This window comes from Oncorhynchus mykiss, chromosome 7 (assembly GCF_013265735.2).
Source record: "Oncorhynchus mykiss isolate Arlee chromosome 7, USDA_OmykA_1.1, whole genome shotgun sequence".
In the NCBI taxonomy this organism is placed as follows: Eukaryota; Metazoa; Chordata; class Actinopteri; order Salmoniformes; family Salmonidae; genus Oncorhynchus; species Oncorhynchus mykiss.
This window is the reverse complement of record NC_048571.1, coordinates 44,780,608-45,068,965: the sequence shown is the minus strand read 5'-3', so window position 1 is coordinate 45,068,965 and position 288,358 is coordinate 44,780,608. Positions and strand designations below refer to the sequence as shown.

At 41.2% G+C, this 288,358-nt stretch overlaps 1 protein-coding gene and 1 long non-coding RNA gene across 7 annotated transcripts; one reads left to right on the top strand and one right to left on the bottom strand.

The window, feature by feature from the left end:
• Positions 1-87,314: 87,314 nt before the first annotated feature.
• On the top strand, positions 87,315-265,957 carry cntn4 (contactin 4). 6 transcript variants are annotated; one of them, XM_021609437.2, is made up of 23 exons: positions 87,315-87,627; positions 112,893-113,033; positions 139,733-139,865; positions 143,664-143,839; positions 163,105-163,200; positions 186,797-187,000; positions 193,815-193,917; positions 194,253-194,437; positions 197,543-197,682; positions 211,150-211,279; positions 212,709-212,859; positions 236,476-236,603; positions 253,960-254,135; positions 255,471-255,591; positions 256,348-256,506; positions 257,180-257,329; positions 257,538-257,608; positions 261,415-261,649; positions 261,934-262,049; positions 262,985-263,171; positions 263,267-263,379; positions 263,475-263,643; positions 264,000-265,957. In XM_021609437.2, exons 2-23 carry the CDS (start codon positions 112,979-112,981, stop codon positions 264,089-264,091), a joined length of 3,090 nt encoding a protein of 1,029 aa, XP_021465112.1. In that variant the 5' UTR covers positions 87,315-87,627; positions 112,893-112,978; the 3' UTR covers positions 264,092-265,957. The 6 variants fall into 6 exon arrangements, with proteins under 6 accessions (XP_021465112.1, XP_021465113.1, XP_036839226.1 ...); XM_021609438.2 differs by lacking the exon at positions 87,315-87,627 and adding an exon at positions 87,743-87,926; XM_036983332.1 differs by lacking the exons at positions 87,315-87,627; positions 112,893-113,033 and adding exons at positions 138,577-138,696; positions 139,043-139,132.
• LOC118965289 lies at positions 190,066-198,772 on the bottom strand. Its single transcript, XR_005052587.1, has 3 exons — positions 198,688-198,772; positions 197,479-197,639; positions 190,066-190,375 (listed from the first exon to the last, which is right to left on the bottom strand). It is a non-coding gene; the product is annotated as an uncharacterized LOC118965289 (long non-coding RNA).
• Positions 265,958-288,358: the final 22,401 nt, after the last annotated feature.

Genomic DNA, 288,358 nt, shown 5'->3' with positions numbered 1-288,358 from the left:
GGTAGCCATTTCTTAGGCTTCCTCCCTGGAATCGAACCCTGATTCCCTGTTACCCATAGTCAACATGGTATGCACAGAAAGTACCATTGAAAGTTGATAGGGCACATATTCGAATGAGACTTCAGCGCCGCTATTGGGGTCAACAAAACCATGATGCCAGAGACTACCCCGCATGGGTTTTGGGTAGGTCTGTTGCGGTGACCATATTACCGCCACACTGGAGGTCACCAGTCATGAAGGCAGTTAAATTCCACGTGACTGTTTACGGTAATTAGGCTTCTCCAAGCTCTGATGCTGCTGATGGTCATTAGTATCCTACCAAACTTGCTAACTGCCTGGTACTCAAGCACTCTATTGTCCCTCTAATCACTCTGACATCGATGCAAATGTTTCGAAAATCAAATCAAACTCTTCATGAGAGCCCATGAGCTCCTGTTGTACAACATTTCTATAGGCTATGAAATTACACGAGAAAACAGTGATGGCCTCTATCAGCTTTTTTTGTTGTACAACTAAAGTTACATTAATAATGCTAAATTAAGCATATGGGAGTACCTATTTATTTGTTAACAGTTCAATATAGAATAGCCGCATGTGTGCACTCCCTCAAATCGTTTGGAGAAAATATCCTTTCTATTTTAATCAGCTTTGTTCAATTGTATTCTTCATACTATAAAAGAATCTAAAATAATGCCATGGAATTCTAAGCAAATCTTGTCTGCTAAATGAACTAGTGTAGCCCACAGTCATATGGTATAGCCAGATCAGGACCTAACATAAGAACAACTCAGAGTACGCTATTCTGTTCTTCTGAAATAGACTGCATTTTCTTTATATCATGTTTGTTCAGACCTGTCTAACACAAAAAATGAATTTATTGTGAAGGTGTAGGATATATTACATGGATTTATTTTACTTTTTAAAATGTAGATGTTCCAAAGGTCTGCATCAGTGGCTTGTGTGGAAGCCAGGAGATGCTAAATGTGTTTATGTTAATGAACGGTAAATTACAGTGAGACCGACAATTATTTGCTTGACAATCACTGGCTGATGAAATTTTGTGAACGCCACAGCCCTAGTCTTGGGTCTGATAAATGCACGCATCCCCGAAGGTCAGCGCTCATTGGCATGTATTAGCTCTAGAATTGTAACGGTCTTCTTGTGGTGAAGTAGAGGCGGACCAAAATGCAGCGTGGTGGTTATTCATGTTTCTTTAATAAAGACTCTATACATGAATAAACTAACAAAACAATACATGTGCGCAAACCTAAACAGTCCTATCTGGTGCAAACACAGAGACAGGAACAATCACCCACAAAAACCAACACCAAACAGGCTACCTAAATATGGTTCCCAATCAGAGACAATGACTAACACCTGCCTCTGATTGAAAACCATATCAGGCCAAACATAGAACTAGACAAACTAGACATGTAACATAGAATGCCCACTCAGATCACACCCTGACCAACCAAAACATAGAAACATACAAAGCAAACTATGGTCAGGGTGTGACAAGAATTTCCTCAGTTATCCAAGTAATGTTGTTGCAATCAAAGGAACCATAACTGATTTAATGAGCCATTACCCACAACATTGAGGTGTACCTGGCCACAGTGTGAGGAGGAGCCAAGGAGCCGCTCAAGAGAGGTGTTCTGTTGGAGGATACCACACAATGGAGCCAATGACCGGGTTTGAGAAACACAACACCTAGGGAACGAAGCCATGGCATACCTAGACATCATTGCCTAGGAGTGCCATGCCTCTTGCCAGAACACCAATCGGAGGACCACTGAGACAGACTGGTGGGACCGACAGAGAGGCATCAAGGGGATGAATGATCTAATGCAGGGAGTGAGAACCAGGAACGGGAGCACCACAGACAGTCCCCAATATCTGCCTGCACCATCCCTACGGCCAGGTAAAAGAACCAGTCCCTTCCCAGGCGGCAGAGACAGAACCAGAGGTCAGTGGAAATCTCAGATTGTATAGTCTTTTTTTGGCCTTATTGTTAACAGTAAGTATACCATTTGATTTCACCACAGTATGTTGCTTTTTGTACTTCAAGAATATTATTTTCAATTAAACCAACCAATTTTCAATCAAACCAAAGGACTAAGAAAATTACCCCTTTTATGGCAATTGCAGAAAAGGGCAGTATTTATGATGAATATTTCTGACTAAGTTTACAATCTGTTCAGAGCATGAGCTTCAGCAATGTCTTCAGTACTTCCTCATTGCAAGAGAACCCTCCCCACACAATGGTGCCCAAATGCTGGCTCATCGTTTAATCACAGAATTGTGTCACACCAAGTGGACATTGCTTTTGGGGACGACATTTAATCAATCAGAACCATTTTTAAATATGATGAATGGGACTTGGGGACTACTGTTTCTTGAAATACACATCTGTGTCATAAGTACCTTTGTTGTAGGTGAAGGGAATATTTTTTTCATCCATTAATTCACTTGGTTCAAAGTCCCGCAACCTTACCTGGGACAGTCACACCATTGGACAATTACCACGTCTGGTTCAAAATAGTAAGAAAGAAAATAATACATTGCATGAATACAGTCATGATCCAAGTTAAAAATCAAAGCTTTTAGTAATATGTTTAAAATTTTAACAAGTTACATTTGTGAAAAAAGGTGGCATCGCGTCAACTATCCAGTTCCATGCCTGCATTCATCTGATACTGCTCTATCCGTGCGTTAGCAAATAAAAGTCTGCTATTAAGTATTATCTTAGTGACTTACTTTGTAAGGCTCAGAGAAAACCTTGCATCATAATCACATATAAAGTAACCCTATAAAAGCATAGTTGTTGAAACGGATATCTTTCCATTCTATTTTAAGATTGTGTTTAATCATCTTTGTATCCCTCACAGACACAAAAGATGAGGTCAGGTGTATTCATGCAACATGACTCCAAACAGCAGATGAGAACGTTACTCCACATTCTATCGCTGTGCTTTTCATATCAGTATAAGATGGCGTATAAAACAATACCATGTAATGAGCTTCGTATCAAGAGATGTTTTAGATACAGTAGAGAGTAGTCCATAGTTCATTTGCATAGAGCTGCATGGATTTTTTGGTTGTTATTGTTTTTGCAAGAACTGCATCGATTTATTTCTATTACTAATAGGCTGCATAACAGAGTATCGTGAGGGGGCTCTGAGTGGAGGTAATGTCAGTATTTTTGAACATGTAGTGTGTAGAAACATCAGTGTGTTGTTATTACAAGCCTCAAAGAAGGTACACTGAATGTCACCAAATGTAAACCCAGTGGATATGTACGGTACAGCACTATGGCGTTGATTTTAGCAAGAGATTTCACTTGACGGTTTACTTGGAATGCGTCCCTGGATGTAGCGTTTGTGTGCCGTATAAGATATGACCAGAAATGAATTCCTTCTTTTTTATCCCTCTCCAGTAGTCCTTAAGCTTGTTTTTTTTTCTTTCTTCATCGTGGCTGCATAAGAAAATGAAAATATCTAGAAAATACTAGGATTTGGGTTTTGGAGTTTCCTATAGCAACATGTTGAGTCTTTAGGAAACTGCAACTGTTATTGGTTTGACAACCACCAGAAAACTCTGTGTAAAAAAAACCAAGCTGAGCTAGAAATATATTTTCAACATTTAAAGGCTATTCGTGGTGTTCTGAAAGCATCGCATTTGGAGTTGAGCCTGTTGGGATAAAATTAAATTTTCAGTAACTAAAATATGCTTGATAGGAGTGCAAATATCAGTCATGGTTCATTTTAAGCCACATTTTAACCCAAGGTGTATAGTCTACCTTTGTAATGTTTTGCTAATGTAGGTGCTCCACTGCAACTTAAAGGAAAAATACACCTAAAATTGATCTTTTGGTATTTGTTTCATTAGTCCATTGTTGACATAGTTCACAAACATTTTGCTAGTTAGCAATCAAGTTTTCAAGATGTGTGTCTTCCAAAATACAGAAATCATACCTGTATGATGCAAAACATCATAGGAGCATCATAGGAGGAGACAGTGGTAAAATGGGGTTTTATACATTGTCATGCTTCACACCTATTTTACTGTGTTACACGAGGATGAGTAAATGTGTTTTGGAAACTAACATCACTCAAAGTCTACTTTTAACAGTCACTTCAATTTTCCAAAGCTTCAATCCCCTTTGAGTTTAAGCTGGCTGCTCTGTCAGAAGGAAACTCAGACTTAAATATGTAAAGCAATTGGTATAACCAGAGCTTGACTCGTGGATTGTAACTAATCCCTTTTTCATGGACATTTCATAAGAACCTTACTCATAAAAAAAATGCATTCTTTACCTCTAGGAGCTCATGGACTTAAATATTACCCAAAGTCAACCTTTACTGATTGTAGAAGCCATTTTGGTCGATGTAAATGGTTGGCGAGTTGTGTTGTCTACAGTTTGGCTGTATTTGTATATTCCACTTAATTTGTACCCTACAGTAGAGCAGACATTACCTCTCTAGGAGATTGGATTATTTCATAGACATTGGATGGAATCGTTTTCCTGGCTGCAACGGACTCGGCTGCCAAGGAATATTTACCGACAAATGGGAGGAAGGAAAACAAATCTCCTGTGCAAAATAGCATGATTGTCGGCGGGGTATCAAATGACAGTATGGGCACTTCAGCAGAGGGCGTTGTAGGACATTCCATGTAAAAACAAAAGTAGGCTAACAGTTTGTGACAGTTGATCACTTTTATGCATTTATAGTGATCTCCAAATAAAGATATGTTGTGATTACACTTAAAGACAGGTTAATAGTTACTTTGTTTAGTTCATTCACAAGCCAAATGTTTGGAGGATGATCAGTGCCACTTTAAAAACGAAATGCTTAAATGGTAAATAGGAACGTGAAAATGATAAATGAATTTATATATGTATATCAGTGTGCATGATTCATTCCACAATTCAATTGCAAAGTTAAAATGAAAATAGAAAATTGTTTTAAAAAAAAAATTGGAAGTGGTAAACAGAAATTCGAAATGAACATGGTAAATGGAAAATACCATTGTAAATTGGAAATGCAAAGTGAAATTGAAAGTGTCTGTTTTCTTTTTCCAACAACCCAATTCAGCATTTTCTCTTTTCTTGTTCATTTTCAAAGTGTATGCTAAATGTATTCTGAGGCGTGAACCAGGACAGTCAGAAACGCCACACCCCCATGCAGTAGTACATCCTAGCCATGTTGGACCCTCTTTGAATTGATCGACTAGACTAGTGTCGTGACGTTGTATTAGTTAATATGACGACTGTTGCTCATCAAAAGAGTAAAAGTTTCTAATTGCGTGATTAACTGAATCAAACAATGATTAACTCATTAACCTGGGGCACCATGGGAAAACTAGTTTTTATTGAGTTTCTATTTCCCAAATGAACTCAAAGAATATTAGAATATTGATTTTACAACAGCCGCTAATTAACCAGTTACCTCTACAATCTCGTTCTGAACGTTGTATAGTCCGTGAATCTGCACGGACCCGGGTCTCACCAATGAGTTTGTACCACACCAATTTAGTTGAATATGTATTTACTAGAAAGCTAAAATGATGATAAAAGATACACATAGACAAAATACATTATAGGCTATTGATTAGAAGTTAGTATAACGGGCCAACACACTATGGCGCGTGTTACCCAAAATGGCGATTTGAAAGAGAGAGAGAAAAAATAAAGTACACTAGAAATATACATTTGGGTGAATTTGTCAGCTATGCTATTCTAACCCTAGCCTTGCCCCAAACTGCCGCTCTTATGGGTCAGAATATAATGATGTTATTACGTGGGGAAGATCTCAGAGGATTCTCTGCGTGAACCGTTCAGAGGACCGTTCAGGCTGCTCGATGACTCACTTCTCCAGCGCACCTTTCTGGTCGTCCTCACGATGTCAGTGTCCTTTTGGCTTAGGAGTCTATTCCCTCACCCTTGCTCTGGAAGGGGTCTTCTGAGGACAGACAGCTCTGTAGCTCAGAGCTCACAGCATAGGAATGAAACCGTTTAGATACCACGATTCGCTGGGATTGGATGCTAGGGGGTCCGGCTTGAATTCACCCGCTTAGACACAGCTACTTGGGTAGAAAAATAATTATTTGTCTTCAAACTTGTGTTGCGTTCTGGGTTCGTTGACTTTTTAGACCTTGGCTGCAGCTTGGGTCACGTAGTCTACTCTGTAAATTCTTTACTCACAGGTTGTATACCCTCGTGTCAGAAGTGGGCGTAACCGCCTTTAGGGCAATTCTCTGGGCATACCAAGTTATGAGGCAAGGTCTAGATTTTACTCAAATCCAATTCTAGACAATGAACTTCACATTTCATCTTTACCAAAACATTCTCTTTGTCTTTTCCATACAACGTACAATGTATAAACATCAAACATATACTAGGTAAACTGTTAACGTTACAATGTTTTCGTAATAACGTCATCTATTAACCTTTAATAACAAAACAAAAATTACATACATTTTCATATTCCATCCATCGTCATGACCACCATTGTTGCTGACGGAAACCATTGTTCCAAAGTCCCTTTATTTAATGTTTAATGTTCTGAGGCTGGTTCTCCATAGTAACAGGACAAAGGAATTTGTCTGTGGCCTGAGATTTACCAGGGCTTGAGGGGTCATAAAACCCCCACATCTTCAGACCCCTAGATCTCTCCTCCTCTGTTGGGGTTGAGAGATAATCTGTAGGGTTGTGGTCTCCTGTAATCTGACCTGATCAGGACAGTCATGACACTAGTGTAACCAACAGGGTGTGACCCCAGGTCTCCTTGGCACCAGAAATGCCTGCTAAGCTGAAGCCTAGGCATTGACTCAGAGAGAAAATGCAACTTTGAAAGTCTCAGGCAAGGTTGGGACTACCCCGAGTGGGGTAACTTATCGTGGGAAGTTTGTGGAAGGCTACCTGAAACGTTTGACCCAAGTTAAACCATTTAAAGGCAATGCTACCAAATACTAATTGAGTGAATGTAAACTTCTGACCCACTGAGAATGTGATGAAAGAAATACAAGCTGAAGTAAGTCATTCTCTACTATTATTCTGACATTTCACATTCTTAAAATAAATTGGTGATTCTACCTGATCTAAAACGGGGAATATTTACTAGGAATAAATGTCAGTAATTGTGAAAAACTGAGTTTAAATGTATTTCGCTAAGGTGGATGTAAACTTACGACTTCAACTGTAAATGCGTTTCCACCACCATTTCTCTCATAATTAATTTTACAGAAATAAAGAGATCCACTTCGTCAAGCATATTTTTTTTGGCCGATATTTGGAAAGTTTGCCGAAAATGTTGTTCTTTCCATCAGGCTTGTCGTGACATTTTTTATCCAACATCAACAACTTATAGTGTACTGGATCACTCACAAACAGAGTAATATAAAAACAATTTAATGCTGCAACTTAAAAACAACTCCAAGTATATTTGAAATTAATATACTAAATTGCAATTAGGTGTGTTTAAGTGTAATGATAGCATACAGTATGTGTACTGTATAGTATGCTTAAGATATTCTAGAAAACGACATCTTGTAAATTTGTAGTAGTAGTAGTATATATTTAAGTATACTTCAGTATATTTGTAATATATTAAAATAATTGTTTCGCTGGGGCTGAACAACCTTAGTTACAGTTCACCATCCTTTGAACTCCTCCACCTCACAAAGACCCATCTGAGCCATGTCACAATTATAACTGATGGGGTTCGAACAAGGGTTTTCTGCAGATCAGAAGAGCACATTATCCTGTTAAGCCAAAGCTTATAGCCAATTAAATTCTCCAGGTATCAGGCAAAGTTACACATCATGCAAACAACTAACTAGGAAGAAGTAATTACCTGAGGAGGCTGTGTATTTTGTTGTGATTGTTGTTCTTTCAAAGTATACATGCTGTGTGGTCAAGGAGCTAATCGTGTAACAGAGGTTGTTCAGCGACATGTGATAAGTCATTTACCTAGTGTTTTGTAACTTTGCCTAGTGTTGAGTAACTTTGCCTGAGACCAGAAAAAGGCAAAAATTAAAATAGAAAAGATCAAATGGGAAATTGGGCATTTGGAAAATGAGAACAGCCACGTTCCATTTCACTTTGCACATTGCACATTTTTGTCACCAAAGCCCCATATATTACCCACCACTGCGACCTGTACGCTCTCGTTGGCTGGCCATCGCTTCATACTCGTCTCCAAACCCACTGGCTCCAGGTCATCTGCAAGTCTCTGCTAGGTAAATCCCCGCCTTACCTCAGCACACTGGTCACCATAGCAGCACCCACCCTTGGCACGCACTTCAGCAGTAATATCTCACTGGTCACCCCCAAAGCCAATTCCTACTTTGGCCGCCTCTCCTTCCAGTTCTCTGCTGCCGATGACTGGAACGAACTGCAAAAAACAGCTTTCAGAGCAGCTCACAGATCACTGCACCTGTACATAGCTCAGCTGTAATTAGCCCATCCAATCTACCTCATCCCCATACTGTATTTATTTATTTATCTTGCTCCTTTGCACCCCAGTATCTCTACTTGCACATTCATATTCTGTACATCCTACCATTCCAGTGTTTAATTGCTATACTGTAATTACTTCGCCACCATGGCCTATTTATTGCCTGCTCTTTCTTATCCTACCTCATTTGCACATACCGTATATTGGTTTTTCTACTGTATTTTTTATTGTATGTTTGTTTATTCCATGTGTTGTTGTTTGTGTCTGCTTTGCTTTATCTTGGCCAGGTCGCAGTTGCAAATGAGAACTTGTTCTCAACTAGCCTACCTGGTTAAATAAGTGAATAGGTGAAATAAAAAAAATAAAAAAATAAATGGTAAATTTGTATTTACCATTTTCTGTTTACCATTTGCCATTTTCTCTTTACCATTTACATTTAGAATTTATTTTTACTGTTTCCAATTTTCAATTTTACATTGCAATTTCAATGTGGCATGAATCATGCGCACTGATATGAAAATGTAAATGCATTTAGCATTTTCACATTCCAATTTGACCAGATATGATGCTATTTTACAGTAAACAGATTGACAACATACTTTCAGCACGCTTAAAGGGAAGGACATTCAACAAGCACAGCACTTACACAAATTACTGATGATTGGCTGAGAGAAATTAATGTTAAAAAGATTGTGTTGGCTGTTTTGTTAGACTTCAGTGTGGCTTTTGACATTATCAATCATAGTCTGTTGCTGAAAAAAACGTATGTGCTATGGCTTTACAACCCCTGCTATATTGTGGATAAAGAGTTTAACTAAAGCCAGTCTGTCTATGTATGTGGATGACTTAACACTACAACGTCAGCTACAAGAGCGACTGAAATGACTGCAACATTTAACAAAGAGCTGCAGTTCGTTTCAGAATGGGTGACAAGGAATAAGTTAGACCTAAATATTTCTAAAACTAAAAGCATTGTATTTAGGTCAAATCATTCACTAAACCCTCAACCTCAACTAAATATTGTAATGAATAATGTGGATATTGAACAAGTTGAGACTAAACTGCTTGGACTAACCCCGGATGGTAAACTGTCATGGTCAAAACATATTGACACAACAGTAGCTACGATGGGGAGAAGTCTATCCATAATAAAGCACTACTCTGCATTCTTAACAGCACTATCAACAAGGCAGGTCTTACAGGCCCTAGTTTTGTCTCACCTGGACTACTGTTCAATCATTTGGTCAGGTGCCACAAAGAGGGACTTGGGAAAATTGCAATTGGCTCAGAACAGGGCACCACGGCTGGCGCTTGGATGTACAAAGAGAGCTAACATTAATATGCATGTCAATCCATCCTGGCTCAAAGTGGAGGAGAGATTGTCTTCATCACTAGTTGTATTTTTGAGAGGTATCGACATGTAGAATTGTTTTAATTAACCTTTATTTAACTAGGCAAGTCAGTTAAAAACAAATTCTTATTTATAATGATGGCCTACCCCGGCCAAATCCTAACCCGGATTACGCTGGGCCAATTGTGCGCTGCCCTATGGGACTCCCAATCACGGTCAGTTGTGACACAGCCTGGAATTGAACCAGGGTCTGTAGTGATGCCTCTAGTACTGAGATGCATTGCCTTAGACCGCTGCAACACTCGAGAGCCTCAAAATGCACTGAGCTTTCTGTTTGAACTACTGGAACACAGCCCGGACACCCATGCATACCCAACAAGCCATTCCACCAGAGGTCTATTCACAGTCCCCAAGTCCAGAACAGACTATAGGAGGTGCACAGTACAACATAGAGCCATGACTACATGGAATTCTATTCCATATCAAGTAACTCATACAAGCAGTAAAATTAGACTTAAGAAACAGATAAAAATACACCTTATGGAACAGCAAGGACCGTGAACCAACACGAACATAGGCACAGCCACATGCATAAAAACACATGATAACATAAGCACTATACACACACGTACACATAGATCTTGTGTTGTAGATATGTGGTAGTAGAGTAGGGACCTTAAAATGTGAAATCTGTTGTCATTGTATTGTAATGTTTAAAAAAAAAATGTATAACTGCCTTAATTTTGCTGGACCCCAGGAAGAGTAAGCTAATTGGGATCCATAATTAACACAAATAAAAAATACAAAATGTAGCATTTAATTTTCTAAGTGGCACTGATTGTCCTCCGTACACATGTTAGTAATGCTTTCTGATTAAGTTACAGTAAGTGTTAAGCAGAGTATGTATTGAGGATCAAGTATGGTGACCAATACAACTATTGACAAAGCTTATGGGTGGAATTTAAAAATGAAGATGAATAATGTCATATCTAGCCAGAGCAACAAAAAAAAATGTATACAATGGGATGATTTTCACTGGCTAACACATGTTTTATCTTGCCTGTACTTTACATTGCAAGTCCCAAATTACAGTAATCTATTCTTGCCCATAACACCATAGGCAAGACTCAAGAGGTTAAATATTCAACACAGTATACACTATGGGTGTTCCAGTTCAAAGAAAACATGCCGGGGGAATTATGTCTGCTAACTATGCAACTGCTTCATGCTGCTGTTATACAGGTTCCCACTGAGGATCTACATCAATTGCAGTCTCTCCAAAAGTCCCATTTCTAAAATAGAAAACCAAAAAACATGCCCGTCGTGGATTTGTGAGTTCCAAATCACGTGTTCCTGAAATAGAATTTTCCCGCAAATGTCGAATTAGCTTGCTTTTGATCACATACAGTGCATTCTAAAAGTATTCAGACCCCTTCACTTTTTCCACTTTTTCTTAGGTTACAGCCTTATTCTAAAATTGAAATCAATTTACACACAATACCCCATAATGACAAAGAAAAAATATTAATACTAAAAACTTAAATATAACATTTACAAACTCTATGGTTCAAAAGCTTGGGGCCACATAGAAATGTCCTTGTTTTTGAAAGTAAAGCACATTTTTTGTCCATTAAAACAACATCAAATTGATCAGAAATACAGTGTAGACATTGTTAATGTTGTAAATGACTATTGTAGCTGGAAATGGACAATTTTTTATGGAATATCTACATAGGCATACAGAGGCCCATTATCAGGAACCATCACCCACGTGTTCCAATGGCATGTTGTGTTAGCTAATCCAAGTTTATCATTTTAAAAGGGTAATTGATTATATGAAAACCCTTTTGCAATTATGTTAGCACAGCTGAAAACTGTTGTGCTGATTAAAGAAGCAATAAAACTGTCCTTCTTTAGACCAAATTGAGTATCTGGAGCATCAGCATTTGTGGGTTCGATTACAGGCTCAAAATGGCTAGAAACAAAGAACTTTCTTCTGAAACTCGTCAGTCTATTATTGTTCTGAGAAATGAAGGCTATTCCATGCGAGAAATTGCCAAGAAACTGAAGATCTCGTGCAACGCTGTGTACTACTCCCTTCACAGAACAGCACAAACTGGCGATAACCAGAATAGAAAGAGGAGTGGTAGGCCCCGGTGCACAACTGAGCAAGAGGACAAGCACATTAGAGTGTCTAGTTTGAGAAACAGAAGCCTCACAAGTCCCCAACAGGCAGCTTCATAAAATAGTACCTGCAAAACACCAGTCTCAACGTCAACAGTGAAGAACAGATCCACAGATGATGCAATCTCTATTGTACTCCACACTGCCCTTTCCCACCTGGACAAAAGGAACACCTATATGACAATGCTATTCATTGACTTCAGCTCAGTGTTCAACATCATAGTACCCTCAAAACTCATCACTAAGCTAAGGAACCTGGGACTAAACACCTCCCTCTGCAACTTGATCCTGAACTTCCTGACGGGCTGCCCCCCAGGTGGTGAGGGTAGGTAGAAACACATCTGCCACACTGATCCTCAACACTGGAGCTCCCCAGGGGTGCGTGCTCAGTCCCCTCCTGTACTCCCTGTTCACCCACGACTGCATGGCCAGGCACGACTCCAACACCATCATTAAGTTTGCAGACAACACAACAGTGGTAGGCCTGATCGCCGACAATGACGAGGCAGCCTATAGGGAGGAGATCAGAGACCTGGCCGGATGGTGCCAGAATAACAACCTATCCCTCAACGTAACTGTTGTATAGCACACTGTATTACTTATACAACTAATATAAGGACAGGACATGAGACGGGAGTAGAAATTAACGTTGGCATTGTTTAATGCGTTTCACAGGAAGAACATTCCAAGCATTTCAACGTAGGTAAGCAAGGGGGGTTACAGGTGCCCTAAAGGGACAAAACTAGAATATCAATACACAACATATTCCTCCCCCTTTGTCTTTGATGACTCATAAGGAAAAAGTAAATATTCACTGTTTTACCTATTGTTTTCTTTTTAATATAATTTCTCAATGTAAATAAATTAACTTTTCAGAATAACCTTTTCTAAACTAGGGATAGAGGGTAGACTGCCTCAGTCCCCAGACTTAACCCTGGGGGGTATTCTGCCCCGATGTCGGAGGTTAGTCTGAACTAAATAGTCAACCTGTCAGGGGGTCGTCTTTCTCTTGCAGGGTAATGACGACGTACTGGTGAGTCTTCAGTCACATTATCTCTGAGTCTGAGTGGTGATGGTGTATGCCCAGACTGGGGTGCAACAGCACCCTGAGTAGACACTCTGGCTGGTTCAGGTGAGTCGGGAGCACTTTCCACATCAGTAGGTTACTGCAGTGGATGTTCAGGTGATAGCTCGTAGTCATGGTAGGTCTCCAGTAGCTGATCTTGGTTTGTCCCTTGACAGGAGTCATCTCTGAGGTTGGTTCCTGGCAACAGTTGATCCACGTGTCTCCTCCAGATGATGTTTTCCAGTGTGTGAACTGTGTAGGACATAGGCCCTGTTTGTGCAACCACTGTGGCTGGAATCCACTTTGGACCTTTGCAGTAGTTCCGAGCAAGAACTCTCTCTCCAGCTATGAAGCTTCTGTATTTTGCTTTGCTCCGTCTCTCCACCTGTGCTCTCTGTTGTGTCTGTACAACCTGTCTCATCTTTGGAGGTCTCAGGGGGTCGAGTCGCGTGAGAAGCTGTAATTTCATCATGGCTGACGCAGGTGCCACGTTGGTTGTAGTGTGGGGAGTGTTTCTGTAGGTTAACAGGAAGGTGTTTAGACGCCTATTGAGGTAGCCGTTCCCTTGTGATGATTTTAAAGCTTGCTTCATCGTTTGGACAAACCTTTCAGCGAGGCCGTTCGTTGCAGGGTGATACGGCACTGACTTGATGTGCTGAATTCCATTTGCTTCCATGAATGACCGGAACTCTTCAGACACCAGTTGGGGGCCATTATCACTAATGAGTTGCGTTGGCAAGCTGAAGCGACTGAAGATTGACCGTAGCTCTTCGATGGTTCTCTCCACTGAGGTGCTCTTCATCACTGTGACTTCAGGCCATTTCCTGTGTGCGTCAACTACAACTAAGAACATACAATCCTCCAGTGGGCCTGCATAGTCTATGTGGACTCGCTGCCAAGGCTCCTCTGGGAAGTCCCATGGGTGTAGTGGCGCTAGCTGAGGCATGTTCCTCATCTTTTGACATGCACAACATGACTTGACCTTGTCTTCGATAGCTGCGTCCAGACCTGGCCACTAACAGTAGCGTGCAATCTCCTTCCTTCGCACCATGCCACAGTGCCCTGAATGGAGTTCTTCAAGCACCTGCCTTCTCAGTGAGTGGTGGTATGATGACTTGAAAACCCCATAGCAAGCATCCAAACTGAACTGTGAGCTCGTTTCTCCTCACTAGGCAAGGTTGTAAGCTGTCCCACATCTCTCCTTCTTTTCCACGAGTGACAATGTCCACGACCTCAGACATCACTGGATCAGTGTGGGTGAACTTTTTCACTTGGACAGATGTAACTGGGGCGTTCGTCACTTCCTTGAAGTAGAAGATTTCAGTCTGGGAGTGCTCAGTGTGTGCCGTCTGTATTGCAGTGCTGCTCAGACCTTCTGTACTTGATATCGTACTGGTGAGCAGATAACAATAACGCCCATCGCTGCATGCGGCTGGCTGCAAGCGACGGAATGCCGGCGTGGGGACCAAAGATGGATGTAAGGGGTCTATGGTCCTCCAGCAGTGTGAATCGTCGGCCAAAAGAAACCGATTAAATTTCTTAACTCCAAACACAATGGCGAGTGCTTCACGCTCTATCTGTGCATACTTGCTCTCGGCTTTACTTAAGGTCCGTGATGCAAAAGCAATTGGCCTTTCTTCACCTGATGGCATGATGTGTGAGACAACCGCACCAACGCCATAAGGCGATGCATCACATGCCAACTGTAATGGCAAGTTGGGGTTGAAGTGGGTTAGGGCCTCTGACTGAGCTAAGGATGTTTTCACTTTCTTGAAGGCCTCCTCGCATCTATTTGTTCACTTCCACTGTTTGGTTTTGTTCAAAAGTTCATGCAGTGGCTTTAACATGTTAGCTAGGTTTGGCACAAACTTTGCGTAGTATGTCAGTAGTCCTAAGAATGATCTCAGCTGACTCACGTTCTGTGGGGATGGAGCTTCCACTATGGCCTTCACCTTCGATGGCGCCTTGTGGAGCCCCGAACTGTCGATGACGTGGCCCAGATACTCAACAGAGGGCCAGAAAAACTTGCATTTGTCCTTCCGGACCCTCAGACCGTACTCCTCCAATCTCTGTAGTGTAGCATTCAGGTGTCTCAGGTGCTCCTGCTCGTATTTGCCGGTGATGAGTAGATCATCGAGGTAAAATTGGACGCCAGTGAGCACGCTCAGTATCTGGTCCATAGCTCTCTGAAACAAGGCCAGAGCGGAGGTGATTCCAAAAGGAAGCCTCCGGTACCTGTACAGTCCTTTGTGAGTCACTATGGTCAACAGTTCTTTTGACTCTTGGTCCACATGCATCTGTAGATAGGCCTGACATAAGTCTATCTTACTGAATTGTTGTCCTCCAGCTAAACCAGAAAAGAGGTTGTCAATGAGGGGTAGTGGATATTTTTTCAGCAGTCAAGACTGGGTTAATGGTGACTTTGAAATCACCACAGTCAGTCTGAGTGATCCATCTTTTTTCATGACTGGAACAATGGGTGTAGTCCATTCACTAACATTCACTGGGTCCAATACTCCACTCTCGACTAGTCTGTTTAAAGCTCCATTTCAAGTTTTGGATTTATGGCGTATGGGACAGGTCTACCTTTGAAGCATTTTGGCTTGCTGTCTCGTTTCACGGTCAGTTTAACTGTTATGTCCTTCATACTGCCAAGTTCTCCTTTGAACACATCCGAGTGTTTCCTCAATATCCCTTGTAGGTTTGTGTCCTCTTTTGCAACCATGTGAATTTACTGCCAGTTTAGTTTGATATTTTCCAGCCATGTGCATCCTAGCAATGTTGGATGGTTGCCTTTCCCAATGTAGAGTGGTATCTTTACCTTCTGTTTGTTGAGCTCCACTATAACAATCACACTTCCTCTCACTGGAACAATCTCACCGGTGTATGTTTTCAGTGTCATCTTTGTGGGCTGTAGTGTGAGGGGATGTAGTTTCTCCATGTATACAGCCTCAGACAGCAAAGATATGGCTGCTCTAGTGTCCACTTGCATCCGTACTGTGTTTCCATCCAGTAGTGGTGTCACCCAGTACCTGTATCCATTGTGTGAAATTGACACAACATGCAAAGATTCTTCCCCTTCAGACAGGGTATCACTTTGTTCATCCTCTGTGTGCTCCATTTTATGCACTTTCTTTTTGTACTTCCTGAAGTCGCTTTTCCTTTGTTCAGTACTTTTGTTTGATTGTGTCTTTTTTTTTTTTACATGTACGTTCGATGTGACCCTTTTTTTCCACAACTTCTGCAGTCTAAGTCTTTGCACCAACACTCCTCTGCTTGGTGACCTGGTTTCCCACAGCGATAGCATGGCTTGCCACCCCCCCCCCCCCCCCCCCCGCCTTTTTTTTAACCACATAGACACCTTATCCACTTTGGTCGATGCACTTAGCTGTTGTGCATCTTTATTTTCCATTTCCATTGACGTACTCTCTTCTATTGCTCTCTGCAATGTTAAATTACTCTCAGTGAAAAGGCGTTTCTGAATTGCCTCGCTGCGCATGCCACACACTAACCTATCATGTATAGTGTCACTCATTGATCACCCAGATTCACAGTGTTCAGATAATTGTTTCAATACAGCCACAAACTGTGAGACCTTGATTTCTCTTATGAAGCCGCAATCTATCTGCGATTATCAGTGGTTTGAGAGAATAATGTCCTTTTAAGGTAGCCACAATTTCATCACATGATTTATCACCAGGTTTTTCAGGCGTTACTAGGCTGCGCAGTCGATTGAATGTTTTTCTTCCCATAACAGTCAAAAATGTTGGCACAACGACTTCTGCTTTAATTCCATTTGCCATGCAAAGTACTCAAAACGTTCTGTGTAAGAACTCCATTGTTCCACAGATTCATCAAATGTTCCTATATTTCCAACCATTGCAGACATTTTCGGTTTATTTTTCTTTCTCACACTTTTCAAACGGTCCCTTACTCCCAGACCCTTTTTTTTTCTTTCTTTTAACTCACGCTGACGTCACTTTCTCCCGCAGCGAAACTCTTCCTATCCCTCGAGGCACTCGTTGCCATGACATCAAAGGATAGCTAGCATCACTCGACTGGCTAGCTCCACGTTTTGTTTGCGTCTTTCTACAGCGAAAAAAACAACAAATTAAACTCAGACTTTCTGCTGAAGATGATGAGCACAAACGTGAGAACATTTCTTCCTCGTCGCCAGTTTTGTTGTCAAGACTAAGGAGATGATTGTTGACTACAGGAAAAGGAACACAAAGCACGCCCCCATTCTCATCGATGGGGCTGTAGTGGAGCAGATTGAGAGCTTCAAGTTCCTTGGTGTCCACATCACCAACAAACTAGAATGCTCCAAACATACCAAGACAGTCGTGAAGAGGGCACGACAAAGCCTATTCCCCCTCAGGAAACTAAAAAGTTTTGGAATGGGTCCTGAGATCCTCAAAAGGTACAGATATTGCTCCGCCTCCGACCGCAAGGCACTTCAGCGGGTAGTGCCCGCGGGTAGTGCGTATGGCCCAGTACATCACTTGGGCAAAGCTGCCTGCAGTCCAGGACCTCTACACCAGGCGGTGTCAAGAAGACCCCAGCCACCCCAGTCATAGACTCTTCTCTCTACTACCGCATTGCAAGTGGTACCGGAGTGCCAAGTCTAGAACAAAAAGGCTTCTCAACAGTTTTTACCCCCAAGCCATAAGACTCCTGAACAGGTAGTCAAATGGTTACCCGGACTATTTGCATTGTGTGCCCCTCTTTTATGCTGCTGCTACTCTCTGTTTATCTTATATGCATAGTCACTTCAACTATACATGTACATACTACCTCAATTGGCCCAACCAACCAGTGCTCCCGCACATTGGCTAACCGGGCTATCTGCATTGTGTCCCACCACCCGCCAACCCCTCGTTTTACTCTACTGCTACTCTCTGTTCATCATATATGCATAGTCACTTTAACGATACCTACATGTACATACTACCTCAATAAGCCTGACTAACAGGTGTCTGTATATTGCCTTGCTACTCTTATTTTAAATGTCTTTTTACTGTTGTTTTATTTCTTTACTTACCTACACACACACACACACATACTTTTTTTTTGCACTATTGGTTAGAGTCTGTAAGTAAGCATTTCACTGTAAGGTCTACTACACCTGTTGTATTTGGCGCACGTGACAAATAAACTTTGATTTGATCGCGTAGAAGAACATTCGTGAGATGCAGAAAAAATGAAAAGATGATGGAGGAGGGCTTGACACCATCTGTCATGCATGGTGGATGGTCTGGGGATGCTTTGGTGGTGGTAAAGTGGGAGATTTGTACAGGGTAAAAGGGATCTGAAGATGGAAGGCCATCACTTCATATTGCAACGCCCTGCCATACCCCGTGGATGGTGCTTAATTGGAGCCAATTTCCTCCTACAACACGACAATGACCCAAACTATGCAATAACTATTTAGGGAAGAAGCAGTCAGCTGGTATTCTGGTATCCCTATTGAGCTGTTGTGGGAGCAGCTTGACTGTATGGTATGTAAGAAGTGCCCATCAACCCAATCCAACTTGTGGGAGGTGCTTCAGGAAGCATAGGGTGAAATCTCTTCAGATTACCTCAACAAATTGACAACTAGAATCACAAAGGTCTGCAAGGCTGTAATTGCTGCAAATGGAGGATTCTTTGACGAAAGCAAAGTTTGAGGGACACAATTATTATTTCAATTAAAAATCATTATTTTTAACCTTGTCAACGTCTTGACTATATTTCCTATTCATTTTGCAACTCATTTTATGTATGTTTTCATGGAAAACAAGGACATTTCTAATTGACCCCAAACTTTTGAACGGTAGTGCAAGTATTCAGACCTTTTACTCAGTACTTTGTTGAAGATACTTTGCCAGCGATTACAGCCTTGAGTCTTGGGTGTGATGCAACAAGCATGACACACCTGTGTTTGGGGAGTTTCTCCCATTATTTTCTGCAGATCCTCTCAAAACTGTCAGGTTGGATGGTGTGTCACTGCACAGCTATTTTTATGTCTCTCCAGAGATGTTCGATTGGCTCTGGCTGGGTCACTCAAGGACATTCAGGGACTTGTCTTGAAGCCTCTCCTGTGTTGTCTTGCCTGTGTGCTTAGGGTCATTGTCCTGTTGGATGGTGAACCTTCGCACCCAGTCTGAGGTCCTGAGCGCTCTAGAGCAGGGTTTCATCAAGAATCTGTCTGTACTTTGCTCCTTTCATCTTTCCCTCTATCCTGACTAGTCTCCCTGCTAATGAAAAACATCCCCACAGCATGATGCTGCCACCACCATGTTTCACCGTAGGAATGGTATTGGCCAGGTGATGAGCGGTGCCTGGTTTCCTCCAGATGTGACGCTTGGCATTCAGGCCAAAGAGTTCAAACTAGGTTTCATCAGACCAGAGAATCTTGTTTCTCCTGTCTGAGAGTCCAACCCGGGCTGTCATGTGTCTTTTACTGAGAAGTGGCTTCCGTATGGTCACTCTACCATAAAGGCCTTTTTGGTGAAGTGCTGCAGATATGGTTGTGCTTCTGGAAGGTTCTCCCATCTAGGGCTGTGGCGGTCATGAAATTTAATCAGCGGGTGATTGTCAAGCAAATAACTGTCGGTCTCACGGTATTTGACCGTTAATTAACATAAACACATTTAGCATCTCCTGATTTCCACACAAGCCATTTAAAAAAAATTGGAATAAATCAATGTAAAATAGCCTACAAATTCACAATAAATCAATTATTTATTTTAGGCAGGTCTAAAGGAGCATGATATGAAGAAAATGTCATCTATTTCAGAAGAACAGAATAGCATACTCTGATACGCTGAGTTTATCCTGATGTGGCTATGCCAAATGGCTGTGGGCTACGCTAGTTAATTAAGCAGAGATGATTTGCTTATAATTCTGTGGCATTTTATATTGTGAAGAATACAATTGAACAAAGCTAAATAAAATATAAATATTTTCATCAAACGATTTGAGGTAGTGCGCAGTTAACAAAGAAATAGGTACTCCTATGTGCTTCATTTAGAGTTATTAATGTAACTTTAGTTGTTCTACAAAAGTTGGGCTATATGTTTTGATTTTTAATACATTGTAAGGCAGTATGATGACACAGTTGCTTGAAAAGGCATGTGCAGGCTGTACACACTCCAATAGTTTCTCATTCACAATTTGACAAGCACTTGATAATGCCTCAAATTTCACGGCGGCATCCTTTTTGTGACCTTAATGCACTCCAAAGTGTCTCTCACTCACTCTCCATGATAGGGCTTTCTCACAGGCTACAAGTGAAGACAGACACATCAGGGACGCAACTGCGCGTGTCCTTATCCAATTCCAAGGTGCATATTGAAGATATTGGATGAACTGTCCACATTTACTTTTGTTATCAGCCAACAAGATGAGTAGGCCTAGCGAACAGCAAAACCACTAGCCTATCTAAATCTACTACCCCCCATAGTACAAATGTTTACCTATTCTATGCATGAAATAAATATTCCAAACAGTCTGGGACAGTTGTGGGATGCGATAGATCCCAAATTAATACAACATTGTGGCTGATGCAACAGATCAGAATTTAGAATTTAGCTTAAAATGTTGATAAACTATCAAGCTATTTCTTCACATTATAAGCGCAGCAATGTGCACATGGTAGTAGGCTATAAGCGTGAATGTTCCATTAGCGGAAAACACCATTTATTAAAAGTGACCGCAAATGCAATTATATATGTCATGTTTTTATTATAAAGGTGCACTTTTATGGTGAAAATGTTCTTCCCCAAACTTGAAACTCACTCGCTGCTTATGTATGACAGTTAGGCTATACACCACTTGTAAAGCGGATTAATCTGCTACATTTTAAGAAGTTATTTGGCCACTTTTTAGTTGATACAAACCTTATTAAAACATATAGGCCTACGGGCCAGGCTACATGAGGTGTGCGACTATGATTTGAACAAGATGCAAAAAAAAGGCATTGTTTCTTACTACAGAGCCTTGCGAAAGTATTCGGCCCCCTTGAACTTTGCGACCTTTTGCCACATTTCAGGCTTCAAACATAAAGATATAAAACTGTATTTTTTTGTGACGAATCAACAACAAGTGGGACACAATCATGAAGTGGAACAACATTTATTGGATATTTCAAACTTTTTTAACAAATCAAAAACTGAAAAATTGGGCGTGCAAAATTATTCAGCCCCTTTACTTTCAGTGCAGCAAACTCTCTCCAGAAGTTCAGTGAGGATCTCTGAATGATCCAATGTTGACCTAAATGACTAATGATGATAAATACAATCCACCTGTGTGTAATCAAGTCTCCGTATAAATGCACCTGCACTGCGATAGTCTCACAGGTCCGTTAAAAGCACAGAGAGCATCATGAAGAACAAGGAACACACCAGGCAGGTCCGAGATACTGTTGTGAAGAAGTTTAAAGCCGGATTTGGATACAAAAAGATTTCCCAAGCTTTAAACATCCCAAGGAGCACTGTGCAAGCGCTAATATTGAAATCGAAGGAGTATCAGACCACTGCAAATCTACCAAGACCTGGCCGTCCCTCTAAACTTTCAGCTCATACAAGGAGAAGACTGATCAGAGATGCAGCCAAGAGGCCCATGATCACTCTGGATGAACTGCAGAGATCTACAGCTGAGGTGGGAGACTCTGTCCATAGGACAACAATCAGTCGTATATTGCACAAATCTGGCCTTTATGGAAGAGTGGCAAGAAGAAAGCCATTTCTTAAAGATATCCATAAAAAGTGTTGTTTAAAGTTTGCCACAAGCCACCTGGGAGATACACCAAACATGTGGAAGAAGGTGCTCTGGTCAGATGAAACCAAAATTGAACTTTTTGGCAACAATGCAAAACGTTATGTTTGGCGTAAAAGCAACACAGCTGAACACACCATCCCCACTGTCAAACATGGTGGTGGCAGCATCATGGTTTGGGCCTGCTTTTCTTCAGCAGGGACAGGGAAGATGGTTAAAATGGATGGGAAGATGGATGGAGCCAAATACTGGACCATTCTGGAAGAAAACCTGATGGAGTCTGCAAAAGACCTGAGACTGGGACGGAGATTTGTCTTCCAACAAGACAATGATCCAAAACATAAAGCAAAATCTACAATGGAATGGTTCAAAAATAAACATATCCAGGTGTTAGAATGGCCAAGTCAAAGTCCAGACCTGAATCCAATCGACAATCTGTGGAAAGAACTGAAAACTGCTGTTCACAAATGCTCTCCATCCAACCTCACTGAGCTCGAGCTGTTTTGCAAGCAGGAATGGGAAAAAATTTCAGTCTCTCGATGTGCAAAACTGATAGAGACATACCCCAAGCGACTTACAGCTGTAATCGCAGCAAAAGGTGGCGCTACAAAGTATTAACTTAAGGGGGCTGAATAATTTTGCACGCCCAATTTTTCAGTTTTTGATTTGTTAAAAAGTTTGAAATATCCAATAAATGTCGTTCCACTTCATGATTGTGTCCCACTTGTTGTTGATTCTTCACAAAAAAATACAGTTTTATATCTTTATGTTTGAAGCCTGAAATGTGGCAAAAGGATGCAAAGTTCAAGGGGGCCGAATACTTTCGCAATGCACTGTATATGTAATTCATAGGTGATAGGCTAATATTGTCACCCATCAGACCATTCTTGATTTAATATTGACTTTACATATACTAAATCTAATATGTGTGACATTTGTTTTGATTTTGAATGGATCATTATCATGCACCTGTATCAAAACAGGGGCAGTGGAAAAAAAATATGTCATCTATGCACTTAAAGAGCGAATGGAGGACGCTTTTCCACGTGGTTTATTTACATGCCAACCAAGTAGGTTATACTCGTGGTGTAAATGTAAGCAATGTGCTTAATATTAGGAAAGTTGAGAAATAAATATAGTAGGCCTAGCCTATAGAAAGCTGATGGGATCCTCCTATTTTTATTAGCAGCAATCACACTTCTCCTGCAATTGCATAGCCTATAGAAATGTTGGGCAACATTAGCTCATGGGCTCTCATGAAGTGTCTGATTAGATTTTCTAATAATTTTGCGTTGATGTCAGAGTGATTTGAGGGACAATAGAGTGCTGAGTACCAGGCAGTTAGCAAGTTTTGTAGGCTACTAATGACCAGCAGCAGCATCAGAACTTGGAAAAGCCTAATTACTGTGACTAAACGGTCATGTGGAATTTGACTGCCTTCATGACTCATGACCGCCTGTGTGGCAGTAATACGGTCAACAGCCCTACTCCCACCTCCACAGAGAAACTCAGGAGCTCTGTTAGAGTGACCATTGGGTTCCCCCGATTGCTCAGTTTTGCCAGGCGGCCAGCTCTCGGATGAGTCTTGGTGGTTCTGAACATTTTCCATCTAAGAATGATGGAGGCCACTGTGTTCTTGTGGATTCAATGCTGCAGACATGTTTTGGTACCCTTCCCCTGATCGGTGCCTTGACACAATCCTCTATGGACAATTCCTTCGACCTCATGGCTTGGTTTTTGCTCTGACATGCACTGTCAACTGTGGGACCTTTATATAGACAGGTGTGTGCCTTTCCAAATCATGTCCAATCAATTGAATTTACCACAGGTGGACTCCATTCAAGTTGTAGAAAAATCTCAAGGATGATCAATAGAAACAGGATGCACCTGAGCTCAATTTCAAGTCTCATAGCAAAAGGTCTCAATACTTATGTAAATCAGGTATTTCTGTTTTTCATTTTAATCCATTTACCGAAATGTCTTCACCTGTTTTCGCTTTGTCATTATGGGGTATTGTGTGTTGGAAAACATGAGGAAAATATTTTATTTAATCCATTTTAGAATAAGGATGTAAAGTAACAAAATGTGGAAAAAGTGAAGTCGTTTGAATACTTTCCGAATGCACTATATGAGGTGGCATAATTTTACATGAATTTTCACTTCAGAATTTTGTCCCATTATACAAGGAATCTGATTGTCTGAACACCCCTTTTTATTTGAGTAAAGTTGCGCTGGCACTATATTTTATGTTATTGCCGAGGTGTAGGCTGTGAGATATGTCAGAAGGTGACATTGTGTGGACCTGAGCTGAGCTCTAAAGTAGGGATAAAGTGATGTGATGGACAGAAGATTGGCTGAGAATTAAAAAAGAAGATGAGCCCTCTCCGAGCACTACAGGACAGCTGACAGGCAGCCTGTAAAGCTCTCTCCTCAGGTTCACATGGAGTGAGCCCTCTCTGGAAGGCCACAGGTGAGCTTGACTGATAACTATGGAGGTCATCCTTCCCATACTATGACTTGTGGGTGTGAGACCAAGCTAGCTCGAAAAATAGTGGTAAACCAATTTCAATTGATGTGCTTTGGCAAATAGTTTCCCCTTATTCTACGAGTATAATTTAACTGTGCATATTTGCAGTAAATCTGAATATTGCTCAATTTAAAAGAGTTAACGCACAAGACTACCATCTGTAGGAACATCAAAGTCACCCATTAGAAAATAATAATATCAAGCAACGTGAGAAGGAAGGAATATTAAAAGAATGTGCCTTACTGGCAAGTACATGTGCTCATTATTGCATATGAAAAGTTTGGAACGTGTTAAAGCTGCCTGTGAAGAAAATCTTTGATTGTGTGATGGAGAAAAATAATTGGGTAAAGGCTTTGGAAATCTCAGTCTGTAGAGAGACAGATATTTTGATTTCAGTTTCTAGTGGGACACATACGAAAGAGGTGTGACATTTAAATAAACACACAGTATGTCATTCTATTTGGATCAAGATGTTTCAGACAGGAACATGATATATCTATGATTTGTATTTCACATTTGTTTACAGTATACACATCATTTACTCTGAAGGTGCACTTCTCTCTCTCACACAAACACATCATTCAAATATCTATCCAAAGTCATTCAACTTGAGCAAAATCAACCTGTTTTGTGTTCTCCCAGGAGAATGAATTACAATAGAGATCTATTCCAGTGACAGTATTCTCTCACAAAACATGACATTCCACAGTCTCAGGGATTTTTTTTTTTATTGGACAGAATCAAACAATGTCAATGTCTCTGATGAGATCAAAAGTAGAGCAGGGAGGGTATGAGCCAAGTGGATCATAGTGCCGTCCTATTTTATTGACTTCTACCATGTTCTTTGTCACCCATCCATTCAACCATCCTGCCAGAGCAGCAGCATAGCCATCTTCAGCTAATCAGCAAAAGTAGACAAAAGTCAAATTGCAGCTAAATTTTGGTGCTATTTTACAACAGCTCCTCGTGTTGATTGGGTCAAGAATAAAAATGTTAAAGATTGCACACACATTGAAGAGGGATGATCCTGACTTTTGAGCTAATCAAACCTTTGTCGAATGTATCATTTTAAACTGGATGATTCGAGCCCTGAATGCTGATTGGCTGACAGCAATTGTATATCAGACCGTATACCACGGGTATGACAAACAAGTTATTTTAACTGCTATGATTATGTTGGTAACCAGTTGATAATAGCAATAAGGCTCCTCGGGGGTTTATGGTATACGGCCAATATATCACGACTAAGGACTGTATCCAGTATCCGGGCAGCCGAGTTGCGTCGTGCATAAGAACAGCCCTTAGCCATGGTATATTGGCCATATACCACACCCCCTCAGGCCTTATTGCTTAAAAATGTGTGCAACACATTTAGGCACACTTTCCTGATATCGAGTTGCACCCCCTTTTGCCCTCAGAACAGAACTACAAGGTGTTGAAAGCATTCCACAGGGATGCTGGTCCATGTTGACTCCAAATCTTGTGTCAATTTGGCTGGATGTCCTTTGGGTGGTGGGCCATTCTTGACACATATGGGAAACAGTTGAGTGTAAAAAACTCAGCAGCATTGAGGTTCTTAACACACTCAAACTGGGTGTGCCTGGCACCTACTACCATACCCCGTTCAAAGGCACTTACATATTTAGTCTTGTCCATACATCATCTGAATGGCACACATACACAATCCATGTCTCAATTGTCTCAAGGCTTTAAAATCTTTCTTTAACCTGTCTCTTCCTCTTCATCTACATGATTGAAGTGGATTTAACAAGTGACATCAATAAGGGATCATAGCTTTGATTCACCTGGTCAGTCTGTGATGGAAAGAGCAGGTGTTCCTAATGTTTTGGCAGTTGGTGCAGCAGCTACACATACACTACTTGACCAAAATTATGTGGACACCTGCTCGTCGAACATCTCATTTCAAAATAATGGGCATTAAAATGGAGTTGGTCCCCCCTTTGCTGCTATAATAGCCTCCACTCTTCTGGGAAGGCTTTCCAGCAGATGTTGGAACATTGCTGCGGGGACTTGCTTCCATTATGCCACAAGAGCGTTAGGGAGGTCGGGCATTGGCGTTGGGCGATTAGGCCTGGCACGCAGTTGGCGTTCCAATTCATCCCAAATGTGTTCGATGAGGTTGAGATCAGGTCTCCGTGAAGGCCAATCAAGTTCTTCCACACCGATCTCAACAAGCCATTTCTGTATAGACCTCACTTTGTGCATGGGGTCATTGTCATGCTGAAAAAGTAAAGGGCTTTCGCCAAGCTGTTGCCACAAAGTTGGAAGCACAGAATCGTCATTGTATGCTGTAGCATTAAGATTTCCCTTCACTGGAACTAAGGGGCCTAGCCCGAGCCATGAAAAACAGTCCCAGACCATTATTTTCCATCAATCTTTACAGTTGGCACTATGCATTCGGGCAGTTACCGTTCTCCTGGCAACTGCCAAACCCAGACTGGTCCATCGGACTGCCATGGTGAACTGTGATTAATCACTCCAGAGAACGCGTTTCCACTGCTCCAGACTCCAATGTCGGCGAGCTTTACACCACTCCAGCTGACGCTTGGCATTGTGCATGGTGATCTTAGGCTTGTGTGGGGCTGCTCAGCCATGGAAATCCATTTCATGAAGCTCCTGACAAACAGTTCTTGTGCTGACATTGCTTCCTGGGGCAGTGTGGAACTCGGTAGTGAGTGTTGCAACAGAGGACAGACGATTTTTACACCCTTTCAGCACTCTGTTGTCTCGTTCTGTGAGCTTGTGTGGCCTACCACTTTGCGGCTGAGCCGGTGTTGCTCCTTGAAGTTTTCACTTCACAATAACAGCACTTACAGTTGACTGGTGCAGCTCTAGCAGGGTAGAAATTTGACAAACTTACTTGTTGGAATGGTGGCATCCTATAACGGTGCCACGTTGAAAGGCACTGAGCTCTTCAGTAAGGCCTTTTCACCACCAATGTTTGTCTATGGAGATTACATGTCTGTGTGCTCGATTTTATAAACCTGTCAGCAACGGGTGTGGCTGAAATAGCCGAATCCACTAATTTGAAGGGGTGTCCACATTCTTTTGAATATATAGTGTAGCTCTCCACTTCTCTTTTGTCATTTAAAGGCAATTTTCTCTCCTTCAATTGAGCTTCAGTCCATCACCATTTGAGCAATCTGCAAGAACAATATAGTCTCCTTATCTGTTCTCCACTGTCAAACATCCTCTTGTATTTCAGTCCATTAAGGTATGTATGCCATTAACCCTGGGCGGTCTCCACACTGCCATGCCTATCAGGAGTATCCTCTCGTCTCTCCTATAAATTATTGATTAGGAACTGTGAGGCTATCATGTCCAGCCATTTGAAGTAACCCATTGTTTACCTTCCTTTTGTCTATGTTAATACCATTTAAAGTGCTAGTACTGTAGTGGAGCAGAAGAATCAATGTAACCAGTATCAGTGCTCGAAAGAGGCCAATATTTGACAGGTGAAAATTAGACATTTTTCATAAACAGAGAGTTGGAGAGTTCAGTACATGTGTTAGATTCCTTATTCAACCATTTCACTTTTCAATAAATGTGTTATTTGTCAAATATGTCGCGTTCTTTCTAAAGAGCGGCTATGTATCTGTAGAATGACCATACTGTATGTATCTGTAGGTGGGACAGTAATGTTTTGGTATGATAACCACATATCTGAGAGAACTAAATGTGGTAGCTGAAATCACTGCATCATATGTTATGACCCCTATGCGGTTATTTGGCCCAACAGGATTGAGGGTATGACATGTTTTCTGATTATCAGGGCTCCTGGGTGGTCTAAGGCACTGCATCTCACTGCAAGAGACATCGCTACAGTCCCTGGTTCGATTCTAGGCTGCATCAAATCTGTCCGTGATGGGGAGTCCCATAGTGCGGCGCACAATTGGCCCAGCATCTAAGATAGTTGTTCTTAACTGACTTGCCTAATTAAATCAAGGAGCAATCTTCTGAAACTTTGGTAATGATATTTCTATGGGCCCACCTTAGGGGGTCAAAGGTCCTACATGTATGCATTTTGGGGTACATCGAGACAGAATGGACAGTATTGAGACGCACTCTATTATCACATGGTACCCTTGATCAGAGTTTCCCAAACTCGGTCCTGGAGGCTAGGGGAAAAAACAAAACGTGCACCAAGGGTGGCTGCGGGACCGAGTTTGGGAGATTCGGTTTAAGACTAGCCTCCTCTGTATTGTCAGCACTGGAAATATGGATTTAGTTTCATAACCAAGCAATGACAGCAAATACAGAATGGTTTAGGCTAATGATGTATTGCTTGATTTATTGTCATACAGTAGCTAAAATCTGTATGAATCTGTGTGCATATTGATATTGTTTATATTAACTACTTCACTTAACACTAAGTTCCCTGGAAGGCATGTGATTCTAAAGTAACCAGGCATGAAATAACTCCTGATCTGAGCCCACTTGCGTCACTCTTTTGAAGAGTAGCCAGGTGCTCCCAGGAGATAATGTTTGACATCATCAAGGACTTAAAGACCTCTTATGCATTTTTGTGACAATGACATGGTTACTTTAATCAGCCTCGCATGATTTTGTCACAGCCACAGAATTATTTAGCTGACAGAGTTTGTCATTAAGGGCCTCAGCAGTTTTGCTTTAGGTCTGAGGGAATGAGACTGTTTGGTTCATGATAGAGCATCTCTACTGTCCATGGCCCTCCTATAGATACACCGCTCTTCTAGTCCACGGGCCAGTGGAGAAAATGTGTCCACTTTTGGGGTGGCACAGGTTTGATGCTATTCATTTGTACACCACAAGCCCCTGATCAAATTGATATATGATAACTTCTCCCAAAAAGTACCTTTAATGCGTTTTTCACACCTACAGCATCTTGTTGTATTGGGAGTCTATGCAATAGAATGGGAGTCTATGCAAAGGAACGTTGAGACAAGTTGGAATGTTCACATGCTCATTGAAAATGATTATCGAAAATGATTGGAACATTTTTATCGAGTAGATCTCATCATAAAAACCATGGGATTTGGTACATGCCATCAGATCTAATGATTCAGATGGACTCATCATCGAAAATGTGGAATTAGCATGTGTTGTTTAATCCCCCCCAAAAACTATTATTGTGCTCATGCATATCAAAATAAGAAGGGTGATTAGTAAATATGAACATCAGCAGGGAGATTAGTATTCAGTGATACATTGCTCCTTCAATAAGATGGTTTGCTCTGTAAATTAGTGCTCGTAATTGCTGCCTAATTGGTTTGTTAAAATGAAAAATAGACACCAGTCTATCATTGGCGCTAGAGCATGAACTCCCTAGTACACAACTAACATTCATATCCCTAACGCATTCATTCATTCATTCATATCCCTAATGGCAAGCTTGAAAACATGCCAATCAGGGATGTACAGTATGATGTGATTTAACTATCCATTTTCCCGTTAGGTTTATTCCCCAGGGATTCATGTTCAACAACTCTACAACTTGTAATGTCAAGCTTTACAATTTGTAATATGTTGAATCTATTGTTGATGTAGCTAGCCTACTATGAAACGTAATGAAGCAGATACTTGTGAGGGGGATGTATCGATGTATCAATATCCAATCAAGGATGACTGTTATTACAGAAAATGTTCAATGTATCTTTCTCTGAGGTCCTACAGTATATTGAACAATATTAATACACCATAATACATCAGTTATATTTCATTTAATTGACTGCGTGCACGTCAGCCTCCATAGCTAAAACATAGCTGAGATTGAGTCAGGAAACCTTGGCCAAAAAAATGACAATGAAAACAAAACCTCACTCAAGCTGTAGGGATTTTCTTTTTTTGTAACGTGAGGAAACTATTTCAAAATGTCGGAGAGGTCCTACAAATATAAATTGAGCTATTAAATGGAAAAAGAATGCAGGAAATGCTGACAATTGCCTAATACGTTTGTTGATGATTAAGCTTGTTTTATAAACTAGGTGGTTCGAGCCCTGAATGCTGATTGGCTGACAGTCGTATACCACGGGTATTTTTACTGCATTAATTATGTTGGTAACCAGTTTATAATAGCAATAAGGTACCTCAGGGGTTTGTGGTATATACCCAATATACCACGGCTAAGGGCAGTATCCATGCACTCCACGTTGTGCTTAAGAACAGCCCTTAGCCGTAGTATGTTGGCCATGTACCACACCTCCTCAGGCCTTTATGCAAGGGTGGGTCTAATCCTGACATGGATGCTGATTGGCTAAAACCACATTCCAACCAGTGTCAATTCCATAAATTAATACCAGCTAAGGCTATGACGTTGAAATGTCTATTTAGTCACTGGGGGATCCACTGTCTCATTAGCCCAACCCAGCAATTTCTAAACTTAATCTACACTGTAAAAAAGCATCTACAGTAGACATTATCTTTCATTTCTACAACTCTACACTAGCATTTGCGCCACTAGCGTTTGGTTTACAAATCATGACTCAGAATTTTTATGGATATATACAAAAAAATGTCAAAAGAAAACCAAGTAAAATGAAATGAAATGTAGCTAGTTTGGTTTCTTTCCAGTTTCAGTTTGAAGTCATTTTTGTAGCTGTGTAGTTGGATATCTCCTTTGAACAGAACAGTGTCCTGATGAGACAGCACATTTTCTATGCCAGGCGGAATCGTGCATCAAATAAATATCACAAGAACACGGCTTAAACAAACATAAATACAGCTACAGTACTTTGCTTTTATTCTGGGTGCAGTGTTTGGCGTGACTGTGTTCACCGTAGCATGGCAATGGAACATTTAGAAGGTATAGAAAAAATACTTCATGACTGGGCTGCCTCTGGCAACCTAACCGATAGAATTAACGACCAGCCTGCTTGGTAGCAAACCAAGATTTATGTTGGGACTATATCTCGTGAAAGGATCCCTTAACAAAAAAGACATGCTCTAAATCCTTTGTCCAAAATAACACTGTTTTTTTTACTACTGTAATTTTGCAGTGTAACTGCAGTAAACTGCAGTTCTTCTGCAATTGATGCATCCAAAATACCACAGTTGAGTTACTGCACTTTTACTGCTGTCACACCCTAATCTGTTTCACCTGTCTTGTGATTGTCTCCACCCCCTCCAGGTGTCGCTTATTATCCCCGGTGTATATATCCCTGTGTTTCCTGTCTCTCTGTGCCAGTTTGTCTTGTATGTTTTTCAAGTCAACCTCCGGTTTTCCCGTACTCCTGCTTCTATTCTCTTTTGCTAGTCCTTCCCGGTTTTTGACCCTTGCCTGTTTTCTGGACTCTGTACACACCTGCCTGACCATTCTGCCTGCCCTGACCTCGAGCCTGCCTGTAACTCTGTACTTCCTGGACTCTGAACTGGTTTTGGCCTTTTGCCTGTCCACAACCATTCTCTTGCCTACCCCTTTTGGATTGTTTAATAAATATCAAGACTCAAACCATCTGACTTCCGTGTATGCATCTGGGTCTCGCCTTGTGCCCATGTAACTGCAGTTACAAAACTGCAATCCTTTTTTCTAACGGATGAAATAGGAGGAATAAATGAATCAATATAATGTTTTAATTGAATATGTCAATCATTATTTCAATGTTTTGATTACCTGTTGTATGAAAGTGCCGTCAAAGCCGGTGTTCGGATGATATATTGACTTCTGCCGCCCTAGGCGAGACCAAGGAATGCCTCGCCCTGTAAAACTAGAATAGTCCCAGTAAGCAAAATGTTAGGTTCAATTTAAGTTCTGAATGCGGTTGAAAATACGTATTTTTCGGACATTGAAATCAAGTACATTCTTGCTTCTGAATGAAAGTTGAAAGACGTAATATATAGATGTCTATGTTTGGGCCAACTCAAGCATGATCAAGACCAGATCAGATCTGAACCAAACATAGACGTCTATGATTAGTTCAGATTTGGTCCAGACCAAAAAAAGGCGTTAGCGTCAGTCGTGCATACTGAGGTATAGCCTATAGTGTCACTTGAAATATAATTTTAGGAATGCCCATCTACAGTTGAAGTCTGAAGTTTACATAGTGTTACATTGGAGTCATTAAAACTCATTTTTCAAACACTCCACAAATGTCTTGTTAACAAACTATAGTTCTGGCAGGTCGGTTAGGACATCTACATCTAATTTGACCAACAATTGTTTACAGACAGATTATTTGACTTCTAATTCACTGTATCACAATTCCAGTGGGTCAGAAGTTTACATACACTAGGTTAACTGTGCCTTTAAACAGCTTAACTGTGCCTTTAAACAGAAAATTCCAGGAAATGATGTCATGGCATTAGAAGCTTCTGATAGGCTAATAGGCATCATTTGAATAAATTGGAGGTGTACCTGTGGATGAATTTCAAAGTCTACCTTCAAACTCAGTGCCTCTTTGCTGACATCATGGAAAAATCAAAGAAATCAGCCAAGACATCAGAAAAAAAATTGTAGACCTCCACAGGTCTGGTTCATCCTTGGGTGCAATTTCCAAACGCCTGAAGGTACCACGTCAATCTGTAGAAACAATAGTACGCAAGTAAAAAAAAACACAATGGGACCACACAGGCATCATACCGCTCAGGAAGGAGACGTGTTCAGTCTCCTAGAGATGAACATACTTTGATGCAAAAAGTGCAAATCAAAGGACCTTGTAAAGTTGCTGGAGGAAACGGGTACAAAAGTATCTATATCCACAGTAAAACGAGTCCGATATCAACATAACCTGAAAGGTGCCTCAGCGAGGAAGTGCCCCAAAACCGCCATAATAAAGCCAGACTATGGTTTAAATCTGCACATCTGCACATGGGGACAAATATCATACTTTTTGGAGAAATGTCCTATGGTCTGATGAAACAAAAATAGAACTGTTTGGCCATAATGACCATCGTTATGTTTGGAGGAAAAAGGGGGAGGCTTGCAAGCCGAAGAACACTATCTCATCCGTGAAGCACGGGGGTGGCAGCGTAATGTTGTGGGGGTGCTATGCTGCAGGAGGGACTGGTGCACTTCACAAAATAGATGGCATCATGATGTAGGAAAATTATGTGGATATATTGAAGCAACATCTCAAGATATCAGTCAGGAGGTTAAGCTTGGTCACAAATGGGTCTTCCAAATGAACATTGACCCCAAGCATACTTCCAAAGTTGTGGCCAAATGTTCTAAGGACAACAAAGTCAAGGTATTGGAGTGGCCATCACAAAGCCATGACCTCAATCCTATAGAAAATGTGTGGGCAGAACTGAAAAAGCATGTGCGAGCAAGGAGGCCTACAAACCACACTCAGCTCTGTCTGGAGGAATGGGCCAAAATTCACCCAACTTATTGTGCTATCTGAAACCTTTGACCCAAGTTAAACCATTTAAAGGCAATGCTACCAATACTAATTGAGTGTTCTGACCCACTGGGAATGTGATGAAAGAAATAAAAGCTGTAATAAATTATTCTCTCTACTATTATTCAGACATTTCACATTCTTTAAATAAAGTGGTGATTCTACCTGCCCTAAAACAGAGAATTTTTACTAGGAATGTATTTGGCTAAGGTGTATGTAAACTTCCGACTACAACTGTATGTGGTAAGGCTACCGTTTGTAAAACACCAAAAGAAGACAGCCGGTCCGGACAGGACTAAAATTCCAAAAGATGTCTGGGGTATAGCCTTTTTAAAACAGGCCATAGCATTGTCTGTATTAGTTCTCATTCCTGTGACTAATGAATTAGGCTTTTTAATTTCTGAATATCAGCTACCTGACTTTATCAGGAGGAGTTATCCCGAGCCTATTTGCAATGTGTTTACACAAAGGGAAATGCAGTATTACATTTTTTCGCTATAATCAGCTCAATAACAATTGATGAACACAAACGTGAAACCATTGATCATGACAATTTTGCTCAAGGGATGAAACTCCTGGGCAGCAGTTGTGAGTAGCCTGATTCTCCATACCATAATGTCCATTTTATTTTGACCTGTCATGTTTTTAAGATATGTTGCTTGTTAACATGTCAGCACATTGTTTGTTTAGGCGCCATTTACAGCGGCTTGTATTCACGGAGGCCAAGGGAAGTCATGCTTCCCACTAAATTGACCAATATATACATATATATTTTAAATAAAACTTATTTAGTCTCTCTGTGTTTCATAAATGTCCTTCAATTCACAGGAGGCTGAATGTATCTTACACAACAAAGCATTAGAACGAATGAAACAGCGCCCCTCTTTCTCTCTATGTGTAGCCCATCTATTTGATGCTGTCTAGTCAAAAATAGTATGACACTGTCGTCGCCCATAGCATTGAATGCAAGGGACCAGCGAGCATTTGGCCTTCGTTGATAAAAAATATATAATAATAGCCAATCAGCATTGAACTAAACTGAGTGAGCTCAACTGTGAATGGTCCTGGTGCACATTTTTTTTTTTATAGGGAAGCCAGTTTGGATTTGGCTTCACACCAATCACTTTTGAAGCTAAATGTCATTGACAGAAAAAAAGTGTGGCATCTTGCTCTGTTGTTGTCCTCCAGTGGCTAGCTAGCTATACTGAACAAAAATATAAATGCAACATGCAACAATTTCAACGATTTTACTGAGATACAGTTCAAAGGACCAAGAGTGTGTGGACACCTGCTCGTTGAACATCTCATTCCAAAATCATGAGCATTAACAGTGGTGTAAAGTACTTAAGTAAAAATACTTTAATGAACTACTTAAGTAATTTTGGGGGTATCTGTAATTTATTTATATATATATTTTTTTAAATATTTTTCACAACTTTTAATTTTTACTTCACTACATTCCTAAAGAAAAATATGTACTTTTTACTCCATAGATTTTCCCTGACACCCAAAAGTACTCCTGACATTTTGAATGCTTAGCAGGACAGGAAAATTGTCAAATTCACACACTAATCAAGAGCAATTGCATTTACTTTTGATACTTAAGCATATTTAAAACCAAATACTTTTAGACTTTTACTCAAGTAGTATTTTACTGGGTGACTTTCACTTTTACTTGAGTCATTTTCTTTGAAGGTATCTTTACTTTTAAGTATGACAGTTGGGTACTTTTTCCACCATTGAGCATTAATACAGAGTAGACCCCCCCCCCCTCCCCCTTTGCTTCTATAACACCCTCCACCAGTCTGGGAAGGCTTTCCACTAGATGCTGGAACATTGCTGATTGCTGTGGGGGCTTGCTTCCATTTAGCCACAAGAGCAGTAGTGAGGTCGGACACTGATGTTGGGCGATTACGCCTGGCTCGCAGTCGGCGTTCAAATGAATCCCAAAGGTGTTCGATGAGGTTGAGGTCAGGGCTCTGTGTGGGCCAGTCATGTTCTTCCACAACAATCTCGACAAACCATTTCTGTATGGACCTCGCTTTGTGCACGGATACCGTCATTGTCATCCTGAAACAGTAAAGGGCCTTCCACAAACTGTTGCCACAAAGTTGGAAGCACAACATTGTCTAGAATGTCATTGTGTGCTGTAGCATTAGTATTTCCCTTCACTGGAACAAAGGGGCATAGCCCGAACCACGAAAAACAGCCCCAGACCATTATTGCTCCACCACCAAACTGTACAGTTGGCACTATGCATTGGGGCAGAGTGAGTCATCACTCCAGAGAACACGTTTCCACTGCTGCAGACTCCAATGGTGGCAAGCTTTACATCCCTCCAGCCGACGCTTGGCATTGCGCATGGTGATCTTAGGCTTGTGTGCGGCTGCTTGGCCATGGAAATCCATTTCATGAAGCTCCCGACGAACAGTTCTTGTGCTGACATTGCTTCCAGGTGCAGTTTTGGAACTCTGTAGTGAGCGTTGCAACCGAGGACAGATGATTTTTATGCACTACGCGCTTCAGCACTCGGAAGTCCCGTTCTGTGAGCTTGTGTGGCCTACCACTTCATGGCTGAGCCGTTGTTGCTCCTAGATGTTTCCACCTCACAGTAACAGTTGGCTAGGGCAGGTCTAGCAGGGCAGAAATTTGACCGACTTACTTATTGGAAAGGTGGCATCCTATGACGGTGACACGTTGAAAGTCACTGAGCTCTTCAGTAAGGTCATTCTACTGCCAATGTTTGTCTATGGAGATTGCATGGCTGTGTGCTCGATCTTATACACCTGACAGCAACTAGTGTGGCTGAAATAGCTGAATCCACTAATTTGAAGGAGTGTCCACATACTTTTGTATATATAGTGTTCTTCCACGCACACACATACACACACACACACACACACACACACACACACACACACACACACACACATTCACAGAAATCAGTAACATGGACAGCCACATCATAATTACGTTGATTGGACGAAATGGTTTTTGGTATCTTTTATTTGTCACTGTATTAGACTCAGCATAGGTGATTAGATGATGTTGAAGTTGAAATGTTGCTGGAATAGTGGAGGCAGAGCCTGTTTTCTTTGCGACTTCCGGTAACTCTCCGTGGCTCTAAATCAATAGGCCTAGTTGTTAAGTAGTCGGAAAATGTCACGAACATTAACTTGTTTGACAATGCTGTTGGTCATGTAGTTGTTTGTGACATGCAATATGTTTTGTGGACTTCGCTGGACAGATGTTGTTCTCTGGTTTTGCGCTGAAACAAAAGGTGTGGTTGAATTTATTCTGCCCACTAAGTGTTCTTAATGTCCCGGCCTTAGGTGTATATATGACATTGTCAAGGCACATGAACTAACAGGTTATAGAGCAAACAACGCAATTATCACAACACGTGAGCCTATATGGCTTTTCTTTCCTGGATTGGCTTCCCCGGTTATTTTAATCATGCACCGCTACTGGCCATTTAGGTTAAACTATTTGATCGGAGAAACCTGCATGATTTCAAAAGTTTCCATCTCATTACGTTGTTATACATTTTATCTCCAGCCTGTAGGCTACAGAAAAGGCCACTTAGGCCTACTCTTTCTACCATAAGATTTATGTTATATTATTATTATTTTGACGGAACGTTGGTGTAGCGCCGCAGAGATGCGTCTCTCCAACAGCACCCTGGAGAGGCGCGCTGGGAATGGACAAGATAAATATTTTGCGGTCCTGCCTTTGACGAAGTGGGCACTTCTTTTCACAGGGCGGCATCAGTGCTCAGCTAAAAAATACCATGTGACACCGGTTGAGAGAAACTGTCATTGTTTTGGGGCAGAATTATGTGAGGTTGTATGTGTTTTTGGAAGTACGTATTGGTCAGTTTAGCTCAGAAAATGCCGTACTCGTTAATCTGCTGCCATAGTCGGCTGCCTAATCCTCCCTAATGATCGGTCAGGCCCTGCAACACCGGTGCCAATTTAACCTCCAAACACTGGCTTCTCTGGCATTATCACTTAACTGACTACTTGAACGAGAAGAGAATGATTGATCAGATGTTTGTTATTTCTATCCCAACCATAGAGACACGTAGCCCAACCTTCCACTGTCTGACTACAACAGGAAATGAGGGGTGTAAATACCGTTTATCCATTTTGCATTTCACCAATGAACATTTCATTATGCATTCACCAATTATCCTTCCCTAAATTACAGGTTGGCATGAACCGCACAACGCATCGCTCCTAAACACACCCCTGTTTGCCTGCCACAATCTCCAACCAGGGGTGTATTCATTACGCTGAGGTACATAAACCATTTACTCCAAATGGAAAATGTTTTGAAATGAAAACAAGAGTTTCTATTGGACAAATTCAAGTAGGTCCCTTCCTGTTTTTTTTTCTCCGTTTGATCTGTTTGCTTCCGTTTGTTTCTTAAATGGTAAATGGTGTGTTTCTGTTGCAAGACATAATGAATACACCCAGGACACATTAATGACTCCTCAAAAAATATTTGGACAAAGAAGTAAGTGTTTACGTTTCTTTAGCGTAACTTTAGCGTTCATTCTGAAAGAGGACCATTGGTACTGTAGTTTTCATTTTAATCAACAAATACATAAATGGACAACTTTGGTGCCTAAACTAAGTGCCTAAACTAAGTAAACTAAGTACATCGCCATCCGTGACCACACATTACCATACATTTCATTTTTGTTTTCACCAGTGATCAACAATCAAACTAATTGAGAACATTTCTGCAATTACAAAACCTATATTTGATTAAATTGTTTTTGATAAATGACATCGGCAAGAGACTGGGGCTAAATCCCGGCATTTGTGCAGGGAGTGCTTTTGTGAAGGTAACTCTTTTTAGGTCCCAATTGAAACTGGTCTTCAGGGATGCAGCAACCAACCATATGGTGAAAATAAACAAGTGAGTTTCCCCATAAAAGTGAGGGAGGCATGGAGCTGTTATGAGCTGCTTCCATTAGCCCCAATAAACTCTGAAGGTGAGGCGGAACAGTGTGACAGAATCTAAACCGACAGCAGTTTGTTTTTGCAGTTTTAATTAAGGAAGGCAGGTGTGATAAGAATTGGTGTGTTATGCAGCATATTAGTGATAATAACACAAATTAATGTTATTCTCTCACACTTTGTATTATTTAGTACTCAATCTCCATGTGCTCTACATAACGAGAGAGACACTAACAGGTTACAAGAGGCTAACAGGTTACAAGAGGCTAACAAGTACAAATAAGACTATTTTGCACAAGTGAACACTTGGATGAGCAATACATTTTCAGAAAGTAAACAATGACAAAGACTGAGATCATGGGCCCCAAATCCCTCATCAAGAAACTGGGTCAACTCAACATGACTATCGATGGCTGTACCATCCACTCCATCTCCACAGTCAGGAACCTTGGTGTCACATTTGAGCCCAGTCTGTCATTTAAACCCGCCATCATACAGAACATCACCAAGTCAGCTTTCTTCCACCTCCAAAACATCTCACAACTCCGACCCTCTCTGAAACCCTCACTCACGTCTTTATCATTCATGGACTACTGCAACACCATTCCCTACGGACTCCCCACCAAAACACTGGACAGACTTCTACACATAAAAAATTCAGCTGCACGAGTCCTCACACACACTAAACCTTGGGACCACATCACCCCCACCCTCATAAAACTCCACTGCCTCCCAGTTCAATACAGGATCACCTTCAACTGCTCCTGCTCACCTACAAAAGCACTCAATGGACTGGCGCCCACATATTTTACTGACCCCCTACAATCTTAGAAAAAAGGTGCTATCTAGAACATTAAAGGGTTCTTCGGCTATCCATAGGAGAACCCTTTGAATAACCTTTTTGGTTGCAGGTAGATCCCTTTCGGGTTCCATAATGCCTTTCCCCATTATACACTTCATTATACATTATATGTTCACCAATTATCCTTCCCCAATTTACAGGTTGGCATGAACCGCACAACACATTGCTCCTAAACGCACCTCTGTTTGCCTGTTACAATGTCCAACCAGGGGTGTATTCATTCCGTTTGCTCTGTTTGCTTCTGTTTGGTTCTTAAACGGTAAACGGTTTCCGTTGAAAGACGTAATGAATACACCCCAGGAAGCATGAAGATTGAGAACCCTTTGAAGAACCCTTTTTGGTTGCATTTAGAACCCTTTTTGGTTCCAGGTAGAACCCTTTTGGTTCCAGGTAGAGGAGTGCACACTCACTGCGCTTTTCTAACACTGGCCTCCTCAACATCCCTCGCACCAGGCTCTGCTCCATGGGAGACCGGGCTTTTAGTAGTGCAGCTCCCCAACTCTGGATCTCCCTCCATCTCCATGTCAGAACCTCACAATCCATACAGATATTCAAGTCCAAACTAAAGACACCTCTTCACATAGGCTTACCCGGATACTCTGTTTGTCTTAGCTTTTATCCCTTGTCTCGTTCCTTCCCTGTTTAGTCTGTCATCATGATTAAGTCGGGTAAGTCTGTCCTGGTAAGTCTGTCCTTATGTTAAGTCTACTTTTACATACTTATTTTAATGTGTGATTTTACAGCTTTTTATCCCACTGATTATCTTGTGTATGTAAAGTAACTTGAAAAGTACTTTAAATAAAATGCATTATTATTATCATTATTATTATTAGAATAATATTATATAATCAGTCAAAGTTAGTTTTGAGGCCTGTATAAAACTCCTGGTGAGAAATTGGCTTCAGTCTATGGTAATTAGGAAGAGCCCTGAGTGGTACATTTAATTTTTAAGGCCTAACAAACACATTTGTCACAATCATTTGTAACCATTGTCACAATGTGGCATACCATTAAACATGTGATTATGTGTTAACAGGTGCTCACAAATGATAATAAAATTGGATGATTATGTTGTATCAATTGAAATGTAATTCTAAAATGAGAATATTTCTAATTAAAGAACTAAAACCAATTTCTCATCACCAGTCTGTTTTCTACTCCTTTGAGAGATTTGAGTAATTGAGTGGAACCCACCAAGAGATTAATGACATGGTTTTTGCAACTTGGCAACTAGTCCTTTATTATGGCTGGCAAGCGGGAAATAGTACACAACAGTGTGTAAACACAGATCTGATTTGATGTAATGATCCCAGTTTTCCCAAATCCCAGTAAACTCTCTGAAGAAAAATAAGCTAATTTGTTCAAATTTTTCCCCATGCTCCTGCGGGCAAAGTCTGGTTCCAAGGAAAATTGGGTCTAATGGAGTGTGCGCCCTAGTGGTATGACCTCAATTAACGTTGCCATCCTCAATGTCTGTACAGTGTTCAACCCTCGGTGACCACATCAGAAAATCTGTTGCATGTCTTGTTCCCTCCTTATTTTTTCTCCATTTTATGAAAAGCACAGATGTTCTTTGCTGCTGTTTTCCATTGCTTCCTGAACTTCTGTCTTTCAATCAACTTTCTACAGACGAAGACACTCAAATCAGGTAGACAAACAGCCGTCCCATTTCAAAAACTTATTTGATACTTGCCCCTTCTGCACCACTGAGAAATGGTTACTGTTTTTTATTAAATAAGGGCCAGGGAGAATATTATAAACTGCATGAAGGGCAGTCGCATGACCCTATTGTACACTAAGAATGATCAGAATTCATGTTTGCAATGCTTGACAAGAACTTATCTCATCCAAGTGGCCCCATTTTCAGACTTGTCTCATGGCCATGGCTTTAAAAAACCTGGCACAGGGACTGGACTAAGGGGCGTAGCTGCCATGTGAAATCCTTCACATGCATAACTAGGCTGAAAAGGACAGATTCCTGAAATACCCCTTAAAAAGGGAGGCAGTTGCCAGCTCATAGCTGAGATAACTACACAGAGCCAGACTGCCTGAAGCCTCAATGCATCATTGGGCCATTAGTACAGACAGTGTTGTTTGTGTGTGTGTGTGTGTGTGTGTGTGTGTGTGTGTGTGTGTGTGTGTGTGTGTGTGTGTGTGTGTGTGTGTGTGTTTTTGATACTTTCCGTTTTTTGATTGACTCATGTTTCTTTGAGGCATCCGTCTCCTAAGAGTGACAGCCCAGTGGCCAGGAGAGCCAAGTTGCCAGACTTGATGATGATAGATGATGCCAATGGGACACGCTTACCGCATGGATCAAATATAAAGGAATGTGACACTGAAAAATGACTTGACCAAAAAGTATCATTTGATTGAATAGTTCTGGATTAGTCTCATCATCTCACACAGAAAACTGCATGACGGTTCTTACATCACTGCAATTCCTGCCTTCCATGGAAATAGGATAGAGCATGTAGCACTTAGATCCGAAATACTGAAAATAGTCTTTCATGTCTCATTAACTTGCAAAGACATTGGGAGCTTAATAGACTATTATTATAGAGTGCTCTGAGTACATTCCTTTTTATTTTTCACAACGTAGTTTCTGTGGGCTTTGATTTTTCCAGTCTTCCTTAACTCCCTAGTATTTGAATGCACCTGGCATCTTGAAATTAGAAAGTTGTTAGACACTTTTTGTCATATATTTATGACACCAGTGCAACAATCTTCAAACTTGTTGGGTTACAGTTAGAGGCAGTTGAGTTTGACAATCTTCCTCTGGGCTACAGGAAGGCAGTCGTCTGGGAAGCCAGTAAATGCTATTGAAGCATCGCTGAGCAAATATATCCAACCAAGTCACAGCTATTTTGTTCAAGGAAATACAATCTGTGGTCCACTGACAATTCAGAGAAAAGGGTTGGCTAAAATTGCATTTGTGATGCCAGTAATGTCTCACTGGAGAAACGGAGTCCAATTTCTTTTTGAAATAGTTTACAGTAGCGCTAGGCAGGCAGCACCCACAGTTGTCCTTCCTCAGTGTACTCCTACATGTGCATTTTTCCAGGTTTTAGTGGATCCTGTCAGCAGGCTGGAGTAATCCAAGCCTGGAACTCAATCATCATACACAGAGAGAGAGTCTTGTTACCGTACGTTTACCATGGACGCAAACTTGACAACACCCCATGAAGATGAGATGTAGCAGACATGTATGTTTTGAGAATCTACACGGACAAAGTAATTACTGCAGTCGCCGCGGTGATCATCCAGGGCAAGGAGTATGAATCGGCTGATGTAAAAAGGGCTTTGTAAATACATTTGATTGATTGGTTGAATGACAAATCGTTAGAAGGTACTTTCTAACTCCAGACAATATAGTGAAGGTAAGACCAGACATCCTTCAACAATGTCATTTAAATGTTGCCTGGCAAAGAACCCAAAGAGGGCCAGACTTGGAGTAATCCATGAATGGTTTGAAAAAGCCTGCCTGTTGAATATACTTTTGTCTGCAGCAAATACATCTATTACAGTGCACTTTTTAGATGAGGGCATTCCTACCACGGGAAGAGTGAAATAAATGTATTTAATTGAAAAGATCACCCACTAAAATCATGCTGCGAACAGAATGCACAGTATGTGAAAAAATATTGGACCTTCTCCTTGTAAACAATATTGTGTAGTCTCATTAGTTTCAAAACAGCCAAACACATGATCGTTTGGTGATTTTATTTTTGCATTTCTTTTTTTAACTTACTTTATTCTTTTAAACCAAGGGTCAACATTTGCACGCTTGCCTTTACCTTAGTCATCAATAGCCTGTTTCTCGCAAACCGAATGTGCAAGCTTATGATATCCGACAGATGTGTCGTGCAGAATGTATATGCTGGAAATGTTCCAATGAAACGTTTTGTTTTTTCTTACTGTCAGTGCATTTACAGTACCTGTGATACCATTCCAGAATGTCATACTGTATGTAGTACTTTGTCGTGTAGAAAGACAGCGGGACAGTGAGATTGTGGTGGGCCTACCCTATGTTATTGGAAACACGGCAGCAGGTTGCTAGTGGGTTTAGAGGCAGCTGTGTCAACTGCAGCACCCAGTCCCCTTTAAGCATCACAGCTCAATCCATCAATCCAGGAGACACATTTTCTACACCGATATACACACAGCATTGTATGTGCTGCAATGCCTCATGGACGGGGGACAGCTGTTTGGAACATCTAATAGATTCGACAATGGGAGATTTTGTGGAATAATTTGTAAAAAATACGACATTTAATGGTGAATGAATCATTCATTACATGAGTATTATACATGTGCATGTTACGTTTATGATTTTCCTTTTTCTTGCTGAAATGGGAGCTGTAAATGAATAGGCGATACATGCAATTGTCCTCATTATGTCACAGTGATAGAGTGTGTGAGTGCTCCTCTGGCATTCTTCAGGGCGGCTGTTTTATCAGGGCTTCTCTGCAGACAGCCCCATGGAGGGAACCAACATTTGGGCTTGTGACTATCAGAGCCTATTGTCAGAGAGCCCTGACTCGCACCCTGGGAGCCATCAAACCCTCACAGCCCGAGTGTCTGTTGCATGAGTGGCGAAGCAGGGGCAAAGAGAAACAGGAGGTAATATCTGGAGCGTGGCTCTCCGTAAAAAAAAAAAGATTTCATGCAGTGTGCTGTTGGGATGTATTGTGGCATTTTTATACACCTAAACACTACAGGTTTTATTGTGCTGCTGTGTTAATGCTGAGGCTTGTGTTTCTTTGCCCAGTGATTGCGTTAAGTGCTGTTTTGAGTAATGTATGTCTACCTCTTACCTTGGAGGGTGTCTTGTGGGTGGTGTCTGCTCCCCTCCATGTCTTTGTATGGGAGGTGAGTGGGAGGTGGGAGAGCGCCTGTCTGAATGAAAGACTAGGGCAGGGAGGTTTATAAATAAAATTGACAGCAGACACCTTGCTGAACCATGACTGGAATTTTTAAAGGGTGGCAGAGCTTTTGTGAGAGGCCAGGGAAATATCTAGCTCAAACGCCTTGCAGAGTACACTGCCTCACTGGGTATAAATATGGATAGGGTGGTCTCTTTAGAGTGCTGGTCTGTGGGTTCACGTGATCTGTGCAGTACATCTCAATGGTGGGGAAAGGGAAAGAAAGCTACATGTGGCGTAATTTGAGACAAGCTGGAAATCAGATCGTTGATTCCGAGCTGTTACCTGAAGCCAAAGGCCACCTGAAGCAGACATGTCCTGGCTGGACGGACAGCAATGTCACAGCTCTCAATTTGATCAAGATTAAAAAATGGACAAAAATATTGAAATAACAAAAATCTTTTGAAAGGTTAATCTTTTTTCCTTACAAAGAGAAGATTGAAAGAGAAGGGATTGAAGAAAGAGAGACAAAACGATCCAGGAAGAAAATGAAAATCATATATCTGAAAGGACAACCTGTTTTCAGTTTCCATTTTTTTTCATGACTGATAACCTTATCTCAAGCAAATAGCAGTTGTGTCAAAGAGTCTTGATGTATAGTAAGAGTGAACAAAATTACCTTGGGTCAATCGATACTCATCAAATTCTGTTATCACCTTGAGACCCCATGCGAAAGGTTTGTGTCTCTACTGGAGGTGCACATTTCACCTCTGCTCTGGCTTTAAGGAGCTGATATGGCTGCCTGCTGCAGATTCCCCTCTCCCTCACACACACAAACACCTATGTAGAAGTGACTCCAGGGAGATATACCCTTTCTTTTGGCTGCGATAAATCTCAACACATTAGGAATTTAACCTTTTGTTTTGAACTTGAGCCTTGGCCTAGCTTTCCCTGTTGTGACATCTCTAGGGCAATGGAGATGAGCCATCCATCAGATATAAGCTTCACCTATATTAAAGATTACTTACACTCAGCTCTGCCCTTCTGCTCCGTGCACACACACATAACACGATTCTGTCATCGAAAGGGGAAGAACAACCTGGAGCACAACATCAAACAGAACTTCTTGCACCATCCATGAAACCAGCATGACTTATCATCAGAGCATATTAAATGTTTATCCTTCACATTGACACATGTATTTTTTAAAAGTCATTTAGCATACGTTCTTATCCAGTTCAACTTAAAGTTGTGAGTTCATACATTTTCGTACTGGTTCATCGTGGGAATCAAACCTGGCGTTGCAAAGCACCATGCTCTACCAACTGAGCCAAATGGATTGTTTAAACACACTAGCATTTTACCAGCATTTTTCTGAGAACACAACGCACCCTCTTAGCGTGCTTGCATCTTTTATCATCTAATTTAAAAGGTACAGCAAAAAAAGTTCTTACACTTGTTTGTACTAAAGCCTTGTACCATTTTCTATGCATGCACATTTCTATGCATGCACATTTCTATGACGCCACATTTCTATGCATGCGCATTTCTATGACGCCACATTTCTATGCATGCACATTTCTATGGTGCCACATTTCTATGGTGCCACATTTCTGTGACACCATATTTCTATGCATCCACATTTCTATGGCGCCACATTTCTATGCATGCACATTTCTATGATGCCACATTTCTATGCATCCACATTTCTATAGTGCCACAAATCTATGAATATGCACATTTCTATGACTCCACATCTCTTTGACGCCACATTTCTATGGCACCACATTTCTATGGCACCACATTTCTATGGCTCCACATTTCTATGACGCCACATTTCTATGACGCCACATTTCTATGACGCCACATTTCTATGGCGCCATATTTCTATGGTGCCACATTTCTATGGCGCCACATTTCTATGACGCCACATTTCTATGGCGCCACATTTCTATGCATTCATTGCTGTGTATCTCTTAATGGTCCTGCTTTACAAGAGATCCACGTTAAAATACGACACTTAAACCCATCTGTGTTTTACATAACTGCATCTAGAGATGTTGTAGTAAGTCTGCCTTCGTTGAACACACATGCTTGTGACCGCATGGTCTTTTTGTTATCCACATCAGTGATCAAAGCGAAGGAGAACGTTTTCCACGCCATCCCATCCCATGTTTTCAAAAGACACTCCCGTTTGTAAATTAAAATAACCTATTCTGAGAAATAAACTAGTGTCTCAATTTCTCACACTGTGCGCCTCTCCTGCTTCCTCAGGGGACCCAGCGCCCCTGTCCCTGAGTCTCCAGAGGTTGACGTAGACCTGCTCATTGCACATTTTCTCTCCCCGTCTCAGCTTCACCCGGCTCACTGTTAACTGATTAGTACACAGTGTCATAGCCTACTTATTATTAAATTCTGCCAGCCACAGGGACACGTTCCAATAAGTTCTCAGAAGGAAATGGGGGATTAGTTTGCATGTTTTTAAGATTGCTTTTGTGAGTGAAAAAGAAAATGCTATGAGCACTAGAAATGGAAAGGTAAGAAAATATGAGCTTTATGTATTTGCATCGTTTTTTGGCATAAAGGGCATTTAAAGGCTAAAAGTATTAATCCCAGAAATTGGGTAATTTATTTGATTGACATGACGCAGTACCATTAAAGGTATACCATTTCAATAAAAAGGTAACTTCATCCAGGATTCCTAGTTATAATAGATCTGGTAGTGACCCTAAAGCACTTTTGTTTAACACCAGTCATTCAATCAAATGTATTTATAAATCAGCAGTTGTCACAAAGTGCTTATGAAAAAAAATAAAAACCCAAAAGAGGAAGTAATACAGATGTAAAAGCACGAACGCTAGGAAAAACTCCCTCGAAAGGCAGGAACCTAGGAAGAAACCTAGAGCGGAACCAGGCTCTGACGAGTGGCCAGTCCTCTTCTGGCTGTGCCAGATGGAGATTATAAGAGTGCATGGGCATTAGGGACAGATCATTCTGGCCTTTAAACACGGTCAATAACTTAGACAACTGCTATGGTGCCTCAGGGCAATATCACACCACTTGGGAAGGTACAATTATTGACCAAAGTAAACAAAAATACAGGGAGGAACTGAACTGACCTGATTGAACAGGTGAATTAAAAAGCACACTGATATCTCTTGGTTGATTTTCCACCCACCCATTCTTGGGATATTGGAGTAAGGTGGGACTTGATTCTATAACATCAGTATAAATGTCAATGGAGAAGGACTCTAATGATGGCTACACAATAGCAGCTTTGCTCCAGGGACCTGATTAGGTTAGAGGAAAGAGAACTCACCAGGTGGGAGTCCATTGCACTGGCCATAATGAGTGGAAGCTACACAGGGTATTTGAATGTCAACTCTACCTCCCGAGAGCTGCTTTCTTACATTTTTTTGGGCATTCTAGAGTGAAACATCGGGGAAGATCCATGAGCTAAGGGTGCCATTTTACAGGTAAGACATGAATATTCCTGTTGCATGTTCCTGTGTCAAAAACTGATGAGCGAGGATGATATGTCACTTCCTCCTGCCAATTTGAGCTGACATGTCTATAATGATATCCTAGTGTGCTTTATTTGTAAGGATGATGAGAACGTCAGATTTTGAGGGGAATGACATGTCAGACCAATATGGCAGGAAGGTATTCAACTCTATAAAACTGTATAATAGTAAACTTTCGCGTACTGTAAGCCGAATTTAGTATTTACATTTTACTTCAAAATATTCTGATGAGTACTGTTGGGGGAAGCTACTGCCCTAGTTTTGTTAAATGTGTTCTCGCCAATTACCTAGTAAACATCGACTACCTAAGGTTACCTATTTTTGATTGTCACCCTAATGTCTATCAATGCATTGGAATGCATTGTATTTACTTTGCCACCATGGCTTTTTTGCCTTTACCTCCCTTATCATACCTCATTTGCTCACATCGTATATAGACTTGTTTAAACTGTATTATTGACTGTATGTTTGTTTTACTCTATGTGTAACTCTGTTTCGTTGTATGTGTCGAACTGCTTTGCTTTATCTTGGCCAGGTCGCAATGTAAATGAGAACTTGTTCTCAACGAGCCTACCTGGTTAAATAAAAGGTGAAATAAAAAAAATGAGCTTTCAACCGTTCAAGTTGAAGAAAAACATGCGGAATTGGTGCGTTCGGTTGCTCTTTAACTTTTATCTTTGGAAGAGTTGGAGACGTAATTCCAACATATCATTTCTTAACTTGTCGACAAGTTAATAGGTTATTTATTCTATTTCAAAAGTGGTATTGAATTGTGTTTGGTTGTCAATGCAACCAAATGGTAACATTTGAATGAGATGTATCTTCTGCTTGGAAAGTTCCATCTGTGCCAATGACTTAGTCTGGCTTTAATTCCAGTTTGACGTGTTGGATTCACGAAAAAAATCTAAATAATCCATAGAATAGTACTAAATCAAATAAACCTTTAAAAATATATATTTATTTATTTAGCTCAGCTCCTGTACAGTGGGCTTGGCAGCACCTGCCTGCATTGCGTCTCTTCCGGTGGTGCTGCTGTGACAGGCTCTTGCTCATTGACTGTCAGACAGTCTATTGTCTGGAGAATCATCATGAATCCTCTCCCCGGCCCTGACTAGTCCTCCATCATGAGGCTTTAGCCCTGGTTCTCTGGCGGGGATGTGCCCCTGTCACCTCAGCCTAATCTCACAGGCAATCTACAGTTCAGCCAGCCTCATGTCACTGTGACATTGGCCTGTTATTAGCCTCACTACTCTTTTAGGGAGCATGCAAAGACACTTTTGGCAATCCGACAGCTCCGTGGCCTGAACTTCATTTTGGTGCAGGTAATACAGCTGCCAGCGGGACTGGATCCTGATGCTCAGACGAAGAGGAGAGAGTAAAGGTAGGCCCCCAATTGGGAATTCTACGAGCCAATCCCCTTCAAACTCCATTCTATGGTAGTATAGCCAGGCAGTATTGGAGTCTTCCTTGTCTCAGCCGTGCTTTGGATATCCCTGACATCACGTTTGACTGTGGATTGGATCTGCTGGGATATCCCACTTACCATGGCTAACCCCTGACAAACCTATCTAAAACGTTCATTATTACTACTGCAATGTAGGGAAAAGGGATACCTGGTCAGTTGCACAACTGAATCCCTCTGAATAAGAGCGGTGCGGGAGGCTGCCTTATAATCTATGTTATCGGCGCCCGGGGAGCAGTTGGGAGCAGTTGTTGTTGGTGGTTAGGGTGGCAGGTAGCCTGGAGGGTAGGAGCTTTAGACCAGTAACTGAAAGGTTGCTGGATCAAATCCCTGAGATGACAAGGTAAAAAATCTTCCGTTCTGCCCCTGAGCAAGGCACTGTTCTCCGGCTGCCGGTGGATGTCGATTAAGGCAGCCCCCCGCACCTCTCTGATTCTGATTCAAATGCAGAAGACACATTTCAGTTGAACGCATTCAGTCGTACAACTGACTAGGTATCTCCCCTTTAAACAGCCTTGCTCAAATGCAGAACAGTAGATTTCTCCACCTCAGAGATTCAAACCTCTAGGCTACCTGCTGCCCGCACTGCTACTAGTCGCTTCAGGCTATGTGCTACTACTATTACCTAGTCTCCCACTGAAGGCTAATATTTATAAAACAGTCAATCCTAGTACACCAGCCTACATTTTTTTGATACAATAACAAACATCTAAACTTCCCCCAGGAGATGCACCATCATATTTCTCTCCCTAAATAATAGCCTAAAACGTTTAGAATGTCTTATGAGTAAAAGTGTAGTAGCCTGAGTGTAGTTCTTTGTGATGTGGGATCTAACCGCCCCATACTCCAAAAGTCATGATGTTGATATAGTAGTCTGTCAATGTACTCAGACCAGATATTTCAATATATTTACCTTTGACTATATTTCACTGCTTCACTTAAGTAAAAGGCTTTAAACCTCTTCAACGACCACTAAAAAATACTTTTATAGAGCTGAAGCAAGTCCCACAAGCAAGCCCTTTTGTATTCCCCCCCCCCCCCCCCCCCCCAGGGAGAATAATGTATTACACTTAATGAAACTAATTACACATGTACAAACAGGCCTAAGAAGAATATGTGACATTTTCTGTGTTGTTAATTCAAGCCATGTTCACCCTTAAATTACATCCCGATTGGCAAACATTTCAGCACAATTGGTCCGTCAATCAAGAATAACTAAATAGCCCATTTACAGAATTTAGACAGAGCACATAAATATATGTTAGTTTACCAGGAGTTAGATGACTGGATATGTAACATTTGTCCAAACAGTGTACAACTGCAAATGCACAGGGGGGCCCCGGACTTCTGTCTCTTTACATTCTACTGAGAGGAAGCCAATCCGGATGTTTTTTTTTTCTTTCTTTCCAACTATGTTTGTTACAAGTCGAAGAATGATGTATAACTGTCTTGACTAGGAAATCCCTAACAGGACCACAAGAGAGTTGTTTCAAGAGTACAAAGAAAAGCACATTTCTTATTTCATCGGCTGTATGCTATGTTCATCATCCTTCCTATTGGGCGTGCTCCATTGGCAAGTTATACAGTTATGCTCTTATTTGAGATCTCTCCCAATCAGTTTCTCAGAAGTACAATACTAACGGCATCTCCACCAGGTATACAAGACAACAAAAAAAAACAAGTTGATGTGTCAAATGGATAGTATTTTCACTATCTTTTGAAGAAATGTGTTCAAGCTGTGTGTAAGGCAAGTGCAATTGTTGGTCTGATAAGAAGATGCTGGCTCTTAAGCAAGAAACACAGTGTAGGAAAACCCTAACCTTTAATGATAGGCAACATGGCCATGTTAACTTTGTTCTTCCATTAAGATTTCCATCAGTTATTTTGTTGTTGTTGATTCGGGACCATTTCTGTGTTAAGATGAACCTGACCTTCTTGATATAACAACATCTGCCAATGTGTATTTGATGGGATCTGCAGAAACATAAGGAGATATTGAATTCATAAAGTGTTTATCCGAGTACTCAAAGTGCTTCACTTTGACGGCAAGAATACGGTGTATTGGAATGTTTTAATTAGTGTCGAGCAGGGACATTCACAATTATTTTAACACTTGTGGTTATCATACCCTCATGTTATTAACAGCTGTTTACATACACTGAGTGTATAAAACATTAGGAACAAAATCCTAATATTGAGTTGCACCCCCTTTTGCACAGCCTCAATTCGTCGGGGCATGGACTACAAGGTGTCGAAAACGTTCCACATGGATGTTGGCCCATGTTAACACCAATGCTTCCTACAGTTGTGTCAAGTTGGCTGGATGTCCTTTGGGTGGTGGACCATTCTTGATACACACGGGAAACTGTTGAGCGTGACAAACCCAGCAGCGTTACAGTTCTTGACACACTCAAACCAGTGCACCTGGCAAATACTACTATACCCCATTCAATGGCACTTAAATATTTTTGTCTTGCCCGTTCACTCTCTCAATGGCACACATACACAATCCATGTCTCAATTGTCTCAAGGCTTAAAATCCTTCTTTAACCTGTCTCCTCCCCTTCACCTACACTGATTGAAGTGGATTTAACAGGTGACATCAATAAGGGATCATAGCTTTTACCTGGATTCACCTGGTCAGTCTAGGTCATGGAAAGAGCAGGTGTTCTTAATGTTTTGTACACTCAGTGTAATTCTCACTTATTCAAACACAGGGTTCTCAGAATTGCAACCCAGATGGCTTACTAAGGGCATGATGGTGTATATGAGTTGTGAGGCTAAAAAGCAACAGTTCTCTGAATAACACTTAGTAGTGCTGTTGTGTATATTTTACCACATGCTATTGTATTGAACTATAATGGATTTTCAAACATTCAGTTCAGGGGTATTTTAAAATGGACAGATGTTTAACTTTATGGGGCCATGCTTGCGAATATAAGCAACCATTTAAATTGAACAGTTTCGTATCAACATATCAGCCAATTCAAATTGCAGATTTACACGTGACAGAATGCTAAATTGTAGCTAGTCCAATCAGAGAACATGGCACACATTAGCCCTACAGTATGCTAAACTCGCCAAACAACGGCATTTCTGGCCACCAGAGGGATATTTTAAACTTACAAATTCAGGGTTTACTGTTGGTCTGTAACAAAATGTTGTGCACCAATGTTGTTAATTTATTTAAAAAATAAATATTGATTGAATTTCAAAAACATACAATCTACCTGCTGGGTAGCCGCTCAACATCTACATTACATTCCAGTCACCTAGCAGACGCTCCCATCCTGAGCAACCCACAGGAGCAACCAGGGTCAAGCACCCCGACCAAGGGCACACATTTACAGATCCCCAGCCCAGTCGACACTGGGACCCTGACCAGCGACCTCCCGGCCACCGGCCCCAACGCTCCCAACCACCAGGCCACCCATCACCCCCAATCATCCAAGATTCCCCCCCAAGGGCTGCCCCTTAACCATACAAGACCCTCCCACAGTCCCCCTCGAAAAACCTCTGCCTCCTTTCCCCAACCTCAATGACCCATCTCCACCCCCTCCAAGCCACCATCCCCGTCCAAGCCAACCAAAACAGAGTCATCCAAAGTTGGCTAGCAAGCAAGCAAGGGATAAGAACGTTGCCAGGCATCATGGCAACGGAACTTTTAGAACCAATGACTGGGTCGTGTACATAGATTTAGAACAAAAAAATGTATGACTGGGTCGCGTCTCAGGCAACCGAACCGGTAGAACAAACGACCAGCCAGCTTGGGTTCAACCCTAGATTTGTGTCAGGACTATATCTCATGGAAGGATGAAATAGTATGGTTAAATTAATCAAAATAATGTTTTTAATGAAAATATGTCAAGCCGTTGTATAAAAGTGATAATGTCCTCAAAGTGTTAAGGGGATATATCGTCAGGGTTTGCCGGCTCACAACTTCATCTCGTAACAACACCTGTGCCAATATATCCTACAAACACCGGCCTCAAGGGCAATATCACTTAAATGTAAGTGGGAAAAAGGTATGTCCAGCAGTAGTTACAGCACCTATAGAAAGTCACCCCTCCCATTGGATTTCTTCTCATTTTATTGTGTTACAAAGTGGGATTAATTGTCATACACAAAATACTCTGTAATATCTAAATGGAAGAAAATTTACGAATATACCTTGGTTGCATAAGTATTCACTAACCTCAGGTAATACATGTTAGAAACACCTTTGGCAGCAATTACATCTGTGAGTCTCTAAGAGCTTTGGAAACCTGGATTGTAAAAATATTTTCCAATAATCATGAAAAAATTATTCAAGTTATTTCAAGGCATTGAGGATCCATGGATAGAGAGCAATTTTCTAGACTTGCCGTAGATTTTCAAGCAAATTTACACTACCTTTCAAAAGTTTGGGGTCACTTAGAAATGTCCTTGTTTTCCATGAAAACATACATGAAATGAGTTGCAAAATTAATAGGAAATCTAGTGAAGACATTGACAATGTTATAAATAATGATTTTTAATTGAAATAATAATTGTGTCCTTCAAACTTTGCTTTCATCAAAGAATCCTCCATTTGCAGCAATTACAGCCTTGCAGACCTTTGGCAATGCTAGTTGTCAATTTGTTGAGGAAATCTGAAGAGATTTCACCCCATGCTTCCTGAAGTACTTCCCACAAGTTGGAATGGGTTGACGGGCACTTCTACGTACTATAAGGTCAAGCTGCTCCCACAACAGCAACATAGGGTTGAGATCCGGTGACTGTGCTGGCAACTCCATTATAGACAGAATACCAGCTGACTGCTTCTTCCCTAAATAGTTATTGCATAGTTTGGAGCTGTGCTTTGGGTCATTGTCATGTTGTAGGAGGAAATTGGCTCCAATTAAGCACCATCCACAGGGTATGGCATGGCATTGCAATATGAAGTAATGGCCTTCCATCTTCAAGATTCCTTTTACACTGTACAAATCTCCCACTTTACCACCCCAGACCATCACATTGCCTCCACCATGCTTGACAAATGGCGTCAAGCCCTCCTCCATTATCATTTCGTTTTTTCTGCGTCTCACGAATGTTCTTCTTTGTGATCCGAACACCTCAAACTTAGATTCAACTGTACATAACACTTTTTTCCAATCTTCCTCTGTCCAGTTTCTGTGTTATTTTGCCCATCTTCATCTTTTATTTTTATTGGCCAGTCTGAGATATGGCTTTTCTATGCAACTCTGCCTAGAAGGCCAGCATCCCGGAATCGCCTCTTCACTGGTGAAGTTGAGACTGGTGTTTTGCAGGTACTGTTATGTGAAAAGAGTAGAACGAGATCTTCAGTTTCTTGGCAATTTCTCGCATGGAATAGGCTTCATTTCTCAGAACAAGAATAGACTGACGTGTTTCAGAAGAAAGTGATTTGTTTCTAGCCATTTTGAGCCTGTAATCGAACACACAAATGCTGATGCTCCAGATACTCAATTGGTCTAAAGAAGGCCAGTTTTATTGCTTCTTTAAACAGCACAACAGTTTCCAGCTGTGCTAACATAATTTCAAAATGGTTTTCTAATGATCAATTACCCTTCTAAAATGATTAACTTGGATTAGCTAACACAAGGTGCCATTTGAACACAGGAGTGATGGTTTCTGATAATGGGCCTCTGTACGCCTATGTAGATATTCCATTTAAAGAATCAGCCGTTTCCAGCTACAATAGTCATTTATAACATTAACAATGTCTACACTGTATTTCTGATAAATTTAATTATTTTAATGGACAAAAATGTGCTTTTCTTTAAAAAACAACAACATTTGTAAGTGACCCCTTTTGAACGGTAGCGTATGTCTAAAATGTAACTTGGCCACTCAGGAACATTTACTTCTTGGTAAACCTTCTTTGGGATAGCCCCCTTTTTTCAATTTTTGCCTAAATGACATACCCAAATCTAACTGCCTGTAGCTCAGGCCCTGAAGCAAGGATATGCATATTCTTGTTACCATTTGAAAGGAAACACTTTGAAATTTGTGGAAATGTGAATTGAATGTAGGAGAATACAATACAATAGATCTGGTAGAAGAAAATACAAAGAAAAAAACAACCTTTTATTTCTACCACCATCTTTGAAAGGCAAGAGAAAGGTCCCAGTTCTAGCCATCACTCTGGTTGTAATTCCGATAGTGTCCACAAGATGTGTACTGGCTTATTTTCCCCCATAATTTGCAAATAATTCATAAAAAATACTACAATGTGATTTTTTGGATTTTTTTTCTCATTTTGTCTGTCATAGTTGAAGTGTACCTGTGATGAGAATTACAGGCCTCTCTCATCTTTTTAAGTGGGAGAACTTGCACAATTGGTGGCTGACTAAATACTTTTTTGCCCCACTGTATGTACTGACATTTGTTGCTTCTCTAAAATCTGCGATATTGACATAAGGCGCTGCATGATTTATTTTAAGGTAAGCAACTCCAGTGTAGATTTGGCTCTGTGTTGTAGGTCATTGTCCTGCTGAAAGTGAATTTCTCTCCCAGTTTCTGGTATAAAGCAGACTGAAGCAGGTTTTCCTCTGAGATTTTGCCTGTGCTTAGCTCCATCCTGTGTATTTTCATCCTGAAATACTCCAGTCTTTTCCGATGTCAAGCACACCCATACCACCGCCATGCTTGAAAAGAAGGAGGCAGTTACTCAGTATTGTGTTGGATTTGCCCCAAACATAAGGCTTAGCATTTAGGCCAAAAAGTGTAGCCCTTTGTCGTGTTTTTTTGCAGTATTACTTTAGTGCCGTGTTGCATACTGTACATGAGCATGTTTTGGAATATTATTCACAATATTAGTCACTACAGTGTTGTTGACATTTCTACACCACTGTGTCTGTGTGGATGGACCATTTTAGGTCCTCAGTGATGTGCACGCCAAGGAACTTGAAGCTTTTGACCCTCTCCACATCGGCCATGTCGATGTGGATGGGGGTGTGCTCTCTCTGCTGTCTCCTGTAGATCAGCTCCTTTGTTTTGTTGTTATTTTCCTGGCACCACTCCACCAGGGCTCTCACCTCCTCCCTGTAGGCTGTCTCGTCATTCTTTGTAATCAGGCCTACCACTGTTGTGCCTTAGCAAACTTGGTGATTGAGTTGGAGACATGCCTAGCCACGCAGACATGGGTAAACAGGGAGTACAAGAGAGGGCTGAGCAGGCACCACTGGCTGAGGTGTTGTTGCCTATCTTCACCACCTGGGTTTGGCCAATCAGGAAGTGTAGGACCTAGTTGCACAGGGAGGGGTTCAGACCCATGGTCATGAGCTTAGTGATGACCTTGGAGGGCACTATGGTGTTGAAGGCTGAGCTGTAGTTGATGAACCACATTCTCACATTCCACATCTCCAGGTGGGATGGGGCAGTGTGCAGTGCAATGGCGATTGCGTCGTCTGTGGATCTGTTAGGGCGGTATGCAAACTGTAGTGGGTTTAGGGTGTCAGGTAAGATGGAGGTGATATAATCCTTAAACTAGCCTTTCAAAGCACTTCATGATGACAGAAGTAAGTGTTACGGGGTGATAGTCAATTATTTCAGTTACCTTCGCTTTCTTGGGTACAGGAACAATGGTGGATATCTTGAAGCAAGTAGGGATGACAGACTGGAATAGGGCGAGAATAAATATGTCCGTTAACCCTTCAGCCAGCTGGTCTGCACAAGCTCTGAGGATGCGGTTTGGGATGCAGTCTGCGAGGGTTAACACGCTTGTCTTACTCACATCTGCAACAGAGATTGGGAGCACACAGTCCTTGAGCTGCCACTTCGGTGGCTTGGTCTTGTTTTCCTCTAAGCAGGTGAAGAAGGGGTTTAGCTTGTCCCGGAGTGAGACGTCGGTGTCCGCGACGTGGCTGGCTTTCCCTTTATGATCCTGATTTTCTGGAGTCCTTGCCACATTTGTCTCATGTCCAAGCTATTGAATTGCGATTCCACATTGTTTCTGTACTGTCATTTTGGGTATTTGATTGCCATTGCTGGTCTGTTTGTACATGTACATGTTCTCAGCCACCTTTCCAGTGTTTAAATGCAGTGGTTCGCGCTTTCAGTTTTGCACGAATGCTGACATCTATCCATGGTTTTGGTTTGGATACTTTTTTCTTTATATTCAGTGAATAGGGGCGAGATTTTATCATTACCACAAAATGTCAGCTTTGACTGCATTCACACTTTCCCCCGTAGCCCTTTCCTGCAGACAATTACCAAATTCGCACTCTTTGGCCTCATGGGTGGAATGTTAATAATAGTTTTCAAAATTTCATACTTAATAAAGATTTTTTAACATTTAATTTAAGACGAAAATTCAATGTTTCTATGCCTAACAATTTTGTTATATTTCAGCCTTTTGTGATGTATATAAAGTGTTATATTGGGATGCAAACTCAACATGTAGGACATTTCAACTCTATATCTGACATGGTACAGGTGCCTTCTTTTTTTAAGCTCATAACCATGTGCGTGAGGTGTATACTTCTGTTTTACGGTAGATTTGTTTAAGACTACCAAGAATCACTCTGTGCGACCTAGATTTAGCCCACTGCAGTGAAAACGTAAGATGCGCTGTGCAGAAATCACTCAACAATTTGAATAGTTTGCCTAACTACAGTTTAAGTGGCAAAACAAGCAAGTATACACTGAGTATACAAAACATTAAGAACTCCTGCTCTTTCCATGACATAGACCAACTAGTGAATCCAGATGAAAGCTATGATCCTTTATTGATGTGACTTGTTAAATCCACTTCAATCAATGTAGATGAAGGGGAGGAGACAGGTTAAAGAAGGATTTTAAAGCCTTAAGACAATTGAGACATGGATTGTGTGTGTGCCATTGAGAGGGTGAATGGGCAAGAAAAAATATTTAAATACCTTTGAACGGGGTCTTGTAGTAGGTGCCAGGCGCACCGGTTTGTGTCAAGAATTGCAACACCGCTGGTATTTCACACCACCCAAAGGACATCCAGCCAACTTGACACAACTGTGGGACACATTGAAATCAACATCGGCCAGTATCCATGTGGAACGCTTCGACACCTTGTAGAGTCCATGCCCCGACAAATTGAGGCTGTTCTGAGGTTAAATGTGGGTGCAACTCAATGTGTTCTTAATGTTTGATATACTCAGTGTAGTGTAGAGAATCATTGTACCATCTAAACTGTTGTGAAATATATTTTCCAAAACCCAAAATATTATATTCTCAGCTTTTTGAAGCTGGTGTACAAAGTCGAACGTAAAAGACGCAAAAACTGAACTTAAGTACGAGAAGCGTAGAAATAACGCACATGGAACAAATCTATCGCTTCTAAGACTTGCTTTCAATGACAATGGCAGATCTATAACTCACAATTCTATTGCTGTATTTAGACTTGACAATTCATGCAGCGTTAGTATTCTGATCATAGAGTTCTGATCATGGAATTCCGAATGCGTCATGCGTCTACAACTACATTTAAAGGTGTCTACCGTGTCCACAGTGTGTCCAGATTCCCTTTTCCCACGCTTCAAATGCCAGTAGGAGGAGCCTATGAGTCATCAATATAGAAACAGCTTGCTGTAAGTTCTTTCGACTTCATGCTTGATACGCCCAGTAGACGTAGACCTATGTCGCAGTGAACCTAGTCTACGCCCAGCTGACGTAGCCTTGCAAGCCAATCGAAAAGGATGTGACCAACAAACTGAAGCAAATCGCACAATCTGGCCCGGTTGATATAAAGATTTTAATTTTGGTCACATTGCACAGTGTGACGCGTGATAAGTGTAAAAGGCCGAGTCCGACGTACAGTGTGGGAAGGCCTTTAGTTCCAATATCTCTGCCCCAGAATGTGCCTAATGCCCAAGTTTGACCAGCATGATGGACAATTGGATTTTTCTGTGTACCCTATGTGCACGACTTACAGCATAATAATGATGACAAAAGTAACTGTAAATATGGTTATTCCATATTCTAAGTATGTATGATTACATAGTCAGTTTATATTGATATGTTCAGTACATTTGGTCAGAATGTGACTATCCTATTTGGCTGCATGTACATTTTACCCATACAAAATTGCATAACAGTTTCAATATCTCTGGCCCAGAAAGTCAGGTAAAATCTCCCACAGTTTTCTTAGAGGGTCTACATCATCTGAGAACGGCTCTTGGTGGTGCTGTTCTACTTGATAATGAATTGCACACACTTGGTGTCCCAGGTCTAAATCAGTCCCTGATTAGAGGGCAACAATGAAAAAATGCAGTGGAACTGGCTTCGAGGTCCAGAGTTGAGTTTGAGGGGTCTAAGTGTTTATGATTGATAATGCACTCAGTTTTTGTTGAGAATTTCAGGATATTTGACCTAAACCTATTCCTTTTTCCATTATGCCCATTTTCACCAGATTTGACCTTTAACCCTTTGAAAATCTAAATTTAACTTGTTATCCAGCCTAACTTTTAACAACCTCTAAAAAGCAACGGTTAACTGAAGGTTAGTAGGTTAACTTAACTACTATTGTGGGTTTTTGGTTGCAAGCAAGTTTGTTTTAACCCGCAGGTACATGTTTTAAGAAACCCAGTGCTAATGTTCAGCTATGTGATACAGTAAGTCCTGCCTTTTGGCTACAATTGAGCCTATGGTACTGACACACTGGCATTCCCATGGTAGGCTACTTGGAGCTGAAGAAATGGAAATATTGTCAGTGAGCTGTATGCCATGACAGTGTGAACGTTCTGAAGAGTGCTTAATATCAAGGGCAGAAATTGAGGATATTACAGTTCCTTTCATATCTCAACTGTTCTCTGACACAATCTAATCTCACAAGCTGCATCCTCTTTAATCAACAGGGTTTGGTTAAATAGCAAGTCATGAAGTCTGTCAAATAAATCTGGAACATCTTATTAATTAAGTTAGTGTTACATCTTCACCAGAGTAATTTTGATCAAGGACCAATTTCCCTCTAGATTGAATGCCAATCAATAAAGCTGTGGCTTGCTATTGGCCTCCCTAATGGTGTCAGTGGACGTTTTTTCCTTGAACAGAAACTTAGTCCCCAATTCAATCTAAAGTTCGTCTTGGAGATAGGAAATAATTTATCTGTGTAAATCTGGCTTTAACACCACACCACACCATTGGACACCAGACGCCAAGACCATGCTGCTGCTCCCTGCCAACATAGTCAACATAAGATAAGAGCCTATCTCCAAAGAGCAGGTACACAGGTAATTTAACCTACAGGGAGGCAGGTAAAACGATTTCTTGTCTGCTGCAGTTCATTGAATATCAGTAAGAAGAGCAAAATGTAGATTATGCGTTGCTATACAAGTACTGCATTTTTAAAAATCTAGACCTCTTGCATTTCCTTTCTGAACCATTACAATGCATTAAAAAAAATCCATTAACGGGACAAATATGCCATATAGATAGCTAGACCTTCCTGTTACAGTACATTAATGACCTTAAGATTCCCTTCCACTTACTACTGACCCATATATTTTAGCAGTGAAGCACAGTTATGCATTTAATAAACCTGAACACTTTAGTGAATTGGAAGCTGGACTCTTTTGTTCAAGTTCAATTCCCTCTTGGTTTGTGGAACAACAGAATCATTTCCTGAGCTGGCTGGTTATGTAATATAAACTTAAAGTAGCATTTATGTGAACCATTAAGGTTAGCCTCAATAGCCCAGAGGTATGCTTGAAGACAAAAGGCTCTAAGCAGCCACTCGTGGGTTGTACAAACAAGTCAATTGGATTAAGATCCATCTGTGATTTAAATAGGAACAACAACAAAAATAACATCAGTGACACGTTCAGCAATTAAAGTGCAGATGGTGGAATGAAGCAGTTGGTACCTGTACAGGGAGACGGGGCATGTTGCACAATGCATCTTTCAATTAAGTGTGCTTTAATGTTTGATTGTGACACTAAGCTCTGAAAGGTTGTACTTGCAGATCTCCTGCTAACCATTAATAACGCATTATATTTCATTTGGATGTTGTCTACTTGTTAATGAGTGCCTGTATCTGGTATAAAGGGTGTGTGTGTGTGTGTGTGTGTGTGTGTGTGTGTGTGTGTGTGTGTGTGTGTGTGTGTGTGTGTGTGTGATTATCAGTTACACATACGTGTCAGTACATTCACACAACAAGTAGGTCACATGGGGGAGAGGCGTTGTGCCGTGAGGTGTTGCTTTATTTGTTTTTTGAAACCAGGGTTTGCTGTTCACTTGCTCTATATAATATCAAAGGGAGTTCTATGCACTGATGGGTCTGTATAATACTGTACGTTTCCTTGAATTTGTTCTGCACCCGGAGGATGTGAAAAGACCACTGGTGGCATGTCTGGTGGGGCAAGTGTGTGTGTCAGTGCTGTGTGTGTAAGTTGACTATGCTTGTTTGTAGGCTTATGTAGCTTAATTGTATCTATGATCGGACGCTATCCATTTATGTTTTTTTGTATGCTATTTTAATATATGAGAATGAACCAATGATATCAGGCCACATTGGGCCATGATTACAGACACCTGTGTGTGTCTAGTGACACTATATAAATGAGTCATCCCGCAGTGTTTGTCATTATACCCTGATGAAGACAGCTTGTCTGTCGAAACGTATATAAATACATATTTTTGCATCTGAGCTCCTAGAGTGTGTGGCTCTCCTTTATTTTTTAAGTGTTCTACTCTGCTAGCCAGCACCTCGCCTAAATAGGTGTGCATTTCTTTCGCCTCTAGATTAAGTTGACTATGCAGAATATTTGGGGAGGAATGCTTACTTTTGGAAAGATTTTGTCAGAGATCAAACTTTGCTAACTGACATTATATAAATTGATGAGGCCCCGAGGCACATGACAACACGCATGCCAATATATCCTCCAAACACTGGCTTCTCTGGCATTATCACTTACTGTAAGTAAATGGTGGTGTCACCTGAACTATGGTCTTAAATGTAGGCAGAGAACTTCATATTTCTTTTTAAATTTCAGCATTCTCCCTAATAATGTTAGAAACCAATGCATGACTGGAAACAGACCACAAACTCTCATACTTTTTTATTTTCAGGTGATCAACAATCAAAATACTGGAGACCATAAGTGCAAGTGGGATAAAATAAACATACTATCCTGCCTCCTCACTGCACAACCTCCAAGACGGCCTACCACACAACAGTGTATGGTAAGTAGTGCATTGATTGTGCATACTGTTCCTTCACACCCATTTGATTTTTAAAAAATGAGTTGGCCAATTTGTATTACTTCTGTAGTCTGGCCCTTGCAGGTCAGTGTTTTCTGCACACACTGCAATAACAAATGTTACTAAAAATACATCATCTTTCCCAAGGGATTTTCAGGTCAAATATGACAAATGTCCATATCATATATTTTGGCTCATGCAGCCTTGTGGAGTCAGATCCAGATTGCATTAATATGACTGTGCTGTAGACAGATATATCCGACAGAAATTGACACCTACCCGAAAATGACGTCTGACACTGGAGAGAGGAAACTGGGTTGACAGCACCTGCTGCTGCAGCAATGAGGCGATAAGACGGGGGGGGGGGGGGGAGGACGAATGGGAATCTCATCAGATTAGTGGAGAGAGAGAACCTTCAGGTAGAACTGACATAGACGCCATTTAAATCTCAGCTGTCACTTCTCCCTCTGAGGGACACTGTGACGTTCAGGGAAGCCAGAACAGTGCAGGCTGCTCAAACAATACAGCTCAGCTCATAGACCGTTAACGCTTTCTTCTCTTGTTTCCCATTTAGTTTGGATTTTGTATTATATCTGTATCATATAACTGCTATCTCTGAAAATGCATTTATTGCATTGGAGTGTTTGCTGAACCCTTACGGAAAAAAACACATTATTTCACATGTGGAAAATCACATGATTTCGCATTTCGAAAATCAAATGTGTTTTTGGAACACTACACGTGATGATATTTCACATGAAGTTTCACATTTGAAATGTAGTTTTTAATGTGAAACCATGTGTTTTTGGAACTCTCAACATGTGAGGATATTTTTTCAACTGTATTTTTCACGTACATGATTACATTGTATATGTTTATTTATTCGTTATTCAACATGTCCTCACCTGGGATTTGAACTCAGAACATCTTGGTTCACAGCATTCTGATCTTCCTGCTATGACACCATATCTGTGTCAATGACTGATTTCCCATGTCTTCATACACTTTGGACTTCAAAGTAAATCTCAGCTTTGTTAAAAATACACTAAAGAAACACGGTTATATTTATCATTGTGATTCAGGAGTAACATTAAACCAGAATAATATGTCCCACCAACATTAGACAACTGTAATCGCATTGTCATTGATTAAAGGTTTTTTATACTATTTTAGCTGAACAGCGTACCACTTACTTTAAAAACCCCATACCATTTCATTCCCATAGAAAAAAACACATTTGAAATTGCATTTTCACATGTTATAACTGTTTTCACATGTTGATCTGAAATGTTCACATGTGAAAACAAAATAGACGATCAGTTGTTGTGAAACCATATGCTCACGTATTAAATTGAGTTCACGTTTACACCACCTTTTCACATGTGAGGAGAATAATCACATTTGCATTTTCACATGTGAAAAAGATCCATATGTGAATATCGAATTTGCAGTTTTACATGTCATTTTCTTTTCTTCACATGTTCAAATCTAAGTCTCTCACGTGGAATTGCATTTTCATATGTGAAAAATGTTCACATGTGAAAATCTGATTTGTACTATCACGTGTAAAACTAACTCTCACATGTGGAATTGTTGAAATTTTGCATCCCGATGTTGTACCATTTATTTCACAAGATCATATTTTCACGTGAAGTTTAATTTGATCGCGTTTCTTTTACATCTTGTCACATGTGAACACGTTCATTTGACAAAAGATCACATGTGACATTTATTTGGTTTTCTGCTTAGGGAATGGCCAATCAATATGCAAATTACACAATGCTAATTAGGTGACCACAGGGTCATACTTTTTACATTACATTAGACACATTAGAAATTTCAATTATACATGATTCCTCAGAACAAAATAGGTTGCATGGATACAGAACCGCTTGCATTTACTCAACAAATGAGTGAAAGGGCCAGTGTTATTGTCTATTAGACTTTAGGCCTCAGCGTAGCATTTGGACATTAAATTGCCTCCATGGAGCAGCCCCTGGCAGCCCCATGTTTAATGGGCCGTGGTGACCACTTGTCATACTCAGCAGTCACATCTGATAAGTTTAGAATGGGGAGCCAGTCATAACACTTTGTGTCACATCTCCGTGTAAGCATTTTGAGGGGCTTTGAAAAACCCTGTGTTGCCACACGGAGGGGATAAGTGCTCGCTACACTATCCATCCTACCATTCATCTCAAAATGGTCCAATCTTACAAATTAAGCGCAAAGGTAAAAAGGTCAATTAAGACAAGAGAAAAACACTCATCCTGGTTTACTACTGTACTTTCATAATCAAATGTTGTTTACTTGAAGTTTGGGACACAGTACTGTTATATAGATTCCCGTAGCAATACTGTGACACTGACTGATTCAATCTGAAGTTTTTATGTCAAACCGAGAGATGTGCAAATGGTAAAACTGAAAGCATGAGAGGCGATACAGCTCCTAGGTGAAATTAGGTCCCATACCAGCAATGTCTGCCCTGCTTTCTCGCAGACTATGTTTGGCAGCGAGTGTACATTCTGTCGAGCTATCCACTGAGTGAGAGTGGTGACTGGTGTGCCAAATAATTCGTAAAAGGCCATTTTTCTCACCATGCTTGACAGGTAGGGAGAATGAAGGACTAGAATCTTTTTTTGTGGCGCCTGGCCTAACAGCAATGTGTGGACCATAGTGAACAGACCACTAAGTTTAGGGCCATAAAATGAAATGGTGTATAATTTTGTAGGGGAATCAATTGTGTAGTTTCCTGAGGTGAAATATAGTGTGCAGAATGTGCATTCTCAGTTAGCTATCACAAATCCCAGAATGTACTTTGAATTCCCTTACCCTTTTAAATACGTACTTATGACAACCCATCTTAAAGATGCACTATGCAGAAATCCTGGTTCCCCCCCCAAAAATCCTGGTTGCCAAAATTAATAAAACAAAATTAAAACAAAATGAGTTTGTCTAAACAAGCAGTCATTGTGTAGAGAATCATTGTACCATCTAAACTGCTGTGAAACATATTTTCCATATCCCCAAACATTGCAAATTTAGCTGTTTGAAGCTGGTGTAAAAAAAACAAAAAAGTACCACATAGTACATTTTTTTAAACTTTTATTTAACCAGGCAAGTCAGTTAAGAACAAATTCTTATTTTCAATGATGGCCTAGGAACAGTGGGTTAACTGCCTGTTCAGTGGCAGAACGACAGATTTGTACCTTGTCAGCTCGGGGGTTTGAACTTGCAACCTTCCGGTTACTAGTCGAACACTCTAACCACTAGGCTACCCTGCCGCCCCTTCTTAGATTTGCTTTCAACAGGAATGAAATATCTATAACTCACATTTCTATGTGAATTTGGTCAGATTGCGCAAAAAGTTATACATTGTAGTTGTAAATCTTTTCTTACACTACCTTTTTGGAAGAATTGTCATTCGAGATATGCCTTGGACATTCTTGAGGACCTGTCAGATGAGTCGTAACACAACAGAAAGTAATCAAATGTATTTCACATTTCTGGACTCTTTTATGACAGTTGCATTATTAACTACATATGGACTATCGAATAGATGTTTCATCTTTATCCACAAAGGCAGCAAAATAGTTATTCATATAATTTATCTTTCCTTTACTCTTCATCTCATAATTGCAATATCCTCCAGCTCTTTGTAAGGTTAAGTTCAGAGAAGCAGCCTCTTTTAAAATGAAAATCAGGTGGGAAATTCTGTTCCCATGACCAACAGTAGCATGATGTAGGGTTCACCCATGCATGTTGACTATCACACGGCCCTCTGTACCTGGGGCCTGATGATGCCATAAACCAATCATAACCAGCAATGACAATTTCTCAAGGTTTTTTTTCCCCTGCCAAGCTGATAAATGTACAGTATTCAAAAATTGTACACCATATATATTTTCAGTGATTCAAACACCAATGCATGTCTTCTATGATTACCAGTGGCGATTTTAGTATGTAAATCTTGGTGGGGCAAACTCTGTTTTAGATGCATGCAAGCAAAGCCATTGCACAACTCAACACTAAACAATACATGAATTGCACTATAACAGTGACAAATGGTGCACACAAACTGTTAGGGCCTACATAAAGCTGTCCCAAAAAAAGCAGAGCTTTCTTTTCAGCCTCATGGAGTGAATCCTTACCACCGTTACACCTGACTATCAGTGGAGCCTTGTCTTGGCAGCAAAACAGTTAATTCAGCCTAATTTACTGCCTTTTAAAAAACATAGCTGATATGGCCAACTGGCCACAAATGTGGTTTCTACTGACAATTAAGATGTACAAACTATGGCATAAGGGGACGACGAGCGGATATGAGGCAATCCGTAATTTCGATTAAGATTAATGAGCGAGATATATGGATATAGTAAATATAACTATTTGTTAAGCACTTTTGAAATGTACAGCAACAAAATTCAGAACATGGGCCATTCTTACAGTATTCTCCCTGTAAGTCAGAAACGTAGTATAATTTAATTTGATTTTTTTATAAAAAAAATTATTTCACCTTTATTTAACCAGGTAGGCTAGTTGAGAACAAGTTCTCATTTACAACTGCGACCTGGCCAAGATAAAGCATAGCAGTGTGAACAGACAACAACACAGAGTTACACATGGAGTAAACAATAAACAAGTCAATAACACAGTAGAAAAGAAAAAAAAAGTCTATATACATTGTGTGCAAAAGGCATGAGGAGGTAGGCGAATAATTACAATTTTGCAGATTAACACTGGAGTGATAAATGATCAGATGGTCATGTGCAGGTAGATAAAGGGGGCATATAAGCAGACAGTGAAAGCTCTTACAATTTTCCATGATGGCATTTCCCTAAAACAGTGTATAGGCTACCACCAACAGCTAACAGCACCACCAACAGCTAACAGCTTACTACATAACATACACTTAGTATTACTTCCTTAGCTACGGTAGACATACAGTGCCTTTGCAAAAGTATTCGGCCCCCTTGAACTTTGCGACCTTTTGCCACATTTCAGGCTTCAAACATAAAGATATAAAACTGTATTTTTTTGTGAAGAATCAACAACAAGTGGGACACAATCATGAAGTGGAACGACATTTATTGGATATTTCAAACTATTTTAACAAATCAAAAACTGAAAAATTGGGCGTGCAAAATTATTCAGCCCCTTTACTTTCAGTGCAGCAAACTCTCTCCAGAAGTTCAGTGAGGATCTCTGAATGATCCAATGTTGACCTAAATGACTAATGATGATAAATACAATCCACCTGTGTGTAATCAAGTCTCCGTATAAATGCACCTGCACTGTGATAGTCTCAGAGGTCCGTTAAAAGCGTAGAGAGCATCATGAAGAACAAGGAACACACCAGGCAGGTCCGAGATACTGCTGTGAAGAAGTTTAAAGCCGGATTTGGATACAAAAAGATTTCCCAAGCTTTAAACATCCCAAGGAGCACTGTGCAAGCGCTAATATTGAAATGGAAGGAGTATCAGACCACTGCAAATCTACCAAGACCTGGCCCTCCCTCTAAACTTTCAGCTCATACAAGGAGAAGACTGATCAGAGATGCAGCCAAAAGGCCCATGATCACTCTGGATGAACTGCAGAGATCTACAGCTGAGGTGGGAGACTCTGTCCATAGGACAACAATCAGTCGTATATTACACAAATCTGGCCTTTATGGAAGAGTGGCAAGAAGAAAGCCATTTCTTAAAGATATCCATAAAAAGTGTCGTTTAAAGTTTGCCACAAGCCACCTGGGAGACACACCAAACATGTGGAAGAAGGTGCTCTGGTCAGATGAAACCAAAATTGAACTTTTTGTCAACAATGCAAAACGTTATGTTTGGCGTAAAAGCAACACAGCTCATCACCCTGAACACACCATCCCCACTGTCAAACATGGTGGTGGCAGCATCATGGTTTGGGCCTGCTTTTCTTCAGCAGGGACAGGGAAGATGGTTAAAATTGATGGGAAGATGGATGGAGCCAAATACAGGACCATTCTGGAAGAAAACCTGATGGAGTCTGCAAAAGACCTGAGACTGGGACGGAGATTTGTTTTCCAACAAGACAATGATCCAAAACATAAAGCAAAATCTACAATGGAATGGTTCAATAATAAACAGATCCAGGTGTTAGAATGGCCAAGTCAAAGTCCAGACCTGAATCCAATCAAGAATCTGTGGAAAGAACTGAAAACTGCTGTTCACAAATGCTCTCCATCCAACCTCACTGAGCTCGAGCTGTTTTACAAGGAGGAATGGGAAAAAATTTCAGTCTCTCGATGTGCAAAACTGATAGAGACATACCCCAAGCGACTTACAGCTGTAATCGCAGCAAAAGGTGGCGCTACAAAGTATTAACTTAAGGGGGCTGAATAATTTTGCACGCCCAATTTTTCAGTTTTTGATTTGTTAAAAAAGTTTGAAATATCCAATAAATGTCGTTCCACTTCATGATTGTGTCCCACTTGTTGTTGATTCTTCACAAAAAAATACAGTTTTATATCTTTATGTTTGAAGCCTGAAATGTGGCAAAAGGTCGCAAAGTTCAAGGGGGCCGAATACTTTCGCAAGGCACTGTATCTCCCTGGCATATTACATAATTTATGCAGCAGCATTCAATACATTTTTGGACTCTCCTTGTTGTGCTGTGCTCACTTGAACAGGAAGGTGTTGGATTTATGGTGCTTTCAAGACAACTGGGAAATCTGGAAAAAAACAAGGTTGAATCATGACGTCAGTGATCTTCAGGTCAGAGCTCTAGAAAGAGGCCTGAGTTCCAGACTTCGAATTCCGAGTTGGATGGTCATTCAAATGTATTTTCCCAGTCGGAGCAATTTTTTTTCCTGAGTTCCCTGTTGTCTTGAACTCACTGGAATCTGAGATTTCCTAGTTCCGAGTTTCCAATTGTTTTGAATGCGGCAGAAGTCATGCTGGACTGACAGCATGCCCAATGTAGAATGTTCATCCTTTTAAGCTTGGAAAAGAGACCCTTAACCACAGACTTGGACCACACGCCCACTCCACTGAATAGCAGGTTAGTGATTGCTTTGCAGCGCTTGCAGTTAGTCACTGATTCCTTCCAAACCACTCATTGTTGAATTTGCAATTTCCAACTTGTTGTGAAATGTTTATGTCCAATGGCCGATGAGCACCGATACATTTAAAAAGATATTTGTCTTCATATGACAAGGATTTAAAAGGATTTGCCAGTAGATGATGATGACTGCCAGCTAAGATTTTGAAAGTATAATGTTCACATGATCAGTCCAATCATTGCACATGATATTGTTTTTATGCAGATTTCAGAAAATTCACATGAAAATCTGTCGACAAATGGATGGAAACCTAGCTAGTGAGGATGCATCAGAGACGGGAAGGTTCTCTTTGAGCTGGGGTGCTGCTTATCTAACACACTAACAGCTCATTGTCAGAGGTCCTGTGCTCTGAGGCATCTGCATTGCCATTATACCTCCTCTGAGGGATTAGGAAAACACGTCCCATTAAAAAGATAATGACAGATTCATGCATTTTAATGACACCAGGGACAATATGTGCAGCGTTTCCTTAATATTCGTCAGTATCATTTCTCATTTCACTGTTCATCCATAATCATAGACATGTTCCTTTGAAAGCTGGTACATTATGTAATGACTGTGTAAACGGCCCGGGCTGTAAGAACCACGAGGAGGCCCAAGGAGATGTTAATTTCATGACTTATTAAACAGCACTAAATAGACATACTACACATCCTGTTTTCAGCTCATTTCACATACCTAGAGAAGCTCTACTCTAGCCCTAGAGGACTAACTACATATGAGGACACCGATATCCGGACCGCTGTCATTTCTTTCTAAATAAAAAAATGAAATAATAATACAAATATAGATTTTGTACACAAAGAGAATCAATTGCGGGTCAACATCTAAATATTGCTCCCAGCGTCGATCAAAGCTCAGAACGCGTATATTCTTGATATGACTAATCGCACCTGCATCTTTGCGAATGAGTGAAATCGTTAACGGTGGTTTGTTTGTTATGTTCTCCTTCGTCCCCCGGATTTTCCTTCCGTATTTGCATTTTAGCAGCACCTTCGCCACTCTTTCAAAAGGCTATAACTTCACCCTCTCGCGGCACAGGCTGAGGGCCTGAGAGGTGAAAGGAACTACCCCAGCACGCAGTCGTAAGCAATAGAGACGCTTACGACTGCGAGCTGCGGTAGGGACAAAAGGCCATTTTAAAACTGTCCTACGACTCCTGCCGTGGCTACAGACATCCCCAAACAAACAGCAAACTACTCTCAGAGAATGAGTGCACAACTGGTAAATAGTCGCTTATAGTTATGTCAGTTAGTCAGGCGGCTAGCTGCCGGCAGAGACTTCTATTGCAGTAACGTTAGCGTTGAAGGGCTCTGGCTAGCATTACTTAGCCAGCAAGAAGGGTGAAGTAAGAAGCTAACCTTAAACAGAGCCTACCTCAGCAGGTAAAAAAAAAGGCTATTAAGTTCTCATAATAGCCTTGCTTTACAGAGAGAAGGCTACTAATAGGCTATGTGTTTGATAGACTGAGGTGAATGAACCTACAGCAGCCAAGCTGGGGTCATTTTTGCTTGTTTTTGCTTTTCTCCAGGTTGGTAAATGGGGGAGTTATTGCCATAACTATCAGCCAAGCTAATTCAAGGTTGACTGTAGCAGATGTTCATGTTGGTGAAAGAGATTTAAGCTCTCCCAACTACCATCTGGGCCCTGCATAAGCGATGGTTGCTATGCCCGTCATTTCCTAGTTTTGCAAATCACTTGGCTAACTTAAAACTAAAAATGTTCTCACTTAATTAAACTGTTCCTTTTCCCCCTTTATTTGTGTCATCCATTTATTAGGAATAAAGACTATTAAAAACTATTTTTTATCAAACTTGCCTTTTAAGTATATGGTAAGTAATAGCCTTTATAACGATACTTTCATGACAATGCTGTAAATGAAAAGATGAATCTCTGATATGTTTTGATAGGAAAGCACTTGAAATGGTCCCTTGGGACTCCCATTTATTCTCAAAATAAGTCCTAGCTAGAAACGTAGCGGCCAATCACACACTGACATCTCCATAACATTCATAGACTACTCACAGCAAGTGTTGTGGTAGCTTTTATGCAAATATATATTTGTCATTCAGTTCAGTTAAACACGCAGGGGTGGGTTAACTAAACTTTCCATTCTGTCACATTTCTGTCCTTGACACTTGGGGAAAGTGTTTGAGAAGTGTTTCTCAAATGTGTTTGTGACTCATTCCACAGTTTCAGTTTCCTTTGGCCATTGCATCGGGCGTGAATCAGTCCAACATAGTCCCTACGTAGTGTACAGAAATCGATACACTTGAGGAGTGGTTGGAGGGCCTTTATCTTTGGGGTCTGATGATTTTGCCCTATGAATAATTCACGGGTAAAAAGCCATGGCTAATGGTGAGCCGTGAAGATAGGAATAACAGCTTTACCTTATCACTCTTAATCTTAGAAGCTGCAGTAATACAATGCCTAAAATGTAGCACTTAATGGTGTGTCAGTGAGGAAACATGATCTAAGACCATTAGGAGCATTTTGTGCTGAGGCACAAAACAGGCATTTCCCCTCTTATCAGTCCCACTGAGCAGACTGGGAATGCAGAAAATCAGGGAAGGTGTTGGGACGGACTGAAGTTAGTATTTGGACAGGTAAACGGTCAGCCTCTTTGCTGAGTCCAGCAAAGTTATTTACTCTTTTTAGCAAGTAAATTATTCTAGCTTGTATCCCCACAAATATGCACAGTGTGATGCTGTGTGGTTAGCATGTTATGCAAACAAAGGGCTGAGTCTTTTCCCAGACATCCCAATGACACCAGATGAGGGTTAGAGGTTCATCAGATTCAACAGTCAATGAAACATTAGCATTGCTCATGACACTTGTTTGATTAATGAGTTTATTTTTGACATGGCCATGAAAACGCTTCTGCTGAAATTGATTGAAATTATGCGGAAACTGTCAATGAATTCATATTACCGTCTGTTGGTTTGATATTGACTGGTGGTCATTCCATGAATAAATGGCCCGATCCAGGGGTCCTGAGAATACTTAAACAAACACTTATGTAGATGCCAACTGACTTTCGCCAGTGGTTTTCCATTTAGAATCCAGCACTTCTCTAAAAACAGAAGAAGTCACTTTAAGGTTCTGAGCACAGCAATCACAAGCACTCTTTAATTATATTTCCCCATGGACAGACAAAGTATTGAGATGTGTAGGCCTACATATTTCAATATCTTTAAGTGCAGGGAACTCTAAAGAGAGATTGCATATCATGTACGTTAAAACTCATATCAATCAGCCATGGCTGAAATGACTTCCTCGCTTTGGATCTAAAATAAGAAATAGTTGTAGGTTTCATTATAAGAGCTGTAACTTCCAAAGGGACCTCCATATTTACGATTTAATTTACTTTTCAAATGAGTTTCTGTCCAAAGCTGCCTTTGTATAAACCTGCTGTAGATTACAGCAGAGGTACTAATTCACTTTCAAAGGTATGATCTCAAAAGGCACGAATCACAGGTATTGTAGTTGGTATTATATGACCAAATAAATAAACATTGAAATTATGTGACTAGGTGGAGAATGCTAGTTGTCATTTTTACTTTTATAACAGATTCAATTTGTTACAAACACGTTCTACATACATTCTCAAAGTCTACACTGAGTATACAAACATTAAGAACACCTGCTCTTTCCATGACATAGACCAACCGGGTGAATATAGGTGAAAGCTATGATCCTTTATTGATGTGACTTGTTAAATCCACTTCAATCAGTGTAGATAAAGGGGAGGAGACAGGTTAAATAATCATTTTTAAGCCTTGAGACAATTGAGACATGGAAGGCTGGATGGACAAGACAACATTTGTAATTGCCTTTGAACGCGGTATGGTAGTACGTGCCAGGCGCACCGATTTGAGTGTGTCAAGAACTGCACTGATGCTGGGTTTTTAACGCTCAACAGTTTAATATGTGTATCAAGAATGGTCCACCACCCAAAGAACATCCAGCCATCAGCAGGCCAGTGGTTGAAAACGCGGCATTGATGAAAGAGGGCAAAGGAGGTGGACACAAATTGTGCAGAGCAACAGACGGGCTACAGTCAGTCAACTGACAGTCCAGTGCAACATCGATGCCCAAAGACCCATAAAATAATGCACAACTCGTTGTACCTTGACACGAGTGGGGTATGGCAGCCGATGACCTTAGAGTTCCACTTCTTTCAGCAATGGGGGCTAAGGAATGAAAACTCTGGACACTGGAGAATTGGAAAAACATTGCATGGTCTAATGAATCCTGGTTCCTGTTGTTTCATGCTGATGGGAGGACTAGGGTATGGAGAAAACCACATGAGTACATGCATCCATCATGTCGCATGTCAACATTTCAGGCTAGTGGTGGTGGTGTGATGATGTAGGGGGTGTTTTCACGGCACACGTTGGGCCCCTTGATAAACGTAGAGCAACATTTGAATGCTACAGGATATCTGAACATCATTGCCAATCAGCTGTATCCCTTCATGGCAATAGCGTATCCATCTGCAAATTTTTTCATCAGGATAATTGCCAGTGCCACAATGCTAGGTTTGTCCAATAATGGTTCCATGAACATGACAGTGAATTCAGGTTACTGCATTGGCCTACCCATCTTGTATAGCAGTGGATTGAGATTCCACGCCGGCTAATGACACGACCAAGGGCTGAGTATGGTCCCGGACCCACCACGTCACAGCAGTATCTGTTCTTGGACACATCCTCTTTGTACTGTACATGCTCCCACTCGGTCGTGTCATTATCCGGTGTGGAATCTCATTCCACTGATATGCTGATATGATATGAAAAGCTATTTACAAATGTTCTACATTATTATAATTTAATTATTATAATTACTATTATTATTATTTTCACCAGATGGTACATTAGTTAATAGACCAATAAGAGAGAGAGCTCCAAACCTCTCTGCCAATAACAGCTAGTTTTCAGTTTTCCCCTCCCCACTCAGACAGTCCTAGAACAATTCTTGCTTGAAAATGGCTCTTTCTGAGAAGCTTTTTTTGTTTCTTTTTGACCATTTCAATTACAAACAATCACAGTAAGGTACTTGATTGTTACCCAGAAATGATTTGATATGGAGATGAAAATGAAAATGGCTGCATTGGGCCTTTAACTTCTTCTTCCAGTGAGGGCTCGCTAGAGAGGGTACACTGCCTGCCCTCCAGGACATTTACAACACCCAGTGTCACGGGAAGGCCCAGAAGATCATCAAGGACCTTAGCCACACCCTGTACCTTAGAGACTGCTGCCCGATGTACATAGAGTCATTTGACACTGTTCAATTTAATAATGTTTTCATTGTTTTTATTTTTCTGAAATCGTTTCTATGGTTAGAAACAGATAACATTAGCATTCCTGCAACTTTATTTGGTTGAAATGTAACCTGATCTCTGAGAAATTAAGATAATTGTTTACTCACTTTATATGCAAATACAGTATTATCGACATAGCTCATCCATATACAGTAGTTACTGCTGTTTCTTCTACTTATATATTGTCCAAACTGTCTATATATGTATTTGCTGTGCCTTCAGAAACTATTCCCACCCCTTGACTTTTTCATAATTTTGTTGTGCTACGGCCTGAATTTATATTTGATTAAATGCAGAATTTTTTTGGTCACTTGCTTACATAAAAAGAAACGTCCTCTCACTGTCAACTGTGTTCATTTTCAGCAAATTTAACATGTGTAAACATTTGTATGAACTTAACAAGATTCAACAACTGAGACATAAACTGAACAAGTTCCACAGACATGTGACTAACAGAAATTGAATAATGTGTCCCTGAACAAAGGGGGGTCAAAATCAAATGTAACAGTCAGTGTCTGGAGTGGCCACCAGCTGCATTAAGTACTGCAGTGCATCTCCTCCTCATAAACTGCACCAGATTTGCCAGTTCTTGCTGTGAGATGTTACCCCACTCTTCCACCAAGGCACCTGCAAGTTCCCGGAAATTTCTGGGGGGGAATGGCTCTAGCCCTCACCCTCATCCAACAGGTCCCAGACGTGCTCAATGGGACTGAGATCCAGGCTCTTCACTGGCCATGGCAGAACACTGACATTCCTGTCTTGTGGGAAATCACGCACAGAACGAGCAGTATGGCTGGTGGCATTGTCATGCTGGAGGATCATGTCAGGATGAGCCTGCAGGAAAGGTATGAGGGAGGAGGATCTCTTCCCTGTAACGCACAGCGTTGAGATTGCCTGCAATGACAACAAGCTCAGTCCGATGATGCTGTGACACACCGCCCCAGACCATGACGAACCCTCCACCTCCAAATCGATCCCACTCCAGAGTACAGGCCTCGGTTTAACGCTCATTCCTTCGACGATAAATGCGAATCCGACCATCACCCCTGGTGAGACAACCGTGACTCGTCAGTGAAGAGCACTTTTTGCCAGTCCTGTCTGGTCCAGCGACGGTGGGTTTGTGCCCATAGGCGACGTTGTTGCCAGTGATGTCTGGTGAGGACCTGCCTTACAACAGGCCTACAAGCTCTCAGTCCAGCCTCTCTCCGCCTATTGTGGACAGTCTGAGCACTGATAGAGGAATTGTGCGTTCCTGTTGTAACTCGGGCAGTTGTTGTTGCCATCCTATACCTGTCCCACAGGTGTGATGTTTGGGTGTACAGATCCTGTGCAGGTTTTGTTAGTCATGGTCTGCCACTGAGAGGATGGTCAGATGTCCGTCTTGTCTCCCTGTAGCGCTGTCTTAGGCGTCTCACAGTATGGCCACACCCTGGCCACACCCTGGCCACATCTGCGGTCCTCATGCCTCCTTGCAGCATGCCTAAGGCACGTTCACGCAGATGAGCAGGGACCCTGGGCATTTTCATTTTGGTGTTTTTCAGAGTCAGTAGAAAGGCCTCTTTAGTGTCCTAAGTTTTCATAATTGTGACCTTAATTGCCTACACTCTATAAGCTGTTAGTGTCTTAACAACCGTTCCACATGTGCATGTTCATTAATTGTTTATGGTTCATTGAACAAGCATGGGAAACAGTGTTTAAACCCTTTACAATGAAGATCTGTGAAGTTATTTGGATTTTTATAAATTATCTTTGAAAGACAGGGTCTTGCTGAGTTCACAATACCCCATAAGGTCAAAGTGGAATTTGACCTTTTCGAAATGTTTACAAATTGTCAATAAGTATTCAACCCTTTTGCTATACCAAGCCTCAATAAGTTCAGGAGTAAACATTTGCTTAACAAGTCACATAAGTTGCATGGACTCACTCTGTGTGCAATAAAAGTGTTTAATATGAATTTTGAATGACTACGTCATCTCTGTACCCATAAAATTATCTTTAAGGTCCCTCAGTCGAGCACTGAATTTCAAACACAGATTCAACCATATAGGCCAGAGAGGCTTTCTAATACCTCGCAAAGAAGGGCACCTATTGGTAGTAAAATAAATAGCTATATCCCTTTGGGAAAGGTGAAGTTATTATTTAGACTTTTGATGGTGTATCAATACACCCAAGCTCTACAAAGAAACAGGTGTCCGTCCTAACTCAGTTGCCGGAGAGGAAGAAAACCGCTCAGGGATTTTACCATAAGGCCAATGGTGACTTTAAAACAGTTACAGAGTTTAATGGCTGTGATAGGAGAAGACTGAGGATGGATCAACAATATTTCAGTTACTCCACAATACTAACCTAGTTGACAGAGTGAAAAGAAGAAAGCCTGTACAGAATAAAAATATTCCAAAACATGCATCCTGTTCACAACATGGCACTGAAGTAGTACTGCAAAAGTACTTTTTGTCCTGAATTCAAAGTGTTATGTTTGTAGCAAATCCAATACAACACATCACTAAGTACCACCCTCCATATTTTCAAGCATAGTGGTGACTGCATCATGTTATGGGTATGCTTGTAATTGTTAAAGACTATGGAGTTTTTCAGGGTAAAAAGAAACGGAATGGAGCTAAGTACAGGCTTAATCCTAGAAGAAAACCTGTTTCAGTCTGCTTTCCACCAGACACTGGGAGATGAATTCACCTTTCAACAGGACAATAACCTTAAACACAAGGCCAAATCTACACTGGAGTTGTTAATCAAAAAGACAGTGAATGTTCCTGAGTGGTCGAGTTGCAATGTTGACTTAAATCTACTTAGAAATCTATGGCAAGACCTGAAAATAGTTGTCTTGCAATGATCAACAACCAATTTGACAGAGCTTGAAGAATTTTGAAAAGAATAATGGGCAAATGTTGCAAAATGCAGGTGTGGAAAGCTCTTAGATACTTACCCAGAAAGACTCAGAGCTGTAATCGCTACCAAAGGTTATTTTACAAAGTATTGACTCAGGGCTGTGAATACTTATGTAAATGAGATATTTCTGTATTTAATTTTCAATACATATGCAAACATTTAAAAAATCTTGTTTTCACTTTGTCATTGTCGGGTATTGTGTGTGGATGGGTGTGAAAAAAAAATCCAATCAATTTTGAATTCAGGCTGTAACACAACAGCGTTTGGAATAAGTCAAGGGGTATGAAAACTATTAATGCTACTAAATATTCTCTTTTTCTTGAACTGCATTTTGGGCTTGTAAGTAAGCATTTAACTGTAAGGTCCTGTTGCATTCGGTGCATGAGACAAATATCATTTGATTGGATACTTTCTGAAGCCACTGTACATTTATATTCAGGACTCTGACATTGGTGCTTCTGATATTTCTTAATTTCTTGTTTCTTCATCTTTTTTTTCCTTCTTTTTTTTGTGTACTTGTATTGTACTGTTAAGATACTTAATGCACTGCTAGAAACACAATTATTTTCGCTACACCTGCTGTAACACCTGCCAATCTGTGTACGCAAAAAAAAAAAAAACTTTGATTTGAGAAGTAATTGGTAGCTTGGTAAACTACATGTTCAGAGTTGCTTCCCTAACACTGATGGTAGGGTATGTTTATGTCCATGGTAGTGGCAATCTAACTCTCGTGACCTCAATGAGGAATTTCCCAGAAGACCGATTACAAAGGTTCACAAAGTTGTTCCGCATATGCCCAATTACTTTTTAATGAAGCCTAGTGGTGCACAGCCAAATAACGCAGTCCTGTTTTGCTGCCGTCTGCCTGTTCAATGGTGTATGTATTGCTTGCTCATCAGGGGGTTGACTTACAAATGACTGTTTTTCAGCTGTCTTATGCATACTGTATCCAATTAATAGAGTTTTAATTAACATTACATCGAAATCTGACACTTTGCAATGGCTCTAGGGCAATTACAGGTACAGTGTAGATGTGTCCAAGCCAATACAGAGTATGTTTGAACAAAGACCAGTGTGATCCTATGTGCTTCAGTGGATACACTCCTGAGATTTAGCCAGGCCCCACATCACAGCATGTCCCCTGTGTACTTTGTGAGCGTTAGCACACATACCCTCCACATACCCTTGTTAGCGTGTCCTCAACCAGTCAGCTCCGGCAGGCGGCTCCCTGGGCCAGGCTGACGCCAAGGAGGGACTGCTCAAGAGGCTGCACCTGGAAAGGCCTGATGAGATGAGATGTGCTACAGTGAGCAGGGAAATGAACATCAGCGCGTCACTCGAGGGCGATGGGGTGGCACGCCTTAACACAGTACACTTTTTTCCTACCACCTTCTTTCTGCCGCTGTTTATGATCTTTCCCCGATCTTGAAAAACCATCACTGTACTCAATGGAGCGACGGGTTTATCCAGTATATATCCTGCTGCATTTTCTCAAGCTCCACAGGTTAGAGACTTTCATCTTTTAAAAAAGCTTGGAGTGTTCCATGTTTTTTTTTTTTTACTCAAAAACATCCTTGAGGGAAAGACATAGCACAACTTGTACAATTCTAGTAATTAATTAACATTTTAATTTGCATATACAGTACAGCATAAGGCACAGAGCTTTAATTGTGAGGTGCACTGTGACCTAAGCAGACTCCGCATGAGTTTCTCTAATTATTTGTCTAATATTTCAGCTCATCCTTGAGTTGTTCATTACGAGTTAATGAGAAATGATCGACGATAACAAAGAGCTTTACAGGCCGTTACATCCTTTTCAAATGAGTTTATTGGGGAAAGGAAGAGGAAATTATCATAGCATATCACAGATAACAAAGCTCTCATGGTGTTATTAGAGAGAACTCGGTTTATTGCATCTCTTAGAAACGATAGTGACGAGAGACAGGAAAACGAATTGTGGTCTCTCCCTTCTGCTAAGAGGCCTGTAGAAATTCAACCCAACCTGTACACGGTTAGAAAAAAAGTTACTGTCTAGAACGTCAAAGTGTTCTTCGGCTGTCCCCACTGGAGAATCCTTTGAAGAATCATTTTTGGTTTCAGGTAGAACTCTTTTGGGTTCCATGTAGAACTCTCTGTGGGGGTTCTGCCTGGAACCAAAAGGGTTCGACCTGGAACCAGAAAGGGTACACCTATTGGGACAGCCGAATAACCCTTTTGGAACCCTTTTTTTCCTAAGAGTGTACAGTAGTGGCTCTGATATGTTCATTTCAAATGGTCCCTTCCAGCACTGTTCCAGCAACTATAGTGGAGGCGTAACCAGGCCAGTGCAGTACAGCTCTAACTGGGTCAGTTCGGCTCAGTAAGGTGAAAAGGGTATTCAATTATTGTTACCCATACTCTGTTGGCGATCAGTATACACCTTTGATTTTCCTTCACAGATCTATTAGGTTGTCAGTTCTCCTCTTTTCTCCCATTTATAAACATGACTTTTAAGATGGCAAGCACAAAGCATCATTTGAGGGCCATTATCCAGGGTAAGATCCCTATTCATTTGTAGTCAAATAAAATGAAATGTCATTTAATTGTCATTTTCCAAATTGTTCTACTATTTGACAAATGTAGGTACTTTTGCATATTACAGTATGTCAGCAGTATCTCAAGAAGCTTGTATCAAGAGCTGATATACTTTCAACACCTCACAACCACTTTTCATTTCGACATCTAGCTCACCTCTTTTGGGTCTAAATTGATTGCAGAACTTTTTCACGTAATTGACTGACAAGTTCACTTAAGAAGAAAGTGTCATTACTGTATCTGCCTTGAAGATATTTTTCCTCATATATGGCTCTATCAACTCTATTGACTTTTTCCCTCTCTCAAGCCTGGCATTCAATGCGTCACATGGTGCAACCATGTGAGTAATGTTCCCCATTATCTCTAGGAGCGAAGTCTAGACGTATGAGACAGTGCCAGCTCTCATGCAATCAATGCCACAATTTCCAAATGCTGTCTGTTTGCTCAGCCCTCAGGTCAAAAGCCTCTTATTGTGTTCAAGGGCGAAAGCATGTAGTATAAAGCCTCTGGCATGACCCAAAGGGGTTTGTTCTGCCTTTTCAAGTGAGCTGTGGTTTAACAGATTAAAGCCTACAAGACCGGACTGAGGTCTACAGGCGTGATTGATTGGCTCAGTAGTTAATAGTTTGTGTGCTTGAGCTTCTGTACAATACCCAGATTAAGAACATGGAACAGTAAAACAATGAAAATGCTCACTGAGTGAACACTGTGACTACAAGACAAGAACAAAGCATCAACTCAAACAGGCACACATGGAATTTTGGTATTTTTGTCTTTCCACCCTGACTTGTCCCGTGCTGGGCGTATGCCAAGAAAAAGATTCTACAGAGTAAAGTGGGTAATATTGGGCACAAGGGGCCATGCCACCCTATAAAGGAAGCAAGTTGCTAATTACTTTTTCAGGAACTAATTTTCTGCATTGAGGCACAGCCCATAAAACAAGGTTATTTCTCGCATCCAGGGATAAATAGAGATTTAACTGTCTCTTCTGTTTATTGTCTTCAACAGCAGCATTTATGTGTTGGACACAGCACAGATTTAGGAGACAGTCTCTGTAGACTTATTTTGTCCGGTGACTTGCGGCCTAGAACTGTTTTGTTAATTATAGAGAGAGCCGGTAGGAATCCACTGAGGCATTCAGCATATATCCCATAACAAATGAAAGTAGTTGTACTAAAGATGTCAACATAAGGACCCTTAAAGTTGCCTGTGTCAAGATTTTCCTTCTTCACAGGAAAGCACACTGAGAGCATTTCTCGTTAAATCTACCGAGCAGCTTATGGTGGTCCAGCCTTTTAATGACTAAAACAAGGTGACAGCAATGCCAGGCAGACAACGTTTGCTTAAACGCTGAGCTGCTGGTGACATAGTCCACCTTATTATACATGCACCCCCCCATGCACCCTAATTCCCCCTCACCCCCATTTTACCCCAGCCGCCACCACTCTCACCCAAACTTCAAGATGATTTTGTATCCTTAAAGCAATTCCCATGAATATATTCAGTAGGTGGAGGGTTTAGGGAGTCTATACACTAGGGCTGCAATACAAAATACCATACCATAGCAAACAGTGCAGTCTTATTTTAAAACAAGCATGCCATTTCACTGTATTTGGAGTATTATCAAAAGGAGAGAAAGGGATGTACCAATAGAGCCAAGCCCAACCCCACCCTGAGGCAGAGGACAGAGATTTTCAGAAGGCTTTTGCCAGCTGTGTCAGTCAAACTATAACCTTACTGATGAATTCATGCAGCACCATGACTTAATTATGACTGGACAGGAAATATTGTCCATTCCTAGTAATGACCCCATAATCCATCGATTAAAAAAGGCCTGATAAAATAACGTTGCAGTAGGACTTCCTGAGCATGGACGGATGAATGCAGCTTGACTAATGAGACCCTAGCTGCGGACGATGCTCAGAGACTGGAACGGGATGCTTTTATCCCTTCTTTGAAACCTCAGTGTGTGCTCACTTGTTCACAGTTCGGTTTCACACAACCCTGTGTGTGATCTTTCATAGGAAAAAAAAGCTTGAGATATCAGAGCAGATTTCCATGTAACGCGAGATCCCGTTTTCAGAAGAGCTGCTTGTGTTTCGCTCGCACTGCTTTCATGGCTCCCAAAGTCTAACCTTCATAGGGAGAGTCATAAAAGAGACCTTAATATGCATAAATAAATCAAAGCTGTTTGCACACCAGTAGTAGGCTATGTCACAGTATATCTAAAAAAAAAAATGTTTTAACAGTAGAGGCAGAGGCCTTACCCCAAATCAGCAATAGCTCAGCTTAAAGATATTCTACAGTACTTTTGTATACTTTTGAACCAGTAATTCTGAAAGTAGCGCCCACGAGACAAAAGTGGTCCCCGGAAATTGCGTGCTATGCAAAAATGTGCAGATATGTGCACCACATCATTGCTCTCTCTCTCTCTCTCTCTCTCTCTCTCTCTCTCTCTCTCTCTCTCTCTCTACTGTGTGTCTTGCCAGCTGTCACTCAAATGGTAAGGGACTGATGCTCATTGGTGAAACTCGATTGCTATCGGGCTGGCCCACATGGGGGTAAATGTAGGGGAAATGGTGTTGTTTTCTCTTTGAACAAAAACAAGGATTTACTGCCTTCATTTTTAATGCCTTTACTTTGCTGGGCCCCGGGAAAAGTAGCCTTGTCAGCAGCTAATGGGGTGTCATAATAAATACAATTACAAGGGGTCTGCGCCCTGAGCCGCCTTGGGCTGGCCTTCTGGGCTGCCTTGGGCTGGCGTTCTGGGCTGCCTTGGGCTGGCCTTCTATGTAAGGTGTGTCTTTGGCTAAATCCCGCCTAACTGAATGACCCTGCTGCCATGGCCCCAGAGCTGGAGAGGAAGTGAAGTCACTTGCAAGCTTAACATTACAGCCACCAGAAACAAATACAGAGCAGACAAAGCCCTAACTGTTTGCAGACAAACTGGCGGGGTACCAGGTACAACAATTTTTTTTTTTTATTTGATATGCCATGTGACTCAATAAATATTTGGTAAGTAATCAACCAAAATAGTTGGCTACATGAGGCTCTGTTTGCCTGTTCAGCACATTGCCTCTATAGCATTGCATTGATTCCTGCTGTGAACTGCCCAACTTGAAGGACTGAATGGATATCCAACTTGGTCAGTCAAGTAAACACAACTAGCTCTCCCAGTCTCACGTCAGAATTAGACGTTCATCCATATTTCTCAAACGTCAAATTTCAAAGGTTAGGCATTAACTCCAAATTGTTAAGGTTTGGGATAGGCTTAAACCAGAAATACCTTTATATCGCTTTTTACGCCCATCCACCATCCCATCCACAATGCCCTAGCAAAACCAAAACCTTCTTGAAGGTAACAGCACTCACTGTTGCCCCTAGCAGCCAGTTTCCACATCATCTCCGGACTTTTTTTGGTCACATTAGCATGACACGTTACAGCACAACACCACATCCTATGTATGCAAGGGACACTGTTGTGACGCTGACTTATTTGGTAGTAATGCCCCCCCCCCATTTAGCTGTAGTCAACAGATTGTGATTCTGTGTGACCTATAATGCACAGAATTGCTTGGACCTGCTGGGTGGAGGACACAAAATCAGTCATACTGTAGATGATAATGAACAACCCTTCATCAGCACTACATGTGTCGTCATCAGCATTGTGTCAACGTGACATTCTACCTGGTACACCAGAAACCAATCAAATCAACTTTATTTCTCATTATTTCAATTCACAAGGTAGAATGAACGCGCCATTGATAATTGAACCTCTGTAGCTGGGCCGTAGGATACATTGATGTCATACAGGATCTGATGACATCCTAGTAGGGGGTTAAAGGAGGGAACTAGGAGCAGCACATAACAATTTGTGGCCTGGAGGTGTGGGACCTGTCAACACGGTCGTCATTCCAAGATGCTGTGTCTGGCGAGCACTCGCCTCCTTCCGTGATTCTCTGGGGCACCATGTAGGCTTTTTTTTTCCCCCTGGGAGCTGGTAACTAGCTTTATATGTCCTGCCTTGTACGTGTGATGTAAGTTCTACAAGTGTTCAGTTGTCATTGTAATTGTTCAATTTTTTTATTAAACAGTCACTTTTACCTTGTAAAGTTTTCAATTGTGAATTAAAATGAAAACGTGGATTTTTACATAACAGAGATTTGTGTGTTTAGTTTTTTAACATGCAGGAAGTAGGCCAAGTCATCCATGGCTCTGTTACTCTGGCAGTGTTGATGCTGATGGGGTAAGAAAAAAAATAATAATATCACTGAAATGCATTGAAATCACTTATTAGCGTAAGTTTCAATGGCCTTTCCAAACCAAGTTTTCATTGTATTGATTCTAACTAAATGTCATCGTATATTAATTTCTCAAGTTTCTTTAGGAAAAGGGAAAATACTTGGAATGAGAGTAATGTTTGCTATTCTTTTGAACAAAATGTTCCTGGAGAAACTCTTGGTTGGTTGGTAGTGGGACAGAAGGGATGAGTCAGAGTCTGTGGGGGTTGTTGGCTTGGGAAAACATGAAACAAATTGTTACTTAAATAGTACACGGTACAATGTAATGTCATATTCATCTCAAACCAAACACACTGTCATGTCATCAAATCGCATCTCGAGCTTCAGTTAGCTAAAGTTAGGTAGTTGAAATAAAGAAATTGGGCATTTTGTGAGGTTTTATGTAGTGTAAGAGTCCGAATACAGATGACATTAGCTAACTAGCCTGAACATTAAACATACTGTAATGAAACAGCAGGGAGCAGGTTCCGAACCCTCGACCTTCGAGCCCGAGGTCCTGCGACTCTACGTCTTACAGGAACGCACTCACCGGACAAGCACACGCACTGTCGTGGATGCAAGGTCCGATCCCTTCTGACACCAATGTAATGAAACAGCAGGGAGCAGGTCTCGAACCCTCGACCTTCCAACCCGAGGTGTGGCGCGCTATCGACTGTCCCGCAAAAGCATGTTCGTGAGGCAGGGTCGATTTCCATGCTTATAAACCCTGGGTCGTTACAATATTAAGGTTAACTGCTACGGTAGCTAGCAGGCTAAACACGAAACTCAACACTTACCTACCAAACTATGAGAACCGTGGCCGTTTCAGCGTCACTCTTCCACCTTTCAAAATTAATTCCAGTGTTTCTGGATTGTTCCTTTTTTATTTTGGGGTCACCCACGACCTGCGGATTCCTACTTTAATAACCGAATCTAAAGTATTTATTCTGGCGCATGGTGAAAACGCTATAGCCACTGTGGAGTACAACTGGTTCTATTTCATGGTTCAGATACTTTTCTATCCTTAGCGAGAAGACAGATAGTCTGGGGTTAAATGTCTTGGCAAGGCAATCATTAGTCAAGCTCAGAGTGAAAGACCCCAAAGTCGTTGCTTACAGCTCAATGAGGAAATACTGTTAAAACGTGATTTTCATAGCGGCAGGAGCATCATGGGAAATATCCAAAAATCACCTGAACATTGTCAATTATATACTATTATAGTTAAATATATTTTACAATCAGATATAAGATCTACAGATGAACTATGTTGGTTATGGTCACTAGGTCCTCTGTACTGAAGCTCTTTTCCGTACCAGCTTCTTTGCAATGCCCACTGGGAATTTCATCTACTTGTCCTTAATTATCACCTTTTTTTCATTGACTATTTTATAAGGAGTAGATTTTCTTAAATCCCACTTACTATAAGGCTTCTATGAGGATAATGAAAAAATAAGGGATCAAAGGTTGAATGAATTAGGTGAGGCATGCTTATGTATTCAATTCAATTTATACATCTACGTTGAATAGGTATCAAGCTACTGCAGACAGACAGACAAAGACAATTTGTCCGTGTTTTAAGTACATCATTACTATGTATGAATGAACAAGTCAATGTTATTGCATGCATAGTCTAGATTTTTTTTTAAATACATAAACAACAACTGAATTTAATTTTCATTATGGTAGGCTACTAACAATTACCTCTGGCACAAAGGTCTTATCTTGACAACTCACTTGAAATCTTGTTGCCACCTAGTGGATAGGTGTATGTTCGAGAGAGAGAGAGAGAGAGAGAGAGAGAGAGAGAGAGAGAGAGAGAGAGAGAGAGAGAGAGAGAGAGAGAGATAATATAATATTATCAAACCACTGACTTCACACTCCTGGCAATACAGACTTGTGTCTATGGACTGGTAACTGGGAGTCACAGGTGTCGATAGAATCAGTTCATTGATTAAGATGCAGATTTAAAGGCTTAAAGTTCTTCAACTGACCTCATGGACCTCCTGCTCCCCAGGTACATCTCTGTATCCCATTTAAACCAGCTCATTGTTGTCAATGGTAAATCTCGATTCAATCCGCCAATTCTGCTTAATTGAGGGGGATTTCATGGTATTGAATGGAAAATGCAATGTCCGGATGGTGAGATGTGATCTCATTAAGAAGATATAAATATTTGATCAGCTAATGCATTCTGGGTGTAGCCTTTTCCAGGGTTATGGGCTGATACATTTAGCATGAGGACACTAAACCTTGATCTGGAAGGATAAACCTCAGGTTTACCTATTACCTGCCTGATTGCTGGTTTCAGACACTATTGAGGGAACAAAAACCCTAAAAACACTATTACTGAAACTGTTGTATAGAAAATGTTTTAAAAAACCCACCCAAAAAGTTTTAAATTAACAATACTCATCATTTTGTTGGTAGTTTGGAAACAAGAATACCTTCATAACATTTGAATTGTTCTTTCTTTCATCTAATAGGGTAGCCTAATATCACAGTCTTGACAATATAGTTACACTACTGTAATAATAACTTCAGTGAACTTTAAAGTTATTGTACCAGATTTCCTCAGACAAGTCCTAAGTATGTGGGAGGTGCCCCCAGCCCCTCTTGTGCCAGCTCACGCCACTGTAGGATAAGGTAGAATGATTTATGCGCTAATGGCATGGCACTGCTTTCCTAATCAATGGGAATCGTACTAGTTTACAATACTTTCCGCGTATTGCTGAATTGGAGTGTTTTACAGATCGCGTAGTTATTTTGTATTAGAGCCCAGCTGAAAGAATTGCTCTATTATATCTCGACCGCTTAGACTACCCAGAAGGGTCTGTTCCGCTTGGATGCTCGGTGCAGTGAGTGCCTCACCGAGGACAGCTCGTGTGCCTGCTTTGCTCGGGTTAGAGGAAGGAAAATGATGCATCACAGTAAGTATATTTAGATAATAGTCGCGGGGAGCTCCTGTTAAACTGTGCACTCTTTACCTACATTGCAAACAACGAAAGCGACATTCATAGAGTAGGCTACTATTTTAATGTATTCGGTCGGGGATAGCCTACAATGCCTTGCACTCTCGAGTGAGGGAGGAATATTCATAGTGCATACTCAGCCGCCGACAGCGTCGCCACGATTCAACAGTGAATGCATGTGTACAGAATTTTGTTAGGAGTATCGAAACACGGATTATTTAAATGAAATGCTAATTGCAGGGATAATTACGCATACGGTAAGAATTTTGTTATTATTATTATTAGGCTATTATTACTATTATCGTTATAATGCTAGACTATTATAGCTTGTTATCTGTGTCCCAATCGAATATACTCTTTATTGTCAAAATAGTTAATTGATTTGCTTTAGCCTTGTTTGTAATTGCATTTCATTCACATTGAATTGTTCAATCAGTGTTGGAAACTGTAGTAGCCCAAGCCCGTATAGGCTTATAGCCCACACTGCAGGTGAAAAGGCACCTCTGTAACTTTCCCGTGAAAACTCATAACCCATATCCTACTAGTGTTATCCCATATTTACATCAATAAACAGGGTCGCCCATTCATTTTGCGCGTGCGTAACCCACTTGGAGTTGTAATGATCTGGGGCCTCATTTATCAAAGGTGCGTGCGCACCAGTTTTCCCACAAAGGTTGGTATTTATCAATTTTGAACTTGACGGGAAAGTGTGCGTATGTCCACGCAAATCTCAGACCATGCTTACCACAACTTCTATTGGTTGAGCAACTGTATTGCAAGCAATATGTTGGGGAAAATGAAGGTGTTTGAGGCAAGGCAATTATAATAATGGTAGGCTAATAACATATTAAAACATAGGCAGAATGATAAAACAGATACATTTACATTTGCCATTGGTAAGGAGATCACATAGCAGCATGACGCCTAATATATTTATTTTATTTTACTATATTGGCCTAAAACATAATCATATTGCAGGATATCTCTCCTTTTCTGTCATGACTGGGTTATTCCCGCTACACAACGAATATTAGGGTACCATTTATCCATCGCTCATTCAATAGCCCACCATGCTCGAAAGTAAATAGACCAGTAGCCTATTTAAAAATATTTTACAGTATGGGTAGGCTACAATTTTGGTATGTGATAGGAGCACGTGATCACAGCCTATTTAATCTCAGAGCCTATCCCAAGGCAGGAAACATAATCATGTATTGATAAACAAAATTATTGAACAACAATTTGTCTTTTGCGTAAAAGTTTGGGCTGTAGACAGTATTTACTTTAAAATAGTTCAATATACAATCAATCTTGCAGAATGCACCCCCAGTGTTTGGCACTGGCTATAGGCCACATGCATTTTTTGTTTAAAAATGTCACTGCAAAATATTAAAACATTCTGACCACACCTCTACAGAAATGTGATCAAATTTGCCGTTGCCCTTTCTTTTAGAAGCTGTCTTGATCCAGTTCCAACGTCTCCAAATCATACAGCAAATGAGGGTATTTTTGTTACCATTAAAGGTGAATGGAGAGCATTTTTGTTACCATTAAAGGTGAATGGAGGGCATTTACCAGGCAGTGTTGTAGCACTCGTTCACAAGCACAGAAATATAGTATGATATGTTGCATGTGACAGTTTGATAAATCATACTAATTTATTGCGCACGCAAATCCTAGAATCTCCAAGTACGCCAGGATTTAGTGAGACATTTATGCGTGTTTGATAAATGAGGCCACTGATTTGCCAGGAGTGTTGGATTTAGTTTGGGAGCTGTTATGCTGGAAGTATGTATTCTATGAGTCAGTAGCTGTGTGCCACCATGCCGATCAGTGTGTGCAGATGTTTGGTAGCCTAATCCCTTGCGCTGACTCCCTATCATAATCCCCCCTGGATTTGCTGATTATGTAGTTGACCAGCAATTGCGGTCATAGTATCCTATGTCTAGCCAACTAGATTAAGCAAACAGAAATATTCCACAATGGCTTCTCTTCTACATTATCTCAATTTTGTACAGGCTATACAAGTACACTTTTAGCAAATAGGCATAGGTTCAGTCAGGAAACTTCAAAACATATCAATAAAGTCAAGATCAATATCCTAAATTTACATCCTTCCTAAATTTTCTTTGGCCACCATTGAAAAATCATTTCCTAGCGATCAACACAGGACTAATCCAAGCATCTGTCCATCAGCCTCATGGTACTCTGCTGCTGTTGCCCAGTGCCCTTATCTGATTTAAATGGGTGGCTAACAGATGTGTCCACTCACACTCGCTGTAGCCAGATGCACAACTAAACCTGCTCTTTTAATATGCATAATAGATATTTGAGCATCTGTCTGTTTTTTTAGTCCGCTCTTATATTAAATAATTACTGGTTGACCAAATGTGTTATTTACAGTGTATATTTGTATCTGCCTTCTCCACGGCTGCCTAGAGTCCTCTGTGAGTTCACTTGTGTTACTGGTTAGGTGTGCTCTGAATGTGGAATGTATGATAAGGTGTGATATCTGCTTTGCTGTGGGAGATGAAAAGCGTCCTTTAGATGAGTGATATAGATACGGCTGTGCTGTAAATTTGGTTTGTCTGGTAGCTATTAATGGATCCTCTGTCCCTTTGCACTTCACATGGACATTATCGAGAGCATTCCCACTGGGCACGGACTTAATTTCAGCGTCTAGTTTTGGTTGAGTCGACAACTAACCTAAATTCTACGTAAAATCAATAAAACATGTCACCATGTCATTGGATTTGGTTGAAAAGTTGGGTGAATAAAGTCAGAAATTCCCCGACATTGATGACTTGTTGCAAGTCCAATCAGTTTTCCATGTTGATTCAACATCATCACATCAAATGTGTTTTTGTTGAAATGACATGGAAAGAACATTTAATCAAACCGTTAGTGGGTTTCCTCAAACATGAATTCCATGATAGCAAGAACAAATTGTCCAGGCAGTCCTGTGTTGGAAATCCTCACCACTTCCTCCCCCGCTCCTAGTTCCTGCGTTCTTGATGAAAGTAATCCCGAGGCTGACATGCACCGTGCAGCTCAATGGACACGGCAGGCACCCTGCAGAGACAAACCAAGTTTGGAATGACTTGGCTACCTGGCATAACTATATGATCTGCCATGGACACATGGTTGGTTGGTTTAAACATTGCGTGCTAATTGTTGTAGTTTCTTGGTGGACTGGAGAGTGCCCTGGCAGATGCAGCTTTGCAGGAAGTAGAACAACAGGCCTGTAATGGTTAGCGTGCAGCAGGCCAACAGCCTGTCAGAAGTGATGTAGTGCAGGAGTGACATTAAATAGATTATGGGATAGTAACATTTAGAGACATTTCATAAAAATTTCATTGGATGGTTCCTGCTGGTATTGAGAAAATGTGTCATAGGGGATATTTTTATTTAATGTATACAATTCTTCCCTCCCTCCAGGACAGGAAACACTTTTGAAAGAAAAGGAAATCTTTGTTTTCCATAGTAACCTTTGGGAAACATGTACATTTTGCAATGCTTCTGGTAAAAATAAGTGTCCCCAGCAAGCGACTAAAGTGAGTGTCCATTAAGGTACTGTAACTTTATTTCAGCATTGGAGAGGAGTGCCTGTCAAACGCTCTCAGTTCAAAAGAGAGGCATTGTGCTTGTTTCACATGCAAGGAACACTTCAGCATTTTCTTCACATTTTCAACACATTTCTATCTCTTATTGGAGCAGTATTCAGTAGGGCAGCAGTGAAGTTCAGCCAAATATGTCTGTCCTTCTTAACCAGTAACCGTGCAGCCTTGTCAGAAATCTCCTCCCCACTCACTTAGCTGTATCAATATGGTTGAGAGACACTGTATCAGTCAAAATGTTGAAATAAAATAGATCTTTTGACTTTTTTCCTAAATTCATGCTTGATAACGTGCTGGAATTATAATCTGGTTCTTTATGGGCGTTATCATCACACCGTGAAAGAAACGTTTCTCAATTTCAAGTCATTCCCCTATATTGCCCTTCCCAGTAGTGACAGGAAATGTTATCATTTTGCATACATTCAATTGCATAGATAGGCCTTTAGCGTCTATTAGAGTCCAAAACATGTACGCGGACGCACAGCAGTGTTCTAGAATGTTTTTCTCTCATACTTTTTTACTTTTGGAATTCTCGGCATTGGCTCAATCAATTTCCCCATGGACGATGGTCTCAAAGCCTCGTAGCTATGTCACAATGGGACCCTGGACTATCATGTCTCTGCGTCTCTGGACTCTGATTTACTCTTTAGCCAGTGCTTTGAGTTTTTGATCTATGGTTGCCTGTGTATACATTTTCTTGCTCTTTTTTTTTTACCCCTTAGGTACTACTGTACACCGCTACTTTGATTATGATATTGACTGCATTTACAGAGCCAGAAATGCCTCCAGCACTTATTTTCATGAGTGCTCAGCCAATGCCATAGTCCAGAAAGCCACTCATCTCTGCACAGTCCCTACTGTGTGAGTACAATCTCAGTTGAAAAGCGCTGTGATTCCACGGGACTCCAGACCAAACCGGGAAGGTTTGGCGGCACTATTAGGCAGGCCCCTAGTTGTTGACTATGAAGTCTAAGTATTTTCTATGGAGCGTCACGACTGTGAGGGAATGACTTTTATGACAAATAACTGTGCAGTCCAAGGGTCTTGCCTCTGAGGTTGTTGCCACACTGGCGCTTTAAAGAACAACAGGGCAAAGAGCAGCAAATAAAGACAAATGCTCTGTGTCAGTTCTTTAGCCCCATTTTTCTGCTGCTCTCTGCTGGTTTTTTAAAAAGTAAACAGTGCTGTGTGATTCTTCATAACATCATTATGGATGAGAAGGAAGGCTGCAGGCCCCTGATACTACTTTGCCAGTGCACAGACAGCGGTTTACACACCTCCTGTGTCATATCTGGGTGTTCTCTAGTTCTCTGCCCGCCGAGGAGCCAAATTGTTTGTTCATTGGGATCATTGGGTGTAGTGTCAGTCATTGTTTTGAAGCAGGCATTGTTTTTGCCAAGCTGAGTTGTCAGTGGTGTAGGCAGAAATCTTGCCATATGAATGCAAATGGAAATAGCGGAGAGACATGTACCATATATGAATACTTTAGAAGATTTCTACATTTGAATACCCATATCAATCACCCCGGCACAACAATATATACTCTTATGTTTTGTTTGAGAAGCGTTTTAACTGAGGGAGACATTTGACACAGACAATAGCGCCAGGTCCAATGGTTAATTTATATTGTTTTTAGACCGAACTGTGTGGGACTGAGGGACCAAAGGGTTTCAACAGAGGGTTTCTTTTTCCAGAGAAAGAGGACTTCCCTGACTGTCCATCCCTGTCAGCTCTTACCCTTTGACCTTCTTCTACACAAATTGGTTGTTTGTACAGCATCATGTTTTATTCCATGTGTTCTAAAAAAAAACATGAACTAGCTGACAGCAGCACAAAACCCAGCAGTGGTGTTTTTGTGGAGCAGCACTTTTATATGAAAGCATTTCGAAAGTCAAGTAACGTGGTGGTAAATCTATCAGCGTTGCTAAAAAAATACATTGAGCATTGAGCATCTTGTTCCAGCAGACAATTCAAGCAGACAGATAGCATGCATCTAAAACAAGTTATGAAGTAGACCTTTCCTGCAGTCAAATGACCTAGTGGCCTCATGGATGGAATGTTATTCATATTTTTATGTCATTTCATAATTCATCAACATTTTTTTTTTTTTTTTTAACTGCTGGAAATCCGGTGTTTCTATGTCAACGGTTTTGTTATATTTCAGTCTTCTGTGATGTACTGTATACAGTACAAGTCGGAAGTTTACATACATTTAGGTTGGAGTCCTTAAAACTCATTTTTCAACCACTCCACAAATGTCTTGTTATTTAACTATAGTTTTGGCAAGTCGGTTAGGACATCTACTTTGTGCATGACACAAGTAACATTTCCAACAATTGTTTACGGACAGATTATTTCAATTATAACTCACTGTATCACAATTCCAGTGGGTTAGAAGTGTACATACACTAAGTTGACTGTGCCTTTAAACAGCTTGGAAAATTCCAGAAAATGATGTCATGGGTTTAGAAGCTTCTGATAGGCTAATTTACATAATTTGAGTCAATTGGAGGTGTACCTGTGGATGTATTTCAAGGCTTACCTTCAAATTCAGTGCCTCTTTGCTTGACATCATGGGAAAATCAAATGAAATCAGCCAAGACCTCAGAAAAAAATCTCCACAAGTCTGGTTCATCCTTGGGAACAATTTCCAAATGTCTGAAGGCACCATATTAATCTGTACAAACAATAGTACGCAAGTATAAACACCATGGGACCACTCAGCCGTCATACCGCTCATGAAGGAGACGCTTTCTGTCTCCTAGAGATGAACGTACTTTGGTGCGAAAAGAGCAAATCAATTCCAGAACAACAGCAAAGGACCTTGTGAAGATGCTGGAAGATACAAAAGTATCTATATCCACAGTAAAACGAGTCCCATATCGACATAACCTGAAAGACCGCTCGGCAAGGAAGAAGCCACTGCTCCAAAACCGCCACAAAAAAAGCCAGACTACAGTTTGCAACTGCACATGGGGACAAAGATCGCACTTTTTGGAGAAATGTCCTCTGGTCTGATGAAACAAAAATAGAACTGTTTGGCCATAAGGACCATTGTTATGTTTGGAGGAAAATGTGGGAGGCTTGCAAGCCAAATAACACCATCCCAACCGTGAAGCACAGGGGATGGCAGCATCATGTTGTGGGGGTGCTTTGCTGCAGGAGGGGCATCATGAGGCAGGACAATTATGTGGATATATTGAAGCAACATCTCAAGACATCAGTCAGGAAGTTCAAGCTTTGTCGCAAATGGGTCTTCCAAATGGACAATGACCCCAAGCATACTTCCAAAGTTGTGGCAAAATGGCTTAAGGACAACAAAGTCAAGGTACTGAAGTGGCCATCACAAAATCCTGACCTCAAGCCTATAGAACATTTGTGGGCAGAACTGAAAAAGCGTGTGCGAGCAAGGAGGCCTACAAACCTGACTCAGTTACACCAGCTCTGTCAAGAGGATTGGGCCAAAATTCACCCAGGAATTGTGAAAAACTGAGTTTGAATGTATTTGGCTAAGGTATATGTAAACTTCGGACTTATATATATGTATATAGATATATATATCTATATACTGTAATATTGGGATGCAAACTCAAAATGTAATACATTTGATCTTTATATCTCTTGTTTTAAAGCCTATAACCATGTGTGTGAGGTGCATTTTAGTTGACTTTAGTTTATTCATTTGACCATCTAGAAAAAAACGAGCACACATAAAACTTGAAAAGCCATACATGCACATGAGTAAAATCATCGAGAATAACACACAATAGAGTCTGGGACTTATTTCCATTGGGGTCCTAGGCAATATCCATGACGGCTAGGCAATATCCAACACGGTTGAACACAGTATGACAGCGAGATAATAAAACATAAAAACAAAGAAGAAGAACATCTATCTCATCATCGCAGTTCCATCGTAGGGCATACTTTTGTTTGAAAGTAGATTTGTATAAAACGTACCAGTAAACACTCTGTGTGACCCTGATTTAGCCCACTGCATTAAAAGGTTCATCTGTTGAAAAGTTTAGACCAGGACAGGACTTGTACTTCAGCTCTAGCATTGAACTTTGTTGAACTGTCAGTATTCTTGAATACGTAAGAATAATAATAAATAAATACATATTTACCACAATGAACCAGTGGGGTAATATTTATCATATTTGTATTATATATACCTCACATACGACCCATTATAAGACTAAGCAATTAGCCCATGAAATGGTTTTCTGACTCCAGAAAGATGATTTAGAAATATGCAAGATACCATAGTTAAGTCACAGTAATAGAAAGGTCAAGAAAGGAATAAGAATTGTCTATATCAAAAGCAAATATTTAATTGACATGGTAAAATGAATGATTCACACACAAGGCATCAGCTTATGTTACCAAGCATTAACAAGCATTTACAAGGCATTATTCTAGGCATGATCAGAGGGAGAGAGGGAGAGAAGTCATCGCCTGAAAGGGCATGGCCCCAAGAGTCCACGAGGAGGAGAGAGAGAGTGTAGGTATCTCACTAGCACAGGTCTCACCAGAAAGAGAAGCTAAGACCCTTTTATAACCATTTTTACCATGTTAGATTTGATATCTGAGTTGTTTTGCAGGTAGTATTACTGTAAAGTAATAACCTTCAATCAGATATCAGACCTACAGGATGTAAAGGAAACATAACATCTGCTTCACGGAGGTGTGACAGAATGGGGGGGGGGGTGGCCTGAGCAACACAGAGAAGGCTGAATTTCCGAGAAGGCAATAAAACCTTTTGCATACAGCTGATAACAGTCACTTCGGGGGCTGGCCCGCCCTACAATAGCTCATCGTTTTACTCAAGTACTATATTCCAGCTAGCAACACTTCAATGGCCCAATGACCCAACAATTAAAATCAGCCTACCTCCTAATGCATCTGCCTGCACTGTCCTGTTTTTTTTCTTCATAAAAGGTGAAAAAGCCAAAAACGGCAATTTGTGTTAAAAGGCTTTTTATTTGCTGAGAGGCATTTGGTCAGCTCTAAGAGATCAGTCTACAGCTGGAGGTGTTGTGGTCTCACAGACCGTAGATTGGATTTCAATACAACAAATCTCCTATTCTTACAGGATGGTAAATCATGTCTGCCACCTTTTACCTCTTGCCTTTAGGGGATGGAAAAAGGAGAATTCTGTCCAGACCTTTCCATAAAAGTATTGTGTGAATTGAGGTATTAGCAGACTTTGAAGTTGGAAATACAGTGAGTATGTAATGTAATGACATAGTTATTAAGGTTAGTTAAACATCCACTATGTGTACATTTGTAAGGAGATAAAGTGAGATAGTGAATTGGTTTTGCTCTTGTACAGTAGGTACATTATAACATCTTCTACATCCAGGCAGCTCCATCTCCTGCAGTATTTCTTGCTTGGTCATTCAGTTAACACCCTAGCTGTATTCCACTCATATTGCCTCAATCCTGTGCTTTAGCTACGGTATGTTGAAAAAATATGTTAGCGCTAGATGTGGGCTTTTGGCTTAGAGGCACAACAATCCTTGGGGTATGATACAAACTGTGTTGTTCCTGCATCACTTCCTTACTCAAACATGGTGTGATACGGTCCCTCCTTGGGAACAGATTTGATTGAAGGCCTAATAAGAGTAACACCAGCTTGTGTAAATATCTGAGCATTGGAACTATTGCATTATTAACTATTCTTTCTGTGGGGGCTTCTAACAACTAATTTCCAAGCTATCACAGCAAGGGGGCAGGTTTGTGTTTCTTCTTCAGAATGCACTGAAATTGAAGATGAGGGAATTGTTTTGATCTTTTAACACTTTGTTATCGTTGTACCACTGGGGAAAATTCTCTGATTTTGCAATTATTTTTGAGAGGAAAATGGTACCCCCCCCCCCCCCATAGGGTGGGCCTGTGATTTGTGAGCCTTCTTTCCCCCACCATTTATTGGAATACTAATATGCTTAATAAAAACAACATGCCCCAGAAGGCATTGTTATTTTCTTTTCACATAGTTGAGATGAAAGAAATGTTGGATGAATTGGGATCACTAGATGACTCAACAGAATGTCACAATGTTCTGGCACCGTTTTATGGTTTCTGGTGGATTGAATTTGTTTTGATAGAATACAATCTTATAGAACAAGTTTGACCAGAAACAAATACAAGGCCATTTGAATATCCTGATTCACAACAGTCGGCATTCTGTAGACTTTAGACAATTCATTTTGAAGAAAGCAACGGTATCAATTCATATGAATATGAATACTGCTAGTATTCATCCTATGAATAGTATGTTGTATCCAAAGCCTGTGTTATTTATGTAGTAATTGTGAAGCATACAGTCTGCTGATGACTGTCTTTGTTTAATTATGAATATTCAGAACAATACATTACATACATTTCTTGGAAGGTTTGACACTGCACAGCAGAAGCACTCTTCGCGTACTGCTCTCATCTTTACAGATAGTAAAATGTCCCCTGTTGTTCTTATAAGTGTAAATGTTTTTGCTAATGTTTTCAAGGGATTGTTAAAGCTTATGAAAGCTACATGCAAATAGCAAAATAATGACCTCCAAGAGCTGCGATTAAGCAATAATTCCTCCTTCCTCTTTCTGGTGCATTTTAAAAATGGGGACTTACCTGTGTGACGGACAGAACATCAGCTGAAAGGGCAGAACAGGCTAAGAATTATATGACAATGTTTATTCAGTGTTAAAATGCTATCCAGGAGCACACTGGTGGACACACTATCCATGCTAGAAAAGCAGGAAAATATGACTCACGAGGTGAAATAATTGACAGCTATATTCAAGGGAAGTAGGCCACCAGAATGGCTTAGTTCTTGTGTATATAATCCACTATAGAGTACTGTGTTTGCAGCGAGCAGAGTTATCTAGTCTGCCTTACAAGTGTACAAAGCAGCACGCCATGAAGTATCTGCTGTCAAATACACATCAATCACAGCAGATTATGAAAAGTCTCTTCTCTGCTTGCCATGTTAAAAAGGTCAGCAATTTAAAGGGATAGTTAGAGATTTTGGCAATGAAGCCAGAGTCATATGAACTTGTGGATACCATTTTAAGCTAGTTAGCATTTGGCCTGTGAAACTACCTCTAACTTCCTTCATACTGGACACGGATACATAAAAATGGTATCCACAGGTTCATCTGACTCTGGGGAAGTAGATTCAAATAGCCAAAATCCCTAATGATCGCTTTAAACCATCTTGAAGAATCCAAATAGTCTGTTTCATACAGTCATTTTATCAATGGAAATGTCCAATATACTGTCCTGTATGGCAGGCGAGCTATGATGTACTGTACCAGTGAGCCTTGGATGTGATTCAATTTCCTCTGAATGCAACTATTCTTTTTCCTTATATTCGTTATTTATCCATGTGAATCATGTTGAGATGAATATCTATTTTATAAGGGAGCGCTGGCACAATTGTCATTGTGTGAAATACTCTTTCTTTTCGCTGTATTTCAAGCATCCATGTCAAGGATGGTTTGGGGTGTTGATGTTGACGCTGTATTCTCGACTTCACAGAAAGGGTAATGCTGCCTTCTTTGACCCCATTATATGGAGTTGAATTACTGCGCATGACTCCAGTTGTTCAGCCTTTATTGGGTTTTATAATGAGGAAACACATTCTATTGTAATCCAGCTGGTGCGCGACACCGCCGTGAGTCGGGATTGAGAGACATGATGATGTAAGTAATGAAGCCTGTAATATCACCCTGGATGGTCTACGAGCCTTAACTGTCCACTGCCAACATCTAGTCACCACCCACTGTGTTTCAGCTGGTCCTTTTTATCAGGGAACAGATGATGATGGTACCATTCTGTTAGTGATATGAGGCACTGATGTTGTAGCCTAGTTTCAGAGATGTTAGTGCTTGAGCCAATCTCTCGGACTATGGCTGCCATGCCATATGTCTGGCATAGCATGGCACTGCAACGATAGTTCAGGGGAGTTGGCTACTAAATCACATGCATACGAATGGGAATTGGTTTGGTTGATTTGAGAAGTGATTAATACAGGCTTCTTGCATCATGTCTTATCTCTTTAAACAGTACAGCAATTGTATCATCAACAGCACTCTTGGACATCTTGATAGTTGAGCGGTTTTACCATAGTGTCTCTGTTTATTGTGCTCCGAGCTGGCAGAGGCTGCCCCGCTTTAGGATTATTCGATTTGACACTCATGAAACGCTTGCCGCATGAAACACTAGCTTATAAGGCGAAGAATGGGATTTGTGTGCTGTGTTTTAGCTCTAAACTGTCTGCTCCTTTGTTCTGATGTTCATTATGGTGGTTATACAACAAGTCAAAACCAAGGCGACACACTGGTTCCAGACAGAGTATTATGAGATTCTCACCGACATGAAGTGTTTCAACGTCGCCATAGCTTACCTTAGCTTGGTTACATCCCAATACAAAGCACCATGAGAAGGAGAATGTAGGTATATGTATTTTCGGAGGTTGATAGCCATACATTGTGAGCCATGTAGTAGTTTCTTTACATTTTTACAAGTAGGCCTGGAATAACTATAACTATGGGCTTAGCTATAGTTTTAACAATGCTTTGTGGTGGAAAAAAGAAGAAAGTGACTACTTTGAGGCCTCCTGAGGGGTGCAGCAGTCTAAGGCACTGCATCACAGTAGTAGAGGCATCACTACAGACTACAGTTCGATCCCAGGGTCAATTAGGCAGTGCACAATTGTCTGGGTTAGGAGAGGGTTTGTCCCATCGTGTTCTAGCGACTCCTTGTGGTGGGCCCGAGCGCATGCACGCTGACTCGTGATGCCAGTTGCACAGCGTTTCCTCCAACGCATTGGTTCGGCTGGCTTCCGGGTTCAGCGAGCAGTGTGGCTTGGCAGGGTCGTGTTTCAGAGGACGAATGGCTCTCTCCCGAGTCCGTATGTTCCTTTCTGTTCCTTTTTAAACCTCTGAAAACTACATGTTTTTACATTGAGCTCGACAATAAATTACTTCACCAATTACTGCAGACAGAGCAGCTCGCTATGAACTTGTCTGTCCAATGTAATGGAGTGTGTAGGGCGCAAGACAGAACTGGAATTTTAAGGGTGGAGAGAGAACAAAAGAGGGTGAACTTGGGGATTTGATCCAGCAACCTTTTGGTTACTGGCCTAACACTCTAACCACTAAGCTACCTACCGCTTGTGATGATATGCATTATCTGAATTAAGCCCCCAGAATTATACCTAAAGAGGAGCGGCTTCTATCTGTACTTAATTATTTTTATTTAACCCTTATTTTACCAGGTAACTTGACTGAGAACACATTCTCATTTACAGCAACGACCTGGGAAAAAGTTACAGGGGAGAGGAGGGGGGATGAATGAGCTAATTGGAATTCTATCAAGGAACTTTGAATGTCTTTGAACTTCCGAGAGTTGGCTTAACGTTGGACCAGAGCTAGCTAGCAAGCTAACAAGCTTGTGTGTGCAGAGCGGCACAATAATTTAAATAAAAACACGTTTTACTTTTTTTTTTTTGTTAACTCAATGTGAAACGTGATAACTATTGTATCCTTAACTTGCAGTCAAAAAAAGTGAATCCATAGTCTTCTCAAATAAAAGATCTCTCTTCCTAATTTCTGAATCACGCTTGTAACGTCAGTAGGCTCCAGTAGCTTCGGAGGGGGAGCGGCAGATAGCCTACATGCACACACACTGGCAAAGATTTTCAGCTGTCAGGCAGACACTGGAAAATGTTTTTTGGACAGAGTGAGTGCTTTTTATAGGAGCTGTGTTGCATTGTTTTGTGGGTCAGAAATGCTCGGAATGGAAAATAACGTTATTAACCGGTTCCCATGTTTTTAAAATAACGTTTATGTCCCTGAACCGTATAGATCACTTTCATAATTTCACTTTGATATTATGGGGTATTGTGTGTAGGCCAAATGCAGGATAAAAATCCAACAAAATGTGGATAAAGTCAAGAGGTGGGAATACTTTCAGCACATAACATATAAAGAGAGAAAATAAATTCCTTATTGGGTGTGACAACTGATCGTGTGTACTATTCAGGCTATAATTATGCAATCCTGTGGTACTATACCTTCTGCAGGCATTTTTAAAACATTCCAAATGACAACAAATGTGTTATGATAGATTTTGGTCCAAGGCATCTTTAAGATTAGAATGTCTATTTCAGACTCTGTAACATCCATAACGGAGGGTGTATCATCCATAGCGGTCATTTTTCGCTGTCTAAAGTAAGAATTGAAATGACTTTTTCATATTATTATCGTTGTTGTGTTCAGCCAAGTCTATTCTTCAAAATGGCTATCCATGGTAACTCACAGACATTCTCCCCAAAAAGCTTGTCCATTTCATGTAACATCCATTATTAGCTTGGTTTCTCCATCATGCCAATATTTAGTCCGCTTTTTTGTGTATACATAAGGTCGCAAAGTGAGGGTATATTACTGAAAACATTCTAAGTTTAACAGTAAACTACCAGAAGTTTGGTAACTTTAAAGGATTTTATGTCATTTGTCACGATGTCTAGTGGCGCTTTTGGCTACTTCAGATTATCACAGGTGTCTGTAATTATCTCGGTCCCTCTGTGTGGCCTTATCACATGATAAACATATCAAAACTAAAATACATTGATTTTAAAATAACAACATATATGACAAAGCTGAAAAACATTATCCTAAATATAAACCACCTGTCACACCCTGACCATAGTTTGCTTTGTATGTTTTTATGTTTTGGTTGGTCAGGGTGTGAGCTGGGTGGGCATTCTATGTTACATGTCTAGTTTGTCTATTTCTATGTTTCGGCCTAGTATGGTTCTCAATCAGAGGCAGGTGTCATTAGTTGTCTCTGATTGAGAATCATACTTAGGTAGCCTGGGTTGCACTGTTTGTTGGTGGGTGATTGTCTATGTCAGCGGCTTGTGTCAGCACAGGTCTAATTTGTAGCTTCACGGTCGTCATTTGTTAATTGTTTTGTATGCAGTGTCAGTACTTTCTTTATTAAAGATTTACCATGGACACTTACCACGCCGCATTTTGGTCTTCCGATCCATCTCGCCTCTCCTCTTCAGATGAAGAGGAGGACGATCGTGACACCACCAACCATCTGTGTTAAGGATGAGGGTTTCAGCATGAAATATTCTTTATATATGTTTTTACAGACTTATTTATTTTATGCCAATGTCTTTGTTGTTTTGGCACCAAACTGGTGGCAATCGTGAAAAAAGTAAATAGTTGGAAGAGTTGCAGAGAAAATTGATGTTTTTTTCATGAATTATGTTATTTTCTCTTGAACCATATGGTCTATCCACTAGAAACGCATGGACAATATGGACACATATATAAAAAAATAAATACTATATATGAATACATTTTTTAAAAAGTTATTCAAGTATAAGTTACTACATTTACCGCCATTGATTACCTGTTAATTACCAAAATGACTAAAGATTCTGGTAACTTTCGTAAATTACCTGTACACTCCCCCCAAGCGGTACTATAGACACACACATCAAAAGCGTCATTTCTATTTTGTTTGTCCATTCTGTGAGACATTAAAAAGTTGTGATTTTGCGTGCCATTACGCTGGAATCACCCTCCTTTCTTATATTGTATTTACTTCCTTACAACAGTTTTGAACCTTTCTGTTCCCATTCATGGATGTGCTTTACCCTGGAAGTGACTGTTGTAATACTGTCATGGAGTGAACTGGCTGTGGGTGCTCCTTGGACCTTTCTATTACACCAATAGTCTCTGTGGCAGACCGTGAAAGAGAGAGACATTTCAAAGTAAATAAATGTCCGGTAGACCATGTCTGTCAAAACCTTTATCACAGTTGAAGTTCACATGGTTTCTGATTAATTAGGACACCTGTAGTCATTACTGAAGCATTACGAATGCTCCGTAAAATACAATATCTGATAATTATACAATAGCTTAGGTAATAACTCATTCTGTCATTCTCTTAACTCTATTGAGGCATAGTGTATTGTAAATGTTGAGCCTACCTTTGTCTCATAAGTATGTGTTATTATAGGCATATGCTATGATGTATGTATCCTGGTAAGTATACTGTAGGTATACATCATTCAGGAAAGCTAATCAATGGTTAGTAATCTGACCTCCATTGCTCACCACGCACCATTTGGTACAATATCATGACATGTCTCCATTTTACCAAGTCACACTAAAAATGAAAGACATTGGACATCGCAAAGCTTCTCACAGAACAACCTTCAGGCTACAAAGCTATACTGAAGAAAAATATCAATGCAACATGCAACAATTTCAAAGATTTTACTGAGTTACAGTTCACATGAGTAAATCAGTCAATTGAAATAAATAAATTAGGCCCTAATCTATGGATTTCACATGCCTGGGAATACATACGTATTAGGCATCTGTTGGTCACAGATACCCATAAAAAGGTAGGGGCGTGGATCAGAAAACCAGTCAGTATCTGGTGTGACCACCATTTGCCTCATGCAGCGCAACACATCTCCTTTTCATAGAGTTGATCAGGCTGTTGATTGTGGCATCTGGAATCTTGTTCCACTCCTCTTCAATGGCTATGCGAAATTGCTGGATATTGGCGGAAACAGGAACACTGTCGTACACGTCACTTCAGAGCATTCCAAACATGCTCAATGGGTGACATGTCTGGTGAGTATGCAGGCCATGGAAGAACTGGGACATTTTCAGCTTTCAGGAACTGTGTACAGATCCTTGCGACATGGGGCTGTGTATTATCGTGCTGGAAAAATGAAGTGATGGTGTAGGATGAATGGCACGACAATGGGACTCAGGTTCGCTCCACGGTATATCTGTGTATTCCAATTGCCATCAATAAAATGCAATTGTGTTTATTGTCCGTAGTTTTTGCCTGCCCATACCATAACCCCACCGCCACCATGGGGCACTTTGTTCACAACGTTGACATCAGCAAACCGCTCGCCCACACAACGCCATACACGTGGTCTGCGGTTGTGAGGCCAGTTTGAAGTACTGCCAAATTCTCTAAAATGACGTTGGAGGCTTGCCAACTGCACGCACCCTCAAAACTTGAGACATCTGTGGCATTGTGTTGTGTGACAAAACTGCACATTTTAGAGTGGTCTTTTGTTGTGCCCAGCACAGGGTGCACCTGTGTAATGAACATGCTGTTTAATCAGCTTCTTGATATGCCACAGCTGTCAGGTGGATGGATTCTTGGGAAAGGAGAAATGCTCAGTAACAGGGGTGTAAACACATTTCTAGGATCTTTCAGGGACCAACACTTTACCTGTTGCTTTAATATCGTTTTTTTTTTCAGCATATTTAAATGTTGCCATTATCTTTTGATCCTTTTTGTGTAAATTAAACACTTCTGCCATAATGCCGAAAATGTAACTACTTTGAAACATGCTTTGTGTGTCATTCCTTTGTAATTTACGGTGGTACAACACACAGTCAGTCTTCAGTACAGTTTAATGAGGACGAATGGAAACCGAAACGGTCTTGCATGAACCAAGCAAATGCAATTATAGCAATTCATTTTTTAATATATATATTTTTTTACAGATGTGTTATTATGTAAACAAATGATATTTACAGAAATATCTATACATAGACAAGGCATACAAGGTTATGCATGTCATTGAGGTGGTCCAGATGAATCGTTGATCTTGCAGCTCTTCCAGCTAAAGGAAATACATCTTGTCAAGGAAGCAGGAAACACAGCTTCCATCTCGAAGGAGAGGGATTCATTAGAAGACACTGATTGAAATAAATGAAGATAAGATATTAAATGTGACCCACTCAGACAAATCCAGGCTTCATTCTCAGTCCTTATTTTTCAGAAAGTGAAGAAAATACAATATTCTGGTCCCATATTGATTTCCTGCCCCTCGTGTTTTGAAACATATGATTATTGCATTACTCAAGCATGTCTTTGAAATGTAGTGTTACAGTTCAGTGAGCAAGAGCTGAAGGAGACTTTCAGTGCTGCTTCTGCCTCTGTTTCGATGGTGGAATGCTAACAAGAGCCTGGTTGTGCCATAATGGGATGGTGTGGGTTATTATATACTTCTACTCTATGAATAAACATGTATTTACCCGAGGGACATATGGTTATTGCAGCTTGTTTTTTATGTAAGCTTTGCAAATGGTACATTGCAAATTACTTAACTTGTCACATTGCTGTAATACCTTTCTATCCAGTGTACACAGTGTTTCCAGAGGCAGCTTCTGACATTTGCCTCAGACTTATTCTGTATTCTTCTATCACACTCTATGGCAAGCTGCGTAAATCTTACTGCCTACCCCCACTGTGTTTCATTTACATATTTACTTCCTCTCCCTGCTACTCAAAACCAAATACCTCTCCCATTTGGCACTTTTGAATGTGTTTGTCAAAACAGTAAATTAAACAAATTCCCCAATTTAATCAATTCAAGGAAAACCGCAATGCGGGTTCATTCAGATTGTTTGTGTTGTATTTCAAGGAAAGGTATGGTTTTGTGTAAATATGCATTGACAAGGTCCGTAAGAGGAACTGCTCCAGTAAAGTGTAAATATTCTAAGATAACCCTCAGAGGAATTAACAAAACCTCAAACATCAGCACATAAGGCAGTTAGTTAGCTGTTATTCCTTACAAGTCTGTGCAAACATTTTAGACCCCTGTTTTAAGCTCATTGTTTTCATATTTACTTTGAATAATCACTAGTTTCGAGATGCATACAGAATATAAACAGTATATATACAGTACCAGTCGAAAGTTTGGACTAGTGGTGGAAAAAGTACCCAAATGTCATACTTGAGTAAAAGTAAAGATACTTTAATAGAAAATGACTCAAGTAAAAGTGAAAGTCACCCTGTAATTTCCTACTTGAGTAAAAGTCTAAAAGTATTTGGTTTTCAATACACTTAAGTATCAAAAGGAAATGTAATTGCTAAAATATACTTAATTATCAAAAGTAAAAGTATGAATCATTTCAAATTCCTTATATTAAGGAAACCAAACAGCACCATTTTCTTATTATTTTAAGTTACGGATAGCCCGGGGCAGGCACCAACATTCAGACATCATCTACAAACGTGGTATGTGTTTAGTGAGTCCGCCAGATCAGAGGCAGTAGGGATGGCCAGGAATGTTCTCTTGATAAGTGTGTGAATTAGACACTTTTCCTGTCCTGCTAAGCATTCAAAATGTAACGAGTACTTTGGGCGTCAGGGAAAATGTATGGAGTAGAAAGTACATAATTTTCTTTTGGAATGTAGTGAAGTAAAAGTAAAACATTTCAAAAATATAAATAGTAAAGTAAAGTACAGATGCCCCAAAAAACGACTTAAGTAGTACTTTCAAGTATTTTTACTTAAGTACTTTACACCACTGGTTTGGACATAGCTACTCTGTCACGTATACTCCCTCTCCGGTCTCTAGGTCATCAGGCTGCTCATTATTCCGCACACCTGTCACCATCATATCGCACGCCAGCTCCTCATGACACTCACCTGGACTCCATCACCTCCTTGATTATCTTCCCTAAATCTGTCACTTCCCTTGGTTATTTCCTCAGGTGTTATTGACTCTGTTTTCATGACAGTGCGTTGTTTGTGTTTAGTTTATTTATTAAAACTCTCTCTCCCTGAACTTGCTTCCCGACTCTCAGCGCACTTGTTACAGAATAACACCTCACATAAGGGAAGCATCAGGGAGTGTTTTTTACATTTTTTGTGTCAGAGTAAATAACTTTGGGTCCGCAACAGGCTCTCATGCCTCAGCCGGATCGCTAGGCTCCCCTGCCTCAGTCGGCTCGTCGGGCTTTCATGCCTCCGCTGGATCGCCAGGCTCCCCTGCCTCAGCCGGCTTGTCGAGCTTTCATGCCTCCACCGGCTCGTCAGGTTCTCATGCCTCAGCTGGATCGCAAGACTCCCCTGCCTCAGCCAGTCTTTCATGTTCCCGCGCCCCAGCTGACTCAACAGGTTCCCGTGCCTCAGCTAGCGTAACAGGTTCCCGCGCATCAGCAGGCGTGACCGGTCTGCTCCTGAACCCCGAGTTCGTCCCCTTTGACGGCGTCCTGCGGCTGGAGCCGCATGTCGGGGAGGGGGTACTGTCACGTATACTCCCTCTACGGCCTCTAGGTCATCAGGCTGCTGATTATCCTGCACACCTGCCATCATCGTCTCGCGCCTCATTACACTCACCTGGACTCCATCACCTCCTTGATTATCTTCCCTATATCTGTCACTCCCCTTGGTTCTTTTCTCAGGTGTTATTGACTCTGTTTCCATGTCGGTGCGTTATTTGTGTTTCGTTTATTTATTAAAACACTCACTCCCTAAACTTGCTTCCCGACTCTCAGCGCACTCGTTACATACTCATTCAAGGGTTTTTCAAAACTATGAAATACACATATGGAACCAAAGTATGATGTGTTAAATGAATCAAAATATATTTTATATTTGAGATTCTTCAAAGTAGCCACCCTTTGCCTTGATGACAGCTTTGCACACTATTGGCATGCTCTCAACAGCTTCCCACATATGCTGAGCACTTGATAGCCCTTGTCATTGTCCTGTTGTTTAGGTGTGCCTTGAATTCTAAACAAATCACTGACAGTGTCACCAGCAAAGCACCCCCACACCATCACAACTCCTCCTTCATGCTTCATGTTGAGAACTACACATGCAGAGATAATCTGTTCACCTACTCCGCATATCACAAAGACATGGCGGTTGGAACCAAAAATCGCACATTTGGACTCATCAGTCCAAAGTACAGATTTCCACCGGTCTAATGTCCATTGTTCATGTTTCCAGGCCCAAGCAAGTCTCTTCTTCTTATTTGTGTTCTTTACTAGTGGTTTCTTTGCAGCAATTTGACCATGAAGGCCTGATTCACAAAGTCTCCTCTGAACAGTTGATGATGAGATGTGTCTGTTACTTGAACTGTGAAGCATTTATTTGGGCTGCAATTTCTGAGGCTGGTAACTCTAATGAACTTATTCTCTGCAGCAGAGTTAACTCTGGGGCTTCCTTTCATGTGGCGGTCCTCATGAGAGCCAGTTTCATCATAGCGCTTGATGGTTTTTGCGACTGCACTTGAAGAAACTTTCAAAGTTCTTGACATTTTCTGAATGGCTTAAAGTAATGATGGATTGTCGTTTCTTGACATAATATGGACTTGGTTACTACATGATTTCATATGTGTTATTTCATAGTTTTGATGTCTTCACTATTATTCTACAATGTAGAAAGTAATACAAATAAAGAAAAACCCTTGAATGAGTAGGTGTGTCCAAACTTTTCACTGGTACAGTACTGTGTGTACAAAACATTATGAACACCTGCTCTTTCCATGACATAGACAGAGCAGGTGAATCCAGGTGAATGATCCCTTACTGTTGTCAATTGTTAAATCAACTTCTATCAGTGTAGATAAACGGGAGGAGACAGATTAAAGAAGGGTTTTTAAGCCTTGAGACAATTGAGACATGGATTGTGTATGTGTGCCATTCAGAAGGTAAATGGGTAAGATCAAATATTTAAGTGCCTTTGAACAGGGTAGGTGCTAGGCGCACCGGTTTGTGTCAAGATCTGTAAAGGTGCTGAGGTTTTCACGCTCAACAGTTTCTCGTGCGTATCAAGAATGGTCCACCACCCAAAGGTCATCCAGGCAACTTGACACAACTGTGGGAAGCATTGGAGTCAACATGGGCCAGCATCCCCGTGGAACGCTTTCGACACCTTGTAGAGTCCATGCCCCGATGAATTGAGGCTGTTCTGAGGGCAAAACGGGGTACAACTCAAAACTCAATATTAGGAAGGGGAATTTGATGTTTAGTATACTCTGTGAATATCGCCAGAGGATACTGAGGGGAGAACGGCTCATAATAATGTCCGTAATGGAGCAGATGGAATGGCATGGAAACCATGTGTTTGATGTATTTGTTATCATTCCATTCCATTCATTAGAACGAGCCCGTTCTCCCGAATTAATGTGCTACCAACCTCCTGTCGTGTATATATATTATTTAGTCCTCTCAAGAAATGTGTTGTTTTTGGGGGTTGGTGTTGAGCAGGCGAGATGAAAGGGAAATTTGTAATTCAAATTTCAACAATGCAGCAATTGATTGTGTCAGCCACTGAATAAATCAGTAATTGGATCATATTTGTCTTTCAACAGCAGAAGAATGACTATCTGTAATACATATTCAAAGAGTGACTATAACAAAAGCCCTGCATCAACATTACCATGTAATGTCTAAAAGTTCACCATTAACTATTTTTCTACCAAAATAGAGAGCATTACTGTATATTGTCTATAGGGCAACAGGGTACATTAAGCTAATGTTTTAAAAGTACTGCCATGGGACACTGCGTCTCTGGATGGCATTGATTTTATTTGTCTCCCCCTGCAGATCCCTCCCCCCATCTTCCCTTCTGCTCTCTACATCGAAGGCCCACTGGAGCACACAGAGAATTTACTATCCCACTGACACAATGCAGGCTTTTGAGGTTTGGGTACTGATTTCATGCCGATACCCCTGGTATTTCTGCTGGGGAATAAAACACATCTGACGTTGACACTGTAGTGGGATCGCTGGAGTTTTTCACACCCTATCTCTTGCTATGGCTTACAACATTTATGAACATAACAGTGAATGGGTATTATTCTGTGTAGGTACGCCACTGTATGTTTAAGAGGGAGCTTCTAAAATAGGCTTAAAAACAGGATTCTCTGGAGCCGTATTTGTTGCGGATATGGAAAGGCATGTAATAGTCGCCGTGCCAAAAATGAAAATCAGTGCTATTTTTTATTTCCCCTCTCTAACTTTTTAGTTAATAGATTAGGCTCCAGCTTGACTTTGGTAGGCAGAAAAAGGGAGTAATGTATGTTTTTTTTATTTTTATTATAGTACTTCTGAACCAGCCCATCAGCAACTCTCTATAAAACCAAAGCTGTGCATTCAGAGTTACATGTAATAGGGATTTGGTGAAAGAGAATATTGAGTCATTTGTATAACTAATTTATTTCATTAATTCATTGATGTATACTTTAAGGCAATCTCTTTGCACATTTCTCTTTCAAGGCTTAATTTCTTATACATCCATCATTTACTAGATCTAAATATACAGTGCCTTCAGAAAGTATTCATACCCCTTAACTTTTTTCATATTGTGTTGTGTTACAGACTTAAATTGAGATTTTGTTGTCACTGGCCTTCACACAATACCCCATAATATAAAAGTGGATATATATATGTAAAAAAATGTATATATATTTTTTACAATTAATAAAAAACAAAAAGCAAAAATATCTCGAGTCAATATGTATTCAACCCCTTTGTTATGGCAAGCCTAAATAAGTTCAGTAGTAACAATTTAGTTAACAAGTCACATAAGAAGTTGCATGGACTCACTGTGTGCAATAATAGTGTTTAGCACAAGGTCCCTCAGTCGAGCACTGAATTTCAAACACAGATTCAACCACAAAGAACAAAGAGGTTTTCCAATGACTCGCAATGAAGGGCACCTATTTGTACAGTAGAAAAAAGCAGACATTGAATATCCTCTTTTTAATTTTTTTTTATTATTATTATTTTTTACCTTTATTTAACTAGGCAAGTCAGTTAAGAACAAATTCTTATTTACAATGACGGCCTAGGAACAGTGGGTTAACTGCCTTGTTCAGGGGCAGGACAACAGATTTGTACCTTGTCAGCTCGGGGGTTTGAACTTGCAACGCTCTAACCACTAGGCTACCCTACCCTTGAGCATGGTGAAGTTATTAATTACACTTTGGATGGTGTAACGATACACCCTGTCGCTACAAATATACAGAAATCCTTCCTAACTCAAATCAAACTTAATTTGCCACATGCGCCGAATACAACAAGTGTAGACTTTACCGTGAAATGTTTACTTACAAGCCCTTAACCAACAGTGCAGTTCAAGAAGAGAAAATATTTACCAGGTAGGCAAAAATAAAAAGTAATAATAAAAGTAACACAATAAGAATAACGAGGCTATATACAGGGGGCACCGGTACCGAGATAGTGTGCAGGTGTACAGGCTAGTTGAGGTAATCTGTACATGTAGGTGTGGGTGAATATGTGAATATGCATAGGTAACAAACAAACAGCGAGTAGCAGCAGTGTAAGGGGGGGGGGGGGGGGGGGGTAGGGGGGGGTCAATGTAAATTGTCCAGTGGCGATTTTTATTAATTATTCAGCAGACTAATGGCTTGGGGGTAGAAGCTGTTGAGTTGTCATAGGGCTGGATGAGTTACAGTTTTGACTTAAAGCTGCTCAGTTGTCGGAGAGGAAGGAAACCGGTCAGGGATTTCACAATGAGATCAATGGTGATTTTAAAACAGTTACAGAGTTTAATGGCTGTGATAGGAGAAAACTGAAGATGGACCAACAACATCGTAGTTACTCCACCATACTAACCTAAATGACAGATTGAAAGAAGGAAGGCTGTACATAATTAACATATTCTAAAACATGCATCCCGTTTGCAACAAGCCACTAAAGTAATACTGCAAAAAATGTGACCAAGCAATTAACTTTTTGTCCCAAAGTGTTATGTTTGGGGCAAATCCAATACAACACATTATGTATTTTCAAGCATAGTGGTGGCAGCATCATGTTATGGGTATGCTTGTAATGGTTAAGGACTGGGGAGTTAAGGATAAAAAAGAAAGGGAATGGAGCTAGGCACAGGCAAATTCTGGAAAACCTGGTTCAGTCTGCTTTCCACCAGACACTAGGAGATTAATACAGCAGGACAATAACCGAAAACAAAAGGCCAAATCTAGTACATTGGAGTAGCTTACCAAGAAGACAGTGAATGTTCCCGAGTGAACGAGTTACAGTTTTGACTTAAATCTACTTGAACATCTATGTCAATACTTGAAAATGGTTGTCTAGCAATGATCAAAAACCAATTTGACAGAGCTTGAAGAATTTTGAAAAGAATAATGGCTAAATGTTGCACAATCCAGGTGTGGAAAGCTCTTAGAGACTTACCCAGAAAGACTCACAGCTGTAATCGCTGCCAAAGGTGCTTCTACAAAGTATTGACTCAGGGGTGTGAATACTTATGTAAATGAGATATTTCTGTAGTTCATTATCAATGAATTTGCAAACATTACTGAAAGCACGTTTTCACTTTGTCATTATGTTGTTTTGTGTGTAGATGGGTGAGAAAAACATATGTTTAATCCATTTTGAATTCAGGCTGTAACCCCCGAAAATGTGGAGTAGGTCAAGGGGTATGAAAGCGCTGCACATGACTGAATGTGTACAGTAGGCTACTGTACATGCTGCTGTAAAGGGCAACATTTTGAAAAGCATTTCCCTAGTCGTTGACATGTTATCAGAAGTGAGAAATGCCGTCATATTCCTTCAATTCTCTTAATGTTCAATTCATGCCCCTGAACGAGGCAGTTAACCCACTGTTCCTAGGCCGTCATTGAAAATAATAATTTTAAATTATTATTATTTTTTTTAAATGTTAGAGTTCTTTACAGTCCTTTATCAGCACTTTTCTCAAGTGCTGATAAAAGACTGTCTTTCTGTCTTATCATGGTATTCATTACGCCTGTTTCTTTTTCTACAGAGTGAAGACCCAGAAAGGTACCGAAAGGATTCCTCCGTACATTTGTGATTGGATGTGAGTCTACTTTTGACCCCACAAAACTGAAGATGACGTTGCTATGGAAACTGCTGTTGCTGCAGTCACTCATGGGGTGCCTAGCAGGTAAATAACTTTTGATGCAAGCAAGACCTCTCTTTGTGAAGTTTTGTGTCTCATTCATATGTTTTTGGGGGGCAGGTTGCAGTGTGAAAGCCATAGTTTAGAATGAAGCTAGCTCAAGTAACACAGGACACAGGGAAACATTAAGATACAAATAATGAGGTTGTAAAATGTATTTGATAATAAAGGAGGTTGTCAAAGGAAAGAATTGTAATTGTATGGTCGGCAGTCAGTAAAGGTTGACTGCTGTTAGCGTAATCGTTATGAATATAAACAAGGAGATTGGGTTGCGGATATGAAATTAAAGACAGGAATATTAAATGTAATGCATTGATCGCAAAAGAGTGTGAGATTTAATCAGCAGAGGAAAAAATTGGCAATGACCTTTGTTCTGGGGTAAACTAAGACTGCATCATGTTCATACAGTAGAATGTACTGCAGAGTCAAGGCCAAAAATGTGAAATATTAGACAATGACAGGTGAAAAATAGAAGCTTTGGACTTCTACTGTCACAATCGAATGGTTGCCGCTTGCGGTAACTCGATTTGGCGTCATTTGGTTTGGTGAACAGAGAAGCTCTCCTCTAATTTTCGTAAAATATACATAATTAGGGTAAATACATATAAAGGATCATTGATAACATTAACATTGATATCAAAGCGTCATTGTTTCATATAATTCCTGTCACTATCTGTTTGGATGTCAGATGATAGTTCTTTAGGTTACAGAAACATTTGGGGGCTGGCTAAGGGGGATGGGAAAGGAACGAAGGTCAAAGGTTGCTGATGACGTCTGCGTTGTGGATGGTGGATGACGGATGGCATCTTTCCCTTCAAGATGTGTCGATACATGTCTAGATTCATGGTCTCCGATACGATACAGGAACGGTACGTTTTAGTTTGAAACGATTTAGTGTAATTCACTGTGATTAGAGAAAGAATCGATGCGATTTCTTCCTCTGTGATACGATTCGATGCACTAACATGTTGCATAAACACATGAATTTAGCATTCTAAATCATAATCTGCTGCTGATGGAGAGCTCATGAGCTGGATTAGTCTGACCTGACTTCTCTCTCTCTCTCTGTGTGTGTGTGTGTGTGTGTGTGTGTGTGTGTGTGTGTGTGTGTGTGTGTGTGTGTGTATGGTGTACAGTGGGGTCTGAAATTATTAACACTCTTCATGAAGATGAGCAATAATGACTATCTAAAATACATCATTCAAATACTGAGCTATATTGTATGCTTTAAAAAATACATGATCTTCTACATTGTAGAATAATAGTGATGACATCAAAACCTTTATATAACACATATTGAATAATGTAGTAACCAAAAAAGTGTATTATATATTAGAGATTCTTCAAAGTAGCCAACATTCCCCCTTGATGACAGCTTTGCACAATCTTGGCATTCTCTCAACCAGCTTCACCTGGAATGATTTTCCAAAAGTCTTGAAGGAGTTCCCACATATACTGAGCGCTTGTTGGCTGCTTTTCCTTCACTCTGCGGTCCAACTCATCCCAAACCATCTCAATTGGGTTGAGGTCGAGTGATTGTGGAGGCCAGGTCATCTGATGCAGCACTCCATCACTCTCCTTCTTGGTCAAATAGCCCTTACACAGCCTGGAGGTTTGTTGGGTCAATGTTCTGTTGAAAAACAAATTATAATCCTACTAAGCGCAAATCAGACGGGATGGCATATCGCTGCAGTTTGCTGTGGTAGCCATGCTGGTTAAGTGTGCCTTGAATTCTAAATAAATCACAGACAGTGTCACCAGCAAAGTACCTCCACACCATGACACCTCAATGTTTCGCGGTGGGAACCACACATGCAGAGATCATCTGTTCACCTACCCTGCGTCTCATAAAGACACGACAGTTGGAACCAAAAATCTCAAATGTTGACTCATCAGACCAAAGGACAGATTTCCACCGCTCTAATGTCCATTGCTCCATTGCTTGTGCCAAGTCTCAAGAAGAGACTGTTTCTTTGCAGCAATTAGACCATGAAGGCCTGATTCACGTAGTCTCCTCTGAACAGTTGATGTTGAGATGTGTCTGTTACTTGAACTCTGTGAAGCATTTATTTGGGCTGCAATTTCTGAGGCTTATAACTCTAATAAACGTATCCTCTGCAGCAGAGGTAAATCTGGGTCTTCCTTTCCTGTGACGGTCCTCATGAGAACCAGTTACATCGTAGCGCTTGATGGTTTTTGCAAATTTTCCGCATTGACTGACCTTCATGTTTTAAAGTAATGGTGAACTGTCGTTTCTCTTTGTTTATTTGAGCTGTTCTTGCAATAATTATTGTATTTTACCAAATAGGGCTGTCTTCTGTATACAGTGGCTTGCGAAAGTATTCACCCCCCCCTTGGCATTTTTCCTATGTTGTTGCCTTACACCCTGTGTCATGTTGTGTCTTTCTGTCCTTTCCTTTCACCCTGTCTCCCTCTGCTGGTCGTATTAGGTTACCTTTTCTCCCCCGCTTTCCCCCAGCTGTTCCTTGTCTCCTCCTAACTACCCATTCACCCCGTTTCCCACCTGTTCCCTTTTTCCCTCTGATTAGGTCCCTATATCTCTCTCTGTTTTTGTTCCTGTCCTTGTCGGATTCTTGTTTGTTGTGTTTCATGCCTGAACCAGACTATCGTCATGTTTGCTGTAACCTTGTCCTGTCCTGTCGGAATCTGCCGGTCTGTCTGAACCTACCTATGTTTGGTAATTAAAGAAGCTCTGTTAAGTTAATTCGCTTTTGGGTCCTCATTCACTCACCGTGACAGAAGAATCCGACCAAGAATGGACCCAGCGACTTCGGATCCTCTCCACTCAGCCGTCGAGATCCAGGGAGCGATGCTAGGCAGACACGAGCAGGAATTGTCTGCTGCTCGACATGCCGTTGAGACCCTGGCCACCCAAGTCTCCAACCTCACAGAACAGGTTCACCATCTCCGCCTCGATCCACCGGCCACTTCCAGGGCTTTCGAATCTCCGGAGCCCAGAATCAATAACCCGCCGTGTTACTCTGGGGAGCCCACTGAATGCCGCTCGTTCCTCACCCAGTGTGATATTGTGTTTTCTCTCCAGCCCAACACTTACGCCAGGAGCACTGCTCGTGTCGCCTACGTCATATCTCTCCTTACTGGACGGGCTCGTGAGTGGGGCACGGCAATCTGGGAGGCAAGGGCTGAGTGTACTAACCAGTATCAGGACTTTAAGGAGGAGATGATACGGGTTTTTGATCGATCTGTTTTTGGGGAGGAGGCTTCCAGGGCCCTGTCTTCCCTATGTCAAGGCAATCGATCCATAACTGACTACTCTATTGAGTTTCGCACTCTTGCTGCCTCCAGTGGCTGGAACGAGCCGGCCTTGCTCGCTCGTCTTCTGGAGGGTCTCCGCGCAGAGGTAAAGGATGAGATTCTCTCCCGGGAGGTTCCTTCCAGCGTGGATTCCTTGATTGAACTCGCTATTCGCATTGAGCGACGGGTTGATCTTCGTCACCGAGCTCGTGGAAAGGAGCTCGCGCTCTCCGTTGCCCCCCTCTCCGCATCACTACCATCTTCCTCTGCCGGCTCGGGAGCTGAGCCTATGCAGCTGGGAGGTATCCGCATCTCGACTAAGGAGAGGGAACGGAGAATCACCAACCGCCTCTGTCTCTATTGCGGTTCTGCTGGTCATTTTGTCACTTCATGTCCAGTAAAAGCCAGAGCTCATCAGTAAGCGGAGGGCTACTGGTGAGCGCTACTACTCCTGTCTCTCCTTCAAGATCCTGCACTACCTTGTCGGTCCATCTACGCTGGACCGGTTCGTCAGCTTCCTGCAGTGCCTTAATAGACTCTGGGGCGGAGGGCTGTTTTATGGACGAGACCTGGGCTCGGGAACATGACATTCCTCTCAGACAGTTAAGGGAGTCCACGGCCTTGTTCGCCCTGGATGGTAGTCCTCTCCCCAGGATTCAGCGTGAGACGCTACCTTTAACCCTCACTGTTTCTGGTAATCATAGCGAAACCATTTCTTTTTTAATTTTTCGTTCACCTTTTACACCTGTTGTTTTGGGCCATCCCTGGCTAGTTTGTCATAATCCTTCCATTAATTGGTCTAGTAATTCTATCCTCTCCTGGAACGTCTCTTGTCATGTGAAATGTTTAATGTCTGCTATCCCTCCTGTTTCCTCTGTCTCTTCTTCACAGGAGGAGCCTGGTGATTTGACAGGGGTGCCGGAGGAATATCACGATCTGCGCACGGTGTTCAGTCGGTCCAGGGCCACCTCTCTTCCTCCACACCGGTCGTATGATTGTAGTATTGATCTCCTTCCGGGAACCACTCCCCCCCGGGGTAGACTATACTCTCTGTCGGCTCCCGAACGTAAGGCTCTCGAGGATTATTTGTCTGTAGCTCTTGACGCCGGTACCATAGTCCCCTCCTCCTCTCCCGCCAGAGCGGGGTTTTTTTTGGTCAAGAAGAAGGACGGGTCTCTGCGCCCCTGCATAGATTATCGAGGGCTGAATGACATAACAGTGAAGAATCGTTATCCGCTTCCTCTTATGTCTTCAGCCTTCGAGATCCTGCAGGGAGCCAGGTTTTTCACTAAGTTGGACCTTCGTAACGCTTACCATCTCGTGCGCATCAGGGAGGGGGACGAGTGGAAGACGGCGTTTAATACTCCGTTAGGGCACTTTGAATACCGGGTTCTTCCTTTCGGCCTCGCTAACGCTCCAGCTGTCTTTCAGGCATTAGTCAATGATGTCCTGAGAGACATGCTGAACATCTTTGTTTTCGTTTACCTTGACGATATCCTGATTTTTTCACCGTCACTCCAGATTCATGTTCAGCACGTTCGACGTGTCCTCCAGCGCCTTTTAGAGAATTGTCTTTTTGTGAAGGCTGAGAAGTGCACTTTTCATGCCTCCTCCGTCACATTTCTCGGTTCTGTTATTTCCGCTGAAGGCATTAAGATGGATCCCGCTAAGGTCCAAGCTGTCATTGATTGGCCCGTCCCTAAGTCACGCGTCGAGCTGCAGCGCTTTCTCGGCTTCGCGAACTTCTATCGTCGTTTCATCCGTAATTTCGGTCAGGTGGCAGCTCCTCTCACAGCCCTTACTTCTGTCAAGACGTGCTTTAAGTGGTCCGTTTCCGCCCAGGGAGCTTTTGATCTCCTCAAGAATCGTTTTACATCCGCACCTATCCTTGTTACACCTGACGTCTCTAGACAGTTCGTTGTCGAGGTTGACGCGTCAGAGGTGGGCGTGGGAGCCATTCTTTCTCAGCGCTCCCTCTCTGACGACAAGGTCCATCCTTGCGCGTATTTTTCTCATCGCCTGTCGCCGTCGGAACGTAACTATGATGTGGGAAACCGCGAACTGCTCGCCATCCGCTTAGCCCTAGGCGAATGGCGACAGTGGTTGGAGGGGGCGACCGTTCCTTTTGTCGTTTGGACTGACCATAGGAACCTTGAGTACATCCGTTCTGCCAAACGACTTAATGCGCGTCAGGCGCGCTGGGCGCTGTTTTTCGCTCGTTTCGAGTTCGTGATTTCTTATCGTCCGGGCTCTAAGAACACCAAGCCTGATGCTTTATCTCGTCTCTTCAGTTCTTCAGTAGCCTCCACTGACCCCGAGGGGATTCTCCCTGAGGGGCGTGTTGTCGGGTTGACTGTCTGGGGAATTGAGAGGCAGGTAAAGCAAGCGCTCACTCACACTCCGTCGCCGCGCGCTTGTCCTAGGAACCTTCTTTTCGTTCCCGTTCCTACTCGTCTGGCCGTTCTTCAGTGGGCTCACTCTGCCAAGTTAGCCGGCCACCCTGGCGTTCGGGGTACGCTTGCTTCCATTCGCCAGCGTTTTTGGTGGCCCACCCGGGAGCATGACACGCGTCGTTTCGTGGCTGCTTGTTCGGTCTGCGCGCAGACTAAGTCCGGTAACTCTCCTCCTGCCGGCCGTCTCAGGCCGCTTCCCATTCCCTCTCGACCGTGGTCTCACATCGCCTTAGATTTTGTCACCGGACTGCCTTCGTCAGCGGGGAAGACTGTTATTCTTACGGTTGTCGATAGGTTCTCTAAGGCGGCTCATTTCATTCCCCTTGCTAAGCTTCCTTCTGCTAAAGAGACGGCACAAATCATCATCGAGAATGTTTTCAGAATTCATGGCCTTCCGTCAGACGTCGTTTCGGACAGAGGTCCGCAATTCACGTCTCAATTTTGGAGGGAGTTTTGCCGTTTGATTGGGGCTTCCGTCAGTCTCTCTTCCGGCTTTCACCCCCAGTCTAACGGTCAAGCAGAACGGGCCAATCAGACTATTGGTCGCATCTTACGCAGTCTTTCTTTTCGCAACCCTGCGTCTTGGTCAGAACAGCTCCCCTGGGCAGAATACGCCCACAACTCGCTTCCTTCGTCTGCGACCGGGCTATCTCCTTTTCAGAGTAGCCTCGGGTACCAGCCTCCGCTGTTCTCATCTCAGTTCGCCGAGTCCAGCGTCCCCTCCGCTCAGGCTTTTGTCCAACGTTGCGAGCGCACCTGGAAGAGGGTCAGGTCTGCACTTTGCCGTTATAGGACGCAGACTGTGAGGGCTGCTAATAAGCGTAGAACTAAGAGTCCTAGATATTGTCGCGGTCAGAGAGTTTGGCTCTCCACTCAGAACTTTCCCCTTAAGACGGCTTCTCGCAAGTTGACCCCGCGGTTCATTGGTCCGTTCCGTATTTCTCGGGTCATTAATCCTGTCGCAGTTCGACTTCTTCTTCCGCGATACCTTCGTCGCGTCCACCCGGTCTTCCATGTCTCCTGTATCAAGCCCGTTCTTCGCGCCCCCGCTCGTCTTCCCCCCCCCCCCCCCCCATCCTTGTCGAGGGCGCACCCATCTACAGGGTCCGCAGGATTTTGGACATGCGTCCTCGGGGCCGTGGTCACCAGTACCTCGTAGATTGGGAGGGGTACGGTCCTGAGGAGAGGAGTTGGGTTCCCTCTCGGGACGTGCTGGACCGTGCGCTGATCGAGGATTTCCTCCGTTGCCGCCAGGTTTCCTCCTCGAGTGCGCCAGGAGGCGCTCGGTGAGTGGGGGGGTACTGTCATGTTGTGTCTTTCTGTCCTTTCCTTTCACCCTGTCTCCCTCTGCTGGTCGTATTAGGTTACCTTTTCTCCCCCGCTTTCCCCCAGCTGTTCCTTGTCTCCTCCTAACTACCCATTCACCCCGTTTCCCACCTGTTCCCTTTTTCCCTCTGATTAGGTCCCTATATCTCTCTCTGTTTTTGTTCCTGTCCTTGTCGGATTCTTGTTTGTTGTGTTTCATGCCTGAACCAGACTATCGTCATGTTTGCTGTAACCTTGTCCTGTCCTGTCGGAATCTGCCGGTCTGTCTGAACCTACCTATGTTTGGTAATTAAAGAAGCTCTGTTAAGTTAATTCGCTTTTGGGTCCTCATTCACTCACCGTGACACCCTGGACTTTTTGGGGGGTTTGTATCATTTGATTTTCACAATATGCGTACCACTTTGAAGATACAAAATATGTTTTATTGTGAAACAAACAAGAAATAAGATAAAGAAACAGACAACTTGAGCGTGCATAACTATTCACCCCCCCAAAGTCAATACTTTGTAGAGCCACCTTTTGCAGCAATTACAGCTGTAAGTCTCTTGGGGTATGTCTCTATAAGCTTGGCACATCTAGCCACTGGGATTTTTGCCCATTATTTAAGGCAAAACTGCTCTAGCTCCTTCAAGTTGGATGGGTTCCGCTGGTGCACAGCAATCTTTAAGTCATACCACAGATTCTCAATTGGATTGAGGTCTGGGCATTGACAAGGCCATTCCAAGACATTTAAATGTTTCCCCTTAAACCACTCAAGTGTTGGTTTAGCAGTATGCTTAGGGTCATTGTCCTGCTGTTTGGTTATCCTCCATCTCAGTCTCAAATCTCTGGAAGACTGAAACAGGTTTCCCTCAAGAATTTCCCTCTATTTAGCATCATCCCTCATTCCTTCAATTCTGACCAGTTTCCCAGTTTCCCAAAACATCCCCACAGCATGATGCTACCACCACCTTGCTTCACTGTGGATGATATGTTATTCTCGGGGGGATGAGAGGTCCATCAAGGAAAACTCCAGACAGAGTTTTCCTTGATAGACAAAAAAAATGTTTTTAGTCCCATCTGACCAGAGTATCTTCTTCCATATGTTTGGAGAGTCTCCCATAATGCCTTTTGGCGAACACCAAATGTGCTTGCTCATTTTTTTTTCTTCTTTAAGAAATTGCTTTTTTCTGGCCACTCTTCCGTAAAGCCCAGCTCTGTGGAGTGTACGATTTAAAGTGGTCCTATGGACAGATATTTCAATCTCCGCTGTGGAGCTTTGCAGCTCCTTCAGGGTTACCTTTGGTCTCTTTGTTGACTCTCTGATTAATGCCCTCCTTGCCTGGTCCATGATTTTTGGTGTGCGGCCCTCTCTTGGCAGGTTTGTTGTGGTGCCATATTCTTTCCATTTTTAATAATGGTTTAATGGTGCTGTGTGGGATGTTCAAAGTATTTTTTTAAACCAAAACCCTGATCTGTACTTCTCCACAACTTTGTCACTGACCTGTTTGGAGAGCTCCTTGGTCTGCATTGCTCCTCCTTGGTTGCTTGCTTGGTGGTGCCCCTTGCTTAGTGTTGTTGCAGACTCTGGGGCTTTTCAGAACAGGTGTATATATACTGAGATTGTTAGATCATGTGACACACAGGTGGACTTTATTTAACTAATTATGTGACTTCTGAATTTAATTGCAGTTGCACCAGATCTTATTTAGAGGCTTCATAGCAAACGGGGTGAATACATATGCACGCACCACTTTTCCGTAAAAAAAATGTATTACATTAAAACAAGTTATTTTTTTCATTTCAGTTCACCAAGTGTGACTATTTTGTGTATGTCCATTGCATGAAATACAAATAAAAATAAATTTAAATTACAGGTTGTAATGCAACAATATAGGAAAAACGCCAAGGGGGATGAATACTTTTGCAAGGCACTGTACCAACACAACTGATTGGCTCAAATGCATTAAGAAGGAAAGAAATTCCACAAATTAAGTTTTAACAAAGACACACATGTTAATTGAAATGCATTCCAGGTGATTATCTCATATCTCATTAAGCTGGTTGAGAGAATTCCAAGAGTGTGCAAAGCTGTCATCAAGGCAATGGGTGGCTATTTGAAGAATCTCAAATATAAAACATATTTGGATTTGTTTAACACTTTTTTGGTTACTACACGATTCCATTTACTGTATTTCCTAATGCTGATGCCTTCACTATTATTCTTCAATGTAGGAAATAGTAAAAAAGAAAAAAGAAATTGAATGAGTAGGTGTGTCCAAACTTTTGACTGATACTGTACATATTACCTCAATTACCTCGATTATCCTTGACCCCAGCAAATTGACTCGGCATCGGTACTCCCTGTATATAGCCTCGTAATTGTTATTTTATTGCTGCTCTTATAATTTTAGCACACAAAACATTTTAGCATTTAAATGCTGAAGGTGCTGCACAGATGTGCAAGATCAGGAACAGGCCACTTACCTCGCGTTGATCAGTGCATGAAGCTGGGCACAGTGCGCGGTTTGACCAGGCTTCTGATATTGCCTGGGGTTGTTCTGCATGCAAAATGACTTATAGGTCAATGACTATCAACACAGTTACATGCAGTTCAATGCTGAAGGAGTGGACACATCAGTTGTGAGAGCTATTTCATATTTCTGTAAAGTCAAAAGAATTTAATATGAGCATTTGGATCAGTTTGCGGTCCACGGACCTTATGCACTTGTATCTTAAACATTTGAATCGGGACCCGAGGTGAATCTACATCTCTACTACTGACCTAAGTGAAGTAGTGTGTAGAATATGCCCTTGCGGTTATAGCACACTCTGTGTGAAATACATTGGTTAGTAAATGTTTGTTCTTGTGAAGATTACAGATACGATGAACATGAAAGAACCCCTGCTTTCATCCATGCTGATCCATAATGGAAGTTTGTTTTTGCTAATTTAGTTCATCCCTACATCAAACCTAATACAGTAATCAGAAGAGGTATTATAATATCCCCCTTGAACCGTCATCAATGTCCACAGTGCCATTGAAAATCTTTCAGGGGGAAATAGAGACTCATGGAGAGTGCTCCTGTTCTCCCTATCTGCCTTTAGTGCCGCCGTGAAAGAAACAGTAAGGCATACACTCTTATTTCTATACAGTATAGCAGGGGAACAGGGGGATATGAATCACACAGAAATCCTTATTGTACGTTTCGGAGTATCCGTCATTCATGTACAGTAAAGCTGAATTATAGCTTCATTATACAATGGGTGTCAGTTGTTCCCCACAGGGCTCTCCTGCATTGATCACATTTTGATGGAGGATTTTAATTTCTCTTGCTTACAAATTGGTGGGGGTCAACGGAGAACATCAGTTGGATTTCTCAGTCTTTAATCAAGAGGCATTATCCTAGTCAAGCTTTTAAAAAGGCTCTACTGATGAAACACTAGACTCTGGCACTAGTTCACCCTCCCAATCCAACACTAGACAGTTTTGAGACTGCAAGCCTTTCTTATTCTCATGATTGGGAGTTTGAATTTGATTGTAAAGGAGTCTGTAGACTTCATACTTGTCTTTTGTTCTTATGTGTCATTCAAATCAGACTTTGGCATTCACTCAGCATGCAGTTGGCACTGGCTGATTAACCAGCATCTGATAAACACAGTTTGTTGCCACAGTACTCATATAGTAAAGCTAGAAGAGCCGCTACCTCTATGGCCAGAAATGATTTTGCACTCGATCTGTTTCTCTTTAAGGACCAATACATAAACTATCCTAAGTATGCCACCAAAAAGAGTCCTTTACCTGCTGTTGAAAATTATGTGGGCAAATAATAAAAATGTAGGCTAATAAGTATCATTATGTCTTCAGTGATACACACAACCTTTTATCCATGTTACATCTGGGAGCAGGTTCTAGTCATTTATTATCTTTGAAAGGTGTGATCCCAGTTTGCCATGTACTGTAAGACACTCGTCTTTCATGACGTGCACTAGCTGTCTGAATGCAGCTTTGTGAAACTGACCGAAAAGGTCAAGCAACCTGGCGAACGCCAGTGAAAGGGAAGGTTACCCCTGAAAAGGCAAGGATTCACAGTCAGACTGTACCAAATGTGTTGAGGGGGCCGTAATGATCTCTGTCCCCTGCTAGGCGTGTTCCTTTGTTCTGCTAGTGTGCCTCAACAGGGCTGCCTCCTGTTTCCCCTGCCTGCACTGTGCTGCCTTGCGCGTCACTCTCACCCTCACTGTTAGCATCTGATTACCCCAGCGCAGCGCCACACTCTTCCCCAGGACACGCTCAGAATCCTGATACCCTGCCTTTTATTCCTGCTTACTCCACCATGATGACGGCCCATGCCTTTACTTAATTTAGCCTTTACTTAAGCTACATACATTTTTATTATATAAAACATTATTAGCATATTAGCACAGTTACGCTAAGCAGCACTGATGGGACTTACAGAATGAACTCGGCCCTGATGGCTTAACGTTTTGCCGCCTGTCCCAGAACCATTTGATTTCCACGCCTAAGCTGCTTGCTGTGCTCGTGGAGAATAAAAGTGTCTTACTCCATGTGGGCTCAAATGTCTTTAAAGGCCACATTGCTGTGTAAGTGAAAAAGGACATGAAAGAGACATTGTGCGCACAAAGGAGTTCTCTATGGCTAAACGGTGAATCGTTTTGCATCGTTTTCTTAGCGAGATGACCTTCACAGCTCCAGAGACATTACTGTAGTTGTTCTGTCTCTGTGAAAGTCCACCTGTTGTTGTTAGAACCCGGAAAAGAACATGGAACAAAACGGTGAATGTACTTTCAGGATGCCTTTATGTTCCAGAGCACTTCTCCGAATGAGGATGTTGCATCAGCTTTGCTTTCTCTCTTATGCTTTCTGAGCTGTGCCTATAGGTATAGAGTCTGTCTAAAGAAGCCACTAAAATACATGTGCGCATCCTAAAAGGCATGTTACTGAATCAAGGTTGTACGACATCCTTTCATGGATTCCTCCTCAGTTCACCTTTTCTCTGGGATTTCAATAGGGGCTGAGTTATTTTCAAGATCTTGAAGGACAGAACACGAGAGATCCATAGACATGAAACAGAAGGACAAAGAGGAAAGTCCGTTTTCACACCAGCTGCTCTGGACATCCTGGTGTTTACTGTATTGTACTGTACAGCAGCGTAGGACAAACGTGTTTCAGGAGAGGCCATGCAGAGTACAACATGTGTTATATCTAAACCTCCACAGGAAATTTCCAATACGAGCCATAGCATACTGCAAACACATGAATATGATTTTTGCAAAGTCACTTTACAATGCAGGTTTTGTATCATCTTGTCGTATTGATCAATTTCAACACATTTTTCTTTCATGGGTAATACTCAATGTTTTCAGGCGAAAAATGAAACAGCAGGATTCCACAGCAGTCAGTTGATGGCCAAGTTATTCAAGGCCTGTAAAGCAAACCCAGTAGGTGGCATGTAGACAAAGCCAATTTTCATGAAACAATTTTTGTCCTCTGTTTCATTTCATGTTCATGTAAGAGTGCTGTGTCACCGACCTACTGCTGCTGTTGTGAATAAGTATGCTAATATAGCCGTAAATAGCTTGCTCAGTTTGCTCTCCTTATCCAACGCTGTACACTTTTATGAATACACACGATTTCTTGGGGTGAGCATAATGGTGTCATGTTACGGCCTTTATCTTCCCCTTGCATTAAGGTCCACACAGCAGGCACTTCATAGCCCATTGGACGAAATTGTTCTCAATATATATCGCTAATAGAAATCTTAATTTGATTATACAGTACCAGTCAATAGTTTGGACACACCTACTCATTCAAGGGTTTTTCTGTATTTTTTACTATTGTATACATTGTAGAATAATAGTGAAGACATATGAACTATGAAATAACACATATGGAATCATGTAGTTAGCAAAAAAGTGTTAAACAAATCAAAATATATTTTATATTATTCAAAGTAACCACCCTTTGCCTTGATGACAGCTTTGCACACTCTTCTCTCAACCAGCTTCACCTGGAATGCTTTCCCATGTATGCTGAGCACTTGTTGGCTGCTTTTCCTTCACACTGCGGTCTAACTCATCCCAAACCATCTAAATTGGTTTGAGGTCAGGTGATTGTGGAGACTGTCATCTGATGCAGCACTCCATCACTCTCCTTCTTGGTCAAATAACCCTTACACAGCTTGGAGGTTTTATTTTTTATTTTACCTTTATTTAACTAGGCAAGTCAGTTAAGAACAAATTCTTATTTTCAATGACGGCCTAGGAACAGTGGGTTAACTGCCTGTTCAGGGGCAGAACGACATATTTGTTCCTTGTCAGCTTGGGGATATGAACTTGCAACCTTTTGGTTAGTAGTCCAACGCTCTAACCACTATTCTACCCTGCCGCCCCCAGGTGTGTTGGGTCATTAACCTGTTAAGCGCAAACCAAATGGGATGGCGTACCGCTACAGAATGCTGTAGTAGCCATGCTGCTTAAGTGTGTCTTGAAATCTAAATAATTCAATGACAGTGTCACCAGCAAAGCACCATCACACCTCCTCCTCCATGCTTCACGGTGGGAACCACACATGTGGAGGTCATCCGTTCACCTACTTTGTTTCTCACAAAGACAGCGGTTAGAACCAAAAATCTCAAATTTGACTCATCAGACCAAATGACAGATTTCCACCGGTCTAATGTCCATTGCTCATGTTTCTTGGCCCGAGCAAGTCTCTTCTTCTCATTGGTGTCCTTTAGTAGTGGTTTCTTTGCAGCAATTTTACCATGAAGGCCTGATTCACACAGTTTCCTCTGATTCACACAGTTGATGTTGAGATGTGTCTGTTACTTGAACTCTGTGAAGCATTTATTTGGGCTGCAATCTAAGGTGCAGTTAACTCTAATGAACTTATCCTCTGCAGCAGAGGTAACTCTGGGTCTTCCTTTCATGTGGCGGTCCTCATGAGTGCAAGTTTCATAATAGTGCTTGAGGGTTTTTGCGACTGCACTTGAAGAAACTTTCATAGTTCTTGAAATTTTCTGCATTGACTGACCAACATGTCTTAAAGTAATGATGGACTTTCGTTTCTCTTTGCTTATTTGAGCTGTTCTTGCCATAATATGGACTTGGTCTTTTACCAAATAAGGCTATCTTCTGTATACCACCTCTACCTTGTCACAACACAACTGATTGGCTCAAATGCATTATTAACTTTTAACAAGGCACAACTGTTAACTAAAGTGCATTCAAGGTGACTACCTCATGAAGCTGGTTGAGAGAATGCCAAGGGTGTGCAAAGCTGTCATCAATGCAAAGGGTGGCTACTTTTAAGAATCTCATATGAAATATTTGGTTACTACATGACTCCAAATGTGTTATTTCATAGCTCTGATGTCTTCACTATTATTCTACAATGTAAAAAATAGTACAAATAAAGTAAGGGCGTGTCCAAACTGTTGACTGATACTGTATGTCACAATCACCTATATTTCAAAAGCAATTCACATTTATTTAAGGATTCATTGAATTGCTCTTGACTCCAGCAAAATATGGTTTCAGTTTGGAAAAGTATAAATCAGTTCCAAAATGTTTACAGAATGACTTTATATTGAGTGATATTAGTGCCAACAGAACTATCACAGATCAGTCTATTTTATCAAAATTGCATTGTCTGCAATGTGTCTACAGGCAACTTGAACACCTAGTTAAAGTAATTAACACTTAGCATCTCGCATATTAGTCAGAATCTCATGAAACTAATTATAGCAGCTAAAAGTTATCGTATAATCTCAAAGGAAAAAGCAGTGTGCTAGTTAAAAGTGTGTTGCAACATTATTGTTCTATTAATCCTATTGATCTAAAGACAGAGGACGAGAAAACAATCCTTGTGTCTATTAAGACCTGAAAGGAGTTTGAGGTGGGATGCCGTTCTCAACTGGCCCTGAAATTGGCCTTCGGTGTGGTGTGGTGATCAGCAGTGCTCCGTCCTCTCACACTGGTAGGGATTGGTTGAGTTCTTAAAGGGACAGTGCTGTAAGGTGTGGTTTGTAGTTACACCACGAGCAGGCGAGAAGGGCTATGCTCGAGATGGAAGGACCCCTGGATGGATCAAAGTAGGCAAATATGAATATCCATGGACCATGCAAAATACATCACATTGGTAACATGGAAATCGCTGTCACTCATGGAAAACACATGGAAATATATTGCCACCTCAGCATTATGATGAGTGATAGCTTGGCTGTTTTACTGTTTTTGCACCAACAACTCTGGCTGTTGATCGTCAGAGTGTGACAATGGTTTGGCTCCTGACATTTTCTGATGTAGTTTGTGGCAGTGCTCCCCTAAATACTTATTCTATTCATCTCCAACTAGGCATTGTGGTAGCTACGTTCAATACAGGGCTGCTGCCTGCCAATACCAGGTATCCAATTTGATCCATATCCTATTCACGTCTTCTCAAGTCGATTACAATTACGTCAATTACATCAAACGTATTAACTGGAGCATTTTTCTTAATTCCATTGATAATGGTGATTAACTGATTTCAGAATAATAATACATTGTCATCTGAGAGGTTCTAATTATGGGATACTTGTTTTCAAATGCAATTACTTTCAAATGTGTTCACTTTTTTGTCTGAAAGGGATTCTGTCTGTAAATGCATGTCATATCTGTGCCCTATCTACGGGAGATGAATACTCCCCTGTCCCACTGAACTACTCCAGCGCAGGAGAGAACCATTCTTTCTAATAGCTCAGCTGAAGCATGAAAGATATGGGCAGATTTTCTCAATTCCTTGACCTTGAACCCATTTATGAAGTCTTTTTACATGGCCTTTCTACGAAGAGGCTCGCCTAGACATCCACTCTGGCTCCCAGAGCATGGAGAAATGCATTCCGTCTGAAGTTTTTTGTATAGCTCGTGTATCTGCTCCAATTGTTCCACCAGTGTATCTGGACCACGTGTCTTGCGTTGTCTCCACGGAGGAGAAAGGAGGAGGAGGAGGAGGAAGAGAGGACAGGATATCTAAACAAACACCTATGCAGTAGCCCAAGAGTCCAGCAGCTGCTAGAAGACACTTGATTCAGCTGGCCTGGAGTAATGATGGGGGAAAAAATTATACTGTTACATATCGGGATATTATTTTTGACAATATATACAGTTGAAGTCGGAAGTTTACATACACTTAGGTTGAAGTCATTAAAACTAGTTTTTCAACCCCTCCAAAAATGTCTTGTTAACAAACTTTGTGCATGACACAAGAAATATTTCCAACAATTGTTTACAGATGGATTATTTCACTTATAATTCACAGTATCACAATTCCGGTGGGTCAGAAGTGTACATACACTAAGTTGACTGTGCCTTTAAACAGCTTGGAAAATTCCAGAAAATGATGTCATGGCTTTAGAAGCTTCTGATAGGCTAATTGACATCATTTGAGTAAATTGGAGGTGTACCTGTGGATGTATTTCTAGGCCTTCCTTCAAACTCAGTGCCTCTTTACTTGACATCATAGGAAAATCAATAGAAATCAGCTAAATTTTTTTTTTGTGGACATCCACAAGTCTGGTTCATCCTTGGGAGCAATTTCCAAACGCCTGAAGGTACTACGTTCATCTGTACATACAATAGTACGCAAGTATAAACACCACGGGACCACACAGCCATCATACCACTCAGGAAGGGGACGCGTTCTGTCTCCTAGAGATGAACGTACTTTGGTACGAAAAGTGCCAATCAATCCCACAAAAATAGAACTGTTTGGCCATAACGACCATCGTTATATTTGGAGGAAAATGTGGGAGGCTTCTAGCCTAAGAACACCATCCCAACCATGAAACATGGGGGTGGCAGCATCATGTTTTGGGGATGCTTTGCTGCAGGAAGGACTGGTGCACTACACAAAATAGATGGCATCATGAGGCAGGACAATTGTATGGATATATTGAAGCAACATCTCAAGACATCAGTCAGGAAGTTAAAGCTTGATCGCAAATGGGTCTTCCAAATGGACAATGACCCCAAGCATACTTCCAAAGTTGTGGCCAAATGGCTTAACCTGTTGGATCTCTAGGGGCGCTATTTCATTTTTGGATAAAAAACGTTCCCGTTTTAAGCGCGATATTTTGTCACGAAAAGATGCTCGACTATGCATATTCAGTTTTTGAAAGAAAACACTCTGAAGTTTCAGAATCTGCAAAGATATTGTCTGTAAGTGCCCCAGAACTCATTCCACAGGCGAAACCAAGATGAAACGTCAAACAGGAAATGAGCAGAATTTCTGAAGCTCTGTTTTCTAATGTCTCCTTATATGGCTGTGAATGCGACAGGAATAAGCTTAGACCTTCTGCCGTTTCCCCAAGATGTCGGCAGCATTGTGACGCATTTGTAGGCATATCATTGGAAGATTGACCATAAGAGACTACAGTTTCCAAGTGTCCGCCTGGTGTCCTGCGTCGAAATTGGTGCGCAAAGCCAGCTGCAAGTATTTTTCCATTTGATAGAGAGGAGAAACCATGCTTCCACGAACGATATATCATCGAAGAGATATGTGAAAAACACCTTGAGGATTGATTCTAAACCACGTTTGCCATGTTTTCAGTCGATATTATGGAGTTAATTTGGAAAAAAGTTCGCGTTTTGAGGACTGAATTTTCGGGGTTTTTTTGTAGCCAAATGTGATGTACAAAACGGAGCTATTTCTAATACACAAAGAATCTTTTTGAAAAAAACTGAGCATTTGCTATCTAACTGAGAGTCTCCTCATTGAAAACATCCGAAGTTCTTCAAAGGTAAATTATTTTATTTTAAGGATTTTATGTTTTTGTTGAAATGTTGCGTGCTGGATGCTAACGCTAATGCTAACGCTAAATGCTATGCTAGCTAGCTACTTTTACACAAATGATTGTTTTCCTATGGTTGAGAAGCATATTTTGAAAATCTGAGATGACAGTGTTGTTTACAAAAGGCTAAGCTTGAGAGATGGCATATTTATTTCATTTCATTTGCGATTTTCATGAATAGTTAACGTTGTGTTATGCTAATGAGCTTGCTGATAGATTTACACAATCCTGGATACTGGGGTTTTTTTATAGCTAAACGTGACGCAGAAAACGGAGCGATTTGTCCTAAACAAATAATCTTTCAGGAAAAACTGAACATTTGCTATCTGAGAGTCTCCTCATTGAAAACATCTGAAGTTCTTCAAAGGTAAATGATTTTCTTTGAATGCTTTTCTGTTTTTTTGTGTAAATGTTGCCAGCTGAATGCTAATGCTAAATGTTACGCTAAATGCTACGTTAGCCATCAATACTGTTACACAAATGCTTGTTTTGCAATGGTTGAGAAGCATATTTTGAAAATCTGAGATGACAGTGTTGTTAACAAAAGGCTAAGCTTGAGAGCTGGCATATTTATTTCATTTCATTTGCGATTTTCATGAATAGTTAACGTTGCGTTATGGTAATGAGCTTGAGTCTGTATTCACGATCCCGGATCCGGGATGGGGAGATCAGAATTAAGGACAACAATGTCAAGGTATTGGAGTGGCCATCACAAAGGCCTGACCTCAATCCCGTAGAAAATGTGTGTGCAGAACTGAAAAAGCGTGTGCGAGCAAGGAGGCATACAAAAATGATTCAGTTACACCAGCTCTGTCAGGAGGATTAGGCCAAAATTCACCCAACTTATTGTGGGAAGCTTGTGGAAGGCTTATCCAAAACGTTTGACCCAAGTTTAACAATTTAAAGGCTATTTTCTACCAAATACTAATTGAGTGTATGTAAACTTCTGACCCATTGGGAATGTGATGAAAGAAATAAAAGCTGAAATAAATCATACTCTCTACTATTATTCTGACATTTCACATTCTTAAAATAAAATGGTGATCCTAACTGACCTAAGACAGGGAATATAGTAAAATAAAATTAGGAGAGTATCGGAATATGTTTTGCACTAGTCGGCTGTACCTGCACCAAAACTCCAGTATTTGTCCTTCATAGCTTGTTCTCCACCTTCTATTAAAACAGGGAGCCAATTTGTTTTCAGCACTTTTGTTTACATGACTGATGAAAACATGTTTTCTCGTGGTTCTTTCTGGTCCCTCTGCAGCAGATATATGGTGAGCAATATGTTTGAAACATCGAATCGCAACACATAGAATCGTGAGAATCGCTATTCATATCGGATCGTGTTGTTTTAATATCGGATGGTGAAGTCCCAGGTAATTGCCAGCCCTAGTTTGGAGGAGTGTCATCTGAGTGATAGGCTGGGAGTGGCTGTAATATGTGAGGCTTGGAATATGAATCTGTGTTGAATGGATACTGGAAGAATTCACAAAGTAAATTCTCCTCTATGCTGGACTCCTTCTGGGCCTTTTTTGTATTCATGCTGAGGAAAGCTCTGCAAATTCATTTTCTGTCACCTGCTATTGGGCATCAGATTAGTTTGGGGAGGAGGCGGGGTTCAAACAGCTATTGCTTTTCAGCATTGCCACCAGACGGTCTTGGGCGGTCAAAGGCAGCCCTGAATATTGTATGGCAGGTGGGACATGGTGGGATAGGGAGGTTTCTGAAATGTCGTACCTCAGTCCGCCTTGGAACACGTAAAGATTTCTCTCCCAACAAAAAAAAAACAAAACAGAAGTTATTTTGAATGAATGTCTTGACTCCCATTGTCAAAAAAAAGATGTACTTACCTCCAGCTGTGCAGATATTCCAGAAACACCTGGGACTAAGTGCCTATGGGTGCATGTTAAACAAAGTTCTGGAGGTAGTTGTAGCTCTACAGGCACAGTGGAATTGGGAAGTTCCATGTTGGAGAAGTGGAAACACATTAATGAACAGCAATCATTAAAGAAAGAGGATTGCAGTTTACAGCTTAATCCACATAAATTTGGGGACCATTGTGGTAGCAATTATAGGCATAATATACTTTTTATGCAATATTATGCAATTATTTTACACTATCATCACAATTATTATGTTGTTATTCCTGTGTTATGGCATTACTAGGGTTGCAAAGGGAGGGTATGTTACTGGAAACGTTCCAGTAATCTACCAGAAGTTTGGTAACTTTCAAGGATTATATGTAATTTATCACAAAACATCTAGTGGCCCTTTTGGGTACTTCAGATTATCACAGGTGTCTGTAATTATCTCGGGCCCTCTGTTTGGCCTTATCACATGTAAAATGTATGAAATAATTCAACATTATCCTAAATATAAACCATCAACTTAGTGAATACTATCGCTGTTTCATATGAGGGTTTCAGCATTAACTATTCTTTATCATTTTTTTTTGACACTGTTTTATTTATTTGACTATGTCAATACATCTTTGTTATAAATGTTTTGGCACCAAACTGGTGGCAGTTATGAAAAAAAGTTAATAGTTTGAAGAGTTGCAGAGATAATTGAAAATGTGCCATTGTTGATCAGGTGCTTTTTTCATTAATTAGGGTATTTTCTCCTGAACCATATGGTTTATCCACTGTGGACAATATGGACACACACATAAAATATATGCTATACATGAATACATTTAAAAAAAAAAAATGTTTAAGTATAAATAGCCAAAGTTACCATAGAAGATTCCGGTAACTGAAATAAATTACAGGTGGCTTTGCAACCCTAGATATTACACCCTTGAAGTATGTAGACTACAAAGCCTGAAACTATGCTCAACTTTCCATTTCTGTATAAACCTCGGTGTCATAAACTCTGAGAAGGCAATCAGTGGATGTCATTTGCATTGTATTAGACTGACCCCAAGGCACAGCTTTGAGGACACAATCTGCACTAAATATCCAGCTCTTTGGGCCAAGGTTTTCTAGATCAGGAAAAGCACATCTAGGGGAAACTGAGTTTTCAAAAACAAACGGGAGTAATTTAGTCCTGTGGAATAATATCTGTTGTTGTTGGTTATTGTAGGGTTGGTCTTTCTGTTTAGCATATAGAGTTTGATAAGGTGTGTGGTCCTGGGATTTACCATTTTCAGGAGCATCTCTGATTGATTAAATGTTAGTCAGACATGTAGGATAAGTCAAAGCCATCACCTGGGCTCAGTGAGTTTGCATAAATATGCATGATGCCATCTGCAGCTCAATAAAAACATTCACTGGGTTGCTAATGCTGTTTGCACATGACATGCATTATGTTTTCAATTGTCTACTACTGTCTCGTCCTTGTTCATTTTAAATATGCGATGGAAGCATCTGTGACGGCTCAGACTGATGTGTATAGCAAGGCTAATATACAGATATATATGCTGTTCAATTAAACGGTGGACTTGGTACTGTCATTTTGTTTTAGCCAGGGTGATATTCATACAGTGCCTCTCTCTGCTCTTATCCACTGGCCGTGAAGGATGTAGCTAGTTGTGCTTGTGCCTGGACTGCCATGCATGTCAGATGGTCTGGTTGGATGTTAAAGTTCCAGTGGAAAGGCGTTCTCTCCAGGCAGTTTGACAACGGAAGGCTTAACATCGACCTCTGTCATTCCACTGGGTGGAGTGTCCTACCCCCCTCTGTAGCAACCTACCCCCTGGTGTCAGGCCAGGCCAGCTGAGAGGTACTGCTGCTGGGTAGACTTTGTGGCCAATGGCCCCTGGATCTCAGTCCGGATGGACCTCCTAACCAGCACAGCTGTCCCTGCTGTGCCTGCTTCAATTACAATGTGTTTATTAGGATTAAATTAGCATGTGAGATGGACTGGAGTCAATCCCCGACCAGTAATGCTATATATACTATATCAGGGAGGAATAAAGGCAGCTCTCTTTTTTGACGAAATATAGCCAACTCTCCTTTCATATTGTAAAAGATCTATACTGAACCATTCAACAAAAACACATTAGCTTATTTTTCTGTTTTCTAGACTTCCTCCTCCTTACAGAGGGAAAGGTAATATGCCCTTCCACGCTGACTGACTCGTCAATGTTCCTCCTCAAACATGACTACGGTTCTACTCCATTAAAGGATTCATTAGCCAGGGTATCTCGTTGATGACAGTATTAGTGAGAGCTCAACTCCTGTCGATGAAATCTAACACGGTGTCTTAGTAACGGGGAGCGTGCCCGCCTGCCTGCCTCTCCAGGTGCACTCACCTGCTCCTCCTCTGGAGAAGCAATTATTCTTTGTGTGGTAGGATGAAGGAGGAGGCGCTCCCCAGACGGTCACACAGCCAAGCCCCTGCTAATTGGTGATGTTAGGGATTCAGACCAGATGCCAGGAGCTCCTCGCTCTCCTTCTCCTCCTTTTTGCTTTGCTTCCTTCTTTCTCCACTTTGGTTTTGTTTTGTCAACACTTGCTTTTGATATGTATATCAATAAATGTTTTATTCATGCAATCTAGGAAATCAGTCGGGTTAGCCCCGTGCCCCTCTTTATTTCCTCCCCACAATGATTCACCACATGTGTGTGGGTTCACAGTTTCAAAGGTGCTTTTCTGAAAGGCTGGTACAATTAAACAACCCGGGCGAAAATGAATGATTAATGCAATTGTCAATCTCACACCCGGAGAAAACAGCGCAGGTGAAACTGCAGATCCATGGTATTTTTTCTTCTGTTTTTCTGACAGGCTCCAGTATTTTTAATGAGTCTGTGATGCTAATTGAGTGGCTGGGAGGGAGGATTGATCAGTGCTGCTCCCGGCAGAACAGCTCAGAGGCAGGGGCAGAGGCAGGGGCACTGGCAGGATGTGCTGTATGGCGTAGGTTTACAGTTCCTGTCTCCCAAAGGGCGTGTGCACCTGTTCCAGAATAACGGCTCTGGCTCTCCCTGTTAATCATCACTTTAAAGATGTGACGTTTAATTTAAACTGCACTCTACTAAGATCATGTCAACGTTTATTAAGTCTCATAATGACTGTGACAGCAGAGGCCATCTTTGTGAAGAGCAAGTCACCATGACTCATGGATGGTAGTCCCCACCCCCCCGCCCCCCCTGCCTGACTGCCTATCAGTTGTCATGGAACTTTGACTGATGCAAGCCAATACAAAGTGGTGATGTAGTAAATATGCAGTACTACCACACACGGATACTTTACATAATACAGTTGGTGTCTTGGTAGATAAAAAAATGTTTTAATTGTTTTTATCCACTGTTACAGTAACTCCACCACCGCGTCTATGTGCTTTCCTCATCAATATGTCCTATAGCCATGTAGAGTACCACTGCAAAATATTCACTGTTGAGAACAGAAATGCTATGCACATAGTCAATACCTGCTTGAAACTTTAGTCAATTGCCTGTTTGGTTGAACATTCTGTTCTGTTTTTACCCCCCCCCCCCCCCCCCCCCCCCAACCCTGTACAGTAGCTTTATGGTTTAATATATATATTCTCCAGTCTCCGCTGTTGTTGCATCATCCATCCAGGGAAGGTAGCATTGTGGACCCGAGATAAACACACAAGTCTGTCACATCACTTGGGACTTCAGTCTAACCAGTAAGGACTCTGATGAGGCTGTCTGTCTGAGTGGAAACAAGTCCAATTATACCAGCTCAAGTGCAATGCAGTGGAGGCAGGCAAACAATATCGTTTTTTCTGTATTCTCTATCACAGACACCCTTTACTGGAATTATATTCTTTGTATAATGGAAAATAAGAATTCTGGTGCACACACACAAACACACACGCATCAACTAGATATATGAACCCATTCACTTTTAAATAAATACCAGATAGGCCTACGCACTTGTGAAAAAAATCAGCCAGTCTTCACATACCTGTTGAAGGGTTGTGAAATTAGTCATGAATTTATTTGCACCCTGCTTCGCACAAATACAATAGTTTACCACTCAACGATATGCAATATCCATCAGTTTATGCGACTATAAATTGAAATAGCTGAGTGCTGTTCTCTTGACGTGCTAGTCACACACGTACACATGTACACACACACGCGCGCACGCGCACACACGCACAATCACACACACAGTGTGAACACATCATTTTCATACTTTATTTACAGTGAGAATAGACAGCAGTCTGGAAGCAGCCAAGCCCTTCACAAAGCATTTTCAGTCCACTAAACAGCTCTCACTGGGTGCAAAAATGTAAAGAACTTACCAAAAATGTATCATTTCAAGTGGTCAGTCATAAATAATCTTTGTCCGGTTTCTCTTGTCATTGTGGCTACAGTAATTCAAAGGGAATCTCATGTGAGACACTAGATATCAATTACATATCTTTCTTAGAATAATTCAATAATTTCATTTTTTTTTTCTTCATTCATTCATTTTCAGTCGTATTATTCATTGAATCTGGAACAAATTAGTGTGATCATTTTCTCTCAAGATGAAAAAAAAAGACATTCTGAGAATAAAATCTGGCTTCCATGACAAGTTCATAAAGGTCATCCCACAATCATTGGGTGAATACAATTGGCTTGGTCTTATTACAGATGGCAACAATAATGACACAAACATGTAAATCTGTTTACTTCAACGTTTTGGAATAGGGTTTATGGCCTCTGTCTCTGTATCGTACACTTTCCAACGTATTCTCCATTAAACAATCATCTATTCCATGTGTCATCTCTGTGTTAAATCTAGCAAGGATGTGGGCATTACTTCAGTCCTAACTCTCTCAGTGCATTGAGGAACCTGATTATGACCCCGTGAAAATTTGATGGAAAAGTATGAAAACAACACCTCAGCCTCATAGCCTGAATTTTGCATGAGAAATGGGGGAAGTGTGTGTGAATGTCACAATTATGAATGCAAGCCACCAATTTGAGCCATGCTGGAAATTCAGAGCGCTGGGGCTCCTTCTCAGCAGAAGTATACCCTGGTGCTTTCACCTGACAAGTTTCTTCTGCCAAAATATCATGCTCATGAATCGTGCTATAAAGCTATAATCTTTCTTATTTTTTTTGGTCTGGGGTACGGTATGTGAGGCCAGTAGGGACTGCAGTAAAGATAGCTGCATGCGTTCCATGAGGCTTTAATGGTGACCTACTTTCACTGTAGAATAAGATGTACAGTACACTATTATTATGTCTGCCCAGAACGAGAGCGAAGAGGGTGTGCTGCTTTCTTTAACTGTATCACGTACTGGCAATACAATATCCCAAATTGGGAATGGGAACGTGTCACAATCAGTGGCAGTCGCATCTGTTGCAGAAGTGATATGAGTTTAGACTTGCGGCAATACACTGTAACTTGTCTTCACTCGATACGTTCTTTTGCTAAAGCATGTTATTAGAGCCACTCCCAAATTGTTTTTCCGATGGGCCTAGTTTGAAAAACGGGAAGAAAAGATTTTAGGTCTGCAGGGAGTACTGTATCGTAGTTAGGGTTTTTGTTTTGAAACGCATTTTGTCACATTAGCTTATCAGTCACGTGACGTCTCCAGCATGTTTTTCTGTTGTTTTTCATTTTTCCTCAGGGGAGGTACCTTAGAGAAGATTCCAGACAGAAACAGCAGATGTGTTCATTTTCATTGCAAAGTTCTGGGAAAAACAGAGCTTATCTTTCCCCAAATTAGCATGAAGTCTCAATGACTGCTCACATGGCATCAAAGGCATGTAATTATAGAAATTGTGCAATTTGTGAGGGTAGGACGAAAGCTACGGCCACAAACACAGGAAATCATTCCCCCAGTAAGGTATTTTCGCTGTTATTGTTTATTTAAACATGGCATTGAATAAGGCAAATTGTCATGTTTTGAGTGGCTTTGTTATTTACTGCACAATGTAGCATTGATACATCCTGCTGCTAAAAAGCTTTTCTATTCCGGAGACAAAATAAGTGGCCTGGATCGCCATTGTGGAGGCAATATGCACCACCGCTGCAAGCCAATAAGAACATTGACCTTTGATGTTATACACATTTCAGGAACCAGTCATGAATATCTTTTAGCCAGGCTAGCCACAGGCAGGTGTTAAATACACTCTTTGGTTGTGTTGTTTTTTTTGTGTGTTTTTAAAAAAAATTTTTAAATGACTCGACAGACAGTCCATAGTCATGTCTTGATGGATCTGGCCCGAGCATGAGTCTGCTACTACCGCAGCGTAGAATGGAAATGGCTGAAGATTGGCTAGGTAACGTCCTGTATAACCCTTGAATCACATCTAATCACATTCTAGGCCAAAGGTAAGGTGGTTGCAAAGGCTGTCACTTGTCCTTTATCCCATGGCTTACTGACACTAAAGGCTTTTGTTAAGTCATGCACACATAGCCCATTGGATTCCCAGCTGCCCATGGAGTAATGGAGACTTCCGTTCGGTGTGTGTCATTTCGCTGAGAGAATACAAAACCACAGCCGAGGAACGCTAACCGCACAACTAATTGCTTAAACGTCTGCAGAGACACAACTACTCCAATAGCACTTTGTGAAAAAAGGATGCAAGTTAAAACGTGTCCCGACTGGTATACATTTGGAGATCTCCTATTACCGCCTAAATGGCTTTTGAAGACACGTCTCACTTCCGATAATTCTTGTCTGTGCGACGGTGCTGTGACAGACGGAATTAATTGATATGTTTTGTCTGCTTGTGGTTCGCCCCCCCCCCCCCACCTTATGGTTTTACCAGGTCTGGCCTGTTTGCTGCCTCAGACTAATTGCCTGTTTTGCAAGCAGGTTTGTTTTCTGAGCCTGAGTGTAAGCTGAGTGTTATCCCCTGTCCGTGTGCCCCCTATAGAGAGCAGTGTCCTGCAGAGCCCAGTATTCACCAAGCAGCCTGGCAGCATTGTGTTCCCTGTGGACTCCCAGGAGAAGAACAGAGAGGTGGTGTTCAGTTGTGAGGCCCAGGGAAGCCCATCTCCACTTTATCGGTGAGTATGTATTACACAGTGCACATCTCCCACCACAATCATTTCCCTCTGTTTTGTTCTTGTGGATCGATCATTTTGTGAATTTTATTTCATTCCGATGTAGCACCCTGACTGCTGGACACAAAATCGTTAACAAAAAAATGAATAAATACAGTACGAGTCAAAAGTTTGGACACACCTACTCATTCCAGGGTTTTCTTTATTTTTACTATTATACTACCACGTGGAAAATAGTACAAATTAAGAAAAACCCTTGAATGAGTAGGTGTTCTAAAACTGTTGTCTGGTACTGTATATATACAGTATGTTTTAGCTCATTGAGATCACACACATGAACGGTAAAAGCATTCATCCCACTTAAGAAATAGTATGGAACATTATCTTTCCTATTTTGGGAAAAAAAGTGTGGCTCTGGTTGTGAACATTATCTTTCCTATTTTGGGAAAAGCAGTGTGGCTCTGGTTGTGGACATTATCTGGTTCAAACGAATTGAGGCAGAGGCTCAAAGAGACTGTCCCTTTCGCTCTCTCTTCTTCTTTTCCTGGACGGTTCGTTAGTCTATCGAAAGGTTAGTAAGTTGTATCGCTGGCAACTGCAAGGTTCAAATCAATCATGTTTGCACGCTGAAATTTCTGGGTTGAGATTTAGAAGGATTGGTACGTTTAATACTTGGGATTGAGCCAGTTTAAAGGATGACCTAATCAGCTGTTTCCTGTCAAGGTCGCTGTACAGTCCTGTCAGAGAGAAGCACAGAGCCTTGGGGTGGGATGGGCTGCCTGCCTGCCTGCCTTCTAAGACTGTATTCCTTTACACAGCTGTAGACTAAATCCTCTTCAAAGTTCATTAACTGCACATCACAGAATCGTTTGCTGTGACTGGCTGATGTAAGAGAGGCTGGGCATTACATTTGGCTCATCCTCTGATATGCTTTAAAACGGTCTGTCCCTACAAACATAAAGCTTCTAAGAGAATATTAACTCTGGAAAGAAGAAGCATTGTTCCCTGGTTCTGGGTCTATTTAGTTTCCCCAAAAAAAGAAAAGTACAATGCAGAAGGCTAAAGGAAAAGATGTGACATTCTACAAACTCGTAAGCCACGTGGCATTGTATCATGCCACTGTATGGACATCCTGTTGAAAACATGATTGCATGAATTATGTGCTTAACAAACGGAGCTGCTGTACCAGTGTCCCCCTCTAGAATGATTGATAGCCAATGAGATTATTTGATTGTCTGCAGCATGTCCATGTACTTGATTAGATGTGCTGCTCGATGTATCATAGCTGTGATGTTAAACTCTGTTCAAGAGTCAGTGTCTGGACAACATCTAGTGACAAGACCATAGATTTCATGTTAGTGTGTTAACCTAACTCCCTTACTTATTCCTTTGTGCAGAACATACCTTGTAGAGCGTAATGCTCCGATGTTGACCTAAAGACAAGTGGAGTTATGTGTTTTCTCATGATTACCATATCAGTCAAAGCTATGGCAGTTAACATTTGTACATTTTTTATTTAACCTTTATTTAACTAGACAAGTCATTTAAGAACAAACCAGGGTCCGTAGTGACGCCTCTAGCACTGAGATGCAGTGTGTTAGACCACTGCGCCACTCGGGAGCCGTCTTAGCTCTCATCCAATACACCCTATTTGCTACAAAAAAGACCTTGACAATCCTAAGCTAGCACATTTTTTCCTGTCAACCGGGCCTTTTTGAGAGACACATTTAACGCTACGTAATAAGACTTCTCCCTGCCAACGCGTGTGAAAATGAGACGGTGTAGCACATTGATAGATAGACAGTGATCTTCTTCTGCAGGGTCGTACACTCTGCAGTCTTTGTGATTTGTAACAAGATACTTATACATTACTCATCAAATATCTTTCTCTGTCCCTAAATTTGCTCTCTTTTAATGTCTTAGAAAGTCACGGATAAAGCATTAAATGAATAACCGTCAGTAAAATAATTAGCGGGCACGCGTAATTAAAATTGTTGGCTCTATTAAGTGCTTTCCTTGTGGATTTGTTGCTCACTCTCTCTGTTGAAGAATGATAGAAGGCTGTTGAATAGGGTGCTTTCATTTTTAATGGAATACAATTTTCTTCTCTGAAACATAAATAGCACTTAGTAACAACACATAACAGCCTGCTATGAGAGCTGATGACGACTTCCTCCCTTGGAGATCTAGGATCATGTTAGATCCTCTTCTCTTCCTGTTGCAGGTTCTCTCTCTGGAAGTCTGAGTAGTTAGAGTAGACTCACTACCGGGAAGTAAAATATTAATGTTGGTACTTGTTTTTCTTGCATTGGAAGTAAGCGAATGGCTGGAGTTGCCTTGTGAGACGGTCGGGGAGGACCTTTGCCATAGTGTGTGTAAAGTAATGAGGCTCTGGAGACCAGGGGACTTGTGTGTGTACTCTAAGGCTAGTGTGGAGTAGGCATGGTAATGAATTCGGGAATCATTATATATGTTGCTTGTACAAGCAGTGCAACTCCAATAAGCACTATATATTTAATGGCATGGCCATATTGTATTCTGAACATAAGAAGAAAGCCACAGGGAATGTTCATAATCAGATATTTTTAGGTGAACTACATGTTCCCTTTTCCTCAAGCGTTGATACAGAACATGTTCAGGTGCTTATTATCTTGAGTGTGCCTCAGTCATAATTGGCGTAGCAAGACCTGAGTTCTCCCCTCTCTATAGCGAAGCCCTGGCAGAGAACTCTAAGTCCCAGTCTTTATATAAATGCTTGATATGGTCGGTAGTTGTCTAAATGCTGGATGAAAGAGAACAAAGACGTTGACGTCAAATGTTATGCTTTTAACCTGGCATTAACCTTTTACAGTGGACTCTTTAATAGTAGTGCCTTTTCTCGGCTAAATCATACAATAAAATAGCTTTCATCTATTCAAGCAGAGCTGCAACAACCTAATGCAGATATTTCTATGAACGCTTTGACAAATTCACCCTATTTGTTGAGCTGTTTGGAATCCATAAAATCCATTACTCTCCTCACTCCAAAGACATAATCAGCAACTAATCGCCCTGGACGCTAATCATGATTTGCGTCGCCCATTTCCCAATAAAGTGATTAAGAATACCTATCATGCTCACTCATGTGTGAAATGCCATTTTTGACTTTTTTTTGTTGTAATAGAACTGGACGTTGTTGAAAATACCTACATGTATCAAAGCGTTTTCCTGTCAAGACGCTGTGATGTGTAAATGACGGGTTCATACCTCCGTAGCGGGGATTTAGCTGGTATCGATCCCTTTGCCCCCCCATGTCGTTTGGCATTGTAACGGCCATTGTGCTCTATGTGGAGGGATGGAGGAATCTGCTGCCTTCATAAGTGAATTATATCCTTCACTGATCACCTCTAACACCAATGATAATCTTGTAGCCTGGTGTAGAATGCAAAAGTGCAGAATGCAGGGCGCTAGTCATTAATTTTAATTGCTGCATCGTAATGATTAAGCTGCATTTTTATGCTGTTTGACTGGGTGTCTAGCAAGATGGATGGCGATGGAGGCTGTGTATTCTTGTTGAGTGGGTTCTTTTCTGCTCCGTGGTGTGCCGGCCGTCAGTGTGGTTCACTACTTAGATTAACGCTAAGCCCTTTCTTCGCTTATTGAAAAGGAATTAATCAAATGAAGGTAAAATCATCATTTTCTTTGTCAGAATCTCATCTTGTCCTAAAGGTGAATGATCTACATTAGAATGGAGTTAATGGTGGGATTGTAAGATTGTCTATCAATTGTTCTGGATCTGACTGCTTTTCATTCTGTTTTTAGGTGGAAACTGAATGGCACCGCAATCACTCCAAAATCAGTCTCACACTACAGCCTGTCTGGAGGCAACCTCCGAATCAGCAATTTGGACAAAGACCAGGATGCTGGAACATATCAGTGCCTCGCCTTCAACTCTTTTGGGACCATCGTGAGCCGAGAGGCCAGTCTAACCTTTGCATGTAAGTCACTAACTATCTTTAGTTCCCTTTCTGATCAAACTGTACTAGCCAGCAGTGTGAAAGCATGTGACATAAAAGATATGTCATTGGGACTTGTGATAGTGTCTCGTGTCCCGCCTGATAAAGCGATCAACATGAAAATGTCTCCTTGGGGAGCAGCAGTTCGCAGTGCTGTGATTCCACACTCCCTTTTCTGTCAGGGTGCATCCTAATCCTGATAGAGCTTAAACATGAATCTACACAACTCCAACGCACAAAACTAACTCTCCATCACTTTCCCCAGGCTTGGCTGTTACTCAAAATAAGTAGCAATAAATGCCTACACTACCACATACTGTTCTTATAACACATGACAGACTCTCCAAGATGTTCAGTTAAAGCATATTGAGCAAAAGTAATGTCACCGTAAGTATAAAACCGAATAGAAATCATCTTGTCTCAGCATGTGAAAAGAATCGTTATTGTAGAATAAGATAATAAATAAAAAAATTGTGGAAACTTTAGACATTATAACTGAGACGTGAGTAGAATAAGATCAAGATTGTGAATAAGATGAAGAGCCTGTGGTTTCCATTTAGCCCTTTCCCTATAAACTACGAACTCAATACTCCCTGCTGCTCCTCCAGTTATTGGACATCCTTAAATGACGACATTGGCAGTGAAGTGAGTGATGGCTTCTTCAGATTGAATTTTGATGCCCCACGTTGGGAACAAGGCCGCTCCATCCCTCACACGCTATTTGTTTTGTCCCTTGGTTGAGCCCAGTCTAACCCCTGAGCAGGAACAATTCGATTTCGTAAGGGAACTCCACTGTCACTATAGGGCAATACAGTGACAGTTCCATCAATTGCCAGGGCCTGACCTTACCAGTCTTGGGTTGTTGTCACATATTAAAGCATGCATCTTCTTTATTACTCTTGGTAAAGATTAATTTACTCCACATGATGACTGAATGGTGCGGGTGGAAGAGAATCATTTTAAGGGCAGCTGATATTATTAGAGTGTATCCTACAATTTGTTAGAGTAGAGATGAGAGATAACGTCTATGTGGCTCTCAGCTTCATGTCAACATTGTGACGAGAGTACCCGATGTCTATAGCCACATGTTGTCATCCCCAATGATCAGCAATGTTTTAGAGAAGATTCTACTGTAAAATCAGTTAAGGTTTTCTTCTTCCGCTTCCTCAGAAGAGGAGGTGTAGCAGGGATCGGACCAAAATGCAGCGTGGATATTTCGATACATCTTTAATAAACGATAAACACGAACAATACAAAACAATACCGTGAAAACCTAAACAGCCTTATCTGGTGCAAACAAACACTGAGACAGGAAGAATCACCCACGAAACACTCTAAGAATATGGCTGCCTAAATATGGTTCCCAATCAGAGACAACGATAAACACCTGCCTCTGATTGAGAACCACTCCAGGCAGCCATAGACTATTCTAGACAACCCCACTAACCACAATCCCATGACCTACAAAAACCCCAAGACAAAACACACCACATAAATAACCCATGTCACGCCCTAGCCTAACCAAAATAAGAAAGAAAACACAAAATACTAAGACCAGGGCGTGACATCAGTGAAGAAAGTACTGAAACATGAAAGTAACTGTCCAGTGTTTCCCAATTACTATGGAATTTGACCTATTATTAATTACAGTAAGCATGTTCCAACCATAATTTTTATGCTCGTAAAAGTCATACCGTATAAAAAAATAAATAAACGACAGCTGTAATGGAAACAGGACGTTTCGGTACAATTTTATGAACGCCGACATGGTGGGATCTTTTTGTGTCGGTACAATTAATTATGTAAGAAATGGCGGTGGAACAGCCTTGATGCGCAAATATCGATCTAGTAACCATAAAATCAAAGTAAACTTGAAGTTTGCTACTTAACTCAACAGCTTTTGTGACAAACTTATGGGTAGAGTTGAAAATGCGATGGAACATGAAAACGTAAGCAAAAATGTACATTTTGTGTGGACTATGTCATCACGCGCTGATTTTTATCCACATTAATTCAGTTTAGTGAAACACACTACTGTTGGGAAAATGTGCCTATTTTCTTTATGCATATTTTTGAATATGCGCATGAAAAGCTGTTGCCAATTGGATGGAAACCTGCTAATATGAGTGAAATGCATTTTTCTGTATTGAAATGGTGTGGGCGTATCCCAACAACAGAATGGTGTGGGCGGATAGCGGTCATTACAAATATTCATGTGAGAAGACCACTGATTGGCCAGCTCATTTTCCTCAGAGGATGGCATCATGTTATGTGAGGAAATTGGTGTATTTGACACTATTATACCTTTGGGCACAATATACTCTACATCTTATTCATCTTGTCTATCATTTTCCATGTGTTCAATTCTTACCTGTTTCTATGTTAACTGTATTGTGTTCTTGAACTTGAAAATGGTTTTCTGTTGATTCACATGTAATACATGAATGTCCTTTTATACTGTAACTTGCGTACCACTTAATTGGTGCAGTACAGTCAGCGGCGTAGTGCAGTTTCGCGGAGCCCCCCGCAAGGTTCGAGGAAGGATCTTTATTGTGCAACAAGTGTTTAAAGGCCATGATAATTGAATTCTAAATATTCTAAAAATGATTATATGTAATACACATCTCCAAACTTCTCTTTGTTTTCTTTTATAGCACTGTTAAATTCTCCAGGGCTAATTTTGTTAGCATTTTGGCATGTTTTTCTAGATTTAGAACATAAAACAGCATTTATAAAGCAAACATTATCCCTTAGGTCTAGCATAGCAAATACTTCAATGTTGCAGAAGGGTGATTACAATATTTAGTCAGAAAATGGACTAAAACAAATATCTTAAGAGGGTTAGTCATCACGGAGCCAGTGACAGAGTTGACAACAGATACTTAAAACAGACATATTTTTTTCCTCATAAAATAAAGTTCAGTGCCAACATTTGTAAAATATGGAAAATGATTCAATTGAAAATCCCCTACAAAAACATAACCATTCTGTCAGATCTTTCAGGACTCAGACAGAGTTGACGTTAGAGAAGAATCTGACAGAGTTGATGTTTTACGGAGTTGACAAAAATTGTATACCACTTTACTCAAGTGGTGTACACAGTAGCAATTTTGTTTTTCCTCAGTTGCTTCATAACTCTAAAACCTAATTAAATGTGACATATTTGGACCAGAATTCATACCATAGTCTATCTTAATCTATCAGGCAGATGGAGTTGACAGACTATGGTTGTCACCATGGTGATTTCAATATTGTTTGTTTTAATCTATCAAAAGTAGAGAACTTTACAGACCATGAATGGTTTTGTTGCAGAACATGTAATGAGGACATGAATAAGGGGTCCTTGTGGTATAGCTGACCCTGCCCATTCCTTTTTAAGTCAACCAAATCTCTGGACACATATTTTAGGAATCAAAGTTTTGAGAGAAATATTCTTTCAAGTCACAGAGGGCTATTCCAAGAAATTACATCCTATAATCTTTCAGTTAATATTCATTTTTTGCCCGTTATTACATTTTAAACCGTTTTTTGGAGAGTTTGAAATCGGGACCCTTTGCTCCGGACAAGGGCGTTTCCAGGCAAAGAGCCGACATGGAAATTAGTAAAAACAAATATTTTCCCTTATGAAGTAATACAACAAAATCCACAGCTCGTTCCACCCCGTGTGGGGGCTGCGGTGGCGTGTGCTACGTCAGTGAACCCGCTTCAGCTCAATCAAAAATACATTCTGTCCATGTGCAGATTAAATGAATGGAATATGTTATTGCTCTTAAAATGAATTCTATGGAAATATGGCCTCAATCAATACCATCTTCTACCAGAGAAGCGTAATGAAAGTTGGCTATTTAGTGTTTTAAAATATGCTCTGTGATTATTCCACTGGAGCTTGACCTTGCAAAGTTGAGATAATAAAAAAGAGACCAAGAACAATGAACATCAAAATACTTCAAGGAGATATGTGTTTCTCTGCCTTTCCTCCTGAATTGGATTGCTTTAATTGCACAGATATTGAAAGCCTTGTCAGTAAGATCCATAGGAAATGGATCATTGTCATTACGGACGCACTGATGTTGTTTGAAGGACAAGCTCTGCTTCCTAATTCAGTAATTGAGTTCTGGGTAAAGAAAGTTAATAAATAAATTCAAATCAACATTGAACGTGAACCTCATGCATAGTGTTTTAATCATGTTTCTTGTGTACTGTAATCTTTTTTTAAATACATAATTGTTGCGATGAATTTCCTTAGGTTTATCAAGGAATGACTGGCTGAACATAAAAATTGTTTAAGAATGCAAAGGATGATTAAATAAGAAGATTTATTTTCTTAGGTTTTTGACAATCTTTCAACCACTGTAACTCATCTTTATCTCATCCAGCCCCTTTCAACACTCTATCAATCCTTTTCCATTTTGTACAACAACTATCATGTTTTATCTCATCCAGCCCCTTTCAACACTGTATCAATCCTTTTCCATTTTGTACAACAACTGTCATGTTTATCTCATCCAGCCCCTTTCAACACTGTATCAATCCTTTTCCATTTTGTTCAACAACTGTCATGTTTATCTCATCCAGCCCCTTTCAACACTGTATCAATCCTTTTCCATTTTGTTCAACAACTATCATGTTTATCTCATCCAGCCCCTTTCAACACTGTATCAATCCTTTTCCATTTTGTACAACAACTATCATGTTTATCTCATCCAGCCCCTTTCAACACTGTATCAATCCTTTTCCATTTTGTACAACAACTGTCATGTTTATCTCATCCAGCCCCTTTCAACACTGTATCAATCCTTTTCCATTTTGTACAACAACTATCATGTTTATCTCATCCAGCCCCTTTCAACACTGTATCAATCCTTTTCCATTTTGTACAACAACTATCATGTTTATTTCATTATGGTGTTAATATTCAGAATTAATCTTATCTCTTAATATTCATGGGATGTATCATTTATTCCTCACAACTTCTTCACACCCTTAGGATATACTCACCCTGATTGATGTAATGTTCAATTTGTTTGCTCTGTGAATGCAAATCCTCTGATGTTGGAACTGTTGCTTCCTGCCTCGCTCACTTTAAACCAATGGCTAGTTTTCCATCTGCTCATTTCCATGTCTATGAACTTGAAGTGACATTGAGCACAGGGGAAGAGCTGTCTAAAATGAAAGATAATAATTCATAATAGTTTATTACATTTGTAAAGTGCTTTTCATTATACAAGAATAATCTCAAAGTGCATAATAATGGCACTTTGTTGGACTTTCTTATCAGAAATATCTAGGAATATCTTAAACCAACTGCATCTACTTGTCAGTGATTTGTCAGTCATGTTTGGATATATTTTTTGGTCTACTAGTAATACCCGATGGTATGGTCTGAATTTCAGTATGGACAACAATCAGCACTCTGCTTCCTACACTCTTAGAGAAAAAGGTGCTATCTAGAACCTTAAATGGTTCTTTGGCTGTCCCCATAGGAAAACCTTTTGAAGAACCCTTTTGGGTTCCATGTAGAACCCTTTCTACCGAGGGTTCTACATGAAACCCAAAAAGGTTCTACATAGAACCAAAAAGGTCTCTGCCTGGAACCAAAACAGGTTATCCTATGGGGACAGCCGAAGAACCCTTTTGGAACCATTTTTTTCTAAGAGTGCACAGTGTAAAGTTTCAATAGGTACATATTCTTCAGTTGGAAAAAGTTATGTTCCTCTAGATATTCTACTGGACCGTCAAGGTTACCCCCATGAGAGTGGCAGTGCTCCAAATAATTTGGCGTTACCCTTCCCTCTCGGAACTTTTGATGGATGATGGTGCTGCCGGTGAGGAGTAGGTCCTGTCTGCTGGCTGAGGCATGGCTAACTGATGAATAGAGGGCCAGTCTCTCACTCAATACCGTCTGGCCTTGATAAGTATTTCTATTGATTCATTATCAGTGATTATGTAAAAGATGTACACCATAATTCATACTGATGAATAGCTTGTATATCCAATGTGTCTGAGTCACAGAGTTCAGTTGTTACGTGGAAACTATTTTAAAGGCCATGCTTTGAATGTGATACATTGTGAAATAGTGTATTCAAGTTTGACTATAGTGTTAGACTGAAAACTGACCAATAATTTGTTGTAGAAAAGGTATTTGTTGGAAATGGAGATGTGGGTCCGGATTAAAAGTACACTTTTATATACACTACCGGTAAAAAGTTTTAAAACACCTACACATTCAAGGGTTTTTATTTTTACTATTTTCTACATTGTAGAATAATGGTGAAGACATAAAAACTATAAATAACACATATGGAATCATGTAGTAACCAAAAAAGTGTTAAATAACTCAAGAGTTAAAATTATATTCTTGAAATAGCCACCCTTTGCCTTGATGACAGCTTTGCACACTATTGGCATTCTCTCAACCAGCTTTGTGAGGTAGTCAAATGGAATGCATTTCAAGTAGCAGATGTGCCTTCTTAAGTTCATTTCCTCCTTAATGCATTTCAGCCAATCAGTTGTGTTGTGACAAGGTAGGGGGGTATACAGAAGATAGCCCTATTTGGTGAAATACCAAGTCCATATTATGGCAAGAACAGCTAAAATAAGCAAAGAGAAACAACAGTCCATCATTACTTTAAGACATGAAGGTCAGTCAATATGGGACATTTCAAGAACTTTGAACGTTTCTTCAAGTGCAGTAACAAAAACCATCAAGTGCTATGATGAAACTGGCTCTCATGAGGACCGCCACAAGAATGGAAGACCCTGAGTTACCTCTGCTGCAGAGGCTAAGTTCATTAGAGTTACCAGCCTCAGAAATTGCAGCCCAAATAAATGCTTCACAGAGTTCAAGTAACAGACACATCTCAACATCAACTGTTCAGAGGAGACTGTGTGAATCAAGCTTTCATGGTTGAATTTCTGCAAAGAAACCACTACTAAAGGACACCAATAATAAGAAGAGACTTGCTTCGGCCAAGAAACACGAGCAATGGACATTAGACCTGTGAAAATCTGTCCTTAAGTCTGGAGTCCAAATTGTAGATTTTTGGTTCCAACCGCCATGTCTTTGTGAGATGAGGTGTGGGTGAATGGATTATCTCCGCATCTGTATTTCCCACCGTGAATCATGGAGGAGGATGTGCTATGGTGTGGGGGTGCTTTGCTGGTGACACTTTTTTTTAAAATTCAAGGCACACTTAACCAGCATGGCTACCACTTCATTCTGCAGCGATACGCCATCCCATCTGGTTTGAGCTTAGTGGGACTATCATTTGTTTTCGACAGGACAATGACGCAAAACACACCCTGAGGCTGTGCAAGGGCTATTTCACCAAGAATGATGGATTGAGTGATGGATTGCTGCATATGATGACCTTGCCTCCACAATCCCCCGACCTCAACCAAATTGAGATGGTTTGGGATGAGTGGGGCCACAGAGTAAAGGAAAAGCAGCCAACAAGTGCTCAGCATAATATGTGGGAACTCCTTCAAGACTGTTGGAAAATCATTCCAGATGAAGCTGGTTGAGAGAATGCCAAGAGTGTGCAAAGCTGTCATCAAGGCAAAGGGTGGCTATTTGAAGAATCTCAAATACAAAATATATTTTGATTTGTTTAACACTTTTTTGGTTACTAAATGATTCCATATGTGTTATTTCATAGTTCGATGTCTTCACTATTATTCTACAATGTAGAAAAAAGTCAAATAAAGAAAAACCCTTGAATGAGTTGGTGTTCTAAAACTTTTGACCGGTTCTGTATATTTTGCCAAAAAATGATCCTTAGTTGTTTTTAATTTACATTCATAGAGCGTGTATGTATTTCCCTCACAGAACATGTGCAATTGCAGATTTGCTGTTTTTATTTCCCTTTTTTTCCTCTGGGCTCTATATTTTTACGAACCCTGTTCATCCAGAGATTTGAGAATCCTAGATTTACTGAACATGGTGTGAAAATCCCAGTAAGTCACAAGAGCAGACCACAAGCCCCGGAGGATATACAGTACATGAATCCCTCATTTAAGCGTGAATAATTCCTAAACATTACTCTCCAGCTGTTGTGATAATGTGTATAGAGAGAGCACAGTAAGCTGAGTTAATGAAGGGTAAATATCTACCAGCTATTTCAACTTTTTCCTTAATAGAATGCAGGTACTGTATCTGTACAGTACTGTATGCAGTTGCATCAGATATCATGTACATTTCTCCACCTCGTGGCTTTGAATGCTTCTTCTTTGATAAGAACAAAATGAAAAGAAACATCAGTCATTACTGCACATTTGAACCTACTCTATGATGCAATGTCAAATCCAGTTAACCCAGGTGCAGTAAGTTAAGCGTGCAAAGATGAGTCTAACTTTCAATCCCCTGCAAATCCTCCGGGGTCGGTTTCTGAGTTCAGCGGAAAGGGAAGGATGCGGAAACCATCAAAAGCCTCCCCAGGATCTCGACCATCAAGGAGACCCAGCTATAGCCCCTACACAGCCTGCTGTGAGGAGAAAGAATACCTCACTCTATACCTCAAATAGAGATACTGTGGCCAACGTGTCTTAAAAGATCAAAATTGCTTTCCTGAACTGAAGGGGTAGAGAAGACTAGCAACAACAGATATAGTACTATGGTCCATGTCAAACATAAACAGATAATCAGCAACACAATGTCATATCTGATAGCAACACATCCAAAGATCAAGTCATGATGACAAACATATTTAAATATGTGGTTTATGGTGTGCGATAGGTACTAGAGTAGAACATCGTTGAAATCGACCCTCAGTCCCTTTAGCTCTGCCCCCATCACGGTAGTAAATCGTACCTCCAGGAGTTGGTTGCGTAATGAATCCCATTGTTCCGCTTGGACAGCCTTGTTGAAGTATGATAAGTCGTCCTGGCATTTAGAATGCTCATATAGCTGGGATGTGATCATCAGGTTCATCTGGATCATTGTATGTAATGTCATCCCACCCTTAAAATAATGGATGCTAATTGGATAAGGAGTCACATTCAAACTGTAATTTATTGTAGTTAGCTCGTTCCATTATGGACATAGACCTACGTTATTGTATTGCTAGTGTCTTCTGTTTTTTCCACTCTCGTGTGTATGTTTAGATCGAACCGAAAGACAACTAGTCTTGATACTACAAAGCCATTTTTTTCTCACTTGATTTGTATTTATTTATATATTTCCTTTAGTATTTCTCAAAAGAAATCATGGCGAAGAGTAGTTCAATGCCAACATATACAAGGCCTGTTATTTTTTGTTGCGACTGATGTGAATTATTTGAAATGTCCCTTGAAGGCTGACGGCATGCTTTCTTTTGAACAAAAAGAGCACGAGCACAGCTGTGTGCCTAGAGGAGCATGCATTTGGTCAAGTCCCTCCCCAGCACTGGCCGCTCCGACTCTGCAGAGGCTCCTCTTAAGACATGGCCTGTATCATGCTGTATTAAGGATTTCTGCTTGTCTCTTCAGGCCCTTTTTGCAACAATGGTTTGTTTGCTCTGTTTTGGCTTTCAGGACAGGAGGGGGCACAGTGTGTGTGTGTGTGTGTGTGTGTGTGTGTGTGTGTGTGTGTGTGTGTGTGTGTGTGTGTGTGTGTGTGTGTGTGTGTGTGTGTGTGTGTGTGTTTTATCAGGATGATCAAAAAATGGCCTCCTGCACTTGCAGTGAAGTGGTCCCAGTACTGCTTCTTTTTACTGCGATGGCTTTTATCTCGATCCCAAATAATGCCCAAAAAGATACTTTGTTAAATTAATTCAGCACCTTAGATGTCCAATGCTTTTGTCCACTTTGTTCCCTTAGACTCTCTATTTCCTAGGCTCTCTGTGGCTTTTATCTAGCACCCCATCCTGTGTTGAGATGAAAGAGGGCGGCAGTGCCACTCCAAACCTTTTGTTACCAATCCCCCGGTAGCAAGATTGGACCAATATAGACACAGAATTACCTCCATGGGCCCACATGCACGGGACATCGGCAAGTCATTCATTAAATTTGTGTTTTGATAGAGAAAAGTCAAGTAGTCTAGACTTCCCAAATGGAGAGTTCACTTGCAGACAATTAAGCCCAGTCAGTCCAGAGATCACATTCTCTTTTACCAGTAATACTGTCTATAGTTGAAATGTAGAAACACTTTAAACTGCCATAGCATATGAAACAGTTTGAGGTTGTAGAATATGTTCAGAAAATAATGTATTCAACCGAAATGATTCCAAAATGGGATAAACGTTGTACTGATTTTCTACCAGTGTGCAGTTTAATGGTCTACCATTTTAATGGTATGGTATCAACAAAATGCATTCATCTTTTTGCATTGAGAAAGAAAATATGAGATTCATTCATTCCTTTTTTTTTCATCAGTTCAATTGCGGAGGTAGATGCATATAATTGACTCCAAATTGCCAAATCTCATATTAATCTGTGAAAAGTTGCAAGGAATATATTTTCTTAATAGAGCTTAAGAGTCTCAAATAGCTATTAGCAAAAGTGTGTTCTTGTATGGGTTCAGAGGAGATTTATGTTTTAAGAAATAATTACAGCCTGCCTCCTAATAGACTTGTCCCATAGTCAGTATGACATATATTAGCTGACCTTATAGTCCTCTTCATAAATCAGTGAGCCCAGTAATTTTACATTTAAATCTGCTCCTGGAGCAGAACTAATCAGCAATATAGTTTCAAAGCAGGTTGGTTTGGTTGCAGAGAGAGACGCTCAAGACTTTTCCATTGAGTCGCCCTGGAAAGAGAGCTTTCATTCCTGCATCGCTGCTCGAGGTCACATGACAATATGGAGCATATTACAGAGCAAGGTTAATTAAGGTTAATTCATCCAATTTGAACAATAGGTGCTCTTAAATCTGCGATATCACCCGTTATCAAATAAATGTCTCGTCGTTCCCTGTGGTAGAAAGATACAGTATGAATGTCCTTCTTATCGCTGTCTGTGTCCCCGACGGTCAAATTCTTTCCAACTTGGCCCATTTTTGTGGAGACAGGTTTCACTTGTAGTAAATTACCACTGGTTAAATTCATACTGTCCCCACTTTAAACAGTGTCAATACAAATAAACAAAATGGAACATTCAGTGATGTTCGGGAAATATCAAAGCGATAAGAGAAAAATCAGGGGAATTTGTCCACAAGCTCGACTGCTGCTGTTTTGTCTTTGTGTGATATCTACAGCATCAGTCTGTGCAGCTCCCCCCCCCCCCCCCCCCCCCAACACAGTTTTGCGTAACTTCCCCTTTCATGTCTGTGGTAGGTATGGCATTATTCCAAATCGAATCACTGCTCACAGCCTCTTGAAAGGAATTGAGAAGTTCCCGATTGCAGTTCCCATATTTATCCAGGTCCCACCCGAGACGCTCTGCACACTCATCCATGAAGACTGCTCTTTGCTTTCCGAATTACCTTTACACAGATCCGCCGGGCAACAATGGTCGAGGGAAATTGCAGGAGTCTGTTGCGACCTGCTATTGTTTTCCATCAATTGTCAAACATAAATTAGTTTCAATAAAAAGGTAATTTTAGTTTCTAAGCCATTTTTGAATTGCTTTGTAATGTTTGCGGTAGTGAGAGTGATGAATAAAACACAATCGAAACCTGATAACCACTGGAGCCATTAAAATCCTTCATGTGTGACTTAGGCTAAGCAAAATACCTTCTGCATACTGGAGTCCTCCTTTGTTTTTGGAGGCCCTATTTATTTGGGCCTTGTTGATTTCATCCTTAACATTTTGGGTCTAATATCGCCTTCTTGATGTTCCCGAGACTACGACTTCATAATTTCAGGAGTGAAATTACATGATGAAAGTTATTTTTCCGTCTGCCTCGGCTGTGATATTTCTTTCTCGGCAGGCTCAGCCGTGCAACAATGATTGTAATCTAGTGTGAATAACTGTAATAATCTTGTGGTAGTGATTCTTGTATGGTTGCACCGTGTTGTATATGCTGTTTGATACCCTATTAAATATCCAAGACGTAATAGGAGGAGTGCTAATCAAATGGTTGTTTGTGTAGAGTGTTCAATTGATTGAACACTGTTTACTGCAGGGTTCCCCAACTGGTGGTCCGCAAGAAATTGACTGCAAGAAGCCCAAACAGATATAATATTTGACTTTGTAACATAATCATTTCAAACCTGGCGTACATTTGTATAGGATCACGTGTCTCTCTTCCAAGACACCGTCGTAGCTTTGTGTCACGTTCTGACCTTAGTTCCTTTGTTATGTCTTTGTTTTAGTATGGTCAGGGCGTGAGTTGGGTGGGTTGTCTATGTTCCGTTTTCTATATTGTGTTTTTGCGTTTGGCCTGGTATGGTTCTCAATCAGAGGCAGGTGTCGTTAGTTGTCTCTGATTGAGACTTGTGTTTCGTGGGTGTTTATTTTCTGTCTAGTGTGTTTCGTGGGTGTTTATTTTCTGTCTAGTGTGTTTCGTGGGTGGTTATTTTCTGTCTAGTGTGTTTTGTCACCTTACAGAACTGTTTCACTTTCGTTTCTTTCTCTTTGTTATTTTGTTTAGTGTTCTGAGTTTAAATAAATATCATCATGAACACATACCACGGCTGAACTTTGGTCCTCACCTCACTCCAACGACGATCGTTACACTTTGTGTATAGCGGTTTTCTCATGCTCATGGAATGACCCGCTTCCCTTCTAAGTTCAAGTCCAAGTTAGTTTATTTGTCATATACTCATGATCTAAAAAGAGTACACAGTGCAATGAAATGCTAACTCGCAGGTTCGCCTCTCGACAACGCAACAACAATAGAAAAAGTATGTAGTTAAGTGATTAAAAAGAGTAAAACAAATAAAAGCACAATGAAGTAGATCCTGTAGATCACTTCATTACTCCCATCTTGTTGACAAAGCTCTGCTCCACAAGTGTCCAATATACCTCACTTCCCTGTTGAAATATACATATATGAGAAACCAAACCTGTTTGCAGGGTTGGGTAACTCTCGGTCCCGCTTGTCTCCACAACATTTGGTAAATCCGCTTTCAGTCTTAACGCACCACAGTTATGGATTGCCTTACAAAACAAATTACACCTGGATTTCCTGGTGTCAATAGGGCAGTTTAAAACTCTGTTGTTAAATTAGTTCACTGAAGTGTCCAATTGTTTCAATTCATTGTTATAACTTGTTGTAATAACCTGAAGTTATATATTTATAGCTGTCTTGTAGTTTTTATCTTTTTGTTGTTGTGTTGAATTTTTGTCATCAGGGCACCATTGCAAATGAGATGTGGTCTCAATTGGGCTCCCCTGAATAAAGAAAAGTATATACAAATAATTTAACCATTTTAATAATTGGCAGTTTTTTACAAATAGTTGCTTAGACTACTGTATATGGAAATAACAGACATGAGACAAGCATGTTTACCTGTAGAATGGAATAAGACCTCTATGATTAATTTCATTTTTTCAATTCTACCACCTCAACATTGTTCATTTTAAACAGGGTTAAATATCTAGTTGTAGTAAAGTTCAGCTTCAGTCCACAGGGGGGCTCTACTTCAGTCAGAAAAGTGTTCTCTCATCTCTTCAGTCTCAGAACAAGCATTTCGCTAACTCTGTCTGACACCCAATAACTAAAGGAGGCTGAGCGCTAACACTAGGTTATTAGCATTAGCTACCACCTTCCCTGCACAAACCTGTGGCTAAACCTGCTGCTGCTGTGATTGCACTTTGACTTTCTGGCAGTTCTGCCCTCTCAATCACTGCTGCCTGCTCATGCTCAACCTGCTCGCTTTTTCTGCCTCTCTTTTGGAAGAAGTTCAGAGTATCCATATTTGCTCTGCAGACTCTGACTGAGTGACAGGCGTTTTGCTGAGTGATGGCATTGACATCTAAACGGTGCTGTAGGTCTGGGGGAGAGGTCAAGGGACGTGAGCGGTCCACTGCGTTGTGAAATCTTGACCAAATACAATATATAATATAATATAATCAAAAAAGTGTTAAACAAATCAAAATATATTTGAGAGTTTAGACACTTCAAAGTAGCCACCCTTTGCCTTGATGACAGCTTTGCACACTCCTGGCATTCTCTCAAACAGCTTCACCTATAATGCTTTTCCAACAGTCTTGAAGGAGTTCCCACATATGCTGAGCACTTGTTGTCTGCTTTTCCTTACCTCTGAGGTCCAACTCATCCCAAACCATCTCAATTAGGTTGAGGTCGGGTGATTGTGGAGGGCAGGTCTTCTCAAGCAGCACTCCATCACTCTCCTTCTTGGTTAAATAGTTCTTACACAACCTGGAAGTATGTCCTGTTAAAAAACAAATTATACTAGTGCAAACCAGATGGGATGGCGTATCTCTGCAGAATGCTGTGGTAGCCATGCTGGTTAAGTGTGCCTTGAATTCTAAATTAGTCACAGACAGTGTCACCAGCAAAGCACCACCACACCATCACACCTACTCCTCCATGCTTCACGGTGGGAACCACACATGTGGAGATCATCCGTTCACCTACTTTGTGTCTCACAAAGACCAAAGTACAGATTTCCACCGGTCTAATGTCCATTGCTCATTTTCTTGATCCAAGCAAGTCTCTACTTATTGTGGTCCTTGCAGCAATTCGACCATTAAGGCTTGATTCACACAGTCTCCTTGTTAATGTTGATATTTGTCAGTCATAACTCTGTGAAGGATTTATTTGGGCTGCAATTTCTGAGGCTGGTAACTGTAATGAACTTATCCTCTGCAGCAGAGATAACTCTGGGTCTTCCTTTCCTGTGGTGGGACTCAACATAGCGCATTATGGCAACTGCACTTAAAGAAAGTTTCAAAGTTTCAAAGTTCTTGAAATGTTCCATATTGACTGACCTTCATGTCTTAAAGTAATGATGGACTGTTGTTTCTCATTGCTTATTTTAGCTGTTCTTGCCATAATATGGACTTGGTCTTTTACCAAATAGAGCTATCTTCTGTGTGAAACCCCTACCATGTTACAACACAACTGATTGGCTCAAACGCATTAAGAAATAAATCATTTCCGTAAATTAGCTTCCAGGTGACTACCTAATGAACCTAGTTGAGAGAATGCCAAGAGTGTGCAAAGCTGTCATCAAGGCTAAGGGTGGCTAATTTGAAGTGTCTCAAATATAAAATATATTTTGATTTGTTTAACACTTTTTTGGTTGCTACATGATTCCATATGTGTTATTTTATCGTTCTGATGTCATCACTATTATTCTACAATGTAGAAAATAGTAAAATAAAGAAAAACCCTGGAATGAGTAGATGTGTCCAAACTTTTGACTGGTACTGTATATACAGTGCCTTCGGAAAGTATTCAGACCCCTTGACTTTTTTCACACTTTGTTACTTTACGGCTGTATTCTAAAATGGATTAAATAAAATAAATTATTCGGCAATGTACACACAATACACCATAATGACAAAGCAAAAACTGTTTTTATATATTTTTTGCTAATGTATATAAAAATTCAGACCCTTTGCTATTTGACTAGAATTTCAGCTCATGTGCGTCCTGTTTCTATTGATCATCCTTGAGATGTTTCTACAACTTGAATAGAGTCCACCTGTTGTAAATTCAATTGATTGGACATGATTTGGAAAGGCATACACCTGTCTATATAAGGTCCCACAGATGACAGTGCATGTCAGAGCAAAAACCAAGCCATGAGGCCGAAGGAATTGTCCGTTGAGCTCCAAAACAGGATTGTGTCGAGGCACAGATCTGGGGAAGGTTACCAAAACATTTCTGCAGCATTGAAGGTCCCCAAGAACACAGTGGCATCCATCATTATTAATTGAAAGAAGTTTGGAATCACCAAGACTCTTCCTAGAACTGGCCGTCCGGTCAAATTGTGCAATCGGGGGAGAAGGATCTTGGTCAGGGGGGTGACCAAGAACCCAATGGTCACTCTGACAGACCTCTAGAATTCCTCTGTTGAGATGGGAGAACCTTCCAGAAGGACAACCATCTCTGCAACACTCCACCAATGACGCCTTCATGGTAGAGTTGCCAGATGGAAGCCATTCCTGAGTAAAAAGGCACATGACAGCCCGCTTGGAGTTTGCCAAAAAACAAGATTATCTGGCTTGATGAAACTAAGATTGAACTCTTTGGCCTGAATGCCAAGCATCACGTCTGAAGGAAACCTGGTACCATCCCTACGGTGAAGCATGTTGGTGGCAGCATAATGCTGTGGAGATGTTTTTCAGCATCAGGGGCTGGGAGACTAGTCAGGATCGAGGGAAAGATGAACAGAGCAAAGTACAGAGAGATCCTTGACGAGAACCTGCTCCAGAGCACTCAGGACCTCAGACTGGAGCGAATGTTCACCTTCCAACAGGACAATGACACTAAGCACACAGGCAAGACAATGCAGGAGTGGCTTCGGGACAAGTCTCTGAAAGACCTTGAGTGGTCCAGCCATAGCCCAGACTTGAACCCGATCAAACATTTCTGAGAGACCTGAAAATAGCTGTGAAGTGACGATTGAGGGCATCTGCAGAGAAGAATGGGAAAAACTCCCCAAATACAGGTGCTCCAAGCATGTAGTGTCATACCTAAGTAGACTCGAGACTGTAATCACTGCCAAAGGTGCTTCAACAAATTACTGAGTAAAGCTTCTGAATACTTACAGTTAAAGTCGGAAGTTTACATACACTTAGGTTGGAGTCATTAAAACTTGTTTATCAACCACTGTATACTAAACTATAGTTTTGATACTAAACTATAGTTTTGACAAGTCGGTTAGGACATCTACTTTGTGCAGGACACAAGTAATTGTGTAATTTCAACAATTATTTACAGACAGATTATTTCACTTATAATTCACAGAATCACAATTCCAGTGGGTCAGAAGTGTACATACACTAAGTTGACTGTGCCTTTAAACAGCTGGAAAATTCCAGAAAATGATGTCATGGCTTTAAAAGCTTCTGATAGGCTAATTGACATCATTTGAGTCAATTGGAGGTGTAGCTGTGGATGTATTTCAAGGCTTACCTTCAAACTCTATGCCTCTTTGCTTGACATCATGGGAAAATCAAAAGAAATAAGCCAAGACCTCAGAAAAAATCTCCACAAGTCTGGTTCATCCTTAGGAGCAATTTCCAAACGCCTAACGTTCATCTGCACAAAAAATAGTACGCAAGTATAAACACAATGGGACTACGCAGCCGTCATACCGCTCAGGAAGGAGACGCTTTCTGTCTCCTAGAGATGAACGTACTTTGGTGTGAAAAGTGCAAATCAATCCCAGAACAACAGCAAAAGACCTTGTGAAGATGCTGGAGTCCACAGTAAAATGAGTCCTATATCGACATAATCTGAAAGGCCGCTCAGCAAGGAAGAAGCCACTGCTCCAAAACCGCCATAAAAAAGCCAGACTACGGTTTGCAACTGCACATGGGGACAAAGATTGTACTTTTTGGAGAAATGTCCTCTGGTCTGATGAAACAAAAATAGAACTGTTTGGCCATAATGACCATCATTATGTTTGGAGGAAAAAGGGGGATGCTTGCAAGCCGAAGAACACCATCCCAACCGTGAAGCACAGGGGATGGCAGCATCATGCTGTGGGGGTTCTTTGCTGCAGGAGGGACTGGTGCGCTTCACAAAATATATGACAGCTTTGCACAACTTATTGTGTGACGCTTGTGGAAGGCTACCTGAAACGTTTGACCCAAGTTAAACAATTTAAAGGCAATGCTACCAAATGCTAATAAGAGTGTATGTAAACTTCTGACCCACTGGGAATGTGATGAAAGAAATTAAATCTGAAATAAATAATTATCTTTACTATTATTCTGACATTTCACATTCTTAAAATAAAGTGGTGATCCTAACTGACCTAAGACAGGGAATTTTTTCTTGAATTAGATGTCAGGAATTGTGAAAAATTGAGTTTAAATGTATTTGGCGAAGGTGTATGTAATCTTCCGAAATCAACTGTATGTAAATGTGATAAAAAAATATATATATTCTGTGTTTGCTTTGCAATGATGGGGTATTGTGTGTAGATTGATGAAGAAAAAATAACTATTTTATCAATTTTAGAATAAGACTGTTAAGTAAAAAAAATGTGGAAAGCAGGCAGTGTAAGTTGCATGGACTCACTCTGTGTGCGATAATGGTGTTTAACATGATTTTTGAATTTTTTAACTATTTTTATTAGTATTATTTTTATTGGACCATCAAAACATCCGGGCTGAAGCTAATGATGCAACTGTGTGTGACATTTTCCTCATATTGAGGCTTGGGATCCCTCAGTAAACACTCAGTCACAGGGGGATTTAGCCTGAGGCAGAGCTTAAGGCTGTTTACCACCCCCAAATGTGTATACGTACAGCACACGGCAAGGCTCACAGGGATTTCCATCATGACTATTCATCTCCAGCTAAATATACACTACATTACCAAAAGTTTGTGGACACCCTTTCAAATGAGTGGATTCAGATATTTCAGCCACAACTGTTGCTAATGGGTGTATGAAATCGAGCACACAGCCATGCAATCTCAATAGACAAACTTTGTCAGTAGAATGGCCTATACTGAAGAGCTCAATGACTTTCAACATGACACAGTCATAGGATGCATACCTTTCCAACAAGTCAGTTCATCAAATTTCTCTCCTGCTAGAGCTGAACGGTCAACTGTAACTTCTGTTATTGTGAAGTGGAAACGTCTAGGAGCAGCAACTGCCCAGCCACGAAGTGGTAGGCCACACAAACTCACAGAATGGGACCGCTGAAGCTCGTAGTGCGTAAAAATCATCTGTCCTCAGTTACAACACTCACTGCCTCTAGCAGCAATGTCAGCACAATAACTGTTCAATGGGAGCTTCATGAAACACATTGGGTTTGGCGGATTCCAGGAGAACGCTACCTGCCCCAATACATAGTGCTAACTGTAAAGTTTGATGGAGGAAGAATAATAGTCTGAGGCCTAGCCCGAACCATGAAAAACAGCCCCAGCCCATTGTTCCTCCTCCACCAAATGAGATGTCCGACGAGCAGGTGTACTTCTCACTACTTTCCTTTCTGACCAATGTTTACTTTTTTGAGTTAGATGTTAGATGTGCAGCACAGTTGCAGCACACCTGAGATTGTTCAATTTGACCCAAAGTTATTCTCTCTTTTCTTTTGATTTCTCAAATGTGTGTGTTCTGTTTTCTTGCTCTGCACAAACATGTTGTTTTTGTTTGTTTTGTCTTGCACACTATCAAAGATTTGTCGGGCCACAATCCAGCAGGGAGTATTACATAATGCCTATTATTTTTCAGACATGGAAAACTTCAAGACCCACAGAAGAAGCTCGGTGTCAGTTCGCGAGGGACAGGGGGTGGTGCTGCTGTGTGGTCCCCCATCTCACTCTGGAGGTAAGAAACCAACCACAGACTCTTTATAGTGATAACTGAGCCATACATTGTCACCTGCTTGTCAGGCTATAACACGTCTCTCTCTCTCCTGAACACATTGAAACTTTTCCAACAGCTTAAGATATGTCCAAGGCTGAGGCATCAGAAATGGAGAGTGGAGTTTCCAGACAGACATCTCCTCTCTGCTGCTTTCAGCTCCTGGAGCTGCTTATCTTCCTCTTGCTCATGTTTCCTAAGACCGTCAGCAAGTGTTAGCTTGCCAAATTGCCCTCGGGAGACAAAGGTGTTTGTGTGCCACTAGCCTATAGCTGACCAACACCCTCTTTACCGGCAACTGTGGGGAGCCAAGGCCAAGTGATCTCCAACGGATCGTTCCCGGTATCCAATAGATTGCGCAAACATTATCATCCTCTGCTAACCATGGGGTGTTAAGCCATTCTCTCTGTCGAGAGTTTAGCTTCCTCTCCCTACCAGCCTCGGAGTCCTACCTCTCTTTCATAGGAGGGACTTTGTGTTGAGATTCATTTATATAACCACCTGTCAAGCCTCCTCACGCTTTCTGTACCTTCCATCGTCCTCTGTAGCTCAGTTGGTAGAGTATGGCCCTTCCAAATGTCAGGATAGTGGGTTTGATTCCTGGGAACATCCCTACATAGAATGTATGCATGCATATAAGTCACTTTGGATTAAAGCGACTGCTAAATGGCATATAATATATTATTTTCCCATATCAGTTTGATGACTTTTATTCATTAAAAGAACAGCATGTGTTTTAACATCTTATTAATTGTGTTGACAGTGTTGCTCAATTAAAGCTAGAATCTGCAGTTGAAACAATAACAAAGCCCATCCCTGTCTCTGTTTTAGTAAAACACTGAAGGATGGACATAGAGAAATGTAATCACTTTCATAGACTGAGCTGATGAAAGGACTGGCCATCCATTATATCAAAATTATAGTTTTAACCATGTTTTTTTGGCTATACAGTGTTTGTTTACATTTACGTTGTTTACAATCATTGGAGTAAAACAAGCTTATACAATATTTTGGGTTCTGATGGGTTATGACAGTTAAACTAAGCTCACGAGGCATTTGTAAGTTATACACTGTATTCCTCAAGAATCAATAGGTATGTCATTCATTTATATCATTCATTTATAACTCCAAAAATAGATTTTGCAACTGCAGATTCTAGCTTTAAAAGTGCTTCATATCCACAGAATGTTTAAATTACTACGGGTTGGTCTTAACCCGTCAGAACTGAGAACTATCATTTTCAGTTCTGCTGAATATTCTTACATGATGAAATAGAATCATTAATTACTTTTCAAAAGCAAGTTGAATTTCTGTATATTTTCCATTGTGAAACATACTTGCTTATATTGTATTTTCTATTTGAGGCACACACTTCTGTTCATAAATTCTTAACAAGTTAAAAGAGCAAAATGAATTGCTTTGGTTATCACCACTTCTTAGAAACTGGTGAAGGCTGAACTTTATACACAGTTTCAACCCACAGTAATATGCTGCGGCTGATGAAGAATGATCATTGTATTGCTATTGAATATATATATATATATATATATATATATATATATATATATATATATATATATATATATATATACCCTACCGGTCAAAAGTTTTAGGACACCTACTCCTTCAAGGGTTTTTCTTTATTCTTACTATTTTCTACATTGTAGAATAATAGTGAACACATCAAAACTGTGAAATAACACATATGGTAACCAAAATCATGTAGTAACCAAAAAATGTATTTTATATTTGAGACTCTTCAAATAGCCACCCTTTGTCTTGATGACACCGCTGCACACTCTTGGCATTCTCTCAACCAGCTTAACCTGGAATGCTTTTCCAACAGTCTTGAAGGAGTTCTCACATATGCTGAGCACTTGTTGGCTGCTTTTCCTTCACTCTGTGGTCCGACTCATCCCAAGCCATCTCAATTTGGTTGAGGTCTAGGGATTGTGGAGGCAAGGTTATCATATGCAGCAATCCATCACTCAATCCATCCTTCTTGGTGAAATAGCCCTTGCACAGCCTGTAGGTGTGTTGGATCATTGTCCTGTTGAAAAACAATGATAGTCCCTATATGCCCAAACCAGAGGGGTGGATGGCGTATCGCTGCAGAATGCTGTGGTAGCCATGCTGGTTAAGTGTGCCTTGAATTCTATATAAATCAAATACAGTGTAACCAGCAAAGCACCCCCACAACACAACACTTCCTTCTCCATGCGTTATGGTGGGAAATACACATGCGGAGATCATCCGTTCACCCACACCTGGCGGTAGGAACCAAAAATCTCAAATTTTTCAAACCAAAAAGGACAAATTTCCACCAGTGTAATGTCCATTGCAATTCGACCATGAAGGCCTGATTCACACAGTCTCCTCTTAGCAGTTGATGTTGAGATGTGTCTGTTACTTGAACTCTATGAAGCATTTATTTGGGCTGCAATTTCTGAGGCTGGTAACTCTAATGAACTTATCCTCTGCAGCAGAAGTAACTCTGGGTCTTCCTTTCCTGTGACGGTCCTCATGAGAGCCAGTTTCATCATACTGCTTGATGGTTTTTGCAACTGCACTTGAAGAAACATTCAAAGTTCTTGACTTTTTCCACATTGACTGACCAACATGTCTTAAAGTAATGATGGACTGTTGTTTCTCTTTGCTTATTTGAGCTGTTCTTGCCATAACATGGACTTAGTCTTTTACCAAATAGGGCTATCTTCTACCCCCCTACAACTGATTGACTCAAACGCATTAAGAAAGAAATTCAACAAACACGTTTAACAAGGTACACCTGTTAATTGACTTCCTCATGACGCTTGTTGAGAGAATGCCAAGAGTGTGCAAAGCTGTCAAGGCAAAGAGTGGCTACTTTGAAGAACCTCAATTATAAAATATATTTTCATTTGTTTAACAGTTTTTTGGTTACTACATGATTCCATAAGTGTTATTTTATAGTTTTGATGTCTTCACTATTATTCTACAAAGTAGAAAATAGCCCAAATAAAGAAAAACCCTTGAATGAGTAGGTGTGTCCAAACTTTTGACTGGTATTGTATATATGTTGCATGAGGACATTTTGTACACGTTCAATATTTCTGAAATATCTGAACTGAATGTGCAGCCAAGATGGCAAAGCTTGAGTACCAAATGTTTTCTTGTTATTTGTGTATTTGAATATTTCTGAGAGAGAAACTGGTAGAAATCTAAACAATTCCCTTTCAGCCAGGAAAAATGTTTTTCAGTTCTGAGTTATGTCACTTTAGCATACGGGCGGCAGCTTTGTGTGAGGAAGAGCTTATCTCCTATAGCAAACAGTTTCCTCAAAGTCTCTAAGTCTCTTCGTCCTACAGCTCTTCTAGCTTCAGTAGGACGCTGTTGCAGCAATGAGTTACGATAACACATTCGAATGACGGTGCTTTTTCTCATGCTATGGTTATACGCATTAACTGTTACTTTAGGCACACATCTGGAAAAATAGGGTATCCACGTATTTCTAATCATATTTGTGCTATCATTTAGGCTGTCACCTCCTTTGCCTGTTGGCACATTCTGTCTTGTTTTGGCAGATGGATCAGATGGGATCGATCCCATCTCTTTCAGGACTGATTAAACGCAACACCTGCTTTGCCTCGCTCACTCAAACCTCTCTCACAGATGTCATAAATTCACCTACTACCCCTGCAGGGTAGTACAGTAAGTGGAGGGATCGGTGATAAACAAGGGCTGTAGCAATTTGTAGTTTGTAGCCTGTTGGGATTGTTCCTAACAAAAGCTTGGCAGGCTCCATGGCCAATTACAATTTCAGATGTGCATATTTCATAGTTTGGTGCCAGTGCCTAAGCCAAAACAAAGGTGCAGAAAACTGCCTGGAAAAAAGTTAGTATTCAACCCTTTCCACTTACCTTCATCATAGTCCTCCATCTAGAAATAAAGGCATTTTGTCACGCCTGCTCCCGCTCTTCCTCCCCCTGGTGCTCGAGGGCTCCAGGATCCCCAGCATTACGCACTCAAGCCACCATCAGTACGCACACCTGCCTTCCCCCTGTCACGCGCATCAGCAATCATTAGACTCATGTGGAATCAATACTTGTGTCATTACCTTCCCTATACCTGTCTGTTCCCAAGCTCTGTTCCCTGCTTCGGGATTAATTGTCTCATGTCCGTGTTACCCGGGTTCCGACGCTGTTCCTGTCTTGTTTCCTTGTCTGTTCCCGAATAAATGTCTGACTCTTCGTACCTGCTTCTCCTGTCTGGCGTCGACCCTTACAGAATCCCAAAGCCATCACACGACGCATCGGGGAGTACTGGCGTTCTGGTTGGTGGTGACGTGGGTTCTGGGTCGCCACCGATGGAACCGGGGGTGCCTTAGCCAGCTCGTCGGGCTTCCACGCCCTAGCTGGCTCAAGAGGTTTCCTTGCCCCGGTTGGCTCGGAGGGCGCCCGTCCCACGTCGGGCCTCAGCCGGATTGTCAGGTTTTGTTCGCCCAGCAGGCTTGTCAGACTGTTCCGTCTCCGCCGGATCATCAGGCTTCCACGCCGTAGCGGATCGACAGGCGTTCATGCCTCAGCCGGATTGTCAGGTTCCTATGCTTCAGCCGGATCGCCAGGCTCCCACACCCCTGCCGGTTCGTGGGGAGTTTCCCACCAACCGGCTTGCCCTGCACCCATGTCTCGGCCGGGTCGCCCAGGTGGGAATTGGGTGAGATCATTGGACTCACGTGGACTCAATTACTTGTGTCATTACCTTCCCTATACCTGTCTGTTCCCAAGCTCTGTTCCCTGCTTCGGGATTAATTGTCTCATGTCCGTGTTACCCGGGTTCCGACGCTGTTCCTGTCTTGTTTCCTTGTCTGTTCCCGAATAAATGTCTGACTCCCCGTACCTGCTTCTCCTGTCCGGCGTCGGCCCTTACACATTGTTAATAGTATCCTGATCTACCCTCATATTTTCATTGTTGATTTGATTTCATATCTAATGTATTTAGCGGAGGGCTGGTCACTGGCTCGAAGGCCCTGTTTGGGGATGACATCTCCACTTTAGTTTGTATTTTAATAAACCCATTACTTATTGTGTAAGAAAGGAGAGAACATTTCAATCACATCAGACATGTTAATACATATGACAAAAGCCACCTCGAGGCTGGTGACTCACTTCCGATGCATGGTACCGTGTCAGCCTGTCAATTAAGTGTTTCTCCTTGAGTTACATGTCTTCTTAGTAATGAGAAGTGGAACATAATTTTAATTCTCACAATGTTGTTTCAGAAAGAATGAAGAAAGGAGATATTTCCTCTCAAAGACCAAGGTTAATTTGAAATATTTTCCTATAGAATGTTACTCTACTTCCTGTTGGAGGAATTCTATTGATGGAATGTTTCTTCTTGGAAAGTAGGTTTCCATTTTTTGTTCCTACACGGTTTTCCACAGAAGTCCTTGAAGAGCAGATGAAATTCATTTCAAAGCTAGAGTCTGATAAGTCAAATGCTAATAACAAAACAAAAGAGTATACCTCAGAGTGTATATCCCTGTACTGGCGCAATCGGTCATTGTGAGTATCTTTGTGGAGTCCTTCCCACTCAGCTGATGCGTTGTGTTTGAACAGAAGGAATACTTTGACCTGAGAAGTTGCGTTATGTTGCTGTCTTTCTAGTGTAATAATAATAGGACCAATGGTCCTTACAGTATATTTAACAGCTGACTACATGAATTTACATCAGAGTGAGTGTAGTAGCTCAGGAATAAACGAAATGGAGATTGTGGAAGGCCTCCATAGTATACAGTCAGGTCCAAAATTATTGGCACCCTTGATAAAGATAAGCCAAAAATACTGTAGCAAATAAATATTACAAATACTGAGCTATAATTCTATACCAAAAATGTTTTTTAATGATATTATTTCTATCGCCGCAAATGTGCATGGCCAAAGAGCTCTATTTTCATGGCATTCAACAAATCTAAGAACGAAAGAAAGATGCATATGCAGAAAGTAATCTCATACCTAATGTAAAATATGATGGAGGCAGGGTAGCCTAGTGGTTACAGTGTTGGACTCGAAGGAACCAGAAGGTTGCAAGTTCAAACCCCTGAGCTGACAAGTTACAAATCTCCCCTGAACAGGCAGTTAACCCACTGTTCCTAGGCCTTAATTGAAAATAAGAATTTGTTCTTAACTGACTTACCTAGTTAAATAAAGGTCAAATGTGGTGCTATTCTGCTTTCACTGGTCTTGGGGACCTTGCTAAGGGTGACGGCATCATGAACTTTACCCAGTACCAGGATGTTTGCCTATGCCAAGAGGCTGAAACTTGGCCACAAATGGCTCTTCCAGAAAAACAATAACCCCAAGCACACATCAAATTCAGCAAATAAATTGTTAATTGAACCCAAAATATACATTTTAGTTTCCAGACTTGAACCCCATTAAAAAACCTGTGCTTTGAATTGAAGAGAGCAGTCCATAAGCACAGATGATGGAGATCAAGGATCTGGAAGGATTCTGTATGGAGGAATGGTCTAAGAACACATAAAACCTTTTAGAAAACGTCTCAGTGACATTGTCCTCACAAGATGAGGTATTGAAAGGTATTGAAAAAAAAGATGACTTGTTAAATAAAATCTCTTTCACTGAGCAATTGTATTAGTATAAAATAATATCATGTTCCCATTTATTTGAGCATGCAATAGAGTTCAGTATTTTTATTATTTATTTTATAGTCTTTTTTGCTCATCTTTGTCAAGGGTGCCAATAATTCTGGACCTGACTGCATACAGTATTCACCCAAGCCATGAGTGCATACTGTAGTGACACCTCACAAGTGTGATGTGATGGGTCGGGGAAGCATTTACATCGTAAGTCACTCGTTTGACACGATGAGGGGTGTCTCTCTTAGCATGTCTTCAAGATGGTGACAGCCTATGACAAGCGATGCTGACAACAATCTGCCATATTGCCACACTACATCTCATGATGCCAGTAGCTCAATCAAATCCTGCATGTGGGTGGTGCAGTATTCATATTAATTACCCTATGTAGGTGGGCAAGGCCATGGGTTCCAGCCTTGAGTACCAGTGTATCCCCAGGGCTCCACTGGGCCTCTGCCTGAGTGGCTGTCAGGGGGCCCACAATGTATAACAGACAGCTGTCTACAAGCTCCCTGTGCAGCAGAGTGCATGCATAGTGAGCTCAAATATGCAGATTGAGCTGTATGATCTACTGGCAAGGGAGCGTGTGTGTGTGCGTGCCTGTGCGTGTGCGACTGAGTTAGAGAGAGCGAGAGAAAGAAAGAAAGAGACAGAGATAGATTTCCTTCTATTCTATTCCTTGCTAGGGACACAGGGGTGTGAGTTCACATTGCCTTACACCCGATGGGTTAGCAGCAAATATCAGCAGAATGTTTACTAAAAGGCATTTACAGGTCATCTGTGACTCCGTATTTCAGAAGGGGTATGCTGTCAGGGTTTATGTATAATCTGATTAGTGGATGACACATTTTGTAATCTCCATAAATAAACTCCTGAGTTGATAACTCCAAAATACTGTATTGAGAGACATTTTTACACTCTGGCTACTGCCAGAGGAAGCATCCACACAGAATGTAATTTGCCGAACCCATTTGCAACAGCACGCATGGCACATCTTCCTACCATATTAAAGACACACACACAAGTGAGATGCGTGTGTTTCCTAAGGGGATGTACTGTGATAGTGTTATTGACCCGTTTCCCATATTAGTATCAAGTACAAGGTAGAGGCTTTTATACAGACATATATACACTAGTAGACATGTTAAAATAATTATACTCCATTACGGTACAGAGACAGTGTTCACTCTCTTGATAAAAACACCTTTGCAGGTAACTGAGTAATATTCTTGGAAAATCATACTCAAACCCTGTGATTTATTTGAATGTAGTTATTAGTCATATAGAGAGCTAACAATTCATGGAAATGGGGGATATAAAGTGTATTGAAAGCAGGTGCTTCCACACCGGTGTTGTTCCGGAGTTATTTAAGCAATTAACATCCCATCATGTTTAGGATTATGTATAAATATGCTGGGAAGGCCATTATTTTGACCATTGTTTTGGCTCCAAGGGGCCACTGAATGGTTTGATAAGCATGAAAACGATGTAAACCATATGCCACGGCCGTCCCAGTCACCACATCTGAATACTTTGGGAGATTCTGGAGCGAGACATGAGCCAGCGTTTTCCACCACCATCAACAGAACACCAAATTATGGAAATTCTCATGGAAGAATGGCGTTCACATTCTTCCAATAGTGTTCCAGACACCTGTAGAATCTATGTCCCAACACCCTATTAAGACACTTTATGTCGTTGTTCCATTTATTTGGGGCATGTACCCATAGCAGGATCAGTGTACATACAGTAGGCAACTGTAGGAACACAAACATACAATCTCGAGGGAAACTTGAATGACGTTTAAGCTTCTCAGAGTATGGAGTAAATAACATTGAGTTGTTGTTGTTGTCGTTATATTTAATGTGTGTGTGTGGTGTGAGGGGAGTGTAATTGCAGGTGCCTTTCCTGCTATGCTATCTAGTTGGCTGTGTGTAAGTACTTCGTTCCTTTCTGCTGGACACCAGCCACACGTCCTCTCCCCAGGCTCCCGTGCCCCAGTACATAAACACAAATCCTTCAATGCCAGTGGGAATTTCATTCCTCGAGGAATACACTGCATGTCAGCTGCTCTGCAAGGAGAAAATAACAATCCTGGAAAACAACACTCTGTTGTCCTGTTCTGTGCTCAACAGCAAGCTTGGGTAGCAGAGCACCATCTTGGACTGGAATACAGTGTTGTTGCTAACCATTATGATGACACTCCAGCTTTCAGTGTTGCAAGGAATTAAAGCTGCAATATGTAACTTTTTGGGCGAGCTGACCAAATTAACATAGAAATGCGAGTTATAGATATGTGATTCCTATTAAAAGCAAGTTTAAGAAGCGGTATATCTGTTCTATGTGTGTAATTTCTATGCTTCCCATTATTACGTTTTGCTTTATGTTTTACTTTCAGTTTTCTACACCAGCTTCAAACAGCTGAAAATACAATATTTTTGCTTATGAAAAATATATTTCACATCGGTCACAAACTGAAATTAGGCAAACTATTAGAATTTGAGCAACCAGGAAATGGCGGAGCGATTTCTGCAAATTGCACCTTTAAACTCAACTGCATTGTGTTGTGTTCCTTCTCATATTCAATACTTTTGGCTTTTGTATGTTAAATTCTCAACATCTTTATTCAAACGTATAGCAATATTGCCTAAGTGAAATTGCAGCTGCGTGTTTGCTTTTAATATTGCTTGCTGTAATGGTCACACTCTTTGATAAGCTAAGAGATTGATGTAGAGTTGGCTGTCTGGCTGTGTGGTTATGGTACAATTCAATCAATAGATGGATGTTTCCTTTACTCCCAGGAAAGATTGCATTGATATACTGTCTTCTTTCTCAAATGTGCTTTGAACACAAATCCCTTTCATTTACACTATATTGATTAACCTCAGGTGTATATGATAAAAGGATATGGTGCCGCCATTAAAAATGTTTTTTTCTGTCGTGCCTTGACCTGCAGTAATATCGGTCTGTCATGGCATATAAACCATTGTGGAGGCACCATCTGAATTCAGCTTGACGTTTATTGTCATGAATCTTGCTCTGGAGGCCAACACACTATCACAGCTTATTGTGAAATAGACACCAATTACTTATTTGAAATTCATGACAGGCATACAAAATAGTGCAACATTACACGATTTTCATCACAACACATTCCGCGTGTCTTACACAATCTTCTTCCCTAAATACGTATTTGTGTACGTTACACAAATTCCAATTTGTTTGGGTTGCTAGACGTTCACGTTATATGCCCACCCATCCATCCTCCCCAACCAACATCCCTCCTATCGTTTCTGCCTTTTTGGGATAGGGGGCAGCATTTTCACTTTTGGATGAATAGCATGCCCAGAGTGAACTGCCTCCTACTCTGTCCCAGATGCTAATATATGCATTTTAGTATTAGTATTGGATAGAAAACACTCTGAAGTTTCTAAAACTGTTAGAATGATGTCTGTGAGTATAACAGAACTCATATGGCAGGCGAAAACCTGAGGAAAATCCAACCAAGCTGTGGGACATCAGAGGTTTGTAGTTTTCAAAGCTTGGCCTACCAAGTACACATTGAGATATGGATGAGGTTGCACTTCCTAGAGCTTCCACTAGATGTCAACTGTCTTTTGAAACTTGAATTAGGATTCTACTATAAAGGAGGGGCTCATGAGACCTCTTTGAGTCAGTGGTCTGGCAGAGAGCCTTGGTCTCATTGATGCGCGCTCCCGACAGAGTTACCTCGCGTTAAATGATAAATGATGGAACTTTATGGAACAAATCAGTCATTTATTGTCGAACTGGGATTCCTGGGTGTGCCTTCTGATGAAGATCATCAAAGGTAAGGGAATATTTATGGTGTTGTTTCTAACTTTGTTGATTCCAAAATGGCGGCTATTCCTCTGGCTGTTTTGGGTTCTGAGCGCAGTTCTCAGATTATGTTTTTCTGTAAAGTTTTTTTTAAATCTGACACAGCGGTTGCATTAAGGAGAAGTCTGTCTTTAATTCTGTGAATAACACTAGTATCTTTTATCAATGTTTATTATTAGTATATCTTTGGCTGGAAAAATGGCTGTGTGTTTTTTCGACAAAGCATTTTTGAAATCGGACATGATGGGTAGATTAACCAGATGTTTATCTTTCATTTGCTGTATTGGACTTGTTAATGTGTGAAAGTTACATATTTCTAAAAAATATTGTTGAATTTCGGGCGCTGCCTTTCAGCGGAATGTTGTCGAGGTGTTCCGCTAGCGGAACCCCTGCGCTAGAAAGGTTAAGTAACGTACTGTCTTTATCTGTGATTGAAATTCACTGTATACTGTTGGATTCGGGATAAACTCTGAACATTGCGATATTAGATAAATGATAGATCAGAAGCATAGAATATGAGGAGTGAAAGAGACTGGGTTTTATGTTGGAAGTTAATGATTTTCTGTAGAAAGACAGATGGCTTTGAAATGTGTTGGGTGGATGGGAGGATTGCTATAGGGGAGCGGATGGACATATGTGGATTAGGCGAAGGAGGGGTTGAGGTCAGAAGGTCAGGTCAGATCCCCTGAAGGGAGCAATAAGGGTTTATTACCCTATTACCCTCTTCCTGTGGAACCATAAGATGTAAGGATTGGAGAGAAGGAGGAGTGTCTAAAGTGGGGTATATATACTTGTGATGGTGAGAAAGATTTTTTTTATCTGAGTACCGCTGTGTCGACCCTTTGGGAATAATTAAACTTGGTTAAGCTTCTCTAGTGTCCGTGAGTTATTTACTCTGAAAAATAAGAGCCTAACAATACAAAATTGTGTACTGCACACAAAAATATTAACTTATTCGTGTGACTGTCTCGAATTTCCAATAAGCAATTTGTTTCTATTTCAAACTAATCTGTGATACTGGTTTGTGGAGGCAGAACTGACTGCTAGATGAGACAGCTGTGAAATCAAAAATGGCTATATCATAAAAATGTATGAAAACAAGCATTTGCTTTTGGTCGTAATTTAAGGTTAAGGTTAGGCATTAGGGTTAGTTATGTGGTTAAGGTTAGGGTTAGGTTTGTATGACTTTGTGGCTATGGCAGCAAGTGACCACTCTGCATAGCTTCCTCCAGGGCAAGATTCCTGACAATAAATGCCGACTTAAATCAAATCAAATCAAATTTTATTTGTCACATACACATGGTTAGCAGATGTTAATGCGAGTGTAGCGAAATGCTTGTGCTTCTAGTTCCGACAATGCAGTAATAACAAGTAATCTAACTAACAATTCCAAAACTACTGTCTTGTATACAGTGTAAGGGGATAAAGAATATGTACATAAGGATATATGAATGAGTGATGGTACTGAGCAGCATAGGCAAGATACAGTAGATAGTATCGAGTACAGTATGTACAAATGAGATGAGTATGTAAACAAAGTGGCATAGTTTAAAGTGGCTAGTGATACATGTATTACATAAGGATACAGTCGATGATATAGAGTACAGTATATACGTATGCATATGAGATGAATAATGTAGGGTAAGTAACATTATATAAGGTAGCATTGTTTAAAGTGGCTAGTGATATATTTACATCATTTCCCATCAATTCCCATTATTAAAGTGGCTGGAGTTGAGTCAGTGTCAGTGTGTTGGCAGCAGCCACTCAGTGTTAGTGGTGGCTGTTTAACAGTCTGATGGCCTTGAGATAGAAGCTGTTTTTCAGTCTCTCGGTCCCAGCTTTGATGCACCTGTACTGACCTCGCCTTCTGGATGATAACGGGGTGAACAGGCAGTGGCTCGGGTGGTTGATGTCCTTGATGATCTTTATGGCCTTCCTGTGACATCGGGTGGTGTAGGTGTCCTGGAGGGCAGGTAGTTTGCCCCCGGTGATGCGTTGTGCAGACCTCACTACCCTCTGGAGAGCCTTACGGTTGAGGGCGGTGCAGTTGCCATACCAGGCGGTGATACAGCCCGCCAGGATGCTCTCGATTGTGCATCTGTAGAAGTTTGTGAGTGCTTTTGGTGACAAGCCGAATTTCTTCAGCCTCCTGAGGTTGAAGAGGCGCTGCTGCGCCTTCTTCACGATGCTGTCTGTGTGAGTGGACCAATTCAGTTTGTCTGTGATGTGTATGCTGAAGAACTTAAAACTTGCTACCCTCTCCACTACTGTTCCATCGATGTGGATAGGGGGGTGTTCCCTCTGCTGTTTCCTGAAGTCCACAATCATCTCCTTAGTTTTGTTGACGTTGAGTGTGAGGTTATTTTCCTGACACCACACTCCGAGGGCCCTCACCTCCTCCCTGTAGGCCGTCTCGTCGTTGTTGGTAATCAAGCCTACCACTGTTGTGTCGTCCGCAAACTTGATGATTGAGTTGGAGGCGTGCGTGGCCACACAGTCGTGGGTGAACAGGGAGTACAGGAGAGGGCTCAGAACGCACCCTTGTGGGGCCCCAGTGTTGAGGATCAGCGGGGAGGAGATGTTGTTGCCTACCCTCACCACCTGGGGGCGGCCCATCAGGAAGTCCAGTAATCAGTTGCACAGGGCGGGGTCGAGACCCAGGGTCTCGAGCTTGATGACGAGCTTGGAGGGTACTATGGTGTTGAATGCCGAGCTGTAGTCGATGAACAGCATTCTCACATAGGTATTCCTCTTGTCCAGATGGGTTAGGGCAGTGTGCAGTGTTTGTTGAGATTGCATCGTCTGTGGACCTATTTGGGCGGTAAGCAAATTGGAGTGGGTCTAGGGTGTCAGGTAGGGTGGAGGTGATATGGTCCTTGACTAGTCTCTCAAAGCACTTCATGATGACGGATGTGAGTGCTACGGGGCGGTAGTCGTTTAGCTCAGTTACCTTAGCTTTCTTGGGAACAGGAACAATGGTGGCCCTCTTGAAGCATGTGGGAACAGCAGACTGGTATAGGGATTGATTGAATATGTCCGTAAACACACCGGCCAGCTGGTCTGCGCATGCTCTGAGGGCGCGGCTGGGGATGCCGTCTGGGCCTGCAGCCTTGCGAGGGTTAACACGTTTAAATGTCTTACTCACCTCGGCTGCAGTGAAGGAGAGACCGCATGTTTTCGTTGCAGGCCGTGTCAGTGGCACTGTATTGTCCTCAAAGCGGGCAAAAAAGTTATTTAGTCTGCCTGGGAGCAAGACATCCTGGTCCGTGACTGGGCTGGATTTCTTCCTGTAGTCCGTGATTGACTGTAGACCCTGCCACATGCCTCTTGTGTCTGAGCCGTTGAATTGAGATTCTACTTTGTCTCTGTACTGGCGCTTAGCTTGTTTGATAGCCTTGCGGAGGGAATAGCTGCACTGTTTGTATTCGGTCATGTTACCAGACACCTTGCCCTGATTAAAAGCAGTGGTTCGCGCTTTCAGTTTCACACGAATGCTGCCATCAATCCACGGTTTCTGGTTAGGGAATGTTTTAATCGTTGCTATGGGAACGACATCTTCAACGCACGTTCTAATGAACTCGCACACCGAATCAGCGTATTCGTCAATGTTGTTATCTGACGCAATACGAAACATCTCCCAGTCCACGTGATGGAAGCAGTCTTGGAGTGTGGAGTCAGCTTGGTCGGACCAGCGTTGGACAGACCTCAGCGTGGGAGCCTCTTGTTTTAGTTTCTGTCTGTAGGCAGGGATCAACAAAATGGAGTCGTGGTCAGCTTTTCCGAAAGGGGGGCGGGGCAGGGCCTTATATGCGTTGCGGAAGTTAGAGTAACAATGATCCAAGGTCTTTCCACCCCTGGTTGCGCAATCGATATGCTGATAAAATTTAGGGAGTCTTGTTTTCAGATTAGCCTTGTTAAAATCCCCAGCTACAATGAATGCAGCCTCCGGATAAATCGTTTCCAGTTTGCAGAGAGTTAAATAAAGTTCGTTCAGAGCCATCGATGTGTCTGCTTGGGGGGGATATATACGGCTGTGATTATAATCGAAGAGAATTCTCTTGGTAGATAATGCGGTCTACATTTGATTGTGAGGAATTCTAAATCAGGTGAACAGAAGGATTTGAGTTCCTGTATTCCTGTAGTTCCTGTTTCTTTCATCACACCATGTCACGTTGGCCATAAGGCATACGCCCCCGCCCCTCTTCTTACCAGAAAGATGTTTGTTTCTGTCAGCGCGATGCGTGGAGAAACCCGTTGGCTGCACCGCTTCGGATAGAGTCTCTCCAGTGAGCCATGTTTCAGTGAAGCAAAGGACGTTACAGTCTCTGATGTCCCTCTGGAATGCTACCCTTGCTCGGATTTCATCAACCTTGTTGTCAAGAGACTGGACATTGGCAAGAAGAATGCTAGGGAGTGGTGCACGGTGTGCCTGTCTCCAGAGTCTGACCAGAAGACCGCCTCGTTTCCCTCTCTTTCGGAGTCGTTTTTTTGGGTCGCTGCATAGGATCCACTCCGTTGTCCTGTTTGTGAGGCAGAACACAGGATCCGCGTCGCGAAAAACATATTCTTGGTCGTACTGATGGTGAGTTGACGCTGATCTTATATTCAGTAGTTCTTCTCGACTGTATGTAATGAAACCTAAGATGACCTGGGGTACTAATGTAAGAAATAACACGTAAAAAAACAAAAAACTGCATAGTTTCCTAGGAACGCGAAGCGAGGCGGCCATCTCTGTCGGCGCCGGAAGTTCAAAGTGAAAGCCTTACCATCTGAATCAGTGTGCTCAAACAGGTTAAGTGAGACACAATATTAATCATGTGTTCTGTAACTCAACGTCTTAAAGGGCTCTTCGCAATTCTTGTGCTGTTTATGTTATTGGAGTGCAATTGCTTTCACTTATTGCTTTTCAGTGTGGCCCGTAAAGTGTTCCATTCAATTTGGTGGTGTACAGTAGCAACCTAGAAGTGGGTGAGACAGGAACAAATTGGACTCCTTATGTCTCCAATCTACCTATTGAACATTAATACACGTGCCCTCTGATTTGGCGGGTTTATTTGCAGTTGAGTATTTGGAAAAGCTTTGATTAATTGTAAGCCCTCTATGTGATTAATAACTACATTCAAATTAATCACAGGGTTTGTGTTTTTGCAAGAATATTAGTCAGATCTAAATCTGTCTCCGCTAATGCTCCTTATCTACTGTTGTCACCATGTCTAGATCTACATGAACTTTGCCCGTACACTCAGGCCCGTCTAGTCCAGGACATGACGAGATGGGCAGCCAATGACCAGACTGATCTTATCCACCCACACCTTCCGATTACTAACGTATTAGCTAATCGGCGATCCTATCATTTCAAATATATATGTGATATTTTGCATTATTGGTATGCTTTTATGTCAAATACTTTCTTAAAAAGTGATTTTTACCTCAGAAGCATTGTTAGGCATGTCACATGTCATTTTCTGATCATGTGGTATGGATTAAAGAGGTCATTCAAATGAACATGATTATTGCCCGTTTCGTGAAGTTATGGCATGACAGTGACATTTTGACATAGGCTGTTCTTTTTTTTCCGAAGGCCAATGTCCGCATGCAGAGCCTACCTGCTCCTCCTAGTCAGCAGAAGAGAGACAGGCAGGGAGATGGGGGTGGGTGCAGATCAGGGATGACACAGACTGCCAGGCCAGATACAAGCGCAGACAGAGCAAGGAGCTGCCTCCCCTCCGCTGATGCACTTCCTATTTTGACAGGCCAATGTTCTAGCATTGGGAACGTGCTGGGAATGTGTGGTCATTATAACAGAATACACCCAGATTTGAAGTAGACACAGTCGTGTGCACATGCTATTATTAACATGGTCGAAATCGTCTTCTAATGATGAGGTAATAATACTCTCTGTTTTCTGAATGTGTCGCTAGCGTTTCCAGAAATCTACAGTGGAGAGTCAAATATCTATCTTGGGCTCCTGATATTCACCTCGGATCAGAGAAGCTAGAGAGGCTAAAAGGCTGTCACTTACGCTCTCCCAAAGCACACTACATTAGTGTGCTGCCTGTGTGACGTAGCCTTGGTCTTTGTATTACTCAATTACTTTTTTTAGTCCTGGACCTAATGCGCCTGACCTCCATTTTATAATGGAGAGAGAACTTTTAGGGGCACTCCAGACTGAAATCACTTGTGCACATCCACTTAGAAGAGGGTTGCTTTTATTGTGTATCCTCTGTTCTTTTGTGCCCCAAGACCCCAGGATTTGAGAACATGGAGCATGTGCACTCTGTCAAGTCATGTAAAGGAGCAGAATGTGGGGAGGAAGAGGATTCTCGGAGCCCGGAGCAAACTTGGGAGCACTGCACTTTGAAACAGAATTGGAATGGCATTACTTTCAGTGGGTGTTTTTCACAGAGGCTGTGGGATGGAATTCTATGTTTTCAGCAGAGAGGAGAGGCAGTATTTTGGAGGAGGCCCTAGTTATATTAACAGTGTGCACTGATTGTACCAAATGTAGGGTGAAGCGGTTATTTTGTGTAATTTTATTTTGTGTGCAATTTCGCCTTATTTTGATGCTCACCAGACTATTGGACCTGCTAGGACCTCGTCTCAGTGAAACTAAAGTAAAATATCACAGAGAAACTAAGAAATTGGTTTTGTGACCCTTCTATGGGTTTGTCCAACAGCTCCACACATGTCACGGTACATTACTTCTTCCTTACGGACTATATTAAACTTTGAACACGACTATTAGATACCTTTTGTTTTAAGTTTGTTAATCGCCAGGATGCTGCTGCCTGTGTTTGTAGCACGGCAATAATAAATGCATAGTGTTGTCAGAATAAACTTTAGATGTATATTAATAGCAGACAATCAGACATCTGTGTCATTATTAATATTCATTGAAAGCATGCCACTGATAATGCATGATGAAGATACAAATACAACCCCCCCCCCACACACTCAGAATCAACACGCCAATATCAACACTGATGCAACTCATAACTCAGAAGGATCTAACCAACTGATATGCCCTTATTATAAACCTTAACAACCACATTGTATTGATAGATGGGTTGTTTTGTCTGTTGATGCAGGCCTATGCTGCACATGTTGTATTGATAGATGGGTTGTTTTGTCTGTTGATGCAGGCCTATGCTGCACATGTTGTTCCCCCTTGTCATAATTATTCCCCATGTTCAGATGAATATTTATTGTTTTTATAGCAAGCTGACTCTGCAGGGGGATCCCAGGGGGCTCTGCCACTGGGTTAAGTGTAGGAGGAACTGACGCTAGGAGCCTGCCGTCCTGCAGTGTGTAGATTTGAATCACGTTGGTTACTTTGAAGAAAGCCAAGAGGCTGGTAGGGCTTTAATTGTTGTCTCAGAACACTGACACTATTAGACACATAAAGGAATGCTTGTGTAAGCATTTCCAATCATTTGTCATTAAAGTCTATTTATATTCTGTCATGCCCACTGAAGGGAATAATTACACCGTTGGACTAGTGCTTTGATGATAAATAAACAATATTATTTGTATTTCTGTCATGGGGATTTTTTTGTGTTTTGGGGGAAAATGTAGAGATGCACAATTATGTCATACAAGATTTTCCATGGTGATTGGATGTGCTATTGTGTTTGGTCAAGTTTGCTTGGGCTAATAGAGTGAGTCTATACATTGACTAACTCATTTGACCAAATATGTTATAAAATATGCAAGACAAACCCTTTAAATCTTACTTTCAGTCATACAGTATGGTATTTTCTCTGAGTGTGACAGAAACACAGTGTATGCTGAATCTGTAGTGGAAACCTAGGAGACAGCGGTGTCATCTTAAATTATGGCAGATTTACCATTGGATAATGTCTCAGTTTCTCCGTCTTCCTACATCATTTAAACATTTTCACAAATCATTTACGATATACTAGACACACACCGCACTATATTCTGTCATCATCTGACAAGCCTCTTGGGTGGACTCCTCAAAGTGGGAACTCCTCTCTACTCAAATGTAGCATCTTTTCGCAACAGCATCAAGGAATTTGCCCACACTTTACAGATTGCCTTATCTTTCTAGTATTCATAATCTCATCACATGGCCAAAATCAGCAGAAATGGTTAATTGTATAAAAGGAATTTTCTACAATGCTTGGAGTTTATTGTTAGTCTTTTCACTTTCTGTTGGTTAAAAACACCTTTGGCGTCTGTGTTTGTCGTTTTGTTTGTTGAACGTAAACATGATAAAGCAATCAGTCCATTTTCATGGTGGTTGTCAGGTCGGTCTTATTCATATTAGTAAAGCTTAATGGTGAAACCGCCGCGTCCATTTGTGGGGCGGCAGGGTAGTCTAGTGGTTACAGCGTTGGACTAGTAACCGGAAGGTTGCAAGTTCAAACCCCCGAGCTGACAAGGTACAAATCTGTCGTTCTGCCCCTGAACAGGCAGTTCCTAGGCCGTCATTGAAAATAAGAATTTGTTCTTGACTGACTTGCCTGGTAAAATAAATAAAAAGGCCATCACAAATAAATAAAATAAATAAATAAAAATATTACAACAACGGAGAAGTTACTGTAAACAACAGTTTTCCTTCGGACATCATTGCACATGCAACGCTCCACACCTCCACTTCGCCAACAGTCGGGATCTCAACGTACTGTTCAGAGTTAGAATAGTAGGATACACAAGGTGCAGTTTCGAAGTGTGGTTGTGCATCATTGGTTTTTCTCTTGTGTCAGTCACTGACAGTCACTCAATTAACGACCGGGCGCCAGCCGATCACTCTAGTCACTCTCACTCAGATATCATATTAAAAACTGCAAACATTTCTCTCCACCCTATGGCAAAATGTGTAGAATTGTAGGAAATGAACTCTCTCTGCTAAAATGTTTTGCTCGCAAGGTTGGTTGTCGGTACGCAGACCCACGAGCCACTGCTGCCCCCCCCTCATTTTGAGTTCAGTTTTGTGGCCCCAACCCCCATCAAAGTTGCCCATCCCTGGTTTATATTATGGCAGAATTCTTGATGCTTTAAGAAAGTAAATATTGATTTCAGCCCCCATCTGAATGTATTTTCTAAGTGCTAAGTCTGATGTTTAAATACTAAGTTTAATTTGAAGTAAAATGCCCTCTGTTACATTATGCAAATGCATTATCCTCTACTTTACCTACAATAACCAATTACTATTTTTGATAATATTTTTCAGGCATGTTTCCTAATCTTGTTTAACACTGAATTATCATTACATTTTCTTGCTCTGACATTATTTACCCATACTGTAGTCACCATGTATCATATGAGTAGTACATTTAAGGCACTGAGGAGAATAAATTGAAGTAATTAGCCTTTTTATTTTACTGGACTGATGGTACCTGCATCTGATGGTGCTTTCAAGACAACTGGGACCTCTCCCCCCCAAAAAAAATGTTTTGGGGTCGAATCATGATGTCAGTGATCTTCAGGTTGGAAAGTCAGAGCTCTAGAAAGATGCCTGAGTTTCCGACTTGGAATTCTGAGTTGGATGACCGTTCAAAACGATTTTTCCCAGTCAGAGCTCCTTTTTTTTCTTTCTCAATTGTCTTGAAAGTCGGAGATTTACGAATTCCCTGTAGTTTTGAACACAGCGTTAGTCTCGGTGGAGGGAGGGAGAGAGCAGCAGTAGAGGATAATGCATTTGCATAATGTAACAGAGGGCATTTCTCACAGTCCCTTGTCTCTTCTTCCTTTCCTCCAGTGAGACTGACCAGAGATGAGACACCGTCTTCCAGCTGATGGCGAAACTGAGTCGCACCGCATCTGCCTTATGCAAAAATTAATGTTGTTCCTATGACCAGAGAAAGTTAAATATTCCTTGATATTAAAATAGACACAATGAGTGGATAATAATAATGAAAACGCAGGGCTATCGATACACTTATTCATTGCAGTTGCAGCGCGAGGGGAAGTACAGAGAAGCGTTTTTTATTTTTTGTAATAGTGTTGAATAAAAACAGTGTTGACAGTGCAGAATAGAAACAGTGTTGACAGTGCAGAATAGAAACAGTGTTGACAGTGCTGAATAGAAACAGTGTTGACAGTGTTGAATAGAAACAGTGTTGACAGTGATGAATAGAAACAGTCTTGACAGTGTTGAATAGAAACAGTGTTGACAGTGCTGAATAGAAACAGTGTTGACAGTGCTGAATAGAAACAGTGTTGACAGTGCTGAATAGAAACAGTGTTGACAGTGCTGAATAGAAACAGTGTTGACAGTGCTGAATAGAAACAGTGTTGACAGTGATGAATAGAAACAGTGTTGACAGTGATGAATAGAAACAGTGTTGACAGTGATTAATAAAAAAAAGTGTTGACAGTGCTGAATAGAAAGTGTTGACAGTGATGAATAGAAACAGTGTTGACAGTACTGAATAAAAACAGTGTTGACAGTGCTGAATAAAAACAGCGTCAACAGTGCTGAATAAAAACAGCGTTGACAGTGCTGAATAAAAACAGTGTTGACAGTGCTGAATAGATACAGTGTTGACAGTGCTGAATAGAAACAGTGTTGACAGTGCTGAATAGATACAGTGTTGACAGTGCTGAATAAAAACAGTGTTGACAGTGCTGAATAGATACAGTGTTGACAGTGCTGAATAGAAACAGTGTTGACAGTGCTGAATAGAAACAGTGTTGACAGTGCTGAATAGATAGTGTTGACAGTGCTGAATATAAACAGTGTTGACAGTGATGAATAGATACAGTGTTGACAGTGCAGAATAGAAACAGTGTTGACAGTGCTGAATAGAAACAGTGTTGACAGTGATGAATAGAAACAGTGTCGACAGTGCTGAATAAAAACAGCGTTGACAGTGCTGAATAAAAACACAAACTCACTCCTAAAAACAGCAGCTCTTTTCTGTCTATTCTTGGAACCCCCGTAAGCACGGTGATTTGAGCTATCCAATTGGCCTGCGCAGTAGGGGCCCTCGATTTAGCCATGGATCTCCCAGTCTCTTCAGACAAATGAAATGGTTCAAAATGGGAGCACTTTGTTTACCCGTTGCGCAGGGCTTCTGAATCGAGTGCACCTATGACTAACAGCGCAACACGAATAAAAAACTAAAAGGAGCGCAGGCCTTTATCGTTGGCTTTTCTACAGGAATGTTGGACCAACGTTAGACCACTTGTCTAAACACTCAGGACTCTGCCAAAACACACTTTTGAAGAGGCTGATTGGCCTGCTCTGATTCATGCTGTAGCCTACACCTGCTCCTAACTGTGAGGGAGCTGCATCATGGATTGAATCCTGCTTTGATAAATGACCAGACAGTTAGAAAGGGTAAGGGAGGGATCCTCCAAGACTGTTTTGTTTAATTACCAGCCAGCTAACAAGTGAATGGGTTTGATTTGGCTCAGCAGGGAAAAGGTACACGCGTGCCTGTCAATTAGAAGGCCTGGAAAACTCATTGATGAGAATGTCAGAACATTCAGAAATAATAATTTCTTCAAAGGAGAACTCAGCAACAGAAAACTAGCATTGAGAGCAGTGCATTGATAAGCACACCAGCTGAGATCAAACTGTTACAAATCATGATGTCTTACACTGGCTCTGGTTTTCAATGTTCCTTGCAGTAGGTTGAAACCTAGAAGTGTGGTTTCGCTGTAGGGTACTGCAGGATCACAGCTAATTTGACATACCTTTTAAATCACATGATGATGATGATGATGATTAAACAACATTCAAAATCCTGCTGGGAACAGTGAGCTTGGATTGTGAGCAGTGAGCTTGGATTGTGAGCAGTGAGCTTGGATTAACACAAAGCAGTGAGCATGGATTAACACAAGGCAGTGAGCTTGGATTAACACAAAGCAGTGAGCTTGGATTAACACAAAGTAGTGAGCATGGATTAACACAAGGCAGTGAGCTTGGATTAACACAAAGCAGTGAGCTTGGATTAACACAAAGCAGTGAGCTTGGATTAACACAAAGCAGTGAGCTTGGATTAACACAAAGCAGTGAGCTTGGATTAACACAAAGCAGTGAGCTTGGATTAACACAAAGCAGTGAGCTTGGATTAACACAAAGCAGTGAGCTTGGATTAACACAAAGCATTACAAATATACAGAACTAAGAATGTGGAGTATTTCAGTTGTCTCAGTCACGTACAAATATTTTTTCTCTTTTTTAAAAGTGTTTTACTCCTCTGTGAATCCTTTTGGCCTGAGGGGCCCAAGTCTCTGAGCACAGAAAGTAATTGACTCTGCAGACAAATAGCAAAATAAAATGTATTTCTCAAAGGTCAGTCTTCAGAACGTGTGTTTTGTTCTTTTTGAAAGAAGCATGCCACAAAGACGACTAGAGAAATTACCCGTTTGACAGTTACCAGCCAACAGGACACTCGTTATCATGAGAATCATAGAAGATCTGAGATCCTGGCTTGCTCTGTGATCCTACAAATGTCCTGTATACTGTATGTTGTACTATTATTTTTACCACTGTGGTAATTAGTTATTTTAAAGCTTACTTAACGTAAAATGTACCTAGTATTTTTGGTCACGTTACTGTCCAACTGTGTGCTATAAAAACAAAACCCAACTACCTGGGCTGTCAGGTCAGTCATTCTTAATATAGTTATTTACAAATTGCATGGTGACTGCTAGAGTTGGTTTTCTCTGTGAAATGAAACATTCTCCGCTCATCTTGAAGCCTTGTATTAACTACAAAGTGTCCACCGATATTTGTCCCAATGAAACATTTGTTTACAGAAGAAACCTTGCCACACAAACAACATTCATGTTGAAGTGTGTCCAGATAATTACAGCATATGGTAACTCCTCACACTTGGAACATCATTCATTTTCACCCTAGTGTGTAGCTCTCTGGTGATTGAACCACAACACCACCCACCCGCTACACCATCAAATCAACTCCAGTCTGACAAACCATGGACAAATCTGGTATTTTCTGTATTTTCACGTGATATTATTTTAATAAGAAGGAGAGTCAGCTTGACCCTCTAACCCCTGTGTAGTTTTAGATTTAATTTGATCTCACATGTTTCAAAAAAATATTTTTTTATCCTTTTTCCACAGATCTGACGTTCTCCTGGATTTTTAATGAGTACCCCTCATTTGTGAAGCAGGACACACGTCGCTTTATCTCCCAGGAGACTGGAAATCTATACATCGCTAAAGTGGAGCCTTCTGATGTGGGCAACTACACCTGTGTGGTGACCAACACTGTCACCAAGACCAGGGTCCAAGGCCCGCCGACTCCTCTGGTGCTGCGCAGTGATGGTGAGAGCCAGTTCTACAGCAACTCTACTACAACCCATATCAAACAGTATATTTCTAGTTCACGTGTTCCTTTTCTGGCCCTTGTGCGATTTAATGTGATCAAATATCATCACATTTGAATATCAATTCAATTCAAATGTTGTTTGTCACATGCGCCGAATACAACAGGTAGACCTTACCTTGAAATTCTTACTCACAAGCCCTTAACCAACAATTCAGTTCAATAAACAAGAGTTAAGAAAATATTGACTAAATAAACTAAAGTAAAAAATGAACTAAAAAGTAACACAATAAAATGACAATACCGGGGCTATATACAGGGGGTACCGGTAGCGAGAAAATGTGCAGGGCTACAGTTTAGTGGAGGTAATTTGTACATGTAGCTAGGGGTAAAGTGACTATGCATAGATAATAAACAGAGAGTAGCAGCAGTGTAAAAACAAAGGGGGGGTGTCAATGTAATAGTCCGGGTGGCCATTTTATGAATTGATCAGAAGTCTTATGGCTTGGGGTTAGAAGCTGTTAAGGAGCCTTTTGAACCTAGACTTAGTGCTCCTGTACTGCTTGCCATGCGGTAGTAGAGAAAATACTTGGGTACTGAAGTCTTTGACAATTTTTGGGGACTTCTGACACCGTTTAGTATATAAGTCCTGGATGGCAGGAAGCTTGGCCCCAGTGATATACTGGGCCGTACGCACTACCCTCTGTAGTGCCTTAAGTTCGGATGCCGAGCAGTTGCCATACCAGCTGTATAACTTTTTGAGTTTTGAGTATCTGGGGATCCATGCAAAATCTTTTCAGTCTCCTGAGGGGGAAAATGTGTTGTCGTGCCCTCTTCACTAGTGTCTTGGTGTGTTTGGACCATTCTAGTTTGTTGGTGATGTGGACACCAAGGAACTTGAAACTCTCGATCTGCTCCACTACAGCCCCGTCGATGTTAACCTTTCTGATCTCCCCATCCCGGATCCGGGATCGTGAATACAGACTCAAGCTCATTACCACAACGCAACGTTAACTATTCATGAAAATCGCAAATGAAATGAAATAAATATGCTAGCTCTCAAGCTTAGCCTTTTGTTAACAACACTGTCATCTCAGATTTTCAAAATATGCTTCTCAACCATTGCAAAACAAGCATTTGTGTAACAGTATTGATGGCTAACGTAGCATTTAGCATTAGCATTCAGCTGGCAACATTTACACAAAAAAACAGAAAAGCATTCAAATAAAATCATTTACCTTTGAAGAACTTCAGATGTTTTCAATGAGGAGACTCTCAGATAGCAAATGTTCAGTTTTTTCTGAAAGATTATTTGTTTAGGACAAATGGCTCCGTTTTCTGCGTCACGTTTAGCTATGAAAAAACCCCTGTATCCAGGATTGTGTAAATCTATCAGCAAGCTCATTAGCATAACACAACGTTAACTATTCATGAAAATCGCAAATGAAATGAAATAAATATGCCATCTCTCAAGCTTAGCCTTTTGTAAACAACACTGTCATCTCAGATTTTCAAAATATGCTTCTCAACCATAGGAAAACAATCATTTGTGTAAAAGTAGCTAGCTAGCGTTAGCATTTAGCGTTAGCATTTAGCGTTAGCATTTAGCGTTAGCATTAGCGTTAGCATCCAGCACGCAACATTTCAACAAAAACATAAAAGCCTTCAAATAAAATAATTTACCTTTGAAGAACTTCTGATGTTTTCAATGAGGATACTCTCAGTTAGATAGCAGATGCTCAGTTTTTCCAAAAATATTCTTTGTGTATTAGAAATAGCTCCGTTTTATACATCACATTTGGCTACCAAAAAAAATCTGAAAATTCAGTCCTCAAAACGCGAACTTTTTTCCAAATTAACTCCATAATATCGACTGAAAACATGGCAAACGTTGTTTAGAATCAATCATCAAGGTGTTTTTCACATATCTCTTCATTGATACATCGTTCTTGGACACATGGTTTCTCCCCTATATCAAATGGAAAAGTACGAGCAGCTGGCAATTGCGCACCGAATTCCACGCAGGACACCAGGCGGACACTTGGAAAATGTAGTCTCTTATGGTCAATCTTCCAATGATATGCCTACAAATACGTCACAATGCTGCTAAGACCTTGGGCGAACGACAGAAAGTGTAGGCTCATTCCTTGCGCAATCACAGCCATATAAGGAGACAATGGAAAACAGAGCTTCAGAAATTCTGCTAATTCCTGGTTGATGCATCATCTTGGTTTCGCCTGTAGAATGAGTTCTGGGGCACTTACAGACAAAATCTTTGCAGATTATGAAACTTCAGAGTGTTTTCTTTCCAAAACTGTCAAGAATATGCATAGTCGAGCATCTTTTCGTGACAAAATATCGCGCTTAAAACGGGAACGTTTTTTATCCAAAAATGAAATAGCGCCCCTAGAGATCTAACAGGTTAATTGGGGCATGTTCGGCCCTCCTTTTCCTGTAGTTCACGACCATCAAATCAAATCAAATGTATTTATATAGCAGAAACCCAATCTAAAACCCCAAAACCCCAAACAGCAAGCAATGCAGGTGTAGAAGCACGGTGGCTAGGAAAAACTCCCTAGAAAGGCCAAAACCTAGGAAGAAACCTAGAGAGGAACCAGGCTATGTGGGGTGGCCAGTCCTCTTCTGGCTGTGCCGGGTGGAGATTATAACAGAACATGGCCAAGATGTTCAAATGTTCATAAATGACCAGCATGGTCAAATAATAATAATCACAGGCATAACTGTTGAAACTGGAGCAGCAGCACGGCCAGGTGGACAGGGGACAGCAAGGAGTCATCATGTCAGGTAGTCCTGAGGCATGGTCCTAGGGCTCAGGTCCTCCGAGAGAGAGAAAGAGAGAATTAGAGAGAGCATACTTAAATTCACACAGGACACCGGATAGGACAGGAGAAGTAATCCAGATATAACAAACTGACCCTAGCCCCCCGACACATAAACTACTGCAGCATAAATACTGGAGGCTGAGATCATCTCCTTGTCTTGCTCACATTGAGCGAGAGGTTGTTGTCCTGGCACCACACTGCCAGATCACTGACCTCATCCCTATAAGCTGTCTCATTGTTGTAGGTGATCAGTCCTACCACTGTTGTGTCGTCAGCAAACTTAAGGATAGTGTTGGAGTCGCCTTGGCCACTCAATCGTGTGTGAACAGGGAGTACAGGAGGGGACTAAACACATACCCCTGAGGGGCCCCCATTTTGAGTATCAGCGTGGCAGATGTGTTGTTGTCTCCCCTTACCACGTGAGGACGGCCCATCGGGAAGTCCATGATCCAGTTGCAGAGGGAGGTATTTAGTTCCAGGGTCCTTAGCTTAGTGATGAGCTTTCTGGGCACTATGGTGTTGAATGCTGAGCTGAGACAAACAAATTGTAATTGAATTGATTAACTGGTATTTCTTCATAGGTTTCTAACTGAGGCCTAAACAGTTGGAGTGAAAGATCTGCTCAAGGCCATTCAAGAAGAAGAAAAAAACTAAAAAACTAAAAGTAGGACAGTGATTTTAAAGGTCCAATGCAGTCATTTTATCTCAATATCAAATTATTTCTGAATAATTAAGTACATTTTCTGTGATTGTTTTCAATTAAATTGGTAAAAGGAAAGTAGCAGAGAACAATTCCTCAAGATAAAATTTTGCTAGGTCTGTCTAGGAGTGGTCTAAGTGGGGAGAGGAAAACTGTCAATGAGCTGTTATTGGCAGAGTTTGAGACTCCCTTTCTTAGTAGTCTATTAACTAATTTACCACATTGTGATGTCACCATGGAAGCCCAAAACTCCATCCCACCAAAACAAGCTGAAATTTCAGGTGCTCTTTTCAAACAGCTCTTACACTAAAAAGGCATTGTCATAATTTTCACAATTTCACAGTATTATTCCAATGTCATAGTGTGGAAATATAGACACCCAGAGGTCAGTTTATTAGGTACACCCATCAAGTACCGAGTCAGATCTCACTTTACCTCCAGAACAGCCTGAATTCTTTGGAGCATGGAAACGTTGCTCAATTAATATCAGGAGACTTAACGTGTGCCAGAAAAACATTCCCCACAACATTACACCACCACCACCAGCCTGTACTATTGACACCAGGCAGAAACGTGGGGCCATGGACTCATGCTGCTTACGCCAAATCCTGATTCTGCCGCCAAATCCCGATTCTGCCGCCAAATCCTGATTCTGCCGCAGCATGATGCAACAGGAACTGGGATTCGTCGGAACAGGCTATGTTTTTCCACTCCTTTGTCCAGTGTTGGTGATGGCGTGCCCACTGGAACCGCTTCTTACTGTTTTTAGCTGATAGGAGTGGAACCCGGTGTGGTCTTCTGCTGCAATAACCCATCCAGGACAAGGACCGATGAGATGCCGTTCTGCAAACCACTGTTGTTTCTGCCTCGTTATTTGCCTGTTTGTGGCCCGCCTGTTAGCTTGCACGATTCCAGATATTCTCCTTCGACCCCATCAATGAGCTGTTTTCGCTCAAAGGACTGCTGCTGACTGGATGTTATTCGCACCATTCTCTGTAAACCCTAAACACTGTTGTGCGTGAAAAGCCCAGGAAGCCGGCCATTTCTGAGAAACTGGCACTGACTATCATACCACGGCAAAAGTCGCTTCGGTCACTCGTTTTGCCTGTTCTAACCTTTCATTTAACAGTAACTGAATGCCTGAATACCGGTCCGCCTGCTTTATATAGCAAGCCATGGCCACATGACTCACTGTCTGTATGAGCTAACCATTTTTGTGAACGGGGTGGTGTACCGAATAAACTGTCCACTGAGTGTATACAACACAGGTAAATCACGTTTTTTTTGACTGCCCTGTGCCTTTAAGGAATACAAATTAATTCCAAAGGTTAATTAGCTGTTTCTTTGCAACTTTAAGATAACCCACTCGCCAATGGTTTTGGTGCTTCAGGCTGGCCTTATCAAAGGCTCTCCAATGGAAAGGTCATTTGTCTGAGAGTGATCTAATTGTTGGCTTTCTTGTCCCAGGAATAATTATCTCTCTAACTAATGTTTAACACCATGCAGGGATACAATTCTGTTATGTATGATATTTTCATGGTAGAGTATTGTAGTTTTTAATACTCCTGACATTTCATCTATTGATTGTGAACCATATCTAGCAAATATGTCAGGTGCAAGTACAGCAAACTATAGTACCTTATGCTAGCATGAAAACCATTACTAACTACTAATTCATCCCTCTTAGATATGAACATGAGTAAATGAAGCCTCCCTGTTGAATATGGTCTTTAAGACAACTACAATTGGTTGAATCAAAGGAAACATTTACTGCATGTGTAGTCAGTCTATTAAATATTGCCACGGGTAGTATCGCAGAATTACAGTACATTACACTGAATGTATCTAAGCAGTCAGGCGGGAATTGTTTAGATACAACACTCTGCAGAAGCAGCAGCAGCAGCATTTGACGGTTAGGTTTCCACGACAGTGGATCTCCAATCGTCTGGAATCACTACTTCTAGTGCATGCTATGTTGTAGGATGCCGCATGAGAAGGCATCATTGTTTTTATTTCATTTCTAACTTTTTTTTTTTTTTTTATCAACGCACCAGACCTGCTGAGATGCCAATAATGAACCCTCCAGAGTCGCACAGGTCACATTAGCCTGTGTCCCCTCCCTAAAGGTCATGGTATGAGAACTGGTTAAACACGATGGTGTTCTCAGTTTGTCTCTATGAGACATGCTTCCTTTTGATGTGTTTTTTGGACTCTCTGTTTTCCCATGCATTTCTATGGGCTAATAGCAGGAGGGCTAAATTCAATGTTTCAGATAAAATGATGATAAAATGATGATGCTCATAGGCACCCGAGTGATGGAGCAAATGGAGCAGCTGCGTCCCCACCTTCAAAATAGGTTGCAATTTTCAATGATTATCAATGTTTGAGCTAGACTGTATTAAAATAGACATGTCACGTTTCTATATTTTACTTGGCATGTCAGTTAAGAAGAAATTCTTATTTACAATGACGGCCTACCCCTAACCACAGTGGGCCAATTCTGGGACTCCCGATCACGGCTGGTTGTGATAAAGCCTGGAATTGAACCAGGGTCTGCAGTGATGCTCCTACCACTGAGATACAGTGCCTTAGACCGCTGCGCCACTCAGGAGCCCAGAAATGGAAGGAATATCATTTTCTTGAATAGAAAGCGACAGGCTGAACAATTGAATAGGTCAACTATTCTACAATGGGGTTGTCTGATTCTGCTGTTGCTTACTTGTGTTGTTGTCTGTGGAAAATTAAATATGGACAACACATGTTTCATTATAGAATGAAACATTAGCATAACCAAAGGTACCAGGTCTCAGCTCCGCCTGGCTCTCCTTTGGATCATAGGTGGCGGGTCTCGGACCCAGCAGGACCCAGCCCAGCTGAATCCCTGGGTATGAGACCATTAGAGCCTCGTCCAGCGCTCTCATTTACCATGGCTGATAGGCCCTTGGATACCTGGCAGTATTATAAAATGGAGATACGGATGAGAATGAGCTTTCACGGTCAGTCAGGGAACCTTCCAGATAACACTTGCCTCGCAATATCAAGTGCTCATTTGGGCTGAGAAACCTTTGGAAATGTGATAAAGGATTGCAGATAAAGAATAGCAGCAGCAATGAGAAAACCTGTTAGTGGCTTTCCACAATAACCACTTCTCAGATGTATGATGGTAATCGCTTTTAGGACATATGTAGGAAACGACATATCAGCAGTTTCCATGTTGTTGTTTTTTTTTTGTTTGCCTTCTTGTAATTAGTTGTGAATTTCTCTCCTCAGGTATAATGGGTGAATACGAGCCAAAGATCGAAGTTCAGTTTCCAGAGATTGTCCATGTAGCCAAAGGATCAACAGTGAAAGTGGAGTGTTTTGCATTAGGAAAGTAAGTATGCTTTGGGCTTGATGAAACAGGCACACAAATACATGAAAAGCAGAAGGTTATTAACAAACAGCATGATAGTATTAATGTTTCACTGCATGCCTCCAACCCTGCCCTGATTGGGGCCGGGCTGCAAATCGGAGAATTCTGGTACAGTTGGGGCCGTGTGAGACTCCTCCTGGTTCACTAGCTGAGTGATGTATGCCCTACTTGACTTTTTTCTGTCAAATCCACTTAATCCATATAGGTTAAGTACAGTGGCGATGTTACAATGATTTGTGTTTGTATGAACATGCTACAAGGTTTCCCTACCTCTCTGCATTTACTCTTCCCTCCAGCCCTGTCCCCTCCATAAACTGGAGGAGAATGGACGGAATCCCCTTTTCTAGGAAGGTGGACGTGAGGAAAGCCAGTGGCGTCCTGGAAATCCCCTATTTCCAGCAGGAAGACGCGGGCACATACGAGTGTGTGGCAGAGAACTCCAGGGGGAGGAACACTGTAAAAGGAAAACTCTCTTTCTACGGTAGGTGATCCTGAACCACATGAATATTTGAACCAGGGATGGCTTCATGTGTCAGTTTCGCTTAGACTGAGAGGCATCAAACGGAGACCTTACTGGGTTTAAAACAGCGATTGGTAATCAACTGCGGCGCCGCCACTTTGCATGGGGGAGCATCGTTTTAACAGCGCATCCCAAATGATTAAAGCCCCGGTGGCCAATATGCCTTTAATATTTTGATCCAGATTAAAGCAGCGATGATGTGAATGAGGAGACCTTGGATGTGACCTTGTATTGGGCTCCAACAGATGGCATCATGATTGACATCCAACTTAACTGGAGATCAAAGCTCTTATACTGCATACTTAGACCAGGGCCACATATACCCCATGAATTATCTGCAGTGCAGCATCTGGATGAAGCGGATGGGGAGTGGTGGCAGGTCGTCTAGCGGTTAGAGTGTTGTATCAGTGACTGAAAGGTTGCTGGTTTGAATCCCCGAGTTGACAAGGTGAAAATTACTTTTTGCTAAATGGCAAATATACTGTAGTAGTTTGCTGAATATGTCTGTATTATTTGTGGCTAGCCGTACCACTGACATTGATCTCTCCCTTCTGGACTCTTTCTATGCTGCATGCCTAAGGACCCATTTACAAGAATAGCTCGTCGGGCTCCATGAATGTTTTCTTACACTTGTTGTTTAATTGCTTATATTCCACACCATGTGAATCTCTCACAGATGCTGGAAAAGACTAAAAACTAACAGGGCTGGCTGGACTAATGATATGAAAGTATGTTCGCTATGGTAGCGGCAATGAGATACAGCACAGCTGTATGCATTATAAAATGAGGTAATAACAAAACCAGCACAGCAGATGATAACAGTCGTACGTCCATACAGATCATCTATTTTAGTATGGGTAAATATTTATGATATATTTTACAAATTACTCATTGTCTGCGCTAAAAAGTTTGCCATTATTTACAAGGTGTCTCGCTAAAAGCTCCCTGCACCTCTCTGTAATGGAACCCAGCAGCAGCGTCGCTCTGGCTGTGAGCTATGGGGGATGGTTTGTCCGAATTAGCAGCAGGTCTGCCCTCTTTTGATTCTTCTCTCTCTCTCTCTCTCTCTCTCTCTCTCTCTCTCTCTCTCTCTCTCTCTCTCTCTCTCTCTCTCTCTCTCTCTCTCTCTCTCTCTCTCTCTCTCTCTCTCTCTCTCTCTCTCTCTCTCTCTCTCTCTCTCTCTCTCTCTCTCTCTCTCTCTCTCTCTCTCTCTCTGTGATAAAATATATCTGTATTCTTATTTTGAAGTCCCTTGGAATTAAGCCTTTGAGACATTTGTCAGCAGTGTGTGAGAATCAGGGAATCGATAAGTGTATCTCGTGTACATCGCTACAACCTGCAGTCACAAAGCTGCGAAAGCCTCAGCTTTCTGCCAAGGAAAGAGCTGAAGGCATTATTTAACTCTGAGAGTCTGCTGATCACTGTGTCCTTAGTAGTTAGACGTTAGTGCTTTAATAGGGTTCTGCACGTCTTGTGTTTTAACAAGGTGAATGGTAATTATCCTTTCATGTCAGTCGAAGCTACGTTCAAATGAATGTCTGTTGTTTTGCTCTTGATTGGAGAGAGCATTTTGGGATGACATTCCATCTGAATGTCATCTAAAAAGTAGCCTAACTAATTAAATACAACTAACTATGCATATAGACTTCCATTGGTTTCTCTATTTTAATCAACCATTTGCCTCTGCAGTGTATTTAATACTTTCCTACAGTAAGTAGTATCCCAAGATAATGCCATGAATATAATGCCATGAATATAAAAACCCTGTGTCAGTTTCACTCTGATTCCCCTATCGCCTATCTCCAATCTCCCTCTTTGCTTTAGCTGGTTGATTTGAAATGTTTGGGCTGATTGTGTGAACACTGGGCCTGATGCAGCCGAGGATGGGCTGCCCGCTTTCATTTGGTGGTCTGTGACTGAGAGTCGATACGTTCACAGTGGCTGAAGGATGGAGTGACAGAGGGCTAAAAACAACAACAACAAAGGGGTCCTGAGAGGTGGAGAGGGTGGAGCATGACCACTAGGCTTCTCTCTAAGATTGCGCTGGCATGGATGTGATGCTAAATGACTGGTGATAATGGAGTCTCAGAGTACCTCTCTCTGCTATCTCGTCTAGGGGCACTTCTGTCCAAAACACACACTGGCTAACCTCTTAATACCCAGACGCACACACAGACCCACAGACCACACAAACACACCCGCTCTCTCTTTTTCATTTGTTTCCTATGTCTCTCTCTCTCTCTCTCTCGCTCTCTTTCTCTCTCTCTCTCTCCTCTCACACACACATGCGCCACATCGAATACACACAGGAGGTATGGGGATACATTTGCAATTGCTACTGCATTTCTAACTGTTTCATCTCAAATTTCTTGGAAGCAAGCTGAGCTGAAGCAGGAACCCAATTAGAGTTGGATTTGTATGTACCATTACAGAGAAGTCACCTCAAAGGTCAGTCGGGGAGTATGGCATTAGTCAGATGCTGCGTAATGGAAATGTATAGTGTGCCATTACTCTTGTCGTGACAATGACCTGGTGTGATAGAGGATGATGGCGGATTGACCTACACATCATCCACAACACGGAGAGTTACGAGGACAGTAAATCTGAGGGTTTATGTTCCTTATTTCCCCCCTTGCTAATTTGTTAACCAGTCATGAGTTACTTGGAAGCTACTGTAGGAATCAATAAAGCTCCTGTATAATTCCACCATCATTTACTTGAATGGTTTTTGGTAGAGGTATTTTATGGCAATGTGCTTCCCACCCATGTATACACTAATACATCTGGATTGTTTTGTTCACTGTCTCAGCAGCACACATAACCTAAAACTAGGATAGTCATATACCATTTATGCCATTTACTGTATTTTTGGGTTCTGTATTTTTGGGTTCTAAGTCAATTTGCAACGATACATAACTCATTATAATCTCAGCGCAGGATCAACTGTCTAGGATTTCAAAATACTCCACATTGTTCTTGAAGTTAGAGGAGTACAGGCTTACCTGCGAGAAATGGGATCTGTATGAGAATGTTCTAATTCACAGCCATGTTGTTTTGACCATGCAGCCCCTCCACATCTGATAGAGAAACCCCAGGATGTGCAGAAGCCCATTGACGACTCTCTGGTGTGGGAATGCAAGGCCACTGGAAAGCCCAAGCCCTCCTATAGGTGGATGAAGAATGGAGAGAACCTGGAGTCACTGGAGGTTAGATCTACATAGGGTTGCAAAGCTACTGGTCATTTACCAAAGTTACTGTAATCTTTGGTAAATGTGGTCATTAACATGCATGGCAATTTATGGTAACTTATACGTGAATGCTTTTTTAAATTTATATAGTATAGCATTTGTCATATCTGTGTCCATATTGTCCATGCGTTTCTACTAGGTAGACCATATGGTTCAAGAGAAAATAGCCTAATAAAAAAGCATCCAATCGAATTAGTTTCAAATAAATCTGCAGCTCGTACAACTATTGTATTACTTCACAACTGCCTCCAGTTCGGCGCCAAAACATTTACAACAAAGACATATTGACAAAGTAAAAAGAAGTGTGTAAAAAAATATAAAGGATATTTCCTTGGTTGAAACCCTCATATGAAACAGCGATAGTATTCACTAAGTTGATGGTTTATATTTAGGAGAATGTTTTACAGCTTTGTCATTCAAATGTTTATTTTAAAATGATCTTATTAGATTTAGTTCTATTTGGCATGTGACAAGGCCACACAGACAGCCAGAACTAGGAACAGACACCTGTAATAATCTGAAGCACCCAAAAATACCACTAGATGTCATCTGATAAAATGCCATATATTCCTTGAAAGTTACCAAAATCCTGATAGTTTACTGGTAAACTTTTAAAGTTTCCAGTGCCCTACTGTAGTTCTGCGTTTAGCTCACAGTGGAGTGAATTGGAGCTGATTCAGGATGATACAACAGATAAATGCATTGTGCCTAACAGACATTATTCTCATTTCACTGGCATACCCAATGCGGCTAGTTTTATGAACTTCAATTACTGTAATAAACATTGTACTGACAAAGCAGTGTATTTCCTGCTTGGCTTGTTCAGCCTCTCTTTCCCAGTATATGAGTCCCTGGTGCACTTGGTAGTAAAAACAATGAAATCTAAACACAATTTGGCTAGATATCACCTTTATTCCCCAGAGCATGGCTTTAAACTGTTCAGTTCCCCAGAACACCACTTACCTTACAGGATTTACAATATCCTGAAAGTGTCTACTAAGCTGGTTTGTTAAAGGTAGACGCAGTGAAATGACGTTGCCACGAGCAGCGCCGGAGATATTGAGATGAGCGAGATGCAACACTTCGCTCTCACAAAGTCACAAACGGTATCTGCGCATGTGCACGGGTTCGCTTCACGCTGTTACAGCGTGGTAGCCAGGGCACCAAAACAGCAGAGAAGTTGAGCCTCGCGCTTCAACGCTCTTAGTTGTTGCGGAAGTTGACCCACTATGCTGTTTACCTTCTGCATCTACGTCACATCCCTGAGTCCACCTTTAAGAGACCAAACTCCAAACAAGCAAACAATTGTATGCTTGTCTGAGCGCCATTATATATCTTATTATCTTATATATCTCTTCCCAGAGTACAGTCATTAATCCTGTACCACCAACGGAGAAAAAGGAGGTTAGCCCTTTACAACCACACTGACATCATCTGAAACACATCCTAGATTTGTTTTACCCAGCCCCTTATAAACACACTGACCACAATGCATCCTGGGACCTCCTGTACCATGTCCCCTGTGCTACAGTATGTGGCCAGGTTATTTGCTGGAGATTGATGGTGGGCACTCAGGCACAGCTTGGACGTTAGAAATAAGCAGACTTGATGTTAATTTTCTTAATTACACAAAATGTTCACAAACAAAACAGACGGTATTGATCAATCCTTCAATGTTATATATGTAGTAGAAATGAGAGGTACGGGCTCATTTTATTGTTACCAGAGGCAGTGCTCCAAACAGCAGCAGCAGGCTCTCTCTCTTTCCTTCCCCCATAAAGGCAGATTAGGGTTGCCTTCAGCTGTGCATAATTAACAATCTGTCTAGTCATTGCATCACATTTGATTAAAAACCTTTGCAAGGTCTGCTGGAATGGTATGATTTGTTCTCTCAGGTGGTTAAGGAAAGAACTAGAGTAGGTAAGAGTTACCCCCTCCCCCCCCATCTGTTTGTCTCTATGAAAGAGGGATACGTTTCCTTAGTTGTTTTTATCACTTTTTGCAAGCAGTATTTTCATACCATCCCACTCGGTACAGATGTCAGTTCAACGTCGATTCCTCGTTTGTTCAACGTCGTTTCTTTGAAATGACTTGGGAACAACGTTGATTCAGCCGGTTCGTTTTACACGGATAGTTTGACTGCACAGATTTGGGGAACCATGTGTATCTGATGCCTCTGAGTGTACAATATCTGTGGTAAAAGGTTAGACACATTGACGGTGTTAATTCCCATGGAGTAGGATTTCCTTAATATGGACATAATAAATGGGTGGATTAGCAATACACTTCGATAAATAGATGACTCAAGCAGAGGTATTCCATTGTTTGAAATTTCACCATCAAATAGTGCAGCTTCATCAATCTAATAACTAAAGGTCATTGATGGAAGGAGAGCAGGAACGGGGAAGATGCACCATTTGTAGTGATTCATTACAGTAAATCAATGGGGACCTTTTCTGATTCTCCTGCACATTTGGACATTTGAGCTGACTGCAATGGCTTATGGCTTAATTTGTAAAAATGTTTTTACTTCCGGTAAAACTTTCTTTGGATAATCCCAAATAGATTGTTTGTAGATGTTCAGTAGATGTTTTATAACTGTCAACAACATTCCAACTAACTACAGTATCTACTAACCCTTGACCTAGCCCTAACCCTAACCTTAAGCCTTATCCTAACCCTTAACTTTACCCTAACCCTTGCCCTAACCTTAACTCTTGCCCTTATTCTAAATCTAAACCTAAACTTAACCTTTCCCTTAGCAAGCAGTTGCTTATCAGCAGATAATTTGCTGATAGTATGACCATCTGTAGATCATCTATATGGGACTATCCAAATAAAGTGTAACCTAACTTCCCAAGTTTGGTCAGTAGTTAAAGTGCATGGGTACACAGTAGGGTATGAATAGTTCTGATACTGTCAGTAATGCAAATGTATTTCTCATACCAGCCGAAATGGACAACAATTAAACACCAAATTCAATGCATCTCAAAAATCGCCATGACAGACGTTTGTTTGTGACATCAATCACGTCATCCATAGGGCTGTTGCGGTGACCGTATTACCGCCACACCGGCAGCCATGAGTCATGACCGCAGTCAAATTCAACTTGACCGTTTGGTCACTGTAATTTCCTCTTATGCATGCATTAGTAGTACCCAACTTGCTAACGACCATCAGGTCCTAATGGTCTGGATCTTACCACTCTATTGTCCCTCTCACCACTCTGATGTCAATGCAAATACAATAGAATATCACATCAAAACTGATCATCAAAACAGTATCATCCTTTTAAAACTCACCTCACACATTCACTACAGTTATTTTGAATTTGTATTTGATTTTGAATAGCCTAGTAATAATTAATTGGCTGACACATTACCTTTAGCGACAGAATATTTCACCACTGTGCGTTTCCATCTCCTCCCCTCTCTCCTTCATTCAATTCTCGAGCGAACAGAAAGAGTGGCTGTCAACAGTTTAATGAAATGTTTCGTTTTGAAAACATGGTACTACCGATGTTCCCGAACAGATTTCACTTGGTTTGGCTGCAGGAACAGGGTTGGATAACCCCATGGCATACAGAGTTTGTGTGGAATATCACCTGTTGCACAGAGAGAGGCTGCATGCTCCTCAAACAGTGGTTGATGCGTGGAGTAGCATGGAGTCGCATGGAGTAGCCTGCCCGGCATGATAAAAAACAAACAGGCGGTAAAGCGGTCCCCATTCGCTATTCGAGTCCATACAGATGACTTGTATTTCCCCCTGCCCCTGTTCCTGCCCATTTGACAATGGGCCATTGTAAATCAAAACTGATTTGACATATTGGTAAAGACGAGATTCAATTGAGAATAGTCTGATGGGTGAACATATACAGTAAAAATGATCACTTGATGAGAGAACAGCTTGTGCAGCCTGAGGCAAGGAACAGAGCGCAAGTTTTTTTGTGTGACTTTCTCAAATTATCAATAGTCACATCACGCAGCACACGTTTTGATTTCTAAGACATTCTAAGGTTTGTGTCATTCACAACTAAAGTTGCCAAATAACTCTAAATCTAGCATATAGGGCCTGTTTCAAATGATCACTTTTACTCTCAACATCAAATGAGCACTAGCTCAGGAATAGTAAAAATATCCTTTCTATTTTATTCAGATAATTTCAATTACAGTGCCTTCAGAAAATATTCGCGCTGCTTGACTTATTCCACATTTGTTGTTACAGCCTGAATTCAAAATTGATTCAATTGTTGTTTTTTTTTCTCATCCATCTACACACAATACCCCATAATGACAAAGTGAAAACATTTATTGAAAATGAAATACAGGAATATCTCTCATTTACATAAGTATTCACACCCCTGAGTCAATACTTTGTAGAAGCTCCTTTGGCAGCGATTACAGTGGTGAGTCTTTCTCAGTAAGTCTGTAAGAGGTTTCCACACTTATATTGTGCAACATTTGCCCATTATTCTTTTCAGAATTCTTCAAGCTCTGTCAAATTGATTGTTGATCATTGCTAGAAGCCATTTTTCAGGTCTTGCCATAGATTTTCAAGCAGATTGAAGTCAAAACTGTAACTCGGCCACTCAGCAACATTCACTGTCATCTTTGTATCTGATTCGAATCCAAGATGGCATAGCAGTCAGACTGTTGTCTTGTCCCGTCCCGTCCCATGTATACATATTTTTTCTTCGTATATTTTTCATATACATTTTTTTATTATTTTTTAATCTCAATTCCCATCTACGGATTGAACATACTCTCCTGCAATCCGCCTCACCCAATGTGGTATTTTTACACTTAGAACCGGAACCCACATCAGAAGCTAGCCAGCTAACTAGCTACGAGCTAGTAGTCAGCTATCCACTGCTTGTGGTCATCACCGTTAACTCGGACATCAGCCAGCCTCAGCCCGGTCAATTCCTGCCAGTTTGCACAGCGCGATATCAACCCAGAGCATATCGGACTGCTTTTTCTCTACCACATCTCCACATCTCCGGATTCATACTGCAAGCTCTGAACCTTTACACCGGATCTTCGCAGCTAGCTAGCTGCTATCCGTGTGGCTACTCCTGGCTAACATCTCTGTCCTGAAGCAAGCACCAGTTAGCCTGGAGCTAGCCTCGAGCTAGGCCATCTCCCGGCTAGCTGAAGAGGTCTATCAGCCAATTTATAATGCTATACCAATTTTGCCAATTGCCTTGGACCCTTTTACTGCCGAAATGGAGCCCCACCGATCCATCACGACTGGTCTGCCGACGTAATGCGATGTCCCCCAAAGGCCCTTCTGCTAGCCCGCTAGCTGTATGAATCGCCGTGTCTCCAGCTCGCCTAGCTACTCACTGGACCCTATGATCACTCGGCTACGCATGCCTCACCCTAATGTCAATAAGCCTTGTCCATTGCTGTTTTGGTTAGTGATTATTATCTTATTTCACTGTAGAGCCTCTAACCCTGCTCAATATGCCTCAGCTAGCCCTTTTGTTCCACCCCCCAGACATCCAGTGACCTCACCTGGCTTAAATTGCCCCTCTAGAGACAAAACCTCTCTCATCATCACTCAATGCCTCAATACCTCCACTGTATTCCCATCCCCAACCATCCCCTTGTCTGTACATTATGCTTTGAATCTATTCTTCTGTGCCCAGAAATCTGCTCCTTTTACTCTCTGTTCCGAATGCACTAGACCAGCTCTTATAGCCTTTAGCCGTACCCTTATTCTACTCCTCCTCTGTTCCTCTGGTGATGTAGAGGTTAACCCAGGCCCTGCAGTGCCTAGCTCCACTCCCATTCCCCAGGCTCTCATTTGTTGACTTCTGTAACCGTAAAAGCCTTGGTTACATGCATGTTAACATTAGAAGCCTCCTCCCTAAGTTTGTTTAATTCACGGCTTTAGCACACTCCACCAACCCGGATGTCCTACCCGTGTCTGAATCCTGGCTTAGGAAGGCCACCAAAAATCCTGAAATTTCCATCCCTGGGGGTTTATTGTCCTAACATTTTCCGACAAGATAGCCACCGTGCTTCTACACCTGCATTACATTGCTGTTTGGGGTTTTAGGCTGGGTTTCTGTGCACACTTCGTGACATCAGCTGATGTAAGAAGGGCTTTATAAATACATTTGATTGATTGATTGAACCTCCAAAGGGGGCGGAGTTGCAATTTACTTCAGAGTTTGTACTGTTAGGTGACCTAAACTGGGACATGCTTAACACCCCGGCCGTCCTACAATCTAAGCTAGATGCCCTCAATCTCACACAAATTATCATGGAACCAACCAGGTACAACCCTAAATCCGTAACCATCCTGACCAACTTGCCCTCTAAATACACCTCTGCTGTCTTCAACCAGGATCTCAGCGATCATTGCCTCATTGCCTGCGTGTGTAATGGGTCTGCGGTCAAACGACCACCCCTCATCACTGTCAAACGCTCCCTGAAACACTTCAGCGAGCAGGCCTTTCTAATTGACCTGGCCTGGGTATCCTGGTAGGAAATTGACCTCATCCCATCAGTAGAGGATTCCTGGTTGCTCTTTAAAAGTGATTTCCTCTCCATCTTAAATAAGGATGCCCATTCAAAAAATATAGAACTTAGAACAGATATAGCCCTTGGTTCAGCCCAGACTTGACTGCCCTTGACCAGCATAAAACATCCTGTGGCGTTCTGCATAAGCATCGAATAGCCCCAGCGATATGTAACTTTCAGGAAGTCAGGAATCAATATACTCAGTCAGTTAGGAAAGCTAAGGCTAGCTTTTTCAAACAGAAATGTGCATCCTATAGCACTAATTCCAAACAAATTTGGGACACTGTAAAGTCCATGGAGAATAAGATCACCTCCAGGACCTGTTGTCTGGACCTCTGGCAGTCTCTATGGGGGTGCCACAGGGTTCAATTCTTGGGCCGACTCTTTTCGCTGTTTGTATTGTGGATTAACTACCATGTTGTTGATCCATTTTCAGTTTTCTCTTATCACAGCCATTCAACTCTGTAACCATTTTAAATTCACCATTGGTATCATGGTGAAATCCCTAAGCTGTTTCCTTCCTCTCGGGCAACTGAGTTAGGAAGGGTGCTTGTATCTTTGTAATGACTGGGTGTATTCATACACCATCCAAAGTGTAATTAATAACTTCACCAAGCTCAAAGGGATATTCAATGTCTGCTTTTTGCATTTTTTACCCATCTACCAATAGGTGCCCTTCTTTGCAAGGCATTGGAAAACCTATTTGTGGTTGAATCTGTGTTTGAAATGTACTGCTCGACTACGGGACCTTTCAGTTATTTGTATGTGTGTGGTACAGATATGAGTCAGTCATTCAAAAATCATGTTAAACACTATTATTGCACACAGAGTGAGTCCATGCAACTTATTATGTGACTTGTTAAGCACACTCCTGAACAGTTTGAATCATAGCCACGGGATGTACAGTGGCTAGCGAAAGTATTCACCCCCCGTCGTATTTTTCCTATTTTGTTGCCTTACAAGCTGGAATTAAAATGGATTTTTTGGGGGGGATTTGTATCATTTGATTTATACAACATGCCTACCTCTTTGAAGATGCAAAATATGTTTTATTGTGAAACAAATAACAAATACAACACAAAACTGAAACCTTGAGCGTGCATAACTATTCACCCCCCCCCCCCCCCCCCCCCCAAAAAAAAAATCTATATTTTGTAGAGCCACCTTTTGCTGCAATTACAAATGCAAGTCTCTTGGGGTATGTCTCTATAAGCTTGGCACATCTAGCCACTGGGATTTTTGCCCATTCTTCAAGGCAAAACTGCTCCAGCTCCTTCAAGTTGGATGGGTTCCACTGGTGTACAGCAATCTTTAAGTCATACCACAGATTCTCAATTGGAATGAGGTCTGGGCTTTGACTAGGCCATTCCAAGACATTTAAATGTTTCCCCTTAAAACACTTGAGTGTTGCTTTAGCAGTATGCTTAGGGTCATTTGGAAAGTGAACCTCCGTCTCAGTCTCAAATCTCTGGAAGACTGAAAAAGGTTTCCCTCAAGAATTTCACTTCATTAAAACTTGTTTTTCAACCACTCCACAAATTTCTTGTTAAATCAAATCAAATGTATTTATATAGCCTTCTTACATCAGCTGTTAACAAACTTTAGTTTTGGCAAGTCTGTTAGGACATCTACTTTGTGCATGACATAAGTAATTTTTCCAACAGTTGTTTACAGATGAATTATTTCACTTATAATTCACTGTATCACAATTCCAATGGGCCAGAAGTTTACATACACTAAGTTGACTGTGCCTTTAAACAGCTTGGAAAATTTCAGAAAATGATGTCATGGCTTTAAAAGCTTCTGTTAGGGTAACTTACATAATTTGTGTCAATTGGAGGTGTAGCTGTGGATGTATTTCAAGGCCTACCTTCAAACTCAGTGCCTCTTTTCTTGACATCATGGGAAAATTAAAAGAAATCAGCCGAGACCTCAGAAAAAATGTTGTAGACCTCCACAAGTCTGGTTCATCATTGGGAGCAATTTCCAAATGCCTGAAAGTACCAAGTTCATTTGTACAAACAATAGAACGCAAGTATAAAAACTATGGGACCTCGCAGCCATCATACCGCTCAGGAAGGAGATGCGTTCTGTCTCCTAGAAAATAATGTACGTTTGTGCGAAAAGTGCAAATCAATCCCAGAACTACAGCAAAGGACCCTGTGAAGATGCTGGAGGAAACCGATACAAAAGTATCGATATCCACAGTAAAACGAGTCCTATATTGACATAACCTGAAAGCCTGCTCAGCAAGGAAGAAGCCACTGCTCCAAAACCGCCATTAAAAAAAACAGACTACGGTTTGCAACTGCAGATGGGGACAAAGATTGTACTTTTTGGAGAAATGTCCTCTGGTTTGATGAAACAAAAATAGAACTGTTTGGCAATATTGACCATTGTTATGTTTGGAGGAAAAAGGGGTATGCTTGCAAACCGAAGAATACCATCCCAACCGTGAAGCACGGGGGTGGCGGCATCATGTTATGGGGGTGCTTTGCTGCAAGAGGGACTGGTGCACTTCACAAAATAGATTATGTAGATATTTTGAAGTAACATCTCAAGACATCAGTCAGGAAGTTAAAGCTTGGTCGCAAATGGGTCTTCCAAATGGACAATGTCCTCAAGCACACTTACAAAGTTGTGGCAAAATGGCTTAACGACAACAAACTTTATTTTTTCTTTAAGCAATGTTTTTTATTCTTGACACTCTTCTGTAAAGCCCAGCTCTGGAGTGTATGGCTAAAAGTGGTCCTAAGGACAGATACAGGGTTCTCTTTGGTCTCTTTGTTGCCTCCCTGATTAATGCGCTCCTTGCCTGGTCTGTGGTGGGCGGCCCTCTCTTGGCAGGTTTGTTGTGGTGCCATGTTCTTTCATTTTTTAAATAATGGATTTAATGGTGCTCCGTGGGATGTTCAAAGTTTGGGATATTTTTTTTTATAACCCAACCCTGATCTGTACTTCTCCACAACTTTTTCCCTGACCTGTTTGGAGAGCTCCTTGGTCTTCATGGTGTCGCCTGCTTGGTGGTGCCCCTTGCTTAGTGGTGTTGCAGACTCTGGCGCCTTTCAGAACAGGTGTATATATACTGAGATCATGTGACACTTAGAATGCACACAGGTGGACTTTATTTCACTAATTATGTGACTTCTGAAGGTAATTGGTTGCACCAGATCTTATTTAGGGGCTTCATAGCAAAGAGGGTGAATACATATGCACGCATCAATTTTCTGTTTTTTACGTTTTAGAATTTTTTGAAACAAGTTATTTTTTACATTTCACCTCACCAAATGTGGACTATTTTTTGTATGTCCATTACATGAAATCCATATAGAATATTCATTTAAATTACAGGTTGTAATGCAACAAAATAGGAAAATTGCCAAGGGGGATGAATACTTTTGCAAGACACTGTAGGGGTGCTGAGGGTTCTGCAGAATATCCCCTCCCCCCAAAAAATCTCACGTTAATCCATTACACAACAAAATGAGGAAAAAGTCAAGGGGTATGAATACATTCTGTAGGCACGGTATATTCTTCTTACTATAAAATCCTATAATACAAAAAAAAAATGACACAGGATTTATAAGCATATCTTGCCAGTGGGCCAACTTATATTTTGTTCTTCTGAATGACATTTTCTTCATACAGTATCATATTTCTTTAGTCCTGGCTAAAATAAATAATGCATTTATTTTGATGGTGCATTACATTGATTTATTTTACTTTTTTAAAATGTAGATGTTCCAAAGGCATCAGAGACCTGTATGCGGATTGCATGCATGGAGGCCTGGAGACTCTAAATGTGTTTATGTTAATTAATTGTCAATTACCGTGAGACTGGCCACCTTTTGCATGACAATAACCCGTTGACAAAATGTCATGTCCGCCACAGCCCTACAGTATCTGTGATAAGAGGTGACAGTGTTCATTTTGGAGTAGGATTTCCTTAATATGGACATAATAAATGGGAGGATTAGTAATGCACTTCAATTAATAGATGAATCAAGCAGAGTTGGTCCATTGTTTGAAATGTCCCCATCAAATGGTGCAGCCTCATCAATCTAATAACTAATGGAGGGAGAGCAGGAACGGGGAAGATGTACCATGCGCAGTGATTCATTACAGTAAATCAATGGGGACCTTTTCTGCTTCTCCTGCTCGTTTGGACATTTGAGCTGACTGCAAGGGCTTATGATATTACCTTCATTTTTCAAATAACTTCCGGTGACACTTTATTTGGCTAATCCCAAGTGGATGGCTTGTAGATGTTCATTAGAATACCTTTCAACAACATTCCAACTAACTACAGTATCTACTAACCGTAACCCTTACCCTAACCCTTATTCTAAACCTAAACCTAACCTCAACCTTTACCTTAGCAAGCAGTTGCTTATCGGCAAATAATTTGCTGATAGTATAACCATCTGTAGATCATCTATATGGGACTACTAAAAAAAAGTGTAATTTAACTTCCCAAGTTTGGTCAGTAGTTAAAGTGCATGGGCACACAGTAGGGTATGAATAGTTCTGATACTGTCAGTAATGCAAATGCATTTCTCATACCAGCCAAAACGGACAACAATTAAACACCAAATTCAATGCATCTCAAAAACCGCCATGACAGACGTTTGTTTGTGACATCAATCGAGTCATACGGCTTGTTGTTTATACTCTCCTATATCAAATGAAGTGATCTGGTAGTGTTGGCAATGACATTGCCAATCATTTTCCATTCAGCAGAAGTTGTGCAGATGGTCCCCCCAGGTCCCCAAATGAAAAACTGCTGATTTAAGAGGAATGTCATGCTTAATTAATAGCAGCCCGTAAATGGAGTGCGTTCCACACAAAGACCGATATAAGCCACCACCGTTCTGCTGCTCTCGCCAGCAGGCACATTCGCCTCTGTGCATCCAGCTAGCAGCAAGTCACTAAGCATCATCAAAATTCACAACGCGACCTGCTCAAACACGGGCTTAGCTACTGATGTTTCAATGAGGACAGCTCCTCTTTTCATGTGACAGTACCTTAATCCCGTCAGACTGGAGCCACACCAAGCTGACACCCCTATGGAAATGTGCTTTAATGACATTAATGGTAGGCCTTTTGAAAACAGAGGAGATGAAGGGAAGCGGGGAGCATGTAGCACCAAGTGCACTGACAAAAAGCCCTACCCTTAAAAACTGGTGTCGGTTTTAATGCCGTTCTGGGAATAGACACTCCGTGGCCAAAAGTATGTGGACACCTCCTTGTCGAACATCTCATTCCAAAATCGTGGGCATTAACATGGAGTTGGTCACCCCCTTTGCTGCTATAACAGCCTCCACTCGTCTGGGAAGGCTTTCCACTAGATGTTGGAACATTGCTGCTGGAATTTGCTTCCATTCTGTCACAAGAGCATTAGTGAGGTCGGGCACTGAAGCGGGCACTTAGGCGATTAGGATTGGCTCGCAGTCGGCGTTCCAATTCATCCCATAGGTGTTCAATGGGGTTGAGGTCGGGGCTCTGTGCAGGCCAGTCAAGTTCTTCCACACCGATCTCGTTAAACCATTTCTGTATGGACCTCGCTTTGTGCACTAGACCATTGTCATGCTGAAACAGGAAAGGGTCTTCCCAAACTGTTGCCACAAAGTTGGAAGCAGAGAATTGTCTAGAATGTTATTGTATGCTGTAGCATGAAGATTTCCCTTCACTGGAACTAAGGGGCCTAGCCCGAACCATGCAAAACAGCCACAGACCTCCTACACCAAACTTTACAGTTGGGGCAGGTAGCGTTCTCCTGGCATCCGCCAAACCCAGATTTGGTCATCGGACTGCCAGATGGTGAAGCATAATTAATCACTTCAAAGAACGCGTTTCCACTGCTCTAGATTCCAATGACGGCGAGCTTTACACCATTCTATTTTGATCTTAGGCTTGTCGGCTATGGAAACTCATTTCATGAAGCTCCTGACAAACAGTTATTGTGCTGACATTGCTTCCAGAGGCAGCTTGGAACTCGGTAGTGAGTGTTGCAACCGAGAACAAATGATTTTTACGTACTACGCACTTGGCAGTCCCGTTCTTGTGTGGTCTACCACTTCACGGCTGAGCCGTTGTTGCTCCTAGACATTTCCACTTCACAATGACAGCACTTACAGTTGACCAGGGCAGCCCTAGCAGGGCAGAAATTTGATCAACTGACTTGTTGGAAAGGTGGCATGGTAACATGTTGAAAGTCTCTGAGCTCTTCAGTAAGGCCATTCTATTGCCAATGTTTGTCTATGGAGATTGCATGGGTGTGTGGTTGATTTTATATATGGCGTGGCTGAAGTTCAAATATGTAAACATACCTTGACGATAAAGATGCTAAGTGTCTGGGTTTTAGTGCATTAAACCCACTTAGGCTAATACGCCTGTTTATTTTGATGGGCCAGTCACAAGAGCTGTATCTCCTTCACTAAGATGGCAGGAATCTGCTATTCACAGTGGCTCAGTGCAGTGTGGGATCTGCAGTGTACATAACAGCATACATACAGTACTTAGTATGTATAGGGCACACTGTACCTATCAGGAAACCAATTTTCACATGCAGCATAGCTCTGATAAGATATTCCTAATCCTCACATCCAGTCCTCATGCTGAAGGGGAAACAGGTCCATTGGTGCAGCCAGAGATATAAATAGGGCATGGTTTTATTCCACTCTCATAAACATGCAGATTGATTAGGGTCATTTTCTGCTAGCCTGCCTCCCTCCACCCAACCCCCTCCCTCCATTAGTGATGAAAACCTAGATTTATTGCCACGTCCGTCACTGCCACACTATAATTCACTGGCACATTGGCTGCATGCTTTTATGTAAATGAGCAATCGCAATAAGGCATATCAAAAAGCATGTCTCTGTCTCTCTGTTCATAGGAGCGCATACAGGTTGCCAATGGGCTGTTGTCAATCAGCCGACTGACGCTGTCCGATATTGGAATGTATCAATGTGTGGCTGGAAACAAGCATGGGGAGGTCTACTCCAATGCAGAGCTCAAAGTCATAGGTAAGGCAATGCAAGGTGTGTGGGTGTACGTGCCTGACAGCGTACATGCCGGTGCATGTATTGTATGTTGTACAGTATGCACGTTTGTTGTGTGCATGTTTTAGTGTCATAGGTAGTTTGTTTTTCCGCTCTCTACCATCGCAGTGTGACCTCTAGCTTCTCTGTGATTGCCTCCTAATTAAAAGGCATTCATTAAAAGATGAATGCACTGGGGTGCTGTTGATGTATGGCCATGCCACTGTGCTCCCAAGTCCCACCCATCTGCCCTGTCAGTCCTGTTCCTCTGGACCCTGTTCCCTGGCACAGGGCTGGCCTTCAGCTCTCCCTCTCGAAACCCATCTCCCACCACTCTTCATCATTGTTTTGCCATTGATTGGAATTAGATCCAACACAGCCAAAGATCCCAGGTTGAATTAAATATGGAGGAGGTAAAAACGTCATTGACAGCCCCTGGCACTAATTGAAGTGCTTTATAAAAGCAAAGGAAGGGAGGATCCTGGAGCGAAAAGGAGATGATCATCATAGAACTCATTTGAGCTGCAAAACAGACATGACATTTTCCCTTTGTTTTTCTTAGCCGAGAAAAGGATTCCCTGTTTTTTTAAGGAGTGCAGTGTGTTGCACTCTCCTTCCTTCCCTGCCATTTCTACTCAACACATTACACGCCTCACTTTGAAGTAGACAGCAGCCATGCAAGGGTGTATTAAAACCTTTAGGGGTTATACAGATAACGTGCCATTGCATAATTATTTTTTGTTTTGTGCTTTTTTTCAACATGTCTGCCTTTGACTCACTCTCTGTCTAGTCCATACAAGCTGGAGTGTGGAGTTTAGTAATCTCCTTGAGCCTTGTTTACACTGGCTAAGACCTGCTCTATCTCTGGCCAATGACAATGACTATCTCTAGCTCTGGCCAATGACAATGACTATCTCTAGCTCTGGCCAATGACAATGACTATCTCTAGGTCTGGCCAATGACAATGACTATCTCTAGGTCTGGCCAATGACAATGACTATCTCTAGGTCTGGCCAATGACAATGACCATCTCTAGGTCTGGCCAATGACAATGACTATCTCTAGGTCTGGCCAATGACAATGACTATCTCTAGGTCTGGCCAATGACAATGACTATCTCTAGGTCTGGCCAATGACAATGACTATCTCTAGGTCTGGCCAATGACAATGACTATCTCTAGGTCTGGCCAATGACAATGACTATTCCCTTGATGTATATGTTGTTATTTCCTGTGACACCACCAGGTAAAGACTCTGGACCCAGTATACTAAGGCCCTGAGGTTCTCCTAGTTCAGGTCATGTGTTCAGGATAAACTCATGTCTTTACGCTCATGTCATACATGTTGAAAGTTAAACATTAAAAGTAAAGGGGAAGGGACATGTTGAGTTTTTAACATGCATGTGTTGTCTTAGCTGTTGCCCCAGATTTCTCCCAGAGCCAGCTGAGGAGCCACACAATGGTGAAGGAGGGAGGAGATGTGCTGATGGAGTGCAGGCCCAAAATGTCCCCCTGGGGTGGCATCTCCTGGAGGAAGGGCAGTGAGACTCTACAAGAGAGCAACAGGTAAGCAAACAATCTCTCTCTCTCTCTCGTTATTAGGTAATCCCTCTCTCATAATGGGGTTGATTTCCTAAACACTGTGGTTACTGTGGGATTTGTTCTGGTATGGTACCCCAGAGGCTGTGTTTACTGTATGGTTACCTTTCCCGGCTCTGTAGCTTGATATTATATATCTGGTCATATTAGTGATTGTATTCCTCAATGTTACAGAGTCCCTCCTTGACTGCTTTGGGTTAAAATACATTTTGGAAGTAACGTCTCTGTCTGCTTCAGATGTAGACTCCCGTAGGCCAGTGTTAATTTTGCCAACAATAACTAAGACGAAAAATATTAGTCAATGACCTATATTTCCTGAAGAAATTGAATGACGACAATGAGACAAGATGCCATGAGGAAAAAAGACAACTATTCTAAGTGACTTTTCATTTGAGATGACAAGAGGAGAATTCCATGCGAGACTAATTGTAACGATTCTCTTCTTGTGAAGTAGAGGCGGACCAAAGCGCAGCGTGGTGGTTGTTCATTGTAATTTATTGACGACACTATACATGAACAAACTAACGAAAAAACAAGAAACGTGAGAACTCAAAACAGCCCTGTCTGGTGCAAACACAAAAACAGGAACAATCACCCACAAACACACAGTGAAACCCAGGCTACCTAAATATGGTTCCCAATCAGAGACAATGACGAACACCTGCCTCTGATTGAGAACCATATCAGGCCGAACATAGAACTAGACAAACTAGACATGAAACATAGAATGCCCACTCAGATCACACCCTGACCAACCACAACATAGAAATATACAAAGTAAACTATGGTCAGGGTGTGACAGTACCCCCCCCCCAAGGTGCGGACTCCGGCCGCAAAACCTGAACCTATAGGGGAGGGTCTGGGTGGGCATCTGTCCGCGGAGGCGGCTCTGGCGCTGGACGTGGACCCCACTCCATAATAGTCTTTGTCCACCTCCTTAGCGTCCCTAGATAGGTCACCCTCCTAAGAGACAGCTCGGGACAGAGGGACAGCTGCTCGGGACAGAGGGACAGCTGCTCGGGACAGAGGGACAGCTGCTCCGGGCGGAGGGGCTCTAGCGGCCCCTGGCTGACTGGCGGCACTGGCGGCCCCTGGCTGACTGGCGGCCCCTGGCTGACTGGCGGCGCTGGCGGCCCCTGGTTGACTGGCGGCGCTGGCGCTGGGCTGACTGGCGGCACTGGCGGCCCCTGGCTGACGGGCGGCACCTGGCAGACGGGCGGCGTTGGCGGCCCCTGGCAGACGGGCGGCGCTGGCGGCGCCGGGCAGACGGGAAGCTCCGATGGCGCCGGGAAGCTCCGGCAGAGGCGCCGGACAGGCGGGAGGCTCCGGCAGCGGCGCCGGACAGGCGGGAGGCTCCGGCAGAGGCGCCGGACAGGCGGGAGGCTCCGGCAGAGGCGCCGGACAGGCGGGAGGCTCCGGCAGAGGCGCCGGACAGGCGGGAGGCTCCGGCAGAGGCGCCGGACAGGCGGGAGGCTCCGGCAGAGGCGCCGGACAGACGGGAGACTCCGGCAGAGGCGCCGGACAGGCGGGAGACTCCGGCAGAGGCGCCGGACAGACGGGAGACTCCGGCAGAGGCGCCGGACAGACGGGAGACTCCGGCAGAGGCGCCGGACAGACGGGAGACTCCGGCAGAGGCGCCGGACAGACGGGAGACTCCGGCAGCGCTGGAGAGGAGGAAGGCTCTGGTAGCGCCGGAGAGGCGGGAGACTCCGGCAGCGCTGGAGAGGAGGAAGGCTCTGGACGGATGGGCCGGAGAGACAGCCTGGTACGGGGAGCTGCCACCGGAGGGCTGGGGTGTGGAGGTGGTGACGGATAGACCGGGCCGTGCAGGCGCACTGGAGCTCTTGAGCACCGAGCCTGCCCAACCTTACCCGGTTGAATGGTCCCGGTCGCCCTGCCAGTGCGGCGAGGTGGAATAGCCCGCACTGGGCTATGCAGGCGAACCGGGGACACCGTGCGCAAGGCTGGTGCCATGTAAGCCGGCCCAAGGAGACGCACTGGAGACCAGATGCGTAGAGCCGGCTTCATGGCACTTGGCTCGATGCCCACTCTAGCCCGGCCGATACGCGGAGCTGGAATGTACCGCACCGGGCTGTGCACCCGCACTGGGGACACCGTGCGCTCCACAGCATAACACGGTGCCTGCCCGGTCTCTCTAGCCCACCGGTAACCACAGGAAGTTGGCTCAGGTCTCCTACCTGGCGTAGCCATACTCCCTGTTAGCCCCCCCCCCCCAAGAAATTTTTGGGGCTGACTCCCGGGCTTCCATCCACGACGCCGCGCTGCCTCCTCATACCAGCGCCTCTCCGCTTTCGCCGCCTCCCGTTCTTCCTTGGGGCGGCGATACTCTCCTGGCTGAGCCCAAGGTCCTTTACCATCTAATTCGTCCTCCCATGTCCATACCTCCTCGCGCTGCTCCTGCTGCTGCTTTTTCCTTTGCCCATTACCACACCGCTTGGTCCTGTTGTGGTGGGTGATTCTGTAACGATTCTCTTCTTGTGAAGTAGAGGCGGACCAAAGCGCAGCGTGGTGGTTGTTCATTGTAATTTATTGACGACACTATACATGAACAAACTAACGAAAAAACAAGAAACGTGAGAACTCAAAACAGCCCTGTCTGGTGCAAACACAAAAACAGGAACAATCACCCACAAACACACAGTGAAACCCAGGCTACCTAAATATGGTTCCCAATCAGAGACAATGACGAACACCTGCCTCTGATTGAGAACCATATCAGGCCGAACATAGAACTAGACAAACTAGACATGAAACATAGAATGCCCACTCAGATCACACCCTGACCAACCACAACATAGAAATATACAAAGTAAACTATGGTCAGGGTGTGACACTAATGGACAGAATTTGACAGGAAGCTCCTTTTCATCTGTTTTTTCCAATCATAAGCAAGCATACCTTTGCAGAATATAATGCAAACCTGTCGTTGGTCTTTTAGTTAAAAAGGCTGATTGAGCTGATATACAGTATCCACAGACATTTCAATTGTAACAGTAATGTTTACTGTCTCTTACTTTCGTATTGCCTGTTTTAGCTTTTTTCCAATTAGCTTTTTCCCGTGTGGAAATACTAAATCTATTTGCTAAATATTAGGTAATATACAGTAATAATTTGAACATTGTTGGAAATGCTCAGATTCTCCCCTTTTAAGGGAATCACTGTAATTTACCTCATCACAAGGTGGAGAAAAACCTTAGGCCTAAATGGTTAAACCTGTAGCCAATAGCAAGGGAAAGGGGAATACCTAGTCAGTTGTACAACTGAAATGTGTCATCTGTATTTAAACCAACCCCTCTGAATCAGAGAGGTGCAGGGGGCTGCCTTAATCAACATCCATGGCTCCTGGGTAACAGTGGGTTAACTGTCTAGCTCAGGGGCAGAACAACATATTTTTACCTTGTTAGCTCTGTGATTCGAGACAGAAACCTTTCAGTTACTGACCCAACTCTCTAACCACTAGGCTACCTGCCATCACTGGATAGAAGGCCTAGTTGGTCAAGGCTATCTTAATGTGCACATAGAAGTTGGAGGTAAAAAAAATGCACAGAGGAAAATGTGACTAACATAACAGTGACTAAAACAAGACTAAAATTGTCCAGAGTTTTATTTGGCTGATAATAACTAAAACTATGAAGGCTGAAATAACTCAAATGAAATCTAAAATATCTGACACAATTCAACACTGCCGTAGACCTACATTCAGTAAGGTTTTCAAGTCACTTAGTGTACAAAACATTAGGAACACCTTCCTAATTGCACCCCCTTTTGTCCTCAGAACAGCCTCAATTCGTCAGAGCATGGACTACACTGTGTCGAAAACGTGCCACAGGGATGCTGGCCCATGTTTACTCCAATGCTTCCCACAGTTGTGTCAAGTTGGCTGAATGTCCTTTGGGGGGTGTGGACCATTCTTGATACACACGGGAAATTGTTGAGCGTTAAAAACTCAGCAGCGTCGTAGTTCTTGACACAAACCGGTGTGCCTGGCACCTACTACCATATCCCGTTCAAAGGCACTTAAATATTTTGTCTTGCCCATTCACCCTCTGAATGGCACACATGTCCATGTCTCAGTTGTCTCAAGGCTTAAAAATCCTTCTATAACCTGCCTCCACCCCTTCATCTACACTGATTTAAGTGAATATAACAAGTGACATCAATAATGGATATGTTTGGAATGGAGAGTTGTGTTGATTGATTTGGGGTTTTGCACTGCTGTGACACTGTTATATGTTCCAATGGGATGATTAATTCAACAGCAGTGGCTATATTACGGTTGAATGGATGGATGTTTCCTTGTAACCCTGTTGAGATAGTGTATATGTTTCCTAACATCAATAAGGGATCATATCTTTTACCTGGATTCACCTGGTCAGTCTTTATCATGGAAAGAGCAGGTGCTCCTAATGTTTTGTACACTCAGTATATAATGCCTGGTGTAATTCACAGTGTAGATGTACACCACAAACAAACCAGTGTCAGTACTGAAGGTATAATTGGTTTGGCCAGTACTTATGGGTGTCCCGATATGCCCCTCGCTGTGCACAGTCCGGGTGCTAATCAAGCACTTTTCGCCCTCTGTGGGGGTGTGTGGGTGACTATACCAGTCACTGTCTGCTGACAGGACGCGCTTTTCTGGGCTAAAGTGTTAACTGCTAACAGTGACAGGAGAGTAGGGTGTGTGTGTGTGTGTGTGTGTGTGTGTGTGTGTGTGTGTGTGTGTGTGTGTGTGTGTGTGTGTGTGTGTGTGTGTGTGTGTGTGTGTGTGTGTGTGTGTGTGTGTGTGTGTGTGTGTGTGTGTGTGTGTGTGTGTGTGTGTGTGTGTGTGTGTGTGTGTGTGTGTGTGTGTGTGTGTGTGTGTGTGTGTGTGTGTGTGGCATCAGGGGTCTGGTCAGCCAGGCTGCACCCCTTTTTGTGGCACAACTCTGACAGCAGGACTGTGTGCACAGTGTCTGGCACGTCTTGTCAGAGTTTACATATACACAAAGAAGTGTTGTCGCTAAACAAAGTGGCCCTGCATTTGCATAGTGGTTGCGCTGCTTGTGCCCTTCAGTTGCCCTGTATACTTATGTATGTGATGCTGTCTCCCTAGCAGACTGATCAAGGCTGGAATTCTGAAGCACATCAGGTTTTATTAATAAAATATGTATTTTTCTCTTTCGTCATCCCTCTTGAACTGACAGCTAGAATCTTGGTTGAACTGTGAGGTAGCAACGGATTACACACCCGAAAAAAAACGAGGGTTCCTCAAAGTTTCTTTGGGAAGAGTGATGGTTCTACTGACTAAAAAGAACTGACCCAAAGAACCATTTGAGCCATTCAATGTCTCTTTGCAGTTCAAGAAAGGGTTCTTTGCTCTTTTGGTGATAATTCAAATGTGGGGGTGGCGGTTTATTCAATTATTTTTGAGGCGCTGATTTGCTCACAGCTCTTTTTTGTGCAACCGTGAGTGAGAGTGTCATTCCAACATCTAATCTGTTGTGTTGTGCCAGTACATGTTATATATGGCAATCCCAGTGTAGGTGTCTTACCTATAGCCTTGTGTCAATTGAGAATGGGTGACTAAGTCAGTAGTTCTCAATTCTCTCCCAGCTGTTCCAGAGCTAGCACCCCTGATTCATCCTACGGTATGGCATTTTAACAATACACTATCAAGCCAGAATAAAACAACTCTGTGTTGTTCTACAAAGAAACTTTGATGATTGAGAAAGGTTCTCTAAAGAACCATAAAAAGGAGTTCTATTTAGACCCAAGAAGCATTGTAACCATAGAGGAACCCTTTTTTGGTGCTAAATAAATATAAACCTTTTTAATGGTTCTTCATAGCACTGTAGATGTTCCTTTTAGAACCTTATGAACACGGTTCTCTATAGAACCTTCAAAAAAATATATAGCATATAGCACCAAAAAAAGGGTTCCACGATGGTTACAAGCCAATAGAATCATTTTGTTTTTAGCGTGTATGCTTTTCCCTTTCCATGGTTTCCAACACAGATATCCACTGAGCTACAGTAACTGATCATTTTGATTTAACATCCTGCTCGTAGCCTATGGATATGTTTGGAATGGAGAGTTTTGTTGATTGATTTGGTGTTTTGCACTGCTGTGACACTGTTATATGTTCCAATGGGATGATTAATTCAACAGCAGTGGCTACATTACGGTTGAATGGATGGATGTTTCCTTGTAACCCTGTTCTTCCCTGCTGTTTTGTGGTTCCTTGTTGTTTCACTATGAGCTTGTTAGAAGTAGATAGATAGTTGAGATATACTGTAAATGTTTGCTGTAGTGGAGAGGCCTACCAGAACTCATATACTGTGTGGTATTTTAATGTTCTGATCGGGACTTGTTGGAAGCAAAGACAAAAGTGGATTATTACATCTGGACCAGTGCCCCATAAACACAATCTATCATAATAATATGCTATTCACAAAGTGAATTATATTACAATACCTCTAGGTCTGTGTTCTTGTGGAGTCCTGAATTGAACTTGAAAAGTAAATTGTCATGCTTTTTACTTTGTAAATGCTATTCAGCGCAGACCACCTCTTTGACACAGAGGTAATTAAAAAGAAAAATGTGCAGATAACACGTTTGCTCGCATCTGTCCCAGGTTGTATTGTGCTGGATGAAATCTTGTCAGGATGCTGGATTGCATTGTCAATAGGTGGAACCCTGCCAAATTACTTTTTTGCAGAACTGAAAAAATGTGTGAGGCATTGAATGTGTTGTCTCTACTCTTTCTTTCTTTCTTTCTTTCTTTCTTTCTCCTTCGCCCATATTCCACTCTCTCTCTCTCTCTCTCTCTCTCTCTCTCTCTCTCTCTCTCTCTTTTTTTTTTCTTTCTCTCTCTCTCTCTCTCTCTCTCTCTATCAGTTTCTCTCTCTCTCACTATCTCTTCCTCTCTCACCCCAGTCTCATTCTCTCTCTCACACACACACACACGGACACACATTGCTCAGACATACAAACCTACTTTGAGCCCAAGTTGTCCTGCCCTTTCTGGACCGCCCACATCTCATGCTATGGAAGTAATCATCACCTGTTCTTGTCGTCATTTAACATATTGTCTCACTTCGAAAGGACTGTGTTACTGGAGGATGAATGCTTTGATAACCATTGTGATTTAGCGGTAGTTTAAAAAACCTTAACATCATGTAAAGTGAAACTAGTTCACCATGCAAATGAGAGGACCACCACTGCTTTGCTTTGTCCATCCCAGATCGATTAAACCAGTAACACAATTACTGCACTTGAGAGTAATCAATAATCACATTTATTGTTTTGAAAATAAGGTGTGAGCAGGATGTGGCGGTACACCTGCTCAGGAGCGTGCATAATCAAAGGCGGGAGGGGGGTGTGTGTTGTGAACCCCTTTTGTTCAAGATTAATTGGCCTAATTGCGTTAGCGCTCCACTGTGGCTTTAGAGGGAGGGGAGCCAGTGTCACCAGCTGGGTAATCCATCTTCATAGCAGCAGCTCTTTTTTTCTGCAAGAGACCAGCAGAGAGTGGGGTGGGAGGGGGTGGGAGGGGGGAGGGGTTTGTCTTATCTCTCCCAGACAACCCTGCAGGGACCCGGTTTAGATGACATCAGCTGGAACAAAGCAGCTGAGAACGCAGAGCAGGGTCTTGCTGATGAGTGTATAAGTGGGCCGTGTCAGGCAATGGACCGTTGCCTAAAAACATGCCATTTCAATATGTCACCACTGAATTGGAAGAGAGAGAGAAAAAAAAAATGTGTTGGCCCCACACACCAGACCCACACACCAGACCCACACACTCAACTGTCTCTGTATGAGTGGCCACCGCCCGCCCGCCGGACGTGCCGACATTCTGTTTTCCCCTCATCTCTTCTCCCTAAATTAAAGGCAGTCTTTCAAAGGGCTGTGTGGAGTTATCTTACACCACAGCAGCACTCGTAGGGGAGAGCCATTTTTTTAATTCAGCATAACTATGTCAAGGGAAATATAGATACGTCAAGGGAAATATAGATATCGTTCTATCAAAGATATCTACATATATTTTGAAACATTGTATATCCCTGGAAATAACCAGAGGTATGTAAACATAACAGTTTTGAAAACATTTAACATAGACTTAAGCCCTGGTGTAACCTCATATCCCAGCGACAATGCCTGGGAAGAAAACACTTCAACTGTGGCCTAGAGGGGGAGCGAACCCCACTGAGGAATGCATTTTTCATCATTTGAATCACACAAAATGCGAGGTGTCTTCAAAATACTATGCATATTATGCATAAAATGGACAAATGTAATCATTATTTGTATGGGGTATATTGATTATCTATTGACTCAACTTGCCCCTTGCTAAGTGGCACAATTTACCCCAAAGCAACCATTTTGACTATATTATCTACAAGGATGCACTTTCAAGCTAGGTTTAGGACCTCGTATTGTAGCTTATAGAGACCCCAAAGTATGCATAAAACAGTCTTTAATCAGTCTACTTTGGTGTAGACAGAAGCATCATGAAACCTATAACACAATAAATACATTTTACTTTGTAAAATTCTTCTTTTTTTTTTTTACCTAGCTTGCTTATCACTTTTCCCATGTGGTTTCTTCCTTCACGGACTCCATGAAATGATGACCTCTTCCTAAATATTACCTCATCCTGACCTACAAATATTTCAAAATATTTGTTGGTCCTTTGATATAGTTGCTTGGCTTCGGATGGAAGTCTTAAACTGATGTGGTACAGATCAACTGCAGTGTGTTTCGGTGTGCTGTGATGCTGTATCCCATTGTCGGTGAAGCACAGGGGTTTTATTGCCTTGGTGAGATCTGTTTAGTGGCTCTATATTAGTTTTGCTGTAGTATATGGAAGGAGGAAAGAAAAGTAGATTGGTTAGTGTCAGTTAAGAATTACATATGGCAAGTTTATTCAGTCAAAGCCATGGTATGTTCTCATTAAGGCTCAACGTAATGTAGCGCTAACCTTTATCTAATTGCTGTGTAGAATTTTTACTGAAGTTGTACAAATGAAGTACTACATACTACAAGAAGTCCCAGTCAGTGGTGATTGTATTGTATTGTAACGCGTAGGCTTCTGCAAAAATGGCTGTATCATGAGCGATACAGTAGATTAAGTTAACTTCCAGAAGATGTCATGCAGAGACCATCTTCTTTTAAACATTAACCTCACTTTAAATCTATTCTTGTAACTTTCACCTTTATTATATGTGGCCAGATGGAATTATTCTACCTTCTTACTGCGTAGAATAAGTTACCTTGATTGCTTTGTGCACTTTAAAGAAGTGCACTGTGTTTTGACTTTACAGCTGTTTCTACCACTCTCTCTTGAACTCATAATTGGTGGCTTGTCAGGCCTTGATGCCTGGCCGGGGGTGTTTAACATACAACGCTTGTAGAATATTCTCCCTACATCCCTGTAGAGTGGATAATGGATTGAGTGGTGGAAATGAGGCATAGCAGGGGTTTCTGCGTCAGAGTGTTGACTGTTGACTGCTCCACCATATTGAGGGTGACAGGGACGGGAGTGAGATTGCTCCAGATCTAGCCATGCTTTTGGCCCATCTCTAACCCTTCCTGCAAAGCAAGAGGAAAAGAGATGGCTCTCACATAAATGAAGTGATGTCTGCCAGAGTGAACTCCATTTACAGACCCCATCTGCTATGCCAGACACACTCCAGAATGAATCAATGTCAGGAAGGAAACCAAATGTGGAATGAGTATCAGCACATTTTTATAAGTGTCCACAGAGGAAGCTTGTGATGCATTTACTTACATTGACTTAGTATAAACGATTTTGCACTCAGTCATTACTCAGACATGATTAAGTGTCACACTTGCACTTTTTAAAATGTAATAATGTGATTTTCATCAAACGTTGCTCAAAGTTACATTATGAAATCTTAACATGAAACAGATGCGTTGTTATTAAAGAGAGGGATTAGCCCAGAGCACTGTTTTAGTTTTCATTCATTTCAGTGGTGCCATGCTGTTGTGCTTATTAAAAAACATTGGTTATCATGTTTGAATGTCACTTCGCATTTTTTCTCATCACGTCTCTAATTTCCTCATTTGATTCTAATTGAACATCTGCTTGGAAAAGTGGAGATCTGGATCTCTGCGGAGGTGCTTGTGACAACGTCGCGTTCCGAGTGGAATATTGAGAGGTTCTGCAGCCTAATAAACGTATCTCATTTCCTCACCTTGAAGGGAGGCACACCACCTGATAAGTTGTTTGTGCAGCTTATGGTGCTCATGGTCATTTAGCAATAGACTCTGTCTTCAGAGTCTGGTGTTGGCTGGGCCGGGAATGTCACATGAAGGGGAATGGCCCTCCCACCTGAGGACGAGAGCAGGCTGGAGCTCTGCTGGGGTACACTGACAGCCCCACACAAACACACACACATGTGCACACACACATATGTGTACAGTACATACACACACACACACACACACACACACACACACACACACACACACACACACACTCCTCCGTGCAGTCTTGATTTCAGCTAAAGTATGTTGTGGCTTTTATCACTTACATAGTTTTAATAGCTGACCTTAACTTGATCTATCAAGATGTGCAGTGCTAGTGCATAGAGGATTCATGTTTATTGAATATTTCCCTCTCCAAAAAAAAGTCAATTAATAAGAAACACATCACATATTTTTTTTTTAACCTTTATTTTACTAGGCAAGTCAGTTAAGAACAAATTCTTATTTACAATGACGGCCTACCAAAAGGCAAAAGGGCTCCTGCGGGGACAGGGCCTGGGATTAAAAAGAAAACCATAGGACAAAACTGTTGATGTTATATTTCATACAGTATATATTTTATAATTTGACAGATATTTTATGAAGTATTTTTAGACACGTAACTCATGTATTGAGACCAGTGGTAGATTTATCGCTAACACTTTATGTGGATGGTCCATCTGTAGATGCTCTACAGACTATCAGTAACATTTCAACTAACTATCTACTAACCTTAGCCCTAACACTTATCGTAACCCTAAAGGTAACCCTTACCCTAACCCTTATTCTAAACCTAAGCAGTTACTTATCAACAGATAGTTTGAGATAGGTGTAACCGATTAACGCAAAAAACAACATGCCCCTTAATGATCAAGCTTTTTCTGGTCATATCAAGTCAGCTGAACCCTTGTTCCCTATCTTGTAAAGGTTGTAAAACAAGCTCAAGGAAGTTAAGTTGATCGACTTAACCCAAATAAATCTAAACCTGGAGATTTTTGCTGAGATTAGGTCAGAACCCTTTGCTGAGATTAGGTCAGAACCATCTTTACCTGTCCACGTGCCATGTTCTTCTCAACGGCATTATTCTTTATCTGGGAGAGACTGCTGCTGATATCGTTTTTCAAAGGGAGAATGTGCCAGCACAGCACAAGTAATCCATCTTGGTTCCCGACAATTTCTTTGGAACCGGTGTGTGTGTGTGTGTGTGTGCTCCTTATTCCTGAAGGATACCTCAGCCAGCGCATGAGGAGGAGATTAATATCAGTGGAAGGGAATATATTTTGAGAGCAATTTGTGATTAGAGGAAGGATCCTGTAGCAGTACATCCACACAGCCCTCTGTGGACCAGGCAGATAAACACTCCACTCCTTCCAATGCAATTACCAACACAATCCCATCCTGTTCTCCTGTTTCACAGTCGGAAATGAAGACAATGTAAATCGGGAGCTTTGATTAAGACAGCTACCTGTAATAAGTAGTAGCTCTGCACAGCGTTTAATTCATACACATACACTGAGTGTACAAAACATTAGGAACACCTTCCTAATATTGAGTTACACCCCCTTTTGCCCTCAGAACAGCCTCAATTGGCCAGAGCATGCACTCTACAAGGTGTCGAAAGCATTCTACATGATTATGCTGGCCCATGCTGACTCCAATGCTTCCCACGGTTGTGTCAAGTTGGCTGGATACATACAGGAAAGATACATAAAGGAAACTTTTGATTGTGAAAAACCCAGCAGCAATGCAGTTCTTGACACACCCAAACCGGTGCACCTGGCGCCTACTACCATACTCCATTCAAAGGCACTTAAATATTTTGTCTTGTCCATTCACACTCTGAATGGCACACATGCACAATCCATGTCTCAATTGTCTCAAGGCATGAAAATCATTCTTTAACCTATTCTTTAACCTCCTCCCCTTAATCTACTACACCAGGGATGAACAATTTTTGTAGGCCCGCGGTCCAATTTTTTAAATACATTTTTAAAACAAATTTTCATTGTTGTCTGTGTGTTTTTTGGGGGAAGTCAGTCAGGGTCACAAGTTACTGTTGAGATTTATAATAATAGAATACACAAGGTGCAATTTATAAATTTAGTTGTGCATCAGCAGCCACTCAATTAGCCAATGTCAGCTACATTTTTTTTATTGGTAAATTAGTCTAGCGGCCAGCTACCTAAACTTGTAGTAAGCATGATCGAATTACTATTTACTATAGAATTGTATAACTGAGTGAAATGAGTTATATTATTGTCAAATCTCCTCTCCGCCCCATGGGAAAATGTGAAGAATTCAGGAAATTAACTTTAAAACAAAAAATGTTGTTCTTCACTGTCACGGGTGGCCACTAAAATGTTTTGCTTACAAGGGTGTGGATATGCGGCCCTTCATGATGAGTTTTTTTCGGAGCCTCCACCTACATCAAAGCTGCCCATCCCTGATCTACACTGATTGAAGTAGATTTATTAACAACTGACATCAATAAGGGATCATAGCTTTCACCTGGATGCCATGGAAAGCGCATGTTTTGTACACTCAGTGTATAAAAGCATAATTCAGTTAGAAAAGCTTATGTATTGTGGAATGTTATTGTAGCCGGCCTAGGTTGCATTAGCCACGAAAAATGTGTCTGTTAGATCCATGGGGAATCACTTTTCATTTCTCTCTTTATGTGAAGGTGGTGTAAGAGGGAATGTTTGGCACCTCGGTGTATTTGTTTCACAAAGTAGAGATTAATACTTCCTTTGCAGGCTAACACCCCTGTCCCCTGGCTGTGTTTTGATTAAGCTGCATATTGCCATGGAAACCATATTAATGCTACAGAGTGCCCTGGAGACAACGGTCAACCGAGACAGAACTGAAAGGAAATGTCATTTCACGTATAGCCTGCAATTCAGTCTTTTTTCTTCCTCCATCTTAATGTAACTGAGAAAAGAAAAAGAACCCACTCAGTGCATTCTGCTAGTTGCAGGGTAGAGCAGGGTAAATCATATGTACTGTGACAAGGGGAATGAGTCCTTACTTACTGTCAATCATTCTTCTTCTTTCTGTCAGACATGTACACTCAACTAGAGCTCTGTGCAACACTGGCTCCAGATGCACTCCTCATACTCCTGTTGTGCTTTGATTGACGCGTGCAAATTATCTCTATAGGGTAGGCCTTCTAACAGTAGCTTGAGGAACTTCCAAGCATTGTGTTGTGTTCATTGCTGTTATTCTCAGCATTACTCTCCATGATGTACTGTTCTGTTCATCACATCATTGTTGTTGATAATTAGTGCATTCAGTGGTCGACAGTTCCAACTTTCTGCTATTTAAGCAATGTGTGAGCTTTGTGTTATTAAGTACATTTAGTCATCAGGGCTTCCAACTTTTGAATATAGCATGGCGTGAGATCTCCTATCGTGAATGATCTCCTATCAGCTACAGCCCTAGCTGGAGGGGTATGGGGATCCCCGCCCCAGGAAATAAAAATAGCTGTTTTAAAGCTAATTTCCTGCTATTATACATGTTTTCACGTGGCTTAGTCCCATGACCAGGGTGAAATAAAAACCATAGGTCAGGTGTATTCGGGATCATTTTAAAATTGAATAAACAACGAAAACACAACAACTTGGTTTGAAGTTCAGTTGAGATTATTTGGAGATGGAATTTAGAGTATGCTAGCTGGGGAAACATTGATGTTTGGTTCTGAAATGCTAATAGTAATGGTTGGTGGCAGTAGCCAGTCATAGGATGGATTGCAGCCTCTCCTTGTCCATAACAAACAAACACGTAATATGTCATTAATTTGGGTGAACTCTCCGTTTAAAATAGGACCGTAGAAAATATTGCCTAGAGGTAGCTCTCCAAAGGGGGTTGGCCACCCCTGATCTATGTTTCCCTAATACTGGGGGTTTGAATATGGTCATGTGACATTTGATTTCTACACATTACCTTACATTCAAGAAAAATAAAATGAATAATGACAAGTTGGCGTATCAGATTTCAAATAGCCTAATTACTCCAGAGAAATTGGTAAGAAGTGAAATAATAAAAGTATGGGGGGTAACAGTAGTGTTTGTTCTGAGATAAGCACACTAATTAGTATATATTTTAGCCCTTTGTAGGGTATGGGAATTTTTCCAATGTCTTGTGAAAGACCTAAATCTAATCTGCCCCTACACCCAACCCAAATGATCTTTCAATGTATTGTTGTCCCCCCACTAGAATCAGATTCATTCGGTTCATAATTTGTTTGGGCAAATAATGTTAATAATACAGATAGAAATTCAGGCTAAATTCCCTCTGAATGTTGCCTTTTTGTTGTTACAGCCGAATGAACGTAAGTGCTAAATTGCCAATGACCAAACAAGGTGAATAATGTAGGCTATGGATCTGGGCTCATGCAAGTGGTGGATTATCAAGTTAGTAGGCTAGGTTATATTATCACATGCTGTCAAAAAGAAGCATTCTGTTGACAAGTTGCACTGCTGCTCTTTTGACAATTTAGCTCACAAACTTTGATCAGGTGAGAACAAACCTGCCTGTCCAGTCTGCCGTGGCTACTCCACTCTAATCGTGAGGGCCATTTCTTTACAAACACACATCCAATCGCCTTGGTACTAACCCAATCACAAGCTTCAATCTGCCGTGGTTCACAGAGCGGTGGTAGGAAAATGATGGATCTCCCGGGTGAAGCTGCCACAGTCACAATGCTCGTGATGTAGAATTGCAGGGTATATGCTCCCGATTTGAAAATGATTTGGAGGCACAGTTGAAAAGTTCAAGCGCTGTGTTAATCAGGAAATAAAACCAGCACTTTTTTCCATGCGTGAGAAATAAGAGGCGCGGCGTGTGAGTGTGTGAAGAGGGTCAAATGTGTGTCTCTCGCCCAATGCGTAAATTGGCAGCACTGAGTCATACAACACTTACTGTACCTGTATCCATCCACCTTTAGTGTCACGTTCTGACCTTAGTTATTTTATTATGTCTTTGTTTTAGTATGGTCAGGGCGTGAGTTGGGTGGATTGTCTATGTTCCTTTTTCTATGTTTTGGGATTTCTGTGTTTGGCCTGGTATGGTTCTCAATCAGAGGCAGCTGTTTATCGTTTTCCCTGATTGAGAACCATATTTAGGTAGCCTGGTTTCACTTTTGAGTTGTGGGTGATTATTTTCCGTGTCAGTGTTTGTTACCACGCGGGACCGTTTCGTTTGTTTCACTTTGTTATTTTGTATTTGTGTAGTGTTCAGTTTGTCTTATTAAAATGGACACTTACCACGCTGCAAATTGGTCCGACCTCTCTTACTCCTCATCAGAGGAAGACGACAAACGTTACATTTAGGTAGATTTGTCACACACTACAGTCTAGACACGCTAGTCACACTAAACTCTGATATATTCAATGCTTATGGCAGTGTCATCATAAATATGCAGTTTGAGTGACATTTGAGTTCTCTCCTGTTGTGGGGGTGTCAGCCCGACCGTTAGATGAGGTGCCATTTGTATGTTGTTGCACCTCCTTTTACAGCCGATAACTGTAAATCATTTTCTATCATAACGACATCAATTCCTGAATAATTTGGTAGAACTAACAGTGCATGTGACAAGCTAAGAGGTATTGGCACAAGCCTACGTAGGGCAAAAATCAATATCAATTACAGTGCTATTGGAGAATTGTCAGAGGTAAATGCTCAGGTGTCCCTATTTTACCAATGTCAGGCAATCGGTTTGTTGTCTAAGTGAAAAAAACCCACCTCATTGCCACACATATTATCGTAGACTGTAATTGCCTGTTAACCTTGGGGCTGACAACTTTAAAAACAGTGGTATGCACTCTGGATTTATCTCGATGGTACTGTGAAAATAGACTTCTCTGTACTTTTCCCATTGAGTTGAACCACACACTGCATTCTGCGTCATATACTCCGACTTTGGTTTTGCTGGGTCAAATCTGTGCAGTTTGACTTGATTTACGTGTCTGACAAGGCCGTTCCTCTCAAACACGGAGCTCTGTGGGGAATCTGGGGAGAGACAGACTTTCCGTTTATCTTGTGATGTCAGAATTTCACACCCTACACTTTAGGACTTTAAAGCAGTCAGGAGTGTAGATCAAAAGTTGGGTCCAACCTTTTGCACTGTTCAGAGGATAGGGTGACCTAGCCTTTCCCCTGTAGACACCTGATCTGAGCTTTTCCTATTCAACCCTGGAGCAGTGTTACTACCACCGCCGATTTGATACAATCATGATTACAAACACCACCTGCAGGTAGGTCAGTGTCGACCAGGACAAGCAACATACTTTAATGCATACCTATCCTTATGTGTAAAGTTAGTACAAAAGGGCACACACAGCTGCAGTACAGTAGCACACAGAGTGAAACCCTGAAATACTTGTTCATGTGCTGGATGAATGCTGCATGCATTTGGAGATTGCAAGGCTCCAGTGGTGTTTGGACCAGATGGGGCGAAATGAGTGTTCCTGTAACGCACCTTAGCCAAGGTTAATTATTTTGTAAAATCACCCGAAAGCGTAAGATGGCCTTTTTTCACACAGCCTCGTGGCTGAGTAATTCTACTGATGGAATCTTAACCCCTATTTTCACAGTCCTGTTTTATTTACCGGGCTAATGAAGAGCACACAAAGACCCTGCATTCACCCGTCCAACCGGGCTCTGAGATGAGAGGGTGTATTTGTGTATGGTGGTGTCTACCAATGCTACCTTCACATATGCACGCACTAGGATATTGGTGTAAATAGTTTGATTTATGTTATGCCAATATACACTAAACAGTCAGTATCTGGTGTGACCACCATTTGCGTCATGCAGCAAGACACATCTCCTTTGCATAGAGTTGATCAGGCCATTGAGTATGGCCTGTGGTATGTTGTCCCGCTCCTCTTCAATGGCTGTGCGAAGTTGATAGATATTGGCGGGAACTGGAACACGCTGTCATACAAGTCGATCCAGAGCATCCCAAACATGCTCAATGGGTGACATGTCTGGTGAGTATGCAGGCCATGGAAGAACTGGGATATTTTCAGATTCCAGGAATTGTGTACAGATCCTTGCGACAGATCCTTGCGTGCATTATCATGCTGAAACATGAGGTGATGGTGGCGGATGAATGGCACAACAATGGGCATCAGGATCTCGTCACGGTATCCCTGTTCATTTAAATTGCCATATATAAATTGCAATTGTTTTCATTGTCCGTAGCTTCTGCCAGACCATACCATAACCCCACCGCAACCATGGAGCACTCTGTTCAGAACATCAGCAAACCGCTTGCCCATATGACGCCATCTGCCCGGTACAGTTGAAACCGGGATTCATCCGTGAAGAGCAAACTTCTCCAGCGTACCAGTGGCCGTCGAAAGTGAGCATTTATGACGCCAAACTGCAGTCAGGTCAAGACCCTGGTGAGGATGACGAGCACGCAGATTAACTTCCCTGAGACGGTTTCTGACAGTTTGTGCAGAAATGATTAGGTTTTGCAAGCCCACAGTTTGATCAGCTGTCCGGGTGGCTGGCCTCAGATGATCCCGCAGGTGCAGAAGCCGGATGTGGAGTTCCTGGGCTGGCGTGGTTACACGTGGACTGTGGTTGTGAGGCCGGTTGGACCTACTGCCAAATTTTCTAAAACAACATTGGAGGCAGTTAATGGTAGAGAAATGAACACCACATCTCTGGTGAACATGCTTGCAGTCAGCATATGAATTGCACGCTCCTTCAAAGATTGAGAACTCTGTGGCAAAACTACACATTTTAGAGTGGCCTTTTATTGTCCACAGCACAAGATGCACTTGCGTAATGATCATGCTGTTTAATCAGTTTCTTGATATACTGCCCCTGTCAGTTGAGAAATGCTCACTAACCGGGACAAATTTGTGCACAACATTTGATAGAAATATGCTTTTTGTGTGAATGGAACATTTCTGGGATCTTTTATTTCAGTTCATGAAACATGGGACCAACACTTTACATGTTACGTATATATTTCTGTTCAGTATAGATAGCATCAGCAATTATAGCTGTTTGCATGCATCAAATCCAACATGAAATGCAGTACTCTCGACATTTCAGTGTAGTGCTGCCACTATCATTTCAAATCATTTCTGGTCCCTGGTTTTGTCATGAACTCATCCAATACACTCTCACATTCTAGCACTTCCTTTCACAATACATCTGTGCCATTTAATTAACTCTACATACAATACAATTGTCCACATCACTGTGTTGTTTGTGTAAATCAAAGGCCAGTGTAGTGTCCTTCAATTATGAGGTAGTAAAGACAACCAAAACTGACAGCTTGTTTTGCATGTACTGAACTGAATGCTTGGGTCTCATGTACCGTAATATGGTCTTATATATATAGTGGTGATGTCTCAAAAATAATGTCAGAAAATATATTGAGAGGAAAGGTTTTTACTTTGGACCATAATTACAGTTTCCAATTTGCACTTCACAGTACGAGCAATGGATTCTCTGAGACTAATGTTATTTTTTAATCCCTTTCATCTTGGAGGGCATAAAAGATTACCACTGTCCAGTCTCTTTGCCTGTTACTTGATCTTCTCCAATACGTTTTTTTTGTTTGTATTTTTTATGATTACATGAGTAGTGTGTTTGGGCTTTTCTCCTCTTGTTAGAAATAAACGTATCCTCTTCGGAGGGGTTTACAGCGGCAGCCGTTAACTTTGTGTGAGGCTGAGATGAAAAGAGTGGCACTTGTGTTCATCTCACCTGTGAATTATTGATACGTCCTCCACAGCAGCAGGAAAGGAAGCTCTCCTGAGACAGTGGGAAGATCAGACAGACATGTTGTCCAAAGGTTTCTTAAGTAGGGAGAGGAGGAGTAGAACTGGAAGACATTTACTTCACTTAGTTGACTTGTAGTTTACCTCAGCTCCTCTAACACCAGCTTCAAAGCTAACGTCTAAGTCTACTAATAAAGCCTTTCCCAGTTCTGTAATTACAGCAAGAAAGGCATAGTAGGATGCATTATGTTTGTTCACTCTCCTCATTTGTATTATTTCTGTGGAGCTTTTCTCAGAGGATGCACCAGTCACATGATTGTCCTTTTGTCCCAGGGTATAAGGGAATTGTAGAAATATACAGAGTCAAGCACACACATGCAGGTATTGAGTTATATGAGGCATGTGCTCAGAGAGGTAGTCTTAAATCAGGTCAGAGCTTGATCTAGTTAAAACAATGTGTTGTTGCCCTATTTGTTCACAGTCTGGGGGTTATACTTTAACAAACCTAACGCAATGGTAAATCTTAGCGATAGCGTTATAGTTTCAGGGGTGTGTCAGAAATATTTGAGCTATTTTCACAACCGGAATTAAGGGCTTAGTAGCTGGCGGTGGCGTGAAAGGGCTGGGTTTTGATGAATAAACAAGTTGTGGGTGTGTCAAGGCTTGGCTCCTCACTGGCCAATCAGATTGTGCTCCATGGCTAAATATGTGGTTACTTCAAGTTGTATATTTATGGTCTTTTATGTGTTGCATTGTCATCAACTCCAATTTGAATGTTAGTCCATTATAGCCTATTTCGTTAGATAGCCTGCCCCATATTTGCTAAATGAACATGTTTGCAATCCACATTGTTCTAATTGCATTGCTTCAATATGGAAATAAGCTGTTAAACGTAAGCTACAGCTTTCGCACTGATATAGGGGCTAGACATACTGTAAATTGCAGTCTGGACATAGACATGTCAAACGTAGTCAATAAGCAAGATTAAATTCACTAGGCTATTGATAAGGCCTAAAAAGACAGTGTATAATTCGAATCAAATTGTAATAAAAACTAAACAACAACTTGCTTTAAATAGGCTATGGCGAAATACAGTTACAGGCACAATAATTGCTCCTCGTGGACATATAATACAGACTAGGCCATTTAGACTATGGAGAGTTTTACGCACATGCAAACCTTTCACAGGAGCTGGAAAAATGTATTTTATTTATCCGTTATTTTACCAGGTAAGTTGACTGAGAACCTGTTCTCATTTGCAGCAACGACCTGGGGAATAGTTACAGGGGAGAGGATGGGGGATGAATGAGCCAATTGTAAACTGGGGATTATTAGGTGACCGTGATGGTTTGTGGGCCAGATTGGGAATTTAGCCAGGACACCAGGGTTAACACCCCTACTCTTACGATAAGTGCCATGGGATCTTTAATGACCTCAGAAAGTCAAAGATCCAATATAAAGACAAAGGGGGAATATCCACTCACCGTTATACTGCTCGCAAATGTAATGTTTTATAAACATAATGGAAACATCTTACAGATCATATTCGGACTTCTCCAGAACGATCAGACGAAATTGAATTGCATTCGAGCCATGTACATTCTCACCATTAACCCATGGACGGTGAATCTTCCTTATAAGTTTATTTTTAAATCAAATTAAACGAAAAACAATCAAACGTTTTTTTAAACCAACAACACTATTTCTAAATACAGTCAGAAGCATGACATCATAAATCACATCTCTCATTCCATGAGCATAATGCAAAGTGCATTATGCATACATTATGCAAAGTGCATACAACCGCTGAATTGCATAGCGCCAAATTCAAATAATATTACTCAAAATATTTATAATCATGAAATCACAAGTGCAATATTGCAAAACACAGCTTAGCCTTTTGTTAATCCAAAAGAAAAAATATATACTGTCAAGGTGGCGTGTAAACAAAACTGCTTAAAAATTTGGCAAGATAAGAAGTTGGGGTATGGGGGAGACAAAATACTGATGTCTTAGATTTTGAAAATATGCTTTTACAGCCAAAGCCATCCAAGCGTTTGTGTAAGTTTATCAATCACTCGACAAAACATTATGTACACTTAGCATCAAGTAGCTTGGTCAGGAAAATCAGAAAATCAATCAAATGAATCGTTTACCTTTGATAATCTTCGGATGTTTTCACTCACGAGACTCCCAGTTACACAATAAATGTTCCTTTTGTTCCATAAAGATTATTTCTATATCCAAAATACCTCTGTTTGTTTGGCGCGTTATGTTCAGAAATGCACAGGAAAGAGCGGTCACGACAACGCAGACAAATTCCAAATAATATCCATAATGTCCACAGAAACATGTCAAACGTTATTTGTAATCAATCCTCAGGTTGTTTTTAAAATATATAATCGATAATATATCAACCGCAACTGTCTTCATCAGTAGGAGAGGGAGAGGCAATGGCTGCCCAAACTCTGTTGCGCAAGCAAAACTCATGCGAACACCTGACGCAATGTTATCTTTCTCGCTCATTTTCCAAAGTAAAAGCCTGAAACTATGTCTAAAAACTGTTGACACCTTGAGGAAGCGATAGGAAAAGGAATCTGGTTGATATCCCATTAAATGGAGCGAAGGCAGGCTATGGAAAATGGAGCTTTCAAAATAGAAGCCACTTCCTGGTTTGATTTTCCTCAGGTTTCGCCTGCAATATCAGTTCTGTTATACTCACAGACAATATTTTGACATTTTTGGAATCTTTAGAGTGTTTTCTATCCTAATCTGTCAATGATGCATATTATATGCATATGCATATTCTAGCATCTGGTCCTGAGAAATAGGCTGTTTACTTTGAGAACGTAATTTTTCCAAACATAAAAATAGTGCCCCCTAGCTTCAAGAGGTTAAGAACAAATTCTTATTTACAATGACAGCCTAGGAACAGTGGGTTAACTGCCTTGTTCGAGGGAAGAACAACAGATTTTTACCTTGTCAGCTCAGCGATTCGATCCACCAACTTTTCGGATACTGCCTCAACGCTCTGACCACTATGCTACCTGCCGCCTCATTCAATGGGCATCGCACATAGGCCTAATGAGTCCTAACTTTTCACAGAAGCGGCATGGACAAAAATAATGTTTAAAAAACAGGAATGTCTGGGCACCACCTTAACACCAGCTGAAAATAGAGCCCTGGCTGGATTTACAAAACTGCTCCTTGTTTCCCAGAACTATACCAATGTCAATGTGCATTTCTATAATATCTATTTTTCTTGACACAACTATCCAAAGATCAGCAAATAAGTTTGCATCTAATACCATGTGCAGTATGGTAGTTCTGTGACCGCTGCAGTACTTGTTTAGCTCTCATCTGTTTCTTTCTCCTCCTATCCAATAGTCCGATAAAGACCAGGTAGTGATTCTCTCGCTTGATTGTAGTAAATTGACAGGAAATTGGTCATTTCAAGTGTTTTGTCAGGTAAGGTCGCCAGAGTACATCACAAACACATTCAGTCATTAAGATAAGTATATGTAATTTCAAAACAGGGTTTTTTCATGTTTCTTGCCCTAATCTTTTTACGTTCAACTGGTGCAACCTTCATTTGAGTGTAGTGTTTACCATCTCTGTTTTTATCAACACAAATTAAAAGCATATTTCACCTCATCCAATCAGAAATTTCCAGAGTTGCAATAAACGCCCTGCTAACACACAGAGCTGTAGATGACAGTTTTCTTTACACTGTCCCTTACATTACACAGCAGATCACTGGGGAAAGTGCAGTGCAAAGACAGAGCTCTATTTTTCTTGTCTGCTTTACAATAGGGCAGGGGGCTTTTTTTTCTTCATATTTACAGTTTGCACGGAGTTTCAGATAATTAGAATCCACCACGGTTTAATGAATTGGTCTCCCCATTTTCCCACACTGCCCTGCTTTTAAGGTCAACTATTTCAATTTGTTGCTTGTTATTTAGGAACATGTCGAGTTTGGTTAAGGATCATTGACCTTTTGTAGTACCAGTGGCCATTGTGTAAAGGCCATGCAGAGATGAAGTGACTGTTGTCTTGGTCCCGGATTTCTTGTGGTCATATGAAGTCATGAATTAGCCATTTGACCACTTTGTCACATTTTATCACATATAAAAAGAACACAGCACTATTAGAAATGTTTCTAAACATTCCCAGTCACAATAGTTACATTTTAAGTGTCATATTCAATTTCTTTGAGTGGCACGTATACATACAAGGACAAAAGTAGAGAGGAAGTTTATATTATCAAATACAGTATGTAATCAAATATTACATTTAATCTCAATTAAATGATGTAATTAAATTATGTTAATTCCAATCAATGCATGATATAGACATTTATGTTTTCCATTTTCTGAAGACATTGCAACTGCTAGACTGATTGCCTTTCTCTCTGGGGAACGCCCATGCTTAATGATGATGAACAATGCAAAAAGTTAACCTTTAAATTGACAATTGAAATTCACAGACTGCAATAAAAGTGGGAAAGTAATGTGGTCATGCAATGTTAGTGTCTGTAACACAATCTTTCTACTTTTTCTGCCTGCAGAGTTTCCATTCTGGACAACGGAAACCTCCGGATACAGAATGCAACCAAACCAGACGCAGGTCTTTACACATGTGTGGCACGAAACCAGTTTGGAGTGGCAAGCAGCTCCGGTACTCTCATGGTCAAAGGTAAGCCTATTTGTCATTGTCTTATACTGTATGGGATTATTAAGTCTTTAAATTGGGTTGTGATTTCTCATAGGATACAACTAGTGCATTTATCTTGTGACAGACTGTTCACAGGAGATTTGGTTCTGGGTTTTGAGATTACTACAGTCCCTAAGCCTTTCTCCTCTACACATAAGTGATGGTATCAATGGGTTCTTGCACTTAGCGCTCATTAAGAAACAGAGTTGGAGGTTGTACTGTTGCCCTCACTGCACTGTTGCCCTCACTGCACTGTTGCCCTCACTGCACTGTTGCCCTCACTATGTGCTGTAGTGAATGTTCAGTACTGTCTCTAGACTTCCAGATCAACCCGATTATTGGTACAGTATAAGCATAGAAGAGATGAGAAGGGGAGTAGTGTTTGTTAGATAATCTGGAGGAGTCAACCCGTGGGACTGAGGGTCGTGTTTCTGCTCTGTTGCTGTGACTTATTATACTTCATTAAATATGAATGGGAGGCGGGTGTAAGGTGCGGTGTATTGGGTGACTTTGTTTTGTGCATGCTGCTGTTTTTTCTGTCCTGCTGCTGTGAGGCGGGGTGATATTCTCACCAGGTTTTTCATCGCTTGGAGTGTTGGTGATCCCCCCCCTTTTTTTGCATTAACTTTAACCCTAACATGACCTCTGTTTTCAGAGGTCAGGTCTGGTCCAGTTGTGTTGTGATATGATTTTTTTCCCCTATAATTACTTTCTTTGTAGGTGGTGTGTTTTGCCTGTCTACAATTTAAGAGCTATTGATCCCTCATCCCACATGTCTGTCCCCAGGGATAAAAAGTTGTCAGTTAGGTCTTTGATTCACATTTCAAAGTGTCTGATATTGATCTTAATGTACATGAATATTACAATTGATTATTGGAATGAGATGAGTGTTAATGATTGTCTCATTATTATACTGTAGATCAGTTTTTCTGTGTCATTGTATTTCTTAGGGGTTCAAGCAGCGAAGCTGGGTGAAACCCTTTTGTATTTGTTGGTGTTCTTATTATTATTCCAAAAGGGAATCTTCACATGAAAATTCCTGTGAAATTATAAACTTACAAGGTTGAGACTTAAACAAAAAAGATAAAGGGCCAAGGGCCACAGCCTCTCAAGTAATGGCATGTCAATTGGCCACATGGGGGCACTATAACAAGCAATTGAAGATAAAAACTTGAAAAGATGAAAAGTCAAGCCCCTCACCCCTTCAGACCTAGAATCCTGAAATTTGGTACAGAGGTCAATCTCCTTTCAAGGAAAACATTTGCCAGGAGGACCCATAAGGTCTACCATGATGGATATTCCGCCATTTAGAATTGTTCTACAAATACTTAAAACGCTACTCCTCTGGCACCGAATGACCAGTCCACACAAAACGGTAAATGTGGCATCTATGGACCAAAGTCTCGCAGCTCATTATTTTCCAGACTAGTAGCTCAAACAACATGCCCAATACTGACCAATAAACTCTCACATGGGTGTGGTCTGGCACATAAATACAGAAATATCTGGCATGGATATTAGTATTGTAACACACTTGATACACATGTTCAAAACACTGTCAAGACTCAACAAATGCAACCACAAAATGGGCACATATTTATATCTCTTGATCTGTTTGAGTCAGAGTGATGAAATGTGGCCCACATGCCCAGGGATGTGAGTCTAGCTAACCTGTAGGGTATGGTTCTGTTTGGCCACATGGTGGCGCTGTTGGGTGGCTGCTTGCGGCTATATTTTAAGTTGGAATTGGAAAGTAGAGTTGGCACCATTTAAACTGGCAAAAACTGGACAATTTGCCAGCACCCCTTCTCTTTTCAAATGCATAATGTTTCTTCTTATTCGAGATTGAACATTGGGGGTTATTTAAACATTTGACCGTGACGCAATGGCAGAAATCAGACGGTCTGAGTGAAAATCGAACGCGACAACCCTTGACTCAGTATTCAGTGAAAACTAACCTTATAACACTTTCCCACCCCTTGACCTCAGCCCGGTATATTTCTGATGGTGAATTGCACTATTGAAGACACTAAGGGATGCGATTTGATCATGTCTCAATTGATAAAGCAATACAGAGAAGTTTTTAAAGCAGTGCGATGAGAAATGCTATATGTTTTTTCTCCCTTTAAAGTTTAATGCTGGGTTTCACAGAGCATTGAAGACAAAGCCGCTGCTGTGGAATACTCTGTCATGTTTGTTCAAGGGTTCAATCCATTTAATTTTCTTCCCTCTACAACTTAGAGATCTCCAAAGCCCTTTGAAATGCAGAGTAAACAGTAAGGTCCTCTGTTGAAATACCTTTTGGAATTCCCTTGCGTTTTAGCGTTGCAAAGCGGTTGCCATAGAAACACTGGTGGATAGCTTATTGTGGCCCCTAACGAATCTCAAATCTGCAATTATTTAATGATTGATTGTAACTGCATGAGGTGTCCTGATAGTACCTGCAGATTATGCATGTTACAGCCTGTTCACTAACATCGGGGTACATAAGGTAATGAATGCTCAGATCCAGCCTAAAGTCATTTCTTCCACACCAGCTGTGTCTTCTGTAAATCACTGTCAGGCCATGTTTCCTTATCCCGATTAATAATAAAACATACATTTCATATATTATAAATGCTAGAAAGTCAGCAGTCAAGGATGTGGAGCGAGAGCTTAGAGTGCACCTTGCCACAGACAGCTTTCTGCTGATGCCTTACAACAAACCCTCATCCACTGCCTGCCCCTCTCATTTTATCTCCAGAGTCATCTGCTACCACAGAAAACTGCAATGACCCCGCTATAATTGAGTGAAGAAATTGAAACATATATCAGTATTGTCACCTAGATATATGGCTATGTACAGTTAATTGCTGTTAAATTTACAGCATTACACCAACAGCTCACTGTTCTGAAAGCTTGTAAACGTCACTCTGGGTTCAGATTGATGGCCCATCTATGATTTCCCAATCTGGCTCTAAAGAAATATGCTTGTGTGTCTATATACTGTGTAAATATGCCCGGCTGTTATTCTCTCATTATTCACGTGAAAGGCAATATATGAGCTTTATTTGACATTCTCCCTTAACGGTTTACTTTCCATCATTATGTGATGGCTGCATTCTTGGGCTGATGTACAAATGTTCTCATATATGATCTTGTGCCTCTCTGTCACAATCAATACTGTAGGGAAAATGGGACAGGGAAATTTACATGCACTATTTCTTTGAGAATTGGAAACCTGTTTAGTTGGAGGATATTTTCGCAATGAGAGCAGCCCTTATGGGAGATGACAGCAGTTTATTCAAATTGACTGTGGCTATATGAATACTGAAAAATACCTGTCACAATGCATGTATTTACTGTGGATGTGAATAAACCACCTAGACAACAGCAGAGGAGCAGTCACAACAGATGAACCCTGTTAATGTCCCCATTAGTTCAACACTGAGGGGATATTAACTAGTGTAATCAGTCTTGATTAGGAAATGGACTCTCGGAATGTTGATTGCGGTGGAAACTGAATATTGCAATTAGTAATTACAGCTGGTCAATGGCCTCAAAACTCTTTAACTCAATGTTGAGTTCACTCCTTTGTTGATGTCTGAGATGGCAATTCATTTTCTTTTTCAATAATGTGATTTTCTATTGCGAGTTGTCATCGTGTCACCTTTCCAATTACATTTGAGGGTCCTTGGTTGTGACATACATGCTTTAAAAAGGATTCCTTGGATCAGCAGGTTATCACAAAAGTATCAAACTAAATTCAGAGAGGTGGCAGTGGTCATTGCCTTTGTCACTTCCAGTGGTGTGATTTTTCATAGGTGCAGGACGAAAGATACATTGTCTGAACAATTTATTCTGTGCTCTTTCAGGCAGATGCGAATTACAGGGCGGCCAGCGGGGGGCTACACCCCCCTGAAAGATGAGCCCCACTAAATGCAACAAAAGTCAATCTTTGGGGGGTTTCTAAATAATGCTAATTTAACCATTCTCCTATTTGTTTAAAATGCAATTGTGTACTGCTACTATACAGTTGTAAATATGAAAAGAAAAGCTTATTCCAAATTAAACTAACACTACTTCTAACATGTTTTTTTTATTTTTTATGTTATCCCATGTCATTAGGTACCATAGCCACAAATACAAAGTCATTGGCTATATCATAAAAATGTATGAAAACAAAAATGTGCTTTTTTATTCTTAATTTAAGGTTAGGGTTAGGCATAAGGTTAGCAGTGTGGTTAATGTTAGGGTTAAGGTGTAGGTATAAAATCTGATTTTAAGAAGATACATTGTAGATACAGCCTGGTTTTAGCCTGCCGAGGCGGCAGGGTAGCCTAGTGGCTAGAGTGTTGGACTAGTAACCAAAAGGTTGCAAGTTCAAATCCCCGAGCTGTTGTTCTGCCCCTGAACAGGCAGTTAACCCACTGTTCCTAGGCTGTCATTGAAAATAAGAATTTGTTTTTAACTAATAAAATAATTATGATTAATAATTGTGGCTGTGGTAACTGGTGATGACCTCCCGGGACACTCAAATAATTCAGGCTACAAGAGTGCAGGCCTAAGGACAATTGCCAAACATGACTTTTTGGTGTTTTGTAACAGATGTCTCTTTCCATTCATCAAATGGCGTGTGCACAGTTCATTGTTTGGATGCTGGAATTATTTTGCAGTGGACAAATATACACATCCTTTTTTTAAGTGATTTGTTTGACAATCAGATGAAAACATCATGACTGGTTTTGTTCACACCACATTAAAAGTGTACACATTTTTACCGTTAAATTGCACTGTTACACATAAACAAAATATAGAACCCCACGAATGTCACGGTATGTCACGGTATAATTCACACTCTGCTTTCAGGAGTTGTGAGCAGAGTTGTTTCTAATGCACAATCTGCAATGAGTCAGTAGACTCATACAGAGATGATTGCTGATTTATTGAAGCCAAAGGAAAATGATTGGCAAATGTTACAAAAAGCTTACAGTGCCTTCAGAAAGTATTCCTTGACTTATTCCACATTTTGTTGCAGCCTGAATTCATCCAGAATTCAGCCTGAATTCAAAATGGATAAAAAAAAAAATGTTCTCACCCATCGACACACAATATCCCATAATGACAAAGTAAATTTTTTTTTTTAGAAATGTTTGCTAATTTATTGAAAATGAAATACAGAAATATCTCATTTATATAAGTATTCACACCCCTGAGTCAATACTTTGTAGAAGCACCTTTGGCAGCGATCACAGCTGTGAGTCTTTCTGGGTAAGTGCCTAAAAGCTTTCCACACCTGGATTGTGCAACATTTCCCCATTATTATTTTCAAAATTCTTCAAGCTCTGTCAAATTGGTTATTGATCATTGCTAGACAACCATTTTCAAGTCTTGCCATAGATTTTCTAGTAGATTTAAGTCAAAACTGTAACTCGGCCACTCAGGAATATTCACTGTCCTCTTGGTAAACAACTCCAGTGCATATTTGGCTTTGTGTTTTATGTTATTGTCCAGCTGAAAGGTGAATTCATCTCCCATTGTCTGGTGGAAAGCAGACTGAACCAGGTTTTTTTCTGAGATTTTGCATGTGCTTAGTTCCATTCTATTTGTTTTTTTTATCCTGAAATACTCCCCAGTTCTTAACGATTAAAAGCAAACCCATAAAATGATGCAGCCACCGCTATGCTTGAAAATATGGAGAGTGGTACTCAGTAATGTGTTTAAATTGGATTTGCGCTTTGTATTCAGGACAAAAACTTTTTGCAGTATTACTATAGTGCCTTGTTGCAAACAGGATGCATGTTTTGGAATATTTTTGTTCTGTACTGTCAATTGGGTTGTTTTTGGTCCATCCTCAGTTTCTCCTTTCACAGTCATTATCTAACTGTTTTGAAGTCACCATTGGCCTCACGGTGAAATCCCTGAGCGGTTTCCTTTCTCTCCGGCAACTGAGTTAGGAAGGACGCCTGTATCTTTGTAGTGACTGGGTGTATTGATACATCATCCAAAGTGTAATTAATAACTTCACCATGCTCAAAGGGATATTCTATATATTTGTTTTGCCATCTACCAACAGGTGCCCTTCTTTGCGAGGCATTGGAAAACCTCCCTGGTCTTTGTGGTTGAATCTGTGTTTGAAATGCACTGCTCAACTGAGGGACCTTACAGATAATTTTCTGTGTGGGCTACAGAGATGAGGTAGTCATTCAAAAATCATGTTAAACACTATTATTGCACATGGAGTGAGTCCATGCAACCTATTATGTGACTTCTTAAGCACATTTTTACTCCTGAACAGATTGAATCATAGCCATGGGAATTAGGGGTACTGAGGGTGCTGCTGAATTCTGCCAAAAAATGTACATTATTTTTTCACAGAAATAGTGCACTGGGCTTTTCTAGTCCTGTATTAGCAGAATGATATAGCTGTCTGTGGCGGGGCCAGCTACCTGTATGTTAAATTATCACCCAGTTTAGCCAAAAAGAAAGCACTGAGCCATTATAGGTAGAAGACTGGGCCCATCCTAGTTAGTCATGACTGGCAGAGATAATAGAGTGGTTGGACATTTCAAATGATGAGTCCTGATTGGTCTGTCATGTCACAGACTCCTGTCTATAGAGAGAATCTTTGCTACTGCCAATTTCTGGAAAGATACAGTGCCTAAGGAAAGTATTCAGACCCTTGGCTTTTTCCACATTTTGTTAGGTTTCAGCCTTATTCTATTTTTTATTTTTTAATCTACACATCAATCTACACATAATGACAAAGCAAAAACAAGTTTTTAGAAATTGTGCACCTTTTTTAAACCCTGAAATTTTACATTTACATAAGTATTTAGACCCTTTACTCAATACTTTGTTTAAGCACCTTTGGCAGCGATTACAGCCTCGAGTCGTCTTGGGTATGACGCTACAAGCCTGGCATACCTGTATTTGGGGATTTTCCCTCATTCTTCTCTGCAGATCCTCTCAAGCCATGTCAGGTTGGATGAGCTATTTTCAGGTCTCCCCAGAGATGTTCGATCGGGTTAAATTCTGGGCTCTGGCTGGGCAACTCAAGGACATTCAAAGACTTGTCTCGAAGCCACTCCCGCGTTGTCTTGGCTGTGTGCTTAGGGTTGTTGCCCTGTTGGAAGGTGAACTTTTGCCCCAGTCTGAGGTCCGGAGTGCTCTGGAGCAGGTTTTCATCAAGTGTCTCTCACTTCATCTTTGCCTCAATCCTGACTAGTCTCCCTGTCCCTGCCTCTAAAAAACATCCCCACAGCATGATGCTGCTTTCACCATGCATCACCGTAGGAATGGTGTCAGGTTTCCTCCAGATGTGACGCTTGGCATTCAGGCCAAAGAGTTCAATCTTGGTTTTATCAGAGCAGAGAATCTTGTTTCTCAGGATCTGAGAGTCTTTTGGTGTCTTTTGGCAAACTCCAAGCGGGCTGTCATGTACCTTTTACTGAGAAGTTGCTTCCGTCTGCCACCCTACCATAAAGGCCTGATTGGTGGAGTGCTGCAGAGATGGTTGTCCTTCTGGAAGGTTCTCCCATCTCCACAGAGGAATTCTAGAGCTCTGTCAGAGTGACCATCGAGTTCTTGGTCAAGGCTGACCAAGGCCTTTCTCCCCCGATTGCTCAGTTTGGCCGGGCGGCCAGCTCTAGGAAGAGTCTTGGTGGTGCCAAACTTCTTCCATTTAAGAATGATGGATGCCACTGTGTTCTTGGGGACCTTCAATGCTGCAGACATTTTTTGGTACCCTTCCCCAGATCTGTGCCTCGACACAATGCTGTCTCGGAGCTCTGCGGACAATTCCTTCGACCTCATGGCTTGGTTTTTGCTCTGACATGCACTGTCAACTGTGGGACCTAATATAGACTGGTGTGTGCCTCTCCAAATCATGTCCAATCAATTTAATTTACCACAGCTCCAATCAAGTTGTAGAAATATCATAAGGATGATCAATGGAAACAGGATGCACCTGAGCTCAAGTTCAAGTCATATAGCAAAGGGTCTGAAGGTATTTCTGTTTTTTATTTTTAATACATTTGCAAAAATGTCATAAAAATGGTTTCCGCTTGTTCATTATTGGTTTTTGTGTGTAGATTGATAAGGATTTTTATTTTATTTAATCCATTTTATAATAAGGCTGTAACGTAATAGAATGTGGAAAAAGTCAAGGGGTCTGAATACTTTCCGATGGCACTGTATAAGCTATAGACAACTGCAAAAGCGTTGCTAGAGCTCTCAGAAACATTGCTGCCCTGAATTTAGCTGGCGCTACTGACAAAGCTCGCTCGGGAAAAGTTTAAGTAGACAGACTACATTCTGGAGTACAATGCCACGTCGACTCACATGCATTTATATGTTTGGGTGGGGTGAGGATAAGGCTTAAGAGGGTGTGAACAATGTTGAATAGGCGTAAAGAAAGAATAGTTCTCAATATTCCACTTTATTTGGAACGGCAGCCAGACAAAATTAAACGGGCCTATTTATATAATGAATATGAATTCTCGGGGCAGAAATGATAAAATATTAAAGCATTGGACCTCTCACTAAAGGATTCAGTTAAATACGAACTGGTTCTCTAGCAGATTAGTAAGAATGGCTCACCCCGTGTTCAAGAATGGCCTTTTTCCCTTCATTCAGAATACAACCTCTCATTTTCGGGTTATTTGAAAAGGAAATAATCTCCAAAATATCACATTTTTTAAAACAAGCAATAGAAAGCTGATTGCAATTATAGTTAATCCGACAGAAAAGACTGAACAAATATTAGAAAAAAATCTTGTTTAAACTCAAATATACTAATTGATAAAATACCAATATTTTCATTTTTTATAAAACAGTATAATATTTTTAAATTATATAATAAATAGCTCTAGTGGAGTTGTCACACATCTAGTTAACAAAAATATATTGAAATGTCTGCTCTATGCAAAATTACAACCAACTGATTGCAGCATTAATGCAAAAATGGAGGAGGCAAAAGTGGAAAGGGGAGAATGTAAGGAACTTGTCTGTCGGTCCTGAATTAAAGATCAAAATTGTCTGAAGATAATTGTGATAAATAAAAAAGTATACCAGTTTAATTTAAAGATAAAAAATTGACAGCTGCACCATACAGGTTGCAAAATAGTTGGGAGATTTTCAACGGCACATGGTTTATGAACTGATACACAAACCGTTGTTTTTCAATTTAAATTACATACACATTTTTGCAATAAATAGAATGTTATATGTATGGGGGATACAACCATCCCAGCTCTGCAGATTTTGCTACAAAGTTACAGAATCATTAGATCACTTGCTTCGGTACTGCCCATATGCAGGGTTGGGTAGGTTACTTTATACATGTAATCTGTTACAGTTACTTTGTAACCAAAATTGTAATCAGTAATGTAACTTTTGGATTATCCAAACTCAGTAATGTAATCTGATTAGATTTCGTTACTTTTAAATTACTTTCCCCTTAAGGCATTAGAAGAAGACAAAAATATATGTTACCAATTGAACGACATCTATTGCAGGATAAATCAATGTTAAAGTTTACATAGCTGGCCATGTATGGATGTTACATTTTACTTTATGGGTTAGTTATGTAGGCTTCTTCTAACCCATCGCTTTCTACTACATATAATAATATGATTTAATTATATCTTTACATTAAAAACCAAAGTCTATCAGAATTCCAGTTATTGCAATAAATGTTATACCTCTTGATCTTTAAGAATAAGACTTGGAAATATGGAAGTATACTGTAGATTAGCCTAATTGTTTTACCTGAGCATAACCCCAAAACTAAGGACTTTTTAGCTGTTTAGGATTTTGTTTTTTGGAGGACTGATTGGGCTCATTGATTTGAAAAATAAATGCTGGCTCATGGAATGACATGCTTTGAGCACTTTTGAAAATTGCTATTTACACGTGAAAAATGAATGCCATGTGCTGCATTATATTGTCCATTGCTCGTGTTTCTTGGCCCAAGCAAGTCTCTTCTTATTATTGGTGCCCTTTAGTAGAGGTTTCTTTGCAGAAATTTGACCATGAAGGCCTGATTCACGCAGTCGCCTCTGAACAGTTGATGTTGAGATGTGTCTGTTACTTGAACTCTGTGAAGCATTTATTTGGTTGGAGGCTGGTAACTCTACTGAACTTATCTTCTGCAGAAGTAACTCTGGGACTTCCTTTCCTGTGGCGGTCCTCATGAGAGCGCTTGATGGTATAGCGCTTGATGGTTTTTGCAACTGTACTTGAAGAAACTTTAAAAGTACTTGACATTTTCTGTATTGACTGACCTTCATGTCTTAAAGTAATAATGGACTGCCGTTTCTCTTTGCTTATTTGAGCTGTTCCTGCCATAATATGGGCGGTCTTTTACCAAATAGGGCTATCTTCTGTATACCACCCCTACTGTACCTTGTCACAACACAACTGATTGGCTCAAACACATTAAGAAGGAAATAAATTCCACAAATGTGCCGCAAAAATGTTAATGGTGTTTTTTACATTGGATAAAAGTAGAGGCTCAGAGCTACAAAATGGTATATCATACGCTGCATTTTTGAGGAACAATGGGAAAGTAATTCTGCTTTGAAAGTTGACACATTTGTAAACTCACTTTTGAGAAAATGTCCTTTCAATGTTTTGGTATCTAGCCACCTCTGCTGGCAACAATTTCATTACGCTTTTTTTGCCGATGTTTACTGACACTGACCATATTCAACGGGTGTTGCACACTTTTGCTAAGACATGTAACTAGCTAGGTGAACAAGGAACCTAGCTAGATAAACAACGTGTAAGATCACACACGTCACATAACGTTAGCAAGCGATCCAGCCAGCTAACGTTAGCTAGTTAAACAACAATGAACGTAGTGCCAAATCATGTTGTTACTGCCCTGCATGAATCTGCTGGGAGCTAACCAACCATATACAATGTTAGCTAGCTAACATTAGGCTCTAACTAGCAAAGCAAATTGCTCTGGGATACGAATAATAATATCACCTAGGGAGCCAACCAGCTAACTTTAGCCAGCTAACAGTACACTTTAGCTTAAGACATGTAGCTAGCTAGGTAAAGATCACACACGTCACGTAACATTAGCTAACGAGTCCGCCAGCTAATGTTAGCTAGTTGAACATCAATGAACATAGTGCCAAATCATGTCATTACTACCATGCATGAATCTTCTGGGAGCTAACCAACCAGGTTCAATGTTAGCTAGCTAACATTAGGCTCTAACTAGTAAGGTAAACGGTTCTGGGATATGAATAATAATGTCATACATGTAACAAAAAAAATTTATATATGGTGGATTGGAAATGATGCAGACAATTACGTTGATAGAAGTCACAATCTATCTGCAGTATTAAAGCTGATCTACCCCCTAAAAAGCGAGTGTGAATCTCGGCAAAATCATTCAAGAGCATTTTTCTCATACAGTACTTACAGTCTCCAAGCTGTCTACATGCTTCACATGCTTAGATCTACTCACACACACACGTGCACTTGGGTGGAGTTGGATTTTTGGAGCAACGCACACCTTTTGGCTGATCCAGACTCCCAAATAACATTCCCAAGGGGGCGACAGAGGTTTTCTTGTTGTCTTCTAATTTGTGTTGAAAGCAAAAGAAGAGTAAAGTTCTCTTGTTGTCTTCAAGAGTTTTCCCCTTGCTAGCTATAGTAAACTCACGTAAACTCGTACGTCGCCTTGGTCCGTACAATTGCCCGTATTTTAGCGCCTCAAAAACGTAATACTTCCAGATCAACTGTAATGTCAATACCATTGTAAAGCACAATTTCTCCCCTTTCCAACAAAATAAATGGCATGACCTAAACGCTGCCCGTTTCAGCATGATTCAAGCAGGCAATGAGCCCCGTCGGATGTTTTAAAAAATGGCGGGTGGGGAAGCGAAACTAATGTGTGATAGTGAGAAGGAGAGATGTCGTGTGGGAAATTTGCTTTTTTTCACGCGATCTGTCCAACTTATCACCTTATTGCCTCTAAAATGTAAATAAAACACTATAAAGAGTTTATATAATGTGTCATTACATACTTATTTGAAGGTTTGTGTCGAATTTGAATTGGGTTTTAAGGGCGGTGAATGATGATCGCATGCAATGATGTCGCAAAAAAATGAATAGGTATCCCCCCTTACCCCGTCACTGTCCATTTCTTGTTTCTAAAGGATGAAATAAGTGCTACACCTGGTGGAGAGAGACTGTAAGACAGAAATGGTTGCTTTATGCGTGCTGTACGTTACGACATGACACGTCTAGATGTAACGGAGGGTCCGTTTTTTCAACTTTCCTCCAATACTATAGAGCCATTACCATGTCGATCAACGCTTGAATAGAAACCTAGTTCACACCCCTGATTTTGAAGTCAACACAGTCGCTACAGTCCCATTCGTTTTCTTTGTATCCTCGTTTGAATGTTGCGGTTGAGCACATTTGTACAGAATGGGGTGAGTTTACGTTAGTTGGCTAAGCATAGCCTGCAAGCTAGCTATCCTTTTAGCTTTGCATATTTCATTGTGAAATAATCGGGTTGATAATAAAAAAAATATGCCCTGGCAAATATTCTTATACTTGCCATTTTAACCTACAATATTATCCCAGTTTGATATGCTGCTTGAATGTATTCACTCCCAGCTAGCAACTGTTTTTACAATTTCAAAATAGCCTAGAATCACGTTATTATCACTACTTTATTTTGGGGGGATTCTAATAAGGATACAATGTTGTTTGGTTTACTGTGTGAACAGTTACTGACATTACATTTGGTTATCAATGCAAAATAGGCTACCTGATTCATGGCCTATACAGTATATATAGATCAGAACAAGGAACCGAGCGAGTTGGTGGTAATATACAGCTTCATAGCCTACATAACACTGCCCCATGGCTACGCAATGAATTATATTTTGCGTTCAAAATGTCATGGGGTGCAGGAATGGGGCGCCAGGCGGCCAATCAATACGCACACCTGTCACCATCGTTACACGCACCAGCGCTTCTTTGGGCTCACCTGGACTCCATTACTTTGTTGATTGCCTGTCCTATATCTGTCTGTTCCTCGGTTTGATCCCCGTGTCAGCATTATTGTCGTTATGTTTCCCCTGTTCAGACGCTGTTCTTGTTTGTTTCATGCCGGTTATTTATTAAATGTTCACTCCCTGTACTTGCTTCTCGTCTTCCGGCGTCTGTCCTCACACGTTGCTATACTGCGCTACGCTCCGAATTTTCCATCTCCGTAGGGTGTGAATTGGCCTTTAGTGGCATAACATGTTTATTAACTTTCAAAGCAGCATAACTTTCCTGTGTTTCCTCCGGCTACAGTGTATGATATACCATTTTGATGCTCTGAGACTACTTTTTAAAAGTGTGAAAAAAGAGAGGAGAGAAATACAGCCGCATAACTTATCCGCAGATACAGTAGCTACAGATGTACTGTTATAGACAGGATGAATAGAGTGTTGAGAGCAGCTCACTAGAATATGTCTCTTTATTTGCACAACGTTTGCTCACCAACCACCAATGCTCCATTGAGGTTTGTCCTTGAGAGAATCATTTTTGTCTCTTGAGGAAAATGTTAAGAATCCATGTTGAATGGCTATAGAATCATTTGTTTGCTCTGCATTGGTAAAGGGCTTTCTTGGTGTTTCCTTGATCTAAAAGGCTGGGAAATTAAGATTGGGTTTGAACTATTTATTTCTCGCAGATACCCTATAAGAAGTTAGTTACAGGGTGCATTGCTATTAGCGTTAGCGCAATGAAATGCTAGCTGTTCCCATAGACTTCCAGTCATTGAGTCAACGGTTATTAATTTAAAAACGCATCTGGGCAAAAATATATATATTTTGAAAAGAGCAGCTTTTTTTGCAGCAGTGGCAACAATCTGTGAAAACTCTGTCACAACCATGTGACTCTGGAATACACCTAATACATTAGTCAACTGCACATAGCCACCCTTGAGTAGAGGGCCTTAAGAATATGTACACCAGAGAGGAGTACACATTTACACCCCCACCTTCCCCCTCCCAAGGCCAATAAACTTGGAGGGAAGTCTCCACAGTGGTCGATGGGGCATCTCTGCCTCAGTAGCACTAGCTACATAGCCTGTGAGAGCATTATTCACGAATGACCGGCTGTTTGTGGGATGAGCAGAGGCTGAGCAGAGGCTGTGGCCGAGTGAGGAGTGTCAGCCGTGAGACACGGACGGGAGAGGATGGAGCTCACATTAATTCACACCTTAAACAGTCAGCCCAGCCCAGCTCCTTCTATCTCTCTCTCTTTCCCGTCATTGACTTCCCACTTTAATGATATTACTATGCAATTTCATGTCTCTCCAGTTTTTCTGCTGTTCACCCTCCCAGCAGTCCCTGGAGTGTAGTTGGATCTACCTGTCGGGGTGGTTGCAAGCTTTACCATCTTGTCTCTGATTGACTTTGCTTAGTGAGAGGGGTGCGCTCCTCGCTCTTATAGCCACAGTAGGTAACAAGGCATTATACAAGATAGATATCAATCAAATGACGCTGGAGAGCTCTGCTGAGGTTGTGTAACCAAGCAGGGTTATCCATACAATCTGTCGCAAATGATGATGGAGTGGAGTAATAAGAGACATTTTCCCAGTATCGTCTTTACAGTGAATGATTGGCTCGGGTCAGCCTCAGAGCTTAGAGCTGACTATGCATGGCCATATATCTGTCCACCAGGTTTTTTAAATGACTGTCACATTAGCATTTAGGTTGCCATGTCAGTTAGCATTGGATATTTCACCTGAATTTTGTCAGCACTCTGTCTTGACATTCACATGTCATTAGGTGTGTAAATGTGTGACAATTATGTTATAAAAGATACCACACTGAGAGGAGTAAAACAAAAAAAATCTGATCAGCAAACTGTTACAATTGGCATTTTGTCAAGAATTAGACAGTCAAACCCAAAGCTCCTATGGCCATGTTCTCACAAGCGATCTGTCAGGGGAAAGAGGAGGTGTAGCTTTTTCTCCCTTTCAACCCTATTGGCATTGATGGACATTTAATAAACGTGTTCTCTCTGCAAATAGAAATCCAGACCCAGAACCAGACACTTGAATAGTTGCGCTCATGTGACCCATTGTGTCTGACTGTGTCACTATATAGCTCCCCATTTTATCTTCCCTGGAATAGGGCTGAGCCTATATGACACCCTCTCATTGTATGTTTAACAAAATCAGTGTCGTGTTTTCATGGATGCCAAGGGAAGCCAGGCTTCCCCCCAAAAAATTGACCAAGAAAAAAGCATAAAATAATGTATCTTTCGTCTCTCTGTTTCATAATTTCCATTCAATTTGCAAGAGGCTGACTGTATCTCACTGGTGAAAGCGTCCGAGCGAGTGAAACATTGCCCCTCTGTCTCTGTATGTGTAGCCCATCTATCTGACGCTGTCTGGTCGACAAGAGTATGACATTGTTGCCGCACATATCATTGAATACAAGGGAAGCCAGTGAGCATTCTCCCTTGATAAAAATATCATAGAACAATAAGCAATGAGTTTGGATTTGGCTTCACACCAATCATATCAAAAGCCAAACGTCATTGACAGAAAAAAACTTGAGTTGTTGCATCTCAATGTGTTGTTGTCTTCCGTTGTCTAAATTAGCCATGGATGGAGATAGAGATTTGGAATTGTGGTTTTACTTAATTCTCCGTACTGGCCAATGATTATAATGGCGACCTGATCCAACCCTAAGTTCATACATTGTGCCTCTGGCCTGAGAGGATGGAAGTTCAATATGTAGCTAGATGTTGTAGGCTAATGTTAGCTGGCTAATAGTTGCCCATAAAAGCTCTCTGCGCTTTTAACGGACCTCTGAGACTATCACAGTGCAGGTGCATTTATACGGAGACTTGATTACACACAGGTGGATTGTATTTATCATCATTAGTCATTTAGGTCAACATTGGATCATTCAGAGATCCTCACTGAACTTCTGGAGAGAGTTTGCTGCACTGAAAGTAAAGGGGCTGAATAATTTTGCACGCCCAATTTTTCAGTTTTTGATTTGTTAAAAAAGTTTGAAACATCCAATAAATGTCGTTCCACTTCATGATTGTGTCCCACTTGTTGTTGATTCTTCACAAAAAAATACAGTTTTATATCTTAATGTTTGAAGCCTGAAATGTGTCAAAAGGTCGCAAAGTTCAAGGGGGCCGAATACTTTCGCAAGGCACTGTAAGTGAATTATGAGTTATTAACATACAAAATAATCTTATAATGCTTCCCGACAACTGTAATTATTTAAAACTATTTTGAATAAACATTCATAGTGATGTGCAGTACCAGTCAAAAGTTTGGATTTTTCTTTATTTTTAATATTTTCTACATTGTAGAATAATAGTGAAGACATCAACACATATGGAATCATTTAGTAACCAAAAAAGTGCTAAACAAATCTAAATGTATTTTATATTTGACATTCTTCAAGTAGCCACCCTTTGCATTGATGACAGCTTTGGAATGAATTGGAATTAATTAATTGGAATTAAAGACCAAGTCGCAACTCAATTCAGAATTGACCCCAACACTGCAATGCAGGTATCGAATTTGCTCTGGATGAAGACTGCACTGCCGGCACTTTTTACAGGAATCTATGGCTGCCTGTCCAGGGATCATTTGCCATGGTTAATTTAGTTGGCGCTCAGAGTGGATATTTCAACCGAGTACTCACAGCACCCCCAAGAGGGAGACAAGCACCGTACAGCATCAGAACAAAGGGGCTCCTTATTCCTCTCATCATTCCGCTCTCGTGCTCCTGTAGCTATCTTTCTTGTCTCTGCTCACACTCACACTGGAGACAAGGAACACTGTCTGTCTAATTCCTCAGTGAAACAACAGCAACACACCACATACATGCAGAGACTTGAATAGCGAATGTGTAGTGAGGGGAGCCCTGCACGTGTTTATTTTCTTTGAGTGGCTGCAGAAGTCAGGGGGTCTTGCAGACTGCAGATGTGGGCATTAGGGTACCTACCGACTGAAGGCTGAGCTGACAGTGACAGTTGGAGCACATTCTCTAGGTACAGGTAGACAAGCCTTCGCAGTTCCCACACTGTACCCTCTGGCTGGCTGAATCTCATTAATTCTGGTAATCACACTAGTTTTTGTTCTGGGTTCGTGTGCTTTTACTTCCCCGCGTCCATTTATTTGTTGAATTCTGCATTTGAAAAGCATGGAAGATATTAGAATTTTGCACAACAATTGGAATAACCTTTTACAGTATTTCAAGCTTGGGATCACTGCATAACATAATGGTTGCTTTTAGTATGCGTTTTGTAGCGACTTCCTTCACACTAACAGTGGTGCATGTGTGCTGTTTTCCAGAGCCGACCATTATAACCACGCCACCGTCCACCCTGGACGTGACTGTAGGAGAGAGCATCGTGCTGCCGTGTCAGGTGACTCATGACCCGTCTCTAGAGCTCAAGTTCACCTGGTTCTTCAACGAGCAGCTGATCCACTTTGGCAACCACGGCGGATACTTTGAAAAAGTGGGAGGTGTAAGTGCATAAGCCTCCAAATATTCCCTCCCGATTCCCTCCCGGGGCCATCAAGCCTCCCATTTATAATCAAAGTGTCATGTCTGAGAAATGGTGCCGTATTACCACGCTTTTACACCATGCTTGTCAGGGGCACTGCAATGCATAATGAATAGGAAGAAACACACGTCTTTACTACGCCGTGTTGCAGATTGCTTATATTTTATTTATGCCACTGCTCTCTCACGAAGATATGTCATTAAAGAGACATTGATTTTTCAACCCCTTCAGAAATTACATTGAGAGAGGTCAAGGGGTGGAGCTGGTGATACATTGCAACATCGACACCGTGGTTCCCTTCCTTTAATATAAGTGAGGTCATATTAAGTAGGGTATCCGCAGTGCAGAGAATGTTTGGAGCATGTGTATTTATGTGTGGTGAAAATGTGCTGCACATAGTTTATTTTAAAAATCACATTTACATATTCCCCATCCTTCCTTAAAACCTACCAAGCTCAAAGCTCAGATCGTATGCCCTGTTTTGCATCGGTTTCCTCTTTCATTTACACTTTACGTTAACTACAAAACACTTAAAAGCTACTTTTTCATCTCCCCTGTCTGAAGAAAGAGTGATGATAATCAATTGTTCCAGAAGTGATGAGTAGGGGCATGTACATTACACTCTCTGGTCAGGTTGTCATGTAGTTCATTATTGGAATCGTAATAGTTTTCCTTTCACATGATAAATGACACCACCTGGAGTTACATATGCTGTTTTTGCCACATTCAATTGAGCTTTTGCCACATCCAATTTATGACTGGTCCTGATTCCACTCAGTACTGGGCTGATTCAATGATGGTGTGAAAGTGGGAACTGCAATTGGAAATGGAATGGAAAGAACTGGAGAACTTTACCTTTAAGCTTTGCTTGATCATTGAAATAATGAGGCCACTCTTCCACAGCTAAAATCAGCATGTGTATGAATACATTTGTGTAATAATTATAATTAAACGTAAGTGCTCTGCCCGTCTCATATGTACAGGTATGCCGATGACCCTTTTAAAACATGGAAACAGATCACAGTTAAAATCCTAGCATTATAATACAATAATAGGCATACAAAGACCCTGAATAGTTTTTTTAAAAATATACAATTTCTGCTCACATATTATTATTTCTGCTCAAATCATCATATTTAATTTATTTTAATTACACGTTGGTAAAATGTTACTACAGTATATTAATCGTTGTGCTTGTGTATGTGTGTGTGTGCGTGCGCGTGTGTCTGCGCGTGTCCATCCGTCCGTGTGTGTGTGTGTGTGTGTGCATGTTCATGTGTGTGTGTTGCATGTTAGCAGCATTCCGCTGGGGACATCATGATTCGGAACATCCAGCTGAGACACGCAGGGAAGTACACCTGTGCAGTGCAGACCAAGGTGGACAGCATCTCCATCGCAGCAGACCTGGTGGTCAGAGGTAGTTCTCTCTGTCTACAAGCAATATTTCATAAAAGATACCTTGATTTTGACTACCATTTGTTGTTATTTAATAATAATGTAATACATGCTCATTTAGCATGATAAAGTATCATGCGATGTTAACACTTTCACAAATTCAACATGGTTTACCTTTGTAGTAGGCATTTGTCGATCTTGAAAACCTTGTACACCCCACAGAACTGATCCTATGTTGGAAAGTCATTCTCATGTCCTTGAAAGGTCATTGAAAAATAATGGTAATAGAAAATGTAATTTGATAGGGAACTATCCCACCCACTCACTTGATTGGGTCAGTTATCCATGGCAACAACAAAGCATTATTTAAGTTAGCTGTGCAGATTTGAAGGGGTCCCATCTGTGTCTTTAAGACTGAATGAGATGGATGCTAGTTAGTTGTCTGTGTTTATTCTCCATCATCCTGGACATGCCTCTAATTAAGATGTGAAGGCATTGTACTCTGTGAGATCAGTTGAAAAGATGGTCAGATAGAGACGTATCTCTCTCTCTTTTAATCTAATTAGACAGAAAAGCTCCCTGAGGTTTCACACCAAACTGATTTCACCAGCTGTACTCCTAGTGCTGAAGGCAGATAGTGATAAGGACACCACTGCTCTGCTCTGCCTTTTTTATACTTCTTTCTCTCTCTCTTTCTCTCTCTCTCTCACTGTCTCTTCCTCTCTCTGTCTCCCTCCCTCTATCTCCCTTCCTGCCTGGCTGTGCATCGTATCTGCAGGTCCCCCAGGCCCGCCCACCAGCATCCATGTAGAAGAAATCAGTGACACCACAGCCTCTCTCTCCTGGAGGCCCGGGCCTGATAATCACAGTCCAGTTACAACATACACCATCCAGGCCAGGACACCATTCTCCCTGGGCTGGCAGGCTGTCACCACAGGTAGGCTCTTCAACCAGCTATTGCCTCATCAAAGCGTTATATAGGGGTCTGATCTCCATTTTCTCTTTTCCGTGTGAGAGTATGGGCCTATGAGTGATTTTACTTCAATTCCAAATGGCACCCGATTGTTCAGTGACAGGGTTCACTGCAGATTTACTTGACAGCAGGTGTTGTTGAAATGTGGATCCATTTCCAGAGGTCTGACTTACAGTGAATGGTGCTGTTTGATAGCATAGAAAGGAGCCCCATACGGAAGTTTGGATGGCGGTTCTAGAGCAGGCTGTAGTTCTGCATGTTTGGTGCTGTTCCAATTATTTGGGGGAGGAGCCTGTTAGTTTGGGGAAAAAATACATATTTAACATATATATATTGATACTGCATCTTTAAGTGTGTGTCACTGTACAAGGCAACATCACTAGTGCCCGGAGTTTTTCCTGGCCATGCCTTTTACGGCCAGGAAAAACCTGACCAAACAGGAACACTGAGTGAGGTCCACCCTTAAGGTGTGTGTTTTGTCTTGTGCGTGTGTGTGTGAGTGAGTACACCATGTGTCCTTCTGTGTAATTAGCCCCCTGCACCTGTGGAGTGTGCTCAGTGGGCCTGTCAGCCTAGAGGACACTCTCCTGCTACCTGCTTCATTCTGAGGGGAGGGGGCTGTTTTGTTTTGTGCCAGTTCCTGAGATGGTGGGGGGCCGCCGCCTGACAGCTACAGTAATAGACCTGAGCCCCTGGGTGGAATATGAGTTCAGAGTCCTGGCAAGCAATGCCATTGGGACCGGGGAGCCCAGCAAACCATCCAAACAAGCAAGGACTAAGGAAACATGTATGTACGGTATTCATTGAATCCCTTCAATTCTGCATGTTTTCAGTTTTTCTTATGCGCATCTTCTTGCCATTAGTTTGTCTGGTATGGTGGGAAAAAGCTATTTCAAAGTCAAAGAATCTAATCCGAATGTGTTGTTATCGTGTTATCTTTGATGGCTGGGGTCGACTGAGTTGAGCAGGATTACGATTACCCTCTGTTCCCCCAGCTCCGAAGGTCACACCAGCTAATGTAAGCGGAGGTGGAGGCAGTCGCTCAGAATTAGTGATCACTTGGGAGGTAAGCAAGCCTCTCACTCCAATACTCCCTCACCCATGGAGGGAAAGCCAGAAGTCATTATTCTCTAAGGAGCCGGGCCGTTGTTTCATTAATAACAGCAGCCAGGCTTATTGTATGGCATTTCATTTTTAAGAACAGAGAGGCAATAACTGCTGGTGTCTCCCCGGGGTAGAGAAAAATGCCTTTGAGGTTTTAATAAGCTAATTAAACCGAATGATTCTTCACACAGTCACAAGCAACTTTTTCAAAGATTGTGCTTCCCTATCTTTTTCAGTCTTACAGTTCTTCTCAATCCCGTACAAGCTTTTTTTTTCTTCATTTTTTAAACAATGTTGCCGATTTTCAAAACAAAGTTCAAAAGCCACAGCACTCTGTGGCCTTTTGCAAAACAGTAAATGCTTTTTCCCTAATGTAGTTGCCTTCTCAAAACATAAATACATTCATCAAAACTAAATGATACGGTCAAAATTGTAAATGCGTTCATCAAAAGGACATGAATGCCCTGCAAAAAGATTGATGTCGCCTTACTTATGTCTTGAAGTCAAGCAGACAAAACAGAAAGTTAGTTGGTCTTTTAAAAACCCCAGGAGATCAATCCATTTTCTTTGCAGTCACTAGATATTGATGATCAAAATTGGAAGTACAACTATCCAAAAGTGCAGAATTATGGGCAATTACTCTCCACGTATGCATATTTCATCAAACAATTTCATAGACATCAAATCAAATGTTATTCCTGGTAAAAAAAAATAAAAAAAATAAAAAGTACATTGAGTGCCGGCTGCGTTCATCGGAATCAACACAATACAATTCCATGTATTCAATACATAGACTGGTTTGTTCATAGTTTTGTAGACTTTCCATCGGTGCACAGAAACACAATCCACAATAGAAACACGTAAAGGGGAATACAATGGAATACAATGGTGGAGATGACTTAAGAGGAACCCGAAGTTACTTAGAAGTAACACAACTTCATTCTCTGGATCTCTGCATGTCCGCAATATTGTAAAAAAAATAGAAGATCTCAGTCAGGGACTCAACTTATTGTTGAGAGTTAGAATAATAGAATACTACACAAGGTGCAATGAAAACATTTGGTGTGCATCAACAGTCAACAAACTAGCCCGTGTTAGATTGGTAGATTAGTCTAGCGGCCAGCTATCTAAACTTGTAGTAAGCATGTTCGAATTACCGACCATGGTGGGGCCCATTGATCATCAGTCATCATATTAAAAACTGCAAACATTTGTCTCCACCCTATGGCAAAATGTTTAGAATTGCAGTAAATTAGCTGTAAAACTGCACATTTTTCTCTGTACCCCATGGCAAACTGTGCAGAATTGCACGAAATTAGTTATAAAATGGCTAAATCTTCTCTCCACCCCATGGCAAACCGTATAGAATTGCAGCGAACTTGCTTTAAAACGGCAACATTTTCTCTACTCTCCATGGCAAAATGTGCAGAATTACAGGTGATTGCAACTTTTAAATAAAAAACAATTTCTCAGATGTAACGAGGGAGGCAGACCAATGTGCCACTGTGGCCCATCATGACGAGTTCCATTTTCTGGTGGCCCCCACCCCCATCAAAATTGCCTTCCCTGGCCTAGATCTTACCCTATATTGTAATGTACATGGTATGACACTGATGGGGTGATTTAGAATGTTGTGCAGAAGTATTTACTGATTGTGTATTCACTGATTACAATTATGTTTAGTGTTTTACAAAAGGTGGGCTAAGACATGCAAGTCAGGTACTAAGGCAAGAAAATGATCGGAAATTCTGTAAATGTGTTTGAGCATTTGGTCATTGCGGTTCTGCTATAGATACGGTTCAACACAGATTCAAAAATGTATTGTACGCGATTGAGAAAACATGTGATTAGCCCTGCTTGAAAATCATCCACTGCTGTGAAAGTTTTGCTGATTGACTATTGAATGTTAATGAGTTCAATTACAGTCTAACTTTGCCTTAACAAAGTTTCAATACAGCCTTGATTGAAGTTACTTCAGACGAGAAGTACAATGGACTAAATTATTTAAATGTGTAGCTAGCTACACAATGATGTGAAAATGTAAGCTACAGTATCTGACTACATACTACTTTTCCAAAGCAGTGGCGGTCGGTGCCATTGAAGATGAGGGAGGACGATTCATTTTCTTATTTCTATTACAGCATATTGGATGACTGGCATTCATATTCCATTCACCCAACTCAATATAACATCGATAGGTTTAGGCTACTTTAGGCTACATGATACCAACACTTTCCCTATACCCCATCATGAGGTTACTAGCTACAACCTAGCCTATGAATGAAAGTCTGCAATGTAGGTCAAGAGAAACTTTGAGCAATCAAATCTATTGCCTGCATCTATCTGATATAGGGTTTAATCATTAGTCCAACAGTTGCAAACGAGAGTTTCATGTGAACAAATTCAGGTCTGTTTATCACTGATTCATTCCAATTGTTTCTGTTTAAGAAATGGTTTTCAACAGAATCAGTGGAATGAATACACCCCTAATCACACTCAAACACAGTTCACTTTCATAGCAGCCACATACAAACAGCATGAATGATCCCTTTGATCATAGTATTCCTTCTCGTATCTACGCACTCTCCTCTCCTCCTCTCCTTTTCCCTTCGCTTGTGGACTTCAGTGTACAACACATCAGCATTCTGTGACCAGGTGAAAAATAGCTAATTGCTATACACGCCTACATCATTGTCACCATATAAACATCATAGTCAGCATAGCTACTAGAACTAACTAGAACATGCAGTACAGTGTACAGTCAGCAGCAAGAAGTTTAGCAGTTACACCGGTGGGCCCCAGTGGCAATAAATTAATACAACCAAAAGCTTACCTTGACTTGGAAGAGTTTCAGCTAACATAGCAGCCCTCTCTGTTTAAGCCGGGTGTTTGAGTAGGCTAAACTAGCTAGCTGCATTCTCTAGCTAAGTAAGTGAAAGTGAAAAAACAATACAACAAAATATATCTCTCTCTCTCGCTTGCTTCTCCTTTATTTTTGAATAAATTAATTTGTTCAAAACTATTCAATTACTGTCCTTCCCTCTCTTTGAGTCAACTACTCACCGCATTTTATGCAGTGCTAGCTAGCTGTAGCTTTCAGTACTAGATTCATTACTCTGATCCTTTGATTGGGTGGACAGCGTGTCAGTTCATGCTGCAAGAGCTCTGATAGGTTGGTGGATGTCGTCTGGAAGTTGTCATAATTACTGTGTAAGTCTATGGAAGGGGGTGAGAACCACAAGCCTCCTAGGTATTGTATTGAAGTCAATGTACCCAGAGGAGGACGGAAACGAGCTGTTCTCCGGAAACACCATGGTGCTAACCTACAGAGTGCTGCTGAGGGTACTGTAGACCTTCATTGCCAAACAGTGTGTATTAATCATTTATTTGGTGACATGAATATATTTAGTATAGTTTTATTTAAAGAGGTTAACTTTTTTAATGTTTCACTATTTACATTTTTATGAAATTCACTGAGGAGGATGGTCCTCCCCTTCCTCCTCTGAGGAGCCTCCACTGTTCCCAACTATTATAAAATAGAATGCCCTTTATATAACCATGCATCTTTGGGGAGTGTTGACTTAAAACAATAAAAGTCAGTCCCCATAAATATATGAAATATGATGTGCCTTCAGTCTTAACAATAGCTAGGTGGTGGTATCATGCTGAGGGCGCTTTATTATTGATGGACGTGGGTATTCACTACTTGTGCACCAGTTTCAATGTGTGTGTGTATGTGTGTGCGTGTATGTGTATGTTTTCTTCTAGCCTGTTCCCGAGGAGCTGCAGAACGGGGGAGGGTTTGGCTATGTGGTAGCCTTCAGACCGTACGGCGCCACAGGCTGGATGCAGGCCGCAGTGCCCTCATCGGAAGCCTCCAAATATGTCTTCAAGAACGATAGCATCCAACCCTTCTCCCCCTTCCAAGTGAAGGTTGGAGTGTACAACAACGAGGGGGAAGGCCCTTTCGGACCCGTCATCACCATCTACTCTGCAGAGGAAGGTTGGTAAAGAATTAAGTCATACCAGAGGAGCGGCAGTGCTTCCCGGGCCTCAGTTCACACATAGCGTTTAAAAGCCAATGGAGAGGCGTCTCTGGATAGTTTATTCCCGGTCAATACAGTGATCTTGTTGCCCATGCTCTCCTATCTGCAGATGGTTGGTTCCCACAGCTGCTGGTTTTGGTTCTCTCTGTACTTCTGATGAAAGAGATGGACCCACTTTAAGAGTCATCAAAGCCTGCCACTACTTTTAAACTCATTCAAATTATTTTTACATTTCACCCAGAGCCTGGCAGAGCGCCCACCAGGATCCGAGCCAAGAGTCTGTCTGCGTCTGAGATTGAGGTTTCATGGAAAGCCCTGCCTTGGAACACCAGCAAGAGAAGAGTCCTAGGCTATGAGGTTAGTCAAGTTTTTTTTCCAGTTTCCCTCTACCTATTTGTGTGTCAAAGTGTTCTTGCATGAGTAAAGGCATGCGTGTGTCTGTGTGTGTAGTTGTGAGCATGTGCATGTGTGTGTGCATGTGTGTAGCAACTAATGCTGTACGATCTTGTTCCGTTCTATTATTGATGAGTGTTGCTAGCTCATGCACATTGGGCATCTCAGATGTAATAGGTTGTTATGTGTAATGGTCCAGCCAGGTCCCCTGTCTGTTGAGTTGTGTTTCTCTTGTTGCTGTGCTAAGTGCTGTTACTAACTACACTGATTAGTCTAACAGTCTAGTGATGCAATGTACCAGGGGACAGAATGTTTAGCCTATAATCCACACTGTACTGTAGGCTAAAAGACTGTGGCTTTGTGCTCAGTTAGTTGATTCCAATCCTTAGTCAGCTCACTATTGACATTCAATATTGGAAAAAAATTATATTTTCATCCATGGGATCCATAAAGTACTGGAATTATGAATTGTTGACCATTTAAAGTAAACAGGGAAGTGGGGCCTGAGCAAACGGTTCCTGTGAGGGAAGACAAATTATATTTGTGCTGTCAACCGTGCCAGCTATTTCAGCCTAGACACTCAGGCGACAAAGAAAATCTGTTATCATTCAACTTGACAGCTGGGACATTTTACACATTGTGATTTCTCTTTGACCACGCCATTTAAACACTCCCTCACTTCAAGAGCTAAGTAACCAGAACCAAGGCACCTTACCCATGGAAAGACGAAAATATATGAGGTGACACCATACAATGAAATGCTGTTTTTATACCAATTCACTGCAGTTCTAGTTTACAGTTCGTGGACAGTGTCTACCAAAAAACAGTTTTTTACAATGTTCTCACAAATTAGTGTCTGCATTAATGTCCCTGGTTATCCTCTTTCTATCTGGTCTCAGTTGAGGTACTGGGAGAAGAGAGAGAAGGAGGAGGCAGCCAGTGTGCAGAGAACGGTAGGCAACCAGACATCAGCCATTATCCGAGGGGTGAGAGGAAGCAACACGTACTACGTCACAGTGAGAGCATACAACACGGCCGGGGCAGGGCTTCCTAGTGTTACTGTCAATGTCACCACCAAGAAACCACGTAAGCGTCTACCCCTGCTTTTGGTTCGAGCGGTTGTTTCCATTGACTTATTGGAGATCATGTGATCCTCATCCTCATGTATTTGTGTCCCTCAGCGCCCAGCCAGCCCCCGGCGAAGGTCATGTGGAACACATTGAATTCCAAGATAATCCTGAACTGGGAGCAGGTCAAAGCCCTGGAGAACGAGTCAGAGGTCACAGGCTACAAAGTAAGGAAGCACTGACTGCATGGATTTAGTTAGAAATAGTGGCCATTGTCATGGTTTCTCCCGGGTGACCTTCTAACTGTGTGGTCCATCCCTAGGTGCTCTACAAGCGTAACCGACATAGCCGTCCGAGTGTCATGGAAACCAACACAACGTCGGTGGAGCTTTCCCTGCCTATGGATGAGGAGTACTTCATCCAGATCAAACCATTTGGGGAGGGAGGAGAGGGGAGCAGTAGCAGACAGATCACAATCCCCAGAATACCAGGTCAGTCTCTAGTGGACTGCTTCCTCATACTTCATTGATCTCAATGGCGTTGCTATAGCTATTGCCAGTACTGCTTTATTGTCTTGACTACAGACTGGAGTTTTTCTTGCCCTAGTCATGTCTTCAAAAGGAACAGATAGAGTAAGGATTACCTATAAAAATGAATAGTGCCAGGATTTAATCCCGGACTAAATTACTTTATGTATTCAGAATTGCGTGTAAATATGCCCAAGGTTTGATCATCAAAGCATTTAATAGCACAAAAGCCTTCAACAATGAATTGCCAACCAGGCTGCTTGTCATTTTCCGTATAAACAGACAGACTATCAAAGCCCATTCCTTTTCATGTTTTTCAGGTCCCAATGCAATTGGCTCGGCGACCAAGGTCTCTACTTTATCAGCCCTCAGTACAATAGCACTGTCTTTCACAGCGCGGACATCGTTATGACAAACCGCTATCAGCGAACATCTGATGTGGAGGCAACTTGACAACGGAACAGGAACACCAACCACCCAGTCTGGTGTAACTAGATCCGTTCATTTAGATTTTAGAGGCAGGAGGATGAGCAACGTTGGAAAACAAAGTCACTGAGATGAGAGGGAGAGAAAGGGCCTCGCTTCAGCACCCCGTCCACCGGCGAGAACAGGAAATCGACCGATGTCTTGACTCTGTTGTTACCAAAGCAGCTTTCATTAAAAAAAAGAAAAATGTCTTATATGCATCTTTTGTATGACATGTCTAGCTTTTATAGATTTCTTTTGAAACCAATTCATAATTGGTCTGGGCTTTTTATAAAAGGCAAGGTCGAGGTGAGTTCAGTGCATGGTGCGTACCTACATACAGATCTGACAGTTTTAGAATTTGATAAGTTTTCAGTTTGTTGGAAAGAGCGCTTTTGTCGTCTGAGGTGAATTGCATTTTTTGGTCAAAGAAAACTACCTGTTACTGTGGTTTCATGTCAACAAAAACCATAGTTCAGTCTTCTTAGAAATGTATGCATTTTTACCACCATCTAGACTGATATGTTGAGTATATTGCTTTATAACTATTTTTTTATTACTCCATAAAACATTGCACTGACGCCTGATGAAAAATGAGACTTGATAGAAATGTGACAAACTATGTTAAAGGATGAGAGGGACTTTATTGTCCCTTGCTGGTTTGGAGTCCCATCCTCCATAGGTTGCTCTGGCCTTGGCCATTTAATTGCGCTGGCTGTCTGTCTAATCCGCTCATCATCCTCTCAGTTACATTAGCCGTGTGTCAACTCTAAAGCTATTCTATTCTTTGCCTTGTGTGTGCCTCATCATATCTTCAAAATCCTCAGGTCCTTAAAGAGCCTTAACTTATCTATCAACAACTATTATAAACATAGATGTATGTTGTTATGCAGCTGCTGTATGATGTGTAGCTACACTCTGCATTAATAGACAGGTTATTACCATCCCGTGTATAATCCTACAGTCATTCTTAGGGCCAGGAGTTTTTTTCCTGGTCAGGTTATGTGGTCGGGAAAATCTCCTTGTCCTTGTCGTATATTATAGTTAGGGCCAGGGGGTTTTCTGACCATGTGACCTGACCTGGAAAAGCTCTTTATGAAGGAGAAGTGTGTTTCAACAGTGTCGTGCTGTTCAGCATGGCTTAAAGGTAAGGTGGAAAGCCTGGGACATTTTAGTAGGTCCACTGACTGCTCCCCTACTAAAAGATAAATGCTGCTGACAAGTTTTCCTTTCCCATAGTCTTCTGATGCCATGTGATACTGGTACAGTACAGTACAATACAGTCCCATACATATGTAGCTTGTAATCCAGTGAAAAAGTAAAAAGTGCAGGTAGTTTGTAGTACTTTCGAGGGGAAGTTTAGGCAGACTAATGGGTCTGACTCAGAATCATGCATCGAGAAATGTCTAATATACTTTTTTGTACACTTCAGATCATTTATATCAAATAAAAACCTTTCTAAAGAGCTGATTAACCTGGTTTTTATGTAATAACACAAATGTTTCATACAGTAGCTAAATGTCGTTCAGCATGACTGTATTTGCCCTTCTTTTCTGTCCATTTGCTAACTGACTGAATGGCTTGAGACCATACAAAGAGATAGCAGGTTTGTGTATCTGTAGCCATACAAGTCAAACCACTTTTATGTCTGTGCTTCTGTCTCAAACAGGTGTTCTCCTGTAGGCCTACACACTTTGGGATTTACCGGTACTACCATCCATTTACTCCATGTGAAGTTCTGTTTTTTGCTGTTGTTGGTTGTTTATACTGTGTTAATGAATAAAGTTGATTGATTTATATTAAGTGAGTGAAATTCAATGGACTTCTTAATGCTCATTACTTGTGATCAGAATTAATTATCTTGAAATTCATATTACATCCAGTGGGCAGTGCTGCAAGTTAAAATTCATGTTCAGGGAGCAAGTGTGTATCGGACCCGATTCAGACTTAAGAAATGTATGCCTTTCCTACACACGCCTTTCCTTCTCAGTAGTTGGATTCAGATTTACCTTATGCAGGTGCATAACAGGCTTTACAGGCATGGTTCCCTTGCTCACGCTGATTAAATGTAATTCAACCACTGAAAACCCTCCCACTTGCTGGCCAACAGATTTTCGTGTGGAGTTTTCACTCAATACAATTTTCAGTACATTTTTCTAAAGCAATCCCTTTAAATTTACCATGTGATACTGGTACAGTACGGTACAATAATTATACTTTTCTTGACAAACTCACTAGAATATATGGACGGAACAGTTCAGAATATTTGGGATCAATGAAAGAAAGCCATGTAAATATGAAATGAAAGAAAGCTATGCATATTTGTCTCCTTTTTAGTACCAATTTGTATATTTTAAAATACTCTGATCTTGTGTATTATTTAGAGTTTATGAATAATAATTACAAACAAAATGGTTTAGAGAGCCTTTATGGTGAATCAAAAATACAATGGTTTGATACATCCTTAAAAAGTTGTAATATTCAATTCCACGTGACCATTTAGTCATGGTAACTACGCTTCTCCAAGCTCTGATATTACTGATGGTCATTAGTATCCTACCAAACTTGTTAACTGCCTGGTACTCAGCACTCTATTGTCCCTCTAATCACTCTGACATAAATGCAAATGTAATCAAAAATCTAATCAAACACATCATGAGAGCCCATGAGCTCATGTTGCACAACATTTCTATAGGCTAGGCAACTGCATGAGAAAACAGAGTTTTGATGGCCTCTATTAAAAAGAGGAGGATCCCATCAGCTTTCTATAGGCTAGGCCTACTATATTTATTTCTCAATTTTCCTAATATTAGGCACATTGCTTCTCTTTACAACAGGAGTATAGCCTACCTGGCTGACATAAAAAATGAACCGCGGGAAAAGCATAAATTACATGTCTTTTTTCCCCTGTCCTGTTTCGAGACGTGCATGATAATGGTCCATTCTAAATCAAAACGAATTTCACCCATATTGTTTAGTATATGTAAAGACAAGATTAAATCAAGAATAGTCTGATGGGTGACAATGTTAGCCTATCACTTGTGAATTATATATTATCACTTGTGAATTATGCCCAGCTTGTGTGGAGTAAGGCAAGAAACAGCGCCTGCCTTTTTTAAAAACTTTTTCAAATCATAGTCCCACAACAAATGTAGCCTAGCCCATAGGCTTGTTTTGTATGTTTTGATAAGGTTTGTATAACAACTAAAGTGTCAAAATAACTGAAAATTAAGCACATTAATCCGCATTACAACTGGTGTAGAGCCTAACTGGCATACATAGGTGGCGCGTGAGTTTCATGTTTGGGGAGGTTAATGTTCACCATAAAAATGCACCTTTATAATAAAGCATCACATGCATAATCGCATTTGCAGTCACTTTTGAGAATGGCGTTTTCCTCTAATTTATGGCATTTTGGAACGTTCGCCCTTATAGCCTACTGCCATGTGCGCTTATAATGTGAAGAAATAGCTACTATTTTTATTTATTTTTTCTTCTTCTTGTCTTCATGTTTCTTCCTGTTGGTGCTACTGTCTCTTATGACCAAAAAGAGCTTCTGGACATCAGAACAGCGATTACTTACCTCGCCGACGAGTAGGTAAACCACCATTACAATGCATATTATTGGCCAACAAGCAATCTTTCGAAAACAACTGGACGATCTACGATTAAGTCTATCCTACCAACAGGACATTAAACTGTAATATCTTATGTTTCACCAAGACGTGGCTAAACTACGACACGGAAAATATAGAGTTGGCTGGAATCTATGTCTGGGAAGACGAGGTGCGGGGGGGGGGGGGGGGGGGTTGTCTATTTGTCAATAACTGCTGGTGTGCGATGTCTAATATTAAAGAATTCTTGAGGTATTCTTACCTGAGGTAGAATACCGCATGATAAGCTATAGACCACACCAGGAGAGTTCTCATCTATATTCTTTCAAGGAGTGGGACACTAATCCGGACGCTAATAAGAAATCCCGCTTTGCCCTTAGACGAACCATCAAACAGCCAAAGCGTCAATACAGTACAAAGGTTGAATCCTACCACACAGGCTCTGATGCTCAATGGATATGGCAGGGCATGGAAACTATTACGGACTACAAAGGGAAACTCAGCCATGAGCTGCCCGTGACGCGAGCCTACCAGACAAGCTAAATGCCTTCTATTCTCGCTTCGAGAGAAGCAACACTGAAGCATGCATGAGAGCACCAGCTGTTCCGGATGACTGTGTGATCACGCTCTCCATAGCCAATGCGAGCAAGACCTTTAAACAGGTCAACATTCACAAACCCGCGGGGCCTGATGGATTACCAGGACGTGTCCTCAAAGCATGCGTGGACTAACTGGCAAGTGTGTGCAAACCTGGTCAAGAACTACAGGAAACATATGATCTCTGTAATTGCATACAAAGTTTTCTGTACCAAATATTAAGTTCTGCTTTTCTGATGTATCAAATACTTATGTCATGCAATAAAATGCAAATTAATTACTTAAAAATCATACAATGTGATTTTCTGGATTTTTGTTTTAGATTCCGTCTCTCACAGTTGAAGTGTACGTATGATAAAAATTACAGACCTCTACATGCTTTGTAAGTAGGAAAACCTGCAAAATCGGCAGTGTATCAAATACAGTGCCTTGCGAAAGTATTCGGCCCCCTTGAACTTTGCGACCTTTTGCCACATTTCAGGCTTCAAGCATAAAGATATAAAACTGTATTTTTTTGTGAAGAATCAACAACAAGTGGGACACAATCATAAAGTGGAACGACATTTATTGGATATTTCAAACTTTTTTAACAAATCAAAAACTGAAAAATTGGGCGTGCAAAATTATTCAGCCCCTTTACTTTCAGTGCAGCAAACTCTCTCCAGAAGTTCAGTGAGGATCTCTGAATGATCCAATGTTGACCTAAATGACTAATGATGATAAATACAATCCACCTGTGTGTAATCAAGTCTCCGTATAAATGCACCTGCACTGTGATAGTCTCAGAGGTCCGTTAAAAGCGCAGAGAGCATCATGAAGAACAAGGAACACACCAGGCAGGTCCGAGATACTGTTGTGAAGAAGTTTAAAGCCGGATTTGGATACAAAAAGATTTCCCAAGCTTTAAACATCCCAAGGAGCACTGTGCAAGCGATAATATTGAAATGGAAGGAGTATCAGACCACTGCAAATCTACCAAGACCTGGCCGTCCCTCTAAACTTTCAGTTCATACAAGGAGAAGACTGATCAGAGATGCAGCCAAGAGGCCCATGATCACTCTGGATGAACTGCAGAGATCTACAGCTGAGGTGGGAGACTCTGTCCATAGGACAACAATCAGTCGTATATTGCACAAATCTGGCCTTTATGGAAGAGTGGCAAGAAGAAAGCCATTTCTTAAAGATATCCATAAAAAGTGTCGTTTAAAGTTTGCCACAAGCCACCTGGGAGACACACCAAACATGTGGAAGAAGGTGCTCTGGTCAGATGAAACCAAAATTGAACTTTTTGGCAACAATGCAAGACGTTATGTTTGGCGTAAAAGCAACACAGCTCATCACCCTGAACACACCACCCCCACTGTCAAACATGGTGGTGGCAGCATCATGGTTTGGGCCTGCTTTTCTTCAGCAGGGACAGGGAAGATGGTTAAAATTGATGGGAAGATGGATGGAGCCAAATACAGGACCATTCTGGAAGAAAACCTGATGGAGTCTGCAAAAGACCTGAGACTGGGACGGAGATTTGTCTTCCAACAAGACAATGATCCAAAACATAAAGCAAAATCTACAATGGAATGGTTCAAAAATAAACATATCCAGGTGTTAGAATGGCCAAGTCAAAGTCCAGACCTGAATCCAATCGAGTATCTGTGGAAAGAACTGAAAACTGCTGTTCACAAATGCTCTCCATCCAACCTCACTGAGCTCGAGCTGTTTTGCAAGGAGGAATGGGAAAAAATGTCAGTCTCTCGATGTGCAAAACTGATAGAGACATACCCCAAGCGACTTACAGCTGTAATCGCAGCAAAAGGTGGCGCTACAAAGTATTAACTTAAGGGGGCTGAATAATTTTGCACGCCCAATTTTTCAGTTTTTGATTTGTTAAAAAAGTTAGAAATATCCAATAAATGTCATTCCACTTCATGATTGTGTCCCACTTGTTGTTGATTCTTCACAAAAAAATACAGTTTTATATCTTTATGTTTGAAGCCTGAAATGTGGCAAAAGTTCGCAAAGTTCAAGGGGGCCGAATACTTTCGCAAGGCACTGTATTTGATACACTGCCGATTTTGCAGGTTTTCCTACTTACAAAGCATGTAGAGGTCTGTAATTTTTATCATACGTACACTTCAACTGTGAGAGACGGAATCTAAAACAAAAATCCAGAAAATCACATTGTATGATTTTTGAAATTGTCAAAGACTCCAATCACCCAAGTCATAGACTGTTCTCTCTGCTACCTCACGGCAAGCGGTACCGGATCACCAGGTCTAGGACAAAAAGGCCCAAGCCATAAGACTACTGAACAATTAATCAAATGGCCACCTGGACTATTTAACCCCCCTATGTTTTTACACTGCTGCTACTTGCTGTTTATTATTTATGCACAGTCACTTTGCAAATTACCTCAATGTAGCCTCATTATTGTTATGCCATTTTCTTCTGTTAATTTTTAATTTGATTACATTTTTTAAAACTTTAGTTTACTTAAGAAAATATTTACTAACTATATTTCTTGAATTGCATTGTTGGTTAAAAACTTCTTAGTGATCCCTTCCCGCTCGAATCCCGGTAACAGGTTTGATTTGACAACATCCAGTGAAATTGCAGCGTGCCAAATTCAAAAACAGAAAAATAAAAATTCACAAAACATACATGTGTAATTCATCAAAATAAAGCTTAACTTCTTGTTAGTCCAGCCACAGTGTCAGATTTCAAAAAAGCTTTACGGCGAAAGCAGACCATGTGATTATCTGAGGCAGCGCCCAGCATACCAACACATGAAAATCATATTTCAACCAGGCAGGCGTTACACAAAAGTCAGAAATAACGATATAATTCATGCCTTACCTTTGAAGATCTTCTTCTGTTGGCACTCCAAAATGTCCCAGAAACATCACAAATGGTGCATTTGTTCGATAAATTCCTGCTTTACATCCCCAAAATGTCAATTTATTTGTCGCGTTTGATTCAGAAAATACACCGGTTCCAACTCGCCCAACATGACTACAAAGTATCCAATAAGTTACCTGTAAACTTGATCCAAACATTTCAAACAACTTTCCTAATCCAACCTTAGGTATCCTAAAATGTAAATAATCGATCAAATTTAAGACGGGATAAACTGTGTTCAATACCGGACGAAAACAAAGTGAAGCGCGTTCCAGGTCGTGCGCACCAAAAGACTTGAGTCCACCAAAAGACTTGAGTCCACCTGGAGTGACACATGGAAGGAACAGGGTTACTTCTTCATTTCTCAAAAGAAAAACATCAACCAATTTCTAAAGACTGTTGACATCTAGTGGAAGCCATAGGAACTGCACGCAGATTCCTATTAAAAAGGTCTTACCATAGAAAACTAATGGAAAACAGATTGACCTCAAAATTCCCTGGATGGATTGTGCTCGGGGTTTCGCCTGCCAAATCAGTTCTGTTATACTCACAGACATTATTCAAACAGTTTTAGAATCTTCAGAGTGTTTTCCATCCAAATCTACTAATAATATGCATATCCTAGCTTCTGTACCTGAGTAGCAGGCAGTTTACTTTGGGCATGCTTTTCATCCGGACTTGAAAATACTGCCCCCTATCCCTAATAAGTCAAAAAAAAAAAGATATATAGCCCAACGTTTATATGACTAGTGAAGTTGTATTAATAACTCTAAATTAAGCATACAGCATAGGTGGACCAGTTTCTTTGTTAACCGCACAACACGGAATAACCCCATGTGCGGACTCCCTCGTTTGGAGAAAATATCCTTTCTATTTGATTCAGCTTTCTTCATTTGTATTATTCATACTATAAAATAATGCCAAGGTATTCTTGGCAAAAGCTAATATTTTCTGCTAAATGAACTAATGTAGCCCACAGCTATATGGTAGAGCCAGATTAGGGCCTAACATTAGGACAACTCAGAGTATACTATTCTGTTCTTCTGAAATAGCCACATTTTCTTCATATCATGTTTCTTTAAACCTGTTTAAAAGAAATCATGGATTATTGTGATGGTGTAGCCTTAATTAAATGGATTTGTTAGACTTTTTTAATTGTAGATGTTCCAGAGGTCTGCATCAGTGGCTTGTAGGCTATGCGTGTTAGCCAGGAAATACTACATGTGTTTATGTTAATTAACAGTCACTTACAGTGAGACTGGCAGTTGTTTGCTTGACAATCACCGGCTGACAAAAATTTCATGACAGCCCTACTTGGATGTCAAGATGGCAGCAGGCAGGACAGCTGTGCTAGGCTTTTTCAATGGTAACAACTTTGTTTCAATCATCAATGATTATTTCTACACGACAGTTTAAAGTAGAGGGTAATGAAGAAAATGTGCCTTGTTTTTCGACTTGACCATATAAGTTACAAACATTTTGGCTATGGATGTCAAGTTGTTTATAACATTCTTATCATAGCTATCTGCCTATTACTGTCATGATATACACTCAATGACCAAAAGTATATGGACAGTATATGCCCAAATCATGGGCATTAATATGGAGTTGGTCCCCCGCTTTGCTGCTATAACAGCCTCCAACTCTTCTGGGATGGCTTTCCACTAGATGATGGAACATTGCTGCGGGAATTTGCGTCCATTCAGCCACAATACCATTAGTGAGGACGGGCACTGATGTTGGGTGATTAGGCCTAGCTTACATTCGGCGTTACAATTCATCCCAAAGGTGTTCAACAGGGTTGAGGTCAGGGCTCTGTGCAGGCCAGTCAAGTTCTGCCCCAACGATCTCAACAAACCATTTCTGTATGGACCTCGCTTTGTGCACAGGGACAATGTCACACTGAAACAGGAAAGAGTCTTCCCCAAACTGTTGCCACAAAGTTGGAAGCACAGAATCGTCAAGAATGTCATTGTATGCCGTAGCGTTATGATTTCCCGAACCATGAAAACAGCCCAGTTTTCCTCTCCCACCAGACTTTACACTTGGCATTAGGCATTGGGGCAGGTGGTGTTCTCCTGGCATCCGCCAAACCCAGATTATTTCATCAGACTGCCAGATGGTGAAGAGTGATTCATCACTCCAGAGAATGCGTTTCCACTGCTCCAGAGTCCAACGGCTGAAAGTTTTACACCACTCCAGCCAATGCTTGGCATTGCACATGGTGATCTTAAGCTTGTGTGCGGCTGCTCGGTCAAGGAAACCCATTTCTTGAAGCTCCCGATGAACAGTTATAGTGCTGACGTTGCTTCCAGAGGCAGTTTGGATCTAGATAGTGAATGTTGCAACCAAGGGCAGATGATTTCATGCGATACATGTTTCAGTACTCAGCGGTCCCATTCTTTGAGCTTATGTGGCCTACCACTTCGCAGTTGATCCATTGTTGCTCCTAGACATTTCCACTTCATATTTTTGTATCTACACTACCGTTCAAAAGTTTGGGGTCACTTAGTCCTTGTTTTTGAAAGAAAGTACATTTTTTTTGTCCATTAAAATAACATCAAATTGATCAGAAATAATGTGCAGACATTGTTAATGTTGTAAATTACTATTGTAACTGGAAATGACAGATTGTTAATGGAATATCTACATAGGCATAAGGAGGGCCATTATCAGCAAACATCACTCCTGTGTTCCAATGGCACGTTGTGTTAGCTTATCAAAGGTTATCATTTTAAAAGGCTAATTGCTCATTAGAAAACCCTTTTGCAATTATGTTAGCACAGCTTAACACTGTTCTGATGATTAAAGAAGCAATAAAACTGGCCTTCTTTAGGCTAGTTGAGTATCTGGAGCACCACCATTTGTGGGTTCGATTACAGGATCAAAATGGCCAGAAAAAAGGTATTTTTTCTGAAACTTGTCAGTCTATTCTTGTTCTGAGAAATTATGGCTATTCCATGCGAGAAATTGCCAAGAAACTGAAGATCTCGTACAACTCTGTGTACTACTCCCTTCACAGAACAGCGCAAACTGGCTCTTACCAGAATAGAAAGAGGAGTGGGAGGCCCCGGTGCACAACTAAGCAAGAGGACAAGTACATTAGAGTGTCTAGTTTGAGAAACAGACGCCTCACAAGTCCTCAACTGGCAGCTTCATTAAAAAGTACCCGCAAAACACCAGTCTCAAGGTCAACAGTGAAGAGGCGACTCCCGGGATGCTGGCCTTCTAGGCAGAGTTCCTCTGTCCAGCGTCTGTGTTCTTTTGCCCATTTTAATCTTTTGTTTTTATTGGCCAGTCTGAGATATGGCTTTTTCTTTGCAACTTAAGCTAACGATAACTTTTTACTTGAAATGCTTCTCATACATTTTAAGGACACATCGATCTGTCTGAATGTATCCCACACCAAGAAGAACTGTGATGGTAACATGTCTTTGGACATGGTGAAGGAGGGAGACACGGACATCCAGGACCTGCAGGAAGGAAACGCTGCCCTCCTGGAGCACGGGGCTGACGACAGCGCTCAGGTCAAAGGAGGCCACATCCCCCTGCACAATGCAGCCTCAAACGGAGTAAGTCACTACATAGATTAAATCAGGCCTTTGAAGATGCTTTAACTGCTGTACGGCTTGCCGCAAGGGTTTTACATAGACATGGGCAATGCACACAAACACATGCGCTGTGACATACGTCACATAAAATAACATTTTAACACCCACACTGTGATGAAAGAGACTTAGTGGAATGTCTGCATGCATGTATTGGAGTGGACGTCCTCTGTCTCACTCATCTCCATCACTCCTCTCTTCTCTCTTCAACCTGGTCTCATCATTTTGTATTATTCTGTATGTAAATACAAGATTAGGGCTGTTGCAGTGACACTATTACCACCACAATAGCAGTCATGAGTCATGACTCAGTAAAATTCCATGTGACCGTTGAGTCATGGTAATCTCCTTTTATGCACTCTGGACATGCTTTGGTAGTACCCAACTTGCTAATAACCATTGGGTTGCTAATACCCTGGTACTCATCACTCTATTGTCCCTCTAACCACTCTGACATCAATGCAAATGATGAAATCACATCGTGGCGATTTTAGCATGTAAATCTTGGTGGGGCAAACTCCCCCCAAAAAGTTTTAGATGCATGCCATAGACAAACATTGGCAGCAGAATGGCTTTACTGAGACATGACACTGTCATAGGATGCCAGCTTTCCAACAAGTCAGTTCGACAGACTGTGCCCACAAACTGTTAGGACCTACATAAAGCTGTCCCAACAACAGAGCTTTCTTTTCAGCACCATGGAGTGAATCCTTACCAGCAATACACCTGGCTATCAGCGGAGCCTTGTCTGGCAGCAAAACAGTTCATTCAGCCTCATTTACTGCCTTTTTAAAAAACATAGCTGATAAGCCTGACTTGCTTAAACAAATGTGGTCTCTACTGACAATTTAGATCTACAAACTATCCAGAAGGCAAGGTCAGTACAGGTGCATCAAAGCTGGGGCCGAGAGACTGAAAAACAGCTTCTATCTCAAGGCCATCAGACTGTTAAACAGCCATCACCAACACAGAGAGGCTGCTGCCTACATACAGACTTGAAATCATTGGTCACTTTAATACATGCATCACTAGTCACTTTAATAATGCCACTTTAATAATGTTTACATATCTTGCATTACTCATCTCATATCTATATACTGCATTTTATACCATCTATGGCATCTTGCCTATGCCGCTCTGTCATTGCTCATCCATGTATTTATATTTATATATTATTATTCCATTCCTTTACTTAGATTTGTGTGTATTAGGTAGTTGTTGTGGAATTGTTAGATATTGCAGCACTGTCGGAACTAGAAGCGCAAGCATTTCGCTACACTCGCAATAACATCTGCTAAACATGTGTATGTTACCAATACAATTAGATTTGATTTGATTTGTAAGGGGACGACAAGCGGATAAGAGGCAATCCGTAATTTTGATTAAGACATTAATGAGCAAGCTAGGATTGCCGTTACAGCTTTATTTTAAAATGGATTTAAAAAATCCTCAATGTACAAACAGTACCCCATAAAGACAACACGAAAACAGGTCAAAATGTTTTTTTAAATTAAAGCAGAAATACCCTTTGAGACTCAAAATTGAGCTCAGGTGCAGCCCTGTTTCCATTTATCATCCTTGAGATGTTTCTACAACTCGATTGGAGCCCACCTGTGGTAAATTCAATTGATTGGACATGATTTGGAAAGGCACACACATGTCTATAAGGTCTGACAGTTGACAGTGCATGTCAAAAAAACTGGGGAAGGGAACCAAAATATTTCTGCAGCATTGAAGGTCCCTAAGAACACAGTGGCCTCCATCCTTCTTAAATGGAAAAAGTTTGGAAGCCTCTTCCAAAAGCAGGCCGCCCGGCCAAACTGAGCAATCGAGGGTCACTCTGACAGAGCTCCAGTGTTCCTCTGTGGAGATGGAAGAAACTTCCAGGTGGACAACCATCTCTGCAGCACCAAATCAGGCCTTTGTGGGAGAGTAGCCAGACGGAAGCCACTCCTCAAAAAATGCACATGACAGCCCGCTTGGAGTTTGCCAAAAGGCACGTAAAGACTCTCAGACCATGAGAAACAAGATTCTCTGGTCTGATGAAACCAAGATTGAACTCTTTGGCCTGAATGCTGTGGGGATGTTTTTCAGCGGTAGGGACTGGGAGTCTAGTCAGGATCGAGGTAAAGATGAACGGAGCAAAGTACAGCGAGATCCTTGATGAAAACCTGCTCCAGAGCACTCAGGACCTCAGACTGGGGCGAAGGTTCACCTTCCAACAGGACAAAGACCCAAAGTAAACAGCCAAGACAATGCAGGAGTGGCTTCGGGACAAGTCTCTGAGTGGACCAGCCAGAGCCCGGGCTTGACACCGATCGAACATCTGTGTGCTTGATTTATACACCTGTCAGCAACAGGTCTGTCTTCTATAGAGTACCAGTCAAAAGTTTGGACACACCTACTCATTCAAGGCTTTTTCTTTATTTTTTACTATTTTCTACATTGTAGAATATTAGTGAAGACCTCAAAACAATGAAATAACACATATGTAAAAAAGTGATTATTCAAAGAACCCTTTGCCTTGATAGTTTTGCACACTCTTGGCATTCTCTCAACCTGTAATGCATGTGCCTTGTTAAAAGTCCATTTGTAGAATTTATTCCCTTGACAAGGTAGAGGTGGTATACAGAACATAGCCCTATTTGGTAAAAGACCAAGTCCATATTATTGCAAGAACAGCTCAAATAAGCAAAGAGAAACGACAGTCCATCATGACTTTAAGACATGAAGGTCGGTCAATCCAGAAAATTTCGAGAACTTTGAAAGTTTCTTCAAGTGCAGTCGCAAAAAACTAGCGCTGTGATGAAACTAGCCCTAGTTACCTCTGCTGCACAGGATAAGTTCATTAGAGTTACCAGCCTCAGAAATGGGCAATTAACTGCACCTCAGATTGCAGCCCAAATAAATCCTTCACAGAGTTCAAGTAACAGACACATCTCAACATCAACTGTTCAGAGGAGACTGTGTAAATCAGGCCTTCATGGTTGAATTTCTGCAAAGAAACCATTACTAAAGGACACCAATAAGAAGTGACTTGCTTGGGCCAAGAAACATGTGCAATGGACATTAGACTAGTGGAAATCTGTCCTTTGGTCTGATGGTGTCCACATTTGGACAATTTGATAAATTATATAATAGGGCAGTAACATAACAAAATGTGGAAAACGTCAAGGTGTCTGAATACATTCTGAAGGCACTGTACAGTGTACTTTCTCATCTTTTGGTTGCTAGATTAGGTTTTAGCTTTTATTTATTTTCACCAAAGAAAATAACTGAAATACAAAACAGTACAGATAAAAACAAACTAGCAAGAATGGTGTACATGTGAGGTTGGAAGCCCAAATGGGCTTATATGAATACCACACCACAAATATAAGTACAAAAAAGAAGTTACATCCAAAAAGATGCCAAGAGCATATTCATTGTTGTTTCGGGCTGTAAAGATTTTAGTTGCTACACTTGCAAAAGTGCCATATCTGTGGAGTAGTTTTTATGAAAAACATATTTGTGCTCATATAGAATAGTGTTGATTTAAATGTTTCGACATTAAATGTTTGGACAAATCATTTGTAAAATATCTTGGATCTCCAGTTTTATAGAATGGGATATCTTTGGCAATTTTCAAATCTTTAGGAACAACATTTGGTAAATATATTATCAGGGATCAAGGTAAGACCCAGGTGCAGACTGTCGAAGTAGCAATGTTTATTGTAGCACCAGGGGCAGGCAAAGACAGGTCAAGGCAGGCAGGGGTCAGAAATGCAGGGTAAGGCAAAGGTACTGGACGGCAGGCGGACTCAGGTCCGGCAGAGAGGTCAGGCGGGCAGGTACAGGGTCAGGACAGGCAAAGGTCAAAAACCAGGAGGACGAGGAAACAGAGGCTGGGAAACAAAAGGAGCTGACAGGAAAAATGCTGGTAAGCTCGAACGAACAAGACGAACGGGCAACAAACAGACAGAGAACACAGGGCGTGACAGATATACGTTAGTGGCTCAGTAAGCGAGGAAGACACTGATTTCACCAAGGAGACACCAATCTCATCATGACCTGCTGCTGAGATCTTTACGTTACCAATTACCTCCATCCCTAAGGACACATCAGGAGGAAGTAGGTAAAAGGATTTGTCAGTTAATGTAATCCAAGGGATTTCCATCAGTTTTCAAAATGTTCTTTGACAGAGAGGAACCCACATTCACAAAAAAGTTATTAAATTCACATGAAATAACATCAGGATCACTGTCGTTCTTATTTCCAACAATACATTGAGATGAAATAGTTGTAGATACCTTTCTATTATTCAACAGTTGATTGATGATTTTCCAAGTTGACTTCATATTATTTAAGGATTCTTGGAATTTGTTAGTCAAATTTATTTGGGGGGATATGCGAAGTAGGTGAGTAAATTTGTTCTTAGACTTTTTGTAATTTTGCAGAATTCAGGGGAGAGATCTGTGAAAAACTTTTTATACAACTTCCAGAATCCTTCTGCTGCTCTCTTACGTGGTTTAACTAAGGGAAAGCAGTGATGAAATTAAGAATTGAAAAGATGTGAGAAAAGTCTGATAAGCAGACTCCACATCGGCCTGATTACAAACATTTCCCCATAAAATGCCATCAATTGACATCTTAAAGCACTCACAATTCCTTTTGTTAAATATTCTAAAATGAATGCGACTAATCATTCCCATCTGTTCATTTCCAGCTGCCAAAGAGAAGTGGAATATTGGAAAGCGGTTAGAAATGTCAGTATAAAGTAAGTATTAGCCACATTATTCAAAGAATTTGTTAAAATAAGATCAATAAGGGTGGCAGATGAAATGGTCTCTCTTGTGGGCTTATAGATGATGGGATACAGATTGCTGGAATATGAATCATTTAAAAAATATCTGATGTCAGTGAGTGGTTCTATAAATAAATATATGTTGTAATCACCCAGTAGAAAACACATGTTATCTTCATTAATAATCAAATCCAAGGTTGGTGCAAGGATATCAATTAAACTAACAATGTCAGAATCGGGTGGCTGATAGATGCATCCAATTACCCCTTTTTTACCAGTAGAAAATGAACAGGAGGGAATATCTAATGAAAAGAGATTCAACACCAATGTTATCAGATGTGAGTGTGAGGTCCTCTCTTACAAAGAATTAAAAAACGTTTATGAACAAAAATGGACACTCCTCCTCCCACTCACAAAGTCCTACAGTGGTGAACAGCATGATAAGGGGACATGTCATAAAGCGAGGTTGTCTCTTCAGTCAACCATGTTTCTGAACGGGCAACAATGGGAAATTCACGACTGAGAGAAGACAGACAATGAACAAGGTGGTCATGATTTTTAGGAAGACTGAACATTCAATCGAAAGGCAGAAAATAAGCTTGTCTTGGAATTAGATCAACTGCTTTACAGGTTGCTAAATTGCTTAACATTATGGTAATCACAAGTTGTAGACTAATTTCTGGTACATTTCAGGAAATTTCAATCTGGATCAACACAATCATTATATTTATCATACGCTTTATTAATATCTATTGGGTTAAAGACCATGTTATCAGGGTTGATATCCTGCCCAACTAAGAGAGATACACAGTTGAAATCATCCAGAGAGTGGAACGGAAACATAGAAGTGCCTCACATGTCCAATACAACCATAAATTTGTGTTAGTTGTATCAATAGGGGTGCACTTCCTATGGAATGCACATTGTGACAGTCCACATAACGCCACTGAAGACTTCAGAGGGTTATGACATTTAGAGCAATGTGTGTTTTTTGGTCATGAGGTTAGGGGAAACACATGAACAAAGTAGAGCAAATATATATGTGTATGTGTGTGTGCGTGTGTTAAATTAGTGGACTATAGCGGAGTTACTAGACCTACGAGGAGAAGGTGGGGGGGGGGATGAAAGACCAGCTGATCATACTTTAGGTATACAATGTTGCCTTTTTTAAATTATTCAATTAGTCATGAAAGCAGCTCCTTTCTTTTGAGGCGTACCTTTTCTGAGAAGTTCATCAAGTGCATTGATGAAGATTTTGGTTCCTAGTCTTTGAACCTGAGCAGTTTCGCCACTCTAATGTAGATCTGGGCTGTCCATCAGGGAAGAAAGTGCCATTCCTACACACCCTCTCCACCTCAATGTGTTTAGGGTCCAGTTTGTGATGATCTGCCAGGAGTTTCTTGGCCTTGACTTCTGTGTCATGCCAAGTTTCAGTCTATACGTCCTCAATTCCATCTATTAAAATGTTATTGCACCTCCATTGGTTTTCGAGGTAGTCTACTTTGGAAGAGTGCTTGTCAAGTGTTGTTTAGAAATTTGCAAAACTCTCACAGAATACCACCCTGCATCCCACTGCTGGCTTGCTTCTGAAGCTAAGCCTGGTTGGTCCCTGGATGGGACACCAGATGCTGCGGAAGTGGTGTTGGAGGGCCAGTAGGAGGCCCTATGCCCTGTATAGGGTTCTGTCTTTCGGATGGAACGTTAAACGGGTGTCCTGACTCTCTGTGGTTGCTAAAGATCCCATGGCACTTATTGTAAGAGTAGGGGTGTTAACCCTGGTGTCCTGGCTAAATTCTCAATCTCACCATCATGCTGCTCTCTTTGCTGAAAACCTGCTTCAGTGTGTACAGGACCTCAGACTGGGGCGAAGGTTCACATTCCAACAACACAACGACCCTAAGGACAGAGCCAAGACAATGCAGGAGTGGCTTCAGGACAAGTCTCTGAATGTTCTTGAGTAGCCCAGCCAGAGCCCAGACTTGAACCCGTTTGAACATCTCTGCAGATACCTGAAAATAGCTGTACAGCGACGCTCTGTATTTAATATTACCTGATTAAGCTAATCAGGTAGATAATTAACTAGAAAGTCGGGGCACCACGAAATAATGTTTATAGAGCTGTTATCTTCCGAATAAACTCTTAAAGACCTAGTAATCATCTTACGTCAATAGGAGTCAATGTTAATAGTCACCTTATTTCAGTCTCGTCTGAACATTGTAGAATTCTTCACAAACCCTGACTAACAAGTTGAATCAGCAATACAAACTTTGTTTAAATTATTTATTTACTAAACACCTAAATAATCACACAGAATTACATAAACACAGAATGGATATTATGTCATACACAAAACGTCCCTGGTGGACGGAGCCGACATGACGGCTGATTACACAAAGGAAAGTGGGTTGGGTTTGAGTGAAAGAGCGGGAAGACTGAAGAACAAAGGGAGAAGCTATGCTATCGTAAATACAATATTTTATGCATTCTAAATTACCGGCCATTTGGAAAAAGAAAATGCAATAAATATTTCCTCAGAGCTGTGCTTCGGTAGGTTGGTCGTAGATGCTGGTTGTGTTGCCCAACAGAGATCTTCCTGTCCTCGGAAGAATGTAATGTATGTAATGTAAACTGGATAATTTGTAGTATCGTCGTTGTTTGTTAGACTGGATCCGACGTCCGTCCTTTCCTAGCCCACGTTTACAGCGGCCTCTGCTAACTCACCGGCTAGGAGGTATCACTTCTCTAGTGAATAAGAGTTCAAAGTTCATACCATTTGCAACCAAAGCTCACGCTGAGGTTGGGTTAGTTCTGTAGTATACATGTTAGTCCTTTTAACGTGGGACTGTCGTCCTCACGCCCTCGGAGCAGCTTATTATCTGAATCCTTCTGACATCGGACCGCCCCCCTAATGTATCCGGACAGAAAGTTATATTTTTTGTAAAGGGCTTATAGAGTGGAGGGAGAGAAGGGTGTGTTTCATAGTTTATAACCAATGTCTCTTCACAGGGGCGGGCCACTGATTGAGCAGAGCTTTAACCTTATGAAAATCCAATTCTCTCATTTGGAAGCTAAAATTACATTTAATCTTTTCACAAATAGCTTCATACTTAAACATTTAAATTGCACAACAATTCCATGTGAATCTGATAACTATAATGTGTAGACTTTCCAAGATACAGTTTATGTCATCCTATCATTAATAAGAATGTCTCAGATGACAACCGAGCTGACATCATATTCATTGAGTACCAACGCATATTTTCAACTGGTTGGATTACCGAAATATGGTTCCTTTCCCCCCACCTTTTGATGTTCCCAGACTCTCTATGTTTAACAAAGGTTCTTCAAGAGACCTTCTGTAGAGTCAGGAGAGAAAGGGAAGGGAGAAAGGTATTTATGGGGGGAGGTCATAAACCTACCCCCAGACCAACGTCATGACAGTAGAAAATAATTTAATACATTTTAGAATAAGGGTGTAGCTTAAAACTAGTTAGGGATAGGCGGGATGCAAATGTCTCAACTGGCCAATTGCCAGGGAAAATGCCAGATTCATATAAAATACTATAAAATTCAAACTTTCATTAAATCACACATGTAAGATACTCAATTAAAGCTACACTCATTGTGAATCCAGCCAACATGTCAGATTTTTAAAATGCTTTTCGGCGAAAGCATAAGAAGCTATTATCTGATAGCCTGCACCATCTGCACCAGCAGTAAACAAAGGAGTTAGCATATCTCAACCCTGCAGGCGCTACACAAAACGTTGAAATAAAATATAAAACATGCATTACCTTTGACGAGCTTCTTTTGTTGGCACTCCAATATGTCCCATAAACATCACAATTGGTCCTTTTGTTCGATTAATTCTGTCCATATATATCCAAAATGTCCATTTATAAAGCGCGTTTGATCCAGAAAAAAAACAGCTTACAAAAAACGCAACGTCACTACAAAATATTTCAAAAGTTGCCTATAAACTTTGCCAAAATATTTCAAACTACTTTTGTAATACAACTTTAGGTATTTTTAAACGTTAATAATCGATCAAATTGTAGTCGGGGCCATCTGTGTTCAATACAGGAAAGAAAACAAACCAGCGCCACTTTTCACGTCAGCGCAACTCACAAAAGTGTACCCAGGTCCGAGTTGGCCTACTTCTTCATTGCACAAAGGAATAACCTCAACCACATTCCAAAGACTGGTGACATCCAGTGGAAGCGTTAGGAACTGAAAACAGGTCCCTAAGAAATATCCCTTGGAAATAACAGGTCAGGGAACAGAGAGAGGCAAAAAATTATAATCTGAACAGTTAGTCCTCTGGGTTTTGCCTGCTACATAAGTTCTGTTATGCTCACAGACCTGATTCAAACAGTTTTAGAAACTTCAGAGTGTTTTCTATCCAAATATATGAATAATATGCATATCTTATATTCTAGGCCATGATATTTATCCAAAAGTGAAAATTCTGCCCCCTAGCCCCAATAAGTTAATTAACAAAATGTGGAAAAGGTCAAGGGGTCTGAATACTTTCCGAAAGCACTGTACATATCCAATAATGTGCTGATGTATAATTTGCAGTCCGGTTTTAGAAAGTCACATTCAGCTGATTCATGTTGCCTGTATTTAACCGACCGCATTAGGAAAGATATTGATGATGGAACATTTTGTGGGATGGTGTTACTGGACCATCAGAAAGGCTTTGATATAGTAGAGCACCTGATATTACTCTACAAGCCAAGGGCCCTAGATTTTAGCAGCATAGCAGTAGAGTGGTTCAAGTCGTAACTGTCAGGAAGGTATTAGAGGGTTGATGTCAATGGCACCTCATCAGGTGCAAGGTTAATCAGCTGTGGAGTGCCACAAGAAAGTGTTTTAGGGCCACTACTTTTCATGTTATATGTCAATGATATCAAATCAGCTTGTTCCTGTCAGCTGTTTTCATATGCAGATATTTCAGCACTTTTGGTCTCTCATGAAGAAAAGACTATGGTTGACAGCCAACTTAGTGCAGAACTGATGAGTATCACTAACTGGCTGTCAGAAAACAAGCTGTCTCTTCATTTGGGAAAAATAGAGAGTGATATTTGGCTCTAGGCTAGTTAGATCACCAGGCTTTAGAGTCACAGTTGGTGACACAGCGGTTACTGCCAAGAACTGTGTTAAATACTTAGGCTGTGAACTAGACAGGTTCCTGACAGGGGAGTGCACGGGGCATAATGTAATTGTCAAGGTTTACCAGAAAGTGACATCTCTGGCCAGAAAAGCCACATTTCTAGATGAAGAACCTTGAAAAACACTTGCAGCAGCTTTAGTGCAGCCTCACTTTGACTATGCGTGCACTACCTGGCTCAGTAGCTGCCCTAAGTTCCATCAAGAACAAGCTACAGACAGGGTCATTCTGAATCTCAGCCCTTGGACTCGTGTTGGTCCTTCTCAGCTCAGTGAACTACAGTGGCAATTTGTTAGAGCTGTATATTACCTTTTTTTGGTAACACTTTACTGCACACCAAGCGTCATAACACGTTAGGACACGGTCATAACCATGTCATAATATGTAATGACAGCTGACATAACTTGTCATAACCTGCTGTAATATGGTCATAACACTGTCATGAACCATATATTTAGCCCTGTTGTGACATATTGCGTTATTTTATGTCTGGTTATTAAGTTATTTAAAATATGATGAAACAAATATGACTGTTAAGAATGAATTACAAGCAAAAAACACATTTGAATAAATGCGGGGTTTGACAATCTTATGTAGGTGTCATAACCAGACATAAAATAACGCAACATACAGTACCAGTCAAAGATTGGACACACCTACTCATTCAAGAGTTTTTCTTTATTTTTACTATTTTCTACATTGTAGAATAATAGTGAAGACATCAAAACTATGAAATAACACATATGGAATCATGTAGGAATCCAAAAAGTGTTAAACAAATCTAAATATATTTTATACTTGAGATTCTTCAAAGTAGACACCTTTTGTCTTGACAGTTTTGCACACTCTTGGCATTCTCTCAAACAGCTTCACCTGGAATGCTTTTCCAACAGTCTTGAAGGAGAACTCACATATGCTGAGAACTTGTTGGCTGCTTTTTCGTCACTCTGCGGTCCAACTCATCCCAAACCATGTCAATTGGGTTGAGGTCGGGTGATTGTGGAGGCTAGGTCATCTGATACAGCACTCCATCACTCTCCTTGGTCAATTAGCCCTTACACAGCCTCGAGGTGTGTTTTGGGTCATTGTCCTGTTGAAAAACAAACGATAGTCCCACTAAGCTCAAACCAGATGGGATGGCGTATTGCTGCAGAATTTTGTGGTAGACATGCTGGTTAATGTGCCTTGAATTCTAAATAAATCGCTGACAGTTTCACCAGCAAAGCACCCCCACACCATCACACCTCATCCTCCATGCTTCACGGTGGGAACCACACATGTGAGATCTTCCATTCACCTACTCTGTGTCAAAAATCTCAAATTTCACCAGTCTAATGTCCATTGCTCGTGTTAACTTTGCCCAAGCAAGTCTCTTCTTATTATTGGTGTCCTTAAGTAGTGGTTTCTACCACTTGTAAAAGGGGGAGATCCAACTCATTTAAATAATTATAGGCCAATATCAAAGCTGTCACCCCTGGCAAAAATACTTGAAATCCTTGTTAGTGAACAGCTAAAATATTATTTTATATACTAACTCTATTTTATCAATGTACCAATCGGGCTTCAGGAAGAAGAATAGTTACAGCAGTCACGAAGGTTTTATATGATATCACTATCACTTATTGATCTCACTAAGGCTTTTGATACAGTTGATCATACTATACTGAGGCAGAGATTGTCGAGCACAGGTCTTTCGGAGCATACAGGAGCATGGTTTGCTAACTATCTGTCTGATAGAACTCAGTGCACTCGATTTGATGGGTTCATGTCTGTTAAATTGTCTGTCTGTAATTGTGTGCCCCAGGGCTCTGTACTTGATCCCCTCTTACTCATTATTTATAGAAATAAATAAGACAAAAATTGGCTAAATGCTCAACTTCACTTTTATGCTGATGATTCTGTTATTTATTGTTGTGCCTCATCTCTCACAAAAGCTTTCCAGAACTTGCAAACTGCTTTTTATTCTGTTCAACATACCTTGTGTCAATTGAAGCTTTTCCTCAAAACTAAACTAATGGTGTTTTCTAAAGCAAGAAATAGACCTCTGAACATTTCACCTATTACTTCCTGTCAGGCGAATTCGATTGAGACTGTAACCTGATATAAATATCTTGGAATTTCAATTGATGACTGCCTCTCTTTTAAATTGCATTTTCAACAACTTACAAAAACATGGAAGCTTAAGTTGGGATTTTATTTTAGGAATAAGGCCTATTTTTATTTTGAAGTCAGAAGGAGGCTAGTGTCAGCTACATTTATGCCTATACTAGACTATGGGAATATTTTATATATGAACGCTTCTGCTCAGTGTTTGAGATCAATTGACACCATTTACCATGGAGCATTGAGATGTATTTTAAACTGCAATATCCTTACGCACCACTGCACTAATATAGCAGGGTTGACTGGCCTTCTCTAGTCAACCGTAGGCTCCGTCACTGGTATGGTTTTGTTTACAAAGCCATTTTGGATTTACTACCCTTTTATTTGGGCATTTTTATTGTTCAGAAATGTGTTTGGTACTGTCTTCATTCACAGGACTTTATCCTGCTAATGGTTCCAAGTGTCCAAACGGAATTTGGAAAAAGGGCTTTTATGTACCGTACTCCGCACCATCGGCTCGGAACACCTTACAAAATGCTTTTAAACTGGAAGAACTTGTCCCGATTGGTGTTTTTAAATCATTGATGAAGGATTTTGAGGCTGATTCCCTGACCTGTCAATGTTTTTAATTTGCTGTTTTATGATTTTGTTATACTCTTGTGAATTCTATGGTTTTTTTACTAGATTACCTGTAGTTTTTCATGCTGTCTGTCTGTAATTGTGTAAGGACTTTGTGCTGCCTATCTTGGCCAGGACACTCTTGAAAAATACATTGCAAATCTCAATGAGCCCTTCCTGGTTAAATAAAGGTTAAATAAATATTCGACCATGAAAGCCTGATTCACGCAGTCTCCTCTGAACAGTTGATGTTGAGATGTGTCTGTTACTTGAACTCCGTGAAGCATTTATTTGGGCTGGAATATCTGAGGCTGGTAACTCTAATGAACTTATCTTCTGCAGCAGAGGTAACTCTGGGTCTTCCTTTCCTATGGCGGTCCTCATGAGAGCAAGTTTCATCATAGCGCTTGATAGGTTTTTGCGACTGCACCTGAAGAAACTTTAAAAGTTCTTGAAATTCTCTGTATTGACTGACCTTCATGTCTTAAAGAAATGATGGACTGTTGTTTCTCTTTGCTTATTTGAGCTGTTCTTGTCATTATATGGACTTGGTTGTTTACCGAATAAGGCGATCTTCTGTGTACCACCCCTACCTTGTCACAACACAACTGATTGGCTCAAACGCATTAATAAGGAAAGAAATTCCACAAATGTACTTTTAACAAGGCACACCTGTGAATTGAAATGCATTCCAGGTGACTACGTCATGAAGCTGGTTGAGAGAATGCCAAAAGTGTGCAAAGCTGTCATCAAGGCAAAGGGTGGCTACTTTGAAGAATCTCAAATATAAAATATGTTTAGATTTGTTTAACACCTTTTTGTT

Coding starts and splice junctions, on each gene's coding strand:
- cntn4 (XM_036983330.1), top strand. CDS start 138,589: ATGACTGCTCACATGGCATCAAAGGCATGTAATTATAGAAATTGTGCA. Junction 212,860..236,475: donor ACTCTACAAGAGAGCAACAG/GTAAGCAAACAA, acceptor TTCTGCCTGCAG/AGTTTCCATTCTGGACAACG. Junction 263,380..263,474: donor CAGAGGTCACAGGCTACAAA/GTAAGGAAGCAC, acceptor GTCCATCCCTAG/GTGCTCTACAAGCGTAACCG.